At 39.4% G+C, this 266,048-nt stretch overlaps 27 protein-coding genes, 2 long non-coding RNA genes, 1 other non-coding gene and 2 pseudogenes across 52 annotated transcripts in view; 16 read left to right on the top strand and 16 right to left on the bottom strand.

The window, feature by feature from the left end:
* Nucleotides 1-30,643: 30,643 nt before the first annotated feature.
* LOC121766055 (protein LONGIFOLIA 1-like) lies at nucleotides 30,644-34,670 on the top strand. The gene is made up of 5 exons (XM_042162388.1): nucleotides 30,644-31,369; nucleotides 31,473-31,534; nucleotides 31,918-33,483; nucleotides 33,562-33,646; nucleotides 33,769-34,670. Exons 1-5 carry the CDS (start codon nucleotides 31,240-31,242, stop codon nucleotides 34,542-34,544), a joined length of 2,619 nt encoding a protein of 872 aa, XP_042018322.1. The 5' UTR covers nucleotides 30,644-31,239; the 3' UTR covers nucleotides 34,545-34,670.
* Nucleotides 34,671-34,973: 303 nt separating this feature from the next.
* Nucleotides 34,974-35,045, top strand: TRNAT-CGU. Its single transcript has one exon. It is a non-coding gene; the product is annotated as a tRNA-Thr (tRNA).
* An 825-nt stretch (nucleotides 35,046-35,870) lies between these two features.
* On the top strand, nucleotides 35,871-37,517 carry LOC121764424 (pentatricopeptide repeat-containing protein At1g06270-like). Its single transcript, XM_042160441.1, has 2 exons — nucleotides 35,871-35,915; nucleotides 36,978-37,517. The coding sequence occupies exons 1-2, from the start codon at nucleotides 35,871-35,873 to the stop codon at nucleotides 37,515-37,517; spliced, it is 585 nt and encodes a 194-aa protein (XP_042016375.1).
* Nucleotides 37,518-38,347: 830 nt separating this feature from the next.
* LOC121764712 (transcription factor TCP5-like) lies at nucleotides 38,348-40,072 on the bottom strand. 2 transcript variants are annotated; one of them, XM_042160726.1, is made up of 2 exons: nucleotides 39,845-40,072; nucleotides 38,348-39,519 (listed from the first exon to the last, which is right to left on the bottom strand). In XM_042160726.1, exon 2 carries the CDS (start codon nucleotides 39,500-39,502, stop codon nucleotides 38,663-38,665), a length of 840 nt encoding a protein of 279 aa, XP_042016660.1. In that variant the 5' UTR covers nucleotides 39,503-39,519; nucleotides 39,845-40,072; the 3' UTR covers nucleotides 38,348-38,662. The 2 variants fall into 2 exon arrangements, with proteins under 2 accessions (XP_042016660.1, XP_042016661.1); XM_042160727.1 differs by having other exon boundaries at nucleotides 39,849-40,072.
* A 3,925-nt stretch (nucleotides 40,073-43,997) lies between these two features.
* On the top strand, nucleotides 43,998-46,283 carry LOC121763560 (mitochondrial import inner membrane translocase subunit Tim9-like). The gene is made up of 2 exons (XM_042159602.1): nucleotides 43,998-44,185; nucleotides 45,857-46,283. Exons 1-2 carry the CDS (start codon nucleotides 44,091-44,093, stop codon nucleotides 46,041-46,043), a joined length of 282 nt encoding a protein of 93 aa, XP_042015536.1. The 5' UTR covers nucleotides 43,998-44,090; the 3' UTR covers nucleotides 46,044-46,283.
* Nucleotides 46,284-48,944: 2,661 nt separating this feature from the next.
* Nucleotides 48,945-51,854, top strand: LOC121766139 (annotated as a pseudogene).
* Nucleotides 51,855-51,952: 98 nt separating this feature from the next.
* LOC121766138 (replication protein A 70 kDa DNA-binding subunit B-like) lies at nucleotides 51,953-55,441 on the bottom strand. Its single transcript, XM_042162483.1, has 12 exons — nucleotides 55,117-55,441; nucleotides 54,696-54,842; nucleotides 54,384-54,596; nucleotides 54,101-54,278; nucleotides 53,743-54,013; nucleotides 53,563-53,665; nucleotides 53,340-53,464; nucleotides 53,180-53,258; nucleotides 52,935-53,079; nucleotides 52,672-52,832; nucleotides 52,469-52,589; nucleotides 51,953-52,365 (listed from the first exon to the last, which is right to left on the bottom strand). Exons 1-12 carry the CDS (start codon nucleotides 55,242-55,244, stop codon nucleotides 52,168-52,170), a joined length of 1,869 nt encoding a protein of 622 aa, XP_042018417.1. The 5' UTR covers nucleotides 55,245-55,441; the 3' UTR covers nucleotides 51,953-52,167.
* A 4,396-nt stretch (nucleotides 55,442-59,837) lies between these two features.
* LOC121764423 lies at nucleotides 59,838-60,527 on the top strand. The gene has a single exon (XM_042160440.1). It carries the CDS (start codon nucleotides 59,838-59,840, stop codon nucleotides 60,525-60,527), a length of 690 nt encoding a protein of 229 aa, XP_042016374.1.
* Nucleotides 60,528-70,151: 9,624 nt separating this feature from the next.
* On the bottom strand, nucleotides 70,152-71,610 carry LOC121763285 (60S ribosomal protein L44). The gene is made up of 4 exons (XM_042159278.1): nucleotides 71,541-71,610; nucleotides 70,617-70,796; nucleotides 70,395-70,469; nucleotides 70,152-70,303 (listed from the first exon to the last, which is right to left on the bottom strand). The coding sequence occupies exons 1-4, from the start codon at nucleotides 71,541-71,543 to the stop codon at nucleotides 70,244-70,246; spliced, it is 318 nt and encodes a 105-aa protein (XP_042015212.1). The 5' UTR covers nucleotides 71,544-71,610; the 3' UTR covers nucleotides 70,152-70,243.
* Nucleotides 71,611-72,116: 506 nt separating this feature from the next.
* On the bottom strand, nucleotides 72,117-74,148 carry LOC121764761 (hepatoma-derived growth factor-related protein 2-like). 3 transcript variants are annotated; one of them, XM_042160783.1, is made up of 3 exons: nucleotides 74,017-74,148; nucleotides 72,755-73,429; nucleotides 72,117-72,450 (listed from the first exon to the last, which is right to left on the bottom strand). In XM_042160783.1, the coding sequence occupies exons 2-3, from the start codon at nucleotides 73,402-73,404 to the stop codon at nucleotides 72,294-72,296; spliced, it is 807 nt and encodes a 268-aa protein (XP_042016717.1). In that variant the 5' UTR covers nucleotides 73,405-73,429; nucleotides 74,017-74,148; the 3' UTR covers nucleotides 72,117-72,293. The 3 variants fall into 3 exon arrangements, with proteins under 3 accessions (XP_042016717.1, XP_042016716.1, XP_042016715.1); XM_042160782.1 differs by having other exon boundaries at nucleotides 72,755-73,440; nucleotides 74,017-74,132; XM_042160781.1 differs by lacking the exon at nucleotides 74,017-74,148 and having other exon boundaries at nucleotides 72,755-73,601.
* Nucleotides 74,149-76,795: 2,647 nt separating this feature from the next.
* On the top strand, nucleotides 76,796-78,688 carry LOC121764422 (exocyst complex component EXO70E2-like). The gene has a single exon (XM_042160439.1). It carries the CDS (start codon nucleotides 76,796-76,798, stop codon nucleotides 78,686-78,688), a length of 1,893 nt encoding a protein of 630 aa, XP_042016373.1.
* Nucleotides 78,689-78,838: 150 nt separating this feature from the next.
* On the bottom strand, nucleotides 78,839-83,019 carry LOC121765036 (presenilin-like protein At2g29900). 7 transcript variants are annotated; one of them, XM_042161079.1, is made up of 3 exons: nucleotides 81,711-83,019; nucleotides 79,122-79,306; nucleotides 78,839-78,972 (listed from the first exon to the last, which is right to left on the bottom strand). In XM_042161079.1, exons 1-2 carry the CDS (start codon nucleotides 82,834-82,836, stop codon nucleotides 79,167-79,169), a joined length of 1,266 nt encoding a protein of 421 aa, XP_042017013.1. In that variant the 5' UTR covers nucleotides 82,837-83,019; the 3' UTR covers nucleotides 78,839-78,972; nucleotides 79,122-79,166. The 7 variants fall into 7 exon arrangements, 6 of the variants coding, with proteins under 6 accessions (XP_042017013.1, XP_042017012.1, XP_042017014.1 ...); XM_042161078.1 differs by having other exon boundaries at nucleotides 78,875-79,004; XM_042161080.1 differs by having other exon boundaries at nucleotides 78,888-79,000.
* A 138-nt stretch (nucleotides 83,020-83,157) lies between these two features.
* LOC121765924 (cysteine desulfurase 1, chloroplastic-like) lies at nucleotides 83,158-87,180 on the bottom strand. Its single transcript, XM_042162219.1, has 10 exons — nucleotides 86,973-87,180; nucleotides 86,745-86,878; nucleotides 86,517-86,676; nucleotides 85,570-85,756; nucleotides 85,091-85,236; nucleotides 84,916-84,988; nucleotides 84,661-84,724; nucleotides 84,060-84,159; nucleotides 83,557-83,715; nucleotides 83,158-83,474 (listed from the first exon to the last, which is right to left on the bottom strand). Exons 1-10 carry the CDS (start codon nucleotides 87,144-87,146, stop codon nucleotides 83,304-83,306), a joined length of 1,368 nt encoding a protein of 455 aa, XP_042018153.1. The 5' UTR covers nucleotides 87,147-87,180; the 3' UTR covers nucleotides 83,158-83,303.
* A 199-nt stretch (nucleotides 87,181-87,379) lies between these two features.
* Nucleotides 87,380-90,306, bottom strand: LOC121764734 (ATP synthase subunit gamma, mitochondrial-like). Of its 2 annotated transcripts, none has more exons than XM_042160743.1 (9): nucleotides 90,161-90,306; nucleotides 89,305-89,351; nucleotides 89,033-89,185; nucleotides 88,559-88,675; nucleotides 88,349-88,476; nucleotides 88,125-88,247; nucleotides 87,927-88,046; nucleotides 87,722-87,843; nucleotides 87,380-87,640 (listed from the first exon to the last, which is right to left on the bottom strand). In XM_042160743.1, the coding sequence occupies exons 1-9, from the start codon at nucleotides 90,250-90,252 to the stop codon at nucleotides 87,571-87,573; spliced, it is 972 nt and encodes a 323-aa protein (XP_042016677.1). In that variant the 5' UTR covers nucleotides 90,253-90,306; the 3' UTR covers nucleotides 87,380-87,570. The 2 variants fall into 2 exon arrangements, with proteins under 2 accessions (XP_042016677.1, XP_042016678.1); XM_042160744.1 differs by having other exon boundaries at nucleotides 89,305-89,348.
* Nucleotides 90,307-105,948: 15,642 nt separating this feature from the next.
* On the top strand, nucleotides 105,949-109,542 carry LOC121763783 (S-adenosylmethionine carrier 1, chloroplastic/mitochondrial-like). Its single transcript, XM_042159864.1, has 9 exons — nucleotides 105,949-106,093; nucleotides 106,199-106,314; nucleotides 106,383-106,440; nucleotides 106,585-106,734; nucleotides 106,884-107,093; nucleotides 107,711-107,757; nucleotides 108,498-108,618; nucleotides 108,762-108,834; nucleotides 109,149-109,542. The coding sequence occupies exons 1-9, from the start codon at nucleotides 106,015-106,017 to the stop codon at nucleotides 109,351-109,353; spliced, it is 1,059 nt and encodes a 352-aa protein (XP_042015798.1). The 5' UTR covers nucleotides 105,949-106,014; the 3' UTR covers nucleotides 109,354-109,542.
* LOC121763782 (remorin-like) lies at nucleotides 109,415-110,648 on the bottom strand. The gene is made up of 5 exons (XM_042159863.1): nucleotides 110,543-110,648; nucleotides 110,249-110,347; nucleotides 110,003-110,159; nucleotides 109,834-109,915; nucleotides 109,415-109,761 (listed from the first exon to the last, which is right to left on the bottom strand). The coding sequence occupies exons 1-5, from the start codon at nucleotides 110,589-110,591 to the stop codon at nucleotides 109,570-109,572; spliced, it is 579 nt and encodes a 192-aa protein (XP_042015797.1). The 5' UTR covers nucleotides 110,592-110,648; the 3' UTR covers nucleotides 109,415-109,569.
* Nucleotides 110,649-121,686: 11,038 nt separating this feature from the next.
* On the top strand, nucleotides 121,687-122,211 carry LOC121764895. Its single transcript, XR_006042651.1, has 3 exons — nucleotides 121,687-121,716; nucleotides 121,869-122,012; nucleotides 122,103-122,211. It is a non-coding gene; the product is annotated as an uncharacterized LOC121764895 (long non-coding RNA).
* Nucleotides 122,212-128,827: 6,616 nt separating this feature from the next.
* LOC121765232 (heparanase-like protein 1) lies at nucleotides 128,828-133,133 on the top strand. 6 transcript variants are annotated; one of them, XM_042161298.1, is made up of 10 exons: nucleotides 128,990-129,659; nucleotides 129,771-129,807; nucleotides 129,903-130,086; nucleotides 130,378-130,526; nucleotides 130,628-130,864; nucleotides 131,119-131,308; nucleotides 131,393-131,424; nucleotides 132,229-132,322; nucleotides 132,398-132,497; nucleotides 132,572-133,133. In XM_042161298.1, exons 1-10 carry the CDS (start codon nucleotides 129,450-129,452, stop codon nucleotides 132,950-132,952), a joined length of 1,614 nt encoding a protein of 537 aa, XP_042017232.1. In that variant the 5' UTR covers nucleotides 128,990-129,449; the 3' UTR covers nucleotides 132,953-133,133. The 6 variants fall into 6 exon arrangements, with proteins under 6 accessions (XP_042017228.1, XP_042017232.1, XP_042017226.1 ...); XM_042161294.1 differs by lacking the exons at nucleotides 132,229-132,322; nucleotides 132,398-132,497; nucleotides 132,572-133,133 and adding an exon at nucleotides 128,828-128,955 and having other exon boundaries at nucleotides 129,400-129,659; nucleotides 131,393-132,083; XM_042161292.1 differs by lacking the exons at nucleotides 132,229-132,322; nucleotides 132,398-132,497; nucleotides 132,572-133,133 and having other exon boundaries at nucleotides 129,008-129,159; nucleotides 129,400-129,659; nucleotides 131,393-132,083.
* Nucleotides 133,092-136,987, bottom strand: LOC121765229 (GPI mannosyltransferase 2-like). Of its 2 annotated transcripts, none has more exons than XM_042161287.1 (8): nucleotides 136,485-136,987; nucleotides 136,101-136,206; nucleotides 135,752-135,844; nucleotides 135,482-135,677; nucleotides 135,002-135,183; nucleotides 134,299-134,549; nucleotides 133,818-133,990; nucleotides 133,092-133,540 (listed from the first exon to the last, which is right to left on the bottom strand). In XM_042161287.1, the coding sequence occupies exons 1-8, from the start codon at nucleotides 136,822-136,824 to the stop codon at nucleotides 133,382-133,384; spliced, it is 1,500 nt and encodes a 499-aa protein (XP_042017221.1). In that variant the 5' UTR covers nucleotides 136,825-136,987; the 3' UTR covers nucleotides 133,092-133,381. The 2 variants fall into 2 exon arrangements, with proteins under 2 accessions (XP_042017221.1, XP_042017222.1); XM_042161288.1 differs by having other exon boundaries at nucleotides 136,101-136,213; nucleotides 136,485-136,740.
* A 5,440-nt stretch (nucleotides 136,988-142,427) lies between these two features.
* LOC121765236 (putative SNAP25 homologous protein SNAP30) lies at nucleotides 142,428-146,033 on the bottom strand. Of its 2 annotated transcripts, none has more exons than XM_042161302.1 (6): nucleotides 145,839-146,033; nucleotides 143,548-144,443; nucleotides 143,359-143,452; nucleotides 143,087-143,217; nucleotides 142,795-142,892; nucleotides 142,428-142,704 (listed from the first exon to the last, which is right to left on the bottom strand). In XM_042161302.1, exons 2-6 carry the CDS (start codon nucleotides 144,340-144,342, stop codon nucleotides 142,605-142,607), a joined length of 1,218 nt encoding a protein of 405 aa, XP_042017236.1. In that variant the 5' UTR covers nucleotides 144,343-144,443; nucleotides 145,839-146,033; the 3' UTR covers nucleotides 142,428-142,604. The 2 variants fall into 2 exon arrangements, with proteins under 2 accessions (XP_042017236.1, XP_042017237.1); XM_042161303.1 differs by lacking the exon at nucleotides 145,839-146,033 and adding an exon at nucleotides 144,531-144,746.
* A 4,120-nt stretch (nucleotides 146,034-150,153) lies between these two features.
* Nucleotides 150,154-153,935, bottom strand: LOC121765237 (myosin-10-like). Of its 3 annotated transcripts, none has more exons than XM_042161304.1 (8): nucleotides 153,746-153,935; nucleotides 153,196-153,276; nucleotides 152,777-152,836; nucleotides 152,156-152,261; nucleotides 151,264-151,837; nucleotides 150,919-151,054; nucleotides 150,644-150,811; nucleotides 150,154-150,565 (listed from the first exon to the last, which is right to left on the bottom strand). In XM_042161304.1, exons 2-8 carry the CDS (start codon nucleotides 153,274-153,276, stop codon nucleotides 150,506-150,508), a joined length of 1,185 nt encoding a protein of 394 aa, XP_042017238.1. In that variant the 5' UTR covers nucleotides 153,746-153,935; the 3' UTR covers nucleotides 150,154-150,505. The 3 variants fall into 3 exon arrangements, with proteins under 3 accessions (XP_042017238.1, XP_042017239.1, XP_042017240.1); XM_042161305.1 differs by having other exon boundaries at nucleotides 152,159-152,261; nucleotides 153,746-153,934; XM_042161306.1 differs by lacking the exon at nucleotides 152,156-152,261 and having other exon boundaries at nucleotides 151,264-151,826; nucleotides 153,746-153,934.
* A 4,309-nt stretch (nucleotides 153,936-158,244) lies between these two features.
* LOC121765240 (zinc finger protein ZAT9-like) lies at nucleotides 158,245-159,324 on the bottom strand. Its single transcript, XM_042161309.1, has one exon. It carries the CDS (start codon nucleotides 159,150-159,152, stop codon nucleotides 158,475-158,477), a length of 678 nt encoding a protein of 225 aa, XP_042017243.1. The 5' UTR covers nucleotides 159,153-159,324; the 3' UTR covers nucleotides 158,245-158,474.
* A 10,924-nt stretch (nucleotides 159,325-170,248) lies between these two features.
* LOC121765233 (UDP-glucose 6-dehydrogenase 3-like) lies at nucleotides 170,249-172,560 on the bottom strand. The gene is made up of 2 exons (XM_042161299.1): nucleotides 172,366-172,560; nucleotides 170,249-171,849 (listed from the first exon to the last, which is right to left on the bottom strand). The coding sequence occupies exon 2, from the start codon at nucleotides 171,827-171,829 to the stop codon at nucleotides 170,387-170,389; it is 1,443 nt and encodes a 480-aa protein (XP_042017233.1). The 5' UTR covers nucleotides 171,830-171,849; nucleotides 172,366-172,560; the 3' UTR covers nucleotides 170,249-170,386.
* A 7,440-nt stretch (nucleotides 172,561-180,000) lies between these two features.
* LOC121764420 lies at nucleotides 180,001-184,950 on the bottom strand (annotated as a pseudogene).
* An 834-nt stretch (nucleotides 184,951-185,784) lies between these two features.
* On the top strand, nucleotides 185,785-190,616 carry LOC121765228 (cell division control protein 6 homolog B-like). 2 transcript variants are annotated; one of them, XM_042161286.1, is made up of 17 exons: nucleotides 185,785-186,027; nucleotides 186,204-186,303; nucleotides 186,424-186,644; nucleotides 186,987-187,061; nucleotides 187,130-187,233; nucleotides 187,401-187,507; nucleotides 187,592-187,651; nucleotides 188,240-188,313; nucleotides 188,703-188,753; nucleotides 188,894-188,943; nucleotides 189,141-189,240; nucleotides 189,392-189,481; nucleotides 189,669-189,734; nucleotides 189,815-189,910; nucleotides 190,013-190,102; nucleotides 190,188-190,273; nucleotides 190,379-190,616. In XM_042161286.1, exons 1-16 carry the CDS (start codon nucleotides 185,845-185,847, stop codon nucleotides 190,218-190,220), a joined length of 1,500 nt encoding a protein of 499 aa, XP_042017220.1. In that variant the 5' UTR covers nucleotides 185,785-185,844; the 3' UTR covers nucleotides 190,221-190,273; nucleotides 190,379-190,616. The 2 variants fall into 2 exon arrangements, with proteins under 2 accessions (XP_042017220.1, XP_042017219.1); XM_042161285.1 differs by having other exon boundaries at nucleotides 186,421-186,644.
* A 664-nt stretch (nucleotides 190,617-191,280) lies between these two features.
* On the top strand, nucleotides 191,281-194,804 carry LOC121765239 (biotin carboxyl carrier protein of acetyl-CoA carboxylase 2, chloroplastic-like). Its single transcript, XM_042161307.1, has 7 exons — nucleotides 191,281-191,661; nucleotides 192,635-192,688; nucleotides 192,783-192,916; nucleotides 193,002-193,308; nucleotides 193,670-193,741; nucleotides 193,998-194,063; nucleotides 194,557-194,804. The coding sequence occupies exons 1-7, from the start codon at nucleotides 191,515-191,517 to the stop codon at nucleotides 194,578-194,580; spliced, it is 804 nt and encodes a 267-aa protein (XP_042017241.1). The 5' UTR covers nucleotides 191,281-191,514; the 3' UTR covers nucleotides 194,581-194,804.
* Nucleotides 194,805-206,464: 11,660 nt separating this feature from the next.
* LOC121765235 (UDP-glycosyltransferase 83A1-like) lies at nucleotides 206,465-208,677 on the top strand. Its single transcript, XM_042161301.1, has 2 exons — nucleotides 206,465-206,951; nucleotides 207,651-208,677. Exons 1-2 carry the CDS (start codon nucleotides 206,465-206,467, stop codon nucleotides 208,529-208,531), a joined length of 1,368 nt encoding a protein of 455 aa, XP_042017235.1. The 3' UTR covers nucleotides 208,532-208,677.
* A 6,348-nt stretch (nucleotides 208,678-215,025) lies between these two features.
* On the top strand, nucleotides 215,026-220,600 carry LOC121765225 (histone deacetylase 5-like). Of its 3 annotated transcripts, none has more exons than XM_042161280.1 (14): nucleotides 215,026-215,370; nucleotides 215,685-215,886; nucleotides 216,369-216,515; nucleotides 216,610-216,722; nucleotides 217,354-217,565; nucleotides 217,775-217,839; nucleotides 218,006-218,176; nucleotides 218,278-218,361; nucleotides 218,464-218,587; nucleotides 219,070-219,194; nucleotides 219,489-219,682; nucleotides 219,778-219,907; nucleotides 220,035-220,099; nucleotides 220,185-220,600. In XM_042161280.1, the coding sequence occupies exons 1-14, from the start codon at nucleotides 215,177-215,179 to the stop codon at nucleotides 220,342-220,344; spliced, it is 1,986 nt and encodes a 661-aa protein (XP_042017214.1). In that variant the 5' UTR covers nucleotides 215,026-215,176; the 3' UTR covers nucleotides 220,345-220,600. The 3 variants fall into 3 exon arrangements, with proteins under 3 accessions (XP_042017214.1, XP_042017213.1, XP_042017212.1); XM_042161279.1 differs by having other exon boundaries at nucleotides 215,027-215,370; nucleotides 219,073-219,194; nucleotides 220,179-220,600; XM_042161278.1 differs by having other exon boundaries at nucleotides 215,027-215,370; nucleotides 220,179-220,600.
* Nucleotides 220,601-225,242: 4,642 nt separating this feature from the next.
* LOC121765234 (flavin-containing monooxygenase FMO GS-OX-like 9) lies at nucleotides 225,243-227,560 on the top strand. The gene is made up of 7 exons (XM_042161300.1): nucleotides 225,243-225,902; nucleotides 226,069-226,139; nucleotides 226,360-226,518; nucleotides 226,593-226,675; nucleotides 226,797-226,932; nucleotides 227,023-227,196; nucleotides 227,286-227,560. The coding sequence occupies exons 1-7, from the start codon at nucleotides 225,350-225,352 to the stop codon at nucleotides 227,481-227,483; spliced, it is 1,374 nt and encodes a 457-aa protein (XP_042017234.1). The 5' UTR covers nucleotides 225,243-225,349; the 3' UTR covers nucleotides 227,484-227,560.
* A 152-nt stretch (nucleotides 227,561-227,712) lies between these two features.
* LOC121765222 (probable LRR receptor-like serine/threonine-protein kinase At1g74360) lies at nucleotides 227,713-231,547 on the bottom strand. Its single transcript, XM_042161276.1, has 2 exons — nucleotides 231,182-231,547; nucleotides 227,713-231,033 (listed from the first exon to the last, which is right to left on the bottom strand). Exons 1-2 carry the CDS (start codon nucleotides 231,249-231,251, stop codon nucleotides 227,816-227,818), a joined length of 3,288 nt encoding a protein of 1,095 aa, XP_042017210.1. The 5' UTR covers nucleotides 231,252-231,547; the 3' UTR covers nucleotides 227,713-227,815.
* A 25,653-nt stretch (nucleotides 231,548-257,200) lies between these two features.
* Nucleotides 257,201-261,423, top strand: LOC121765223 (protein IMPAIRED IN BABA-INDUCED STERILITY 1-like). The gene is made up of 8 exons (XM_042161277.1): nucleotides 257,201-258,234; nucleotides 258,866-259,150; nucleotides 259,227-259,544; nucleotides 259,662-259,889; nucleotides 260,011-260,196; nucleotides 260,272-260,790; nucleotides 260,901-261,036; nucleotides 261,122-261,423. The coding sequence occupies exons 1-8, from the start codon at nucleotides 257,857-257,859 to the stop codon at nucleotides 261,139-261,141; spliced, it is 2,070 nt and encodes a 689-aa protein (XP_042017211.1). The 5' UTR covers nucleotides 257,201-257,856; the 3' UTR covers nucleotides 261,142-261,423.
* A 2,946-nt stretch (nucleotides 261,424-264,369) lies between these two features.
* Nucleotides 264,370-266,048, bottom strand: part of LOC121765241 — a 1,883-nt gene continuing 204 nt past the window's right edge. The window contains exons 2-3 of the long non-coding RNA XR_006042800.1: nucleotides 264,917-264,990; nucleotides 264,370-264,409 (exon numbers count right to left, since the gene is read on the bottom strand). This is a non-coding gene — a long non-coding RNA (uncharacterized LOC121765241). The remainder of the gene's footprint in view (nucleotides 264,410-264,916; nucleotides 264,991-266,048) is intronic.

Raw genomic sequence — 266,048 nt, 5'->3', positions numbered from 1 at the left:
TTTGAAGCCCCATGAACTGAATTATCCGACGCATGACTTGGAACTGGCAGCTGTGGTGCATGCTTTGAAAATCTGGAGACACCATCTCTATGGAGTCCGTTGTGAGATATACACGGACCATAAGAGTCTAAAGTACTTCTTTGAGCAAAAGGAGCTGAATATGCGCCAACGTAGGTGGCTCGAGTTGGTGAAGGACTACGATTGTGGTATAAATTACCATCCGGGAAAAGCAAACGTAGTGGCCGACGCTCTTAGTAGGAAGTCTCAATCTCAGCTGGCCACCTTTCTTACTATCGAGGAGTATAATCCGAGAGTTCAGTAAGATGCGCTTGGAAGTGGTGAGAATGCCCGAGACTGTGGAAGGGATAGTAGCCACGTTGGTGATGGAACCCGACTTAAGAGCCAGAATTGTGGAAGCTCAACGGCGAGATACGCTACTAGAAAGGTTTCGCTCAGAAGTGAGGACGGGTGAACCGGGAAGTTTCCGTGAGGCAGCGGATAACGGTCTCACCTACAAGGGAAGGTTGTGTGTGCCTAAGGATGAAGGCCTGAGGATGGAAATCATGAGAGAAGCACATGAAACCCCATACGCTGCCCATCCAGGGGCACCAAAATGTATCAAGACTTGAAAAGACAGTTTTGGTGGAACGGTATGAAAAAACATGTTGCGGCATTTGTGGAGAGATGCCTGGCATGTCAACAAGTAAAGGCGCTACACAACCAACGGCCCCTATGGGAAATGCAAACCCCTCGAGATTCCGGAATGGAAGTGGGAACATATTGCAATGGACTTTGTGATAGGACTGCCAAAATCCCAGCGAGGGAACACGGTGATTTGGGTGATTATAGATCGTCTCACCAAATCTGCCCATTTTGTGCCGGTTCGTGCCACTTATGGATCCGAGCATTGGCTAAGGTATATGTACGGGAAATTATACGCTTGCATGGAGTTCCACCAAGCGACAATCACATCTGATCGTGATGCTAAATTCACTTCTAGATTTTGGACAAGCCTGCAGCGCGAGTTGGGGACTAAGTTGAATTTCAGTACACAAAAGCTTTCCACCCACAAACCGACTGGCAGTCGGCATGAACAATTTCAGGCCTTAGAGGATATGCTGGCGAGCCGTGGTGCTAGATCGAGGCGTAGGTTGGGAAGAAGTGTTTGCCCTTGGTAGAGTTCGCGTACAACAATAGTTTACCAGACGACTATCAAGATGGCCCCATATGAGGCATTGTATGGAAAGAAGTGTAGTCGCCATGATAAGGTCGTATTCTAGGCCTCTGGTTACTGGTCAGTATGACAGGTTTTAAATGATTATATTTGCAAAGCAGTTGCTCAAAGTGTGCAGGATAAGTGTTCTGGCCAGTAGGGAAGTCTCGGAGTGTTCGGGTAGAAAAAAGCGCCAGCATGGTCTCATACTGATCCGTATACGTGCTAAAACGGCTTGAGATGAAGAAGACGGATAGCTGGGACGGATTACCCACAATTAAGGGCAAAGAAGTCAAATTGCAGCGAGGATTTACCCTAAAAATCAAGGGTAGCCTCCCTATAAAAGGTAGCCAAGTGGAGAGAGAAGGAGCAGCCGGGGGGGGGATAGACTTCAATTCACCATCATCTTTAGGTAGAGAGTTCTCTCGGTAATTTCAGTCTTTCAGCCGTGTCCACTTCTTGCCTCGCCGAGCCATGATCACCTGACGTTCAGAATGTTCCCGAGTTCCAGTCATCGTCCGTTCAGTTAGCTAGATCGTAGTTCCAGTCAGAGATTTTATCGCCCGGAGTGGCAAACAATCTTTAAATTGCTTTCGTAGTTTAATTAGTTCTCCGTCTTTACGTTGGATTTCTGTTACATTTTGGGATTTTGTTGTTTTGAAAGGCTTGCTTTGGATATCCGAACGTGTTAATGCTATGAAGTTGATTTCCGTTCGTTCATTGTAGTGTTCTTTTCTTTCCTTGTCTAGTTAGCTTAGATCTAAGATTTCTCGGTGTTTTAAGTGCTAAATCTCTAAATTCTGTTACGTAACAAATTTCTTTAGGATAGGTAAACATGTACTATTTGATCTGGAAGTAGATCGTTGCATGCAAGGTTCGTTTTATTTTCTGAATCGATCTTTCATGTTGACCAGCATGCAGAAGTCCAGTTTCAGCGTTTGATTTCAGATTTGATTTCTTAGTTTTAGATCTGTGTTCGCGAGTTTTAATCGCGTTTGCCCGGGTTGGATCTGGAATTGTTATCTCTGAGTTTAAGTTTGTGTTGTTGGAGAAGACGATGTCTACATCCAGATTGGGGACCACCTTACTTTTATTTACTTTTGCTTTCCTTTTGTCCTTCACCTCTGGTTGTACCTGCAGATCTGTCAGCCTAGTCACCACTACCTCCACTACACTCTGAATATTCTGTTTAGCCAAAAATAGAATACCGTCCTTTCCAAACAATTTCTGTTACACCATGTCCCCTCATTTCCACGTACACAGTTGCATTCCATGATCTGCTCCCCCATCCTAGTCAGTAGGACGCCACCCTTTAATTTACTCGCCCTAGGTAGAAACTCAACCCGAGCGTGGTAGCTAACCAACCCTCCCAAACATCATACCGCAGTAGTTTAAACGCACCATCTCTGTGGGATTCGACACCTTACCTCCACTATACTGATCAGTAGAAGTGGGTTGAGGAATCTTTGAAGACGAGGTCTAGGCTTAGTTAGGATCTTTATCCTGCCAGTAGGATATATCCTCACTTGAACGACACCTACGCACCTCGTAACCTCTTCAAATGGCGCCGTTGCCGGGGATGGATGGCGTTTTATATACTATTGTGTGTGATACTTTGGCGTAAATATTGTGTATAATTTTTTTCTCTTTTCTTTTGTTTCAGTTTATGAGAAGCAGTTCGGATCCTAATCCGTGGAAACCGAAGATACTTCAGCGAGGATCCATACTTGTGACCACTCGTTCTGGCCTGTCAACAACTCTGTCTGACCTAGACACGAGTAGCGACGAAGAACAGGACACCATAGAAGGACCAATTCCCGTGGAGTTACCACTGTTGGAAGGCAATCCAGGAATGGCTGCCAACATGGACGAAGATCCAGAGATCGGTACGCTGAATGCGCATACCGAAGGAGAACCACCGCAAGCTATCGTGGTCACCCCGGGACAGACTGCTTGTGACGTGAAGCCTCATGTCATAGCGATTCTACCTACATACTGCGGGAAAAGCTATGAAGGGCCGTATGAGTTCCTTCACGAATTTTGTAAGATTTGTAGAGCGCAGAGAAGACCAGCAGGAGCGACTGAAGATGATTATAGGCTGAAAGCTCTGCCATTTGTGCTCAAGGGGGAAGCGAACACCTGGTTCATGCGCTTGCCCCCTGACTCTATTGAGACTTGGGCCGACTTCAAGTCAGCATTCCTGGGCGAGTTTTTTTCCGTCATCTAAGACAAGCGCACTGAAGAGAGAAATAACGAATGTGAAGCAAGGATATGACGAGCCCTTGAGCGACTATTGGGCAAGATACATGGGTCTTTTGGAATCGTGTCCCAACCATCGCATGGCGGACATTGAAGTACATCATACTTTCTACGAGGGCATGAACGCGGTAACCAAAGACCTGGCCAATTCATCTTCGGGAGGAAGCTTCACGCAATTACGGGTCAGCGAAGCAAAGAGAGTTCCTAAGGAAGCTACTGAATGCAAAGAAAGAGTATGACCATTCAAGGGAAGGATACAACCGAGAGCGGGCTGCGGTTGCATCGACTACTGATCAGGAGAACAAGCTGGAGCAGAAAATGGACTTGAAGATGGATGAACTGAAGAAGTCACTTTTGAGTGCCATCGAGAAGAGCACTCCACCAACCTCTCCCAACTGGGAACTACAAGGGTGCAGAGCAGGGGAATCAAGGGGCCCAATACGAGCATCCGAATGACTCGATCAGTACGGAGCAAGCTAATGCTGCTGGGTATTTTAACCAGAATGGGGAATTAGATCCAGGGAGACAACGGGACGCACCATGGAGGGACCACCCGAATTTTTCGATGGGGAGAAGGGAACCAAAACCAGAACCAAGGTCAAGGCCAGAACCAATATAACCCTCACCCGAACCAAAACCCTAACCATGGACCAGCAAACCCAGACTTCCAGCCCAACTGGTCAGGAAGAAACCAACAAGCCCAAAACTATAACCCACAAAGCTCAAACTCGAACCCTGTTTTACGTGCCACCCCATCAGAGAAATTTCCAAAACTACCAAAATCAACCAAACCAAGCATCCCAACACCATCAGAACCAGAATCAATTCCAAGCCCAGCACCAGAATCAATATCCTCAAGATCAGTACACTCCTCCTGCCCAATATAACCAATACCCGCCTAATCAAGGACAGCAAACCTTCCAGAACTATCAACACCAAGGGCCGGGTCATTTCCAAAACTCGAACAGGCCGAGGAGATCCGTTGAGGACATGATGAGTGAAATGCTAGCATCACAACAGAACATCAAAGGAGAATTGCAAGCCCATAATGAGGTCGTGCAGGGGATGCAAAATGCCCAGAAAGAACATAAGGCGAACATGGATATGATGAATAGGCAGTTAGCTCAACTGGCCAGTTCGATGGGTGATTTGAAGGGAAATGCAGGAAAACTCCCATCTACAGTCCACATGCCCGAGAAGGCAAATGTGAGTAAGGTCACGTTGAGGTCAGGAACTACTTATGATGCACCTCAACCGAAACAGCCGAGTGAAGGATCGAATGGAACGAAGATAGGAGGCGAGACAATTTCAGCCGAGGAATAGGGAATTTCATGCCTCGAATGCAGGGATCCATTCTTCCTGGATGATACACCAAGTATAAGAGGTGAACCCGATGCCTTACTGACCAGGAAGGAACCTCCTCAAGAGAAAAAATCCCAGAATGGAGGCTCGGACCCAAGAGCTACCAAAGAAAGTTGCTGAGGAACCCGTAGAAGAGAAAAAAGGAGAGAAACCATTCCCATTCCGATTTGTTACAAAGAGGAAGAAAGAGAACCGGTCGACTACTTGTCGATTTTTGGAAGGTTGGACGTCACCATACCATTCCTCCAAGCCGTGAAACTACCCCCGCTCGGAAAATTCATTAAGGATTTCATAGCCGGGAAAGCTCAAAAAGATGGACAAATCATGGTGGAAGGGATCGCATCCGCAATTGTGCAAGAGAAACTGCCGCCCAAAAGGGCCGATCCAGGTATGTTCACTTTACCCATAACTATAGGGGATGTGAAGGTTGAACATGCGATGTGTGATCTTGGAGCTTCCATTAATGTCATGCCATTATCAATCTATAACCGACTGAAAGGAGTGAGGGCTGTCAAACACTAGGGTGTTGATCCAGCTGGCTGATAGGTCGTGCATAAGCCCTGAGGGAGTTTTAGAGAACGTGTTGGTTAGAGTACAGGAGTTCACATACCCTGCTGATTTTTATGTGATCAAAATGAGTGAGCATGAAGCGAGGGAGTCTAGTGGAGTCTTGTTAGGGAGACCTTTTTTGAGAACGGCTAAGACAATAGTGGATATGGCCGAGGGGACTATTTGCATTGATTTTAATGGTGAGAAGTTTACTTTTGATATAAATGATGCCATGAAGAAACCCATTGATGCTGAAAATCTATGCTTTGTTGATGTGATTGACCCTCTAGTCCAAGATTTTCTTGAGACCCGAACTATTACAGGAAAAACTCCAGGCTTTAGATGCTTGTGATCAGGCCGACGAAGAAGCTGCTGCGTGGTGTGAGTTGATCAGTAGCCAGGGGTTGACCGACGAAGAAATAGAAGGAGCGATCAAGGAATTCTGTCAAAAGTCGGCGTTCATTGGAGCCGCAGGGGCCAAGCTTCCAGTCAGTACGGAAGAACCTTCAGGGGAAGACTTAAAGAAAGACGGGGAGGCCCAGAGAAACCCTCTACCCGAAGACACACTTCCACCCCAAGTCGAGCTAAAAAAGTTACCATCGAACTTGAAGTATGCCTACCTCGGGGAGGAGAACTCATATCCCGTAATCATCAACAGCAGTCTCACAAAAGAACAAGAAGCGCGGCTACTGACTGTGTTGAATAGGAATAAGAAGGCAATCGGATGGAGCCTTACAGATCTAGTAGGGATAAGCCCCGACGTTTGCATGCACCACATCAGGCTAGAAGAGGGAGCGAAGGCTCATCGAGATGCTCAAAGGAAGGTAAACCCTAACATGCGAGAGGAAATTTTAAAGGAAATCTTGAAGTTGTTGTCGCTAGGGATTATCTATTCAGTGCCGGACAGTGAGTGGGTCAGCCCGATCCACATGGTTCCAAAGAAATCCGGGATCCAAGTTGTCAAGAATGAGAGGAACGAGCTGATTCCAACAAGGCTGGTCACGGGTTGGCGAATGTGCATCGACTACCGGAAGCTGAACAACGCAACAAGGAAGGACCATTTTCCTTTGCCTTTCATCGACCAGATATTAGAGAGATTAGCTGGGAAAAAATTTTTCTGCTTCCTAGATGGGTACAGCGGGTACTTCCAAATTCACGTGGATCCTGAGGACCAGGACAAAACCACTTTTACTTGCCCGTTTGGAACCTATGCATACCGTCGCATGCCTTTCGGTTTATGCAACGCTCCAGGTACGTTTCAACGATGCATGATGAGCATATTTTCCGATTTGATTGAGGAGTGCATAGAAATATTTATGGATGACTTCACGGTTTACGGAGACTCGTTCGACTCTTGCCTTCATCATTTGGACATAGTTTTGGAAAGGTGTCAAGCAAAGAGTCTGGTTTTGAACTTCGAGAAGTGCCATTTTATGGTCACCGAAGGGATAGTCCTGGGACACGTAGTCTCAGAAAGAGGTATCCAGGTGGATCGAGCCAAGGTGGATGTCATATCCAAATTACCATTCCCTACTGATCAGAAGGGAATAAGGGGTTTCCTGGGACATGCTGGATTTTATCGAAGATTTATAAAGGATTTCTCCAAAATCGCCCAACCCCTTACCAGACTGCTTCAAAATGATGTGGAGTTCGTTTTTGATGAGCAATGCAAGGCAGCTTTCGATCTTCTCAAAGAAAAATTAGTATCCGCACCTATCATACGAGCTCCTGATTGGAACCATCCTTTCGAAGTAATGTGCGACGCCAGCGACTTTGCGGTAGGGGCCGTGCTGGGTCAGAAGATCGATGGGAGGAGGCACGTAATTTTTTATGCGTCCAAGACTCTAAATCAAGCCCAGCGGAATTACGATACCACCGAAAAGGAGATGCTGGCAGTGGTGTTTTCTTTCGAGAAGTTCCGGCCATATTTGCTGGGATCTAAGGTCGTAGTATACACTGACCATGCAGCCCTTAAGTATCTAGTTACCAAGAGAGAATCAAAACCACGCTTGATCCGATGGGTACTCTTGTTGCAAGAATTTGATTGGGAGGTGGAAGATAAGAGAGGAGTCGAAAACAAGGTGGCAGACCATTTGAGCAGAATAGTGCAAGAAGGAAACAGCGAGGAGGTGCACGACCAGTTTCCAGAGGAACACTTATGTGAGGTGATTTTTGCACCCAGAAAAATTGATTGGGAAGAAGTGTACAAACTTACTGGTCAGAATGATGCAGCAAAAGGAAAAGAGAAGGTAGGGCAGGAGCCATGGTATGCGGACCTGGCCAACTACCTAGTAACTGGAGAACTTCCAGAGGTACCAAGTGTTACCAAAGCCCAACGAATGAAGATCAAGAGTGAGGCAAAATATTATTTTTGGGACGACCCTTACCTATGGAGGGTAGGATCCGATCAAGTGATAAGAAGGTGCATTCCTGACTGGGAACAGCGGGATGTGTTGACCCACTGCCATTCGTTAGCATGTGGAGGGCACTTCGGATCCAAGAAGACGGCAAGGAAGATTCTGGATAGCGGCTTTTACTGGCCAACTCTCAACAAAGATGCATACGAGTTCTGCCGGAGCTGTGAGCGTTGCCAACTGACCGGTGGAATATCTGCCCAAGATGAGATGCCGCAAGTACCGATTATTGTTTGTGAATTATTCGACATATGGGGAATGGATTTCATGGGGCCTTTTCCCTCGTCCTATGGCAATCTGTATATCCTAGTCGCGGTGGATTACGTCTCCAAATGGGTAGAAGCGACGGCCACAAGTACGTGTGAAGCAAAGGAGGTGGCCAAATTCTTAAAGAGTCACATTTTCAGCCGTTTCGGAGTCCCAAGGGCGATCATCTCTGATCAAGGTACACACTTTTGTAATCGTACAATTGAAGCTTTAATGAAAAAGTACGGTGTGCACCATAGACTTTCAAGCCCCTACCACCCGCAAGCTAACGGCCAAGCCGAGATCTCTAATCGAGAGATAAAGAAGATTTTGGAGAAAACTGTAAATCCTTCTCGGAAGGATTGGAGCGTGAGATTAGAGGATGCTCTCTGGGCATATCGAACAGCCTACAAGACCCCCATTGGTATGTCCCCTTACCGAATAGTTTTTGGAAAAATGTGCCACTTACCTGTAGGGATCGAGCACCGAGCATACTGGGCAGTACAGAAAGTGAATATGGATGCTACAGCCTGTGAGGAGGAAAGGAAGCTGCAATTACAGGAGCTTGAAGAACTTAGATTGGAATCTTTCGACTCGGCCATGTGGTACAAGGAGCGAACGAAATTATGGCATGATAGAAATCTGAGAACCAAGGAGCTCCATGTTGGCCAGAAAGTACTACTCTTCCAGTCGAGATTGAAGTTAATGCCCGGGAAACTCAAATCTAAGTGGACAGGACCGTACATCGTAACAGCCCTCCGAGCTAATGGAGCGGTGGAGATTTCAGGGAGTCTTTCTAACTCTGAGCCTTTTGTTGTGAATGGACATAGGTTGAAAATCTTTAGGGATAATAGTGAGGTGGGGGTAGTGGATGAAATTCCACTACTACCACATACTAAGGTCACATACTGATTAGTAAGATAGGAATTTGGAATTCCACGTGGCTAGTTTCATTTTGATAATATTCTGCATATACTGGCCAGGTAGGATTCCAAATTACCTAAGGAGAATGTAAATACTGTATATACGTAATTAATTTTTGCATGCTTGAAAATTTTCTAAAAATCCAAAAATATATTTTCGGGCCTTAAATTTAGGTTGGGGTACACTTTGACCAAGAGATTACCTATTTAGTGTCACTCCAATTTGTATTTAAGTGCCATTTTGAATTATTTTCCGTAATAGGTAAGTATAGAGGGAAATTGTGGATAGGACGTAAATTTGAATTAAGCGTGTGCAGCTTTTGCAGGGTGGCAGTGCTGGAATGGTGTGGAGCAGAGAGAGTACACACGCTAGCCAATCAGGAACCAACACCTGTCGCCCAACCACTTTTCACATGAAGCGGCATGACCGGTAACCACTGATAGCCGGTTGAAACCACCTGCAACTGCCATTTCTAATCCGAACTAAACCAACCGACCCTCCCTTTCTCCCTCAAAAACCCTCATTTCCAAAATACCTTTCAAGAAATTCTCCTCTATCCCTCTCACAGAACCATCGTTCTCAAACCAAACCCTAATTTCTACCGTCAAATCACAAATTACAGTCATGGGTAAGAAAGCTATCGCGAGGAAAATCAAGCCCCGTCGTGCGAACACCCAAGATACGCAGCCGCTGCGAGAAGATACCCCGGAGGCCCAACCACAGTCGAACCAACCACCCGCACCGACTGCTCAACCGCCGGCCACTATTTCTTTGGATGCCGTAATGGTATTCCTTCGCCAACAAGACCCGACTAGGGACTGGACGGCGGCATTGACCAATTTCGGCCACACGGGGGGCATAGGAACCGCACCCAGTGAAATTCCTCATGCACAGGTCAGACACGCAGAACTACAGTCGGAGGAAGGATCTCCCTCAGCCGCCGCGGCATCGGAACCCTCGGTACCAGATTCGGCAGACCTGGAAGCTATCGCCGCGTTTTACAGCTCCGACTCTGAGGAGCGAAAGAAAAGGTCCAGCCAAGTAAGGGAAACCCAGGGAGAGAGTGGCGGAGCAAAAATGACGCCCGAGAAGGACCCAGTATTTCAAGAAGTAAGACGGCCAGAGATAGATCTGAACGAATCAGCCAGGAAACAGGGCCTCATGACGGACGAGGAGTTTGACTCGATAATGAACAGGGTAAGCCGAAGAGAGGAGACAACTGACTTGGTGGCTGAGGGTCTGGACCTCGCACCAAGATCAGTAGGAGAGAATGAACAAGCTTTTAGAGAACCCATACCGAAGGATAAGACATCCCAGTCAGAAGGAGAAGAGGAGAGGGAAGAGCAGAGTGAAGCCAAGGAAGCAGGAACAGAGACAACAGAACCAGAGGTAGAGGCATCCACCCCAGGGGCACCTCCGGTAGTTAAACCGATCCCCGTCAGAAGGAAACTGGTAGTGAAGACAGGCTCTAAGGCAGAGCCACCCAAACCGCAGAGGAAATCGCAACGTTGTTTGGGTAAGTGGGCACCCAACAGGGCGGAACCGAACACGGCGGAGGATCCCCTAGAGATCGTGAGTGACGACGAACCCTGTCCGGCGCAAGAGGATCAGGGTGTGGAAGCCGAGCGGGTGGCTGAGGGACTGGACCTCGCACCCGAGTCAGTGAGCCCCGAACAATTGGAGAAGGAAGATGCCAAGAAAGAATGTAGCTCCACTTCCCAGGAGACGCCACCAACCGAGGCGGAAGAGGAAGCTAGATACCAAGTAGAAAGGAAAAGAAAGGGCAAGACCGTTGTGGAGAAAAAATCAAAAACCAAAAGAATGCGTACCCCGAACACAGGCATAGTGATCACTGAGACTGCCCGGAGGACCCCATCAAACCGGCAGACACAGAGCGATAGTGAGTACGAGGCCAGTGAAGAATCTGAATCAGATAGCGACACAACCATGGAAGAGGAGGAATACAAGGAGCGGGAACTCCCCAACGATCATCGAGAACTATTGCATCCACCTGCCGAACCACTCCGGTATAAGCGTTGGACGGTGGAACTCACGGATGACGTTGTGGAAGAGATGAAGTTGTTTGACGACAAGAAGCTCCAGTCAGTTTACCGCACAAAGAACGCAAAAGGCAAAAAGGTTAAGTGTGGAAAGGTAATTCATCTCCCATCCTTAGATGAGATGCAAATTAGTGAATCGTTTCTAGCCCTTTTGCATGAGTTGGGTTTTGAATGGTTGTTGAGGAATGAGGAGTTAAGTGTCCCGGTCGATTTGGCCAAGGAGTTTTTCGCAACTTTTCGATTCGAAGTCACAACTGATTTGGATATAGAGTGTGTTAGCTTCAGGGTATTTGGAGGAGAAATTAGGATGAATCTGATTGAGTGGACTGTGAGGTTGGGTATATGCAGTTTGGAGGAGGCAATAGGACTTGAATGGAGAAACAGGGAGCGGGGGATTCCCCGCCGGCATGTGGAATTTGAGCCCCAGTCGGCTTGGGAGGAACTTACTCACCCCGGAGCAGGGGCAGTTCCAATCCACGATCTCCCGATCGATCCACCTTAGCGACCCCGTTTTACGCCTGGTTCAACTTTTTTTAGACTACAATCTTTTGGGGCAGTCTAATTCGGCAGTCCGGACATCAATGACGGAGTTGTACCTTATATGGTGTGCAAAAAAGGGCAAGAAGCTGCACTTAGGGTTCTGGACTGCATACACATGTCACCTCGTCGCAACTCACCCAGCACGGAATATTTCACTCTGCCATATATTGGGAATCTTCATGAGGAACAACATCACCGTTTCGGAGGACGAAGACCTAACCCCACTAACGATGGTGAGCGCCCCAGGATTGTTCGACATCCCTCTGTTCGTCCGAACGAACACGGTGTACATGAGGCAGGGCGTGCCCTACTTTTATGCGATGGGAGAAGAGGCAATACCCACTGCTCGGATAACAACAGCTCAGGAAGCACCAGGACATGACCAGAGGCGAGACAGAATTGAACAATCTGTGGAAAAGATGGCTGAGGAAAATAGACAGATGAGGGAAGAGATGATTCGTTTAGCGTCAGAAATGGAACAGGTATTGAAGGAGTCTGCGGAGCAGAGAATACTGACTCAGAAGCAAGCCGCTCTAGAAAGGACAGTCACTGAAATGGCAGAGGAGAATCAGCAATTGAAGGCAGAGGTGATCAAGCTGGCAGGAGTTGTGGAAAGGATGTTGAAGGGCTCTGCAGAGCAGGATATGATGCATCAGAGGCAGGCGGCCATGGAAGCTATAGTATCAGATCTCGGGGAGGAAAACTCCAAGATGCAAAAAGCAATGAACAGAATGTTAACCAGTATGGATAACATCTTAGAAGAAATGACCTACCTGAGGAATGAGCAAGTTGCAGGACCGAGTGGCCATGGTGGCCGGACTGATGAACCACATATCCAAGAGACCGGAGTAGAAGATGAGCAAGAGACAGCGGACGCCGAGGTGCCGGCAAGAGCCGAGGAGCCGGCGAAGGAAAATGAAACTGGAACGGAAGAGGACAACCCGAAGGAACAACCTGCACCACCTGCCCCACGAAGGAGCAGGCGACTTCGATAGACCCCCCCCCCCTACTGACCAAGTTAGTTTTTTTTAAGCTTTTTTTAACTTTTCGTATTTTTGTTATGTTGTGGTATTCGGTTAGGTAGTATAATCTGTGTTTGCGAGCAAACCCCACTTCATAACACTTAGCCTATTCCATAGTCTAAGTGTGAGAAGTTAGGGTTTGTTTCTTGGTAGCATGTTTTCTGTGTTTCTTTTGTATATACGTGTTTCTTTGTTTAGTGGATTTTGTCCGGTGTTCAAACCTCTCCCACTTAGCCTATTCCATAGCCTAAGTGTGAGAAGTTTCTGTTTGAGTTGTTATTTTTGTTTGTTATTTTGTTGTCTGTGTGTCTACCATACTGGCCAGTACTTTTTCCACTTCACAGCCTTATCTGGGGCAGACACTTGTGAAGTAGGAGGGGGGACGTAATGGCCAGTATGATGTATATATGTGTGTTCTGTGTTTGTGCTCGTTTTGTGTTTTTTAGGTCTAGTTTTTTTTTATGTTGTGTGCTGATTTGGGCTTAAAACTCAACCGTCCTGAGCTGGAGGTGAAGGGAATTGAGGGAGATAAGACAAGCTGGAAAACCGAAACCACTCTCCTTAGTACCTCCTGACCAGTATGGATGATGTGAGTATGAGAGAAAAGCCCACACTTAGAGCCAAACACGAAAGCCCTCTAAAATGTGAGTTATAAGCCTTAAAGTGGAACCACTTTCCACATACACTTAAAGAAAAGAGAGGCTGCCACAATTTGCCTAGGGTGAAGTGATCACGGGTAGCAAATACTGAAGGCAGTAGGAACCCCCCGTTTAAAAAAAAAAAAAAAAAAAAAAAAAAAAAAAAAAAAACCACCACCTTTAGAACCCTTTTTTCTTAACCTTTTATACCCAGATAAACACCCCTAGCCCCTGGGACTGTGTGTAAGGCATGAAACAAATGGAGCTTACTGGCTAGGAAGAAGTGTGGAAAAAAGCAGAAACCAGCTGGGCAGGAAAGTTAGAAGAAAATCGACCAGGGAGACATTCCAGGTCCAAAAAAGGAAGGGATAAGGGTGGCAAAGCCACGAAAAAAAAAAAAAAAAAAAAAAGAGGAAGAAAGAAAGAAAAGAAGAAAATGGTCAGAGATTTGACCACACAAAAAAAAAATGAAGGAATAAGGGTGGCGAAGCCACAAGAAGCCTACTAACCAGTTGGAAACTCAAGCCAGAAGCACCAGCTAAGAAAAGCAACTGATCAGAAGCCTGATGCACACAATCCCCCTTCATAAATTAAATAGAAGTTTTTGAACCTTAGAGCCTTAGGAACATCTACCCAAAACACTACAACCCAACAGCCCCGTTACAAGCCTTAAAGTCCTTCAGTAGCTGCACGTGAGATCTAAGTCCAAAGCAATTGTGGTTGAGCATGATGAGAGAATTCAGTCCTAACGTTCCTGGTGAGGTGCGAGTGACTGAGTGAACCTAGTGGTTGACCGAGAGTGTGCGCGATCTTGACAAGCAGATGTACTGACTGGGAGAGAAAGAGGGGGGCGGCAGAAGTTCAAGGCTGTCTAAGGCCGGATTGCACCTGATCCCGAGGGGAGGGATGGTTGAAAATGTAGCCCAATCTGTTAGTGTTTTATGTATTTCTGTGTTTGTGTTTGTGTTTTCTTTTTTTTCGTCGTTGTAGTCTAGAGTCCAGTTTTAGGTAGAGTCGGGCAGGGAAGTAACCAGGCTAGAATGCGACTTATTGCTTTTTGTTTGTTCTTCACGCTTGAGGGCAAGCATGTGGTAAGTGTGAGCAGTTTGATAAGTCGTATTCTAGGCCTCGGTTACTGGTCAGTATGACAGGTTTAAATGATTATATTTGCAAAGCAGTTGCTCAAAGTGTGCAGGATAAGTGTTCTGGCCAGTAGGGAAGTTCCGGAGTGTTCGGGTAGAAAAAGCGCCAGCATGGTCTCATACTGATCCGTATACGTGCTAAAACGGCTTGAGATGAAGAAGACGGATAGCTGGGACGGATTACCCACAATTAAGGGCAAAGAAGTCAAATTGCAGCGAGGATTTACCCTAAAAATCAAGGGTAGCCTCCCTATAAAAGGTAGCCAAGTTGGAGAGAGAAGGAGCAGCCGGGGGGGGGGATAGACTTCAATTCACCATCATCTTTAGGTAGAGAGTTCTCTCGGTAATTTCAGTCTTTCAGCCGTGTCCACTTCTTGCCTCGCCGAGCCATGATCACCTGACGTTCAGAATGTTCCCGAGTTCCAGTCATCGTCCGTTCCAGTTAGCTAGATCGTAGTTCCAGTCAGAGATTTTATCGCCCGGAGTGGCAAACAATCTTTAAATTGCTTTCGTAGTTTAATTAGTTCTCCGTCTTTACGTTGGATTTCTGTTACATTTTGGGATTTTGTTGTTTTGAAATGCTTGCTTTGGATATCCGAACGTGTTAATGCTATGAAGTTGATTTCCGTTTCGTTCATTGTAGTGTTCTTTTCTTTCCTTGTCTAGTTAGCTTAGATCTAAGATTTCTCGGTGTTTTAAGTGCTAAATCTCTAAATTCTGTTACGTAACAAATTTCTTTAGGATAGGTAAACATGTACTATTTGATCTGGAAGTAGATCGTTGCATGCAAGGTTTCGTTTTATTTTCTGAATCGATCTTTCATGTTGACCAGCATGCAGAAGTCCAGTTTCAGCGTTTGATTTCAGATTTGATTTCTTAGTTTTAGATCTGTGTTCGCGAGTTGTTAATCTGCGTTTGCCGGGTTGGATCTGGAATTGTTATCTGAGTTTAAGTTGTGTTGTTGGAGAAGACGATGTCTACATCCAGATTGGGGACCACCTTACTTTTATTTACTTTTGCTTTCTTTTGTCCTTCACCTCTGGTTGTACCTGCAGATCTGTCAGCCTAGTCACCACTACCTCCACTACACTCTGAATATTCTGTTTAGCCAAAAATAGAAATACCGTCCTTTCCAAACAATTTCTGTTACACCATGTCCCCTCATTTCCACGTACACAGTTGCATTCCATGATCTGCTCCCCCATCCTAGTCAGTAGGACGCCACCCTTTAATTACTCGCCTAGGTAGAAACTCAACCCGAGCGTGGTAGCTAACCAACCCTCCAAAACATCACCGCAGTAGTTTAAACGCACCATCTCTGTGGGATTCGACCCTTACCTCCACTATACTGATCAGTAGAAGTGGGTTGAGGAATCTTTGAAGACGAGGTCTAGGCTTAGTTAGGATCTTTATCCTGCCAGTAGGATATATCCTCACTTGAACGACACCTACGCACCTCGTAACCTCTTCACGCCACTTTATTGGGATGAAGTGGGTGAGAGAAGAATTCTCGGACCAGACTCTGTAGAAGAGATGATAGAGATTGTCCGACAAATCCGTGGGAGGATCAAGGAGGCACAGGATCGACAGAAATCTTATGCGGATGTTCGAAGGACCGATTTACAATTCGAGGTCGGAGAAAAGGTCTTTCTGAAAGTTTCCCCTTCTAAGGGAATAACTCGTTTTGGAGTGAAAGGAAAGCTTAGACCCCGATTCATCGGTCCATACGAGATTTTGGATAGAGTCGGCATGGTGGCATACAGATTGGCCCTACCACCAAGCTTTGGAAATGTGCACAACGTCTTCCATGTGTCACAATTGAGGAAGTACGTGTTTGACCCCACACACATAGTTCACCAAGAAGAGATGATGGTCCTAAATCCCGATCTAAGCTATGAGGAGAAGCCCGAGGCCATTTTGGATCGAAGAGTGCAAGAATTGAGGAATAAGTCAATTGCTTCGGTGAAAGTACGGTGGAGGAATCATGGAACCGAAGAGGCAACATGGGAATCAGAAGATAAGATGAGAGAGAAGTTTCCAGAACTGTTTGAGTAATCTAACAAATTTCGGGACGAAATTTTTGTTAAGGTGGGAGGAATGTAATACCCGAAAATTTGTGGAATTTTATTCTTTTAATTAAGGATGAAATTTTCTTTATGTTTTTGTGTTTATTTGATTGTTGTGGATGTGGTATTTTCTACCTAGGCAAATTAAAATGTAATTAAATAATTAATTAAGCCATGTTTTTAAAAATCCTAATTAAAATTAAATCTCTCTCTCTCTCTCTCGGTTTCTCTCCCCCTCCCCACTACTTTCTCAACCTCCCCACTCCCTCTTAACCGATACATCATCCCCTTCCCAATCTCTCCCCACATCGGTTTTTCTCTTTTCTCTCTTGCAATTGCTCTCAACACCGGTAAGCTCCCTCTCTCCTTCTCCCTCTCGGTTCTCATCTTTTTCATTCACTCCCTCTCATCATCGTCTTGGATTCCTCAAGGTGATACCCCCCTTCGTCGTAAATCGGAGTCGTAAGAGGAAGTAAAGCTTTTTCACTACGTTGAACTATCCGGGAAAGGTAACACAAGGCCTCAACTCTCGTTTAATTCGAAAAACATGCATGTAGGACGTTTTTGGATGGGTTAGATGTTGAATAGGATTTGTGGCTATGTGCTTGTGTTGAACATGTTTTCGGTGATAACTGACAGTGGGTTCCGACCCCTTTTTGACTGAGCAAACGATCTCCTTTTGGTACGAATTTTTTTAGCTGTATAAACTTTGGTGTGTCTTCTGTGTGGTGTGTAAATTTCAGCTTCTTTGGAGGTCGTATGATTTTATTATGATTTCTGCAAGTAAACTGCGCAGTTCTGCGTGTTGTGTGTTTTTGGGAGATGTTTTCATGTGCAATGGTTGGGTTTCTGAGTGTTGTGCTTTTGTGATGTATGTGGGTGTGTTTGGCCAAGAGATGGCTCGGAAAATCAGTGTTTGGTTCGAGGGTTTCGTGTGTGTTGGCCGAGAGTTGTAGGGTTCAGCCTAGGGCAGATTTGTGGAGAGTCTGGAAGGGATGATCCCAGGTGTCTGGGTGTGTTTTGGGACCGAGAATGTGTGGTGTGAATGTTGTATAGGGTTTGAGAATCGGAAGTTGGAGGAAAGTGAGTGTGCACGGAACGAGCCAGGCGGCCGAGGTGCCGAGCCAGCGGCCGAGGTGCCGAGCAGGCGGCCGAGGTGCCGAGCAGGCGGCCGAGGTGCCGAGCCAGCGGCCGAGGTGCCGAGCAGGCGGCCGAGATGCCGAGCCAGCGGCCGAGGTGCCGAGCCAGCGGCCGAGGTGCCGAGCAGGCGGCCGAGATGCCGAGCCAGCGGCCGAGGTGCCGAGCAGGCGGCTGAGGTGCCGAGCCAGCGGCCGAGCAGGCGGCCGAGATGCCGAGCCAGCGGCCGAGGTGCCGAGCCAGCGGCCGAGGTGCCGAACAGGTGGCCGAGGTGCCGAGCCACCGGCCGAGACACCGAGCCATGTCGAGACGCCGATCCTTTTTCCGAGTTTTTCCGAACCTTTTCCGAGCCAAGTGAGCCGTTTGCACAGTAAGGGTATGCCAGGACTTGGAGTGCTGTGTTCGTGTGTCGTGTGCGCGTTTTGGGTACGTCGTTTGCATGCGGGGTGTGTTTCGAACGTGTGACTTTGTGTGTTTGTTTTGTAACATGTTGTTAAGTGTATGTACGTGTAACGTGCTAGATATTGAAGTCGTCCACGTAGGAATCATGCATTGTCGTTTAAAGTCTCGTCTCTTCTGACTCTAATCATGATACATTTTATCTTTCAAAAGGGTGATCTTTTACGAGGAAAGTGTGGTTGAAGGGAACCTTTTTAAAAGCTAAGCAATCGAGGTGGGCTTTTCTACCCTACTTTTACGTGGGTTGTTTTTAATACGGACTCTGTTCCGGAATTGTTTATGGAGGTGAACTGTTTGTCTTGCCAAATGTTTTGATTTGAAACCTATCTGAAGTGGTTTACCACATATGTTTAATCGAATTCGGGTCTGTTGGGCTGCGAACCCTCAGGCTAGTGTACACGAGACTGGGTGCCATCTGAGAGCAAGTTGGCCGGTCTAGTGACCTGGGGTGTGGCCACGCCCCTTGTCACCGTTGGGATCAGATAGTGTATGATTGAGGGAATAAGGGTGGCAATATCGGAAAATGACTGCGCAGTCGAATTTATGAAAATATATTTTTGTGTACTTGGGTTATTTTCTTACACTTAAAACCCCAAGGTTACACTGTTATGGCATGACAAACTATGATTTTGGCGTGTGTCCACTGAGTGCAATAAGTACTCAGCCCTGCATGTTGTTTTCTTAATGTGCAGGTTGAGCGGCGATGGGGATGACGGATGTTGAGCAGTGAAAGCCAAATGAGTGTTTTACTTGGTCTTTTGGATGGTGTCGTGTCGTCATACCCGGCATCATCTGTCTTTGGGTCTTTTCCGCTGCTTTGTAATCCGATACAATGTTTTATTTAACTCTGTTTACATTAACTCTAGAAATGTCGCTACAGTACCTGGTTTTAAAATGAATTTCCTTTTATCAAATGTCTTTGGGTCAAATATTCCTGTTTTTCCCCTTTCTTTATTCCTCCCCTAGTCGCGGTCCACCGTACTTCCTATCCTTAGGAAATGCGGGCGTGACACAACTTTTCTTAGACTCCTGATATGTGATGAGTTTGTATTCAATAGACTCATAACTAAATTTTATTGCCTGAAACACTTCTAAGAAATTCGAAATTTGAACTTTTCATATTAAATGTATATAGTTCCAATCTGTTAGCTAAAATTATAAAATCCCTCCTCACTCTTCAGTAAAATTATTACTCCATCCGTCCCTCTGTAGCTGAGTCGTATTCTTTTTTGGGTTGTCGCACTGTAGCTGAGTCGTTTCCTTTTTTGACAAAAAGCAACAACTTTTCTTCTCTCTTACTTTACTCTCTCTTACTTTATTCTCTCTTCATCTCTCTATCTTTTTTCTTTTTCTACTTTATTATTCATTTACTTATCTCACTTAACAGAACTTTTTTTAAATCCCGTGACGAAAAGAAATGTCTCTACTACAAAGAGACGGAGGGAGTATTTGAGTACAATAGAAAATGATTGTTTAACCACTGACTTTGGATATATGTCTATCTGAAATGATAGTGCTACGAACTAAATTGTCGTGTGATATGAACATAACTTTTCAATTTATAATAATTAATATGGCAATTAATATGACGCAACAATATATACATATATTTATGCCATGAGCCCACGACCTTCCTAAAGATGTTATGATCATATTCAAAATTAATAGGGCATGTATCCAATTAGAACAATAGAGAAATTACCTTTGATATATTCTTGTCGTGACCCACTTGGTGGCTTCTTAAGTGGAAAGTTTAGAGTTGAGCTCTGATGGGGTACGTACTAAACAAGCCCAATAGCAGTGACGGCCCATCAGCCCAAAGCCCAAGGAAGAGTATCAGTTCGGCATTACCAAAGAGTTCGGCCCCAGCCTACAGCTCGGTAAAAGCCGACCAATCAAGCCCTACTCTCAGATCGGCAAAAGCTGCTCGGCAATAGTTCAGCAGTTCGGTCTCAGTATTCGACCGAACTGGGAGATAGTGGACCCATGCAGGATCTCATGACCACTACACGATCTATTTAGTGGTGTCAAATCATGCAGGATCTCATGCGGGATAAGCGGACCAAACAAAGAGGTAGTGGACCCATGCAGGATCTCCATGACCTCCACGACATCCACAACCATCATTAGCGGTGATGCAAGCCACGATCTTAGTTCAATGTATAAATAGAACTTAGATCAGATAGACTGGGGTTAAGCTCTCTGGAGAGATCAAATATCAAATAGCAAGTCTGTATTGTAAGCTGTAGAAAACAGATCAAGCAATACAACTCTGCCCTCTTTTCTTCCCGTGGACGTAGATTTACCTCAGTAAATCGAACCACGTAAATCTCTGTGTCGTGATCTGTATTTTCCAGCATTCATCACCATCAAAAATTCGCCAAACCATCACTGGCGCCGTCTGTGGGAAACAGAGAACCAAATTTGTGATAAAGCGAATTTTTGACCCTTTTTCCACCCCAAAAAAAATGCATACCAGATCACATACTACCCGTAATACCGTTCGTGAAAACCATGAGGAAGCTAGTCCAGCCCGCAGGTCCGGAAAACAGCATCGGGAGACATCTACTTCCAGTTTTCACGATGAAGGAACAAGCCGCTCAAAAGGTCCACACACCGAGTCTTCCCAGCAGCCTGATTTGAATGAGGCTGTCAAGCTGTTCTTGGCTGAGAAGCAGGATGAGTTCTTAGCCTTCCTGCAAAAGAGCCAAGAGCCGAAGACGAAAACGGTGGATTCTCCTTCCTCATCCAGACATGAAAGTCACTACCGCAGTAGTGCCGTGTCTTCCAGGAAGAAGAATCCTCAACCCCGACATGTTCCTGTTCCTCCTCGGTACCGGAATCACAGGAGATCTCCATCTCCTCCATACCGAAGAGATGTCGGGTTCGCCATGTACGGAGCATTGAAGACTCCGTTCTCGGACGATATCACCCGAACTCCCTTGCCACAGAACTACCGAACTCCGTCAATGACTTATGACGGGAGGTTCTTTCAGAAAGCGGAAGCCCGAATCACTTCGGCTCAGCTGCTTTCTACACGTCAAGGTCGCGACGAAAAGATCAGCGACTTTATGACGAGGTTCCACAAGGAATGCCTACAAGTAGATGATCTCAATGATCTACTTGTCATTTCGGCATTCCAAAATGGAATCCTGCCCGGAGCTCTCTACAGAAAGCTCGTGGAATGCAGTCCGTAAACAGCTCAAGAAATGTGGGACATTGCGGACCAGTTCTCCCGTGCCGATGAGGCAGACCGTCGCAAACGGTCTTTAGACAGCTCATCCCGAGGAGACAGGAGGAAGCCCGATCATAGCGATCAGGGACATCCTCGCAGAACTCCTTTTGGCGATCAGGGACATCCTCGCCGAACTCCTTTTGGCGATCAGGGACATCCTCGCCGAACTCCTTTTGGCGATCAGGGACATCCTCGCCGAACTCCTTTTGGCGATCAGAGGCTTCCTCGCCGAACTCCTTCCCCACTAAAGGAGGGATAGCGGTCATCCGAGGTGATCAAAAAAGAGCGAGTGTTTGCAGATTGCGCTTGAAAGTGCCGAGCAATCAGATCGGCACCATCAAGCATAGCAATCACAACAGCCGGAGTCAGAGGCAGGCGAAATGACCGAAGTCACACCGGAGCCGAACTCGATGGTGTACGGCACTGAAGCCGTGATTCCGGTTGAGATCGGCATACCCAGTCCCCGAACTCTTAATTTCTCAGCAGAACTGAATGAGGACGGACTGAGAGCCGAACTAGATCTGGCCGAAGAAAGAGGAGAATTGGCCTGCATAAAAGCAGCCAAGTACAAGGAGCAAGTAGCCCGGTATTATAACCAAAGGGTGAAAAAGCTGCAATTTCAAGTGGGAGATCTCGTCTTGAGAAACAACGAAGTAAGCCGAGCAGAAAAGCTGGGCAAGCTCGAACCCACATGGGAAGATCCATATCGGGTGTCAGAAGTCCTCGGCAAAGGGTCTTACAAATTGACTCACATGTCAGGAGAACAAGCACCCCGAACATGGTACATTTCCAACCTCAAGAAGTTCCATTTGTAAGAGACAGTCCGGTCAGTCAGTCTTGTGTCTAGTTCGGTCCTAGGGGTATGTGCTTGCTTTGTTTTTTACTTGTTTTTCATGTTTGTCTATGTGCGTCTTGCTTGTCTAGGTGTGTTTTGTCTGTCTATGTGCGTGTCGTCTCTTACAAATGTTACTGAGGTATCTTGTTCTTCAAAGGCTGATCCCCTTTTTAGAACATATATAAGCCAACGATTGTGAGTCCAAGCTTCTAAGGAGGATACAAGACCACAATTCAGCTTAAAAAACAAGCAGTTCGTCTGAAACGAACTGCAACAATAAGCCAACGATTGTGAGTCCAAGCTTCTAAGGAGGATACAAGACCACAATTCAGCTTAAAAAACAAGCAGTTCGTCTGAAACGAACTGCAACAATAAGCCAACGATTGTGAGTCCAAGCTTCTAAGGAGGATACAAGACCACAATTCGGCTTAAGAAACAAGCAGTTCGTCTGAAACGAACTGCAACAAAGGGAAAGTCCGATCCACGCGATAAAACTCGCCGAATTAGGACAAGGGAAAGTCCGATCCACGCGATAAAACTCGCCGAATTAGGACAAGGGAAAGTCCGATCCAAGCGATAAAACTCGCCAAATTAGGACACAAGCTTAGTCCGGTCAAAGAAATTTACTTCATAAGACCAAAGACGAGTCCGGTCAAAGAAGTTTACTTCATAAAGACCAAAGACGAGTCCGGTCAAAGAAGTTTATTTCATAAGACCGAGGACCAAGTCCGGTCAAAGAAGTTTACTTCATAAGACCGAGGACAAGTACGATGAAATTATTTCGCTGAGCTGTTAATACGCAGTGTTAGAAGCGAAATGAAAATTTCATTTATTAAATCTTGTTCGGCATACAACTCCGCTACCCTACAAAATGGCGTTACGCTATTACAAAGGACTATTCTACTGTCCAGGGTTACTAAAGTTGAGCCACCTATTCACAAAATCCTCGTGAAGCCGAGTTCGGGCGTTCTCGGCAGCCGAAGAATAAGCAGGTCGACGAGATGCTCTAATCGACCTACCGCCTCTTCCCTGAGCCCGGGAAGCTCTAGCACATCGGCGGCGAAGAGTCTCTTCACGAAGCATTTGTTGATCTTGCTCACTCATAATCACAGCTCCTCTACGAACTTCAGTCCGTCCTTGTCTTGACGTTTCCGGTTGCTCCTGAGTCCGTTCTCGTCTTGACGTTTCCGGCTGTTCCTGAGTTCGTTGCTGACTTGGAGTAGGGTTTTGAGCAAGTGAATCAGAGGTTTGAGCTGGAGTACTAGCATCTGTTGGCGGGAAATGCCTGAGGAATCTCTCAATTGAGGGACGCCGGGAAAGAACTATGTAGTACCGAGAAGCCCAGCGCCGCAATGATTTCACGACTTGTTGGCAAGCCGAGCTCTCCAGCGCATTGTTCCTCCGGAGTACATGATATTCCTCCCACAGTTCGTCAACTCGTTCCTGAACTTCAGAGATGGTCATTCCCCCACGCCTGCAGATGAAATCCTCATACGCAGTCCTCTCAGCGACGGCAGTGTTCAGCTCGGCCTCCAGATCCTTCTTTTCGGACTCTAAGTCCTTATTATCGGCCTCCAGCTTCATTGAACGAGCCAAGAGTTCGTCATTCTTCATCTGGTCAGCTATAGCTCTTTTCTCAGCTTCGTCTAAAGCCGAAGAGTACAGCCGCTTCCAGTGAAGTACCTCCAGCTCCTTGAGAGTTAAGAATACAAAGCAGCTACGTCAGTTCGGCATTTCAGCTTACCGAGCAGGTAGTAAACCACAACAGGAGTAAGAGAGTACGAAAAGCTATACGAAGACACAAGGGTAGACAGAAGAATTTTTTCATACATAAGGAAAAATTTTTTTACACAAGGAGGGCTTCAAGGCCATCTTACAAGAAGGAATAAACTAAACTAGGAGAAGGGAGACGAAATCATACTCCGCCAGCTTCGTCTCCGGCTCCTCGGTGAGGTTCAGCTTCCTTCTCCTTGTCTGCCTCAGCTTCAGCCTCGGCCTCCTTGCTCCCCCCAGCCTGCTCGGCGCCCCCATAGCCGATCTGCTGCGCCTCCTGCTCGGCCTGCTCATCACCGACCAGCTGCTCAAGCTGCTCGGTCTCACCCTCTCCGTGGAAAATTGGAGCGGGTGAAACTGACCCTATGGAGGCAAAGATAGCCTCCATATTCTCATCGCGGTCAGCTCGGCAACTACGAACTTGGTCCGCAGAAAGCAGGACCGAGGACGAAGCAAGCTCCTCAAGCACCGGCAGACTCTGGAGCCGAGCTGCTATCTCCCGGCCGTACAGCGGCAGGACGACTTCAGGCCCCTGCTCGGCTTTATCGGTCATCAGTTTCAGAAGATCACCGACAAAGGCCGAGAATTGGTTGCTCAGAAAGAGTTTCTCCACGAAAGCACGGAGACCCTCTCCTTGGGCAACCACGGCGGCAGCATCCCTCCGCTTCGTCTGCTCTCGCTGGATGATGAGCTGGTTTTTGGCAAACTGAGCTTCATCCTGGGCCGAGATCCTAGCAGCTCTGGCCTTCTCAAAGTTGGCCTCAGCCTGTTCGGCCCGATGACAAGCAGCCGCCAACTTCCTCTGCATCTCAGCATAGTCATTGGACGCTTTGGAGAGTTCGACGGCGACGAGCTTGGAGAGCATATCGTTCCTCTGAAAATGGATAAAGAAAAAAGTCAACAGAGGGCACCAAAAATACAGGAAAGAAGCAAAGCCAAAGAATCAAGAAGACAATTCACCTCGGCGAAGTCCGTGGGCCATGCAAAAGGCTCACAGACATTTTCCGAAGGGGGCCCCATGACGATGTCTCTCTCCGACGCTCTTGGGGGCTTCTGGGCCTTCCCCTTCCCCTTTGCCGAAGTCGACTCCGGCTTCTTCGGATCCGAAGAGGTTTTTTGCCTCTTCGGAGTCCTCTCGGCATCAGACGCCGAGCTGGTGGTTTTCGGCCTCTCCGGCTCCTTGGACTCCGAAGATTTGCGGCTCAGCTTATTCAATATGTTCACTACCGAAAAACAAGGAAACAAGGTTAGTTTTCGCCGCTAAAGCAGTAAGGCATAAAAAAGAAATCCTCACCCTCAGTCTCTTCGTCCGAAGACGAGATATTGAACACGAGGTCGCCCTTGACGAGCTCAGTTTCCGAGTATTGTTTCCTAATCATAGGAATCTTATTGAGCTCGCCCTCGAGCTCGGCCAACGGTTCTAACCGAGGATGGGGAATCACGGACTTCGGCCCTCTCCAAGGAAAGCCCGGAGCTGAAGTCCTATTATAAAAAAAGAAACGGTTTTGCCATTTCGGCCACTTGGTTTTGCAGAAGGCCCTAAAAGGCTGTAAGGGGATCAAGTAAAACCAAGATCCCTTCCTTTTAAACTGAAAAAAATTAAGGATTGCCCTCAGAGACAGATCCTTATCTAGCCTACGGAGTTCGGCAGCAAAAGCCGACAAGTGCCTCCAAGAATTCGGAGTCACCTGACCTAAAGGGAGTTGAAAAAAATCAAGAAGCTCTGCAAAAGGTGGGGGAAGAGGGAAACGAAGCCCGCATTCTAAGCAGGCTTCGTAAACGGTGGCATAACCCTCCGGCGGGTCGTTAGCCCTATGATCATCGTCGGGAACCACCGCCTTCCCCCCGGGAAGAAGATATTTTTCGTGTAGAGATATCACGGTGTCCTTACTCAAGACGCTGTGAAAGTATTCTACAGTCTTCTCCCCGGACTCTTTCCGGCTAGAAGACCCCTTGCCCCCTTTCCTACCGCTACCTAACTCAGAAGAAGAAGAAGAAGACATGGTTCTTACTCTTTGCAAAATCTGAAGAAATTCTGAAGAAATTCTTGAAAGCGGAAGGAAATTTTTACGCAAAAGAGACAGAGTGCAGAAGAAGCAATAGCAAAAGTATTCAAAGGATGAAGAAAGGGCGTATTTATCAGATTCGGAGAAGATTTCAAAATCATCGCACCGTTTCGAATCCCACCTTTTTAGGATTCAACGGCCGGATTTTACTGTCGCATTTAATGCAGTCACGCGCAAGGCACGTCCCCTGACGTCAGCCTCCCCCGTACCTTTATCAAAATGCCGAAGTGACTCGCTTCGCCGAAGTGATTCACTTCGTTTTTCGGGGGGGGGTAGTGATGGGGTACGTACTAAACAAGCCCAATAGCAGTGACGGCCCATCAGCCCAAAGCCCAAGGAAGAGTATCAGTTCGGCATTACCAAAGAGTTCGGCCCCAGCCTACAGCTCGGTAAAAGCCGACCAATCAAGCCCTACTCTCAGATCGGCAAAAGCTGCTCGGCAATAGTTCAGCAGTTCGGTCTCAGTATTCGACCGAACTGGGAGATAGTGGACCCATGCAGGATCTCATGACCACTACACGATCTATTTAGTGGTGTCAAATCATGCAGGATCTCATGCGGGATAAGCGGACCAAACAAAGAGGTAGTGGACCCATGCAGGATCTCCATGACCTCCACGACATCCACAACCATCATTAGCGGTGATGCAAGCCACGATCTTAGTTCAATGTATAAATAGAACTTAGATCAGATAGACTGGGGTTAAGCTCTCTGGAGAGATCAAATATCAAATAGCAAGTCTGTATTGTAAGCTGTAGAAAACAGATCAAGCAATACAACTCTGCCCTCTTTTCTTCCCGTGGACGTAGATTTACCTCAGTAAATCGAACCACGTAAATCTCTGTGTCGTGATCTGTATTTTCCAGCATTCATCACCATCAAAAATTCGCCAAACCATCAAGCTCCTCTTTGATGTTAAGTTAATAGTTATGGATAGTCATGGGTTTTCGGAATAGGGAACCACCCTTGGGAAGGGAACAACAGCTAGAAACGGTTGCTAAGTTTAGGAGCAAAGTCTGATGAGTGTGTCAGCGTGGGTGTTTTTACTCCCTCCGTCAGTCCCGGACTACTTGCACTTATTTCCTTTCTGGGTGTCCCAAGTTATTTGTACTCTTTCCATTTTTAGTAAAAATTATCACCTACAGCCGCAATTGTTGACTTTGTTATACACTTATTCCTTAATCTCTATGCCGAAAAAGAAATGTGTGAGTAGTCCGGGACGGAGGGAGTATATTGTTTTTGGTTGCTACTTGTAACTAATGCTTGTAGCACATCACATGGTTGTTTCTATCTTAACTTTATGCATGTGATAGATACTTTGTTTTTCTTTTATCCATACCCTATATTTTGATAGGACTTAGTCAAGAGAAAAAAATGCTTTTAAATATTAATTATTGTTTTTTTTGTGTGGATCTTTTATGAGAAAAAAATAAAACCCAAATCGCGTAATTCATTGGTGGGAATTTAATTTGCTCTGAATTATTTTTTAGAAAATAATTCTCTTTTCTACAAGTTCTATACTTTTAACCTCTCATATCCAATTCTGTTATATCAAGAAAATATTTAAATTGGCAAGTAGTATTACTACATAAAAAAATCACAGAATCTTTTTAGTTATATTTCAAGTAAACAAGCATAAGATGAATAAAAAGGGAGTAGAGTCTGAATAAAACTGAATTGATGTAAATGACAAAAAATTATTATATCTGCACATGTGTACACTAGCTTGACTCTCTCTTATTTCTTGATTAATTTTCCATTTGAGAATAGTTTAGGCGATATTATTGATGGCATAAGCTAAAACCACTATTATTGAGTTCCATGTGACTGCACATGAACTACTTGTTTGACATAATTATATATAATGATGTATTTGATCATAATCTATTGTTGAATTTCTTTTACTGCTTGAATTAATTATTAATTACCATACTTTTACCTTAAATTTATTTTGCTTCGATTCATAACATGTCATGCAAAAAAATAATAATGAAGTAAATGTATAAATAAAAACAAACACTCTATTGAAAATAATTAAACACCGAACGTATAATAACAAAAATCCGTGTAAACACCATATAATATAGAGTACCAAAAATTCATACTGTTGAAGTACTCGCTTGCACCCTGTTCTTAATTATTAATTGTCTGTTAATATTAAATCATGTCAGTGGCGAATCCAGGATTTTTGGTTTGGGGTGCGTAAATTATCACCACAATATAGAACTTCAAAATCCGAAAGATCAATTTTCTTCTCTTTATTTTGATTTTGAACAAAATCTTTGTTTTCTATTTTTTGCTTAAGAAAGTTCATCATATATAAAAAATGGATTAATGAAAAATTTAAAATAAATTTTGCAGAATGTATTTTTTAATTAAAAAAATCATCTTTTGACTTATTTTAGGTAAAAACTTCAATTACTTAAAAAAACGTGCATCCTTACCATTTTCTATATAATTTATTTCTCATGTTTTACGTCAAATATGTTTTTCATATTTTATGTATGATCATAAACGAGCATTGAGGAAAAGTTTGATTTTAAAATATATATTCTTCAACAAAAAGTAAAAATTGAAGAAAACAAAGCCACAAGAGCATCCACATCCGTGCTCTTGGCAACGAGCACGGATGTGGGCCCGGAACCACTTTTACTCCCTGCTCTTAGGCAAGAGCACAACATCCACATCCGTGCTCTTCCGCAAGGACATGCTCAAGGGTCCCACCATTCTATTATTCAATTTAAATAAAAATATTTTCACAATATTTAAATGCATTAAAAATAACCGGAATAATATTATAAATTACAAAAAAATAAAAAATTACATAATTAAAATCCTAAAAATTAAAATTTTCTTCATTAAAGTCTTAAAAATTAAAAATTACATAATTTAAATCCTAAAATTTAAAAATTACATAATTAAATTCATAAAATTAAAAAAACCCACTACTCGTGGTCGAATTTCGCCCAAATGGATGATGAATGTGTGTATTTATAGATGATTTTGGTATTAATTTTTTTTAAAAAATTTCAAAAAAATGGTAATAAAATCTATATATTTTTGGGAATCCAAAAATATATATATATATTGTTTTAAATTTTTGGTATTATTTTTTATTTTAAAAAAAAAAGAAAAAGAAAATGCCAACGGCCAATAGAAATGCGCCACGGTGCCGTGCCGCTGGCACGGACGGACAGCGGTGTGCTCTCCGCTGTGGATGCTCTAAGAGAGCTACAAATGAGTGTAAGAAAGAAAAGTGTACTATAAAAGAAGTGTGCAGAAAACAAAAAATCAAGTGATTAAAATATGAAAATTGAAAGAAAGTTGATTTAAATCTAAATGATATTAAACAAAGAGTAATAACTAAAACATAAAGTCAAAGAGTAATAATTAAAACATAGTGTCATGTAAGAGAGTAAGAAAGAAAGAGACGCATTCAGCCATAACACTGGAGACTCCAACCACTGCACCTTTTTGATTACATATACCTATTTAAGATTTCAATATACTAGTTATAAAATTTTAGGGGTATAGTTGTATCCCTTGTTCCTTACTAGATACTCCGCTAAATCATGGACAAAAAAACTAATTATAGAAGAATAATCACGGTAGTTACCTTCAATTAGTGGTAACGTGTTCAAAGCATGACAGTTAACTTTAATTAATTACAAACAGAAGTAGTTGAGATTTTTCCAAGATATGGGTATCCTTGCATGATCTCTCCTTAATTTCTATTTAATCACCATTGTCCTTAAATTATCAATCATGCTTGAGTTGGTAATATTCCCTCAAACGAATTCAAATTGTTTATCATGAAATAAAATTCCATCTTTCATTTTATTATTTTATTTTTAAATAGTAATCTATCCATCTTATACTAGAGAGTCATGCACGTATATGCAATTAGTCATATATATTAAGCCAGCACTGAATTAGTTAAGTTTAATCCCTTCAAGGCTTAAAGTAATTTTCAACTACTTATGTGTATGCTCGTTATAAATAGACGCATTGATTATTTTATTTTATTTTTGAAGGTGACGCATTGCTATTAATTCTTATTTTTCCACTATAATTGACTTAGACATTTAACTAGACTTACAAGCTTAAATCGGTTATATGTATGCATGTCCGGTTGAGAAATATTTCTACCTTTTTTATATGAGAAAAAAAATGCTCCAATCATAAAAAGTGGTGAGCACACAAAAAATAAAAGAAACCAAATTAAGCGAGAGAACCCAACAAAAAGCAGAACCGATAAATCACGTCGAATAACAAACACAAGAAAGAAGCAAGTTTCACAATAGGAGATAATCGAACAAATCTTATGAAATTATTAAATTTTCAACCATTTGTCTCCATAGAAAAGAAAAATCCGAGCACCAATCATGCACCCATGTACCCATGCATCACCTAAGTCTTTTCTCATGTGTTTCTCTCCCAATACATTTGCTTAATTTTTGTTAATTATATTAATAACAATACTAATAAAAAGCTGCTTTAATTAAACAAGAACTCTTACCTAGTTAACGACCTTTAAATTTGTAAGCTAGTAGAGAATCTGACAAGTTTTTAAGGTGATACTTACAACTTTTATAAAGAATTTTTTAAAAATTGTTATAAAAAAAGTGTATTTTTACAACAATAATATAAAGATAAAATCATGAAACAAAGAGAGAGAGAGAGAGAGAGATGTGTGTGGTGAAGCAAAAACTGAAAAGAAAAACATCTGAAATGAAATGATCTCATCATCATCTCCCGCTTAATCCACTGACAAAAATCACATGTTGAAGCAGACAATTTCAGACCCACCGATATTCTCCATCCCACATGCTCATCTCAAAATTAACCTATTATTGAAAACAAGAATTTAGTTATGATAATGATAATGTTTTTGCCAGCATTGCAGTCCTGGATTTACACATGGATGTATGGACCATGCTTCCATCCAACAACCATCCCTCATTGTGGCCTCTGTCTCCATTTCCTTGTTTCTTTTACAATTCCCTATTTCAATCATTCTCTGCATATTGCATCCATTCAATCCTTTAACTCATATATTGTTCACTTCCCTCCCTTAAAGATTTGATTTTGGGAATTGGGGCTTCCTTTGTTTTCTTGCTTGACCTATCATTTTTATGATTCTTGAAGATATGAATTGATATGGTGTTGATTCTTGAGAAATAGTATCTGATTTTCCATAGACTAGGGCACTGTGTAGTGTAGCTGTGTAGGTAGGCTTTGTTGGATAAAAGGGGGAGATAGTTTGGATTGGTGGAGTGTTGGAGGAAAGGGAGTAAACATGGCTGCAAAACTGTTACATTCTTTGACAGATGATAACATTGAGCTGCAGAAGCAAATAGGATGTATGAATGGCCTTTTTCAGCTGTTTGATCGCCACCATGTCCTCACTGGTGGCAGGCACAAACATGGTACTAATTCATAGCTACAAGTGTTGTAACTATGTTTAATTGTCTTCTTTTGCAAGTGTCATAGAGGCTTAGTTCCTTTCCTTGTTTGCCTGTGTCATTGCAGGAATCTCAGACTACAATGCTGCTACTCTGGAAGGGGACGAGCACGTTAGATCTGCATCTACAGTAAGTCTCTTCGGCCCTTTTTGGTATGATGGAATGGAGGATGGAATGTAATTGAAATGCAAAAGAATTGTGATTTCATTTCTATCTTCATTCTGTTCCATCATACCAAGAAGGGTCTTATATTTTGAAACATTGAGGGCTCTTTTGATCGATAGAGATTTCCTAATTGTATCTAAATGAATCATAAGCTGATAGCTATTATTCAGGCTTCAATTTAGAAATGTGGTTTCTTTGCTTTTGTCATTGCATTTTGCTTATCCTTTTAGCTTGCTGGTGTTTGTCTGCTCCAATAGTCGTTTAACAGAAAAGATGAGATCATTGCCATTAGTTTGCAATTCTTTTCCATAGAGAAATAGTAACATTTATGGTCATGGCATTATTAGGAGAAGATCCCAGTCAAGAATGTCCAAGAGAGGCAAAGAATCTCGAATGCATCACCCCGGGCTTCTTTGTCCTCATTGTCACGTTCATCCTCCTCCTCGTCCCTCGAATGCAGCAGAGTTACTCAGTCAGAAGCCGCTTCCTTTGAAAGAATCATCTTCCCTGAGACCCATTCTAGGGACCCTGCTGCTTCGTCCCCTCAGTTTAGCCGACACATTCGTGATCTGGTGAAGGACTCCATGTACCGAGATCCTGCCATCAAGAGCCGAGGCTCGCCAAGGCTGCAGCATTCTGAGCTGATGAATGATGATGTGAAAGAAACTGTTATAGCTGCTGCACCTCAGCATCAAGAAGCGCCTAAGCGTCATAGCGAAGGAAGACGCCTCATGAGGTCGTTATCCTATCAATCAAGAGACGAGTATCCGTCTCTGACCGCTAGAGACGCCCCCCGGTTTTCCTATGACGGAAGGGAAGCAAATCGGTTCACGTTGGATTCAAGGGATGTCTCCAAATCCATCCTCAAGATCAAAGACCTCCCCCGGCTTTCGCTAGATGCTAGTAAGGCCGGTCCAGTGAGGAGCTCTGTGCAGCAGGATAGTGGTGTTGACTGTGATGGAAAGACTCAATCTGCCCGGCCACCTAGTGTCGTGGCGAAGCTGATGGGTCTCGAGACACTGCCTCGTTCCGTTGACACCAGTTCTGGTGTATCTAAGAGCTCTCAAGATAAAGACTTGATCGATAAGTCAAGGCCATTAGCAGAGGCAGAGGAAAGCAAGATGCGGAGAGAGCCTAGCTCGCCACGTTGGAGGAGTCCCGATTCTTCTATGAAGCCTCTGTCGCGATTTCCACTTGAGCCAGCGCCATGGAAGCACACGGAGGGGAAGAGTAGTTCTCAGAAACCACGGCCTAAAGTTATGAGAGGTGCAGCAATGGCAGAAGCTACATTCCCCTCTGTTTACAGTGAGATCGAGAAGCGATTGAAGGATCTTGAGTTTACACAGTCTGGAAAGGATCTCAGAGCACTCAAACAGATTTTGGAAGCAATGCAGTCTAAGAAGCCGCTGCAAACCCCAAAACAAGAGCATGAGGAAAAGCAGTTGAGACCGAAACACGAGGAGCCTCTTGCTTCCACGAAGAGGGCATCAAGGCATTCCGAGCCTCCAATAGTGATCATGAAACCTGCTAAAGATCCGAGCTATAAATCCATCCAGCGCGATTCGTCAGTGAAAAACGACACGGCCCTAAAGGCTACACATGTTTCAACAAGATTACAACACTCGGTGAAAGATGGCTTGGGGAAGAGCTCAGGGTCAATCAGTCCTAGATTACTACAGAAGAAACTCGAGCTGGAAAAAAGAGCTCGACTGCCCACTCCCCCTGATTCAACCAAGCTCAGAAGACAGCCGAGCAAGCAGCTAGGAGAGTCCAATTCCCCAGGAGGAAGACGAAAACCAAAACTGAGTGAAGTAAATGAGAATGTGGTTCGTTTGAGTGCTTCAGTTCCTCGCACAAGCAGTGCATCAAGGGAAGCGTCGGAATCTATGCTAACTGACTCCTCAGTAGAGCAGGTCTGTAATGTTTATGTGATAACATATTCAATTGATTTCATCTATAAGTATGTTAACTTGTGTTATTATTTTCTCCAGATTCACACTGAGCACTCGAGCCCTGTATCGGTTCTTGACAACAGATTTCACTCAGAAGATTCACCTTCTTCACTCACATACAAAGGTGAACTCTTTTATTCATCATGTGATCATGATATCTAAAATGATATAGCAATCACATTGTATGTGCAAATGTTGATGGGATTCTTTTCCAATTAATGTCTTCATATTTCAATTGCTTTACAGTGGAGAAAGAGAAGGACTCAAACATCGTTCGAGGAAGCTCTGAAGACAACAGCATTCCGAGTTGGAAGGAATATGGTTTCACATCAGAGATGAATCAAAACAAGCTCCAAAGCATCGAAAACTTAGTTCAGAAGCTGAGGCGCTTCAACTCCAGCCACGACGAGGAAGGTACGGACTACATAGCCTCACTGTGTGAAAACACTGATCCAGACCACAGATACATCTCCGAGATCCTATTAGCCTCAGGGCTCCTCCTCAGAGACCTGACGGACTTCCAGTTCCATCCATCGGGCCATCCTATCAACCCGGAGATGTTCCTAGTGCTGGAGCAGACAAAGTCAGGCAGCGTGCTCCGCACCACCCCGGAGAAGAGGAAGCTCGTGTTTGACACTGTGAATGAGATTCTTGGCAGGAAACTGGCGCCAGCCGATCCCTGGCTGAGACGGCTGGAGCTGACTAGGACGGCCACAAACGCGCAGAAGCTCCTCAGAGAGCTGTGCTCAGAGATTGAGAGGCTGCAAGGCGGGAAAGTGCAATGCAGCAGCAGGGGCTCGGGCGAGGACGAGGAGAGATGGAAGGGAGTGGTGTGCAGAGATGTTATGCATCATGGCTGGATGGGGTTCGATGATGAGATATCGTGCGCTGTTCTTGACATCGAACGCTCCATATTTAAGGATTTGGTTAACGAGATTGTGATCGGAGAGGCTGCTGCTTGTGCTTCTACTACTGGTTTGAAAATCAAACCAGTAGCTAGAAGGAGACCCTTTGCCAACTAGTTTGCAGTTGCATTTGTTGTTCCAATTTGTCATTTCCTCACTTGATTTCAAACTAATTTTTAGTGAGGTATCTATAATTCCATATATACAATAACATTAATGTGACTTTTCACAAGTTTAGCATTAGTCATAACGAAAATGCACATATATAAGTATATGCTTATACTGTCACTGTCAATACTAATTCATGTTCATATCATTGAACTAACTGCCTATATATTTGAAAATATTAATTAAATAAATAAACATACAAAGTATTCTGCTATTATATGAAATGAAATAACCCTACATCACAAAACCACCCCATATAACATCTAGTCTGGAGAATTGCTATGTTCTTTACTGTGTTTTGCTAGAAAATGTTAGATTTGGACTATTAGGATAAATATTTATGCTTTTACATATCAATTGGTATAGGATGTTAACAAGGCTTCCATAGCATAGTGGTATTGCGTTCGCTTCGTAAGCGAAAGGTCGCGAGTTCGATCCTCGCTGGGAGCTTATTTCACATATTTTTGTTTTACTTTTACTTTTCTCTCATTTTTTTTTCTAATTTTTTGTATGGCTTTTTCAGTATTTGTTTCAATGGCTGATCGGGATGGGGTCGGGGTTGATCGATCTCATGAGTATCGAAAAACTCAATTAAAGTCGGCCTTTTGAGTTTCACTCAGAGTGTGCGGCAGCTCCGCCCCAAACCTTTGGACTAGGGTTAACTTGAAATTGACATAATCTATAATTTCAGTTCTTGACATGAGCAATAATAATTTTGTACAAGTAAATTGAATTGACATGTGATGGTCCCCTTTGTTGCTTGAGTCCTACTACATTGATAAGAGAGGACCAAGCTAGTACTAAAACTGCAAATCCTTTTTTTTTAATTCTGCTTTATTTGTTGGTTTAGTATTATTGCTTCATCTCTCATGCATTAGCCATTATGTGTGGGTGGTGATGTGTGATGTTACAGTCTCATTCATATCCCAGCAAACAGAATTTTCAACTTCACTTTAATTTCTTCTCTCTCTTCCACCATACTCTTCTTCTTGGCCGTTATGCTCTTTTTTAGGGGTTTTTTAGCTTGCTTTTAGGTGTGGGGTTAGTGTCACCAGAGAGATAAGAGCCCTTAAATTAAATTAATCATCTTTTTGTTTATCAACTGGAAAATTCATTGTCAATTTGTATACAAAATGTATGAACGGATTAATTATATACAACTAATTAATCAGGTTGGAGGTGTAGATCAGCTAGATATACCATTTATTAATTAATAATAGTAATTATATTACCTTCTTAGCCGCATTATTTATAACACATTTCTAATTTTGACACATGTATTTAGAAGAATTGCAAAGTGGTGTGAGAAATATAAGGAGTGTTATTTAAAGATGTTTCGAAAAGAAAACATGTCATATTTTATATGGGACGTTAGTGTGCAATCTTTCTTCATCAAATATTAATATACACCTAGCTAGTATGCATACATGCTATAATAAACAAGTATTATATGCATAAAATTAGGTTTTCGTATTCAAGAGTAGGGTTTCACATGCATCTATATTACTTATTGGTTTAGTTCTTCCAAATTGGGGTCACAATTTTCAATTTTACATTCATAAAATTTTGTAATATCCTAGCTTAATTTAATTTACCTCCTCTTCTTCCTCTTATTTCCAATCTAACTCCTACCTGTTTTTTAGTTATTTTGCGGCTTTTCAGTTTTTCAGAAAACATTTCCATTAACTCGGTATTGCAGTAAAAGTAATTACCAAATAATGGATATATATATTTGCTAACTACTATACCTAGCTAATCTTGAACATATTTATGCATATCACTGGGTCATCAAATATCCTCACTGTCATTTCGAATTGTTCATATCATTGGGTTTTGTGCGATCTTGCCAAGTGTATCTTTCATAAAATATTACTACTATATGTACTTATTATGGAATAGTAACACAATCCAAATTATATGCATTTAAAGCATCTGCAAATATTTTCAAATTCAACACTTTATAACGTATCTTGTATGCATTTGATTCCATTAGTTAGTACTATCTCATCCGTCCCGCATTAACGGTCACATTTACTTTTCTGCATTCATTTTGTAAAAATAATACTAATAAATAGTTAAAGTGGAAAAATAGTAAAGTAAGAGAGAGAATAATGTAGAGAAGAGACTAAAGGCTCATTTTGGTCCTTAACATATTGCGATTTTATGATTTTGGTCCAAAACATTATCTTTTGAATTATTCGGTCCCTCACAAATAAAAACGGGTCACATTTGGTCCATTTTGGACGGTTCCGTCAAATTTGACGGAAATTCCCCCCTACAGCATCTCCGCCTCCAAGCTCCACCATACCATCACCTTCGGTCCTCCTCCTCCCTCTTTCTATCTCTGTCATGTCCTTCTCTCGCTCTTTTCTTCTCAATTAGAAGTTCCAAATTGAAACACGGCCTTCTCGGTGTCATCCCCCTCTGCCTAAGAATCGATTTCGTGGCACCCACATTTCTCCTCGGACATGCCGGCTTCCGACTCCCGGTGTTCGGCCGCTGCTGCTCACCGTCAAGTCGTCGTCTCGCCTCCTCTCCCTCTCCCTCACCCTCGACCCTTCCATCGACCACCTCCCCCTCGCCCTCACCGTCGTCCAGGCACCCTCCGCTACGGCTGCCTCCCTCGTCGCAGTTCCACCTCCTCCTCTCAAATCGTGGCTGCGGCAACACCGGAAGGTGTTGTCGTCGCTAATTTCGTCGGAGATGAAATCGATCGGATACACCCCCGATTGCGGCACCTGCAATTACCTATTTCTGACTCTTTTGAAAATCGGTCAATTTGGGGAAGCGGTGGAGGTGTTGAAAGGGATGGGGAGGGCAGGATGCGTCCCCGATTGCGACAACTACGGGGGATTGATTGCTGAGTTGAGCGAGGTGAGGAAGGTGGACGCCGCAGCGGAGGTGGTGAGGGAGATGATGTAAGGAGGGGGTGAGGCTGAGGGATGAGACGGTGACGACGGTGGGTGAGGCTGAGGGATGATGGAAGGTGGACGTCGTGGCAGAGGTGGTGAGTGAGGTTCGGGTTTAGGCTTTCTGTCAAATTTGACGGAATCGTCCAAAATGGACCACATGTGACCCGTTTTTATTTGTGAGGGACCGAGTAATTCAAAAGATAATGTTTTGGACCAAAATAAAAAAATCGCAATATGTTAAGGACCAAAATGAGCCTTTAGTCAACTATTTATTTTCATTTTTACAAAACGAGTGTAGAAAAGTAAATATGACAGTTAATGCGGGACGGATGTAGTAGCTTTTAAAATGAGCATGTCTACTGCACAGACATATTTTGCAGTCTTAGCTAGATAGATTTCTTTTTAGGCAAAATAAATACTACTCACATTTCGGAGAACTAATTGCGGACTAACACAAACCTCAAAGGAGGGTGGTAATATATAATGTTTATAATATTTGAAAATAAAAAAGGGTTTAAAACATTTGAGAATATATGATATAGTATTTATTTCTGTCCTAAAAAGAACTTGTAGTCTAATCACATAAAAGCTTGTAATTGGGGAGTAATTCCCATATGAATATCCTCCAACTTTATTACTTAACTGAAATATTAGTATTCAAAGACCATCTATGGGAGCATGAATTTATTAGCTACAACATCACAATAAAGTTAAATTTCTTAAAATTATATAAAGACGTCAATTGACGTATCTCAAGTTATGCTCTGTAATAAATCATTGCATGAAAAGTAATAAATTTACCTGCAGATTATTAATTGCCTTATCTGCACATAAGAGATATATAAAATGCATGCCTCTATATATATGCATCTCCTGCTTAAAAAAGTTCTCTCAATCAATCCACAGTAAACATATTCTATATTCCACAAAATAAAGGAAATTAAAGTTATGAGTATAAATCAATACAAAAGAAGCAATATAGAGTGCAATATTACTAGTATAACAATATTACTAAGTATGATATGTTTCTCACAAGAATTAAAACTATAGAAACAAACTCTATATAAGTAGAATCACTTACCAATGCACCAATGTGATGAGCACCTCACTTCTTCGACGAAATTAAAGTTATAACATAGCTATATATGATATGAACTAAGTCTCATTCTCTTTATCATTCTCGCTTGAATGAAGAGATGCATTCAAACTGAAAGATCTCATTGATGAATTCTGCAACTGCAAATCCCTAAACTGATCATTCGTCGCTGCGAAGTAGGGCTGAAAATGCGCAGCAGATGGAGACATGTAAATCTGAGAGCTCGAAGCTTGAGACGACGAAGAGAGGCTGCAGTTGGAATTGTCTTCATGATGATGGCGGTTCGAGAAGCCAAACCCTAACCCCCCAAATTGAGACAATGACAAATCTGGAGGCTCCAATTGGAAGTAGTTAGGGTTTGCAAATTGAGTACTGTTTAGTGGGAATAAGTTCTGTGCCACAAATCCACCAAAACCCTCTTGATCATCACTCCACCTCTCTCTCTCCCTGAACAGATTTGGAGAGAGAAACTCAGAAGCATAAGGGTGATGATCATGATGATTAGGCAATATTGATGGTGGCTGGTGAAATTGGAGGAAGTTTGTGGGAATGGTTGGGAGAGGAGGGAGTTTATCAATGTCTAATTTAGTCGCATCGATCAGCCAATCGATGACCTTGCTAGGCTGGCTGAGGCCGAGCCGTTCTTGTAGATCATAGAGCTGTATTGCAGCAGGAACTGAGAGCCTAATCCTCCTGTCTCTTAACCCTTTCACTGTGCAGACCTTGCTGTGTCTGTCCTTGCCTCCGAAGCCGGGTGCCACTCGCACGATTCTAGGGTTCTTCAAGGTTGATGACCACTGCCTTGGTGAAGGGGAGGAGGTCATTTTGGGGAATTTGGTGTATTCTCCCTCCTCTTCTTTCTTTCCTCCCAAATCTCTCTCTCTTGGATTCATTGTCATATTTGCTTCACCACTTTCTGCATTCACAAAAAATACAATCTTTGATTGATTCTTGAATTTGATTCATGGATTGAATAGTTAAGGGAATTTCAGTTTAGGGATATGGGAAAACCCCATATATAGATAGGTCTAGGATATGGTGTGATCAGCTGGTCCAAAACATTAGCACCTTCATACTTTGTCAGAGAAATTAAAATTCATGAATATATGAAACAAAATTGGCTAGCTAGATCAAGTAAGTAATGTGTTTTTACAAAAATAGAATCTTTGTATAGTAGTGGTTTGAATGAACACAAATTAATATGTATACTAATATGCTCACAATAGGGAAGGAATAAATACCAACTTTGTGACTAGTAATAAACAATCTTTGTCTGCAGAAAGCTATGTCGGTTCTGGACAAGATGAATGTTATGTAAGAAAGGAAAGGAAAGTAAGAAAAAGAAGAGGAAATGAAAAGTTGTGTATGGCTATTATAATAAGAGAGGAGATGTATTTGGGTGATATAACTAGTTGTTGAAGCATATAGTCGGCAGAATTGAATGAGCTAGCTGCAGAAATGGTAATGTAATTGTGATTGTTTTGGGAGACTTTTTTTTATGTTCTTCAATGCATGGGACCAATACTTCTTGCATGCTATAAAAGAAGGGTAACTACTCCTTTATTGACAACTACAAATAGCTAGCTTTATTAGCACAACATTTCAAAGGCATGCCATGCTTCAACCCTAGAGAGAGAGAGAGGTATCTTTCTTTTGTGTTAATTAATGAGAAATAAATTCGTTGTATATTGTGTGGTTCCTAGTACTTAAAAGTGTATAGGCAAACATTATAGGGCAAGAACAAATTAATCAGATTTAATTAAAACGTGTATAATATATGGAGGTTGAATTAGGCGATAATTGATGTAGTTATAAATAGATGAGGGACCAATAATGTATGCAGCTTCTTTAACGCTATTCTGCTTATTGCTGAGGACCACTCCAATATTTTGGCAACCATGTTTACATTTTTCTCCTTGTAGAAACTAAAAAACGATCTGGATCGTTGATTTTAGGATGATCTACGAATGTAGTACAAGAATCAAGAATGCATTAATATCGTATATTATTCAGCAAATATAAACTCATAATATAAGGATAATATTATTTAACCAGAATATATTGAATATTGTTTATCGCAAAATTAGGATAATATTAATTAGGGCCATGATATTTACGAATTTAATTAATTATTTCTATATTAAAATAAGTACTATTAACGACGTGTAGTCGACAAATTGATTAGACTGTTAGAATTAAATTAAATATTAAGAATAAATTATATAAAACAAACACATTTATATGTTATGAGTGCTGATGACAATGGAAAATCTCGTTGCTTTCATTCAATTTTAGTACAAGTCTTCTGTACTCTCAAAGTTTTATTTGCCTTTAAATAGTCACAATGTAATTAATATTTATCGTCTCATATTATTCACATGAAACTTATTTCATTTTAGACTACTTCAATTTTTGTATAAGTAGGGTACCTCATAATTTGCCTACAACTGCAAAAATAAAGGTAGACATTGTTCAAATTAATTTTGTAATTGGCAGATATAAGTACTGTAGACTACTTAACTTTTGCATGAGTGGGTTAACATGTGAGAATTAATTTAAATCACTAAAATAAAAAATCATTATACTAAATTATTGTATTTATAGAAGAAGGATTTTATTTAAATCCATTTTAAGAGACTTTGATTATATATATGGGACCAAACTGGATTACCCCAATTGACCTTTGTTTAAAGTGGTGCATTAGAGCATCTCTAATGCACGGATGTCCACTCGGACATCCACTAGGACTTCCCAAAAACACTTTCTGCCACGTCACTAGGACTTCCCATCCCAGTGCCACGACACTAGGACTTCCCCTGCACAATCCGCCCTTCCCACTAGGATTTCCCGCAATAAAAAAAATCACAAATTCACAAATAAAACAATTTACGTTTACGGAAATAAAATTTCAACACGAATACGAACGGGTGGTGCGAATGAAATGAAGTTCAACGAGCCGTATATATAGAGTTTTAAAAAAAAATTAATACCGGACGTCCGACCCACGCCACAATGGCGGACGTCCGCCCGCCCGTCGCCCGGATATCCGACGTCCTTACGGGACGTCCGTATCCGAGTTGCTTCGTTACAATGGTGGACGTCCCGGTCGCCCGTCGCGGATGTCTGATCGGACGTCCGTCATTGGAGATGCTCTCATATGTGTAACCATCATGCTGCTATTGTACAGAGAGAGACTGTTAGTACAAGTAAGAAATGCCTCCTAAAGCATATATATTCTGTCATCATCATTTTACATCATTCTTTTCTACTACAATTGTAAGAACTTTTCTATTCTTATTATCAAAAAACCCAAACAAGTTATCCAAAACTTGTGACTTCTGGACTTGGAAAGCCAAATATTTCTACCCTTTCTCAATGTGAAATGACAGTCATGAGCATCATAATCAGTATGGAATTCTTGATCCTAAAATGCTGCCTTAGCCCATTTCTATAACTGCTGCTTTCTTTCTGTCTGTCAATGAACTTTTCCATTGGATCAACCAAGGAGAAGTCTTTTAATCACATTCAAACAAAAGATCTAAACTAACAAAGAAAATGCAGAACCCCCCACACAGTGTTTGATTGAGATTTTAAAAGAAATTCTAATGTAAACAAAAATTGGGACCACAAGTACAGTACTGACTTTATGAATTTTGTCTAAGAAAGAGGAAGAAAAAAATAGATGCTTCGTCTAGCTGTATATAATAACAATAGATGTTCCTTAGTCCTGAGCTCCACACCACTTTTTCTCGTACTTTGTTAACCAAGTTTACAAACATGACTTCCAAAAACAAAAATAATTAACCAAGCAGATTCACATATGAATATAAAATTGTCTGAAACCCTAGTTTAATTTCTTAATTAAGAATGAATTCATTACCAAATCAAAATTTGATTGTAATTAAAAATCGATTTTTTCCCACTATATATATATGACATCTAAAATCCTAAAAACTGAAAAAGAAACAATAAGAGATTACGAAAATTAAAACAAAATCTAAAAAATACTAAAATCGTGTTTTCGTCTTTTAAACAATCATGCATCAAAACAGATCCATCCATTACGCAATTTGTATGAGAATTTCAATTCATTCGGAGATTGTGACTTTTTCAACTTCGTCGACTATAATATATGAAAATTAATACACTTGTCTGTATCATACTCTGTCATCAATTGGCCATCACCAATCATCCACTCATCATCTTTACTATGTGTGGCCATCTCCTCTCTCTCTCTCTCTCTCTCTATATTCTTTGCAGGGGAAGAAATTAATGACAATGACAAATTTTGGGATAAGAAAACAAATCTGAACAATGCCACTACTACTAATCTACTACTAGTTGCTGCAGTAAATTATTGCATATGCAGAAATAAAAATTCTGCAGTTTGAATGATAAGTCATTATCTGCTGCAGCAGCTATTTTTTATACGACCTCTTTAAAATAGACAGAAGTGAATCAGAAATAATTAGTAGCTACAGTTAATGCTTGTGCTTCCAATAATACAAATAACATATTATTTGGAGTATAATAAATATAAGTATTCATGGAGTCCTTTTCGCTGCTTATTTAAATGCTAAATAATGGGACAAACTCCTCCCATCCCATGTCCATTTATTAGTGATATCTAAGTTCCTGAAATAGCAAAAAATTGTTTACTAATTAATACTATCACTCTCTATTTAAATTGGTATTTTTCACAGGTATCAATTCCATCAACGAAATGATTGAGAACTTTTGTAATTCTAAATTGATTGAGAGTTTTGAATTTTATGGGAGAAACACGAACGCATATATCAATAATGGCTTCCTCTCTATTCCCACGGTAACTTAAACTCCGAATCTATTTGTTGGAGTAAAAACATCTTATTTTCATATTCTCATAGTCTAATTGAAAAGGTTTTAAAATGTGAAAAAAAACAGACAATACAGGATTGGGCCCCAGTTTCCCTCAAATTAAATAAAACTAGAAAAAAGCCCAATCATGTCTATTCAATGCTATTCTGTTTGGGCCTAAAAAATTAAGAATATCATCACTCTATTATTGAATTTTATTTTATTTTATTTTATTTTTGGTTACGGAACTCTGTTCATGAATTTAGTCATCTATGGTGCCAATATTTGAGCATAGGCCCAATGTAATAATTTTAACGTTTATTAATATAGAAAATTCGCGTATTTTTAATGCAGGTGGCAAGCAATATTTTTTCATTAATTATTTTCGCTGTAATTATTTGATTATCTGGATTAAATACATGATTTTGTTATTTAGACCGATTATGTACCTGTTTGTATAAACTTTTTCGGAAAATTTGCAAGAAAATGCTGGTGAAGGGTGATTTGGTCATTTCGAAGCAAGAAAAATAAACATGGGACGAACTCTGTTTTTATTCAGTGTTTCTAGGGTTTTAGAAGCAGTAGTCTCCAAACCCAAACTAAGTTGTACCCTGTTGCTCATCGGTTGTACGTTCAAGAAATTCATCAACAATGGACAAAACTATGCTTGGAGATTTGGACGCTCTTCCTGAGGCAGACAAGCTCCGAATGTCTTCCATGATCGACCAGCTCCAAATCCGCGACAGGTAATTTGTATGTGCACGATTTTCGGTTTTATGAAATTTTTTGAAAATGGACGACGAATTTCGAGGCATTTAATTCGATCTTTCAGCATACGCTAGCTAAACTGTTAACAGCTCGTCAGGATCGAAGTTTATGCGAGATTTGTAATGCGTGGTGTGAAGGGGTTTGTGTTGATTGATTTTAGATTGGGCGTTTGCAAGTTTAATGTTGTTATGGAAATAATTAGTTAGTTGATTTGTTGATTAATGCTTCTGGAAATTACGAGTCAAACTAAGTAAGGGGCTTGTTCAGCTGTGATGTTGTTCAATTGCGGTTATTCCATTTTGCAAACTGTAATTAATTAACTAGATCATTTGTTCTTTTGAGTTATTTTGATTGTTTAATGGGATTCAATTACTGATTCATGGTCGTATATCCTGAGGGATCTCGTAAGGTTTGCAAACAATAATTCTCGAATGGAAATTGTCCTTTGATAATTTTGGTGAATTTACTCTTTAACATTTTCAACTAAACTTGGGGGATTGATTATAATTTCTTTTTGAATTTATTGCATTTTTTATGCAGCCTTACTCTAAGAAATGCTAATTTTTGCTTTATATGGGTGTTAATGTATTAGCTGTACATGTTTTTACTCTAATTGGAATGGTAATGGTAATAAGTTGATATGGTTGGATGAGTAAGAATTGTTAACCGTGAAGTCTTATTTGACCTGTCAAACATATTACTCCATAACCATTTCAACGAGTATCGCAAAATCCATTTGTAATCCCCATTTCACCATGGTATTAGGTAGTACATTTTTAGTTTATTGTGCCTGACGTCCCTTATCTGTCCTGGATTTGATGTTATAAGAAGCCCATTTTCTTTCTATTCCGTAATAGAGATATATAGCCCTAACTTGTTTCAAGAAGCTGCTTTAGGGAACAGGGCATCCAATTTTTTAAATTTCATTCAGTTAGCTGAAGGTATAAAATAACTTTTTATTTGATTTCTGTCATTATTTCAACTTGGGCATTCGACATTTTTATGGTTTTTTAACAGTTTATGAAGTTGGAGATGTTTGGGTGTTGCTCTTGTTCTTGTAGAACTCAACTCTAAAAGAAATGGCAAGTTTTTTTATGAATCATGCTAAAATGACTAGGAAAATCATAATGGTCTTGCAGATTTTCTTGGTGAGTGATAGCAAGTGGTGATATTTCTTGTTGTAAGATATATCAGTCGATGTTTAATGCTTTAAATGTACTGCGAACAGTGTCCATATTTCTCGATGATTTGTGCTAATCTGTTAATAAAGATACTAACTGAACGTTACAATGATACTCCTCCCTACCAGCTTAAGCTTTTAGATTGGGTGTTCATTCGATATGATGTCTTAACTAGATCACACAAAAGGTTTATGCCTAAATCTCATCTCTCAACCAGTGTCCAGTCATTTATTAGAACACTTTCATGTGCAAGGGTTTGACAAACTTCAAATGTTAGGTGTCCCCTAAGATTATTATGGTGTAGAAAATTTATTTTAAGATTGTAATTTCGGTTTAGCAACCCAATTCAAACTCTTCTTAGCACAACTGGAGCTGCTAGTTGGTTAGAAGAGCATGTTTGTACTGAATAATCTGGTTATTTATGGATCAATATGCGATAATAACTCTTCTTTGTAATTTCTCATGCAGTTTAAGGATGTATAATACACTGGTGGAGAGATGTTTCACTGACTGTGTCGACACATTCCGGCGCAAAACTCTTGATAAACAAGAAGAGACTTGTGTTCGCAGATGTGCAGAGAAGTTCTTGAAGCACTCTATGCGCGTCGGCATGAGATTCGCAGAGCTGAACCAAGGTGCTGCCACACAAGACTAAGATGGCCCTCGCAGCCCATTTCCTCTGAAGTCTTGGGGATTCCCTTACTTTAGTTTTTGAAGATTTGTTTTTTGTTAGGACTTGCTACTGTTGCTACTTTGTTTGGACGCAATAACATAAGGTATCATTTCCCTTAACGTTAATGAGGCTGTTACACACTCCCGCAGCATATTCTTTTCAATTTTGGTTTTGTCAAATATTCTTATAGTACTATAAAATTATCTTTTGGTTTTTACATCATTTTTTTAGTTGCAATTGCAATCGGAACTTGCAATCAATGAGTTGGAGTTAACCTGTTTGCTGTGAATTGTGTTTTCAATCATTCTTTTTAGCAGCTTTTCGATATTTAGTTTCTCATATTACACATTGAAGCAGCATTGTTAATTTTTTGGGTATTATTTACTCATTCACATGTTTATGGGAGCGTAAATAAATAAACCAAGTTAATGTACTCGTGCAAATTTCATATCCACCATTTAATTTGAATATCGTATAATTAAATGTGAATTTCTTTGCTATAGTAAAAAATCCTTCAGTTTTTATGAAAACTTATCACATTTTCAAATAGTTTTCCTCTGGAAACATGAGCTTTTTAAAATTATTAATTTGAAAATTAACTGTACTTTATATAAATGAAAAATGAGTTGAAAATATTCATTATTGTTGATATTAGTAATAATAAGCTGTAAAACTATATCTCGTTAAATTTCATAGTACATTTATGATTTATCATTACTTATTAATCCGTTGTGAACTAGTAGTAAAAAAATCTACTCCCGAAACTACCCCAACAACACTCACAGCAGCACGCTTAGGTCAAGGGTATTTCAAGAAATAAGATAGACCTCTCTCTTCATACTCAAAAATACAAAAACCCTAACCCCTAAATAATTAAACGCACTAGTCTTTCCGCTCAAGAAGAAGAAGATTTAATGGCGGATAAAGCGATTTCTGTCGACAGTATCAAGGCCTTTTGGAACTGCCAGTTTCACAATCCTGATAAATGGGATCACAATGTGGTAATTTTACTGCAATTTCTTCTTTTTTCAATGTTTATCTGTTTTCTCATTAAATTGTTCATCTTTTTTTGTTTTATTTTTAAATTATTAATCCTTAACGCGGTTATGTTTTCTTTAATTCACTTTAGATTTCATTTTATAGTTCTTTTATTTTTCCGATTTTGTTCATCCGATTTGCGTTAGGTAGAGAAATAGAGTGAATTGCTGAATTTGATTCTTTGAACTTAGTATATGTATTGTCGATCAGGATTCAAGATTCATTTTTCTTGTTTAAGAAATTTTGTGAGTGTTGAATTTGACATTTCAATGATTCTGTTCGTGGCATGGGGCTTGATTTTCTGTGTTTCCCCAAATGATTGTATTGGATTTGACATATTATCTCATTAGCTGGCTGGCTTATGGGGGAGTTGAAGTTAGAAATACAATCTGGATTTAGAATAAAGCATCTTAGGTCTTTGCTCTATTTAGATGAATGAATCATGTAGTTTTAGAGTTTGGAAATGATGGAAAGATATAGTTTTCTGTAGATGTAGTGTATTATGTGCGAGTTTTCTTAGAATGTTGATAAGGTTTCATTTTCTGAGGCATGAGTTTTAGAGTCTAAGAATAATGAGAATATATAGTTTTCTGTGATTGAGTATTTTGTGTATGAGTTTTTGATTATCATGTGAATCTGTCTATGGCATTTTGTGATTTGCAAGTTGATATTGCTCTTGCCTTTTTGTAGCTTAGTTCGTTGGTTGCAGAACTTCTTACTGGTTTGAATTGGGTTCTTGTTAGTCTTTTTTCTATTTGGGCTATGCTGTTTCATTCCTATGATTTTGTGTTACAAATTGCAGAAATTAGTTCGAGCCGCAGGCATTTTTGCTGGATCTATTGTGTTGATGCGCCAGTATGGTGATATGATGGGCATTTGAGAGATTTTGCAAGGAGTTTGAGCTTCTTGTTGATAGGATGGATTAGTTTGCTCTATCCTTACGTGCCCCTCTATTTACGATCTTCTGAATTCGTGGAATGAGTACTTCATCTGTAACATTTAGATCGCAGTGATAATAGAATTGGGGTTTTATTTACATCGTTGCATTTTTGTTATATAAAGAGTCATATTATGATGAACTCTTTGGTGACTAAAGATGAGTTCATATTCTGGTACGAATTATCCTGGGCAAATTTATTGGTTTGTTGGTGTTTTATAGTAGAGTATCTGGTTTTGAATCTATTGGTGTTTATATAGTTCCAATATACATATAAACACCAATAAAACAACCAATCATATATGCGATAGTTGGTGTAAAAGTATTTTTTTTTTCACTTTTGGTTAATTTCATAATTTTTTAAATCGAAATATAATTATAATCTTTCAATTTTTGTTGTTGTCCTACAACGTTCAAAAATTAAATTAATGTATAAAAAATCAAATACTATGATGTTACGACAAAACTATGTTGCTTTGGATAAATGATCTCATTCAGTTTTAATTGTTAATTAACAAAAATTTGGTTAATTTGAAACAAAATGAGTTTGTTGTCACATCAGTTTTGATTATAATCATCGCAGGATAATTCAAAAAAAAATGGAAACTTATGATTTTATATTCCAATTCCAAAAGTTGTGAAATTAATTAGAAATTAATGAAAATTGTAATATAAATGAGAATCAAAATTAAAAAAAAAAAAAGATAAGTTGAAAATGCTTTTTATAGACAAAGCCATGCAGTATGAGTATGTTGAAAGTGGTTCGATTTCAAAATTTTTGAGTGCAGAATTATGAAGAAAACACTAATCATTAATTAAGTAATTGGAGAAGAATGATCCATCATTGTAGAATCATATAAATTGATAGATATGGCAGTGGCCACACAATCCTCATCAAAATCTAATAACACTGCAGAATAATTGGCCCCTCAAAACGAGTAAGCAGAACTCGACAGTCAATCAGAGCCGTTGAAACCCTTGATGACACTCCCGTCGACTCCAGAGCGAATGGCGTCGGTGGATTATCGAATATTCGAATCGCCACGTCTAATTCCTCGCCCTCAACTACAATTTATAATGATTCAGTTCAAGTCTGTGGTGTTTCAAGAAGAGACTCTTCACTCCAATGGCTTCACCCCGTGAGTTGCATCTCATCAACGTTCTCTTTTTCTGTTTTCCTCATTTGTGTTCTACGAGATTTTATACACTTGCTGCTTCTTTGCTTTTTCAGAATTTTCTAAAAGATCCGATTTTTATGAAATGGTGTGGATAATGTGGTTGTTTTGGGCATGTTTCATGTGCATATGTTGCTGTTTTATGGAGTAGCAAATGGCTGTAAAGTGGAAACATTTTATTGCATGTTACTGTCTTAGCATTAGATGTAAGGATATATGAAGTAAATTCCCTCTGATTTTTACCAATGAAGGAATTAGTGAGCTTTAAAAAGTCATATTTAGTATGAGGGGTTTCTAGTTATTTTAATTCTTAGTATTTTTTTCTAGAAAAGAGAGTTGGGCTTTTGTTTAAGCCAGGTACTGATTGCTGTTTATAATTGTGAATGAGCTGTGGGTTTTTCCCAAAAAAATCACATTAAAGGTAATAATTTGCTAATTCACATAAGATTGTATAATACTCCATGTTTTTAATGCTTAAATGTGAGGAGTATTAGTTTTGCCTATGCTTTGCAGGCCTTGTTCCTTTTGTTTTCCTGCTACTTATTGTTGGGTGCTCTGCTCGAGCTCTTTACCCACTCCCGAGCAGGATAAATGATGGAAAAAAGCAGCCATTACAAACGTTTCGTCCATATAACGTTGCACATCGTGGCTCCAGTGGAGTAATTCCTGAAGAAACCACTGCCGCCTACATCGTATGGTTTTTGGAATATAATGTTTTTCTTAAAATAGTAGTGAATGCTGATTGCTTGATAAACTTTGCAGAGAGCTATTGAAGACGGTGCTGATTTCATAGAGGCTGATATCTTAGCCTCAAAAGATGGTGTTCTTATATGCTTCCATGACGTAATCCTCGATAACACGACTGATGTAGCCAAGCACACAGAATTCGCCGGACAGAAAAGGACCTACGAGATTCAAGGGATCAATATGACAGGCTTTTTTCCAGGTGAATGAAAATAGTGATGATGTTCATGTACATTTTTTTTGTATTTAATTGACTCTCAATGCCAATGATATTGCAGTTGATTTCACTCTAAGAGAGTTAAAGACGTTGCGGGTGAATCAGAGATATGAGTACCGTGATCCTCAGTACAACGGTTCGTGCTTGACATTCATGATTAGCTTCTTTTATTTAGCCAAAAACTTCTTCTATCACAATGTTAACTGATACTACTAATGAAGGATTGTTTTCTTTGAATGTGATATCTGATCAAGCCTCAATTTTCTTTTGTAATGCAGGAATGTTTTCTATCATCACATTTGACGAATATATTCAAATTGCTCTGGATGCGCCCAGGGTTGTCGGAATATATCCGGAGATAAAAAATCCAGTTTTCGTTAATCAACGTGTGAGCTACCTTCCTCTTGCTGCATACCGATTTTCAAATATATTTCATCATCAAATATTTTTTTATGAGAATGGCTCGTTCCACCATATATCAATAGGTGAAATGGCCAGGTGGTAACAAGTTTGAGGATGTTTTTGTTGAGACGCTCATAAAGCATGGATACAAAGGCACTTATCTATCCAAGCAGTGGATGAAACAACCGGCATTTATTCAGTCGTTTGCTCCCACCTCGCTTACCTATGTATCGAAACTGACTGACCTGCCCAAGATATTTCTTATTGATGACACGACAGTGCCAACTCAAGACACAAATCAGGTCTGTACTTTTAGTGTGCCCTTCTGCCATGGCTTTCTGTAATGTTTACTAATTGTTGCTGGATTGCAGTCATACTGGGAGATCACTTCGGATAAATATCTCCAGTATATCAGTGAATATGTTGTGGGAATCGGGCCCTGGAAGGAGACCATTATTCCTGTAGCAAAAAAATACTTGCAAACTCCAACCGATCTTGTAGCCAGAGCTCATGCTCATAAACTTCAGGTAGCCGTGTTTTTTTTTTACTTTTCGGCGAAAGAAATGTGATCTCTTAAGTTAGTAACTCTAATCTTAGTTACTGGTGATGTTGGCCCTGTAGTTTGCTTCACCTAACATGATTGTGCATAGCAATTTCGTATAGCCCGTTAGTCTGTCAGCACGAACACAACACTTTCTTGAACTTGTTCATGTGTCTTACAACAACCTGCAGACAGTATGTATGTATGTATGTGGTTGTGTGCAGTACTAAAGTGTTTCCAATAATCGGTCACTCAAATTTAATACAATCCTCTGCCATTGAAGCTTATAGCAATGCCAAGAAAATGAGGATCAGATCATTTCCTTTAACTTTGTTGCTGCACTGTTGATCAGGTACATCCATACACTTTCAGGAATGAGTATCCGTATCTGCGCTTCAACTTCAGCCAAGACCCGTATAAAGAATATGCATTCTGGATAAATGAGGTTGGGGTTGACGGACTCTTTACAGACTTCCCAGAGAGCCTCCATCATTACCAGCAGTGGACAAGTCCGTCACAGTAGGAGAAGAGGATGCATATAGCCTACTCGATAAAATAGTAGCTGTGATCACCAGCTTTAGACTCCCATAGTGTCTCAGTCTTCATAGAATTATCTGTCCTAGTTTTTGATAGAATCAACTGCTTCTCTCTTCTAGAGATAAGACATTGTATGTATGCTTATTGAGTGTAAAGATTTGACATTGCCCTAAATTGAACTATATGATATTCAAACTCAAAACTCAATAATAAATTGAACTTTGAGCTCAACATCCCTAAATTGAATCCGAACTTGACCTGAACTTGTCCAGATTTGGCATGAACAGCTCAAAGATAAACTGATATAAAATGAGCAAGCTGTTTAAGCTAAATTAAACTTCTACAAAATGTGAAGATCCTTCCCAAACAGAACTTGCAGCTCAAAACCATATTAGCATTATATTACAATAATTTCTAACCAGATAGTTGGATTCCTAAACAAGACCTAAAGCCTAATAAATAAATAAAAACAGAGGCAGACAGTTCACCAATTAAGCAGATTATCCATTATGCAACTAGTTAGATACTTTGATCTTTGTCATTTCTTCAATCAGATACTTGGATTCAGCTGCATAATCAATTGGGGCAACAGCTCTGATGGTTATCCTCTGCCTCTTCTCATTGTTGTATTCATTTTGAGTGACGCTGACACGGAAAAGGTGAGGAACCCATGTTGCCTCCTTCAGTTTCTTCTGATAAGTAGGCTCTCCATCCTGAAACCATATGCATCAACAAACAAAGTTATCAGACGTTATTACTGCAATCAAGCACATATATGAATGGTTTTCTAAATGGATGGGAATATGGGATGCTAACATGAAGTTTTATCTCATTCAGCTCATCAGCTGTGCATCCAATCATTTTTTCCGCTTGCTCATTGAAAACTGAAACAAACGCTTCACCACTTGCATCAGAGACCTTCAATGCCATTATGTATCTGCAACAAGCAATGAATTGGTTGTGTTAACAAATTTGGTAGGTGGACTGGTAACATGATCAAATGAATTCAATGTGCATACCTCAAATTGCAGCCGCCTTCATTTCTCTGGCACCCTTCACACCAGTAGCCAGATCCCACGGCTTCAGTAACCTTCTTGGAGCAGGTCTTGCAAGCACGGTACCACATTGCTTGATCAGGTTTGATGGTACTAACGTATGCTTTGATGGAGAAGTATACAGGCTATAAAGAAGAAACAAATAAACCATGTTAGGGTGATAAGCGATAATTGATATGATCAATAGAGGTCAGCATATTTATATATCAGAGATGCTAGATAGATACCTGGTCCTCTCCCAAGGAAAGGTTACTGGTGATATGAGATAAGGTAACTCTGTCAGTGTACATGGAGCGAGCTCCATTTCTGTTGGACGGGCTTGAGTCATTACCAATAGCAGCCAAAGAAGTGTCTTTGCCTTCAGAATCATACCTGTGCACGAAAAGATCACAACAGTAAAGAGGGTTAAATATGCTTACTCGTAAATACGAAAAGAGAGAGTTTGCAGATTGATAGAATTACTCTTCCTTACCAAGATCTCAGCTTTTTGGCTTCCGGTGTGTCAGGGTCAACTAATACAATACTTTTACTTAGTGCCGATAGTGATACACCTGAATAATAAAACAGATGCTGATTGTCAGATTGCCTTAACTACATAATAATGAAATAAGTGTGATCATCAATTTCAATACCTTGAAATTCGCCAACTTTGAGAGATTTTATAGCAACTACAGGAGATTTATCAGCCATATCAAGAAGTTCTTGCCCGACACTAGTGGCTAGATCATTCCACAGAGACACCACCACAGTTTTCTTACTGAAATCAAAATCAAATGGTACTACTAGTTTAAATATATATACATCTACATTACTAAACTGCATAAACACAGTCAATATCACAGAGTAGGCACATACGTCTCATCAGCAATGACTATATCACGCTTTGGGATAGTTTCATTGTTGCTTTTTCTTCTAATGCTCATTGTAGGAGACACGCTCTGAACCACACCAATAACATCTGCAACAGTCAAAATATACATTAATATGCTGATATTAGAGCAGCAAGAATTCGGTAGATTTAATGTGGTCACTTACCAACAAGTTCCCTTCCGTTGACAAATGGACCTAACTCATCAATTGGGGTGAAACTGAATTTTGTTTCAGGAATAAAGGTTGTCTCATTGCTGGCTTCTTCCACTACTGAATTTTCATTCAAGGTCATCTCATAATCATTTTGCACAGTTTTGAATTGCTTGTTTGCTACTTTCAAGGTTCCCTTTGATATATGGTAAACCTTCCCCATCTGAATCTTATCAAAGAATTTCTTCGCAGCATCATTAAACATGGTTGCTTGTATTTGAGTGCCCTGAAAATTTGACAATCAGACACGGTTACTACAGCACCAACACAATTAACATCTTAACCTTTAAAAGTAATCTAATCCTTTACTCACATCTTCATCTGTCAACTCTACATTGAATACACAGCCTTCTCCTCTAGCATTCCTGTAAGTCCGCATGTTTCCCTTGCTCGTGACCCGGACTTTAATTGTCCAGTTTCCTTGATAAGGATTCAAAGAAACAAGTGGATGGACTCGACGTGTCATTGCCATTCGGGCAGCTGGTGCCGCACTGCCATTAATCACATCCCACTCATAAGATACAAATCCCCTTAAAAATATTCCATAAACTTAGTAAATTAACAAATAAAAGCAAAACAAATAAAGCATATCTTACTTTCCATGCTGGTCATGAACAATTTGAGCAGCAGATTTAGTGACAACTTCCTGTTTTGGCTTCAACACAATACCAGGAGACTCAATTTGCACATCAGCATCCATTTCCTGGTTCTGTTTCAAAGAATTCCCACTGTCCTCAACCTTAACATCAGCCTTATACTCGGCCTCAAGTGCAGACAACACAACCTCACACTTTGACACAATCAAAAACCTATAGCAAAGAAAGTACAAGCATTATTACACCAACTTCACACAACAAATAAGAATGAATTATTCACTAAGCAAACCATAGCAACAAGCGAAAAATTACTTGTCATTCTTGGTTGGGATGTCATTGAGAGTGTAGTCAAGCACACGAATAAGCCCCAAATTCTGGATGTTCCCAGATGTCACTTCAGACGCTAGAGTCGACTGCAACAGAGCCCTCACCTTCATTTTGCCATCACTCGCCATGAACCTACGACAATTCCACACCATATGAATCAGATCCAAAAGTAAATCATTTCTAATTTTGACCTAATTACCGAATCAGATCTAAGAAGTAAAACGCAAAACTAGGAATCACGCCGTCCACCAATTCAGCTAATTTCTAGAAAAATCGAAAATCTCCACCACAACAACATACACTAGATCCAGTTATCTACTTATCATAAACAACATTTGACAAAATATGAAACTAAATCAAGTCACAGAACTCAAATAAAAAGATAAAATCAAAACTAAAGACGTACATGTATTTGTTGCCGGTGGGCTTGAGATCGACGACTTGTACAACGATTTCAGGCAAATCGGATGAAGAATCTGGGAATGGGTTTGCTAGAATAACCGAAATAGCATCTGAGGTTACAGATTTTGCCATCTTCTCCTCTCTCTCACTATACTTTACAGCAAAATTTAGGCGGCGGTGAAGCAGATAAACAGATGGTGATCTAGCTAGATAAAAAAGGGTGAGAATTGGAGTGAGGCGTGAGAGAGTGAAGGGAAACTGAGGGTTTTGTAAAACTCGAAATCGCGCGCGCAGTTTTCTTGCGAATTAAAGCGGGAATTTCCAATTTAGACAATGGCGCCACTTCGTTTATGTGAATAAGATAGTTTAAATTTGTGCGTTGGATCTCCGATATAGCACATATCCTATCAGGATGTATTCATATCCTTTATATATATATATATATATATATATATTGTTCAATTATCTTTCTAAATCTCAGTCATTCAATTTCAAGATCTGATGGATGAAAATAATACCACATGTAATTAATTTAAATCATTTAATAAATCAAAAAGGGCCTTTTTGGTATATACAATGGAGTTGGTTATGGTAAGTAGCTTGATTTTCTCCAACAAAAGATTGCAGCGGTTTTCTTCTGCAATTACACGATTCTGTCTTCTCTCTCCAAATGTCATTTTCTCTGATCCATAATCGTCGTTGAAGGCAATTCTCGTTGAAGTCATAAGTAATACAAATTTTGGTTGTCTTTCGTCCTACAAACTCGTTATCTTCGAGCCGTCGTTGATTGTGGTCGTCAACAATGGAAGAAGGTGATTTAATTTGTTAATTTTTTGATAATTAATCTGATTTCTTCTATTAAAATACGAATTGATGGAGTAACTGTTCAATGCAATTAGGTTTTCGAATTATTTTTTTGTTTATATGTGTTATACAGTTTCATGGTGTAGTTTAAGATTTACCGTGTTTGATTGTTCGTCGCACGTTTCAGCCATTCCCCAAGGGTTTAGCAATCCTTGGGGCTAGGGTGTATTATGTATTAAGTAACAAAACCATTAACAAAGTCCACAAGTTTCAGTCATTCAACTAGGGTTTAGATATCATCTCGGCTAGGGAGTAGTTTTTACTGATTTACATAATGTACATACATTACTCAATAATGGTTGTTTTAGTTTCAATTATGCACGATTTATGATCTGTAATGTATATGTTTGATGAGCAGTTTATTTTAAGTTTGGCCGTGTTTGATTGTTCGGCGCACGTTTCAGCCATTCCCCAGGGTTTAGCAATCCTTGGGGCTAGGGTGTAGTATGTATTAAGTAACAAAACCATTACAAAAGTCCACGAGTTTCAGTCATTTAACTAGGGTTTAGATATCATCTCGGCCAGGGAGTAGTTTTAATGGTTTACATAATGTACATATATTACTCACTAATGGTTGTTTTAGTTTCAGCAATGGACGATTTATGATCTGTAATGTATATGTGTGATGAGCAGTCTATTTTATGTTTGGTCGTGTTTGATTGTTCGGCGCACGTGTCGGCTATTTCCCAAGGGTTTAGCAATCCTTGGGGCTAGGGTGTAGTATGTATTAAGTAACAAAACTATTACCAAAGTCCACGAGTTTCAGTCATTCAACTAGGGTTTAGATATCATCTCGGCTAGGGAGTAGTTTTCAATGATTTACATAATGTACATATATTACTCAATAATGGTTGTTTTAGTTTCAGTAATGGGTGATTTATGATCTTTAATGTATATGTTTGCTGAACCCTTTTTATTGCGATTTTATACAGTGGTGGTTATACCTGAATGTTCTCCAGAATTGAAGCCCGTCGTCGGTCAGAAATTCCAATCCCCTTGCTTTCGCTTTCGCGTTTTAAGATGTATACGCCCGTGCTGTTGGTTTCGATATGCGCAAACAAGGGATGAGGAAGGCGGACGATGTTACAACCTGGTATTATGTTGTATGCAATAGGGAAGGCAAGAAGAAGTCGAACGAGGATGGCCAATTGAATGCACGGTCTGGTTTTTTTATGAAGCGCAGGCAGTTATCCAAGCGTTGTGGTTGTAAAGGGAGTATATCATTCAAGTTCTTCTCCGAATGAGGAGTTCCAGGTTATATTATTCAGGAGTTCAACGAGGTTCATAATCATTATATGGTTGAGTCAGAGAATCAGCAATTTATGGCAATTAATCGAAAGTTAGATGATGTACAACAGAAATTCATTCTTGACTGTTCCAAGGCTAATATAGGCCCCACACTTACCTTAAAGGTGTTGAAGGAAATTCTTTGTGGGTTTGACCTAGTCGGTTGCACTATCGGGGATATCAGGAATGCTTCTCGAGACATCAAGGCATACGCACATGGTTTCGATGTGCAAATGGTGTTGGATGATATGGCTAAGAAGAAGGAAATGTCTGAGGCGTTCACGTATCACTACAAAGTTAATGCTACTAACCAGTTGGTTGCTCTCTTTTGGTGTGACGGTATGATGAAGAGGAATTACCACATGTTTGGTGATATTGTAACCTTTGACTCCACGTACAACACAAACATGTATAATTACAATGAACTGTAGTGTACATTACAACACATATATTTGTACATTACTCAGTGCATTATAATGCTTGTACTATACATTACTACATAGCTAATGATGCATTATTCACTTGTGATGATGCTGACGATGCATTACTCTGTGACACGCAGGTATTGTATGATCTTCACACCTTTCACGGGAAAGCACAATCATGGAAGACCTGTAACCTTTATTGCCGGATTGGTGTGCAACGAGAAAATAGGGGCATTTGCTTGGTTGTTCAGGCATTTCGTTGAATGCATGGGTGTGGTACCTAAGATGATTGTGACAGATCAAGACTTAGGCATGAGATCAGCTATAGAAGAGGTTCTTGTTGGCACTTGATGTAAATCAAATAATGCTAATTTTACTCAAATATTTCTCCTGATTTTATATGAAAATCATCCATTAATTAATTATTGAAGTTTAATTATTATATAGTAATTAATATATTTTCATGTAGAGGGGAGATCTATGTGTGGTACAAAGTTTAAATTTTTGATGACTAAATTGAATTTTATATGTTTTGGCAGCAAATCAAGTAAGATGGCCCATCAATTATTTGAAAAAAGGACGAAGCCCAATATTTACAAAAAGTGGTTGTGACCTATTTGGTTAAGGAAAAAATATATAAAAGGGGGCAGTTTGTGGAGAAAAAAGTAGACACCACTTTGGAGGAAGCAGACGCTACTTTTAGAGAAAGGAGAAAATTCCAGCCATCATCTACTCCAAATTTACTCTATGATTTCTAGGGTTTTATCTCCATTTATCATTGTTCTTGGTTTAATTATGTTAGGCTAAGAATCTTGTGTTACTCCGAACACATAGTATGACATTTTGATTTCGTGATTTATTCTATGCTCGTTTTTATCTCATGTTCTTTATTACTACTTATTTAATTGAATGAATTTATTACTTTAGGTGCATCTTTAGTGATAATTCTATAGTCTTGATTTAATGCCTCTTTAGCTTGAATTGAGATGGATTGTGGTGGTGATAAATTATCAATTGGAATTGTTTAGATGACAACTTGATAATGGATTTTGATCTTAATTACAATTTTACTTTGAATCTCGCGCTTCCGTAGGGTTCTTAGGATTATTGAATTTGGTTTAAAGAGTAAGTGTTTAGCTATTCTTTGACTAGTTGATGCTAACATGTTCAGTGCTTGCAGGTTGAATAATTTTAAATTGTCCCGAACGTTTGATATAGAATTGAATGCATAGGATTAATCTGTGTCTAGTTTACAAGTGTTTGGAGTAACAATTGTCTCACTTGTGTTAATTTGAATTCAAGCTTATTTTTCATTATTTTCAGAAAACAAACTTCAAACAAAAACATTCATCTTTCCTGTTATTTTTATTTATTTGGAGTTAAACGAACTTACCTTTCCTGTGGATCGACACCTTAAATTACTACACACGAAGCTGTACTCTTGCAGTGAAGTGGTAATATTAGGGATAATTTTGTGAACTTGAGTGCATATATATTATGATTTGAAAAGACCTAAAATTACACGTCAAGTTTTGGCGCCGTTGCGATCAAGACTTAGGCATGAGATCAGCTATAGAAGAGGTTCTTGTTGGCACTCGACACCGATGGTGTATGTGGCATATAATGCAAGTTGGCCACCAAGGTTCCAAACAGGTTGCTAAGGGATGAAGATTTCAAGAAGGAATTAAATGCCTGCGTTTGGACGGACCTGCTCGAACCCGCCGAATTCGAAGAGGAGTGGAATAGAGTGGTGCAACGTCTTGGGCTGGAAGACGTTGACTGGTTCAACACATTGTACGACTATAGGCACTTCTGGATACTGGCTTACTTCAGAGACTTTCCTCTGGGTTCGATGATTAGGACAACGTCCATATCCGAATCGGAGAACAGCTTCTATAAAAAAAATTTGAAGCCCCGGGCTAACATTACCGAATTCTACTTGAATTTCAACCATGCCGTTGAATTCCAGCGGAACAGTAGAACAATGTTGGACTACCACGATGCCACTGCCCTGCCCATATTGGCCACTGCTTTGCCATTCGAGAAACATGCTTCGATGCTGTACACCTATAGTATGTTCAAGAAAATATAAAAAGAAATTGTTGAGGGTAATGACAGATGCCGCGTGCTTGGATTTTCATCTACAGATATGGTTGACACCTACAAGCTTGGGGACAACAATCGCAATTCATATTATGTGATTCACGATAAGACTGATGACTCATACTCGTGCGAATGCAAACTTTTCGGTAGGCAGGGATATTTGTGCAGCCATATCTTTTTTTTGTTCAGGAACAATGAAGTGAAAAAAATTCCAGATAAATACTGCGAAAGCAGATGGATGAAGACTCCGTTAGCCAATGCTGTACATGGGGAGTTTGATGATGCCCTGCCTACCAGGTCCATCGTTGACGATAGGCAAACTGCTTCAAATCAAGGGATTTCGATGTTTTATGGTTTTCTTCAACGATTTGAGACGGACATTGAAGTGCTTCGTGCATTCGTAGGTGGTGTAGGAGAGCTTGGTAATTCTCTTCAAGCTGGAACTCCTACAATGCCCACCTCTGAAAAGAGGCGAATGATTGAAGAGTTCTATGGTATGGTATGGCCTGAAGTAGTTGAGGTCTATCCTCCGGATGTTGTCAAGACCAAGGGCCACGCTAGCAGCTCAGCGAGCCGTCTGATTTCCAAGAGAGAAAAGACTATAAAGGATGCTACTAGGCCTCTTAGACGGTGTAAGGCGTGCGATGAGATGGGCCATCACGACTCTATAAATTGTCCAATGCTTAAAGAGATGGCGATGGAGAAAGAGTTGCGGAAGGGCAAGAGGCAAGCTTGATATATTTTGTACCACACACCATTATTGGTTTTGTTTTTTGGATTAGTCTTATGATTCAATTCGTTGTCGTAGTATTAATAGTATTACCACTGTCAACATTTTATACATAATATCATTGCATTATTTATCTGTTAGCGTTCATTATCATTGCCGAAGTTATACATTATTGGTTACTAGCACTTCACTTACTCTATACAATTTTTCTATTACAGTTCATTATTAGACACATTATGTACATTATACATTGCATTACGAAACTGATAATGTTCATTGTTAGCCTTGCAGTTGTACATTATTATTAACAAGCACTAAATTGAGTGTACATTAATATTATAGTACATTTAATTAATAAGCACACTACGTTCATTATTCGGATATTTATATCCATGATTTTCAGTTAATTTTACATTATTATAAAAATACAGTTAACTTGTCTACATTATTTTCTTCCTATTCGATATTCTTATGGAGTGACGTTTCATTATTCTGTAAGATAGAACAATTACATGTGTCTGCTTGCAAGAATCACACTACAAATTGTTCAAAACATACCAAGCCACAACTCGGCTATTTTCACTTTCCAACATGAGTTATCGAAAAAATTCGAGAGTTGAAACAATCACACCAGCCCATAATTGTCCAATCAACATCCATACACTCACTCACCCCAGTCTAAACGATCACTCACTCCAGCCCATAATGGTCGACCCATTGTTCGAAGTTGAACTTAGGCGACCTCTCTCTCCAATACCTGGTGACTTTAGTTTGGTTGATGTCACATCTGGAGTTGTGTGCACAAGTAAGGGGGGTCTTTGTAAACTTGATTCGGAACATCTCCAAGCTCTTTGTCCCTTTGGCGTTGAATTCGTACTCCTATTCCTTCACTCTTTCTCCAAAGTACGTCTCCATATGCCGCATGACGTAGACCCTGTCTCCATGGTACAGAAGTTGTTCCTCCAGGGCATTGTCACCACATGGGTACTACATTAAAGACATGCCCTGCCATTTTGGGAACCTTGCACTTCGTAAGTGCATCTGCCATGAATTTTTTCTACATCAAATAGGAAAAGTGTGTAAGAACTCGATATAACGTACATTTTGTTTACTATAATGCAACGTAACTGAGTAAACACATTACGTACCAGAAGAGAGGGTTTGTTGCCATACTTTGCGCTGAACGAGCCGTGTGGTTCAGCCAAACTGTGGTCGATGATGTTCATTTTGCCATCTGGCAGATCGAAACACACCATGTACTGATGGATCGCACCCCAAATTGGGAAAAAGAATTGCACAATGAAAGGTACATTACATGACACATTATTGTGTACATTATTAATGAATCTCAGTGACATTATTATAATATCGCTCACCATATCACATTTCTCTCATTGGAAGCTTCCCGTTCCAAGCGCTTCCTTGAATAGTATAGTACAGAACGAATCAAACTGCCTTTGTTATGTCCATTCAGGAGGAGTGTCGACAACGGTGTGTTTCTACAGTTTATTTGGCAAACTAGTTAATTATTTGTACCTATAACAATAATTTGTAAATCAGAGTATAACATTGTTCACTCACACATGGATTTGTAGAGAAGAAGAGCCTGGAAACAGTCTCAGGTGCCTTGAGCTTTTCCATGTTGTTCAGGTACGAGCTCCAGGTATCTATGATAGCGGGGCTCACAGCCTTGAACGGCGCTAAGGTCTGGAACTCACTCTGCACAGTTTGTTTGAAGCTGTCTTGGTAGACAATGGAATCTCTGCATAGCATTAAACAGTTAAACAAAACTAACCGATGTGCCAACAATAACACAAGCAAAATTAAAACACTTAGTTTTTTCGGTTGTGCTAAGGACCCAGTAATAGAGCTCCTTGTCAACGTTGTTGGCCTTGGCTCTAACAGCCAGCTCGTTGAACGGACACCTGGCAGTCAGACTAGCTTTCTTCACTCGAGATGTTGCCAGGTTCGCAGCCTCCTGCACGAATGGAAGATATGGTTAACATAAGTGAGCAACATCCATACATGGTAAAACTTTAATGTTTGAATGAAATAAGCTATTCCCTACCACATCTCCAGCCTCCTCCTGCTGGATCTCCTTCCCTTTTCCTTTTCCTTGCGCAGCCACAATTGGAATGGGTAACTCTTTTCTACTCCCACCCTTTCCAGCTTCAGCAATCACAATGCCCTTCTCCTTAGCTAGAGCAGGTTTCTGTTTGTAAAAAACAAAAGCCACATAATGCATGTAACCACCAAAATAATGTACAATTACAAGCATATAATGTAGTTTAGCAAGCACCTTTGCAAGTTGTTTCCCCTTCACTCCCTTAGCAGTCCCCTCCTTAATGGGCTGTGGTGCTTTGTCAGCCTGAACCTATATAATGAAGCCAGACACAAATGTAATGTAATCATAATTGTAGTGGCAATAATGTAACAATAGCAATATATAATGCAAGGAATGTTTTACATGTACACACATTGGCAATGTCCCCTACAGCTCCACCACTCTCCTCTGCCGCTGTTGTTTTCTTGGTGGCTTTCACTGTCTTGGTTTTTCTCTTTGATCCCGTACCACCTCCATCTTTCCTCACCCCAATTGCTACACCACCATCTTCTACTTATGACTCAGTCTCATGTACACAATTGCAGCAAAATTTAAAACATGTTAACATTGTACAAAAGTGAGACCACCAAAGGGTTTAGTTTGTTCATGGATACCCCAGCTTTGCTCAGCACTTCCCCAACATCCGCCATGTCTGATGTTGTACCAGTTGCACCGACTGAAGTATGCACTTCAGATGGGACTTCAAATCCGGCAACTCCAGTATCATTTGATATGATATCAGGGATATCATCACCTCTTGGCTCGTGCATGGCCATGTCTCCTTGCTGATCTTCAACTCCCGGCGGATCAACAACTGGGGCATCATGTGATCTATCAACAACTGGGGGATCAATGCCTCCACCACCACTAACCCCTGCCCCATGTGTTTGCTGTGTAGCAAACAGGTCAGGACAGTCAAACCCATCCAACACAAATGATGGCCAAGCGAAGCTGGTGTTAATTGTCTTCTTCTTGTCGTAGGCCGCCATCATCTTCTCCATCTCATCGATCCATTCCGGACTGTATTCCTCTTTATCATCCCTTGCCTGCGCCAGTCTTGTCACAATCTCCTCATCTTCCACCACATTATGATCTTCCACTCCCAACAACTTCTTCCCAATCTGACTCCCAACTCTAACGCAATCATCGTCAAGCAGCTCGACATGTATTCTTTTGAAATCATCTACCCACGTCGAAATTGTGTGGGCCATCAGCGAGCTTGAAGCGATAAACTTATCTCTGATACGCTTCGCTCTATACCTTCTTGGCGCAATTCCTTCTCCTGTATTCACAGATTCCAGCCTCCTAGTATCCTCTTCCTGCAAAAATTTCTCCTTGTCAAGCCGGGCCTCTAACCTCCCAGTTCCAAACTGGTCACGCTCCGCGTCCTCCCGTTGCCTTAGGGTCTCTTCCGTCCAACCCGTTATTGTCGGCCATGCACGGATGACTCGCCTCCGGATGTGAACCATGCGGTCCACATAAGCACACTGAAAAGAATAACCACACAATTTAACTGGTCAATAATGTAAATTAATATATACATAATGCATGGTTAATAGAGGTATAATGCAATAGATTAACCACAGTAATGAATAATGCTACCAAAACTTAACAAATGCTGCAACGAAACATATTAACAATGTAGCCAAAGGAATTACATTTTCAATGCAAATCAGTAATGTGCAATCAAATCCATGTAATGCAATTATTACAGCTGTAGTAACATTGGCAGAACTATATAACTTCAACAAATAAGGTTCAATAATGTAACCATCTATATGTATAATGCATTTCTAAGTTATAGACACATCATTGCATTTCGAAATGTATGTATAACTGCATATAATGTATGTATTATTTCACTTACCACCAGGAAGTGGATAGGCCCGGTGAAAGACACACTTTGGCCATTTGCCCAACTGGGATAAGTGGCCTCAAGCACGGATAGGACGTAACCGCACCAATTCAGGTTCCTAATCTCATCGACATCGTCGATGAAATGCAGAATCTTTGGCTTGCAGTTGCCGTCGGTCCTTAGATTCCTATTGCCCCCTTAGATTGAAGTTCCTTCTTACTTACAACCGTTAGATTAGATGGATGGGCGGTCCGGATGAAAGTTTGATAATTAGTCATGTGTTGCATTATTAAGCATATTATATGCATTATATGTGTAAAAGAGTAAAACAACAAAATCAAAAACCGCTCAAAACAGAAGGAGCGGAAATTAAGCGGGATTTTGCTACGACCTTCCATCTACTCACTCTCTCTCTCACTCCAAACGTCTCACCCTCAATCCATCACTCCAAATCGTCTCCCCAAATTCCCCCCACTCGCAAAACACTAGGCGCCACTAGAAGCAACCGGAGCTCTGCAGAAATTCATCGATTATCGTATGTTTCACTGTCCAAACATCACTTCAACCGTGCGCGACCATATAGTTGAAGCCGACGAAAAGGTATGGCTGAAAAAGGTTAATTTTTTGGTAATACCCACCGTTAATCGCCGATATTCAACGCCTACCGCACCACCTACTCGTCGATTCACTAATTTTTCCTCAAAACAGTCACTGTTTTCAGACGAGACCTTGGTCGCGGTTTTCTGTAATCATAAATGCGTTTTCATTATTGTAAGGGTTCTACCAATTATTGAATGTCTAATTATTTACCGGTATCCAGAAGTGCCTATAGTCGTACAATGTGTTGAACCAGTCAATATCATCCAGCCCATGACGTTGCACCACTCTATTCCATTCCTCTTTGAATTTGGCGGGTTCGAGCAGGTCCGTCCAAACGCAGGCATGGAATTCCTTCTTGAAATCTTCGTCCCTTAGCAACCTGTTTGGAACCTTTGTGACCAACTTATGCATTATATGCCACATACACCATCGGTGTCGAGTGCCAACAAGAACCTCTTCTATAGTTGATCTCATGCCCAAGTCTTGATCTGTCATGATCATCTTGGGTGCTACACCCATGCATTCAACGAAATGCCTGAACAACCAAGCAAATGCCTCTGTTTTCTCGTTGCACACCAATCCGGCAGCGAAGCTTACAGGTCTTCCATGATTGTCCTTTCCCGTGAAAGGAGTGAAGATCATACAATACTTGCGTGTCATAAAGTAATGCATCGTCAGCATCATCACAAATGAATAATGCATCATTAGCTATGTAGTAATGTATAGTACGAGCATTATAATGCACTGAGTAATGTACAAATATATGCGTTGTAATGTACACTACAGTTCATTGTAATTATACCTGTTTGTGTTGTACGTGGAGTCAAAAGCCACAATATCACCAAACTGGTAATTCATCTTCATCATACCGTCACACCAAAAGAGAGCAACCAACTGGTTAGTAGTATTAACTTCGTAGTGATATGTGAACGCCTTGGACATTTCCTTCTTCTTAGCCATATCATCCAACACCATTTGCACATCGAAATCATGTGCGTATGCCTTGATGTCTCGAGAAGCATTCCTGATATCCCCGACAGTGCAACCGACTAGGTCAAACCCACCGAGAATTTCCTTCAACACCTTAGAGGAAAGTGTGGGGCCTATATTAGCCTTAGAACAGTCAAGAATGAATTTCTGATGTACATCATCCAACTTTCGTAAATTGTCATAAATTGCTGATGCTCTGACTTAACCATATATTGGTTATGAACCTCGTTGAACTCCTGAATAATATAATCTGGAACTCCTCCTTCGGAGAAGAACTAGAACGATATACTCGCTTTACCACCACAACGCTTGGATAACCGTCTGCGCTTCATATAAAAACCAGACTGTGCATTCAATTGGACATCCTCGTTCGACTTCTTCTTGCCTTCCCTATTGCATACAACATAATACCAGGTTGTAACATCATCCTCCTTTCTCATCTCTTGTTTGCGCGTATCAAAACCAACAGCGCGGGCATATTTACCGTAAAACGCGAAAGCGAAAGCAAGGGATTGGAATTTTTGACCGACGACGGGCTTCAATTCTGGAGAACATTCAAGTACAACCACCACTGTATAAAATCGCAATAAAAAGGGCTCAGCAAACATATACATTACAGATCATAAATTGTCCATTACTGAAACTAAAACAACCATTATTGAGTAATATATGTACATTATGTAAATAATTGAAAACTACTCCCTAGCCAAGATGATATCTAAACCCTAGTTGAATGACTGAAACTCGTGGACTTTGTTAATGGTTTTGTTACTTAATACATAATACACCCTAGCCCCAAGGATTGCTAAACCCTTGGGGAATGGCCGAAACGTGCGACGAACAATCAAACACGGTAAATCTTAAACTACACCATGACACTGTATAACACATATAAACAAAAAAATAATTCGAAAACCTAATTGCATTGAACAGTTACTCCATCAATTCGTATTTTAATTGAAGAAATCAGATTAATTATCAACAAATTAAATTACCTTCTTCCATTGTTGACGACCATAATCAACGACGGCTCGAAGATAAACGATTTTGTAGGACGAAAGACATAACCAAAATTTTGTATTGCTTATGACTTCAACGAGAATTGTCTTCAACGACGATTGTGGAGCAGAGAAAATGACATTTGGAGAGAGAAGACAGATTCGTGTAATTGCAGAAGAAAACCGCTGCAATCTTTTGTTGGAGAAAATCAAGCTACTTACCATAACCAACTCCATTGTGTATACTAAATAGGCCATTTTCGATTTATTAAATGATTTAAATTAATTACATGTGGTATTATTTTCATCCATCAGATCTTGAAATTGAATGGCTGGGATTTAGAAGGATGATTGAACAATATATATAAAAAGGATATGAATACATCCCGATATGGTATGTGCTATATTGGAGATCCAACGCACAAATTTAAACTATCTTATTCACATAATTATCTTTTCCCAGAAAAAAGAATATTCAAAATGAAAATCGTGTTTGTTTTGGTTATGATGATGGCGATGATAGTCTCAATTAAGGGTGAAAAAAGAGAGGAATGTTATGATCGATGCGATAAAACTTGCAAATGATCAATCGTATGCATGGGTGGGTGTGTAGATATGGAACATTGTTACAGCAAACCCCCTGCCAAATCTCGGTCGTCGTTCTCTGCCATCGTCGCTGATGAGTTACACGTTGCCGATCCACCACAGTAGATGCATGTATTCAACATCAACTTCTTAATAAACTAATAATGTGGAAGTGAATGTTTGGTGAACTCATATCTGTTCGAAAAATTATTATTTTCTTGTTTTACAGATGAAAGGTCGGATCTTTGAATAATTATTTTTAGGGATGTCAGTGTAGCCTGCGACCCGTGGATTGACCTGAATATCCTGCTAAATTTATAGGGCTAGGGCCGGAAATTTCTCACCCGATAAAATTAAAACCCGATTAGCCTGCAATCCGTTAGGGCCAGACCCGAAAACCCGATGGGATAGCCCGAAAACCAGATAAAGTTCTATTATTCTATTTTTTCTCCTAATTCGACACTTCATTGATTAAGTTTATAATATAGATAACTAAAAAAAATAACTTTCAATTTTATATTACATACACAAATTATATATTGAATTTTTACAAATATAATAATTGATAGATAATTTTAAAACTTCAATTTCACTTAAAAAATATTTAAATTTCTAAAACATACATTAAAATTCTATGAAATATCTCAAATATTAGTATTTGATCATGTTTATGATTAAGTTTAAGCATATATCTCAAATGATCATAACTAAATATTTTACATTTTATGCATATAACTAATTTTTGTCATTATTTATTGGATTGATCGCATGTTAATCTTATCGGTTGCAACCCGATGGGCTAGCCCGAAACCCGAGCTTTTAGGGTTAGGGTTGAACTTTTATAACCCAAAAGAAATCACAACCCGACTAGCCCGCACCCGATTGACCCGCAACCCGAATAGGGCCGGCCAAAAACCCGATGGACCGACCCGATTGACATCCCGAATTATTTTCCTATCACATATTAAAAATTAAAAGTCCATTTACCAATTAATATTTGGGTCAAATAAGAAAAAAAAGGATAATTAATCAACTTTGAAATTTAGTCACATTTTTCTACAAATAATACTTTTCCAAATTCCATTACCTACTTACTATTTGAGCTCCGGCTTCCCCAAAATTCAGACAAGATAAAGGTCTGCGCTTGTTGCCTTCGGGTTGAGGATTTGAAAAGTCCTTATATTAAACAAACGAAATCATCGTCAGATTATTTTTGACGGTTCAATCAAAAACTGACGGTCAACTGTAGATTAGTGAAATTTTGACCAGATTAGGCTTAATACGAGATTATTAGTCATCTAAATATTTTCTAAAAAATACATTCTAATTTTAATTTGTACTCCCCGCATCTCATAATAAATGTCACACTTTTTTTAGTTTATCCCACAAAAAGATGTCATATTTCATTTTTTGAAAAAAAATTCTCTCTCATATTAATATAAATATACTCCCTCCTTTCCATAGTAATGAAGTCACTTTATTTTCTATTTTTTTCTCTCTTTCCTACTTTATTATCTCTTCACTTAATATATTTAATATCTCTTTCTTAATCTCCGTACCGAAAAGAAGTGACTCCATTACATAGAACTGAGGGAGTACTATTTTCTCTTTCCACTTAACACTCAAAATTACATCTCCTAAAATCTCATGTCATATTTTACAAGTAAGACATCTATTGTGGAACGAAGGGAGTAAAAAAAATCTGCCTAAACATGATTATAGATGGTAAAATGTTCAGGAATTCGATGTTGATTATGAATAGGAAGAACTAAATTTGACGTACTTTTTTGTCTGTTTACTTATTCATTGTCGACGAAGAAGCACTCACAAAACGCGTCACGCTGTATCTGACTCAAAAAATACGCAGTTTAACATACAACAGAGGTTTTTTTTCAGATTCAGGTTTAGATTCAAAATTCAAATACTCCCTCCGTATTTAAAAAAATAGAAATATTTGTAACGACACGAATTTTAATATACAATTAGTAAAATAAGTGAGAAAAATTGATAAAGTAAGAAAAATAAATAAAGTAAGAGAAAAAAAATAGTAAAAGTAGAGTTAATGGATGTGCTAAAATAAAAGGATACTAAAGTTTCTATTATAAGGTAGGACTAAAAATGAAAATAGTTGCTATTTTTAAAAAACATAGAGTATAAAATGTAAACAAAAATTAGAATTTTCATTAAAATCGATCAAATTACTTAAACATAATGTGTTACTTACAGCAACAACAAACATAGACCATAAGTCACAATATTATAAGTTCATGAGAAAAAAACAAACATTTTAAAAGTTTCAAGATATTAGGAGCCAATATCCTAAAAATTTAATAAAATAGACAATTGCTAATATGCAAACAAACTGTAATTCAAAATTTATCAGTCAAAAAACAATTTTGCAATAAATTATCAAGCCAATGAAAAAAATATAGTGCTCGGTAGTAAGTTGCTTAATCCATTTGTTGTATTGCGAAAACGTAATCCATTTGTAGAAAATCTAAACTCAGAACCATGTCTCATATTTAATCGAAACTTTAGCTAGAGCAGCTAAGCAAATTGTCAATAAAACAATGCAGTAAAAACAATAAGATTAGAATAGCGATGTTCCCTTGCCCTTCTTATCTCCACCGATTTCAAAATGCTTGCATCTCTACAAAAAGAAAAAGAGAACAAATTAATGCCAGGACAGATGATGTGAATGATGCTGCCATTATGAAAAATGCAAGAATCAGAACACGAACCTTGATCGGGTGCTGGGAAACATGTTTGCAACCCTGGCACTGCAACCTCAGCACAATCTTCTTAGTTGTTTTAGCCTAAACAGAACAGGATAAGCTCTCCGTTATTTGCATGAAATACAAAATTAATTCTAGCTTAACTGCCTCAATCACAACAGCACAAGTACCATTTCATTGCTACAGTGCATTCAGTAAACCAACAACAATATGGAAATTAATTCATACCTTCTTGTGGAAAACAGGCTTGGTCTGACCACCATAACCCGACTGCTTACGGTCATAACGACGCTTACCCTGAGCAGCTAAGCTATCCTTACCCTTCTTGTACTGGGTGACCTTATGCAAGGTGTGCTTCTTGCACTCCTTCGACTTGCAGTACGTCTTCTTGGTTTTTGGAACGTTCACCTAAAACCGCAAAATAACAAATAAGTTAGCATCATACAACAAACTCTACATCCATCGTGGAGCTAGCAATTTCCTCAGTTTACCAGTACACCTCCAATAGTAATAGCCCATAGCCAAAATATTGGAAGCCCACACCAAAAAGTATTCCAGCTTCAGAAAACAGCCAACCAATAGTAACACACAATGTAGTTCAAGTTCAGCAATAATTAACAAATGGATGGGGAAGAGCCTAACTCATTCTTCAGACAGATTATGGAATATCATTTTAGCCAGAAAGAAATAGGTGCACCAAACTCATAAAACCCTTCCAGCCTAACCATCAAGAGCACAAATTTACGTCCACGGTCAAAATCATCACCAACCGGAACAGATACACTTGCTAGCAGAAAGCAAATTGTGATGCCAACAAAAATAAAACAATCACCTCAACATGCTCACATCTATCCAATTCCAAACAACCCCGAGATTTTCCTTAGTTCACCATTCACATAAAAACTAATAAAGATTTATTTTGAGAGTGTTAAATCAATATCAATTCAGCACGAAAGACAGCACAAATTAGACAGCACAAATTAGAAGCATATAGATTTCCCTAGAGCTGAATCAATTGGGTTTTTTCTGCTCAAAAGAAGCGATACTATAATAAATCATCAAAAATCTTACGACCGTATAAATTACTCTCATATTGAAGCCATAAATCTAGCAGAGAATAAAGCTACAGGAAGAAGTGAAGCGAGAGATTACCATAGCTGGAGGTGGAGAAAGGAGCACCGAATGTGATTTGGTTTCGCAGCCGTCTGAGACTTAGGGTTTGTTGTATATATGGCCGCCTTAATGGGCCGGCCCAATTATATGTGCTACAAAAGCGCCTTCAATGGGTCAATTCAGGATCGTCTACTCGGGCCGGGCCGGGCCGGGCCGGATACGCTATCCAAAAATTTTGGGTATATTTTTTTCTCATTAAAATGATGTGGATGAAGTCCACAAAATATTAAACTGTTAATTCTATTAATATAACTAGTAAATAAAGTGATGTGTATAAATAATATTTTATTAAAAATAATTGAAGTTAATATTGCATAATTTTAAGAAATTAATTAAAATAGAAATAATTGCTATTTTTAAAGGAAGAAAGTAGCATGATATTTTTGAGTCACATGTTTTTAGCTGAGAGATGTTGCCATGTGCCCATGTCTGGGTCATCCAAAAAGGAAAACACATAGATAGAATAATGGAGTATTGATTTCTGTATTAAAAAAAATTTGAAAAATGTTACTAGATTCTAGCACCCAAGAAATATATACACAACACGACAATATATATGCATTTATAAAGTGAAACATAGGCCTAAATAATCACAAGAATATCCGATGAGATTACAGTAGGTCTAGATTATGTATATAGAGAAAATGCATTACAGCAGATGATCAAGATGCAAAGGTTCATCTTAGTTCTTGAAAATATGTTTATACATAAATGTTGTGTGTCGATTTCTCCTCACGACCGAAATGGCCAACACGAGCAACAACTTAGCCATTTCGATCGAGCTGGTTGAGCCCCTTTTTCTATTGGTTCATCGTGCTGCTGCGGCTCTACTGGGGTATTCTCCGGCGACTTTATTGAGCTTGGTATCCTCTCTGTGTCTCCTCCCGCTCTTATCACATTACATCCAAATTTTTTTATTTAGACGATTCACATATAAAATCAATAAATGTCTAATATCAATGTAAAAAAATTGAAACCATTACATACTGTAACTCTTATGATGAATTACTACGGTTATCACTAATTGGTTTTAAGTTTGAAATTATATAGGTTCATTTAATCTATTAAGCATAAGTGGAATGTTCAATGATTGTTTAATAGGAAGTATGTACATTTTAATGTTTTGCCGGTGAATGTCTTATCAATTAAGTTGCACCTTTATAGAGTAGTTATAAAATAGAGAGATGACTTACGTGGAAAAGGCGAACGACATGTTGCTCTGGTTGCTCCCCGCGGAACGGCGCGCTTTTCGCACTTCCGCGGGCACGGGCACGGGCGGACTGCGGCCCTCATTCTCCTTGATCACCTCGAGCATGGTAGCCTCCGCGAGGCCAAGCTCGCAGCTCCGCATATCAGCCACCCCTCCATTCGAGGAATGCGCGGGGTAGGAAAACATGTGGTCGCCTCCGGGAGGCGGCGGAGTGAGCTCCTCGGAGCGATACATGTACTGATCGTTGGTGAAGCTCATGTTTCCGACGTGGATGCTGAAGAGGGAGTCGTTGGAGGCGGCGCTCCAGTCCCCAGCGGCGGACGACTTGTTGCGCTCGAAGACAGAGGGCGGGATCCGGTACGCGGAGGGGCTTCGCTCCATCTCCTGATTCGGGGGAGGCTGCGTGGGCTCCGGCTTGGGGGGTTTTTTAGAGGATTTGTAGGAAGGAGAAGAGGAGACGGAGGAGCACTCATCGTCGGAGGTGGAGGAGGACGAGCTTAGGTCGTCGGGAGGTGGTGGTGCTTTTTCCTGGCGGTCGACTTTGGGTGGAGGTGCTGGTGCTTTTTCTCCGGCATCGTGGTGGTCGGCTTTTGGTGGTGGTGGTGGTGATTCACTAGATTCCGTTTTACTCATTCCTTTGTTTTAATAAAATATTCTCCTACATGCACTCTGTTTTTTAAACAAAATTAAAGGAGGAGGGAAATTGTAAAAAAAAACATAGAAACTGTTCAAGTTTCGTGGCTGAAAGTGGCCTTAAAAATTACAAATTTTAAGGTGGGTGTCAATTTTTCACCGTGGTCATTCTTCCAATCCAATAAATTTATGTGACATATTTTTATCACATTATGCATATACCATCCAACTTCAATTCAAATTTTAGGAGGTCGGAACGACATTGTTTCATGCATAATTCAGATTGAGCCACATAGATTTTACGGCTAACCACGTAGGAGGTCGAAATAACTCATTGGTCAGGTTGGAAAATTGCACAATATCAAAAGTTTATGATTTTTAAGATCACTTTCAAAATTTGGCAAAAAAAATTTAATTCGCCAAGCGTTAATGGACCTCTTAAAAAACCAAAAATGTTGTCATTGCTATATTTCCCATTACCATCATAATGCATTTCTTCTAAATCATCATCCTTAAACTTGAAATTCACCTTTTCTAGGTTTTAAACATGGAGTGGATGTGTTTTTGAAGATGAGATAAAGAAAAGGAAACACACGAAGAATGCGAGCATACCATAATATGCATGCATGTACCGGAGGGAAATGAAGAATCAGAAAGAGCTTGGTTTCCGGCCAAAGTCCGACAGGCAAAAAGTGGCCAGAAAAATTAGGCAGATTCCTATTTCCACCGCGTAGTTCGACGAAGAGAAAGCAATATACTAAATTGTCGACAAAGGAAAATAGGACACGATGACACGACCATCACTAGAACCATTATTTTTCTGGTCTACCGTTGATTTAGCTTCTTAACGATCTTCTTTTTTTACACACGTATCTAAACTTAGGATCTTAAATTCTCTTTTGCATATTCTCGAATGAAATCTTCCTATATATACGAATACGACGCCTAGCATATTTAGTAGCCTCGTGAAATAAGTAAGATGTAATGAGATTTAATACGAATAAGGGTATTTTTGTTTCAAACATAGCCCAACCAACATTTGAAATGACACGAAAAATAATACATAATTATTAAAGTAAGAGAGAAGAGGAGAAGAGTAGTAAAAAATTTAAAATAGTGCTAGTGGATGGTGAAACTCGCATTATTATTAGTGTTTAATGGTACGTCATAATGATATAAGTTGTAAGTAAATTAATGTATATGAATAATGAGTTAAGGACAATTTAACATAAATGGAAATGAACTATTTTTATAAAACATATATAAAAGAAAAGTGCTCTTATTTTTATGGGACGGATGAAGCCGTTAGTAATTAGTGGAAATTGAGGTACATAGGAAAATTAATGATAGAAGAGGGAAATCAAGCATCTTCCACGTTTGCAACAATGTAATTTTCTTTGCAATAAAAGGAAGGGAAGGGAATTTACATTCAACTTGACTTATACTCTATTATACATATTTAACATAATTAAAATCCAACAATTTATCTTTTTAGGTGGCACTCTAGAATCCTCTCATTTAAAAAATTTCTCAATTCTCCTTCGTTTATGGAGTAATATTCAATTTTTATTTGCTATATATATCCAATAATTATCAATCAAATAATGCATAGCATAATTCATGCCAAACAACAGAAAATAAATATAAATGTACTACCCTATCTTACGCTTTAAAATAAAAATATACATATATGATCAATATTTCTTCTTAAAATAAATACTCGGTATATAATATAGTACTAGGTGCATATTCTTCTTGTTTAGATAAACTTATACCTTTATGTAATACTCCTTCGGTCTCTATTAGAATTTCATTTTTATTGGTACGAGTTTTAAGAAATTGTTTGACTTTGTAATTAAAAGATAATAGAGAGTATAAAAAGTTAGTAGAACATAAGTATCATTTATATAATAATCTTATAATAAAATGTGATTGGAGTGAGTAAGTAAAATACATGGTCTATTTGCCAAAACCAATAAAATTGAAATGACACTTCTAATAGGAACTGAAAAAAATGATTAAATGAGACTTCTAACGGGGACCAAAGGTATCTTTTAATGTTAAAAAAATTAGCCTATCACCAACAACATATAAATAAGATAATACTAGTACGAAGTATTTATTTAAATCACAAAATCTGTCAAAGTCTAGACACTTTATTATCTTCTAAAAACAAAGTATTAAATGTTAAATTTTTTCATTTATTCCAATCTAATAAAAATAAAGTCTTTTAGTAATTTTAATAATAAGAAAAGAAAAAAAATGAAAAATATGAGTATGTGTTTGAACCATTGGCAATAAACATGGGTCCAACCTTTGACCGTACAGAAAATGACACGTCCGAATATAAAACCATTCACTGGTCAAAGTCAAGAGTCCAATAACAAATCAGATTTAAAAGGGTTGGATAAACACAAAAGAGAAAAAAATAAAAACAAAGAGTGAAACCCAAGTTACTCTTGACATTGATGCTTGCGGTAACAAATTAACTAATTTACAGAGAAAAGTCGCTGCAAATATATTAAACTAATTGCACCAATCTCAAAGAAGCTTTTCTTCTCTTCTGAAATTTCAACCATCTTCTTCTTCTTCTTCTTCCCCTTTTGTTACCACTTCAGTTTAGTTCTACAACATCTGTAGCTGCCCCATTTCTCTTACAAACCAGCAGAAATCTTGAGGTCTAACTCTTATGTGTTTGTACCTGCAAAATTTTGATGGGCTTTTTTTAGTATTTTGCTCATGATTACACAATTATTTATGTTGTTGATGTGTGTCCTGTGAAATGAGAATGATCAAGAGAAAAAACCTTACCTTTGTTTATCTGCACATTCTTGAATTTTGAGGAAAGTTTTCTTCTTTCCCTCTGGATTTTGTGAAGTCAGTATTCATACAAGGGAGGCTGCAATGGTCAGTCTTCAGATATAGTCAATCTACCCCTTTATCCCTCTTCCCTTCTGTTTTTTCAAAACATGAGTGGTAAATTCTACTGCAAAAACCTCTAGATTCTCTGCTACTTCTGTTGCCTCAAAAGCCTTGATTTACTGATATTTCCACTACAAAAAAGAATGAATCTTTGCTCACCATTCAAGAACCCAAAACAGCCTACTCTCTCCATTCAAGAACCCAAAATTCTACTGCAAAAACCTCTAGATTCTCTAATTCTTTTGTTGCCTTCAAAAGCCTTGATTTACTGATATTTCCACAACAAAAAGATTATATCTTTACTCACCATCCATTCAAGAACCAAAATTCAACTGCAAAAACCACTAGATTCTCTAATTTTTCTGTTGCCTTCAAAATCCTTGATTTACTGATATTTCCACAATAAAAGATTGAATCTTTGCTCTCCATTCAAGAACCCAAAACAGCCTACTTTCTTCCTTCACCACCAATGGCTGATATCACCGACGCGGAGCACCACATCGTTGCCGCTTCGTATCACCTGATGAAGGCCCTTCAAACAACCAAGCTCATGAGCAGTGATGTGAGGGGAATTCTAGAAAAGCTCGACTTCCATTTGTCTACTGTGGTCAAGATCAATGAGGATGAGCCGGATGGGGATAGCATCAGAGAGCTCGAAAAGAGTGTAGTCTCGTCCCACGAAACCATCACGAGTCTGCACTTGAGCTACTCGAAGGTCTGGGCTTCCGGTCCCGAGGTAATCTTGGAGTACTTGGAAGCAGTTGGCGAGGTGCAGAGATCGATTGAGGCTCTCGAAGGTATGCCGTTGAGTCGGATGAGTAATGGGGTTCTTGAACAAGCAAAAACTACTCTGCATATGGCTATGGAGAGGCTCCAAAATGAGCTGATCCACATACTTGTGCAGAACAAGCAGTGTTTCGAGCATGAATACCCGGTTTTCGAAGTGTATCCCATATACGAGGAGTCTGTCATCTCCAACGAAGATGATTCGGTCGAGGACGCGTCTCTCAAGGGCCGTAGCAGCTCAGAGACCGAGGATTGCGCGATGGATCTGATCCACCCGGATGTGGTTCCTCAAATCAAGTCCATCGCGGATACAATGTTTGCCGCAGGCTATGCTCAGGAGTTCTGTCTGCCCTTCACCGCGTTCTGGAAGGATGTATTAGCGGAGTACTCGATGATTCTCTACGTGGAGCAGCTTAGCATAGAAGACGTGAAGCGGATGGAGTGGAAGCACTTGAACTCGAGGATCAGGAAATGGCGTGTGGCGATGACGAGAATCATCGGCGTCTATCTTGGCAGCGCGAAACGGCTGTTCGACCAAGTTTTAGGAGAATACGACCAGGTCAGCATAGCTTGTCTGATCGAGGCTTCGAGGGGGCCTCTCTTCTGTCTCTTGAACTTTGGTCAAGCTGTGTTGATTGGACCCCATGAGCCCGAATGGCTCTTCTGCTTGCTTGATATGTATGAGGTTCTAGCTGATCTCGTCCCGGATTTGGACACTCTGTTCTCACAAGAGACAGAGTCGTTGATCAGGATCGACTTCCACGAGCTTCTGTCGCAGCTAGGAGAATCTGTTAGAGTCATCCTCAAAGAGCTCGGAAACCGCATTGCAACATGCACTTCCACAACCCCTTTCCAAAATGGAGGGATTCATCCCCTAACAAAGTACGTTGCCAACTACATCTTGTGCTTTGCTGAATACGAGGATACGCTTCCTTTGCTTCTTCAAGATCAAGAACCCGTCAGGGAGAGTGGAGACGAAGAGCAGAACATGGATGGCGAGGCAGATCCCAATCCAGCTTGTGCCTTGGCAATGTACCTGCAGTCACTCACATCAATTTTAGAAGCAGCCTTAGACGAGAAATCGAGTTTATACAGAGATTCTTCATTAAAGCATATCTTTTTGATGAACAATTTCCATTACACAGTCGAGAAGATCAAGAATTCCAAAATCAGCCCCTACTTTGGTGATGATTGGATCAGAAAACACTATGTGAAGCTCCGGCAGCATGCAATGTATTACCAAAGAACGACTTGGAGTTCGTTACTAACCTTTCTCCATGACGATGGGAAAGTCGGGAAGGCAACTCTAAAGGCGAGATGCCAACACTTCAACACTGCTTTTGAGGATCTGTACAAGAGCCAGACAAGATGGGTTGTCCCAGATCCTCAACTCCGCGAAGATGTGAGGATATTAGCTTCCAAGACGGTCATCCAACCGTATCGCAACTTTGTCCGCAAGATCAGCGATTCTATTGGCGAAAAGCACATCAAGTACACCGAACAGGAGCTGGGAGTGTACATCATGGATCTTCTTGAAGGCTCATCGAAGTCATTGAGCCATTCTCGGAAAAGGTGACACTGATGATTTCAAATGCGTTCATTCTTCCTAGTTTTTACAATTCTTTTGTTTGAGCCATCTGTAGTATGCATGCCTTCTCAGTTTCTAACGTTCCAAACTTTGTAACGTTAGCTGTACAATATACGTGTTTAACACCCTCCCATATGTAGCATAATCATATTCTATCGACAAAAGATTTGTAGAAAAATAACAGCATAGAATTACCACCATGAGCTTACTCTCGATATGCTTCTGAATGAGATGGCCCTCTGACTATCGTTGTGCTCCATTTCCAATCAAGTCTGCAACATGTAATATTTTATCTGTCGTCTGTCTGAAAACAGAATTCATCAAAAAACATAGAAACGAGTGAAGAATTTCGCACTCTTCCAACATAGCAGAGAAACCATCATTGTCAAATTTACAAGCCTGAAAATATAAATCCATTTACCATTTACTAGCAGTATCAAGTTATGAGTCACTCTTAGCACGACGGTTAACGTCTTAGCGGCACTCTTAAAGCAAGCAAAAGTTCCACAGTTTTCACTCTTAGTTTTCTCAAATTGGATTGTTCCATACCATACTGGAACTTAAGTCTGTGCATCGCCATGCCACAATTATCAGTCTTCTGCAATACTGGGAGTCAATAAAAAAGGAGCCGTTAGGAAGAGACAAAGAGTATGCAGCAGCTGTGAAATATCCCTCAATAAAAAAGAATTTAGAAAGTGTGGTACCGTGTCTAGAGCAATTTCAGCAGCCCTGCCTTTTGAAGCATTTCTGAGTATGATAAAAAAAAAGCTACTACTACTATATTTAATGCACATTAATATCACCAGAAAACATGCAAACGACTCTCAATGTATGTCAAACTAATTCATGGATGAGAGTGATCCAGCACTTTGTGATTCTGTTAACCATGTCCTAGATTGACCGTTACATTTCAATGTCAAGGAAGATATATCAAGAGGGACTCCCGACCATTCACACCAGGAAGATATTATCACCATAAAATTTGGTAAAAGAATGTGCATGGGACCATAAAATTTCTTGTATCGCAGCTCCCTGGTAATGGAACTGGTCATTTATAATAAGAAAAACCCAAGCTACATATGCTAATTGAGCATATGGTATGCTTAAACAATAGATTTTCATACAGCATTTATATACTTCATTGACTGAAACATGAGCAAAATAAACAAGAGAAATGGTCCTCCTTAAGAAGAACGTGCCTCGAATTACACACACTGCGCACGACGCCACGACCCTACTGGTCCTCAGTACCCAGATTGAACTTTTCACAACATTTATAGCATTTAATGCAAAAAGGGTATATATAACATTTTGCAAAGGGTAGTTGGTGCTAGAAGTGCCCCAACCACATGATTCTGAAAGTGCAAGCCATGGCATTTAATGCAATAAAGTTACAAGTGGTAAATTATGCATAATTGCATACTCTGCTGCTAAAAATACTTGGAAACAGTGATGCAGTTATCAAAGCAGTTCAAAACAGCCAATAAAATGATGTACTCGTGCAAAAGTAGGATTAGGATTGAAACTGAAGCAATAGAAACATTTACTGGACAATCAAGATAAGGGCCTCTTAGTGTATTTCATATTTTCAGCACTGATTCTTATCTTCTTTTGTTTCAGTTCTTTAATAAATTTATATAGATAGCATCAGTAACAGGAAGTCAGGTGATAGATGTTCAAAATAGTATTTGAAAATGTGGTCGAAAATCTCACCAGATGAAGGGAGAAAAATGACTTCACATACTAGAAAACATTCAAACAGTTGCATCACCGACTGATCAGGAAGTCCATATGCCACAAACAACTTGCTGCATGCCTAAAGGATATTAATAACATTTTCACACTGTGCCATGAATGTCCATAAGAGGAAGTCCACATTCTTCTAACTTCACATTGTTCAACCTTCAACTAAACATAAAGTTATCTTGTAACAGCTGATGTCCATGAGATAGAGATACTCTTGAGTAAAATGAAAATGAGTTCTCGTGAGAGAGAAGAAGAAAACACAAATTTGGATTTTCCTGCTAGTTCCTGGATTGGTGGTAATCCATGATTCAATTTCATACATCATTTCAAATTGATCCCATTAATTAGCTCCAAAACAGCGAATGTAAATGTGGTAGGATATATGAGTAGCAAAGTTTTGACAAAAGAGTTGATAACATGGTATTTCTGTTATTAGCACTGCTTCTTCTCTTTATTTCAGTTCTGAAACAAATCTTAAATATAGCATCAGAAGTCAGGTGGTAGATGTTCAAAAGTAGGATAGTCTTAGAAAATGTGATCGAAAGCAGTTTTTTTTCAAATATTCAAATAAACAACAATCAAACTAGATGAAGGGAAAAATATGATTTCACAAACAAAAAAAATTCGAACAGTTTGCATTGCCAGGAACACCATCAATTCCTGACTAGACTTTAAAGATTATGTTAGATTCACGTCCAAAGCATCTACCACTATACGTCTATGCAATGTATCTGTGACTAGTTTATTTGAATAGCGCATCCGCTTAGGCATCGCCATTACAATCGATTATTCTAGGTCATGACACTGACATTCGCCAATGAACCACCAATAGGGCTTCCCCAGTTACACTTATAGGATAAATATCATAACAATGTCAACAAAGGGGGAGAAATGATGAGACAACCTGCCACTAAGTTTAGTATTTTACTATGGAATTTCAGCTTGTTTCCAATAACATATAAGATGGTGTATCTAGGTAAACTCATACTGAGAAGTCTGGCCACCTAACACCCGACCAAGGCGACTTCACTTCAGCTTATGTGCAATAAAAGGAATCAACAAGAAAATGTTCAAAACTGAATACAATCAGAAATCATAGATAATGTCTTATAAATCTAAAACATCAATAGGTTCATAGAACATTGTACAACAAAAGTTTCGAGCAACAACCTAGTCAGTAAATAAAACAACACGCCTAGCAGGACAGAGAAAGGTAGAGCAGGTAAAGCTTTTCGATAAAATGCAAGGAGCATCAGAGTTATACCAAGACCAGCTATGACAGCAAGGTAGCACGCATACACCGTCATGAAGTCGTACATAGCAGCTCTTCCAACCAAAACACTGTAAAAGATAAAATCGCCAAGTCCAAGCTTGATCGCACCAGAGGAACCCAAGCCAATTCCTTCAAGCGCCAAATTGTCACTTGAAGCAGCGTTCTCCAAAGAATTCATACGAATATTAATATGTTGCATGAGAGGAGCAGCAAGCTCAGAATCCCCTCCTAATGCTCTTCCATTTTCAGCATCAACAATATTCCTCTCACTCTCGCTCTCACCATATAAGTAACTCCTCAGACTAGAATCCGGAACACGATCAGACCTAAGCCTTTGATTTTCATCGAAATCGCCCCTTCCCTCTCTCCAAACCCTTCTCCTCACCACACCATCACCCAAACCAGCATCACTAATAACCGGGCGCGCCTCATAAACAAGAGCAGGGATATCTTCATCTCTATCCATGGCAAGCTCCACCAAGAGCCTCAACGGACCCCCAGGCAACAACACGGCAGCTAGATCATACAGTGACATAGCAACCAAGAGCCCCCACGTCGTCCACTCGGGCAACAAGGTAAACCAGTAAGCAACCAACACCCCAATCACAACCAGGTAAGCTTGAGTGATAAAAATAGCCATTCTTGACATGAACACAGCCATAACACCAACAACAGTGAAATTATACAAGGCTACAGCAAATGTAAAGCAATCAATGGGAAAGCTTGAAGCTTTGATCAAGAAAATGGCAATCTCGCCTCCCATGAATCCCAAAACGAGGAGGGAAGAGAAAGCCATGTAATATTTCAAGAATTTAGTGCATTTGAGGTAGAAGAGGAGCACCATTAGGAAAGTGGCAGCCGTGACAACAGCAACGAAGACGAGGGAGTTCAAGAGGGCGCCTTTGAGCTTGTCCCAGATGGAGTCTGAGCTGCTCTCGGAGTAGGCCATGGTGGCCATGGATGCAAACTCGAGGCCGTCGTCCAAGGAGGAACCTCTGTTGAGGACAGATACCAGAATTACGACCGATAGCATACATATCGAAACTGGGGTTACGATTCTGGTGATTTCTTCGCCGCATGTTTCGAGGATTGTTTTGGGTCTGGGATTTTGCTCCATTTTGGATTGAATCGAGTATTGTTGGAATTTGGGGGCGAGTGAAGAGTGATGAAGCGTCTAATTCAGGTAATTTTACCAGATTTCAAGGAGCCCCAAACCCCCAAATCCAATAACCCCAATTCTTGAGATGACAGATTGCTTCAAGCTCGTTTAGAGACCCTCCGTTACAATAAATAAGTGCAAAATTCTGGTTTTATCATTTAAAATGTCACCTTTATGCTGGACTCATTTAGATTGATAATGCGTTTGAAATTACAGATTAATTTATATGCTTGAAAATAACACTGGAATTAACCGATGCATCACAAATTCACAATGACCTTTGAGCCAAAATTCCGCTTTTCATAATTCCATCCAACAAAATACAGCATTTTATTTCGATACATAAAATTGTTATTGTTGAATATTCCTTATTCAGAAATACGTACATAATATTCGACATAATTCACGTTCTACACCAATCTTTACTACTTGAACGATGCAAAAAAGTTGATGGTGTCGGATAGGGAACTGATGAAGTCATCCACATCCTCCTTTGTATTGTAGAAATGAAGGCTGGCGCGAGCACTCGAGTTAACCCCCAAGTACCGGTGAAGTGGCTGAGCACAGTGGTGACCCGATCTTATCGCGACACCATGCTGAGGAAAGAAAAAAAGACAAGGTCACAGATTGACACTATATGTTGGAGAGACGAAACACGACAATTTAGAGTATATGAACCTGTTGGTCAAGAAAAGTTGCAATATCAGTTGGATGAACACCTTCCACATTGAAAGAGCATAGTGCTGCTCTGGTCACGCTTCTAGATGGTTTTGGGCCGTAGACACGGACACTGGGTACTGAGCTCAGTCGATCATACAGATAATTCGCTAGCTCTACCTGCAAAGGGAAAAGAAAAACCTTGTTGATAAAGCTGCTGGTTCCTGTATTTTGAAGATATGATCAACTTAAAATGGAAATAAAATACTCTAATCCTAAAAACTAGAAAAAACTTGGGAGTTATAGGCTCACAAGAATAGCTAATAGGAAAGCTAAAGCACTCATCTCGTCAATTATTAATGGTGAGTCTTACGACCTTGATAATGTGGATGCGAAAATAAGTAAGGCTTCAAAGAGTTTGATCAGAGGAGAAAGTATTATTACAGTACTAGTAGCTTCCACTTGCGGGGAAGAATAGAAGTATTCTTCGGTAAGGTGACGGGGAAAATAGTGCACATTTTTACCTCATATTCATAAATCTTTTGCATCCCAATGGCTGACAAATAATCGATTGCTGTCCCCAATCCAATGGCTTCCCCAATAGCAGGAGTTCCAGCTTCAAATCTATCACATTCAGAAGTATATTAGTATATCAGAAACAATGAATAAGCATGGCATTATGCTATCAATGTTGACCCGAACAAAATCGAACATCTTGATATTTATTCATAAATTAATGTAATTAAAATAGACATTATTTGAGTTTATATCCAACTCGTTGTAGATATATAGCCTTAAGATGGAAATTTGGTTTATAATGCATGTGCAGAAATGAAATGGTGTTGTTTATTGGTAGCAATTATTTTTAAACTAATAGTAATTCATAGTATCAACACTAGGATCACTTGAATATCAATGCATTTTCTTTTGTGTGCAAATCAGAAAATTAATGCTTCCAATAAATTTTTCCTTATGGAGTCTAGAAAAATTTGACGCAGGCAACATATAATAATTCATTTTGGTATTAACCAAGTGTAACTTCACCCTTATACTAAAATCAAACCCAAAAATGATTGTTCATTTGTTGCCTATTTCTTACAATCTATTGGTACGTGAGACACTCACTTAGAAGGAAGTTCAGCATAGGTTGAGTGATCCAAATATACATCTGCTATCATCTCACCACCACCTGAGAATAATGTCATAGAGATTTTAAAGAGACAAACTCATAAAACACTAAACAGAATTTCACGATTCAGCAATCGTGATAGGAAATAGGAACCGAATTACAAAACTATTTCACATTCAAATGTTAGAGAAAACAAACATGGCTACTCATAGGAGAGGGTTAAGGCTATGAGAGGGTTAAGGATAACTCACCTAAGAAAGGAGGCATGGAGGACAAGAGCTCACTTTTACCATATAAGAATCCAATGCCTGTAGGCCCACACATCTGAAGCATGATTAATTCTTCACTTCAAACACTGACTTATAAAACTTGGGAGCTAACACATAGATATGACTTAAATTCTAATGCAGATGGAAAAGACTTCACCTTATGGGAAGAAGCAACCAGAAAATCAGCATCAAGGCTCCTCACATCAACCACCATATGAGGAACACTTTGACAAGCATCAACGAGCACTTTGGCTCCAACATCATGAGCCCAGCTTACCACTTGATCAATTGGAAGAACAGACGCTGCGAGAAAGGTGGAAGAGAGGATAATTAGAACTGGTCATGCACAAATAGCTTATTGTCATAGTAAACCTTATATCACATTTTTAGTAATGAAAAAATGGCCAGAAACAAACATCTAGAAAACCGGTATTGTATGCCAGACTGACTCCAAAGAAATAGAAGTGATCCGGCTGACCGTATGGAATTTTTTATACAGTACCACAAATCAAGGAGACCAAAAAAATGCTTTTTCCAAAACAACTCACATAAGCTTCTTCTCTGTGTATTTTAGTTAAATAAACTCCATGTCACAATCTACAGTTATTCCTCTTCACATGATAGAAATAGACTAACCCAGCACATTGGAGACATGATGAACAACGACAAGTTTTGCCCGTTTCGATATCATTTCTCTTAGCTTTTCTACATCTGGAACTTCATCCTCTCCTAAATTAACAAACTTCAACACTGCACCAGTCTTTTGAGCTACAAATTGCCAAGGAACAATAGCACTGTGATGTTCAGCGATGGTAAGTATAACCTGAAAATTGTGAATCATTTCTTATTAGCTAGTCTAATGTATAGCAAAGAAATAAAAAGGTTTGGATTTTAAAAAATAGAATAAGAGCAAAGAGGAACACAGGTTAATGCAGTGCAATATTTTGAGGTACTTTAGCAGTGTTTCACACTTGCCCTTATTTCATCATTCTAAATGTTTCAATTCCTTGCAAAAAGAAAATCAGGAAAAGACTTAAAAGTAAAAGAGACAAGGATCGATAACTTAAATTTTAAAAAAAGCCTGGATAGCCTCCACGGTAAATTCATTACCCTACATCCAATATCGATTTCACTTGATAAATTGAAATGAGCAAGTCTCAAGTACTTATATGGAGTATTAAACTTGCAGCAGCACCTTAATCGTTTCCCATGCCACATGGAGTATAAATAAGCAGTTGTTAAAACTGTGTTACGTTACTCAGCCCTAAGCTAAGATAATAAAAAATCAAGAACGTAACTAGGTCGGATATAGTTCATGCAAGGAGTAAAGCTATATGCTTTTCTTCAATAAATATTTCAAAAAAAATTGTAGTTGCAGAGTAAGTGGAAATATTCAAAGTTAAGAAAAACCAACAAATTTTGGCCATATAGCAACAGTAGTAGGTTCCTATTTAATATCACAACAATACATGATAAACTTTCTGTCAAGCAGCATCTACATCAACTCAAATGAGCAATGATCAATGTGCTGAGTTAGAGGCAAACTGGAAAAGGAAACAGGCGCAAAAGAAAATTTCTTTTACCTCATCTCCCTCCTTGAGATTCGAGAGACCCCAACTATAAGCCACCAAATTGATTGCCTCAGTAGCATTTCTCGTAAACACAATCTCTCTACTCTCCGATGCGTTTATAAAATTCGACACCTTCTGCCTCGCCAGCTCATATTCATCCGTCGCCTTCGCACTGCACCACAATACCAAAAATAAATCAGCTGACAATCCACACCGACAAATTTTCCTCCAGAAAATTACCTCAGATAATGAATTCCGCGGTGAACGTTCGAATTATACAATTCGTAATAATTCCGTAGGGCATCCACCACCGCCGCCGGCTTCTGAGAGGTGGCGGCGTTATCCAAATACACCAGCCTCTTCCCATTCACCTCCTGCACAATCAAAGAGATTCCAACACAAAAATCAAAACAACGTATAGATAAATTAGGGGGAAGGTGTTTAGAGAGAAAGGAAATAGAGGTGTGCCTGGTGGAGGATGGGGAAATCGGGTCGGGTGAGGTGCCCGAGGGATCCGGGGCCGAGCTGCGGGTCGGTTGAAAGAGGAGCAGGAGCGGAGGTGGAGGAAGCGAAGGGTGCGGTGCGGAGAATGCGGTTAGGGTAGCGGTTGATGGTGCGGAGAGAGGGGATTGATATCATCATCGCCGCCGCTCTAAAGTCTAACTAGTTGTGGTTGCAGTTAGTTTTTAACTTCATTTTTTCTTTTATTTTTTATTAGTATTTTGAAATTTTACAAATTTACACCCACCAATCAACGAATTATGGTGAAATTCATCAAACTTTGTATATGGATGGATATTCAGGCAAAATTCGATTTTAGGTAAAATTCGGAAAAAAGGTCATCAAATTGAATTTTGTCTAGATATTCATAAGAATAAACAATAAAAATATCCACTTTATTAAGTTATCAAATAAAAAAAGAATCCGACAATAAGCAAACTGGGCTCAACGTTTCTATATCTCCACGGTATATTATTCAAAGTATAAGCCAACATTTTATGCAGAAGAAGAAAGTAAGCTGCAGTTATTTGTCTCTGCTTTAATCAGCTTATTATCCATCAATCAATTAACCCTCCAACGCTGAAGCTCCAGATATGATCTCTATCAATTCAGTAGTGATGGATGCTTGACGAGTTCTGCAAATCCAAACACAAAAACATCAACAATTCTCATCACTCCACTCTTCTCAAATTCCCAAAACTAATAAAGAAACAAACCGGTTATAAGTGAGCGTTAGTCGATCAAGCATCTCTCCTGCATTCCTGCTTGAGCTGTCCATGGCCGACATTCTCGCACCCTGCTCGCTGCAAGCATTTTCCAACACTGCATTGAACATCACCTGCATACATCCATCAAAACCACTTCATTGTTAGGAAAGCTCCGATTATGCAAAAGAGGAAACAGAGGTGAAGAGCGACATACGCAGGAAAACTGGAACTCGGTGAGATTCTGAAGCACCTCGGACTTGGCCTCGCCACCTTCAACTTCGTACAAATCAAGTTCCGCGAGCTTACCCCCGGCCTCAGCTTCTCTCTCAACAACCTACACCACCATCAGATCATTCACTATGGAGTAGTTTATATGGCTAAAAAAAGGTGGTAGCTTCAGCCCTTCATTCACCTCGGGAGACAGTACAGTTGAGACTGATGGTATAAACGATACGACTGACTCGAACTTGCTGTATACGATCCTTAGTGCATCATACTCCACATTCTTCAAGATGTCATCTGCAAGCATAGCTACCTGCAAACCGAAAGTACATCCAGTTTCCATTTTAGGACCAAATATTGATACAAGTGAAGTAAATTTGGTTAGATTCACAGGTGTGGATATAGATAATAGACCTGACTGTAGTTGAGAGGATTTTTCTGCAACTCTGTCATCGATAACTCGATGTCTTTCTTTGAGTCGCGTATGAGTTGGGCTTTTGCTTTCTCTCCCAAAATGACATATTTACACTCTGTTTCAGGACCTGTGTAACACATAAACGGAAGTTATTCTCCGTTTTCTCAACAATGCAGAGAGCTAAAGACATGAGGAAGCTTGTGGTGTACCACCAAAGTTCAACTTATGAAGGCCCCTGCTGGTCTTCACTGCTGTAGAATTTATACCACCGCAAAGACCTTTGTCAGAAGATATTGTGACGACCACGTTCTTCTTCACCTCGACACCTTATGCATCAAAATACGTGGATTAAGTGAGTAAGCAAAGAGTGCAAACTAGACATTAAATCTATTGGGCCCGAGAAAGCAACATGGATGAAAACAATAGTACTGCAAAAAATAGATGCAACAACTGTTATTCTGATTAACTGAGAGTGTGTTACCATAGAGGAAAGTTATCCTGTGGTAATGCATGCTTTAAGCAGACAAAATGGTTGATGAAAAGAAACAAGTCCAGATTAAAATGTACAGAAATAGTACTATACAATCAGACAAAGCAGAATGAAGGTCAAACGAAGGATTCACAGTACAAAACAAAGATAACAAAAATATTTTGAGATGGTGAAATTATAGCGAAATTCCTACTTGGAAGATCTCCAAGAAGAGCGGTGAAAGGCTGCCATAGTCCACGAGAATTTTCAGCTTTAGTTTGGATGGCTCGCAGCTTTGAAGCTGCAACCATCTTCATTGCTTTTGTGATTTTCTGAATATTCTTAACACTCTTCATGCGGTTGCGAACTGCATATTCATTGATTGCCATAAGTACCAGAAAAAGGCAAGAACACTATTGGATAAGTTGGAATTCAAGGTAAATGACCAACAAAGAAGGAACACAAGTTACTGAGAATGAATCATACCAATTTGAGTTGAAATTGAACGAACTCCCGATAGTGCAGACTCCCTGCTGACATATGGCGATTTAGATGTAGAAAAGTAGTTCAGTGAAAGACAGTATTATCACACCTTGGCAGAGCAAATTTTCCATAACTGATAAAGGTAATCTATTTGGGTAGAAGATACTACAAAGTAAAGCAAGGAAGTCAGGAAAAATCCCCATCCTGCATAAATTTCTTCATTTTCTTATTAATATACTCACACTCTCACCGGGAATGTAATTTTCAAATCAGATTTCAGAGGAGTAAATCTTTTGAGTCCGGATGATCCTGATTATCCAAACATAATTTGCTGTCAAATATTTCATTTAACTGTTACTCCAACAATGCAAACATCTTTTACACCACCTAATACTCCTCCTTTTCCCATAACTTCTATTGAAACTTGTTTCTTCGAAGACAATGTGTGAACGCATCGGTGATATTTATATCATTTTGGTCATTTACAAGAGGAATTTTACCTAATTATGCATGAGACCTCGGTTTGCATGATTCGATATTTTTCAGTCCATATATTACCAGATCTTTATTTCTGTGGCTGTGGATATTTGATCCATTCATAGATAAGTCTGAAATTTCATTCCATAAACATGATCTCAGTAATAGACGGGGAAAAGAAGCGAAACATTTCAAATATAGCATGAAAACGACACTATATCATGCTCTAAATTATGTCGATGAAAACACAATCAAAGCATGAAAATAGACCACAGCTCGAAAATACAACACAATCCAAACACGATTAAGAAGAATCTGAACGGAAAGAGGAAAAAAATATCAGATCATACAAAATCAATGAGAATGGGTGAGTGGGACTTACTCGGAAGAACCGAGAGAGTGTCGAACGGTGATAGGTGAGAAAAAGGAGGCGGCGATTCGCCTCCCTTGGCATCTCGATGCAGCCATAGCCATTGTGAATTTTGAAGGATCGAATTAATCTTAGATTTCTTCAACTAATCGGGGATGAAGGAGGCAAATGCATGCAGCTTCATCGATCAGCGGCTTTATACTGTCATTTCCACCTATACGACGTCGTCGTTTCAGAGGGCAAAATACGGAAATGATTTATAAAATAAAAATAAAAATAAATATATCATATAAATAATTTTGTTATTGCTAATTACATTTGCTAATGAAATTAGTTTTTGATAACTGCATTTCAAGATAAGCTTTTTTAATGCAAGGTCCAGTTTTATTCGTAATTTCCAAACCAATTGGTTTTACCTTTTCAAATCTATCGTACAACTTTATACTAGGATGTATTCATTTCTAACACTAAATATATATAAAATGCAAAATACTTATCAGATCATTGAATTTTATGATTTAACGGTTAAATTAATGTCATGTGTCATTTAATAATGTAGATTTTTAACCTAATAATGTAGCTTGGATAATAATATTACATTTTAGTCTAATAATATACTCCCTCCGTCCCACATTAGGAGTCTCATGGACTTTTCTACACTCGTTTTATAAAAATGATAATAAATAGTTAAAGTGGAAAATAATAAAGTAAGAGAGAGAATAATGTAGAGAAGAGCAGTTAACGAGCTCCTAATGTGGAATGAAGGGAGTATAATTTTAGTCTAATAATGTACATCGGTTAATAATGTAAATTTATAGTCTATAATATAGCTCGAGTATTATTATCATAACCATCCAATCCAAGAATTTAAGGGTTGTGATTTGGCGTTGTGTTTTGTTTTAGATTTCAAACTCAATCTCTATATTTCAAACTCATTTTGAGTATATATATCAAACTAAAAATTATTTTTACTCCAATTATTTTGCACCAAGCTTATCTTCCTCAAGTGAATATGGTATCCATAAACCAAATCAGACATAGCGTCATATCAGGGCAGCTATGAACTTGTGTTGAGAGAGGAAAAAAAAAGATTTAAACAGATGATGCAAATGTTGTTGGCATGCATTATGTGGCAAGTCTAATCAAAGACCTATATTGGCCGCAGAAAAGAGTTATGATCCGGAAAATGCAACACGTCTGACGCATAAACATTGAAGCGGAAGAGTATGTATTGGAGTCCCCTAAAGCCTTGAAGTTAAGTGGAGCAAAATGGCGAGCTATCGCAACACACGGGAGGAGCAGTCGTTTACCGGTGAGTCGCCGAGTTCGACACTATGTTGAACCCAACAACCCACGGCGTCAATTCATAATCTTTTAAATTGAAATGTAAAATCATTAATGTTCAATTCTTCTTAACTATCTAGCCTACAGTAGTAAAAATTGAAATCAATATACGACATAACAATAAAATCACATCGTTTTGGGCATATCCACATCTTTCATTTATTGAAGTAGTACGCCATTTTGTCGTTATCTTATGTGATTTTACCATATAAATTTTAATTTTGACCAGCTATGAGACAATTGAACTTGTGTACCACTTGGAGAGACGTGTTGATCAAAGGATTAAAGAAGAAAGTACTTGACCGTAGTTTGTTATGATTAAGCTCAGTTTGTTATGATTGTTAGAATGGAGATCGCATAATATCGGGAGAATATTATGTGATTGATATGAGAATATATTTTGCCTAAATTAGAGGGAGCAATTATTGTAAATCTAGGTTTACCATATGTGTAGAATATCTAGCCTATAACTATGTAGTCTCTGTAACATATTATTCATTCAATAAGAAAGAAAACTTCTCCCACCAATCCTAACATGGCCTCAGAGCAGGAACGACCTTGGCTCAGAAAAGTTTCATCATAGCCAAAAAATACCAAAGCTCGACCCTTTGTCCAGCCCAGAAACCTACACCGAAATATGTCAGATACAGAAGACAAGAAGGATAATCCGGAGCAGACTGTGAGTCTAAGAAACAGCAAAAGCGTCACAGTAACATTCAAATTGAATGGAAGAAATTACCCCCTTTGGTCAAGGCTGATCAAAGTAAAGATAGGAGGCCGAGGAGCCTATTCGCACATCCGAAATGACCCCCTGTACCGGGAAGTAAGGGGTTTGACTAGTGGGAGGAGAATGATCTAGTGGTGTTTTCATGGATCGTTGACAACATCGAGAACGATATCGTAGCAGATTTTGCCCATCATCTAACTGCCAAGACGCTGTGGAACAACCTCGCAGTGACATTCGAAAACAAGGCCGACAAGTACCTCATCTACGACCTGGAAGAGAAGGCAATAAACATCAAACAGGGAAACCTCGATCTGGAGACTTATTACCGGAGGATCCATGGACTATGGATCAACATCGACAGAAGCCAGAAGCCAGAAGCAGCCGATTAGTTGTTGTGATAAGGGAATCGATCAATTTCGAACCCATTCGAATGAGAAGCGGTTAATCAAATTTTTGACCGGGTTGAATCAGGAATACGATTCGATTCGAAGAGACATCCTGAAGGAGGAACCGACCCCATCAGTGGAGGCAGCCTACGGATGGGTGAAGACGGAGGCGGCTCGACATCGAATCATGCCACCGGCATCGCCGTCACCCACCGAAGAAGCCAACGGCAGCAATGCTGATTCGTCATTTGGGGGTGAAATCGGACACGGATTCGCAACAATCGGACAGACCTCAGTTAACCAGAACCAGCGACCACCGAACCGCAGCGCACCACCGCGCTCCTCCGCCACCAACCGGGAAATCAGCGCCCCGACACCTCCAAATTGTGGTGTTCTCACTGTGGAAAATAGAAGCATACGTGGGAGACCGTGCTTCAAAAGATTGGGGTATCCGGAGTGGTGGGAAGAAAGACAAAAGGCGAGGGCGGCTCAGGCGAAATTAGCCGTCGGAGTAACCGGTGATGGAGCTCAGCGGCGCATTGATGCCGGAAACCAAGGGGATCCGACTGGACCAGGGGTGAGGGCGCGTCAGGAAAGCCACCCGACCGGCGGCAACGTGAGGGGTGCCGGCAATTTCGCCGGAAGGATGAACTCGACAGAGAAGTCGACGGCAGGAGGTAACGGGTTTGGCTCAAAGCCAAACCCTAATCTTATAAATTATGGTTATTATAATTTTTTACCCCACCAGAATCTGAAATTTTGAAAAAGACCCCATCTCTTTAAAATTCGACCCCCTGATTCCCAGAAACTTCAAATTGGACCCCACACTGATCAGAAATTCCATACTTACCCCAATTATATGTCTGAAAATCAATTTGCACCCATACTAGAAATTTCCGCTGCATTTCACGTACATAATATCTCTGATAAACACTCAAAGGGCTGGATATTTGATTGTGGGGCAACTGATACCATGACCCCGGATAAGAGCGATTTTATTGATTTTGATGAGGACACGAAATCCTATATTAAAACTGCAAATGGGGAATTGATTAATGTTGAAGGATCGGGCACAATTGAAATATCTCCTACACTTCGGCTTACGAACTATTTATATGTTCCTACTTTATCTCAGAGACTGATGTCTATTAGTCATGTGACCAAGGAATTAAATTACACACTTCTGATGCATCCTGACTTTTGCATTTTACAGGATACTCAGACGAGGAGGATTCTTGGGCGTGACACTGAGAAACGGGGGCTTTATTATGTGGACGAGATAGCTCACCATGGCAGTGCAATGCTGGCTCACGGATCCACACAACAGGAAACTTGGCTCTGGCACCGAATACTAGGACACCCTTCTCCTGGTTACTTTAAATTGCTTTACCCGAACATTTCCATTCCGTCTAATTTTTCGTGTGAAACTTGTGTTTTGGCCAAGAGCCATAGACAGTCTTTTAAAGCTACACATACTCGTGTGAAATCCATGTTTTCTTTGGTACACTCTGATGTTTGGGGTCCTGCACCTACTATTGGTGGGAATGATTTTAGATATTTTGTGATTTTTGTTGATGATTGCACTAGAATGACATGGATTTATTTCTTGAAACGCAAGTCTGATTTTTTGATAGATTTGCCTCGTTCTTTAAACTTGTCCAAACACAATTTCATACTACTATCCAAACCCTTAGGTCAGATAATGGGAGGGAATTTGTGAACAGTACTATGACCCAATTTTGTCAAAACAAAGGCATAATTCATCAAACCTCTTGTGCATATACACCCGAACAGAATGGTGTAGCTGAACGAAAGAATCGAACAATCCTAGAGATGACCCGAGCCATAATGATTGAATCCAAAGTCCCCACATTTTTTTGGCCAGAAGCAGTTGCTACATCTATTTACCTGATCAATCGTCTCCCAACTAAAACACTAAACATGAAAACCCCCCTTGATACCCTCTCCAAACAAGCCAAGATACCTGAATACCTAAACCTCCAGCCGAGAGTCTTTGGTTGTACTGTCTATACTCATATCCCAAAACACGAATGAACCAAACTTTCACCTTGTGCAACCAAATGTGTCTTTGTGGGGTATGGGATGAACCAAAAAGGTTACAGATGCTATGACCCTTCCACTCGAAAAATCACCACCACCATGAACTGCAATTTCCTGGAAACCGAATTCTTTTATCATACCCACCTTAGTAGTCAGGGGGGGAGTGGTCCGAGTAATTCTGAGGACTATCTAAGTTGGGTTGTGCCATTTCCAAGCTCCTCAGGTGAGGGTTCAACAGACTCAGTGGAGGTCACTGCCGCCGAGCACGTCTCATCACAAGAACCGTCTCATCCGCCTCCAAACGATCCTCTTCCGACAATATCCGAGGTAAGTCCTGACCCGAATGTTGTTGAGAATCCAGTTATTACTGACCCGGTTGATACAGAACCCCAAGGGGAGGATAACACTGTGGATGGAGACATCGGGAGATACGTGCTTCCGTTTCGAAGTACAAGAGGGATCCCGACCAAAAGATATTCCCCTGAAAAGATAGGGAAGAAAAATCGTTATGGGGTAGCGAACTTCGTACAAGGAAATCTGACTGAAATGGCTCGAGCATTTGAAGCTGCACTGTACGAAGAAGAAGAAATCCCTCAAACAGCTGAGGATGCAATGAAACATAAGAAGTGGAGGGAAGCAATGCTTACTGAAATGAAAGCCCTGATGAAGAATAGTATGTGGGTTAAAAGCAAGTTACCAGAAGGAGCTAGAACTGTCGGGTGCAGATGGATATTCATGATAAAAAAGGAGACCAGATGAGACAATAAAGAGATACAAGGCACGACTTGTGGCGAAAGTATACACCCAGACGTATGGTGTGGACTATGCTGAAACATTCTCCCCGGTGGCTAAGATTAATACTGTGCGGGTGTTGTTTTCGATTGCAGCTAATAAGGATTGGCCGCTCCACCAGTTCGATGTGACAAATACATTCCTGCACGGAGAGTTACCTAAGCCAGTGTTCATGGAACCACCACCTGGGTTCACCGAAGATTTCTCTGATGGGGAAGTGTATCAGCTCAAGAAGACACTGTATGGATTGAAGCAATCACCGCGAGCATGGTTTGGGAGATTTACAAAAGTGATGAAGAAGTACGAGTACGAACAGAGTAATTCAGATCATACTTTGTTTATCAAGAAAAGAGAAGGGAAGATCACATGCCTGATTATATATGTTGACGACATGATCATTACTGGAAATGATGAGGAGGAGATAGCCCAACTAAGGAAAAACTTGTTCCATGAGTTTGAGATGAAAGATCTTGGTCTCCTTAAGTACTTCTTGGGGATAGAGGTGCTATGGTCAAAGAAAGGGATCTTCATAAATCAGAGAAAGTATATACTTTACTTGTTGGCCGAGATATGAATGATTGATTGCAAACCAGCAGACACTCCTATGATACAAAATCATGGATTGCAGATAAAGGAAAGCGCGAAATTGACCGATAGGGGGAGATATCAGAGGCTAGTCGGTAAGCTCATCTACCTCTCCCTTACCCGACCAGATATTGCATATGCGGTTGGAGTAGTGAGTCAGTTTATGCACTCACCACAAGATGAGCATTGGGAAGTTGTGTTAAGAATAGTCAAATACCTAAAGGGAACAACCGAGCATGGACTTATGTTCGAGAAGCATGGTCACATGGAGATACACGGCTTCACTGATGCAGATTGGGCAGGGAATCCGAACGATCGAAGGTCTAGCGCCGGATACTTTACCTTTGTAGGAGGTAACCTTGTGACATGGAGAAGTAAGAAGCAAAAGGTAGTAGCACTGTCTAGTGCAGAGGCAGAGTTTTGCGGCATCAAGAGTGGACTAACAGAGGTGCTATGGCTGCGGAGACTTATGACCGAGTTGGATCTCCGTTCCGCCCTTCCTTGTAGGTTATTTTGTGACAACAAGACGACGATCAGTATCTCTGAAAACCCGGTACAACATGACAGAACAAAGCATGTGGAAGTAGATAGGCACTTCATAAAGGAGAATCTCGAAGCAAAAGTGGTGGAAATGCCCTATGTCAAGTCCGAAGATCAACTGGCAGATATCTTGACAAAGGCAGTAAATTCGAAGTCATTTCGAGAAGTACTTGGCAAGCTAAGCATTGGGAATCCCATCACTTAGCTTGAGGGGGAGTGTTAGAATGGAGATCGCATAATATCGGGAGAATATTATGTGATTGATATGAGAATATATTTTGCCTAAATTAGAGGGAACAATTATTGTAAATCTAGGTTTACCATATGTGTAGTGTAGGGATCAGACATAGATCGGATTCACTATTTACCAAGACCTCTTTGTTCTTCATTAGGGAGTTCAGTCAAACTCCAACAAAGCGACTGATATTACAAGCAAGTTTACAAGAAAGCTTGATTACAGAACAAGAGACGATCTAGCTATTTCAGACTAGAGAGTTAATCACCAACCACTTGGAGTCTTCTATACCATGCACACTCACAAACCTGATTAGTAAAAACTATAATAATCCTTTCGGATCTAAGTCAGAAACCACAGGTAAGAGAGAAACAACACATAAAGAACACTTCAAGAATGAGTCTACTGCTCAGACACCCGCCATAGGCTCAAGCCTATTCTCCAGAACTTAGATCCAAAGGAGTATTGCCAAATCAACCGGTGATTAACCTCACACTCCAGATTCCAGGCCAACACAACCCCCAAGCACCAGATCTAACCAGTTCAAGAACACATCCTCACAAAAACCGCTCCAGAAACAAAACCCTAGTTCACAACCGACCCAGCAACCGAAGTAGTTGCTTCCCACACTACTGTAGCACGATCCTCTTCACTTTCAACCGTGAGAGATCATCAGAAACAGTCAAAGAGACGTCGGAGAAGGAGAACAGAAGAGAGGAACGAGAGAGAGAGTAGTGAGAAAGTGAGAAGTCAGAGAGAGAATGAGAGTGAATAATATCAGTGAGTAACCCAAGGGTCTCACTCACATAACAAACACAAATCTGGATCCAACGGCTGGAGACAAGGATCCGAGTAAGGGTACACGTGGCGGCATCTGGAGTGGAGAGGTAAGTCTATTGGGCCCAGCCCAATTCTCATACATATGAGCTACGGTTAAAACGGGTCCAAATGTAAGTCCACCAATTATTCAACATACTCCACCTTGGACTTCATTCTGGGAAACCAGCTTGAACTAACTGGCTAAGGTGAACATCATCACAGCCTATAAAGGCAATCCCCCCTCAGCCCCAAAGAACACAACGGAGTTCACTGGCATTAAGGGAATCACCATGCTGCCTCCAGACACCAGAGGGTCTAAACCCATTAGTCTAGGAGGACTTTTTTGCCTCAGTCCACATACCAGCTTTACCAAGGCAGGTAGGATGACTGAGGTCTTTTTATCCCCGGGACATGCAACTATCCAAGATCAAAGTGCAAGAATTTAATGCAAAAGATAAGTTTTTCAGCAGGCACAGGTTTTGTACCCATATCAGCAGGGTTTTTGTCTGTATGCACTTTATGTAGAAAAACTTCACCTTTTTCTACTATGTCCCTAATGTAATGGAACCTTACATCTATATGTTTAGTTCTATCATGGAAAACAGGGTTTTTGCATAACTGTATTGCAGACTGAGAATCAGAAAACACAGAGGGGGATGACTTCAGAAATTTAAGTTCAGAGAGAACTCCCTTTAACCAAACAGCTTCTTTCATTGTTTCTGTGATAGCAATGTACTCTGACTCAGTAGTGGATAGGGCCACTATATGCTGCAATTGGGACTTCCAACTGATACAAGAACTGCAAACAGTAAACATATAGGAGGTAGTTGACTTCATCTTATCCCTGTCATTTGCATAGTTAGAATCCACAAAACCAGTTAAGGAGACACCAGCTTCACACTTAGAATAACACAAACCATATTTTGCAGTATGTTTGAGGTATCTTAAAAGCCATTTTAGAGCTTCCCAATGCACAGATCCAGGGTTTGACATATACCTACTAAGGCATGAAACTGCATATGCAATATCAGGCCTAGTACTTACCATCAAATACATCACAGACCCAATGGCATTGGCATAAGGAACCTTCTTCATAGCAACAATATCAGACTTGGTTTGAGGACACTGATCTTTACTCAACACAAAATGAGAAGCCAAAGGAACAGAGACAGACTTTGAATCCAACATGTTAAAATTTTTAAGAATTTTGCACACATAAGATTCCTGATGCAACACAAGGGTAGAAGCCTTTCTATCTCTAAAGATATGTATCTCTAATATCTTCTGAGCATCACCTAAGTCCTTCATGTCAAAATTCTCACTTAAAGCAGACTGGACAGACTTTATGGTTTTCAAACAAGGTCCCATTATAAGCATGTCATCAACATACAATAACAGGAACACAGGCACAGAAGAGTTAAGATCCTTAACATACAAGCATGCATCAAAAGTGCTTCTCACAAAACCCAACTTATGCATACAACTGTTAAACTTAATATTCCATTGCCTAGGAGATTGTTTCAAACCATACAAAACCTTTTTCAACAAACACACATGATTGGGAAATTTGGGATCAACAAAACCTTCAGGCTGTTTCATGTAGATAGGTTTATCTAAATCACCATGCAAAAAGGCAGTTTTAACATCCATCTGTTTCAATTCCCAATTAAAGTGAGCACACAAGGCAAACATTAATCTGATAGTAGTGAATTTAACAACATGAGCAAAAATTTCAGTGTAATCTACCCCCTCTTGTTGAGTAAACCCTTTGGCAACCAATCTGGCCTTGTACCTAAGACCCTCCACTTTATTTTTCAGTTTATATAACCACCTGCAGTCAACCACAGATGCGCCAGGAGGCAAAGGAACAAGTATCCATGTAAGATTAATCTTAAGAGAGTGTATCTCCTCTAGCATAGCTTTATGCCACTGGTTCCAAAACTTAGATTTAGTTGCCTGCTTATAGGATTGGGGTTCATCCCCATCAGACTCATGAACATTAAAAGCCAGATTAATAAGAGCAATCAATCCAACAAATCTAGTAGGTTTTGACACATTCTGTCTTCTAGCTCTATCTCTAGCTAACATATAATTGCTCAAATCAGCATCATCAATAGCATTTTGTACACCAGAGGGACTTTGAATAATATTCTGGACAGGAGAATTATTCCTTAAAGGACTAGCATGCATATCATTGTTATCCACATTAATATCCACATTTTGAGGCACAAAATCATTGAGATTTCCCTCATTAGGTGTCTCATCAGGTGTGAGGACTGGATAAGAATTCCAGAAAGGCTGCTCCACCTCACTTGGAGTATCATTCTGATTCTCCATATCAGTGAGTGGTTCTGTGGACTCCACCTCCATAAGAGGTTCATTGTCCACAGATTGTGGAGTTGGGTCAGCAGTCAACTTTAAGCAAGGGAATTCAGCTTCATTGAAGACCACATCCCTGCTAATTATGACCTTAAACTCAGGTTCATCCCTTATCCAGACCCTATAACCCTTAACACCCTCAGGATATCCAAGGAAAACACCTTTCCTAGACCTAGGCTCAAGTTTGTCAGTCTTGTTATGCACAAAAGCAGCACAGCCAAACACCCTTAGATGAGAAAGAGATATAGGAATTCCAGCAAACACAAACTCAGGACATTGTCCCTTAAGAGGCACAGAGGGAGACCTATTGATCAAATAAGCAGCAGTCAACAGAGCTTCACCCCAAAATTTCTTAGATAATCCAGATTTACTAAGCATGCATCTCACTTTTTCAAGCAAAGTCCTATTCATCCTTTCAGCCACCCCATTTTGTTGGGGTGAATAAGGAACAGTTCTATGTCTTTTAATACCATGTGCAGCACATAAGTCATCAATCTGTTTATTACAGAATTCCAGTTTTTCAGTTTCTCAAAGACATCATACTTATGTTTCAGAAGAAAGCACCACACTTTCCTAGAGAAATCATCAATAATAGACAGAAAATACACAGAACCAGAGTGAGAAGATACTGAGGCAGGGCCCCAAACATCCATGTGCAAATATTCCAGAACACACTTGCTCACATTAGTAGGCACAAGAGAAGGAAAAGAGACCCTGTGCTGTTTACCCAGCACACATGTATCACAGAAAGGTAAACTATCAACCACATCAGACTCAGTTAGAATGGCATACTTCTTCAGAATGTTTAAACCTTTCTCACTCATATGCTCTAGTCTATCATGCCATAACATTGTTTTATTACTTTTAACCACATTAGCATAGGCATTTTCACATGAAAGAGACAATGCATTGCAGACATATAAACCACATTTCTTGCTGGCCTTAAAGAGACACATAGATCCTTTGCAAATTTTCATGCCACCATCCCCCCATTTTCCCCCCATCCCCGCAGCTTCAAGAGCAGTGCAAGACATCAAATTGTAGCAAAGGTCAGGGACATATCTCACATTTTTCAGACAGAGCACAAAACCATTATCAAACTTTAAACACACAGTGCCAATACCATGAATTTCACATTTCTTATCATCAGCCATAGACACATAAGTATTAGTAACAGGTTTTAGCTCAGAAAAGACCTCCTTGTAAGGACTAACATGATAAGTACACCCTGAGTCACAGAGCCAATCATTTGAGGTAAAGGGGCAATCAGGAGAGGCATTCACAAGCATCAGATCATGCACCATGAAAACACATTTATTATCAGCATCATACTTAGCCATATTAGCAAGATTTTCAATTTGAGTGTCATTATTGGGGGTTTTCTTCCTTTTAGGCTTAGTACACTCCTTTTTATAGTGTCCTACATCCCCACAATTGAAGCACTTCCTGAAAGACTTAGGATCCCTGCTACTAGACCTAGATCTGTTCTTCTTCTTAGACTTAGAGTTGAAACCTGATCCATTATTAGAGTCCTTACCCCATCTAGTTTGAGATCTACCTCTAACATTTAGAGCCTTATTAAAAGCACTCTTGTCTGCTGCCTTTTCCCTTAATTCCAATTCTTTAGATTTTAAGGAGCTTACAATTAACTCAAGAGGGGCAGAATCCCTGCCATACTTAATGGCAGCTTTAACATCACTATAGGAATCAGGTATGGCATTCATTAGAGCTATACTTGTGTATTCATCTATGGTTTTATCACCAGACCTTTTAATGTCTTGCACAAGCTTCTGAAATCTATCAATATTGTCATCAATGTCTTTAGATAAGTCAAGCTTAAATTTGAACAATTTTTCAAGCAGATACATTCTAGAAGACATAGAAGTTTCAGTATACATGAAATCAAGATTTTTCCACATCTCAGAAGCAGATTCTATATGATCAACCTTCCTAATCATAGAATCAGACAGATTTAGCACAATAGTGGCTCTAGCCAACTCATTCATCTCATCAATTTTGTCCTGAGCAGTATCTTCAGGTAAAGAACCATCAACAACCTTAAACACCTTTTGTTGAATCAAAACACATTTCATTTTTTGTTTCCAGATCATAAAGTCATTCTTCCCATTGAAAGGGATCAGGCCAACCGACTGAGTCATTGTTGCAAAGATTTTCACAAGAGCACAGGAAGCAAGGCAAACACAGAGAGCCTTACACACCTTAAAGCACAGAGACATTCAGCAAACACAAAGAACACACTTTCTCACAGACAATCAGCCTCAATTCCATGACTGTCACGAGCACACTGGCAAAGGCTATCCCAGTTCGCAATCACTCACTCTTGGAGGGAGCAGGGGGTCACTTTGGCAGTATCAGTGCTTAGTGGCCAAGTGAAGTGAGATCAGATTCACAGAGCAACACAAACCAACAGCAGAAGCAACAACAGAACACAAGAAAGCAGATAGGTCCTAAGTTCTTGCCAAGAACCAACTACCAGCAACAAAAGAACCCAAGCCTATGATTGGCACTACAACAGAAAACAAAAAAACAGCAGGTTTCAGCCAATTTACCAGAGTGAATCCCCACTCGAAGGAGGATTCCACTTGCCCACCTCCTTATGCGACTTGGCGTGCCGATCTAGTCCCCCCGTGGCTCTGATACCACTGTAGGGATCAGACATAGATCGGATTCACTATTTACCAAGACCTCTTTATTCTTCATTAGGGAGTTCAGTCAAACTCCAACAAAGCGACTGATATTACAAGCAAGTTTACAAGAAAGCTTGATTACAGAACAAGAGACGATCTAGCTATTTCAGACTAGAGAGTTAATCACCAACCACTTGGAGTCTTCTATACCCTGCACACTCACAAACCTGATTAGTAAAAACTATAATAATCCTTTCGGATCTAAGTCAGAAACCACAGGTAAGAGAGAAACAACACATAAAGAACACTTCAAGAATGAGTCTATGGCTCAGACACCCGCCATAGGCTCAAGCCTATTCTCCAGAACTTAGATCCAAAGGAGTATTGCCAAATCAACCGGTGATTAACCTCACACTCCAGATTCCAGGCCAACACAACCCCCAAGCACCAGATCTAACCAGTTCAAGAACACCTCCTCACAAAAACCGCTCCAGAAACAAAACCCTAGTTCACAACCGACCCAGCAACCGAAGTAGTTGCTTCCCACACTACTGTAGCACGATCCTCTTCACTTTCAACCGTGAGAGATCATCAGAAACAGTCGAAGAGACGTCGGAGAAGGAGAACAGAAGAGAGGAACGAGAGAGAGAGTAGTGAGAAAGTGAGAAGTCAGAGAGAGAATGAGAGTGAATAATATCAGTGAGTAACCCAAGGGTCTCACTCACATAACAAACACAAACCTGGATCCAACGGCTGGAGACAAGGATCCGAGTGAGGGTACACTTGGCGGCATCTGGAGTGGAGAGGTAAGTCTATTGGGCCCAACCCAATTCTCATACATATGAGCTACGGTTAAAACGGGCCCAAATGTAAGTCCACCAATTATTCAACATGTAGAATATCTAGCCTATAACTATGTAGTCTCTGTAACATATTATTCATTCAATAAGAAAAAAAACTTCTCCCACCAATCCTAACAATGATTAAGCTCTGTAAACTTGCTTTAGCTTGTACGATGTTTTATTAGAGTTGGGATCTAGATGGTTCGAATGTAATGATATATGTATCAGCTCATTGAGCTCTAAAGTCAAGAAATTAAAACATAGATTTCACATGAATACTTTCTTCTTCATGATTTTCGTCGCACATTTTCAAAGATGGGGTCGAGCTTTGCCGGGAGGCGAATCTCGGCGTGGACGTGGTTCTCGAAAAGGGAGGGGCGCGCGCGAAAGAGATCTCGGCATGCTTGAGGAAGCGTTCGGCGGTTGTGAGGTTCGGATTCGGGGAAGTCGCGGTGGACAAGCTTCAAGGTGAAGGCAGACGAGGACGTCGGGCGCCGGAGGAATAAGAGGGCGAAGATGAGGAAGAAGATGTTGATTGAAGGCATTGTGTTTGATGATGGGAGAGGGAGATCGAATGAGTGTTCTACTTATGTGGAGAGATATGGGAAGCGATGGCGTTTACAGTAATTTTGATATTCCTATTTTGCTACTTTTTACTTTTTGTGTGTGATCTATTATTTATTTCTTCGGTTGAAATAAGGAATCGGACATTGCGTTGCGTGATTAGTCTTTACATGGAATTGTGTCTTTACACTTGGATGCTAATATATCATTAAACGACAAAGGAACATAATATAGACAACAATAAGTACTACTAAACTTAATGAGGTACCACATTAAATTCATAGAATGATCAGAACTCATATCTATTAAGTAGTAGGAGTAATAAATATCAAGACATTAGATATACCAGACAAAGTGAACCATTTATTTTTTTGGCATGAAATTGTACTTCCTCCGTCACATTAAATATGCAACATTTGAGAATCGGCACAAAATTTTATTTAGTGTTGTTTTGTGAGTTAATGAAGAAAGTAAGAGATATGAAAAAGTAGAAATAGAGTTGTTTTCATTTTAGGAAACGTTTCATTTTTAATGAGACAATCTAAAAAGGAAAACGTTTCATTTTTAATGGTACAGAGAGAATATATAGTGTTGTTTTATGCATTAAGTAAAGAGAATAATCTAATAGAAGAAATAACTAGAGATAGTAATGTTTTTTTTGGAAATGTATTACTTTGAATGAGACATTCCCAAAAAAAAATGTCAATTTGATGAAGATGACACATAAAGTATATTTTACCTATCTTAAAATACTTAAATTATGGTGATCTATATAACATGTTATTTTATGTGTACAAAATGAACATTTCAAATATTTTATACTCCCTATGTCCTCTTAAAGTAGGAACTTTCGAAACAACAACGATTTAATGTAAAATTGGTAAGTAAGAGAGAGATAGAAAGAAAAGCACGTGTTAGTGAAAAATTGGACCAACCTCATTAAAGAGAAAGAAATTTCTTTAAATATAAAGTTTCTATTTTAAGCGGATGGACCAAAAATGACAGAATTTGTATAAGGAGGGAGTAATATCTAAACATTTAAAATGGAGTACTTCACTCCTTTCGTCCCATATAAATAAGTCATATTTGTTTTTTCGTCCGTCTCATATAAATAGTCCATATCCATTTATGACAATCTTTTTATTATTCTCTTTTACTTTATCATTTATGACTTCATCATTCAGTACACAATTTCAACTACTTTTTTCCTTATCTCTTACTAAACCAATTACGTATTAGGACTCGTATAATCATATAGTATGACTTATTTTTATGGGACGAATGAAGTATACTTATTTGAAAAACAAATGATGCCTTAAAATATTTTTACTACTTTGGCAGAAGAAGAAGACGTCAATCGTCGTCTTTGAACTTGTACTGATATTGTTAGCAACATTAAAGTAAACAAAAAAACACGTTTACTTCGATTGATTTCACCCCTACAGAATTATATTGTATAGATAGATAGATTTACGGGTCTGCCGAGTCAACTAGATAATACTCTTCTTAGAGAATATACACTTTGAGTTTGACATGAGTTTTAATACAAAATAGGTAAAGTAAGAGAGATAGAGAAAAAAAGTAATTAAAATATTATTAATGGAGAATGAATTCCACTTCAATAGAGAGAAAATAGTTTTTAAAATTAAAAAATATATATTTTTTAGGGACAGACTAAAAAGGAAATAGTACATACTTTTGTGGGATGGAGGGAGTAATTTTTTAAGTTACTCATTATTTTTTATTTATGTACTCCATGTCAAAATTATTTGTGATATTAAAATTAAAATTCTAATTTAAATTTGAAAATTTCAACTATGGAACCGTGGGACGGTGGGAGCGCGAGCCAGATTAATAGGTCCACAATAAAAACCCGGCCTTCTTCAAAAATCACTCAACAACCAGAAACCCATAAACCCTAGCTAGCTTCCACCTAAATCATCAATGGCGATTGACCACTCCACCATTTCCGAAAACGGGAAACCACTCACGCTCAGCCGAAACAACCACAGCCAATTCTTTGGTAGAGCTATTTTCCAGCTGAAATTGATTGTTTGACGAACGAATTTCATTAATTTGATACATCACAAGAGGTGTTTGATTAATTGCCAACATTGAACTTTTGCAGTGTGGAGGGAGTTTTTGTGGGGGGCGATTGCGGGCGCTTTTGGGGAAGGGATGATGCATCCTGTTGACACAATTAAGACACGCATGCAAAGCCAAGCTATATTTAGCGGAAGCAAGGTTATTCTTCTGGATTTGTAATTAATGCGAGTATATATATTCTGATACTTGATATTGCTTATTTTCAGAACCAAAAGAGTGCAATGCAAATGGTTCGTGCTGTTTGGGCTACGGATGGTTTGGCTGGTAAACGGATTTTTCTTCTCTGGTCTGTTTGTTTTAATTGAAGCATTGCTTCTCATGTACGGGTTATGTATTTGATATATTTCTGGATTTGAAATGTGTCATCTTATTTTATGTATTATAGTTATGATTGTAATTGTTGGATAGGCTTGTATAGAGGAATTGCACCTGGAGTAATGGGATCTCTTGCTACTGGAGCTACCTACTTTGGAGTAATCGAGTCCACAAAGAATTGGATGGACGAAACATATCCTGGCGTTGGTGGTCACTGGGCACATTTTCTAGCTGGAGCAATAGGTATTTTTTGAACATTGTCTCTGCCCTATGTAGTGTGTGGCAGAGTTTGATCATTTTCTGGGATTCTTTTTCCCGTTCCCAATTCTATAAAAGTGGTGTTGCGTTGAGTAACTTATGATAAGTGTCCTCTGTTTCTTTATGCTGTTCAGGGGATACACTTGGCTCTATTATATACGTTCCTTGTGAAGTGATGAAGCAACGCATGCAGGTTCAGGGCTCTAAGAAGTACTGGACTTCTGTTTTAGTAAAAGAAGGTTCTCAGGAAAAACTTGGTATGCCCACATATGGCTACTATCCTGGAATGTTTCAAGCTGGACATTCGATATGGAAGGAACAAGGGCTAAGGGGATTATATGCGGGGACCGGGGTATCTACTATCTTATTCCTAAGTTAGTTTTCTCAATAATTTGTTTTCTAAACCTTTTGCATTTATGACATGATCTGTTGGAATATTCTTAGTTGCACATAGAGTAAGAAACTAGCATTCCATAAGAAATTGGCTTCTAAATTGAAGACAGTGGAACAGACAAAGCTTATGATACTTGCATGATGTTAGGATTCTATTCTGCACCATACTATCTGACAAATCAAAATAGGTTTCAAAGGTGGTGTTCGGTTTCTAGATAAAAGAGTACCAAGATACAATCTAGGATTAAGTTGTGAGATTATTTTAATTGGAGGGGGTTGGCTATGACTAATTATCATATAATTATCCATCTAGGATTGAGTTGTGAGATTCAATCTCATGAACAAAACACACTACATATTTAATCTCGAGATACAATCTTGCAAACCGAACAGCCCTCCTAAGAAGATGTTACTCAGGTCTCAGCTGTACTTAATGGAATTGGCTAGTAACTAGTAGCTTTTACTTTTGCCGTTTGCACATGTATAAGTTGCATCTACACTCAATTGTGTTAACATTGAAGAAAATGCTGATTTCATATCTTAAAGAATAACATGTTATTTTATTGCAGATACTGGTCCACACTTGCACGAGATGTTCCATTTGCTGGACTTATGGTATCAAATAAATTTTTGTTGGCTTCAATAATCATTATATACATCAGCTGCACTATTTCTTTATCTCCAGCTTGGCCTAGGCCTAGGCCTTGCCATGTTCATTTTTTTTTAAATATGAGAAATTTAGAATCAATTAGAATGCCAATGCAACATGGATCACTATCTAATGGAATTTTTATGCCTGGAATGGATTTTTTTTGCAGAAAAAATGTGAAATTTAAGGAAAACTGAAGGTTGATGTGTGATAGTGTGAGATGCTGAGAAGTTTATTTGTTCATGGATTTTTACAGTTTTAATGTCCTAAAACTCTTTCCCAAGTATTTCCCATCAACCTTTTCCATTAAAAGAAATGCAAAACTCTGCTGAAAGCCTGAAAGTTTGAAGACAATATTATGTCCCAGTGCTTCTGTTTGGCAAAAGGAGGTCAATGAATTGTGCTTGTTACCTTCTTCCTGCTTTTTAAATATCTGCATATGCTCTTGCAGAGATTAAAATCATATTTAGATTTACAGAGACATACTTATCTATTTTTTACGCCATTTATGAAGCTATAACCTTTTCTAGCCTATTCTACCTCTCTGTACAAACTACAAACAGATGCAGCCACCTCTATCTTTCTTGTTGTCCATGTTTATTGTGTCCATGAGTATTTAACTTTGGACAATTTTTATGTTGTTTTATGTATCCACTTTCATTACATCATATGATGCTGACTAGATTAATATGTCTTCATATTGCAGGTCACCTTTTATGAAGCTTTTAAGACCATGTCACAGTATGGGAGACAAGGAATTTTTCCCAATTCAGATTTCCACACTAATAGTACTTTCGAGGGTCTTGTATTAGGAGGACTAGCTGGCGGTATGTATGCTGTTTAAATTCCATAGCATCTCTCTTTCTCTCTCTCTCTCCTCCAATCACCCTCATACCCCTCATATGAACCGGACAACTGGCTTTACTGTTCTAAAATGTTACAAGCTTAAGATATTATATGTACCATTCAGGTTTGAGTGCATATCTCACTACTCCGCTGGATGTTATCAAAACCAGATTGCAAGTACAAGGGTCCACCATTAGGTAACAGCGAATTTCTGACTCTACTATTCAATGACAAGTCTAAATGGCTGCAAAGTTATATGTCATACTTATTTGGGAAGAAATAGCGGCAATGTATTCCAAAATAGTATTAGTACCTTTTATTTTCACCAATGGATTGTGATGTTTTGTTTGGCTTTTGAGACAGAAATTGCTAATGGAGAACTAGGCTTCAATATTTACATTCCTTTGGCCTTTATATTCTTTTAGTCTCGTGATAGCATGTTTTTATATTCCAGTTCACAGTTAAAAAACTTTTGTACTACAATATCCTTGACATAGAAGTACTTCTCCAGGTATACAGGATGGTTGGATGCCGTTTATAAGGTATGGCATGCTGAAGGAGTTAAAGGGATGTTCAGAGGTGGTGTCCCCAGAATTGCATGGTATGTACCTGCATCAGCTCTCACCTTCATGGCTGTAGAATTTCTTAGAGATCATCACAAATCAACTAGTATATCAATAGAGAAGAAAGAGTCTTCGTTGCAAGAGGCTTCGTGAAGAGCTGATCCTATATTCGATCTATCAATGTTCAATATGTCAAAGGGCTAGGAATATGATATACACAGGAAACAAAGGTATATTTTCATGTCCATGTACAAATCAAATCAGACTTCAAGATGAAGTTTCAGTAACAACTAGCATTGCAGGTAAACAAATGTCTCGTGCTATTTGAATTTTGTTGAGAAACTGTATGTACATAAGTAATTTGTGTAGTTAGAAGCAGAAGCAGCTAACAGGAGCTTTTCCTGTAGCTCTCATTTCCCTAGCTTTGTCTTTCACGATGGATTCTTCATGTTTTCGTTTCTCCTCGACCCGTGCTCTTGTTCCCTGAGCTACATGATCGATCCTGGCTATCTTGTTGTAGTAATGCTTCATGTTTCTTGATTTTTTGAGTTCCAAATCTCCCTGCGATAACAACACACACTTTTAAGCCACTATAAAGTTTACTTCCCTACCTTTTTGAGTCAAGAAGCAAACCTTCTTCTTTTCAATCCTATGTTTCTCTCCCAATTTCTTCTCATTCTCCCAAGCCTTAATGTCGTTATGCAAATTCTCATACCTATACATAAAAGTACAGGAAACTCATAGATCTCGATGCTTGAAACTAAAAATAATCCTAGCTCCGTCACTACTTCCCTAATCTTACCGTTTACGAAGCTTGGCTATCTGAGCCTTTTCCCAAGCATCTGCTTTGGAATCTGATTGTCGAAGTGTTGAGGTTTGCTTATGCCTGCTATCACCAATGGCAGGTGTAACAGATTGTGAACTCCTTGTATCTTTCATAGATGCATTTCTCATAGAATCTTTCATACAGACAGCCCAGAAATGCAAAGAGAGTAACATAAGTAGTAATTAAAATAATTAAAAAGAGAATTGAAAGAATTGTTAGTACCTCGGTGTTGCAGGTCTTGTTTTCTGGTATTTGCTCTTGCAATTTTAGGGTTTGGAGTGATTTCACCAAGAGAATGTATGGCATGAGCAGAAGCAGCAACTGCAGAAGCAAAATCAGAGTCGTCGAATTCATAATTGCGTCGCATAATTGGATTCGATTTTGATTAAATTTGGTTATGTTGTTATGAACAGTGGGAGATGATATCAAGACGAGCATACACACTCTTATATAATATATGCATGTTTGAGCAGAAAAAGTGGTGAAAAAGCAAAGAATTCTTGTTTCTTTTCTTACAATCTTGGAGTTGTCTTCCACTCTTCGACGGTGTAAATGTGGAAGCCATCTTTCCTCCTTTACAGATAGCTCAAATTAATTAAAAAGTTAGCTTTTACAAAGTTTTGGTTGAATTGAGGCTTGTGATAATCATATTCTGATTCCTTGTTTTTGCAGTATCCTTATTATCCTTGTGTATGCATGATGCATGCTGGTTTGTTATTGTGGGCTTGACCCGACTTGTAAACATGTCCTAATATACCATCAACAAACTGACACGTGGATGCTCTTTATGAAAAGAAAATAAAGATTAAAACTCTAATTACCCAAATACATACATATAGACATTCTCTTTATAAAGAAACATAGACTAAAACCTCTCTATAAAATCACGTTCAACCTTTCATATTCCATTTTCATGTGGCATAGGACCCGCATAGGTATAAACATATCATTTAAAGATTCAGGAATACAAATATAAAATAATTAAACATTCAAATGCTGAATTTGTTTTCAAATAGATGCATTATTCCAAAACAAGAAACGACACCAATAATTGTTCGATTTCAAAATTTATTTGATAAAATGACATGTATAGAATTTGTAATTTTATTTAACTAAAATTTGTAATTTGATCAAAAATATTCATATACTAAGATTTAGCTAAAACTGATTCGATCATAATTTGGATTGCAGCAAAGTAATTAAAGATTCTAATTATATTGCACTGCACGAATTTTAATATGAAATTAGTAAAATAGAAAAGAAATAGAAACAAAAAATAATTAAAATATTATTAGTGGAAATTGAAGTTCATCTTAAAAGAGAGAAAAACTTGCCAAAAGTAGAAGGGAGTATGAGAATATTGTAAAGCGTTATTTAAATATTAGCGAATGCTGTCACACCTCAACCTTTCTGGTAAGAACACTTATAAAAATAAATACGATATAAAATAATGTAATCACATGCCAAATACTAAACCATCCAAAAACTATAATTACAAAAGCCAAATATCTTACTCCAGAAAAATATTAGTGTGTACATACGTCTCAACTCAGTGTAAAATTCTACCTTTAATTCCACATCAATCTTATATCAAGCATATTCATTATACCAACACTTATAACCATAAGCATAAATATCATGCACAGTTTCATCTCCATATGCATATGCCTCTCTGTTCAGTTTATTATTATGTGACAAATCAAGCCAGGTATCTGCCCGAGATTTTCAATGTGCCAATATGATTGACCCGTAGGTCCCACTGTGATTTGACCCGAAGGTCCCAATATGTCCACTGTGATTTCAGATCCAGGGCAAGACTGTCACAGATCCTCTTTGATTCAATGATTCAAATAAATCCAAAATCATGTGTAAACATGCTCATTGCATCAATTGCATATTTCTATCATATTTTATAAAATAATTCCTTTACAATGTATAAAGCATATCCATTGCACCAATCAGATATTCATACACATTCCACAAAATAATTCCATCAAATAACACATAACTATATTAGGTTCACATTATACAATCCAAATATTCACTCCAATCTAACATATACTAGTAATTAACTGCGTAACAATAACATATAGTACAAAATTAAAAGTGTAATTTATACCACAACAGAAATTTAATCAACCCCTTATACCACTTGCTACATCCTTAATCCTTTTATTTTCTTCCACTCAAATCCTCCTTACATTTCTTTTGACCTCCTCTTCCTTTTTTTTTCTTTTCCTTCCTCCTCTCTTCTTTTTAATACATCATGTAAATATATTTATCTGTATAAGCCGACTTACTAGATGTGATCTATCTAATATGTATTAAAATATAATAGCCGACCTTACATGTTTTTCTTTTTCTTTTAAATTAGAAAAGCGATGATTAAGAAAATTGGACACACATACACCTACTATTGTGACACCTATCATTATTTCATTTCTATATTAATATTTCAGGCGCACACACTTTAAAATTCTATTTTGCATGTACTATTTATTTATTTGAATTAAACTTAATAGTTAACGCAACATATACATATACACACTACATATCTACTTGCATGCATGTGATATACGTATATATATATATATATATATAGGGTAGTGTTAAACTCCTTTTCACCCCTTAAATTTAAGTGTCTTCGCAATCTCGGTCGTTGGATCAGGAGGATGGACGTTCCAGATTAATAGCATATTTATCAGCCCGCGCTTCATTATTTGACTAATTTGGTGCATCATGGGGGTGATTTAGTCAATTTGTGGCTGAAAATGAATTGGGCGAAAATTTAGCTGGATCTTTCACCACTTTCCTCACACGCATTTAATCACAATCCCGCTCCAGATTCTCTCTCAACAAGAGTCTTCTCATTTTCCAAATCTGGTAAAAACCCTAGCCGCCGCCCACTCAAAATCGCGACGATATCTCGGAGATTCACCGCTGGTTCCCTTGAATCTCAGTGCATTACAACAGCAGGTAGGGTTTGGTCGGTTTTTTTTATCGATTTTCAACAATCGTTTGTTTTAATCGATTTTTAACAAGCGCCGGCTGAAAAAAATCGCCCACACCAAGATTCAACCGATTACCATCAAATCCTAGACTATTTATTGTTGAAATCTTGTAGTTTTTTGATTGTTTGCTGTTACTCGCAGATTTAATAATGACTAAAAGAGGTAGACCTACCAACTCACAACAAACACAGAATAAGGGTGAGTTTCTGTTCGATTAGTTGCTCTGTTTTTCTACTTCACATATTTTAATTTTGATCCTACATGAGTTAGTCGATTTTGTACATTATTTTAATGTTTGTGTGCATTAATATGCTTGATGTTTCCATTGTTTGTATGTAAGTGGACATTAGTGTCACAAAATATGCTGTAGTAGTGAATCATTACGCTTTTGGATCTGCACATCATTTGATTGTTTTATGCATAAAAATATTCTGTATTATGCATCAATTAAATGGTGTTTGTAATTGTAAAAAAGTACCGGTAATATATGTGGGAGTGCATTATTTGTTAATACATATGCATTATCTGTCTGTCTAAATTCATTATATGCATCGTTAGATGAATTCTATATCTGCTGGTGGTGGTCACTGATAATAGTGGATCCAGAAGTGTATTTTTCATTAATAAAATCAGTTTGTTTGGTAAGAAAATATCTTGTATGATTCATCGTGGTTGTGTTATAAGTGCATTATTTGATTATGTGATTGCATTATTTGGATGGTTAAGTTGTTATATATATATCTTGTATGATGCATCATGCTTGTGTTATGATTGCATTATTTCACTATGTGATTGCATTATTTGCTTATGTGATTGCATTATTTGAAAATGTGATTGCATTATGTTGGATTCTGTTTTAAATTGTCAAACATTAACTGGAATATGTGTTAGTAAATTACACTATATAGTCTGTACATTATGTGTACATGGTAAAGCATTATTTTCCTATACGCATGAATTATGTGTACATCTGTTTTGTATAGTCAAAGAGTAAAGGAAGTAATTGGAACATTCTTTTAAATATAAGTATATTTCATTGTAGTATTCACCTAAATGAGTACATTATATCTGTTGCTGGACAATGGAAATTTTTTGGTTGTAATGGTAATGTTCATTTGCTAGATTTATTCAAGTTCGCGCAGTATTTGATTAAAATTGTACATTATTGTAGGGAATAGTGTGCAATATTCATTTGTGTATTATTTGCTGTCATTAGTAGATTATTGTGTACAAATATTTTTGTTGTTTAATTTTAAGTTGTGCATTATTTCCTGCCATATGTACATTATTGTAGTGAGTGGTGTACATAATGGTTTTTGTATATGCATCGGTTTTATACAACGTCAGTGGTTAAGATAATGTAATATTCATTGGTGCATTATTTGTTTCCTTTTGAACATTATACAGTTAATATTGTGCATTATATAATAGACATGCAATACATTACTGATTTTTGGACAGCAGTGAAGCAGCCGAGGGTGGACATTGACGAAGCGGTGTATGGAGCAAGTTTAATTTAGTCCACAAGGGTTTAGCAATCCCGTGGGCTAGGGTGTACTATGGAGTAAGTCACACAAACGTCGGCAAAGTCCATGAGTTCCAGTCATACCTCTAGGGTTTAGATATCATCAATGTTAGGGAGTAGTTTTAACTAATAGACATTATGTACAAATATTTCCGTGTAATGTATTTTATTGACCCAGTAATGGACGATATGTGTCCTGTAATGGATATGTTTCTGAGACGTTTTTGTTCTGATTTTATGAGTAGTTTTATCTTATTAACATAATGTGAAAATATTTCAGTGTAATGGATTTTATTTAATCAGTAATGGATGATTTGTGTCCTATAATGTATATGTGTATGAGACGCTTTTGTTCTGATTTGTATGAGTAGTTTTAAAAAATGAAATTTAATTCATGTTGTGGTGCTATAACCTAGCCCATGGGTTGCTAAACCCAGGGGGAATAATTCAAACTCTCTGTCCTTTGTGATGGTTCCGTTTGTGAGTGGGTACCACAACCTAGCCCCATGGATTGCTAAACCCAAAGGGCAAGAATTCAATTTCCTTTCAACATTATTCTCTCCAATCTGTACATTATTCACTGATTCGTGCACATTATTAGATACTATTGGTACATTATTTGGTGTACCAAATCTTAAACACATTAAAAAATAAAATTGAATTCTTGTGGTGGTTCTATAACCTAGCCACATGGGTTGCTAAACCCAAAGGGGAATGATTCAAACTCTCTTTCCTTTGTGATGGTTCCGTTTGTGAGTGGGTACTACAACCTAGCCCCATAGATTCTTAAACCCAAAGGGCATGAATTCAATTTCCTTTCAACATTATTCTCTTCAATCTGTACATTATTCACTGATTCGTGCACATTATTAGATACTATTGGTACATTATTTGTTGTACCAAATCTTAAACGCATTAAAAAATAAAATTGAATTCTTGTGGTTGTGCTATAACCTAGCCCCATGGGTTGATAAACCCAAGGGGAATGATTTAAACTCTCTCCCATTTGTGATGGTTCCGTTTGTGAGTGGGTACTACAACCTAGCCCCATAGATTGTTAAACCCAAAGGGCATGAATTCAATTTCCTTGCAACATTATTCTCTTCAATCTGTGCATTATTCAATGATCCGTGCACATTATTAGATACCGTTGGTACATTATTTGCTGTAACAAATCATAATGTGAAAATATTTCAGTGTAATGGATTTTATTTACTCAGTAATGGACGATTTGTGTCCTATAATGTATATGTGTATGAGACGCTTTTGTTCTGATTTGTATGAGTAGTTTTAAAAAATGAAATTTAATTCATGTTGTGGTGCTATAACCTAGCCCATGGGTTGCTAAACCCAAGGGGAATAATTCAAACTCTCTATCCTTTGTGATGGTTCCGTTTGTGAGTGGGTACCACAACCTAGCCCCATGGATTGCTAAACCCAAAGGGCAAGAATTCAATTTCCTTTCAACATTATTCTCTCCAATCTGTACATTATTCACTGATTCGTGCGCATTATTAGATACTAATGGTACATTATTTGTTGTACCAAATCTTAAACGCATTAAAAAATAAAATTGAATTCTTGTGGTGGTGCTATAACCGAGCCCAATGGGTTGCTAAACCCAAGGAGAATGATTCAAACTCTCTTCCCTTTGTGATGGTTCCGTTTGTGAGTGAGTATTACAACCTAGCCCCATAGATTGCTAAATCCAAAGGGCATGATGAATTCAATTTCATTTCAACATTATTCTCTTCAATCCGTACATTATTCACTGATTCGTGCACATTATTAGATACTATTGGTACATTATTTGTTGTACCAAATCTTAAACGCATTAAAAAATAAAATTGAATTCTTGTGGTGGTGCTATAACCTAGCCCCATGGGTTGGTAAACCCAAGGGGATTGATTCAAACTATCTTCCCTTTGTGATGGTTCCGTTTGTGAGTGAGTACTACAACCTAGCCCCATAGATTGCTAAACCCAAAGGGCATGAATTCAATTTCCTTTCAACATTATTCTCTTCAATCGGTGCATTATTCAATGATTCCTGCACATTATTATATACTTTTGGTTCATTATTTGCTGTAATACAATGAAGAAATTAACTAAATTACTTTCTTATTGTTAAAAAAAACCTTAAATGTCAACGTGGGTCCAATGTTCGCTTTTGAACAATCAAGTATGAATTTCTGGTGAACGTCATCCAAATGACGGTTCACAGACATGAACTGCTGGTGGTCGGACTCAACCATGTCGTGGTTATGTACCTCGTTACAATCTTGTACCATATAACCTGAATTTCCATTATCAGAGAAGTACTTGAAGGAAATACTAGCTTTACACCCACATCTCTTCGATAAGCGTCGGCGCTTCATTGAGAAACCGGAACGTGCATTCAACTGGTCATCGTCGATGGACTTCTTATGGCCCTCCCTATTGCATACGACGTAATACCACGTTGTAACTTCGTCCACCTTCCTCGCACCTTGTTTGCGCGTGTCAAACCCAACAGCCCTAGCATACACATCATAAAACGCGAGTGCAAACTCTAATGTTTGGAACCTCTGACCAACAACAGGCTTCAATTTATCAGAGCAGGCAGGCACAACCCTAACTGCGTGTGAAAACGAAACAGTATGACAATTGGTAACGTTAAGTAAGTGATGCATTATTAGAGATATTCGATACATTACCGCACAAAAATGATTTCATTATATAGTTATAATGATACATTGCATGTATAATTTTGTACAGCGACTACGTCACCCTGTATAATTCACGGACACAAATCACGAGTTTCAATCTAATAGTATAAAACCCTACTATTGCCTGTAGTCAATTACTACAATTGCCATCGGCTTCCCTGGGATACAAAATTGAAAGCAGATGTCAACTAAATTAGCAAACCTAATGGTCTGAATGCACCATTGCCACCTCAGAATATTCGCCGCCCATCAGTAAATTTCGATAAAACAGTAACATAACCACCAACATCAAACACAACATTTCATGATTTACAGACATCTGGTAGTGCGACGGGTATACGATTACAAAAGTAAAACACCAACATCAATAAACATGGGGGGGAATTGGTGACTTACATTCTTCCATTGTTAAACGAACCAACTAGCACAATTACGATCTGTTTGCGACGGAATGTGTGAAATTATAATTTCTCGCAGAATATTCGACGAACCAAAATAAGGCAGCAGAAATGGATACTTGATTGGGCGAAAATTAGAGATGAATTTTTGCTTGAATGGGCGAAAATCAGAGAAGAAATTTTGCCAAAGTGCAGGGAACGTAAAAGTGAGAAAATCGTGGACTTACCATAACCAACTCCATTTGTTATTTCCATTTATGCCCTCTACACGGTTAATCTTAATAAAATTTTAATGATTGAGTTTAAAATGTGATCCGCTGGATTAAGGTAAATCGACGGACTATATTAAGAAGGAAATAGGATTTACTAGGTAAAAAGGATTTGATCACAACCCTATTTATATATATATATATATATATATATATATATATATATATATATATATATATATATATATATATATATATATAGGGTCATGCTAATGTCCTTTTGTATCATTAGATTTAAGTTCCAATTCGATTAGGGTCATTGGATTAATGAGATGAACGACCAGGATTTGAGTAGTAATTAAGCACCCCGAAGTTCATTATTTAGACTATTTCGTTCATTACGGGGGTGAATTAGTAATTGTATAGTATGAAATTTTGGAGAACACGAGGGGTCGCGAATTTAGCGGGATACACCCGCTGATTACAATCTGCCGCCTCATTCTTCACAAACCGCATTTACTCCACTAATCTCTCCACTATCCATCTCAAAATCCATCGGACTTGCAAAACCCTAGCCGCCGTGGACTTTTTTGGCGACGATTACACCGGTTTTTCAGTGGATTTGTATTCTCGTGGTCGGTTCCGAACATTACTCCGCCGCGTTCTAAGTAGAGGTAGGGTTTTTCCGATTGATATTCAACTGCTTCGGCATTTTCGAGTTTCAATAACCCTTTCTCCAATAATCTATAGGAACACAACACCCACACCACAATTAACCCGATTACCACCATTCGACCGGATTTGATATTACAATCTAAATCCCTGTTGTTTGGTTGTATTCAGACGCAGATCTTATAATGCCGAAAAGAGGACGGCCAAGCAATTCGCAGCAAACCCAGCAAGATGGTGAGCTTTTGTGTTTCGCGTTCAACTGTAATTGCCTTGGATGTTTGGATTGTAAAATCAGTCAATGTTGGCTTGTTCCAGCATTACTCGATATTAAATCTGCATTATTTGACAAAATAATTACATTATTTTAGCATGTGAATGCAGTTTGGGCATATGTGATTTCAATTGGCAGATAACGAAAGCATGTTTGTATATTCATTTATTCACATGGCCTATGCATTGTTTTAGTATGTGGGTGCATTTTGTTTCCTATATGAGTACATTGTTAATGTTGTTGCTGTGGTCTTAGATTGTGATTAATTAATTGAAAGTGTGTTTGTTCATTGCAAGATAGGATCTCTTCATTATTTGTAAAATATGCCTACATTATTTGAATATGTGAGTGCATTATTGTGGTTGGTTAGGTGGTTACATGTATATACATATCATGTATGTCGCAGCATGCTTTTGTTATGACTGCATTATTCACCTATATGAGTGCATTATTTGCTGATGTGTTTGAATTATTTGAAAATGTGATTGCTTTATGTTGGTGCCTGTTTTAAATCTGTTTTTGCATTACTTGTTATAATAGCTTCATTATTTTATTATGTCAATGCATTATTTGGATGGTTAATTGGTACATGTATATATATATCTTGTATGCTGCAGCATGCTTGTGTTGTAAGTGAATTATTACACTATGTGATTGCATTATTTGATGATGTGATTGAATTATGTGAAAATGTGATTGCATTTTGTTGGTTCCTGTCGTAAATCTGTTTTTGCATTACTTGTTATAATAGCTTCATTATTTGTTTATGTGAATGCATTATTTGGATGGTTAATAGGTACATGTATATATATCTTGTATGCTACAGGATGCTTGTGTTGTGAGTGAATTATTACATTATGTGATTGCATTATTTGCTGATGGGAATCCATTATTTGAAAATGTAATTGCATTATGTTGTATCCGTTGTAAATGTGTTTTTTCATTACTTGTTATAATATCTTCATTATTTGATAATGTCATTGCATTAATTGGATGGTTAAGTGGTTACATGTATTCATATCTTGTATGCTACAGCATGCTTGTGTTGTGACTAAATTATTCCAATAGGTGATTGCATTATTTGCTGATGTGAATGCATTATGTGATAATTTGATTGCATTATGTTGGATTCTGTTTTTAAATTGTTATTCAATGTATTGCACGGTTAATGATGCAAGTTGGTGATGCTCGACAGGGACAAAGCTGGTGAGGCGCAACATAGAAGATGCAGTGGATGATCTTCTGCCGGTTGGAATAGCCAGGAAATTCCGCGAACGAATTACGGAAGCTTCAACCAGCTCTGCCCAAAATAAATGCGAAGACAAGAAGAACAAAGGCCGGAGGGAGGACTACTTGTACTGTCGTCGAACACCTACAGAGTTCTTGTCCTGCCTGAAGAATTTTACTCCGCCGCAAAAGGAATCTGTTGCCGAACTAGGATTTCAATCTATCCTGTGCTTCGATGCCAGGGAGATTCCTGGCCAACTGGCCTATTGGGTGTTAAGCGCCTTCAATCTAGCGCGATGCCAGATTGGATTGTCAGGAGGTGGAACCTTAGATCTGGATGAGGAAGACGTCCATTTGACGTTAGGATTTCCTCGTGGCCGAACACCTATCTCACGGCCTATGGAACATCAAAGCAACTTCACCTTCAACGACTTGGTTGCTGCCCGGTGTGGGAAGGGGCGTTTTAAAATGACCCCGAAAGACATTTCCCATCTGATGATGCAGGAGGTTAATGGAGGCGACTTCTTCAAGAAGCTCTTCATGTTCTTGTTGGAAAATGCGTTGATAGAGACCCCGGCTGACGGCCATTGCAAACCGAAGATTCTTAATTTCGTAGACGATGTGGACGATATAAAGAACCTAAACTGGTGTGGTTACGTCCTGTCTGTGCTTGAGGCGACTTTCCCTACCTGGGCAAACCGTCAGAGTGTGAACTTTAGCGGTCCAATCTATTTTTTGGTGGTATGTGAATAATATATACATTAAATGCCCCTTTTTTTGCATTATGCTTCAGGATAAATACATTATTTAGATGCACACATTGCATTAAGCATTAATTGGCCATGTCCTGCATTATATAGCCATTTTCATGCATTTTATGGACATTTAAATGCATTATGCATTCTGCATTAAACAGTAAAATCCATTCATTATGCTTGATAAGAATTACATTACTAAGGTGAGGTTATTGAATTATACGTATTAGCCATTCATTATGCTTTATGAATTTAATTGCAATGTCCATTCATTATGCTTTACAGTGAGTACATTACTAAGGTAAACTTATTGCATTATTCCTTAAATGGCCATTTCATGCATTATATAGACATTTTCATGCATTACATGGCCATTTAAATCTCTAAATGCTTTATGAATTTAATTGCAATGTCCATTCATTATGCTTTACAGTGAGTACATTACTAAGGTAATCTTATTGCATTATTCCTTAAATGGCCATTTCATGCATTATATAGACATTTTCATGCATTACATGGCCATTTAAATCTCTAAATGCATTCTGCATTAAATTGTACGGTCCATTCATTATGCTTTACAGTGAGTACATTACTAAGGTAATCTTATTGCATTATTCCTTAAATGGCCATTTCATGCATTATATAGACATTTTCATGCATTACATGGCCATTTAAATCTCTAAATGCATTCTGCATTAAATTGTACTGTCCATTCATTATGCTTTACAGTGAGTACATTACTAAGGTAATCTTATTGCATTATTCCTTAAATGGCCATGTCATAATCAGGGGGCATATGTCGATCGTGTCATTTATTGCCGGAGAAGGGTGATCCGTTCTTGGCCAACGATCAATGGTTGGACAACAGAGGCTTTGAAGCAGCGGGCTGAAGTGGAACATGGCCAATACGATCTGGTAAGTGTGTTTTCTTTTGAGCATTATTCGGCTCAAACTGTGCATTATTTGGCATAATGTTAGCATCACGGTATCATTATTGGTTCATTATCTATTGAATCAAGCGATTTCAGTCTGATGCATTTTTATGAAAATAATTCGTTGTTCTGCAGATTTTTTTCCCGATATGGGGTGCTGCGTTGAAATATGTCATATGTTTTGATTTGCCAGACGGGAAAATGAATATCATTGAACACAGTTTGGCAGAACCGCACGCTTCCTTTGAAGCCAAGTACGGCAAGACACCATCTCTTTTGGTAAGTAATAAGCTTACTACAATGGGCTGCCTTATTGTAGAAATAATTCCTAGTATAAAAAAGAACTTAACATTTCGTGTTGTGTTCCAGAAAAAGTTCTTTGCTGATGCACTAACGAGGTGCAAAGTCCCTAAGATGGCATCCCAGGTCCGACAGTGCAGAACAAACTTGGTAGCCATGCCTTGGAGGAACAATAACGTCATTGATGAGGGATGGATCTATGTGATGCGGCACATGGAAACCTACTTTGGAGAAAGGGAAAAGGACTGGGAATGTGGCCTCAGTGCGAGTGGAACTAAAAGCGTGGAGATGTTCCGCATCAAGTATGCAAGAACCCTCCTGACATGTATGTACAACACAAGAGGTGGTGAAAACCAAAAGAAGGCGACGCGTCTTTGGAAAGAGAAGCCAAAAAAATTCAGCTTTGAGAATTGGGTGGCCCTATACGGTCTTGATTGAGTGATGTGTGGTATGCATTATAGAACTGTTGGTGGGAGAAGCAATGGAATCGTTTAGCCAAACTTTAGAATTTTATCCTTAACAAGCATTTTGTAAAGTACAGTTCTTCGAATGTCTATTAGTATGGATTTTTGGACACAAAGGGATGTGCCATTGTTTTGTGTTTTTATATCTTGAACAATACATTATGCTTCAGGATAAATACATTATTTAGATGCCCACATTGCGTTAATCATTAAATGGCCATGGCCTGCATTACATAGCCATTTTCATGCATTACATGGACAATTAAATGCATTATGCATTATGCATTCTGCATTAAATATTAAAGTCCATTCATTATGCTAGATAAAAATTACATTACTAAGGTGAGCTTATTGAATTATACGTATTAGCCATTCATTATGCATTATGAATTTAACTGCAATTCTATGCATTATGTGGCCATTTTCATGCATTATATAGCCATTTACATGCTTTATTACATTGTGTGCATTATTTGGTTTGATATTTACATTAAAGGTACTTTTTAATGCATTATGTTTTTCTATGTCCTCGGTGCTGAATATAAGTACGCATCATATGCATTATTAGGTTATTTTAGTTCATCATGTGTTAAAAATTACATCATTATATTGTGGGCATTATGTGGCTTGAAATCTACATTAGAGGGACTTTTAAATGCATAATGCATTTTTCATACTGGGCCTTCTGTCCTCGGTGCTGAATATAAGTACATATCATATGCATTATTATGCTATTTTAGTTCATCATGTGTTCGAAATTACAGCATTATTTGGTACGTTAAGTACATGTGTCGGCACTGGGGCCCAGATGAAATTGCAGATTGCTAATGGGCAGAATGTCTGTCAATAAAATTGTAATTCCTGAGTTTAGTTAATTCTAACGCAACTCAGACATGTTACAAACACGAAACATTATACATGTTAACACGAAACATTATACATGTTACACTATAGATGCATTATATGATATATACTACACATTATAAAACATCAACCAGTGCATTACATAATCAAAATTATACATTACAAGTATAATTTTTTATAACTACTCATTCAATGTTAAACCTACGTAAATGTTTTGAATCGCATATTATACCACAAACCTGGGCCCAGAAATCGGGAACCCTACGGGAATGATTGAAAGCCAATGTCACATGAAATAACAACACCTACAAGCTTGAATAAACCGTAGCAACAACAAAACATCTAAACGCCTAAAATGATTCAATAAACCAATACCCAAACACACAAACATGAAACGTGAATTCGATGATTAATTCACCTATTGGGTCGCGCGGCTGAATTAACAATTACAATTGTAAGGATCTGCAATATTACACCAAACAGTAAACGGATGGCACCATTTCGCATATTAAACCACTGATAATCAACCAACTCACACTGATAATCGACATATCTTTTCCAGATACTAACAATTGACAGAATTATTTCAGTACACTTCTCCAAAAATTGCAATATTACCTTCTTCCATTGACACTCGAAATACCGGGGAGGAACCGTAATCGTGAGATTTAGATTCTACACTCGAAATATTCGTCGATTATCAGTGTGAACTCGGCTAAAGAAGGGATTGTGGAGAACGCATTAAACTAAATCTGAACAAGATTTGCTGAGGAAAATCAATAAGCGTTGAGGGAGTAATTCACGCCACATTCCATAACTAACTACAAAACACAATTTCTTTTTTACCCTTCACACGTAAAAAGGGCATGCAATCAGATTATTAGAATAACTTATGTTGTCCATTGGATCGGCTAAATGAAGGGTGGAGATTAAAAAGGAGATTGGATTTAATAGGTGAAAAGGATTTGAGCACATCCCTATATATATATATATATATATATATATATATATATATATATATATATATATATATAGGGAGATGATCAAAACAAGTATGTGTTTAAATCCAGAAATGCAGCCCAAATCTTGGCCCTAGGATTAGATGATCTTATGGTCAATAATTAACCAAAAACACGGAAGGTCATAATTAAGCAGTTTTAGGTCATATTATAATATTTGAGTTTAATGTCATGTTAAGATCATTTTAGGTCATGTTTTGTTAGTATGACCTAAACATAAACTAACAATGACCTAAACATGCCCTACGCATGATATTGTTCTGCGTTTCTGTATTTAAATCTAGTTTTGCATAGATTAAAACCCTATATATATATATATATATATATATATATATATTCATAATAAATTCAAAGAATTCCATTACTAATATAAAATTTATCACATATAAATATATGCTAGCCATATTTAACCACAATTACCATTTATTAAATATCATCATATATAATACTCATTTAATATATCTCTTACACAACGATACTTTATTTACACATATATAAACTACCCATGATTTGAGTCTGGGATGTTACCAATACTACTCCATCCGGTCATATTTTCCTTTTTATTCTTATAAAAGATGTAACATTTTTTTTGGAAAAAATATTCACCAATTATTATAGTTAACCACATTTTCTAAGTCTTCAATACCTATTTTTCCATTTTCATTAATGCATTCAACTACCATTTATTTCTATTTAACCCACTAAATAACATCTTCTAGAATTGTGTACCATATCCCCATATGTGACATCTACTCTAGACGGAGGTCATATTCATGAAATTTTTCAAGCATTTGCTTCGATATTTGTACATCTTTTTGTATTTCCATCGGATTTCGATTCGGTTCGGATTAGATTTTTTTTAAAAATAGATGTTACTATCGGATCAGATCAGATAAGATATTTTGAAATCCGAAGTAATCCAAAATATATTTTTATACTCCCTCCGTCTAATAAAAATAAAAACTTTTGGGACGACATAAGTTTTAATGCATAATTGGTAAAGTATGAGAATAATAGAAGGGGAAAATATTAGAGTATACTAGTGCAGAATGAGGCTCACCTCATCATTAGAAAAAAAGAATTATCAAAAGTAGAAGTTGACTATTTTTATGGGATAAACCAAAATGAAAAAAAGTCTCTATTTTCATAGAATGGACGTGATATACTTTCATTATAATTATAAACCCAAGCAAATACTGTGTACTACATAAAACCTTTGTGTTAACAATTTTAATGGTGTTTTTGTAGTATTAGATTTTTAGATTTTGGAATTGTATATTGAAATTTATGATTTTTGTATTGAATTTTCAGATTTTTATACTTTTATGCAATTTTGGATTTTTTGAATCAGATTTCATAGTTCGAATTTTAAATTTTAGATTTGGACTTTGGATTTTCGGATGATTCGGATTAAATCAGATTCATTTATCATAAAATTTCAAATTTTCTAATCGGCTAGTTTGGACAAAAATTTGAATGGTCAGCCTAGTCCAATATACATTATTTAATTATTAACATTTATATTAATTAAATACCAAAGATTATTCAATTTAAATTTATTAAAGATTAAATAAAATTCATTCTTGAAATTAGTTGGTGTGTGACCAAACTTCTTCGATGAGATTTTGTTGAAGACAGTTTTGAGCTTGTTCTTCGTGTAGAGAAGCACACCGACTTGCTATATGTCTCAAAATTGAGGCGACACGCCTTAATTTTGGGGTTGGCTTGAATTCCTAAGCTAGAACCAACTTCTTCATCCAATTTGTTAAATTGTTTCATTCATCTTCTATAATCTTATTATGCAATATAATAGACACATGCATTGGACTTGTGACAATCGTCCAATGTCCTTGAAGTACACTTAAGGCCCGGTCCGCCTCCATTCCTGAGAGCATCCACAACCGTTCTCTTGCCAACGAACACGGGTTGTGGGCCCGACCCCACTTTTTTTGCTTGCTCTTAGGCAAGAGCACAACACCCACAGCCGTGCTCTTCCGCAAGGACGAGCACAATGGTCCTACCATTCTATTATTCAATTTAAATAAAACATTTCCATAATATTAAAATTCATTAAAAAAACTGAAATAATATTACAAATTACAAATAAAATAAAAATTAAATAATTAAAATCCTAAAAAATAAAAACTACATAATTAAAATCCTAAAAATTAAAAATTACATAATTAAACTCCTACAAATTAAAAATTACATAATTAAATGCTAAAAATACCCATGTGGAAGACTATTCATCCGGCGGTACTACCCCCAATTGTTTTTGGAGACCCAATATCATGGCCTCATGCGATCGAAGTTGCGCGGGGGTCATAATTGACCTATCGACCATATTGAGTTGGGCCAAAATCGCCCACAACGAGTTGACGGGGGTGGAGGTGGCGCATAGGGAACGGGAACGGGAGCGGGTTCGGGAGCATCGCCGGATGGAGTCGCGGCGCGACGGCGGTTGGCCGCCGCCTTCTTCCTTCCTTGCGGTCGGCGTTGTGAACCGTTCTGGCCGGCGTCGGGGCTACCCAAGTTAGCCCCGACAAGTTGGCTAACCACGTCTTTGGAGCCGGCGTCGGATAGGGATACCGACCTTGACCGTTTGGAGGAGCCGCTAGAGGAGGATGTTACGCATCCCCTATACTTCGGATGCGACCGCGTCTCCTGCCAAATGTTGAGGTACTTGAACGACTTGTAGTTCTTGGATTGGTAGGTCGACAAGGCGGAACTGATGATGTTGACCTCGCTCCGGCCGCTCCCCGCCGACCGCTCTTCCTGGAGGTAATACCCCTGGAACTTTTGGATTTCTTCATTGGCTCTGTATATGGCGTTGCGCACCATACTCTCGTTGCGCTCGATTGTTCCCGCCGGCCGGTTTTCATTGTACCGGCGACAGATGCGCCACCAATAATGATCGTCGGATTGGTTCGTGCCAACCTCCGGATCTTCGGAGATTAACAAGAACGCCTTGAACAATTACTCCATCTCCGCCGGAGTGTACGGTGTGCGGACACCTCGAGTAGGAGGAGTCAGAGTTTGGGAGGGGCCGCTCGACCTCGCTCTAGGCTCGAGTGTCCACCTGTATTGCCCTTCGGGGGCATCTTGGTCGTCGATCGGGTAAGACCGGTAGCCACCCGGAACTCCCGAACTTTGGGTTTGAGGAGGGGCCGAATATTTCGTTTCCGGACTAGGAAACGGTTGTGAACCGAACCAATCGGGGTTCCAACCGTGGGAGCCCGGGGGGTGATTGTCGTGGCCGGACATTGTTATGTTGTAGGAGTGGAAGAAAGATTGAGAATGAAGATGAGATAATGTAGATGAGAATGGAAACGAGAGGCTGTAGATGAGAATTGTGTAGTGTGGTGTGAATTTTTGGGTGTGAAAGTGAGGGTATTTATAGATGAAAATGTGTATTTTTAGGGGAAAAAATGAAAAAAAAAATTAAAAATGGGTAAAAAACGGATATATTTTTTTTGGAAAGTGGGAAAATATATATATTTTTATTTTTAATCGATTTTTTAATTAAAAACCGATTTTAAAAAAATCAAAATTGCCAACGGTTAAGCCGTTGGCCAATCCACGCTTGCCACGTCACCTGCTCGCTGGCACGGACGTGCTCGATGCATCGAGCAGCGCCGTGCCAGCGGCGGACGGACGCCGTCCCGCTCACGCTCACCGTTGTGTATGCTATGACACCTCATGACGTTAGTTGTTTAATGAATTTTAAAAGCATCCAATTGGACCTCTGTCAAGCCGACAAAATCTTGAATTTTTATTCCCATTTTTCTTCCGCTCACGCTTCTCTCCAATTGAGGGTTTTTTCTTTTTTTTATTCTAGACCACATATAACATTCCTCGAGTGTACTGGACTTTTTTTTATTCCGCCTTTGGGAGAGACGCATGACCCTCATGCGTCTCCTTTTAATAAAACGCATGACGGAAATGCGTCTTTTATAGAGACGCATGAGGGACATGCGTCGTTAAATTTTATTTTTTTTGAAAGACGCATAAGCGTCATGCGTCACAGGCAAAGACGCATAAACGTCATGCGTCTTTCATTTTTTTTATTTTTTTTATTTTTAATAGTAAAATAAAATAAAATTTAAAATAAAAAATGAAAGATGCATGACGCTTATGCGTCTTTGCCTGTGACGCATGACGCATGACGCTTAAGCGTCTTTTAAAAAAAAAGAAAAATAAATAAAAATTTAACGACACATGTCCCTCATGCGTCTCTATACTAAAAGACACATCTCCGTCATGCGTTTCATTAATAGGAGACGCATGAGGGTCATGCGTCTCTCCCAAACTCGGAACAAAAAAAAGTTCAGTATAAACACGGAATCTAAGTTCTATTATAGGAAAAAAAAAAAAAAAACCCCCTCCAATTGACTATCTCAAATCCCATTAAAATTCCAAGAAATCATGGCCAACCAATGATTTATCGGTCGTTAATGAGTTGGGTCAGTATCTAATTCCCGGAAAAGATTTTTCAAGAAACATTAGTAAAGATTCATTTTTTCAGCAATATTCCGTGTCCATTTGCTTCTTCACGGAATATGAATATTTTCTACGGTAAATTTTGTATTCTTTGTTCAATAAATTAATTGCTTCCGATCTGTCTGTTGTTTCAAGCTTTATACAATTGCAAGATAGTTCTTACATGTCAATTTTCTTCAGCTGTGTATTTTCTTGTTTCTTGAAATTGGTATATAACTTAGCTTGTACGACTGGTAATGCACCAAAGAAGCAAAGAAATTGCGTCTATCTATTCTGCATGTACTGTTTGTGTTACTATCATTTTAATATTTTTTTGTGTGTGTGTGTTTGAGAGAGGAGAGAAAGGGGGAGAGAGTGTTAATTCAGGGATTTTCTGTTGGAAGAACTATGTTGTTCATTATTTCATGATTTGAGAAAGTAATTAAATGTTTTGGTTATGCTTCTTAGACATGCTGTGATGAGTTTGATACAATCTCTGCTTGATTTTATGTATTTCTCTTGTTTGATCACTCTTTGTAGTCTAGTTGATCTGGCTGGGTGGCCTTGAAGTTCTACTGGTTGATCTGCCAATGGGATTTCAGGCCCTGTTCTTGGTCTTTCTGGCCTTTTGCTCTGCAATTTTGGCGCAGGAATCGATAGATGCCAGAATTAGCATCGACACTAGCTCAACCATTGCCAACACGGATGCTAATTATATTTGTGCCACCATAGACTGGTGGCCAAAAGATAAGTGTGAATACAATAGATGCCCGTGGGGCTCGTCTTCTGTGTTAAATCTCGTAAGTGGTTTCTCAATGGTGTTGGCTTTACTCATAAGAGACAGCGCATTTTGTTGCCTAGCTGTGAACTTTTCTGTTTCAGTCAGTGATTAGTACTTGTTTCTTTTGTAGAATCTATCTCATCCCTCTCTAATCAATGCTATTCAAGGTTCGTATTTTCCTTTTCTGTAACTTGACCGTTTCTGATATCCTGATTGCACCATACCTAATACGAGTGTCTCATCCTGTCTTATTGCACAACAGCTTTCAAGAATTTGAGAATTAGAGTTGGCGGTTCTTTGCAAGATCAAGTAGTTTATGAGGTGGGAAATTTGTCATCTTCTTGTCAACCATTTACGAAGCAAAAGGGTGGATTATTTGGATTTTCAAAGGGTTGCTTACCTATGCGGAGGTGGGATGAGCTAAATCAATTCTTCAAGAAGACAGGGTAAGAATCGTAAGATGCATTTGCTTTGTTGGTTGAATCTCGATATTTCTGCGCCTTTATGAACATGTGTGTCTATGCATAGCTATCAAAGATTATTCCCTTAACACCGTGATGATGGTAATATGTAAGATGTTCACTTGTTCCCCAACTGCCATTTACTGATGTTTTTAGTTCATCGACTGTTTTCCAAGTGCTTTAATCCGTGCCATTACTGTCGTATATGTATGATGATTGGTAGCTGTGTTTCAATCTGAGATTTTCAGTGGTCTTTATTTCACTTTGTCGTTGCAGAGTTGTTCTCACTTTTGGCCTTAATGCTCTTTACGGGAGGTACCAATTGCGGAAAGGAGTTTGTGGAGGAGATTGGGATCCTAGCAATGCTCATGATTTCATCAGATACACTATTTCGAAGGGATACAATGTCGACTCTTGGGAATTCGGTACAAAATCTTGAACAACCTCTTTTGTAGTCGATGAAAGATCTCCTCTGATTGTGATCTCAACGCGACCGATAAGTTCATTCTGTCGTTACTTTTGTTAGGTAATGAGTTGAGCGGCAAGGGGGTTGGTGCTAGTGTTAGTGCGCAACAGTATGGAAAAGATTTGGTCCGCCTCAATACTATGGTCGATGAACTGTATGCAAGTAATGCTATGCCCAAACCGACTATCTTGGCGCCAGGAGGGTTCTATGATAAGTCTTGGTTCGATACGCTGCTTCAAGTCTCGGGTCCTAACACAGTCAATGTTCTGTCGCATCACATGTACACTTTGGGTGCAGGTTGGTTCTACTTAAATTACATTCGAATTTATTACTGTGTTTTGAATATCAATATTAGTTTTAAAGGTACATACCCGATTAGGACTTGATAAACCCTATAGGGGATTAATAAACTCTAATTGGATTGGTAAATCCTAATTGAGGCGGATGCACATGAGTTTTTAGCCTCAAAATATGTTTGATGCTTCGTTTCGTGATGGTACCAAAACGTGGTGAGAAGTGAGACTAACCTAACCTCTGGCACATCGTTGCAGGAAACGACCCGAACATAATGAAAAAGATTCTAAACCCGAGCCACCTGGACAGGGCATCATTAACATTTGGCAGTCTTAGTGCCACGATTCAAGCAAATGGTCCTTGGGCTGCAGCTTGGGTTGGTGAATCAGGAGGGGCCTTCAACAATGGTGCTAAGGGAATATCTAATGCGTTCATCAACACCTTCTGGTAACCTCAGAATCGACTAAATCTTCGCTGGGAAATCGAGAGGAATTTGCTGGTTCTTACAAGAGCTTGAAATCATGTATGCAGGTATCTGGATCAACTTGGAATGGCAGCTAAGCTATATAACACCGATACGCCACCCTGTTGCCGTATCGCGTATCGGATACGTATCCGATACCGATACGCGACGGATACACCGTCGATACGTATCCTGGGCGTATCCGCGAGCTGGGCCGTATTGGGCCGGGAAACCTCAGATTCGATACGTATCCTTCGGCGTATCCGCGAGCTGGGCCGTATTGGGCCTTCATCCTCCTCTATCTGCAAAGATCTGAGGTTCTCCTCTTCGAAATCAACGTCCATCTCTGTCGAAGAACTTCGCAACTTTCAATTTACGAACTTCAATCCGATTTGGGAACAAAATCGACAGTTAATCGGATATGAAGAAGAAGAAGAAGAAAGGGGAGGCGCCGCTATTGCCTCAACTAGGGATTGAAGAAAATTGGAAATGGGAGAATGAATTGGGCAAGAAGTAGTCACGATGGAAAAGGAGTATATTTGGGGCTCATTTTTTGGGCCAATTTATTACTCCATTAACTTTGTCTAATTTTGTAACTATAAATAAATATTTTGATCAATATTATTGGTAATATGGATAAGTATAACCAAAAAATCGATGTGGTGTAATCGACCATAAAAGAAATTGACTTTAGCTTTTAATATTTTGTAATTTTATTATTTTTATTTGTATAATAACATTAGAATATCTATTTTGTAATTTATTATGCACTATTATTATTTATTAAAAAAATAGTTAAAACGTATCCGCGTATCGGGTTGTTTGGGAAAGAGCCGTATCCGCGTATCCGTATCCTTCGGATACTGATACGCGTATCCGTATCCGTGCCGCATAGCAGCTAAGTATAACACCAGAGTTTATTGCCGGCAGACTTTGATAGGCGGCTTCTATGGCCTCCTCAACAAAACTACGTTCATCCCATCCCCCGATTATTATAGGTGAGGCTCAGCATCGTCATTGCAAATTGCTGTTTCTGTTTCTTCATCTTATGCTAATATCCCGTGGCAACACAGTGCACTTCTCTGGGATCGCCTCATGGGAGACGGAGTACTCTCCGTTCACAGCCGCGAGTCGCCATTTTTGCGCGTTTATGCTCACTGTGCAAAAGAAAGAGTAAGCGCTCTTTTACCATTCCGACATTCTATCATTATGAATCGAGTTTGTCTCTAAACAAGGCCCCGTCTCAGGCTGGTGTGGTCGTTCTTCTGATCAATCTGAGCAACCAGACCGCGTTCGACATTGCAGTGGGATCGAGTGACAGTGCACTAGTGCAAGTCACCAAGACAACGTCCGTCGTGCGTGGGATTAAGAAGTCGGTCTCATGGATCGGCAAGAGAGCCTCGGATGAGAAACTGTCGAGAGAGGAGTACCTGTTGACTCCCGAGAATGGTGATCTTCGGAGCACAACGATGCTGTTGAATGGACAGCCGCTGCATCTGACTGAGACAACGGGAGGCGTGCCAGACCTCGTCCCTGTCCTCGTCGGCACGAACGCCCCTCTTAGAGTTGCTCCGCTTTCGGTGGCGTTTGTTGTGTATCCCAACTTCAATGCTCCAGGATGCAAGTGAAGTTTGTGTAACAGTTTGAAGGTTTGCTTCACATCTTTCTTGTATTTGTACATGAGTTTTTGAAGAGTGATTATGGAGTCTTGTATTTGGGTAGGAGCTATGCTTTGTATTTCTTTGGTATATTCTTTGGGAAATGTAATTTAATGAAAACAATAATGAATGAAATATATTCAATTAAAAATTGTACTCTCTGTTTCATTCAAAGTAGTAGTACTATATTACAAGCGAAGGATTTTTAACATTCATTTCTTCATCTTTCTATATATCTATGAAAGAAGACTACCCAACATTTGTAAATTGCATTAAAAACACAAAACTATATCTAAAAAAGTTTGAATAATTTACACGAATATGGTGAAAGTAAAGTGCCAATAAAATGATAAAAATGTAAACTTGAAGCTTTGTTGTTCTGTCCAAGAGTCTCCTTCTTCAGGTGAAAGGATAGAAGTTTGAGAAAAGCAAAGTGCCAATAAAAATGTAAGCAGCAGAATAAGCCCATATAAAATGACCCCATCTCTTTCCAGATCCAATTATGTGGGATGCGAACCAGTAAATAAGGGGGCTGGCAGATAAGAAACGAGTCGAAACCTGTCATACGAAACAAGAACACATGAGCCAGATATGCAGAGAAAGCGACCATCTGCATGTCAAGAAGGAAGAGAATCCATTCGTGTTAACATCTCATCACGGTTTAGACATACTAATTCATGATGAGCCCTAAGGATGATAAGCCCAGAACATTGTACTAGGACTTAATCTTTGAAAACATGGTTACATCAGCTACTTCAAGAAATAATTGAATGTTATATTTCAAGAAAGAGACATAAATGATAAAAAGAGAGGCTAAAACAAGCTTGGAGCTGACCTGAACATGCATGACGAAAAACGCTGTGGCAACCATGAAGCTTAAGTGTAGAGCAAAAGGAAGAATAACGACAGGATCACATTGCAGGCGCTCTGGTGCTTTGTCTTTTGATGGCTCTATAACCATTTTTTCTCTTCTGACTGTTTTTTTTCTCAGTTTAAGATCCCCGCTATCTGTGTTATGCAATAAATGCAAAACTCTCTTTTTAGAAATAAAATCACAGACATTCTAGTAAAACAAGTGCACCACATCCGCATGGAACTGGCTCACTTTTTCAACCTAAATTATCCATAAAGACCCTAGATCATCCGAGGATGATACAGATGTAAAAGACAGAGTGATACTAGATTACTAAAGTCATTAGGCCTCAGCAAGTGATATGTGGCCTTGTTTTCTAAATTCTCATGTTCTGTTAATCTTAACGTCATATTCACATAATGTAGTAAAGAAAACAAATTATAGCTTATAGTAAAATGCACACCTTGCGATAAGTTAGTAGCACTGTACTCTAAAATCCCAGCAGTGCTAGCTTGTCCCTCTGGTCCGGTAGATAATGAGGAACCAACCATTTTGCTTTCTTTTTGAGAAACTCGGAGACCAAGAGAAAGGAAAACCTCAGGCCAAAGCTTCACATAGTAGACAATAGAGCAAAGTGCCAGAGACAATATAGGTGATGCAAGAAGAAAATTTGGCAACTGTTTAACTTGAAAATATCTTAAGAAGCCCACTCCCCTGGCATAAAACCAAAAAACAGCGTAAGAGACTGAAACAAAAATATCTTCTAGTTATATATAGAGGATCACATACTGACACAAAGTGAACTCAACTAGACACCAACCCGATCTCCCATATAAATCACTAGCTAATAAATCCTGACTTCAGTAAACTATATATGAACCTAGTCTGGGTGGCTAAGCACAGTCAGACCATTGATATGAGGGACAAGTTTTGATAACTCTTCCACACAGATCTTAGTATTTCAGAATGTTGCGGAAACAAGAAAGAGGGATATCATAACCGTCTAGTTAGTGTCTGTAACATAGTTCTCACTATCATGAAGCCGGACTCTTTGTATTAACACCAAAGAGGAAGCATCCCTACTTCGCTCTACAGATAATACAGCAGCAATACCAGTTTCAAGCAGAAAAAGCGAAGTGGTAGAAGGGATAATATGTGTAACATACCAATAGTGGCTTTGAATGTAATTGTAGAGCAAAGGAAGTCGTGCCTTGCACCAAGGCCTCAGTTCAGCAACGGAACGACCCATGCACATATTTAAGTATCCATATGCTTGAAAGGAAATGAAGGGACCAAAGATAAATATAGATCGTAATGCTCCAGCAAGAAGAATCGTCACTATTAGCAGCTGGTACACATAGATATTATACATAAATAAAACACAACAGACATGATTCCAAAGTCAACAATTATTGAGAACATAAACATGCAAATTGAAAAACTTGCCAATGGTACGGGAAATATATACTTAGTAGATGTGATGTGATAAAAATCCTCAACAATTTCAATAAAAATGAACTCACACACCTTTTCAGATATCAACACAAGTCCTGCTATTGGTGGAAGTAAACATGTAGCTATTTCTAATTCAAGGAGATTCCATTTTTTTATGTTCATATTGGGACACAATGCAGATGAGTACTCACATAAGAGCGCTTTCTGGAAAAGTAAGCTTCTTTTAGTTGTTTCATTGCATGGTAACAAATGTAGCCTGCGTTAAGCACTCCATTTGACCGTGCACAGCCTGACAGTGCAAGCCAAAGAGTAGCATAATTATAATTCCCATTCATGAAATGATACAACCCTCCGATTGACAATACAGCAAAAAGACTCTCAGAGTACCTGCAGGAAATGAAGAGCGTTATCACTCAAATCCACGCTATTCTTTTATATGAGAAAAAGGATCCAGAGGGTACACTGATGAGTAGAAGACTGAAGCTGGATTAAAGCAAAACAAAATTGCTGCTCTCAGTGCAACCTTCTCATCTTTCATAACAATAACAGAAAGCCTGCATAATATATGATTTTAAAAAGTTAACAGAAGAGGAAAATAATCACGTTCGAGGGATATGTACATCAGGATCTGAACTAGCTCAATAATAGCAATGTAAGCAGTTTACACAGTATTGAATCAGTAGTAGACTGTCCAAACCAAGCTAAAAATCCAGACTTTGTATAATTTGATAACTAAATTCAGCTGATTGATTACATAGATGAAGCATAAACAATTAAAACAAAGATGAAGCCGCTGCAGCTAAACCTCACCTATATAAATAAAATGCAGCAAAAACAAAGGCGATGTTGTTAATCACATAGCCGGATAATCCAAGCACAGCCCTGTATCCAATCAGAGGTACCAATGGAGCAAAAACTGCACACTAAAAATAAAAATCATATATTCTCCCAACAGTTGGGCAAAAAAAAAAAAGCAATCTTGATGCTTAATTTTTTGGAAAATAAGAAAGATCAAAATAAACATGTAGTAAATCAAACAAAAAGACTTAAACTTATTCTACATGAAGCTACATAGAGAGATGCAGACTATTTGATCCGCTCTATTTCCACTATCTTCAAATAAATCACTAGTAAAAAGTTGAACTAAACAACTCTAAATTAAGTTGCGCAGCAAAATTAACAACTTTCAAAAACCTGATTTTGAGAAAATAGTGACGCAGAGGGGAAGCAAAGGCAAGAAGGCGTATGTCTGTTCGTATTCGTATCCGCACTCCGCAATGCGCGCGAAGTAGACGCCATCCCACACGATGCTGCGCTCAATCGCCGATCCCACTCGCGGCAGGAGAACCGGCGGTAGAGGACTCGATGAATTTGTGGCAGAGAGGCAGGGCGGATTAATTGAAGCGGATGTGTCGTAGGGGCTGAGAAGAGATCGCCAGAAGATAATTAGAGCCACCACAAGAAACCTAGAGGCGACTGCGTAGCGGAGGAGGCGGCGCGTGTGAGCACCGAGGCGGTTGCCGGAGGCTCTCATATCGCTGAAAAATAGTTATTCGATTTAGTTACATCTTTATTCAGTCGTAGTAAAGCTCAATTTTTTTATAATTATTTAATTTGATTAATAGAGTAAATATAAATGGAAATAGTTGAGGATGAGAAACTATAAAAAAAGGAATTTTCCAAAGAGAGGGGAGAAGAAGAAGAGATGGCGACTGCACCCACGCGCCGCGAAGTGCTCTCGCTCTTCCGATCGCTGATGCGGACGGCGCGTGAGTTCACCGACTACAACATCAGGGAGTACACCAAACGCCGTACCGTCGACGCGTTCCGCCACAACCGCAAGCTGTCCGACCCTGCGGAGGTGGCCGCCGCCTTCGCCGATGGAAAGTCGCAGCTAGGCGTGGCCAAACGCCAGGCCGTCGTCTACTCGCTCTATGCGCCGTCAATCAAGAGCGTTATGGAGATGTGATGCAGCTCGCCTGATGTCGTTGCTATTTATCAGGTCTATTTCCACTGCTAGGGTTTATGCGAATTTTCCCTCAATTTTTTTCGGTTTATCTGGAGTTGATTGCTGATACTTGTTGTTTTGAAGAACTGAATCTGTTTCTTCGTTTATGTTTTTATCTAATTCAGTTTTTTTTCTCTTTTCATCACTGATTCAGTAATCATTAAGCAACTGTCACTGCAAGGAACAGATATCTACTTTTGTTTCAGATTAATCCTTTTTCTCTGTAGATGTATAGTTCCCCTGTCGTTTGTGTATGGTTCATTTGTAGAGTGGCATACCTTGAATATGTAAATCCTAACCTAAGTCCAAAACCACTTTTTTTACTGTTACTTCAATCTACTTCTGAATGAAAGATAACTTAGCAGAGATGTTTGTGTTCTGAAGATATTATTTTTGGTGAGGCATATTCTGGTTACGGTGGTGATAAATGAGTAGCTGACATGATTGATTTAAAAGATATTGGGATCCATTTTGTATCATGGAATTGAGGGGTTGAAAAAAATTCAACTTTAGTACTACAAAATATTTGAATTTGGAATTGATCATCTTAGTTCCACAAATTGGATCTTGACTTATAAAAACTGTTCTTGATCGAAGAAATTGTTAAATCTTTCTTTGAACCTAATGAAGTTGACTAAACATAGGACATTGCATCACCGTGATTCGAATGATGCACAGTGTATATGATTCCACTGATTCAACCTAAGTTGGCATCACCTTTCACGTTTGAAGCTCGATTATCTGCCACCAATATGGATTACGATAGTCTCAGAGGTGTTGCATATTCTATGTGGGTTTTTGTTCATGGAAGGTATCTGTTAGTCATGAATGAATATAATAATAATTCTGGAGTTCATGTAAATAACAATATTCCTGATCTCGAAAGTATAGAGGATCTGAAAGTGCTTGAATGTTATTTGGTATGGTTAGTGTAGGTTAAACATTCTGTATGAATCTGTTAATTTCAATTTCTTAGGCTAGCTGTGTGAAGTGTGGCTGTATGAACTTTATAATTTATATTACTATAAAAGAGGAGAGTACCATAAGTGAGGGCTGATTATGCCGCTAGAGATATTTGTGTTTGTGGAAAGTTACTATACATCTAAATGGCATTAGATTTGATCTTAACGGCAAATGTCTAACAAACATTGGCGTAATATCAGTTGTGGTTCTCTATATTAGCTACAGGCAGTGACCTTCAACATGTTCATTGATATTATTGTCAAATGAAAAACTATTAACTAGCAACACTAAGTTTGAATATGTGTTTTTTGTCATTTTTCTTCACCTGTGTCCCATATTGCTATGTCATGTTGTAATCTTTCTGTCAGACTTTTGCTCAGTTTTGACTGGAAATTGTTTGATGCCAGAACTGTGGATAACTGATTATAAATCTGATTAATGCTTTAGTAACAAGTAAACTGTCATGTGGCCTGCTGTGCTACTCTATCGGTTTGGTATAAATAATGTTGTCAGATATGTTCAACAGCTTGACAATGGCGCACAAGTTAGTTGGTAAGACGCTTCCCTTCGAGGATTCGAATCATCATGGGGGTAAATGGGGAGCTATTATTGATACTCTTTTTTGAAAAAAAGCTATGTTGAGCAGTTTAGCACGGAATAATATTTTATGTTGGCTCAGCGATGCTTATGCCTGAACTATACATTTAGTCTGTTGCATACATATTAGTTTTCGAGTTTATGCATAACTACTGATGAAGGTCTATATGCAGTTCACTCATTTTCCAATTCTATCGATGTCTCAGGACTCAATGAAGGAAATCAAGAAAATGGAGATGCATTCAGACAAAGATGACAGTTTTTTTTTTTAAATAATAAATTTAGGATTCAAACAAGTCAGTCTTGGGGGCAAAACAGCAACTTTAATATTGGAATTGGAGCATAAATGCACTTGTATCTTTACGGCATACCAAGGACGTGATTAGTTAATGATGACATGGTGAAGAAACTGCAAAAACCTCTACATGCAGAAATGCAGGCATGAATAAATTCTGTTATAACTTGTCTGCCCAATGCAACTGCACCAATTACTCTCTCATTATTTATTGCCTCACACAAGTCAATTTCGAATCTACTGTTACTCATATACATGTCATCACCTTCATTGATAAATCACAACACATTATCAAATTTAAATATCGTATACTATTACAAGGGAGAATAAGAAAAAGATTTCACAAAATGAAGCCTTTCTTCTTCATCATCATCATCATACCTCCAAACAAACAAGAGACCTCAGCATGCATGCTACTATCATAAATCAAGAAACCAAAAATACAAGTAAAATTACTAGTTAGCATCTCTAGCTAGATGTCAATTGTGCAGAGGATTAGGTCCGCTGGGGACGAGTCGCTTCTCATTGCCGTATCTGGGGTCTATCTTGTCCCTGTCTCCACCAGGCGGAGGAGGAAATGAGTGGCTGAACCGTGGACGTTGATGGTGGACGAAATTGGATGGAGTGGCTGAGGCTGGTTGTAAGGTTAGTATTCTTGAAGAGTCGGTGCTTGCTGCCGCCATGAGGAGGATTACGACGGTGGTCGACAACCATCGGCTGGTGGAGGAAGATGGTGATGAGTTCTTCATGCTAGTGAGATTGAGGTGAGGAGAAGAGTAGTAAAGTGGGAAGTGAAACAAAGGAGTATTTAAAAGTGAAACAAGTGATCCATGAAACATGTACTAGGCGCCATTAATGCTCTAATCAATGAGGTAGTAGCATTTTGCAGCACCACAAAGAGGCTAAGAGTGTCCACAATGGTCGCCCTTGAAGGCCACCAAATGTGGCCCGGCCACCATTCGTGGCTCTCTTGTGGCCTTCACAATGGTAAAGGCCACGAAATGTATAAAAACAATAGGGCCACGAAATGTGGCTCTCTCCAAAAAATAAAATTAATTTGTTTGCTTTTGTAATAATATTTTTTAATTTATGTCTAATAAATTTTATTAGTCTTTAAATTTATGATATTTATAAATTTAATTAAAATAAAATAATTTGGATTGTAAACAAAAAAAATTTGCAACCTAAAAAAATGTAACAATAATTTCGTTGTATTATATTAAAATAGGAAAATTATACAACGAAAGTGATCTAGTTTAAAAACACTGGGGGAAACCCAAATCACTCTACGGCGCTACTTCTACGGTTCCAGACCTCTTCAATCATATCAGCCTGCAGTGATGAATGCGATATTTGGCTCCGCATGTCGGTGTACCGCTGGATCAAGTATTCATTACTACGTGGTACACCCATCTGCAGGGGCTCCATGGCAGTACCCGAGCTCGAACTAGCACCATCTTCCGGTGTCCACCGCTCTGCAGCAAATCCTTTGTCATCTATTATCATATTGTGCAATATGATACATGCAGTCATGATGTCTGCGACATCATTTTCGTGCCATTGTCGAGCCGGACACCGTATAATTGCCCATCTCGCTTGGAGTACACCAAAAGCTCGCTCCACATCCTTCCTAGCACCCTCTTGTTTTTTCGCGAAGTAGGTTTGCTTCGGTCCAACGGGTTGTCAGATCGTCTTCACAAACACGGGCCAGCGAGGGTATATCCCATCGGCCAAATAGTACCCCCTGTTGTACTGAGTGCCGTTGGCCATGAATCTAACTTGCGGACCCTCACTCCGGCTCTCGTAATTGAACAAGTGGGACGATCGTAAAACGTTGATGTCGTTGTTCGATCCAGCGACCCCAAAATACGCGTGCCAGATTCGCAAGCGGTAATCAGCAATTGCTTCAAGAATCATCGTCGGATGTCGGCCTTTGAAACCAGAAGTGAATTGCCCCTTCCAAGCCACCGGGCAGTTCCTCCACTCCCAATGCATGCAATCGATGCTCCCCAACATCCCTGGAAAATGATGTACAGTCCCGTGCATATCCATCAGACGTTGGCAATCATCAGCCGATGGCTTCCGTAGATACTCCCCTTTGAAGATATCCTTAATGCCCCTGCAAAACTGCCTCAACGTCTGTAGGGCAGTCGTTTCGCCCATCTGTAGGTATTCGTCGAACATGTCAGCGGGCCCGGCATATGCAAGCTGTCTAATTTCCATGGTACACTTCTGGTATGTCGACAAGCCGGGTCGGCCGGAGGCATCATATCGCAAGTTGAAGCACCTGAACCGCTGCTCCAAACACGTCGCTATATGGACTAAGAGACGTTGCGACATTCTGAATCTCCGACGGAAAATTTCTGCCGGATAACGGGCGTTCTCGTTGAAGTAGTCCTCCTTCAACCGACGGTCAGCCCCGGTATAATCACGGTCGAAAAATCGCCGATGATAGAATGGCCGAGGGACTGTCGCCGCCGCCGCCGCATCTTCCGCCTCGTCGGCTTCACGTTGCACCGCTGCAACAAGGTTTTGGAACTCCAGATCTACCGCTTGTTGAAATTGTTCATCGTCGGAATCCATAGTTCCAAGGTTGTAGAAATTGGAAGGAAAGATTGGAGCAAAATGGAAGTAAAATAGAGTTGGAAAAATGGAAATGGGAGTGTATATTTATAAAGTAATTTTCTAAACTTAAAAAAAAAAAAAAATTCCCGCGGCCTAGCCGCGAAACGCGGCCCGCTGCAGTGGAGGGCCGCGGCTCCCACGGCTCAGCCGCGTGAAGGCCGCGGCCGCGGCTCACCCTCGGCTCCCGGCCCTGCGCCCCGGCTCTCGGCTCTCTGCAATGGGGGGCCGCGCACTGAGCCGCGGGCCGCGGCTCCCCCATTGTGGACACTCTAAAGTTTCTTTTCTTTATTGAGGTTTATGGCAGATGCTGTGATTTTCAGACAATGCTGTACTTGGTCATGGCAGATTTCATGTTTAAAGTTCCCTTTTTTTATTTTTATTTTCCCCTTTTTTATAACACGATTCACTGGGAATTGAATTGAAGCTAAGACCCGAAAGGGTGGAACCAACCAATTTTAGGTTCGGGCCAAAATGAATCCTCCGATTGGCTCACCATGAGAGCAATGAACATCACCCAAGATCACCAAACAGAATTCCCTTTCAAATCTACACATGCGTAAACTTGGCCACTCATGTTAGTGTGCAGCGTTCAAACAAAGAAAGCAAGGGGAGACAGAGAAATAAATATGCAATATCATCACACATTTGGTAGAGAACAAAAGACCCGAATTGCTATTAGCTTGGTGCAATGAACAGCGAAATATCTGTTTTGGTAGAATTTCATAGCCAATAGTGCATTGATTGCATCGTAGCATGCAATTTACATGTTACGAGATGAATGTTAACGCGGTCCAAGTAGATGTTGAAACATTACTGAGACAATCCTCTATTTTCTAAGCAAGTGACGTGTTCGCTGATTGGCACCCTTCACTCGGAAACTTAGCTCCTCCACGTCATCCTGAAAATGGTCCATAGCTTTGTTCTGCCTGCAATTATAAAGCATGTCAATAAATATCCTATACAATTTAGTCAATTTCGACCAGACAAGATATGTTTTACTATATAGAATGACTAACCTGTCTATTTCAGATCCCATGTCAATAGCCATTTCCTTTAGTTCACCCAAAATGTTACTTAAATCTGAGAAGGCATCATCTTGTTTCGCCTTCTCCACCTGTTACACATTATGATGAAGCTCAAATCATTAAGACAGATTTTAACTTGATTCGAGATAGTTAAGGTTAACAGTAAGGACTACTGGACTGATGATTTTCACAGCTTAGGGGGTTCGTTCTAATTCAGGTATATTTATGGTTTTTTGGTTACTGATGCAAACTTAAGATTAGATATGAGATGTCATCAGCATACCTCTACTTTCTGCATAGCACTTGCGGGTTCAGAGGTTGGCATACGTGTTCTTGTACATTCCTTCGAGGCAGAAGTCAAACCCAGTTTTTCCCTCTGCTCCAAGTGATCACTCTTTCTTTGAACGGGATCATCTACACAACCATCAGAGTTTAAAACACAAGTCAAGAACAAATGTTAGATTAAAGCCCTATGACCACACTGCATAAGCCAAAGAGATTCCTCTTGTAGACATGTGCCATGTCATGGCGAATGGCTAAAATAAAATGCTGCACCTCGGGTTATTACAGGGCCTGTTATTGAGCGCATCTTCTTAGGCTTCCATGTCTTGGAGAACATGCCTCCAAGACTTCCCAAAAGCTTCTCACCCTAAAAACAGTCAGAAATAACTTGAGACCTTAAGAGAGTGGCTTGTAAGTTCTAACACATTAATTGGGCTTATGTTACTATAGTATAAGACATACCATACTGAGATCATGGTCTATTTCAGCTGCAACCATATGAGTTTTCGCAATTTGCTCTCCCTGCTGATGCAGAGTAACCAAAGTTTCCGAAGCAGTTTCTCTAATGTCACCTGCAATCTTGAGACAATTGTTCACAGCCTTCGTAGTCTCTTCAGCTCTATATGCTGCACAATTCTCTAGTTCCTGAATGGACTGGTTCTCTAGCCCGCCAGAGTCGCTGAAACCATTCTTGTATCTTCTTTGAGATGAGGAGCTACTGTTTCTCTCTTCATCATCAAAATGATTTGTGCTTAAATTTGATGTGAAGAGAGGAGGCTCAGAAGATGTTCTTCCAGGTGTCTTGGGGATTTTCTTGTTTGCCAAGTCATTATCAGAATCAAAAGGATTGCTGGGAGATTTCTTTACAGTATGGTTCGTGCTTAAATTTGATGCGGAGAGAGAAGAAGGTTCAGAAGATGTTCTTCCAGATATCTTGGGGGTTTGCTTGTTTTCCAATTCATAATCCGAATCAAAAGGATTACTAGAAGGCTTATTGACGGGGCGTCGGGTATTGCCTGAGGTGTGTTTAGACAAACTGTGCAAGGGAGATTTCTTTACACTGTGATTTGTGCTTGAATTTGATGCGAAGGGAGAAGGTTCAGAAGTTGTTCTTCCAGATATCTTTGAGGTTTGCTTGTTTTCCATTTCATCATCAGAATCAAAAGGGTTACTAGAAGGATTATAGACAGGGCGTATGGTATCGCCTGAGGTGTATTTAGACACACCGGGCAAGGGGGATTTCTTTACACTATGCATTTTGCTCAAGTAAACTACAAATAGGCTGATATTATGCTCGTCTTTAGCTTGTAAAGGTTAGGCACTGATCAGTAGAAGAAACTTACTGAATAACCTGAAAACTGCAGAAAACAAGTAATTCAAAAAATAAGAGTATGCATACTAGATATGCCAAACAGAAGCAACAGAGCCAAAAAGAAGAAACTTACAGAATCCAACATACACCAGACATGTAATTTTTTTGTCAAAAAATATAAGATCTTGCCGGAGTCAAATGCTTACTATTGATAAGGCATGGCTATGACTTTTAGCAATAGTTAGGAAAGAGAATTCATAAATGTTAGAGCATCCGCAATTGTGCGGATGTCCCGGTGGACATCCCGATGGACTTCCCAAAAACACCTCATGCCGCGTCATAAGGACATCCCACTACACTGCCACGTCATAAAGACATCCCACTGCACAATGGCGGACATCCCCAAGGACATCCCGTCGGACAAAAAAAAATCACAAATTCACCAAATTTAAAAATTGGGACGTCCGTCGTGGCACCGCAATGGCGGACGTCCCGCACGGACGTCACCGGAAGTCCGCGGATATGCGGTGTCCGCAGCGGACGTCTGCATCCTCCCCTCTCACGTTTAATGGCGGACGTCCCGTGAGGACACCCGGCACTCCGGTCGGACGTCCGCCGGGAAATCCGCCATTGCGGATGCTCATAGTTGCACGTAACAAATTTTAAAGTAAAATTAGACTACACACACGCACAACCAACACAACAAGAGTGGCCAAGAAATTTGGGGAAAAGAACCTTTCTGGGCTATTCGCTAATAAACGAATCTCAACACCAAGAAATTGAAAGTTCTTGCTCATGTTTAACTTCAACATTGTAGAAACGAAGATATGAACTCTTCCATATTCAACACCAATACATCCCTTTTCTGAGACAAAAGTGTTAGGATCGTCGACTGCAACATTAGTTTGATATTGTCCGCTTTGGGTCAAGCCAGCACGGATTTGTTTTTGGGTCACTCCCAAAAGGCCTCAAACTAATTGGGGTTGGACAGGAATTATATACACCATCTAACTTCGGGTTGGACATGAATTATATACACCTTCCAACTTCCCTCCCTCATCCGATGTGGGATGGGTTTGTAACCCAACAAAAAGATTCAGAAAGGAAGCCCAAAGTCATCTTGATTCCATTTGAAAATTTGGAAGAAACGTGGAAAATAGGCCAAAAAGGTACCAAAACTCGCAAAATACATGTCAATTTATATGATATAATCTACAATAGCGATTAAACAATCTACGCAACTAAATCCTCCACGAGCGGAAAACTAACCACTATACATCAACACCTACGCTCTGTAACTAATTAATTTCATCTTTAACTAAAAAGAATGTAGCACAAGACCTAAGAAAAGAAATTGAAAATAAGGAAGTAGAGAGCTGTAGCAACAATTATTCAGATAATCCGGATATGCATAGATTGAGAGGGAATCTGGGCGGGGTACCTGGATTTGAAGAAAGATTAGAGTGATCTTGTTATTGGTAGAGCGCTCCGAGAGTAACGCCCATTTCCAAAACTAAATTCAACAAAATCTAGACAGAGAAAATGCAGAGAGTGAGTGAAGGAGATTTTGAAGTGGGTTGGGTTCATTACAAACAAAACGGGAATAATAGTTGATTTTTTTAGTCAAAAAACGGGATTTAGTGATAATTGTGTATTAATCAACTTTTTTCAAAAATATGAGATGGATCTAATTGGATGGAGCGTGAAGCTGACGTCACTCAATCCAATCAAAACCTCTTTTCAGAATCGGACCGTTACTTGCAACGATTATGCAGAGTACAACACGGTGCAGTGCTCCATACTGACTTGACCTAACACCAATGCAATAAGCTGTTTTAGTGGGTGATTATGAATTCATCATTATTTCATACTATTTGGTAAAAATAAATTTGACTTGATAAATCGATACAAATTATTTCGCTCGATACATTTCGTCATAGGTGTTTCACGATGTCAATTTTTTCCTAGTCACATCGGCTTAAATGAAAAAAGAACGATTAATTTATGTATCTATGTGAATCAGGCTATCCACACCGCTGTCATTATATCGTCCCTTAACCGTCCCTTAAAACACTATTTGCGGGCCTCACTGTACTTTTTTACTCCATCCCTTAATTAAGGGACGGAACCTGCAACTCTCCGTCCCTTAAATTACTTGAAAGAGCAGGTTTGCATCAGGTGTCGTTTCAAGCAAAGGGTGTATCCTACTGATCAGTATGGAAGTCCCTGTTAATCCTGAACCTGGTATCAATAATCCTCAACCCACTTCTACTGGCTAGTATAGTGGACGTAAGAGTCGAATCCCACAGAGATGAATGCGTTTTGGAAATTGTGGTGATATTCTGGAAGGTTTGGTTAGCTACCACGCTTTGGGTTGAGATTTATCTAGGCTGGAATTTAAGGTGGTACTCTACTGACTAGGAGGCGGGAGAGATGTTAAACAGACGGTTGTGTACGTGTGAGTGGGGAACATGATGTTTGGCTAATAAATGTGGAAGGTACGAGTTTACTATAAAAAGCTAAACGGAATATCAGAGGAAACGAGTTAGTTAGGTGACTAGACCTCCAGATCTGAAAAGTAACAGCTGAAAAGTAAGGAAAAGTAAAGGACAAAAGTAAAAAGTAACTAAAAAGTAAAAGTGGTCCCAAACTTGGATGGAGATGTTGTCTTCTTCAACATAAATCAAATCAGATCAGCAAAAACAAATTCATCACCATAAAAACACAGATTAACAACTTCAAGAACACAGATCTACAATTAAAACTTCACAGATCTACAATTAAAACTTCAAATCAAAAGATTGAACACTGAAACTGCAATTATGCTTACTGGCCAACATGCAGGGAGACAGAAATCACGTAAACTGGGTTTCCACACTTAACTAATTCAGATCTAAAATCTAACAGCTATCTAGACTTGCAAACTCAGAGAGATTAACTACAAAAGTTAAAACATGCGATTCCACACTGGAAATTACCGTAACAGCTAGATCTAAGCTATCTAGGCAGAAAGAAGCGAAAACAAACATGAACCGATGCTGGAAAACAACTTCATATTCAATAAAACGTTTGGATCACAACCAAGACTTCAAAATAAGCAAAATACTGGAAATGCGAAAGATCCAACGTAGAGAAAACAAACAAGATTAACTAGAAAGCAAATAAAGATTGTTTTTGCCACTCCGGGCGATGGAACTGCTAACTACGATCGTGTTGACTGGAAAGAGAGAATGGAACTCCGGCGAATTGATGATCTTCAAGTGACCATGGTTGTGGCGAGGAACGAGAATTACGAAGGATAATGCTGAAGGAGTGATCTACCGAAGAGAGATTGCTAACTAAGCGTAGGAGTTAACTAACTAATTGATGATGATTCTCTCTCCAAGTGGCTTCCTTTTATAGGGAGGCCTCCCTTGATTTTTAGGGTAGACTTCAAACATGAAATGACTCTTTTGCCCCCTTGCTTGCAGCTGATCTTCCCAGCTATCCTTCATCTCTATCTCGAGCCTTTTTGGCATGCATACTGGTCAGGATAACAACATCCCGACGCCCTTTTCGCCTGAAGTATCTGAAGCTTTGTCTACTAGTTAGAACACTCAACCTGCACACTTAAACAACTGTTTTGCAGATATAATTCAATTATGCACATCATACTGACCAGTAACCAAGGCCTAGAATACGAATTATCATTACTATTCATTCAATTTCATTTTTTATTTTTTTTCCAACAAATTCAATCAATAAAAAACACACTTCATTAACAATAAAATAAAATTATAACATAAAATAAAAATACAACTTAAAAGTTAAAAAATTAAAAAAAAACACACAATTAAAATCCTAAAAAATAAACGTGGCATAATTTAAAATATAATTTTATAGAAAATAAAAAAACTACTCCGCCGGCGAATCATCCCCCGAAGGCGGTGGAGGTGCACTAAAGTCGGTAGGAGACGGAAGGCCAAGTTGTGCTGCCATAAAGACAATTCCGTTCCACTAGGCTTGGTACTGAGCGGGCGTAAAGCGGGAAGTGTCCGCAATTGTGGCGGTCATGTACATGGCCATAAGGGAGTTCGAGCCTCCCCCCAGCCCGAGCCCGAGCCAGCCTAGCTTGATTCGCCTCGGCCCTTCCTCGTTCTAGCCGCCTTGGTCCCTTGCGGCCGACGGCGCCCATGGGAGGATCCCCCGGCATCGCCGGCCTTGCCCTCAACCTCCTGCGAGGCACCCTCTTGTGCGCCGCTGCCCTCACCGTCGTCACCAGACGAGTATTGGCCACTCACCGTGTGCTTCGTGCGCTTGGAGGTTGAGCCCGAGCTGGAGCGGACACCGTCGGCCCACCTTTCCTCGTCCATGACGACCTGCCAAACATCAACAAATTTGAATTGTTTGCTGGTGTCGTTGTGGTAGACGCGCAAAGCCGACCTCAGAATGTCGGCGCCTGTGGATCCGCTTTGGTACTGAGCCGTTTCATTCGTGTAGATGCCGCAGAATCTTTTGACCTCTCTGTCGACTCGGTCAAAGTGAGCGCGAAGCATCTTATATGTGCGGCGGCGGGACCCCTTCGGCTTAATCTGGTGGTAGGCCTCGGAGACCTTTTCCCAGAAACACTTCCGGCTTTGTTGATTCCCGACGATGGGATCGTATGAAACACGGATCCAGGCGTTGTACACCGCCATCGTTTCTTTGCTGTTGTACGGATGCCGGCCTAGATCCTCTTCTTCCTCCTCCTCCTCGCCTGCCTCCGCCTCTGCCCTGGAGCTTCCACCGCCTCGGCTTCCTCCCCCGCCTCGGAATAATCCTCCCGAATTTGGGATAATCCCTGCGAATACCGTGGGGCAGAGGGACGGGCGTATGCATCCACGTCAAAATTGGGTGGTTGGTACCCCCGGCGTCGACGAACCCTGGGTGCCTGGCGTCGACGAACCGGAACCACCCAATGTGTTGTACATGCTCGCCCAGTCGCCGAACGTGTTGAGATCCCACCCGCCGGAGCCGCCACCGCCGGAGTTTCCGTCGCCGGACATTTTGTGATGAGATGCTAGATGAAAATTGGAGAGGAAATAGAGATGATTTGGGGAGAGAAGATGTGTAGTTGTGTGTGAAATGAAGATGAATTAGGAGTATTTATAGAGTAAAAAAATAAAATAAAAATAAAAAATGGCTAATTAAATGGTAATATTACCGTTTACAATTTTTATTTTTTTTATTTCTTTAAATTCAATTTTTTTAAAAAAAGAATTTATTGCGTCAGCGTGACGATGCCCACTCGTGGGCCGGCGAGTGGGCGTCACGCATGGCGCTTGGGCGCGCCACGTCGCCTCGGCGAGACGGCTCGTCACTCATCACGCCGTGACGGGACGAGGACGGGATCGGGACGGGCTGGGGACGAGACGGGGCGCCGCAACGCGTCGCGCCGCCGTCCCGTCCCTCCGTGACGGAACGCGGGACACCCGCGTAACGCGCTGCGGGTGTCCTCAGAGAGTTTGGGATAATGAGATGATGTTAACCATTATTTTGCTATTTTAGCCAATGACCCGGAAACAATGTAGGCAAAATTTTACATCGAATACAATTGTGAAATGTATCACATTGAGATTGAGTGAAACATTGCGCTATGTAAACACAGATTTTTTTTTTTTTTTTTGCACCAACATAGAAATAATGGTGAAACTTTTGCGGAATAATGTAGTCACACACTAGTTGTATAAAACGTAGGCTAACTTTTTGTTCATGCTTTCTAGGACTAGCCATTCTAGTTGTATAAAAACAAATTTATTTTGCACACAATGGCCATTACACAAGGTTTCAAGAAAATGTGTATGCAACAATCAGTAATCTATTCTCATCTGCAAACTAGAACTCTTGCAAATACGAAGAACACCAACAACTAAGAAAAAAAAAATGACAGCGGAGAGACGCCTCTAGCAACACACTCAGCTGATAATGTATCGGCTGCAACGTGCAGTGAGGGGATGAAGAGCAGAGCCAACGCAGCTGACTATATCTGCAAATGTCACTGCAGCAATCTTGAAAGGAGATGCATAGAACACTTTTAACGATGCAAAACCTTGGAAATAGATCGATTCTAACTTTAGCCCTTGCTGCGTATCACTGTTTGTGGAGTACAATATCTAGAGAGCTGGTGGATTTCTTTTGTTCTTCTGCAATCTTCACAACACATGGAAAAGGATATTCAATAATTTGAGACTTATATTCATTTGGAAAGGGAAAGAACGAGTTTACTACCTGAGCCTCCAATTCAGATATTCTCTGTACAGACAGATGTTCGATGCTGGCACGGCGTTTACACTCTTCATCGAGCTTGAGTGTCAGATGATACCTTAGCTCGGCCATTTCCTGAGCTAAATCCTCTGCTTCTTCTTTTGCTTTCACCCTTTCATCTCTCAGTTGCTCCTGGGAAAGATTCACATTTGTAAGAACCAAAAAGCAAAATTGCCATTCTAACTAGATATAACTAGTTAGCTTGCGAGCCCACCACATTAAGCTATTTGCAGATGTACCTTGAGATTCCTTGCAAGACATTCTTGGTCATCTATCTGTCGCGGCATATCAGCAATCTTGTTTCTCAAATCTTCATCGCTCGCTCTCAAAATGGCGAGTTTATAAAAGAGCGGGCCCAAGGCATTGCCATATGTGCTGCAATTGTAGTTTTAAGCCCAAAATGTTAAAACATATATATGCAGATCATTACAGTTATAGTTACAGAGGACAATAATAGCAAGTACATAATGGACACAAAGTATATAGTTGGAAACTTGATTATTCCAGTCAGACGCACACTCTAGAAAGGGTACTACGAAAGTGTAGCTAGCAGAAACACACATGTGCCTACTGGATAAGCATACCTTGTATATTTCATTAGTTTGCTCGAAGGCTGACCCTCAACTTCCGGCAGCCAACCATGTAAATGCTCTTCCACATCCTTGACGAATGCTCTGACACTCAAATCAGAAATCTGCAATTTTTCTGTCATATCATTATTTTCCTTCCATAATCTCTCGATGACCTGGTATGTGTCCTGATATCTAGTTTCAAGGTCTTCAATCAACCCATTCAATGTGGAATTCTCTTGAGTTTTTTCTTCCAGCAACTTTTTTGTTTCAAAAAGATTATGCTCCAATGTACTTGCGTCCAGTTTTATGCTCTCTATTTCACATTGATATTCTAATGCCATAGATGAAATAGATTCCTCCAGGTTTTCGATGCGTGATGCTGAACATCTTATTTCCTCATCCTTATCCTCCATTTCTTGCATCAACAATGACCTTTCGAACTCGGACATCTTTGTCTGTTCCTTCAACCTACCTACCTCCTCTTCTAAACTTTCCATATCTGCAAGTTTAAAGCCACAGCTACATGCTTGCTCGCCAGGATAGTTAAGGCTTGAGTTCCTCAAGCCTAGTTGATCCTGCAAGTAATCTATGAGAAAGTTTACATTTGATTGAAGATGTCAAGAAGAAGTAATATAAATTAAAAATTGGTGGTGAATAAATTAAAAGGACCTATGACACATGTATATGCTTGTAAATGAGGAAAATAAGTACACGGGAAAAACTCAAATTCTTTTCTGGCAGTAGCTCAATTTTACCCATGTACGCAATTATAAATATGACAAAATGGTCAGTTACATTCCGTCTCTACCAAAAACACAACAAAGTGGTGTGGGTGTGTGTGCCTATGTGCACATTCCTGTGTATATATATATATATATTTAATGTATCTCAAAGAGGATGCGACCACCTATTTCTTGGATGCAGTTGCTGAGTTCTCTTTCTAAATCTACTATGCGCTTCTTGTCTCCTTCGTGGGACTCAGACAATGTTTTAACATGGAATTCCAATCTCTGCATTGAAGAAAGCTTTAAATGGAGTAGTAGGCATAAAAAGACTTAAATCCTTTATCTAAAAGCCCTTAAACAGGCATAGTAAACAAAGTTACGTCAGCATAGTGACATGTATTTTGAAATTACCTAAACGCAAGGTATCCAACAATTTACTAACTTTGGAATTTACACAAGTAATAAAAGAAGAATGCATATGTCACCATTAGTGATCATGAAACAGCATATAGTCGCCACTCGCCCCCATTAGTGGTGACTTTTCCAATATTTAAAAAGTTTATCCATTTACCATATATGCACAAGGTTTTGTCCAATTTAAAGTAAAATTCCATGAGCATGATTATTAGAACCATTTTTGGTTGCACCGTTAACTCATTTGTGACAAGTCCATATTAGCAAGACATTTTTTCTATAACAAGAAAGGACATGCTCTAACAAAATGATTGAGGAAAAAAAGGTTATTAGAGGATTTGAAATGGTATATAAATCAGAATATAACTAAGAGTTAGAATAATAACCCTGAGTAGATCAAACCCCTGGGACTTGGAATCTCTCAGCATCTCCTTTTCCTTCGTAAGCTGTTATCAGACAAAAACAACGTATAAGGATGATTATCATTGTAGGTTAGCATGCTAAATGTAGCATCAATCAAATTAGACTTATATCAAGAATTGCTAATCAGAAACCGATCCAATTAACAGGGAGCAAATAGGTTTCCCTTGTCTTACACTCCTCATAAGCGTGGGACTCAAAGAACCAATTTCACTTTGTTTCGCCTATTAATGCCAATTCTTGTTTTAGAAATACAAGACACAAGGAAAAAAAATTCAAAACTTCGGTGAAGCTACTTACAGATAATGTATCAGCATTATTAAGAAAGGAAAAGAGTGCATAAATCACACGAAGACATCAAGTTGAGCTCTGCCCGGAGATTTACCTCCTTAAATCGTTCCCGGATCTCCGACAAGTCATCAGCATCAAAAGAACCATCACTACCCCCACTAAAGCCACTAGACATCTGCAAATGGTTAATACACGATAAGCATCATATCCACTTCTCCAATGTATTCATTTGCAGTAAGGAGAAAACCCATCAAGTAAATACCATGATTATCAGGAAATAACAAAATGAAAAGGATGAAAAAGTCAAAAAACCCACAAACCATCATAATAATCAGTTCTTGGAATTAATGCAAATTATTACAATTTACAGACTAATTTGTTTAAAATGCAGCTAATTAAGAGTAATATATAAAATTGTCAGAAAAAAACATAGTCTTTGCAGTCTTTCAGCAAACAGTTACACGACAAAAGCACACATGCTATCAACCCTCTAAAAGGGACACAATAAAGAAGGAAATAACAAAAAACGAAAACATTCGTTGCATAAAACAGGGGTAAATACTAAATAGTAACCCAAAACACAACAAAATTACAGAAAGAAAAAGCTCAGAGAAAAATAATTGTTCTTCAGAGGAATTACTTACACTAGGGATTCAGATATCAATATACGAGTTTGGATAGATGAAATTGTGAATTGGTTGTTTTGTTTTCCGTCGTTTTTGACTTTTTTTTGGCGAAGAATTTGCTGATGTTGGCTTGACAGTGAGGAATTGCGGGATGCGATGATTGTCGAGCTATAATTTGAAATGTGGAATTTGTATATGAAATTTATTGAATTTATAGTTACAACCTACAAAGAATAAATTTGTAAGAAATTAATTCTCATAATTTATTCGCATTTATTCTTTTCTTGGGCATTGAATAAGCATCTTGGGCTACCCTCATTTCCCCAAACCCATTTTGTTTTGGGCTCATATCACTTACCGTCGTTACCGATACTTCAAAAAAAATAATGAAATGACGAAAACTACAAAGGGAAAATGAAGATTTCAATAATTAGTGTTAGTCAATTTCTTTTACAACAAAAGATTAATAATACTGTAAATCTAAATTTTGGATCAATATTTCTTTTGATATTAGTATACTTGGATATGGGTGTATAAGGTCTTCATACCTTCTTAGTAAATAAAGCAAAACACAAATCACAATATTTGAATTATTGACTTGGACGATTGTAATAAACTATATTTATTAGACTAGGATATTACATTATTAGCTAAGCTACATTATAATATTAAAATGTTATATTATTAGATGATACCTGACATTAATCTAATTACTGTATTAGATTACAAAATTTAATGAACTAACAAATACTCCCTCCGTCCCATGATAAAGGTTCTATTTTACCATTTCGTTTTGTCCCATAATAAGAGTCATATTTCACTTTTATCATAAATGATAAGTAGGTCCAACATTCCACCAACTTATTTCACTCATATTTTATTATAAAATTAATTTATAAATGAGACCCAAATTCCACTGACTTATTCTATCATTTTTTTCTTTAAATTTCTTAAAACTCATGTCATAACTAAATAGGACTCATATTTTAAAATGAAGTGAGTACTATTTTATTTTTAAATAATATTTATTTTATGAATATGAATAAATCTCTACCTAATAACCACTTTCTAAGTTTCAAGTACTAAAACTTTACAATAAAAAATATATTAGAGCGAGGAAATAATAGTCAGTAATTAAAAGCTCTTTAAGGGCACCCGCAACGCGTTACACGGGTGTCCCGAGTTCCGTCACGGAGGGACGGGACGGCGGTGCGACGCGTTGCGGCGCCCCGTCTCGTCCCCAGCCCGTCCCGATCCCGTCCCGCGTCCCGTCATGGCGTGACGGGTGACGAGCCGTCTCGCCACGCGCCGAGGCGACGTGGCGCGTCCAGGCGCCATGAGTGACGCCCACTCGCCGGCCCGCGAGTGTACATCGTCACGCGGACGCAATAAATCATTTTTTTTAAAATTTGAATTTAGAAAAAAAAATAAAAATTGTAAACGGTAATATTACCGTTTAATTAGCCGTTTATTTATTTATTTATTTATTTTTATTTTATTTTTTTACTCTATAATACTCATAATTCATCCTCATTTCACACACAACTACACATCTTCTCTCTCCAAATCATCTCCATTTCCTCTCCAATTTTCATCTAACATCTCATCACAAAATGTCCGGCGACGGAAACTCCGGCGGTGGCGGTGGCGGCTCCGGCGGTTGAGATCTCAACGCGTTCGGCGACTGGACGAGCATGTACAACACATTGGGTGGTTCCGGTTCGTCGACGCCGGGCACCCAGGGTTCGTCGATGCCGCGGGTACCAACCACCCAATTTTGATGTGGATGCATACGCCTGTCCCTCTACCCCGCGGTATTGGCAGGGATTATCCCAGATTAGAGAGGATTATTCCGTTGAACCCACTCCGGGAGGAGGCCGAGGCGGTGGAAGCTCCAGGGCAGAGGCAGAGGCGGGCGAGGAGGAGGATCTAGGCCGGCATCCGTACAGCAGCAAAGAAAAAATGACGGTGTGCTACACCTGGATCCGTGTTTCATACGATCCCATCGTCAGGAATCAATAAAGCCGGAAGTGTTTCTAGGAAAAAGTCTCCGAGGCCTACCACCGGATTAAGCCGAAGGGGTCCCGCCGCCGCACATATAAGATGTTTCGCACTTACTTTGACCGAGTCGACAGAGAGGTCAAAAAATTCTGTGGCATCTACACGAACGAAACGGCTCAGTACCAAAGCGGATCCACGGGCGCCGACATTCTGAGGTCGGCTTTGCGCGTCTACCACGACGACACCGACAAACAATTCAAATTTGTTGATGTTTGGCAGGTCGTCAAGGACGAGGAAAGGTGGGCATGCGGTGTCCGCTCCAGCTCGGGCTCAACCTCCAAGCGCACGAAGCACACGGCGAGTGGCCAATACTCGTCTGGTGACGCCGGTGAGGGCAGCGGCGCACAAGAGGGTACCTCGCAGGAGGTTGAGGGCACGGCCGGCGATGCCGGGGGATCCTCCCATGGGCGCCGTCGGCCGTAAGGGACCAAGGCGGCGAAGGCCGCTAGAGCGAGGAAGGGCTGAGGCGAATCAAGCCAGGCTGGCTCGGGCTCGGGGGAGGCTCGAACTCCCTTATGGCCATGTACATGACCGCCACAATGGCGGACACTTACCGCTTTACGCCCGCCCAATACCAAGCCTGGTGGAACGGAATTGTCTTTATGGCAGCACAACTTGGTCTTCCGCCTCGTACCGGCTTTAGTGCACCTCCACCGCCTTCGGGGGATGATTCGCCGACGGAGTAGTTTTTTTATTTTCTGTAAAATTATATTTTAAATTATGCCACGTTTATTTTTTTAAGATTTTTATTGTGTGTTTTTTTAATTTTTTAACTTTTAAGTTGTATTTTAATTTTATGTTGTAATTTTATTTTATTGTTAATGAAGTGTGTTTTTTATTAATTGAATTTGTTGGAAAAAAAAAGAAATTGAATGAATAGTAATTTAAGGGACGATTAAGGGACGGAGGGTTGTAGGTTTCGTCCCTTAGATAAAGAAATGAGTAAAAAAGTACAGTGAGGTCCGCAAATAGTGTTTTAATGGCAGGTATAATGACAACGCCGTGATGACCTAATATGCGTAGAAAAGGAGGCGCTACAAGAAAATTCGGAATTTAATTTTCACCAGTTTATGGACAGACGTCAACATCTTTAAAACTCAGCTCATTCTCAACTCACCTCTCTCTCTCTCTGCTTCTTAGCTGAATCAATTTTAGATCTGTGCAAGTAGGTGCTCCGGTAGTGATGGCGGAGCCAGAGTCGCATCGCCGGAGGCGGCGGAGCGGGGGAGGGAGAGGACGCGGATGCTGCTACTGCGGCTGTTGCTTGGCTTTTGCTGTTGTGGTGTTGTCGTTGCTGCTCAACTACTACTTGTGCTACTCAGGCTTTTTCGGTGTCGACTGCGGTAAGGGAAATTTCGGATTTATCTTTCAATTTTTGAAGGAAAATCGCCTCCTCGCCGCTCCTAGACTCCGCCTCCTATAGCGATGCTCGTAGCTTCCGGTTGCCCAATATCTCGACATCGTGCTTCTTAGATTTTAATTTATTTTTGTGACGCGTGAAATTTATAACCTAATTTAGTAATTTGTGGTGGAAATCGTGTGTTTATTGGCTTTAATAGTATGCTTCAGCTATTATTGTTACTTATCTTTTGCTAATCTTATAATTTGAGCACCTAAATTTGGTGGGCCTTTAGAATCGATAGTAGTATTTTATGGGTTTATAGTTCAATGAATTCTGGGCCTAAACCCCATCAAAGGACTTTATTACTCCTTGCTAACCAGACATCAAGCTATAAGCCCAGTCACTATAATCTATCTAATCAATCTCAACTGGTCAATATTTTAATCAATGGAGAGACATAACATCTACAAATTTGCTCATGGACTTTCAAAGAAATTCACATGTGTCATCGTGTAAAAATTCCGACAGTGAATTTCCAACTTGACAAATTCAGATCCCTGCACACAACACAAAAATATTAAATTCAATGTAGTGTGAATAGATTATATAAATCAAACAGAAAGGCCGTATTCAGCTGTTAACAAAAAAAAAACTGAAAAACTAAAGTCTCTTTTTTCAACTAATTGCAGATCTCGACAATCGTCATATAAGCATAGGCACAACGGTTAATTATAATAAACCTTTTTTCATATCTTGCCAAATTGTATCTTTAATGGGTTTTTTTTTATCAACACATATACCGACTTGATCCAACTATACTTTAGTGAAAAAAAATGACGACATTACACATTAGAAATTTAGACAAGTTGTGTTATACTATTAATTGGATTTAAATGTATGTGTATGGTCAATGAAATGCACATAAAACTGCACCACTAATCCATAATTGAGATTAATTAAGAGCTGAAAGTGAGATGAGATGGGCAGTCATGTTAAACGTTAGGTGACTTAACAACTACCTTTACTTCACTTGTAAACTCTCCCTTCCCTTTCCTCTTTCCCTTTTCCCCCATTACACAATCCCAACCCGATTTCCCATCTCGTATTTCATTTCATCAGTACATGACTCTAACACGACACACAAAGTTAGATTGCACAACAATGTGGTAGTATATAGTAAGTAAAAGCAAGTTTGCTTAAGCAATAAGCAAAACCAACACTTTAGTAGTAACAATGCTTTGTGATGATTGATTGATGAGAACAAACTCTTGATTAATCTTGAAAAACAAAAATGAATAAATCTATACACTTCATAGAAGAAAGTGCAAGCAACATTGGCAATGATCATGAGGTTGATAGAAGTGGCTCGCGGGTGGCGTGAATCCACCACGGCTTCAACTCATCCTCGACCGGGGCAGGCAGGTTGAGGTCAAGAAAATCGCGGCGGGTGGTCTTGGGCTGATGGTCGGTGATCAAATGTGATCTCTTGTGACCACCCAAAGCCTGGCCTGATGGGAACACCTTCAGGCAAATCGGGCACTCGTGATCTGGTTTTGGTATTTCTGTTGGAATTGTTGGAGCGCAGCAGCCTTTGAACTTCTTGTGGCTCGCTCTGTGGCCACCCAATGCTTGGTAAGAAGGGAATCCCTTATTACAGATCATGCACCTAAACTTGGAGCAATCTGATTGGTTGAGAGAGTTAACCACCTCGGACGATGGATTAAGATCAAGATTCCGATTGGCCCTGGATTTCTTATTCCTCCTAGATTCGTTCTCCTCGAAACTGATGCAATCCATTGAGAGGAGTATAAGGCTCAAGGCCACCTCCTCTCTATCGTCATCGTCGTCATCATCATCATCTTCATCCCTATTGTCAGAGAATCTTTTCCGGGGCTTCTTGGCAGTTGATTGGATGTTGATCAAGTGAGACCTCATGTGGCCTCCCAGGGACCTGCCGCAGGGGAACATTTTCCTGCAGAATTTGCACTTGTGCTTTGATTTATGATCAACTTCCATAGCCATTGAATGAATTATCACTAAATTGCCATGAAAAGATGAAGCATAGCAAGAAAAGTGTTGAAGAAAGTGAGCTACTCTCTCTCTTTCTTTGCTTGGTTGCTCTAACTAGAAGTAGAAGTAGCAATAGGGTAGTTGAAAGGTGAAGAAAATATCAAAATATGAAGTGAAGGGTCGGTTACCTTTGTTGCTAATGATGGCGATCAGCAAGCCACTACTACAATTAAACAAGACAACTTTTTTCATGTGGGATTTAATTATTACTAATTCTTTTCAACATTTAATGTTATATTAATAAATTGATAATTTTAAAAAGTATTCTATTCTTTGTCTTGGTTATAAGGAAAAGGGAAATGAGAGATGGTAAATTCAAGTGTTTGTCTTTGGAAGTTATTCTGTTGGACTTTTAGAGCATTCACAATAGTTTTCGTCCAGCCATAGCCCAGTCATAGCCTAGCCACAAAATACTGATGCCATATCATCAGCACTAAAAATCCTCCTGCCACATCATCAAAACAAGCAAATAGCACAGCCATAGCCCAGCCATAGCCCAACCACATCACTCAAAATTATATAAAACAAATAATGAACAATCACACAAAATACGGAATTAAATTTACGCCATAGATATGGGAAAATGCAACAATTTTATTTAAATTTTAAATAAATTACATTTTAAAAAATTACATAAATTTAAATAAAAACTAACGTCTTGCAATCCTCCGCGCCCACAACTCTTCAATTAAATCCTTTTGGAGTCGAATATGAGCATCCGTCTGACGCATGTCGGCATGTGCTTGGAGGAGGGCTTCTTCATCGTGAGGTACTCCACCTCGTACGTTGGCGGCGGCGATGCCGTGGCTTGGACCGGCTTCATTATCGTCGTTGGCCCAATCAGTCAGTTGTACACCTTCATCTTCGACAATCATGTTGTGCATGATAATACAAGCGTACATTATATCAGCAATGCAGTCGACATGCCACGAACGCGTTAGACCCCTAACCGCCGCCCATCGAGACTGGAGCACACCAAATGCGCGCTCCACGTCCTTGCGCGCCAACTCCTGCCGTGCCGCAAAGTAGGCCTTCCTCTCATCTGATGCGCATCGGATCGTCTTCACAAACACGGGCCACCTAGGGTATATCCCATCGGCCAAGTAGTAGCCCATATCATGCCGGTTGCCGTTGGCGACAAAACTGATGGCCGGCCCGACGCCCTGGCACTGATCGTTGAAAAGGGGCGACGAGTTGAGAACGTTGAGGTCGTTGTTCGACCCGGCTATCCCAAAATACGCATGCCAAATCCACAGCCGATAATCAGCTACGGCCTCGAGGATCATCGTGGGATTCTTTCCCTTATAGCCGGTCATGTAGAACCCCTTCCAGGAAGTGGGACAGTTCTTCCACTCCCAATGCATACAATCTATGCTGCCTAACATTCCCGGGAACCCATGCTTCTCCCCGTGCATCTGCATCAGATCCTGACAGTCTTGGGGGTAGGGCTTCGAAGGTACTGATCACTAAATATCTCAATCATGCCCTCACAGAAATATCATACATTCCAGGGAAGTCGTCTCACCGATGTGGAGGTACTCGTCCCACATGTCTGCCGCGCCTCCATAGGCCAACTGCCGGATTGCCGCAGTGCACTTTTGAATAGGTGTGTGGCCGGGTCTGCCAGCCTCATCGTGCCTGAATCGGAAATACATATATCGCTGCTCCAAGGCGTTAACAATACGCATAAACAGGGCTCTGCTCATCCTAAAACGTCGCCTGAAAAGGTTGGCGTTGAACCGCGACTCCTCTGCGAAGTAGTCTTCGTATAGGCGCTGATGTGCAGCTACGTGATCACGATCAATCGCTTGTCGGCGATGGACAACTGGCCGAGGTCGAGGTACCGCCGGCTGCAAGGCGCTTTGCATCCATTGGTCTATCCCGCGGTTAGTATATGCCTCAAGCGCTTCGGCCATTCGACGTTCGTACTCCTCAGCGTCCCCCCCACTACCTCCACTACTACTACCCGCGTTACTCATTTTTCGGTGTTGATCTTCTACAGAAATTAAGATAGAGAGAGTACTAGTTAATACAAGTGGTGCGAATGAAAATGAAGTGCAAATCGCTTATATATAGTGTTTCGAAAATAAAAAAAAACCGCTGTGCTATGCGCTGGGCGATCCGGGCGCTGCAATGGCTCCGAGCGGATCACCCAGCGTATAGCCCAGCAGTTTTTGACCGCCTAGCGCTAGCCGAAATTCATTTCCGAAAAACCGCTCGGTGGTTTTCGGCTTCTACAATGGTTCGCCTAGCGACCGCCTAGTGCCGGCGCTCGGCTAGGCGGTGCGCTAGGCGCCATTGTGGATGCTCTTACTATATGTGCTATGTTGCAATTTGCACAATGTAGGGGTGGGGCCCAGATTTTTAGTTGTCAACAAAGCTTGCCACTTCACTCACTTTTGTTTGACAAATCATTTTGGTTTGGATTTAAAGCTTAACTCTTAGAGCACCCGCAACGAGACGGGTGTCTCGTATCTCGTCCCTTCGAGACGAGACGACAGCGAGACACGTTGCAGCGTTCCGTCCCGTCTCGTCCCGGTCTCGCCGAGACGCCCGTCCCACCGAGACGAATGGCGCGCCAGCTCGCCACGCGCCGGCGCTAGGCGTGACGCCCACTCGCCGGCCCGCGAGTGGGATTCGTCACGCTGACGCAATAAATCATTTTTAAAAAAAATCAAATTTAATAAAAAAAAATTAAAAATTCAAACGGTAATGTTACCGTTTTCGACCGATTTTTTTTACTCTATAAATACTCCTATTTCATCCTCATTATACACACAAACACACATCTATTCTTCCCAAACCATCTCCATTTCCTCTCCAATTTTCATCTAACCTCTCCAATTTTCATCACAAAATGTCCGGCGACGGAAACTCTGGCGGCTCCGGTGGGTTTGACATCAACGCGTTTGGCGACTGGGGGGCATGTACAATGTCTTGGGTGGTTCCGGTTCCGGTTCGTCGACGCCGGGCACCCAAGGCTCGTCGACGCCGGTGAGGTACCAACCACCCCATTTTCATTTGGATGCATACGCTCGTCCCTCCGCCCCGAGGTATTCGCAGGGATTATCCCAAATTAGAGAGGATTATCCGGATGATCCCAATCCGGAAGGAGGACGAGGCAGTGGAAGCTCCAGGGCATTCGACGCCGTGGAGGAAGAGGAGGAGGCGGCCGAGGAGGAGGAGGATGTAGGCCGTCATCCGTACAGCCGCAAGGAGACGATGGCTCTGTACAACGCCTGGATCAGCGTCTCGTACGATCCCATCGTCGGGAATCAACAATCCCGGAAGTGCTTTTGGAAAAAGGTCACTGAGGCCTACAACGAGATTAAGCCGGAGGGGTCCCGCCGCCGCACATTGAAGATGCTCTGAAGTCATTTTGACCGAGTCGAGAGAGAGGTCAAAAAATTCTGCGGCATCTACAAGAATAAAGCGGCTCATTACCAAAGCGGAGCCACTGGAGCCGACATTCTGAGATCGGCTTTGCGAGTCTATTTCGACGACAACGGCAAAGAATTCAAACATGTCGATGTTTGGGAGGCCGTCAAAGACGTCGAAAGGTGGGCCGACGGTGTCCAGTCCAGCACAGGCTCGACCTCTAAATGCACGAAGCACACACGGCGGGTGGCCAATACTCGTCTAGTGGTGGCGGTTCAGGCAGCACCGCACAAGAGGTTGCCTCGCAGAAGATTGAGGGCACGACAGACGATGCAGGGGGGGTCCTCCCGTGGGCTCCGTCGGCCGCAAGGGACCAAGGCAACGAAGGCGGCTAGAGGGAGGAGGGGCCGAAGCGAATCAAGCCAGGCGGGTTCCCAAGGGCCGCCCTCCTCCCTAATGTTCATGTACTTCACCGCCACGATGGCGGACACTTCCCGGATGACGCCCGCCCACTATCAAGCCCATCATGCCGGCATTGTGTATCTGGCGGGACAACTTGGTATTCCGCCTCCATTCGGTGCACCGCCACCGCCTTCGGGGGATGATTCGCCGGCGGAGTAGTTTTTATAATTTCTATAAATTTGTATTTTAAATTATGTCTTTTTTTATTTATTTTGCCACGAATTTAATTATGTATTTTTTTAGGATTTTAAGTTGTAATTTTATTTTATTTAATGAAGTGTGTTTTTATTAATTGAATTTGTTGGAAATGGAAATAAAAATAGAAGATGAAATTGAATGAATAGTTAAGGAATGAGATGGTTAAGAGACGGATAAGAGATGGAGGGTTGCAGGTGTTGTCTCTTAGTTAAGAGATGTAGTGAAAAGTACAGTGTGACCCATGAATAGTTAAGAGATGAGACGGTTAAGAGACGGATAAGAGACAGCATTGCGGATGGCCTTATGGTTGTGTGTTGAATGTTGATCGACTCACATTGCCTTACTTTGGTGAAGGGTAATGCTTGCTACTGTTTTATGTAATAATGAAAAATTGAGTCAATAGTGTTAATTTGTAATTAATGCCATTTTCATCCAATTTATGGAACTTGATTATCATCTACCAATTCTTATGAAGAAATCGATAAAACCCAACTCAGTTCGTAAAAGGATTTTTTTTTCTATCTAATAGGTAGAAACTTTAAGTCATTATTGGGCAGATGATGAACCATTATAAACAATAATGCGCTTCCTCATATTTTCATTCTTATTTGGACAATGAAATGAAATAAAAATAAATAATATTCTAAATAAAATAAACAATGCTTTTTCTGTTCTCTAAAAATAGGAACTTTGAAAACAACATGAATTTTAATATAAAATTGGTAAAGTAAGAAATATGAAGAGAAAAAAGTAGTGGAATTAATGCTAGTAGATTGTGCGATCCCGTTTCTAAAATGGATATTTTTTATTTTTAGAAACGTGTCAAAAATGAAAGATTTCTAATTTTAGGAAACAAAGAAATTGCTTTTTTTCTTCTATCTTCAAAAATAAATAATTTCACATATATATAAATGGGTCAAAGTGCTCAAATTCTAAAAAAGCACGAGACAAGACGATGTAATATCGATGTCGAATATTTTACGTAGTGGGATCAATTTCAAGTTTAGTACTATAAAAATAAATAATTGTAGAAGTAAATAACAAATACTAGTTGGAAATTGCTACTAATGTGATTAGTCTGCCGTTGCTGCATTAATGCCGGCCTTTTACGGCATGCTACTATAGTTTACTACTATTATCACATTGCAAAAATCATTTATTTAAAATTTATGATATCCTCATCTTCAGCCAACATTTTCTTCCAAATTTCCAAGATTAAGCTGTACTTTGTCTATATGCTGCCAATCTTTTGTTTCTTTATATGTATACTGAATTAAGGTGGTTCGAAGATGGAATTATTGAATGTGATTACTAGCTAGGAAACACCCCTAAATAATTGATTATTTTCCCAAACATTTTTGTTGATTTGTTTGAGCAAGAACCATGTGCATGCACTTTGTATGTGGTGAGTGTTCATGATTTACATCTTATTTTCCCAACAATTGCTTTCTTGTGATTGGTTTATGGAATCTTAATATCCCAACAATTGCTTTCTTATGATTGGTTCATGCTACTCGTACTTTTCTTTTGGATATACTATTATTTAAAGGATAAGTAATTAGTGTAATTAAATCAGCATTTTAATATTAATAAATTAAAGAAAACTTAATTAACTATGATATCTTATTTAAATACCCCATCTTTTACTTAAATTAGAAATAGTGCAAGTAGCAAAGATCCGTAAAAGAAAAGTGTGAATAGCATAAAACGGAGGGAGTAGTATAATTTTGAGTCTAGAAGCTTTCTTTTTTAGTTTGATTTTTTATTATTCAACTTCCTGAAATATAAACTTAAAGTATGTACACTTTTGAAGTATTATACTCTCTCTGTCGGCAATTAGGAATCACGATTGAGTTCAAAACGGCTTTTAAGAAATACTCCATATAAAGGAAAGTGAATGGAAAAAGATAGTGAATGTGTATTCCATTTTTATATAGTATTAGTTTTATAATAAAATATGAGTGAAATTAGTTAACGAAATGGAGGGTCTACTTACTATTTATTATAAAGCGAACCGGGACTTCTAATCACAGACAAAAGAAGTACAAAATATAAACCATATATATTTGTTTTACAAGAAGGTAGTAGATGAGTAATCCATTTTAGGATTAAATAGCCCAATGTTTTCTAATATTTCTTCGGGACTTTTAATCACAGACGAAAGAATTACAGAATATAAACCATATATATTTGGTGTTCAAGAAGGTAGCTGGTAGTAGATGAGTAATCCATTTTAGGATGAAATAGAACAATGTTTTCTAACATTTCTTCTTCTCAATCTTTCAATGTATTGAATTAAATTAATGGAGACACTATTTTAGAGTAGTGGGCTAGAAATAGTAGTACCATATATAGTGTGACAATATTGCAATTTATTTTTAATACTATCAAGTCACAAAATTCAGTTGCAACATTCACCCAACTTTGTGGACCACAACGTTATAGGCTATCTAAGTCAACTCAAAATGTCTTGTGGCATAGTGAGAAAAAGGGAAATGTTACCACGTAGGGGCAAATATGTCTTTTCATATAGTAACTAACAGCACCATCTAAATATTATTGACCTATAAACATACATTTATTGGCAACTTTTACCTAACACTTTATATATAATGTATCCTATGAGATTTTCCTAAATTACCCCTAAAATAACTGTAAGTAATAAAGAGGGGGTAATGATAGAGCAACGTAATTAAGCTATAAACAATTTTGATCATGTGATTTTTTTTGTTTATACATCTGTATTTGTTAATTATTTTGTGATAAAATTGTAATGTATATAGTGGGAACGTTAGGCTACAAACTTAGTTTAAAACAAATATTGTGAACCATAAATTTATTAGTAAGATAGTATATGCTTTGTTTCTTAAACGATCTCCCTCCATTTGAACACAATTAAGGCTTAATCCTAACATCACTACTAAAGTTGGAGTATGATGGAATTAAATATATGTAAGCAAAACTAAACAAATGTGTTTATAAAGACACGGCAAGTCGGCAACTTCTCTAATTTTGTAGAGTGCGTACTGGTTAGAATAATATTTTTAAGATAATAAGAAATCATATATTGTTATGACAGAGTGCATCAATTGTATAACCGAAACAAACAAGAATATAAAGAGACAAAATTTATGTGGTTCACCGACGTAGTGTTGGCTACATTCACGGACAGGGAACAGAGAATAGTTTATATTCAGATGTTTCTTAGATTACAGAATTATGTGTCCTACTTCTATATAATAGGCACATAGACGACGGACTAGGCGAGACCCCCGTTTAGCTAGTGGCAAACAATACAGATTTAAGACATACTAACATGTATAAATAACGGTGCATATTGATTTTTAACTATATGATGTATTCGATTACATTAAAGAATAGTGAGTCATGTCCTTTTTCTCTTATATTTATGAAGTACTATTTCCACGTAGAGTAAAGGCCAAAATTGGTCCTGAACATATGACAATTTTTATGATTTTGATCATAAAGTTTATCTTTTGAATTTTTGCATCATGAACATTTCAAATCGGATCACAATTAGTCCTCCTTTAATAGTTCCTTTAAAAACTAACGGTCAACGGGTTTAATCCCGATTTTGACCAAATTAGACTTTTAATTCTGATTTTTTACTCCTTAATTAATTCCCTGATTATTTTAATAAATATTCATTTAAAATCAGAAATAAATAATATGAAAAAATAAAATGAAAAAATTATAATCCCGCAAATTCCCCATGGAAGTTGAACTGTTGAAGACAACGGCACCGCCGTCTGGAAAGACTGCTTATACGACAACCAACGACAACTCCACCTCCGCCTCTACAAGCCCCTCCCCGTCCTCCTCTTCCTCCACGGCGGCGGCTTCTGCGTGGGCTCCCGCACCTGGCCCAACTGCCACATCTGCTGCCTCTGCCTCGCCTCCACCCTGCACGCCCTCGTCGTCGCGCCGGAGCACCGCCTCCCCGCCGCCGCTGACGACACGCGCGCCTCCCTCGAGTGGCTGCAGCGCCAGGCTCTGGCGCCGTCCGACGAGTGGCTGGGGAGGGGATCGATTTCGGGAGGGTTTTCATGGTCGGCGACTCCTCCGGCGCGAACCTGGCGCACCATCTGGCGGTGGAGCTCCGTCCTGGATTAATTAGGGAATTAATTAGGGAGAGAAAAATCAGAATTAAAAATTTAATTTAGTTAAACTCGGGATTACATCCGTTGACAATTAGTTTTTAACAGAATTGTTAACTGAGGACCAATTGTGATCTGATTTGAAATGTTAATGATGAAAAATTAAAAAAATAAAGTTTATGAATAAAATCATAAAATGACTATATATTTGAATCTTCGACTTTTTAATTAAAAACAATGTCTTATCAGTTAAATTGAACTTATGACTCTTAGAGAAAAAAAAACCCATCAAACATATATACACATTCATTATATTGATAAACTAAACAGAGTTAATAGATTCCTTTATGGTTATCCAAGCCTCCTAGCTCAACTGGTTGAGAAGGGAGGCAAGGATATGGCCTCATCCAAGGAGGTCCTGAGTTCGAATCCTGGATGTCCTGAGTTCGAATCCTGGATGGCCCAAGGAGGTCCTGAGTTCGAATCCTGGATGGCCCAACTTGGGATTAATTTTTCTATGGGCCCAAGGCTTGTTGCCCTGGGACTTTGCAAGCATACGGGCCTAGACCAGTCTGAGGGTGGTCAACTTACGAGCCGAGACCCGTCTGAGGGTGGTTAAGCGGCTAGTTCGTGGGCTACGAGGGGCATGAGGAGGCTGGTTCGGACGTGACCACAAGGGGCTAGAAGAGGCTGGTTCGCTTGCCAATGTATCTCGAACTCCGATGTGAGTGTGTGTGTTAAAAAAAACAAAATAGATTCCTTTATTGTTGGTAATGGTGCATGCGTTAGAGAGCAACTACTCAGCATTATATGCTTAATGAACACTCAAAATTGGCAATGATCAAATAAAAAATATACTAATAATTTTTTTTTACATATAAAAAAATACAAGCTATAGTTAGTTTGCAAAACTCTCATTTCTAGACTTTTGTTTGTTGTAATGATAATGTGCTCTTTATTTTCACTCAACCAACTCAATTCTTGCTTGCGTGCATTCACATCTGACTACAATAAATCTCATCTATAAGCATGCTAATTTAAAGACGCAATTACATGTGTTGGGAATTTTTAAAAACCATCAAAATTAACAATGCAAAAGAAAAACGTCTTAAATTAAAAACAAATTAAGGACGCATTAGAACAGCTGTGTCGTCTATGTAAGTTTAATTTTGATTTCAAATTTCAACACATACCAAACAAAATTGAATACGTGTCTCATTAATTTTAATATTTACCCCCTTTGACAAATACTATAATATATTGTGCCATATAAAAAACACGAATTATACTAGTATTGTTATTCTGAATTCTATAACTTGAAAATTTTGTTATTGATTTAACTAATTAAATTTATATCATAAAAAAAAATGTGAATAACATTCAAAATTGATTAATTATCCTGATTTTCTATTAAACTCGAATATTAATTAATTGGTAAATGGACTTTTTTTATGTAACATAAAAATAATTATTCAAAGATCCAACATTTCATCTATAGATTCATGGCAATCTTTATTGCACCGAGCACAACATTCATCTAGACTTTCACCCCTAAAAAGTGAGCCCTTAATTGATACAATCATCATCATAAATAAAACAAAGACCATTTTTATTTTGGATTTTCTTTTATGAAATAGGTTAGATTTGTGTGTTGGATTTAAGATATATTACATGTTATATGTGGAGATATATATAGTTGACAAACAAATGTTGACTTTAAGAACTGTAATAGTTTATTTAATAAAGTGTTTATTACTCCCTCCGTCCACCCTTAGGAGTCCCAATCACTTTTGCGCACTCATTTTATAAAAATGATTAATAAATAGTAATCGGGAGGGAGTACGTCTAATCTTTAGTGCAGTGTTTATAACATTCTCGATCTTTAGTTTCAACTTGAATTGAGACAATCATCATCACCACCATCAAGTTAATTTTCATTTATTTTAAAATAATAAGAGTCTTCTCTAATTTAATTTGTTCTCTTTTTACTATAATTAATTATTATCATTTTCTCAAAATGAGTAAAAAAATTGTGTCAAGTAGCATAGGACCGAAGGAATACTATTTATAAAAAGGTTAGATATATGGTTTGTATAGAAGTAGATAACCCCTAATTCCATTCTTAGGCATTAATTGTAATTTCCTCTTTCTCTTTTTAAGTATATGACATGAAACAGTATAGTTAAAAGGCGTTTGGGAGGTGTGCGTGAGTTGACTAAGCGACAAAGAGGTACTGCCTGAGGTTAAAGATCTTGGATTCGAGTCTTTTGTGACACGGTCTTTAAATTTAAATTTATTTACCCATAAAAAAAGTGTTTAGGAGATAAAAATAAATAATAGTAATTCCTTTCTTATTGCGTTAAATATACTGTATTTTTCAATCTCTTTTAAAAGAAGACTAGAAGTCTATTTGAAAAGCGTTTTCGAGATAAAGAAGAATATTATTGCAGATAGAGATGAGATTGAAAATATTATGAAATTTAGTTAAAAGGTGTTGAGAGAGAGAAAATATAATTGCAGATAGAATACTACTTTAAATTATCGAAACGAAAAATACTGTCACATTAATTATTTGAACTTGGGATGATAGTCATTTACACTATGAAGTATGAAAAGTAACCAAATTTTGGTTAATTAATAGGATTTGACAGTGAATATATTAAATTTTGAAGTTTTCCCAGTTGTTACATTTATGTATAAGACAAAATATTTTGTTATTGCTCAAAATAATACGTTTTATTAAAATAAGAAAGGAAAAAAAAGAAATGAAGCGAATTAAAAAAATACTACTACCCCTCAGTATACCGTCAATAGTCTTATTTAGTGATACGCTGTCGTTTGAGCTTCATAACTGTGCAAAAGTTGTACACAATTTCTAGGACAAATGCTAAATTTATAAAATAAGAGTGCAAAGTTTTATTAATTCTTATTCATGAAGCTGCAAATGCAACATATAGAAATGAAACAAAATAAGAAACATAACAACTTAAACCAAAAATTGCAACAATGTGAAAGAATTTGAGTGTTGCACTAAGCCACAGCAGGCATATCCTTGAGCCATGGATCCAGTGGCTTCCCAATGGAATACACTATGAACCCTATCTCCCTCAGCTTCTCCACATCCACCACATTCCTCCCGTCGAACACGAACGCAGGCTTCTGCATCCCCTCGTAGATCCTCCCGTAGTCGAGCCCCTTGAACTCCTCCCACTCCGTCATCACGCACACCGCGTGCGCCCCCTTGCTCGCCTCATAGGCGTCCCCCACCACGCTCACCTGCTTGGCCGCCTCCCTCGCGGCCGGCTGCAGGTGGGCCGGGTGGTCCCACTCAAACTTGTTCAGGGCTAGATCCCTTTGGATCTGGTCCTCGCTCACCTGAGGATCATAGATCCTCAGATGAGCCTTATCCCCTATAAGCCCCTTGCACACGTCGATTGCCGCCGTCTCCCTCGTGTCCCCTGTGTCCTTCTTGAACGCGAACCCTAGGATCGCGACCTTCTTCCCGGCGACAGTGTTGAACATGGACGACACCACCCGGTTCACGAACCGGCTCTTTTGGTAGTCGTTCACCTTGATCACTTGCCTCCAGTACCCGGCCACCTCGGCCAGGCCGTTGCACTCGCAGATGTAGATGAGGTTGAGGATGTCCTTCTGGAAGCAGGACCCGCCGAACCCGACGCTCGCCTTGAGGAACTTCGGCCCGATCCTCGAGTCTGTCCCGATGGCGTGGGCCACCTGCGCCACGTCGGCTCCTGTGGCCTCACAGAGAGCCGACATGGCGTTCACGGAGGAGATCCTCTGCGCCAGGAACGCGTTGGCGGCCAGCTTCGACAGCTCAGCCGACCACAGATTGGTGCAGAGGATCTTATCCTCCGGGACCCAATGCGCGTACACAGACTTCAACGTCTCGACCGCCTTTCGCCCATCGGAGGTCTCCCGACCTCCGATGAGGACGCGGTCGGGATTAAAAAGATCCTGAATAGCCGTGCCCTCGGCCAGAAACTCGGGGTTGGATAGAATCTGATACTTAATCCCCTTGCTATTGTGAGTGAGAATCCTCTCAATAGCCTCAGCAGTCTTAACAGGGACAGTGGACTTCTCAACCACAATCTTGTCCGATTTCGAGACGTCGGCGATCATCCGGGCCGCGCTCTCCCAGTAGGTGAGATCGGCCGCCTTGCCGGCCCCAAGGCCGCGCGTCTTGGTGGGGGTGTTGACAGAAACAAACACAATGTCGGCCTCGGCCACGTGCCTCTCGACGTCGGTGCTGAAGAAAAGGTTCTTTCCCCTGCACTGCTTGACCACTTCATCCAGCCCTGGCTCGTAGATGGGCAGCACGTCGCTGTTCCAAGCTTGGATCCGGCTAACCGAGATGTCCACCACCGCAACCTCAATCGACGGGCACTTCACAGCGATCACCGCCATCGTTGGCCCGCCAACATAGCCGGCACCGATGCAGCAGATCTTCACCATCTTTCACAACAATGTACAAACTGAAACATACACATTTTTTGCTTCATTATCAACCATTATTTTTCATATTCCATCAACACAACATCTAATATCTCTATAGACTCTATAGCTTCAAGCATCATTAAGAGAAAATTAAATCACTTCCAATTCTTCAATCAAAACAATCTACTTTCACTTTTTCTTATATTATTATTTACTTAACAGAAAGCAGAGTAGAGAACTGAAGAATCCTTAATGTCCTAATTCAAATCCTGATTTTTTCATACTTTAATTTGCAAGGAATGTTAACCTAAGTAAATTAACTAAATAATGGATGATTAAAAATTAAACTTAAGCACCTATTTTCAAGGGCAAATCAAAGAACTCGGCCAAGGAATTCAGAGAAAATGAAAATATGTCACAATAAATAAGAAGAATCACAAGATAATTAAACTAATTCTACAAAGCTAAAAAATCTTGCTAGAAAAAAGAGAAACAAAACATTCATTTATTTAGCAAAGAAGATTAAGGGATTCAAAGCAGAGAACTGAACTGACCTCAAATGGGAGAGGAAAGAAGAGAGAGAAAGCAGAGGTGAGGCTGTGAAGATTGTGAAATGAAAGAAGCATATATAGTGATGGGAGTAGGAGAAGATCTGCAAACAACACCGTCAAAGTAAGCAAAGTGCAAGCGCAAGATTTATTGCAATTTGTAGAATAAAATGTATATCAACGAACGTTCGACACGTTTACGGAGGTGTTCCTTTCAGTAACAAATAAGGCTGTTTAAACAGCTTTTGTCCTAAGTTTACTTTTATTGAACATTTAGGCCTCGTTTGGTAGCCATGTCATGTTTCGACTAGACATGATACAATTCGAGATAGTTATCATAGTTTCAATTTGTTTATTTACCTTGATTGGGTGTTTGATAGCTTAAGATAATTACGAGTTATCATATTTAAGTGTTTGGTACAACAAGTTACAAATAAGGATAAAATTATGATTGTCAAAAGTATCCTCATTAATTTAAATTAATCCCTAAACTATCCTTAAAAACAATTGTTGTCTCTCTCTTCTACGGCTCTCTGTCTACTACACTTCTCCAAATTTCCAATATCCCAAAATCACTATCTTCCTCATTTTCTCTCTACTATACTTCTCCAAATTCCCAAAACCACCGTCTTCCTCAATCTCCTCTCCACGCACTGGCGATTCTCCATGGCACCACCACCGTCACCGCCTTCCCTCTCCCTTCCCCCTCGTCTCCCTCTCTCTGGATCGTGCTCTCTCTCTCTCTCTGTTCACTCTCTGAGTTGGACAAACCCAATCCTTTGCAACGTAATGTCAAGATCTATATCAAATTTGAACAAGCTCAAGAGGCCAAGTTTAACAAAAATCTTCAAATGAGAAAATCACCATGTCAGTAGCTGCAATGTGTCCGGAGATGATATAGTCACACAATTAGAGATTGGAGAAATAGTCCAACAAATTAGCATTGAAATAGGCCAAGAGATTTGAGGGTTTTTTCAAGGTATTTCAGGTAAATCTTGAAGAATACTTGCAAAAGTCCTAACCTTGATTCAGAAATAGAGTCGCCGGAAGAAATGGATTCACCGGATGTTTGAGTTGCCGGAAGAAATGGAGGGAGGCAGAATGAGAGTATTGTGGAAGAACTTCTTGTCCCAATTTTTTTGAAGTGAGGATTATTTTTGTGTAGTGAGGCGTTTATTTTGGATCAGGTTTAGAAAATTTTAAATTATGGGTAAAAATGTATTTTGTAAAATTAACTAGGTATTCTTGATATATAACATGGCAAAATGGGTGGTTACATATATCATTGAAACATAGATTTTTCAATGGGCTTTGTGCGGGCCGGATACAAAACACGGGCTATTAAGTTTACTAACATAGCTACCAAATGCACAAATAAACCCGGATTAATCCCCTTATCTAGCCGTAACATAGCTATCAAACGGCCCCTTACAGAATCCTTAACCTCATACCCATTTCAGCCGCGAGTCCCCTCTGCATCATCATTCCCTTAAATTGCACTATTCATAATTTACAATCTATTTTATGCATAAAATAAAAAATGTCGAAAATTTAAAACACGGAAAAGTTATTCTTCATTCGGAAATTGAAAATTACAACATAGAAATTTAAAAATACAAAAAATAAACATTAAAACATAACGTCAATGCTGGAAAACGTTGGTGCATGTCCAAATCTCTTCAATTAGATCGGCTTGGAGGCGAGTGTGTAGTTCGTCTTGGTACATCGCAGCTGAACGGCCAGGACATTGCGGATGTCGGGAGGAACGCCCTGCACGGGCGGGGCGGTGACAGTGTAGTTACTCCCGGTGCTGGGGAGTGGATTGTCGCTCCACAAAGTGACATTTTCTTCCTCGTCCTCAACGATCATGTTATGCATTATGATACATGCATACATGAAGTCGACGATTAGTGGACGCTGCCAACCACGGGCCGCTCCCTTCACAATAGCCCACCGTGCTTGGAGGACTCCGAATGCACGCTCCACATCTGTCCGAGCCGCCTCTTGCCTTTCGGCAAACAATGCCCTCCGATCCGTTGTCGGACACGTGATAGTCTTCACGAACACGGGCCATCGAGGGTAGATCCCGTCTTCCAGATAGTACCACATACTATACCGACGGTGGTTGGCCGTGAACTCTACGTTCGGCGCTCGCCCGACACACAAGTCGTTGAATAATAGAGATTCGTTCAACACATTGAGGTCGTTGTTCGACCCAGCGACACCAAAGTAGGCATGCCAGATCCAAAATCGTTGGTCGGCAACGGCCTCCAACACAATCGTGGGATGTGTGCCCTTGTGCCCGCTAGAGTATTGTCCTCTCTAAGCCGTTGGACAATTCTTCCACTGCCAGTGCATACAGTCGATGCTGTCAAGCATCCCCGGGAAGCCGTGGGTCCGCTCTTGCATGTTCACCAACTTCCTAACGTCGTCGGTCGTTGGCTTTCTCAAGTATGTATCCTTGAATGCTTCGATGACTGCCCGACAGAATTCAGCTAGGCAATCCCGTCCAGTATGCTAGCTTACATGGAGATACTCATCGAAAATATCTGTTATAGTTCCGTAAGCGAGTTGACGTATGGAAGATGTGCATTTCTGCAAAGTCGATATACTTTGCCGCCCCACAACATCGGTGGTTTGGCAGAAATACGAGTCACGAGCTACAACTGCGTTGACAATGCCCAGGAACAAAGGCCTCCGCATCCGGAACCGGCGACGGAACATCTGATCACTCCATCGCGGATCTCTAGAGAAATAATTTGTGAAAAGCAGCAAACCAGCTTGTTCACGGTCTCGGTGAATATACATCCGAGTACGTGGTACCCAAACTTGTTGTTCGTTCCAAGCTTGAATAGCAGCTTGGTAGCGTTCCACTTCGTTGTTGATTTCTTCTTGGATTGCCGGTATCGCCGCCTCTAACATTCGGGCCATTTGAGCGTCGATTGGTCTTTGACAAGGACTCGAGGAGGCATTTTTTCGAATATTAAGGAGAGAAATGAAGTTGAATAGATATGAAAATGGATGGGGTGGTATTTTATAGATAATTTTTTGATTTTATAAAAAAAATTGAAATTGCGGCCCGGGCCGGCCCGAACACCAATTAACGCTGGGCCGGACCCCGTCGCGGCACGTCCCGATGCGCATAACCCTGAGCCGGGCCGGACCGCGGGCGCATCCCCAGGCCGCGACTGCATCCCCGGGACTAGCCCAGGACAGAAAATCCTCCCCTCCATCGTTGCGTGATGCGGGCTGGAACCCAACTGCGGCCCTACCCCATGCGTTAATGATGCTCTTAAGTGTTAAATACATATTTCCCATCTCAATACTCGGAAAAGAATAATTGGATACTTTCTTAAATAAATAAAAAATCACATGATTAATATCCAAGTACTACCTTATACACAAGTTGGTTATATATTTTAAGTCTCAATTAAGTTCAATCGTATTTTTTTAAAAAAATGTCTCAATTTAATTGGATTAATTTTCTTTTATGAAATTAAAAAGATAAAAAATTAATACTTCCTCCGTCTCATAAAAAAATGATAATTTGAAATGACACGAGAATTAATATATAATTAGCAAAGTAAGAGAAATAAGGAGAAGAATAGTCAAATTAGTGTTAGTGGATAACGAAACCCACATTATTATTAGTGTTTAATAAATTATAATGGTGAGTCATAGTGGTATAAATTATAAATAAATTGATGTATATGAATAATTAGTTGATGATAACTTTTCATAAATGGAAATGTACATATTTTATGGGACGAATGAATTACCCTTTTACTGTATTCTTTTACCTACTTTATTCTCCCTTATCTCCCTGCAAAAATAAAATATTTAATGACTTTTCTTTATTCTTTCATGTGCTTTATTCTCACTTTATTCTTGCTTATCTCTTCTGCTTTATTCTCTCTCATATTTTAATTTTTATTTATTTCATTTAATAGAATTTTTTTAACAGTACTCTTCTGATTCTATATGGTAAAGAGAAAAAACTAATGGGAATTTGTTACATGAAATAACTACCCTCGTGATAGTGTGTCACGCTTGTAAGGCTATCCACAATGGAGCGCCCTAAGGTGCGCCCTAAAGCCCGCCCTATGCACCGCCATGTCAACATTTTATCCTCCTGCTATTTCACCTGCAATGGGGCGCCATAAGGCATGTCCTAAGCATTTTCTTCTATTTGAATATTTAAATAACTACAAAAATTGGAAAAACCCTTCATTTCATTTACAATGCTGAGAAAAAGGTAACGGAACATTCTAAACCGACAGCGGAAAATAGTCTGGCCCCACCGTGGTTGCTCGACAAAATAGTCTGCAAATAGACGTTCGTGAGCTGCGGCGTGATCGCGTCGGACAGTCTTCCGACGTCGAATAGGCATGGGGATTTGCTCCTCTGCCGCTGCCGCGTGTTGAATTATGGCTAAGCATTCCGCCATTGCGTCGTGCACGGCTGCATTTAAGGCTCGAGTCAAGGTCGGACTACCGTCCTCCGAGGAACTCCGGTCGTCGTCGTGGTTCATTTTGGCTTGTGAGATTTGGAGAGATGAGAGAACTGATGCGAGAAATGTTCGTATGAAAAATGGAATGACAATCGAGGTTTAAATAGACAATTTTCGAATTAAAAACAAAACAAAAATAAAAAACGCATTGCATCGTCCGCGCCTCCTACAGTGGGCGGACGATGACGCGGACGATGTCCTATCATCCGCGCTTCGTCTGCGGACTAAGTGTTGGGCGCGGATGACGCATCGTCTGTCATCTGCGGAGCCACATCGGGCACGCTATCGTCCGCTCCATTATGAATGGCCTAAATATGATCTAGAAGTACTCATTGTTTTTGTTTAGGCAAATAAAAGAAATAATCATTGGGAAAGTCGTTGCATTTTCATGTGAAAATAGCGTGGCGCCAATAAAGAATTAATTAAAAATTGTTTGATTTGCAAATCACGATTTAGAGAGTTGTTTAAAGCCTTGGAAGCTTGAGCATTGAGAAACAAAACGTGATTGGTTGGCTCGGACAGGCAGTTGAGTGAACTTAAACGCAAATTATTACAACCCAAAAAAAATACTAGTAGTACTTGTATTTAAATGTACCTTTTATATTCTTATCATAAAAATTGATATGGAGGTAAGTATATTGTATATCCTAATACACACAAAAAATTTCGTATACATATCTTGTTATGAAACTTGATGTGAAGAGAGAAAACGTGTTGGTGCCTAAAATAATGGCCTCAAATCAGCAAATATTCAAGGTGAAATGTACTCCACTGTAACAGTAAGTGAATTTTATGTAATATACACGCACATATATGAGTTTCCTTATTTTATTTTATTTCTTTTTATTGCACTTTGATGTACATGCACAAATTTTAGTTTTCAAGCAATTTGTTGGATTCTGGAATTACAAGAGATAACAACAGGGCGTAATACAACCCAAAAGTATGAATACAGAATGGAAAACTGAAACTGAATTACAATGAAAGAATCGAAACAAAGAACCGTGAACAATGTTTAGCCGAGTCGAGGAGTCCTCTTCCCGCAAGACGAGATACGCCCCGGTAGTGCTCTCGGTTTGGCGTGTCGTCCCCAAAGGTAAAACGGCTACGTCTCTGGTGAAGCAGCACCGCAATCAACAGAACTCCGGCGAACTGGATGGAGGAGATGGCAGAGCTTTCGACAGAAAAACAATGCAGAGAGAGGGAGAGAGCTTATGCTTGTGAATGGTGTAATGTGTGTCTAATGCAGTGGAATGACTAGCCTATTTATAGGCCAAGCCACCATGCAGGGTCAACCAAGCGTGTGGCAGGAGTGTGCCATTCGCGTGTGGAGCGTGTGCTTTTTCTCACGTGGCAGCTTTGACTGTGCCACGCTTGACGACGTGTCAAGCCACTTGGATTGCTGACTCAGCGGTGGTCTAAAATGATTATTACGGGTCTAGACCCGAGCCCAAAGACCATCCAAGATCCAAGCACGGGCACGGGCTCGGGCGGGCGGGCGGCGACGGCCCGCGTGTGGGCTCTTTCACCCATCTTGGTCCACTATAATTATTAAGTAACATAAAGTCACTTAATTTAAACACATTAAAAGATGTGTCACTTCTCCAATGTGAGATAATTAACACTAGTTAATTATTCTCTAAACTCAAGCTCCAAGCTTTAATTAAAAGCTAATTACGTCCAACTTTAATCCACTATTTCTCACTCACCGGAAATCGGATTTGAGAAAGTGAATATACTACATTTATCTAGGTAAAATGTAGATCGACGTTATATCATTTAATTTCACAAAATTAAATGTCTCGTCATATTTATTATTTGGTCAAAATCCATTGACCGAACATATTTAATCCATGATTTTTACACCATTTAATAAACATATCAAAATAAAAATCTGATCTAGTAACATGCCTGTTTTCAGAGTGGCCTGGCCTGGCCCAGCCCGGCCTAAAGTTTCAATTTTGACCCGGTAGGCCCGGCACTAACTAAATACTATGTGGTATTGGAAAATATAAATTGGTCAGACGATGAGAGCATCTGAGTAGAGAAGACGTTTCCCTATCCATGAAATTAGAGGTTTGAATCACCACAATTATATAAAGTCATTATTAATTTGTTTTTCAAAAAGAAGTATACAGATTTTCGTAACTGCATTCATCTGTATCACCTAATGAAACTCGTCAGGAACAATGTGATCCTAGCTAATAACACCAACAAGAATTTTTAAAATAAAGACGCATGATATCTACAAAGCATGTCTTAAATTCTAATCATATTAAGAAGAATACAAGAACACAGCAAACAGGAAAGCAGAAGAAACAGTTGCACACAACACTGGCTCCAGATGGGATTAAACTCACCAAACCATCCACGACATCGCCTGAGTCCTATCTGGAAGCTCAGCCCAAAGCAACATGGCAGCAACCTTCTCGACTCCTACGAACTCCAAGCGATCACCAGACAGCTCAACCGTGCTATCCGGGTCTCAAACGGCAGCTCAACACCACATTCGTTTCACCTCAAATCCCCTTTCTACCTGCATCGCTTAGACCAGATATACAAGGAGAATTCCACGACATCAAAGAAGCTATCTAGCACAGATAAAAGTGGCAGGGCGAGTCGATGTAGAACTGAAGCAAAAGGAACACGAGGATTCGTTCTGAGGCTCTGGAACAAGGTCAAGTGCAGCTTAGTGAGAGAGCATAAGCCCCATAGCTAAAGGTGCAAATTTCAGTTCTTAAAAACAACTGGAATCACGATGCAAGAATATCCTTGTTTCAGATCATATACATTGTAATGCAACCAACTAATGAAAGCAAAATTACCTTTCAAGTTGACGTAAGTTCTAGCTTTTCTCAGTCTATCCACTGGTATAAATCTTCCAGTTCGATCCGATCTCAACTTGAAGCTGTTTCCGGTTTAGATCTAAGAACACTTCAAATAAACCATCATACCTAGTTCATGTTTGAAACAAAAGAGGAAAATGCAATATCCTGTATCAGCATTGCTGCTAAAAATATTGCTGCACATTGAGGAAGATTGTTTGTATACAATAAGGTCATTCTTCTCTTTCTTGTAAATACTACATACAAAATATAGATCACCCGTAAAAAGGAAGTGAGACAAACTGATCAGTTTTGTACACGAACAGACGTGGTCATAGCTAAACGTAAAAGATAACCTAAGACAGCCTCAGAGCCATTCTGTGATGCATCGATGACATGATTCATTTCAACATTCTCAAGAGGTTCTTCTGCGGCTCTCTTCAACATAAAGGCCTGTCTGACACCATAATTATCATTCTAAATAACTCGTAAGAGACTTGCCCTGAATTTTCTTTTAATAGAGATGATTGAGGTAAAAGACAACACTTGGTTTTTATGACTAACTTAACAACAAACCACTAGTTTAATTTAAGCATGGCTTAACTTTCATCCTATGAATAGAAATGATTCTGGTGGAGGAGGGAGGAGGTGAAGCCAGACCTGTCCGTGGTGTGTGATGGTTAATGAACAAGGCGGTTGGAACCATGGCTCTCCATCTATTTGTACCGGCAAGCCAGCAAAAATCTGAATCTTAATAGACTGCCCCTGTGCAAGCCTGCGAGCCCGAGATAGCCCAACCTATCCAAGACACCAATGATAATACAATACAACAGATTAGTGGTCAGTCACAATTGAAGTTGCAAATACTTCACCTTCTCTCAAGAAAGAGAGGATATTCTTTCCTGCATAACACTGATTTTTCTAGATTAAACCTTAACGTGGCATTTTGGACTGAAAAAAATTTCTATTTGGGGAACGATTTACTGTATTATAATGCTACGAAATAGCTTAGTTTATTAGAATGCTTATAAAGTAATTATCAAATTTAGTGCAACAAATTATTTGCTCTGGGATGAAAACAGTGATATTGACACCAAAAATTCTTTAAATGATGTTTCAGATCTATTCAGTAAAAGATTAAACCATCGAGTTCAGTCTAATCACCAAATAAATGGCTGAGTTAGAACGAAAAACTCCTGCAACAAAAGAGCTTCACAGTGTAATCATTATCTCGTAGGAAAAAGGAGTTTAGTGTAATCACTAAAGGAGTTTGACATGCATGCAGCTTTCCAAGATGCCATGTCCCTGAAATGCTTACTACCTCGAGCACTTTGTCATGCATAGATTGAGGATCAAAATAATCATAGTTCTCCTCTTCATTCTGCCATAGGTCGACACCGCCCATATAACTTCCAATATTAGCTATAAGGATACCCTCTGTATCCTATAATGATGAAGCAACAGAGCACTTCCAATAAGAATGTTGCACTAGATTGTTTGCTATACAAATATTTTTACATAGATTTAGCAGAAAGAAATAGTAAAACTTAGATTTTAAAAACGATGCACTGACCTCAGGAACCTCAACCTCGACACCATCCACATCCACCCGAACTTGCCAGGGGAAGTGGGCAAATGTCCTATCCATTATGCTCCTAGCACCTTCTCTTGCATAAAGAACCTTATTCATGAACTGCAAGAAACACTTTATTTGAGCGAGATGACTAAAGCAACCTATTTCGTGAATAAAGGACTTTAGCTAATAATAGGGCCTTGACCAGTTATGGAAAATATACACAAGTGCAGCACACAAAAACACTTAACGACTCTCACTCAGAGTGATGTTTGCTAAGTGCATTAGCACCTTGACTACAAGGTATTATCAATTAGTTAAATATTATGAACTTTTTAAAATACAAGCAAATACTACTCAAGCATTGACGTGAGTTCGACAAACAATCTAGTACACAGTCTGATTTCAAATCCAAACATGACTTAGCATAAACAAATTTCAAGTCAAAGACAACTAATGTCTTTAAATAAAACAAAACATACCTAAGAAGAAAAGAATCCACAGCATGAAGCCCAAATGAACATAAGCAAATCATAGAATATGTAAAACAACAATGGAAGAAATAACTTCCAATATTTGTTATTAGCTGCACCTTAGAATATAGAGAAGCTCTTTCTTACTACAGAGAAGCTCTTTCTTACTAGTCGGGAAAAATAGAAGAGGTGATTTCACTATATTTATGGCCGGGGACAGGCCCTATTACAAGAATACAGTTTTTATTAGGGTGGTAGCTTTGAAAAGACAAATATCTTTTTTTTTTCATTTCTGGAGAAATATGATCGGAAGGAGCTAATTCCAACCCCCCGGTAAAATAATAATAGCCCCCACATTCAAATGTCTACAAGGTGCTCCAAGCCCCGATTATTTCGCTGTAGGTGAACAGACCAAAAAGAATGATCAAAAAATTCTAGAGACTGAATGGCAGCTATTTAGGGGCATATATCCATGTCATGTTGTGACTGAATTTGTAAATGAGAGTCTTGAAAATTAAGAAACCTACAGCTTCCCTTCAACAAAATTACCAAAGAACAAGTAACATAGAATTTCCCATGCACCATCAAGCAAGAGCGTAATATCAATAATAAGACACCCAAACAGTAATTTGTGAGTAATTTCCGGAAAAATTGAAATTTTACTTCCATTGACACATTACAATGTTTTAGAAAAAATGAAAACTTCAAGTATTAACGAGTGCAATGGCTTTATTTCCAGAAGCTGTGACCATCCTTTACGATACAAACTAACAGTATCTACCTGGTTGTAGAACTTATCAGGGTTCTCTTCTCTCATATTATGGATTTCCAAAGCAACTTTTGCATCACATCCAACCCCTGCAAAAGCAGAAATTGTTAATGAGGACACACATTTTGTATACAAATTTTTCAGTGTAAAAATTGGTGCAAGGTTGTCAAGAGAAGTTACAGATAAATAAACTAAATATGGCAGGAAGTTCAATACGAAATGTACCAAGATAGTTGTTCATGAATTTAGGAGAATGGAGTGGTTTCCTGTGCTGGCTCGAGAATGATACCTGCCTTCTATCAAGCATGGTAACTGCAGCATGTTCTATGTGATCTAATAATGTATACAGACCTCCTTGCCTCTCAACTGAACCTAGGCCAGCCCCTCAAGAAAGTACTGGAGACATATCATTTCCAGTCCCAGCAGGAAGAATGGCCACTGGTGGAGGAGAAACAAAGTTTTGTTTGTCTATTGCATTCAAAACCCAGCCAACAGTTCCATCTCCTCCACAAACAAGAATTCGGAAATGAGGAATCTTTCTAAATAAGTAGAGTCCAGCTTCCGGCCCTTGTGCTGAGCTTAATTCAAAAACCTATACAGTGAACAAACTAATTAATGTACCAAAACAGCATAACAATTCATATAGGAATATTGAAATACATTCAATAAAGTAAAGATAGTAAGATTAATCCGCAAGGACAAGCAGGAGCAACCCCACACACACACAACCACAAGATATAATACATGGAGTCAAAACAACAATCGGGACAGGTATCTACATAGATGCACAACTTCATATATCTGGTCTTGATAATTGTTTCTAATTGCAGATGATTCCTTCAATTCAACCTCATACTAGCCTAATCACCAGAAAACTGGTGAGCAATGAAAACCATTAATTGGTGAATGAATAGCATATTCATAAGCATAGATGATGCAACTACTACTTTCTATGCAGCTCTTAGATGTCCAATCTCTTCTTCCATAGAAGTTTCATTAAACTATTTGGAGGGGACTGAAAATCAATATAAGAAACTTTTAACCCAAAAGGGAAAAGTTGGTAATTGCCATGGACAAATATGACTTCTCTTTAATTCCTAAGCTCTAACTATCCTAACTGGTGGGATGCAACTATCATCATTACATTAGTGTTTTCCTAGATATATAGATACAAGTTTATGTTCAGGCACTTCAAACCTGTTCCAATGAAATATTTGGTTCAAATTAATGCCAAAATTAAATGATACTGCCTAAACAACTCTGACCTGTACAGGATTCAGTAGAATATTCAGTCTCTGTTTGAATGAATTTCCTCGTTGAGCTCCACTCTTTTTGTTGATGAACACGAGTAAGGGCTTTGCCTCAGGTGGCAGATCATTTATATCATACTTTTGTCTCAGGCCTCCTAACTGAGTCCCCTCTTTTCGATTAATAGATAAGCTTCTTTCCAAACTAGGATCCGTTTCCATCTTCTTTGCTTCTCCTTGTTGGTCCACCTCCTTAGTATTTGTTTGACCGTTTTGGTTTTCTTCAGTTCTATGAGAACCATTCACCATCTGACTGGTCTCCTTCGTAATCTCCATGGAGGTACCACTCATATCACTACTATTACCAAAATCATTTGAGATCTCAATTCCATTCTTATAATTCATACTCTGACATCTTATGCTAGCACGCACAGAAGATTCAATCCCATTGGCTCCTTGGGTGATGGAACTCAGAAATCCACCAGAAGAAGTCCTAAAAAATTGTTTCACATATAGAGGTGATAGTATAAGCCTTCTATAAGGTCCCAAATCACAAGCATCCCCTGTGTCATTAAACAAACTACCATGGCAGTCAACATGCACCAAGCGCTGACACCATAAGCAACACGATATTGGGGATTCCCTAAGAAAAGTACCACTGCATGACTCTTCACAGTAGCAACAGAATGAGGATTCATCGGGCTGATCTGTTACCTTGGTCCACCGCACTGCCCATTGATGCATCATGTGTTCATAGCCAAACATCGACACACACTTACAGTTTCTGAGAGCATTAGAGGAGCAACCCAAGTGGGACGCTGCACCACGTATGCTACAACAGTGGATAAAACTATCAGAAAGTCTCATTTGGCTTCTGATAGTTTGGGAAGGTGGCACAGACTTTAAACAAACACAGCATTTAAACCTTTTCCCTCGAGCTACAGATTCCAAAACCCAAGTATGAGGAGCCATGGCAACCAAGTGCCTTGTTTTGGGGTTTTTCTTTGACCTGGCTATGGCTCTCATCCAAGTTAAATTAATGTTTCTTCTCCACTGGAAAACTGTGTAAAAAATAGTTAATATGCCCACCAAACCAGCAATGAAGCAAGATACAATAAACAGATGAGATTCTGCCATTTCAGCTGGATTTATCCAGCTGGGAAGAAGAGCATCAAAGTCCATGAAGTCATCCATGTCTAGAATAAGTCTCCAACTGTTTGCTTACACATAATCGAAAAAACTAGTTCATCTGTATCCAGGTTGTCAGCTTCAGCACCCATTGAGGTTACAGACACCAGATTTACATCCCAAATTGATTGTATATTCAATTGATTCTATCAGCTTTGTGAAACTATGTAATGATTAAACTGCGCCCTTTCAGAAAGTTTCAGCTTATCTGAACGTTATTTTCCAGAAAATGCCTCAACTATGTTCCTGCATCGGTCAATCATCAACCTCTTCTTGTGAAGCTCCTTAGCTGTGATAATGAAATAAATAGCTTCAATAGTTAAAACCATACAAAGATGAAATGCTACACTACACCAAACACATAAATTGAACGTACAGGAAAGCAAGATCAGGTGGTGGAAAACACCTTTATATTCTTAAATATTACTTAGTAAAATTTTCATTTTGGCCGTAATATAATGTAGTTTACTAGTACTAATTCTTAGAAAAATATCGTTCTGCTAATTATAATGCACCTAGGCTATCCTAACGGCAAACCAATAATCGAAATAAACCACCTTATCAACTCATAGGATATGACTCCTATGAATTTATTAAATTTTCGAGGTATAGTATTCTAACATACTTAAATTTTAGCGTTTCAAAAATTGGTTAAACTTAATGACTTAATGAGTCAAATTTTAAGAACATCTCTAACTAGCCAGCAAAGCAACTCGGGTCGGATCCCGAGACCCGCCCCGCAACTATTTCCCGCCAATGCACCCACTTCCCGCCGTATGAAGCATTTGTACACTACCATATAAACTATTGGCCATCACTCTCAATCCCCAACAGCTGCTCTCTCAATTTCTTCAACCCTTTTCCATCCACGCAGCTTCCGCTACCAGTCCCTATACAGATATGCCGGCCTTCGCAGCTCTCCGTCAATTTCCATCGTCGGATCCGACCTCAGAGGCCATAGTTGCCGTTACACCTCGGAAAACTCGCCTGATATCCGATTCGGATGCTGCAATCGGATCGCCGCTGCGCAAATCTCCTCGATTCTGCAAAGAAGGCACCCCTCATAGCTCCCCGACAGCTAATGTAAGCTCTCACGCCCTGTAAACCACTAGTTTATTCATCAGTTATCCGGATTCCGTAATTTGATGCGATGTGAGGTGTGATATCTTCTTGTTGTTATTTGTTTCGATGATGGTCTCGAGGTTTAATATGTTTAGTTAGTCTTAAATTTTGCTTTGGATTCTCATCAATTACGACAGATACGAAAATGCCTGAAAACATCCTTAAATTTGAGTGGATCACCTCAGAAGAAGCAATTATCAGAGGATTTTGTTGAGAGACAGAACTGGAATCCAAGAGGTTAGTGTTAATTATTAGGAGATGATGTGTTGTGAGTATATATCGAGGTGTTTCAGGTGTGATTATGCCTTATTTGTTTCGGATTGGTTAGTTCTTACACGGTTAGTTATTCACTAGTAGATGAGACGCAACGAAGAGCTGTTAATGAGGCATTACATGTATCAACTGCCCAAACGAATGTTGTCTGCCGCGAAAATGAGCAGAACCGGATCCTGGATTTCTGCAAGAAATGCATCAAGGAAGAGAAGGCTGGAAGTCTGTATGTGTGTGGGTGCCCGGGAACTGGGAAGACACTGTCGATGGAAAAAGTAAAAGCGATGCTTGCCGATTGGGCAAATGAGGTACTCATTCTTGCTGCATCTAAAATTGTTTTTTGCTTAGGTACAGAAAATTTGAATAGCATGATATTCGCTGATGCTATTATGTCTATGTCTATCTGAAATTTTGGGTTCCCAAGTAGTAAAATGTTTAGTACTGAAATGGAATATGACTTTCCAATTAAAATTTGTTTGTTTCATGAATTAGGAACCCCAATCAAAATTTTCCTTTGATCTTGATTAAGGAACAAATTTTAGCTTAAGTAAATGAAATGTTCCGTTTGTGATCAACAACATGTTTTTCCTACAATCCAGTGATATCATCTTGTTAACAGTAACATGCATTTTCTTTTCTGTGGGGAACAGGAATGTATACAGTATCCAGATGTATTGCCCATCAATTGCACTTCTCTTGCGAACATGAATGATATTTTCAGCAAGGTATATTGATGCTATGTACGAGTGATTTCAAACCAAGACCTCAGATTACTAATACCTTGCTGTTATAGATTCTTGAGCAAAACCATTCTGGGAAGAGACGTAGTCATTCTACATCATCTTTGCAGCAGCTTCAGAACTTGTATTCTCAACAGACCCCTGGCATGAAGATGATGTGAGTGTCATGTGCCTTTTTTCCTGTTCCTTAAGCCTAAGACATGATAGTTCCCATTTTATACAGCTTATTTCTTGGTTAAGTAAATCTTTAGTTGCCATTATGTAGGAGATGCATTCAAGTTCTATGAATTCTGTTGTTTCTTAACTCACTGAATACCGTGACAGATTGGTTATAGCTGATGAGCTGGATTATTTGATTACCAGAGATCGAGCTGTGCTTCATGATCTTTTCATGCTAACAACATTGCCTTTCTCCAAGTGTATTTTGCTAGGTATGTTAACGACCTTACAATGTTAAATATTCAAGGTCATTTACCCTGAGAGTTGGTTTTAATCTTCTTAACTTGCATACACAGGGGTTGCTAATGCTATTGACTTGGCCGACAGGTTTATCCCAAAGCTACGTTCTTTAAATGGTGAGTACTTGTTAATCAGCTCATTTCTAGTATCTGCCTATTACAGCTTTTTGGCTGCATCCCTTTTTTTTCCTGAGGAATAATTTACTCCTCATTTTGAGGTACTAGTCCTACATCATGTAATTATGAGGTTCTACTGATGTTTTTTTTGTCGACCAGATTACAAGACGAAAGTGTTCTCCTTGTGCTTAGAGTACCTTTTTTCTGATCTGTAGAACTATTCTTGAAACACTCATAGTTGCTTGCGTTCATCCTAAAGTTGTATCAGCTTGCGGAGTTTGAAATTCAAGGATTTGAAATGAATTTGTTATTTACTCGTTTTTCATGTCAATACAATGTATAGGGTTTTTTCACAATATTAAGTGTATCCAGTTAACTAGTTTCTCACATACTCTCTTCTTAGAACCTCATTCTCCAAGGATATACTTCTTCTCAGATTTAGTTTACATGTGCATCCTTGGATGTGCTCTGCATTCGTATTCTATGTCATGCTTCTTATCACAGTTTCATCTGTCTTTTATATGTACTTTCTTTAAAGTTGTCATAAATGTCCCAGATTTTGGTTGATTTATTATATTTTTAATTTAGGTAAACATATGGTCATAACCTTTTGTGCCTACTCCAAGGATCAGATCATCAATATCCTTCAAGAAAGACTAAGGGTAAGCCTTTAATTTCCCAGCTTTTACCAAGTTCTCACTGGATGTCATGAATACAGGAGTAACATACTATTGAATGCTGAAGGAAAATCTAGAACATTAGTTGACCGACTTGGATCAAATTGACTGAAGGCTCTTGTTTACCTTATTCCACTAATCAGTTTTTTGCATAACTAACTTTAAAGTATATCTAAAAAATAATAGGATAACATAGAAAGAAATGAAAGGTTAAAGAATACGAAAAACATAAAGAATGTTTTAGCTCTATCTCATCAGCAATGCATCTATAGAAGTATTCTCTGAGATCACATAGTTTATAGTTTTATACTACGGAGTATATGTTTTGCTTGGATAAATATCATGTCTGCCTAACATAACTGCAATTTTGATAGGCACTTCCCTACACTGTTTTCCAGCCACAAGCTCTGGAACTCTGTGCCAGGGTGAGCTCAATTTCTTTTCCTCTGGACCATTAAAACACGTGGTTTTCTTTCTCTCCAGATTTCTTGCACCCTTACTGGTAAATAAGGGTCAGTTTTACATGTCTTAATATATTGTGAATGATGTTCTTCTATTTCTGCAGAAAGTTGCTGCAGCATCTGGAGATATGAGAAAGGCTCTTGCAGTGTGCAGGTTGATATTTTTTCACTTATCCTTGCATACCATCTTGTATGCTACGTCCAATTGACTCCAAACCAGAGCAGTTTCCTGAGATGCCATAATTAGGTCCTTAGGAAAATGGATTAAGTTACTATTGACTTTTAAGACTATGTGTTGCTTAAGTCCACATTGAACTGGAATAACAAGAACTTTTTGATATGTTTTTTCAGGAATGCGATTGAAATTCTAATAGGTGACTCTATGCTATCATCATTAGATGGGACTGAAGATCAACAAAAATCTGCAGAAAATGTTTCGATGTCCAATCAAGTAAGTAACACAAGAAACATTATTATCTACTTAGTTTTATCATTCTTCCCAAAATGTTTTCTGAAATCTGTAATGAAAAACCTCTCTTCATTCCAATATGCACTTTGAAGATTTCAACCATGTCTTTTTAAAGATTGGGAACTTTTTTCAGGTAAGAATAGATCATGTTGCTGCTGCATTATCAAAGGTGTATAAATCGCCAGTGGTAGACACAATTATATCGCTGCCCCAACATCAGCAGGTAGGATAAATTTGCAACATTGTGGGGGGTTTTTATGAGGGCATACATCATGTAAAATTATTTGATTCCAAAGTCAATTCTCTTCCAAGCTTTTGATTCAAACTAATCATCAGTTTTATGAGTAATGAACAATTTACGCTTTTCTTTAAATCTCCATATGCTTTTTTAATGGAAGCTATATCCCCAGATCATACTGTGCTCAGTTGTGAAGCTTTTTCGAGGGGGAAAGAAGAAAGACACAACTCTCGGAGAGGTGTGCTTTCTGCTAGTTCTCAGTACCAATATTAGTCTTCAAAATGTGGAGATTAAGTTCCATTTATTATATTGCTGCAGTTGAACAAATATTACGTGGATGTTTGTAAATCAACTTCGATTCCTCCAGTTGGCATTTTGGAGCTTTCAAGTATGTGCAGGGTACTGGATGACCAGGTAAAACATACTATTCGCGACCACGCAAACACAATGTTCTACATGACAGTCTGAATATTACATACGTTCTTATTCCATGGGAAAAAACATTTGAAATTGCAGGGAATTCTGAAACTTGGACAATCACGAGATGATAAGCTAAGAAGAGTGACATTAAAGGTTGATGGAGCAGACATTGTTTTTGCACTGCAGGTACTCGATTATGCCTATATTTGTGCGTGTGTGTGAGTTATATCTCCTCAAGTTCTATATTTGATCACAATAATGTTGGGAACAGGGAGTTCGATTCTTCCGGAACTGTCTGCAGTGATCCTTTGATGGTTGTTATGAGGCCAATATTCTACATGAAACCAAATTAAGGAGGTAAAGTTAGTAAACCACATACATGTTATGATGTTAATACACTTTTCGGTTGCATTTATGATAATTTTATTAACATAAACTATCTCTCCCTCTGAACATGTATAGGCAAAACAACACATGCAGCACCTACATGCTCTAAGTTGGTAATACTCAGCTGCTACGATTGAAGAGAAGCAAATGAGCTCATGAACACAACGAAGAAGATAAAATAGCTAGAAGCAAGGCAGCCATACACTGTAATGTTGTCTAAAACTGTAAATTGTTTCGACAATATATATTACCTTGTGAAACGCACGGGACTTTTATTTTATTTTATTTATTTATTTATTTATTTATTTATTTATATGAGTGTTAACATTTGTAGAATGTACAATGTACTTATAGGAAATACACATTCCATTTTATTGAGAAATGATATGTTATGTGAGTACCAATCTATAGGTACTTGTTTCGTAGCATTTTGTTTGTTTTATATACCAATTTGATTTTAATATATTAAAGTTATTATTAAAATTACTAATTTACTATAAACTATCTAACAATAAAAATTTAGTTTATTATTTTATACATTCATTTTAACTATGATGATTTCGAACTTTCATGTTTAAATGATTCCATAAAATTAATGATTTTATTTACAGTTTTTAATGTATAATAATCAAACTTATTATATAAATAAAATTATAGCAGAAAGTTATTTTTGTGTTGGTAAGATTTTAGAAAATGTGAATGAATATGAATAAAAGAAGTTAGTGGAATGTATATTCTTTTTAGATATTTATTTTATAATAAAATGCTATGAATGAATTAAAAAAAATTATAACATCTCTTTGTCATATCATAAGTATAAAATAAAAGAGCAAAATGTCATAAATACTTGCACGCTAAAAGAGCATATAGTAAAGCCGTGACATATAAAAATTTGAAATAGGCAGAAAACTTGTTGAAGTTATAAATGTCCCCACCGATTATTAATTTGGCCGAAAATATTGATAGTACAACGTTGGTTAAACCACCACGATGAGCCAAACTAAAACGACGCCGTTCCATATACCGATACCCTCGAGCGCAACGCCTCCATTTCCTCTCTCAATAACTCCGTAGTTTCTTATTTAGTCTCCACTACATTCTCATCGCCCTCTTCTCCTTGCTAGTTCTTCGATATTTCCCATTGCATTCCAGTCTACGATTGCAATTCGCTGATTTGTCCTTTACTTTTGTTGGTGAAGCAACAATCATCAATGGCGTCTTTCAGCGTCCCGTGCCCGAAGGTTTCGCCTCTGCTGGCCGCTTCATCTCAGCCGGCTCAGAGACCGAACTGCATTGCTTCGTTTCCTCGATCTGATTCCAGATCAACTCCTGCATTGACAACAAAAGCTCAGATTCAGGTAAAATGGCTGTCTCTAGCTGTTTAGTGAATTCATACTAGTATCATGCATGAACGCAGTTTTCTAGACTAGATTGATTAATGCTCTAGTTTGGTTGAGCTGCTAAACTGTTACTATCAATTTGAACTTTTTGATTCCGCTGCGGTTGATTGCAAGTCATACATATGGAAATTTAAATCATGCGCTGTTATTGCATTATCATATGTATATTAGTTATCTGCGAAGAAATTTCGACATTAGAAATCATTGCTGTGTAATTGCGTAGAGAGAAGATGTATTTTAATATAAAGTTAAGTTTGTAAGAGCTGAATATGTGATATGAAAATAGTGTGTATCTATCTCATGTGAATAGGAAAAAACACGACAACAAGTCTCCATCAGCAATGAATTCAATAAGTTCCTCTTGAAGCAGCAGTGATATACATTCTCAAAGTAAATGTAGTAGGCTCCATTGAGTGATTATTACATCCCACAATTAACATATTCCCGATATTCCACTAGTTTCAGTGAAAATATTTATATGGTGACTATATTTAGAAGCCTTTTTATGAAGTGATGTATCAAGATTCAATTCAAAAGATGTTGGATATCTGAGAGCATCTGTTCAGAGAACACATTAGGAATTCTTGTATGCATGTTCAGTTTTGCATAATTTGGAAAGTTCAATTGTTGGTTTAGTGGTGATGAGTATCGTGGATATTGAACATGAGTTTAATATCTGATCATTGCTTTTAAATGGAACTGAAACAGTTAGCGATTGAATATAGGATATGTTAATGCCCCAGTGATTAGATGTTCAATTTCATTGATAAATCCTATACTGGAGACGGAAGGACTTGGGCTGCTTCGATTTTTTCATGTCTTTTAACAAGTTTAGATCTGGGAATATCATATAATGCAGTTTACTTAAGATAGAAACAGTGATGTTTAATTTGTAGATAACGGCAAGCTATAAGTTATTCCTTTTCTGCAGGGATGTAGCCGCACCCAATCAGATGCCTTTAAGGTCTGTTCTCAGCTTAGTCAGGTAAGACGAAAAATTATGTTTGTATAAACAGTTTCTGTTTTCATTTGTTGCTTTTCAATTCTTCAATACTAAGATTATTTCCCATTTCAACTAGGCTGTGGTCGAAAAAGCTTCGAATGGTACTACAGCTCTAGAGACACTGCCTATCCTAGAATCTGAAAAGCAAGAAGAAGCTCCAGATGCATCCTCTGTTTCAGCTTTTATGACCCAAGTATCAGATCTCGTCAAGTATGTAAACCAAATTGCGTTAGAATCTGGTCATTGTCTCATTCAGTCTCTATATTATAACTTCTCCATTTTATCACATGGCCAGGCTTGTCGATTCCAAAGATATTGTGGAGTTGCAGCTTAAACAATTGGATTGTGAAATCCTTATCCGGAAAAAGGAAGCACTGCCACAGCCATCAATTCCAGCTCCTGTTTATTATACACCACCTCCTACATACCAGTCTGCACTACCACCAAGCACTCCTGCTCTGGCGTCTGTGGCCTCTGCACCTTCACCTCCCACTTCAGCACCTGCACCAACAAAACCAAAGTCATCGCATCCCCCATTTAAATGCCCTATGGCTGGAAACTTCTATCGCTCTCCAGCTCCTGGTGAACCACCTTTTGTGAAGGTTTGCACAAAACACGTGAATCTATACATGAAGATATCTATATATGATTACATACAGTAGATGTGTACACATTTAATAATGTCTATTCTTCATCTATATATATAGGCTGAGACTTTGGTGTGAGCTCAATGTATGTGTCTGGGAGGATTTTCTCATTTTTTATATCTAACTAAAGCTATCTCCTCTTGCAGAGGTGCCACACACAATATACACCCAATACTTTTATGCTTAAAACTATTTTACTATATTTTAATCTAAGTTTGCAAAGGAAACATCAGCACATGCCATTTTATTTTTATCTAATGGTTGTTAACTACTACTACATGATTGTATATTTGCTTTTCTTTATCCTGAATTTTAGGTTGGGGATAAGGTGCAAAAGGGACAGGTACTATGCATTATTGAGGCTATGAAACTGATGAATGATATTGAGGTGAGCTTCAATCTCTTGTAAAACATTTATTCATGTATCTATATTCTTGTTTATTGGTGGATACATGTGTCTAGATAAGTAATTTGAAATTTAAATTGGGTGATTCAGCTTGAGGGATATTCTGAAAGCTTATGGTTAAGCTCCTTGAGATTGCTGATTCCATATTGCCTATTTACTTAGCACTGAAAATATGCTCATCTCCATTTTTCTATACGCCATTCGGATATCTTTATTTATTTATTCGTTTATTTTTCAGGCTGATCAGTCTGGCACCGTAGTTGACATTCTTGTAGATGATGGCAAACCTGTCAGCTTGGATACGGTAAATTGTTTTCTTTCTCCACTCTTACTCAAAACTCCATTTTTGAAATTCGTATCGAAATTCTGGCATGTGGTTGTGTGGGAAGCTAATAGTTCAATGCTAAATAAGCTTTGATCTCGAACCTGATCATATTTCCTCCGCGTATGATAGAATGATGCACAACTTACTCCCTCCGTCTAAGAAAGTTTGTCACATTTTTCCATTTCCGTCCGTTCCACAAGATTTGTCACATTTCACTTTTTACCATTTTTGGGTAGTGGACCACATATTCCACTAACTCATTATAAAATTATATAAAGTAGGACCCACATTCGACTAACTTTTTCAACTCACTTTCCATTACATTTCTTAAAATCCGTGTTCGGTCAAAGTGTGACATATTTTATGGGATGGAGGGAGTAGTAATACTGATACAAGTCAGATATGTGATCCTCAAACATCATATTCCACAGATCTGCTATATCTCCTTCTCATAATTTTTTTTCTTTTGCAGCCTTTATTTATAATTGAGCCATGAGGAACCAGGTTCACCTCTAGTGAAAAACAACCTTTAAAGCTCCGAAGTGTGAGATTTATCTGCCTTCTTGAAAACTACAGTGTTAAATTAGGACAATGTTGTTTTACTGTAACGCTGTTTAGAAATTCTGGTGCTAATTTATAAACATCACAATAATACGTATTTTTGCATCCATCACATTGATACACGTGCATACATAATTAAAATTCATTTTGATGGTCCAACTGAAGTGTATCATCTTTTTTGCTGCAATAGTTTTAAATTACTTTTGACTCGAAATTTCTTTTAATTTCTTACTATTATTATAAATGAGTCACTCACCCCTTAAAAGGCTTCATAAAGAGGAAGATTATCCATATTTATATAGAGGAGCTAGGATCATCACCAAGTCGATGCGAAACAAAATTTAAGAGTTTTAACACGCCCCCTCACGCCTGGGCCGGAATGACAAATCGGACTTCCATTACGTGGGTAGGCAAGAGAAGAGATAAAGAGATAAATCCATTATCGACTTGGTGAGTGACCCATTTCTAATAAGTATTAAAATTAATTTTAATTTTGGGTTATGTCAAATTAATAAGTTTGTGCTTTCTATTAGTTTGGAAATAGGGTTAGAAATAAGTTTAAGAAGACACTAGGGCGGTGACTTGACATTCACATGACATGTGTGCGAAAGACGAAAATTTTGCAATTATCTTACTTGTCTATTTTTCGTAAAGTAAGAGATGATGTGGCATTCGAGCATTGCTTAGAATAACAATAAAAAGTATTTCTCCTCTGTCCTATAATAAGAATCCTGTTTTGCCATTTCGGTCTGTTCCACAATAGAAGTCATATTTCGTTCCACAATAGGAGTCATATTCACTTTTGCCATAAATGGTAAGTAGGCTCCACATTTCACTAATTTATTCTACTCACATTTAATTACTATATTACTAATATATCTACGAAGGACTCGAACCCAAGACCTTTGGCCTCGGGCATTATTAATCTTTCTACCGCTTGGCTAACTCAGACCCACCGTACTTGTGTAATTCTATTTAAATCTTGTAGGAGTAATAATGTGCATGAAAGTATTCATCAAGAATCGTCATTTATCTCCAAATATGGCTCTACTCAAGAAACTACAACAAAAATCCATTTCTCAAAAATGGAAGAATTAAACAAGTGTAATAAGAAAAAAAACCTAATTTTGTTGGAAAAAAAGAGGAGTGGAAAATGAGACTCATACTAATGAAAATTTATTTTGGCCCCAAAAGTCATGCCAAAATTCCAGTTGCTAGGAACGACATTAATCGCCTGGACAACAGAGCCATCACTAGTTGTAACCTCAAAAGAGAGTGCCTTCCCGAGCAGGATTTGGCCAACGAGCTGCCAATAAGTTGGTGGCCGTCACGCGGATTTTGCCCCATCAAACTATTCCTATGCTAAACTCGTTATTGCACTTAGATTCCAATCTACTATTACATGCTTTTTGAAAAAAATTGTCTATTTATTGTGAATATGTATAGTATACCCATTCCTTCACGGCCATCAGGTGGGCCGTAGAAGGTTGCACGAGCGAGACCCCATCCGTGCCCTACTAAGCTGGTTTCGTCACTACGATTGCCATCAACAACACCCAAAGCTACTGCACAAATACCTACTAAACCAATCAACATCACTCCATGAAAACCCATCTTAACTCAAATCTCAATTTATATTTCATTGGAACCAGAAACTTGATTCTATGTTTCTTGACAAGTTGATGTACTCTATTTATAATCATTATCAAAGGTTGTTGTGCAGATTATCATGTTGACTACTCACTTAATTGTGTTACCAAAATAAATATGATACCGAATATATTTTTAATGACTTCATCTTATTATTCCACAATTTTTTAGATTAAGCTAATAAATTATGGCGCATGCTATACCATATTGTATGGCTATTGAAAATGAAATTTTATATGCTGTCACGCTTAAAAGGGCAAACAAATTAAACTTCTGCATACTGAGTGAGTATAAGTTTTAGAAAAGTATCTGTATACTAAGTAAAATGTTGACAAAATAGCTATAGATGCATCAACTATAATTTTCTACTTTACTTAATACTATTATTGTAATTAAATATGTAGGAAATAATCTTTGCCATTAATATCTAAATTTCTAAATATAAATAACTCAAAACTAAAGTTAGCTAGCTTCTCTACACATAAATCATAAATTATAATCATATATGTAGACTTGATGACTTTCACATTTTACTTGAATGAATTGTTTGGTGGCCCAACACTAAATTTTTTTTATTCACATAAGTCCAATAGTTCAATCGCCTACGCATGTTAATTACTCCATTTCATAAGCCCAATCTATAGTATTATGTAGACATAAAACATAAAATTAATTTTGAATGCTCCGTCCAAAATGAACCAAATTCGATCTGTTTTCATTTGTTCGGGATGCAATAATTCATAAGATAATATTCAGGACCAAAATCGTAAAATCGTTATAGGTTTAGGACCACCTTCAGCCCCTACTCTACTTTGATTCCAATATTTCAATCAAGAAAAAAAAATCTTAATTCTCTTAAATTTTTATTAGTTTGAATTTTCGATTTTACAGAGTGTTAGATTGATAAATTAAATTAAAATCATCTTTTGCTAGAATGACTTTTTATCTACAAAAACTTAGACTATACCATATTGTAAAATGTATATATGCCTTTAGTATAATTTTCTATATAATTAATAACGTTACCGGTAATAAATTAGTAGAGTAAAAGAGAAAAATCTTGGTCATTGGTTTCCAAAATTTTTAATATAAATAGGGCACGTTTTTCACGAAACAAAAATCATCTATCTTCTCTTCACAAATCATCAGACTGAAAGTCCACTTCTCCACTGCAAATTCACGATCTCGATTTCAATGGTTTTTCTTTGAAAATGGGTGCAATATTGATGGTGATTTTAGTGTATGGTTCAGCATTTGGAGATTGTGTGACGATCGATATAAAATGCAATGAAGCAGAATGTAAAGGTATATGCGAAAAAGCCTACGGAGATAAGTTAACTGGATCATTTTGTCAAGATTTACCAGGTGGACTTGGGAGACTTTGTGTGTGCCTTCATAAGGATGGTTCTTCTACTATGGTAGCTAATGATGTACTGCAAAATTAGAAAAATATACTTGAAGACTAAATGAATAAATCAATAAATAAAGTTCTGTTTACATTTGCACATTTTCGAGATTTATTTTTGTCGGTCACTATGAAGAGTAAATGTCAAAATTGGTCTTGAACATATGCTTATTTTATGATTTTGGTCCTACACTTTATCTTTTGATTTTTTTGGTCCTGTGCATTTCAAATCGGATCACTCCGTTAACAATTCCGTTAATATTTAACAGTCAACGATTTTAATCACAATTTTGACCAACTTAAGTAATTTTTAATGGGATTACCAACTCCTAATCATAACCTTAATTATTTTAAGGATATATCATTTAAAAATACTAAAATAAGAGTATTAAAAAAGAAAATAAAGAGTAAGAAATAAGTTTACAACAAACAAACAATTTTTGAACAAAAACGAAAGGTCACCCTCTCACCCTCTCTCACTTCGACGGCGCCGTTGTTCTCTGAGCGGCGAGCGGCACGACGAGAGCTAAGCTAGTTTATCGATAGAAGGAAGAAACTCTAGATGGAGAAGGAGAACGAGAAGGGGGGGAAGGGGAAGAGCACCTGCCTCTCAAAATCTAATCGGGCTGAGAATTGACCTCAAGCACCGTCTCCTACTAAGAATAGACCGCAACCACCATCTCCGACTCAAATTCCACCACCTGCCTCTCAAAATCTACCACGACCACCACCTCCGACTGAAATTCCACCGCTTCCAAGGCGTAATGTATTGGCCCCGACTGCTTATCGTTGTGCCTCCTCCTGTGCATCTGCAGGTTCTGATCCCTCTGGAACCCTTGGTTGCAGATCTCGCACAAGTACCGATCCGACTCCAGCACCGTCTTCGGCGACAACGACACCATCTCCGCATCCGGATCTGCTAGTTTCAATTCATTTTTGGAAATAATTACATATATGTATAAATTAAATTAAAAAAATACCTGGGGTTCCGGCGGGGCGGCGCTTGCGTTTGGTGGCGGCGTCGGTGTGGCAGTAGGAGAAAGGGGGCTCCGGCGCGGCGGAGGGATCAATGTTGGTGAGCATTACCTAGATTAATTAAGGAGATGATTGATTAATTAAATTGGGCAGTATATTTCATTTTTGTTTTTTATATTATTTGTTTTATATTTTAAATGAAAATTTATTAAAATAATTAAGAATATAATTAGGGTATAAGTAATCATAATCAACAACTTTAATTGGTCAAAATTGTGATTAAAATCACTGACTGTTAAATATTAACGGAATTGTTAACTGAATTGTTAACGGAGGACTAATTGTGATCCGATTTAAAATGTACAGGACCAAAAAATTTAAAAGATAAAATCTAGAACCAAAATCGTAAATTAGGCATATGTTCAGGACTAAATTTTGTCTTTACTCTTCCATAAATTCACCCAATATTCGACGTGAGTGTTTGGGCTTTGGAGGGATGATTTAAATCGATGGAATCATTTTGCCTCGGATTAGTATCAAATTGAGTAATTGTAAATATGATAAATATACTCCCTCGATTCCCAATGAGGGGTGAGCAAAAATAAGAATATCTGATCCGAATCAAACTGTAAATTTCAATTTGCATTATTTTAGATTTTTTTATTAGGATACAAAAAAATTGAAAAACCGAATTTCCTTTTAATATCATATGTATATCTAAAAATAAATTCTATTTGCGCTGATTAATATTGATAAATGCAATAATATTTAGATTTTGTAAAGATTGTGATTGTTTGGATATGCTAATTAGTTGATACGACATAGTTTGTGTGTTAATTATTAAAATTAATTTATTGTACAATTTTATTTTTTTGGTTTGGTTTTGGTAGTTTGGATTTCAGTTTTTTTAGATTTTTCGGATATATTTATGAAATTTTGATTTTTTTGTTCAGGTCGATTTTTATAGTTCAGATTTCGGTTTTTGGGTTTGTTTTTCAAATAATTCGATCCAGTTCATTATTCATATTCACACAATTTCAGTTTAGCAAAAAATGAAACTGAAAACCGAATGCTCACCCTTAGTTCCAAGATAATAGATATATTTCATTTATTCACGAAGATTAAATAGACAATTAAAGAGAAAATAAAGTTGGAGAGAAAAAATGTATTAATTTTTTTCAATTGTGAAAATGACTCTATTTCCATGGAACAACCAAGATAGAATTATGATTGTATTAACGCAAGAGTATAAATACAAATAGAGGCGTTTCTCTTCAAGAATAGTGTATTAAGTGGACAGTGAATAAAAGTAGTAGAGAATAAAGTAAGGGAGATGAAGAGAGAATAAAATAAAAAAATGTTACTTTTAGCAGAAAATAGAAATGACTCAATTATTTTGGAACTTCTCAAAATAAAGAAATGACTCAATTAATATGGAACAGGAGAATATTAAAATCAAATGAAATATTATTCCACCGCCCACATATACATATGTTGGTAAGTAGTTTAAATTCATCCCTTGTACTCCATGATATGTATGATCAATGAATCTCTGAAAATTCACAAAAGGAGACCCCTCTTGACCAGCACTCCTTTTAGCAATCTCCTTCAATCTCAATGCATGCATTAACTCTCATCTCATCATCACCCACCAATATCTCAATTTTCTTCTTGATATCTTCCCTACTCCTAATCCCATCCCCATCTTGCTCAATTCTTACTCCAACCTTCCACTTGTCACAAATACAGCTCATGATTGTGGTACTAGTCCGCAAAATATGGCCAGCACAAGAAGGGCATGGCCAGCACAAGATGAGACAAAACCCCTCTCTTGAGGCGTCCATTCGAATACTGTCCTTAGCCCACGACCACCACACACCCTCTCCAAGAAACCCTATGGATACTCAACTTTGGACCCGTCAATGGTAAAATTTGACCTCACGACCCACAAAAAGGGCTGGCCGGATAGCTCAAGCCCTAAAACGGTCAAGCTCCCGAAAGAAACATAGATCACCGAGGCGATTGCTCTCTCATCTAACCATCTTATACAAGACATATCCTCAACACGTAAACTGCTACAATTTGCCCTAGTTTTCGAGGCGAGCAATAGGCAATAGTTTAGGGTTCAAATCGCAAGCCGAGGGCTCGAGTTCGTAGAATATATTGCATACCAGCCAATTAGAACGAGATCTGGCTGCTTTCTCCACAGAAAGACAGCATTCTAACAAGAGTTTCTGTGTTTTCAAGTCGAGAGGAAAGCTCCAACCAAATTCGTCTTTTCTCCACGCTGGTATTTCATCTGTCAGGGTATCCACTATGGGGAGCCCGCGGCTATAGCCGCGGGTTGGGGCGGAGGGCGGGCGGGCTATAGTGGAGAGCGCGGGCGGACACCGAAATGGGGGTGGTAGGGGGGCGGACGGGCTTCAGCTGACTCCGGGGCGAGGACGCGGCGAAATGGAGGCGGACGCGGCTATAGGCGCGGCGCCTATAGTGGCGGCACCGACCGCCGCGGCTATAGCCGATTTTAATTTTTTTTTTACATTTCAATTCACCTATAAATACACCCACTCCATTCATTATTTTCACACCATTCCAACTCTACATCTATAAAAATTTCTCTCACTACAATTTAGGGTCGGAAATGAACAATTTGTGGAGAGATAGCTGGAATGCTCTGATTCAACAGGTGCAACACCAGGCCGCCCAGGAAGAAGCGGCCCGTTTGGCGGAGGAGGCGGAGAATGCGGAGGATGCGATCCCTCGTGCCATTACTCATCGGCGGACAATCCCACGAGACCACGTCGGTGCGCACCATCGTCTAATGGATGATTACTTTGTGGATAACCCCCGTTAACCACCCGAGATATTCCGCCGGAGATTCAGGATGTCGCGACGGCTGTTCAACTATATAGCGATGAATTTGGCGGAGCGTTACCGGTGCTTCACCCTCCGGCGTGATGCGGCTGCCCGGATCGGGCTGTCTATGCAACAGAAGTGCACCGCTGCATTCCGGCAGCTTGCCTACGCCGGACCAACGGACATGTTCGATGAATACCTACAGATGGGTGAGACGACTGGCCTCACGGTGCTCAGACAGTTCTGTAAGGGGATCCGGGAAATTTTCGGTGGGGAGTTTCTACGGAAGCCCAACCCGGATGAGTGTCAGCGCCTACTGGATATGCACGGTTCGATGCACGGGTTCCCAGGAATGTTAGGAAGCATCGATTGCATGCATTAGGAGTGGAGGAACTGCCCCGTGGCATGGAAAGGCCAGTTCACTACTGGATTCAAAAGCAAACATCCAACGATGATTCTGGAAGCCGTTGCGGACTACCGTCTGCGGATCTGGCATGCGTATTTCGGTGTGGCAGGTTCGAACAACGACATCAATGTTCTTCAGTCATCGCCGCTCTTCAACGAGGAATGCCGGGGGGAGGGTCCAAAAATCAGCTTCGAAGCCAACGGTACGCAGTACAGTAGGGCCTACTATTTGGCAGATGGGATATATCCGCGGTGGCCCGTATTCGTGAAGACTGTCCGCCAACCGGTTGGACCGAAGAAACAATATTTTGCGCGCAAACAAGAGAGTGCTAGGAAGGATGTTGAGCGGGCTTTTGGTGTCCTCCAATCGCGGTGGGCTATTATACGGTGTCCGGCATGAGTTTGGCACGAAGATGATGTCGCGAATATTATGTTAGCCTGTATCATATTGCATAATATGATAATAGAAGATGAAGGCTTTGCGGCAGAGCGATGGGCACCGGAAGAAGGCACAAGTACAAGTCACGGTGTTGCCTCCTCGCCGATCCAAAATTGCACAATATTACAAAAAAACGGAAAAAAACTCAAAAATTCAAAAATTAATTTTCTAGAATTAGCATAAAAATTATATTGTCAATCAATTAACATATCCAAACAGTTAGGATCTTTATAATATTAAAATATTTTTTATATGAACTGAAACGATAAACAAAAATTAGCCAAAAGTTTAAACCGAACCGGACTTATAAACAAAATCGAACCGAATTTTAAATTTTGGATTAGTTCGATTCGATTTTCGTTATGTAGAAAAATGAAGTTAGATTTGGTCGTAAGATTCCCCTAAGGTGTGCTCAAAATTAAAAGGCATCTCTCGTTTTAGCATATTTTGTTTATACACAACATCAATTCCAAAGGTATATATTGATTCTATTCTCTGCTCTATACGTGAATCTCATTGAATGGACTGCATACATTATGGTGGCGTTCGGTTGCTATGACTAATATCATGAGACTATCCATCTAAGATTAAGTTGTGAGATTATTTTAGTTGGAAGGGGAGACTATGACTAATTACCATGAGACTATCCATCTAGGATTAAGTTGAAGGGTTCAATCTTATGAACCAAACATGATGCATATTTTATCATGAGATTTAATCTTGCCAACCGAACACCCCCTATTTATATTATATGTGTACTGTGTGAGACAAAGATAACTGCAAGGTGCAATGGAATATGCCTGCATGTTTCATTAATTACTTCGTCAGATAGTACTACTTATTTTACCTATATCAGTTTCACGTTCTACTTTAAGACCAAACTTAATGCAAAACCCTAACTCAACACCCAATATTTATCCTTTAAATATAACCAATCACTCAACTACCCTAAAGCCTACTTTACTTGCAGTTTAGACATTGTTTTTCTAGTTTGCAATAGTTGTAAGTTCCGTTCGATTTATTAGATAATTAGTAAGATACAATACGTGATAAACCACAATAAAAATTTATCTAAGATTAAATTAGCTATAGGCAATTACGGATCCAGAAAACGGAACCCGAAGGTCAAAGGGGTGAATGTGAATGTTAGAAAAAAATACAATGTAACAAGAGATAAGATTAATTATGACCTTAATCACAAGTGATCATGACAACCGAATTAACCATATAAGTTTCTGTCCCTGGCTCCAACCAAATTACATTTTGCTTTAACAAGTCATCAAATTTTAATTAGCTCCAATCAAATAACGATCAAATGATACACTGTGAAATTATGTACCATTATTTAATTATATTATAGCCACTTCACCTATCGTATTATCGTATATTATCACCAATTAATATCTTTCATTTTTTCAAATATAAGGGGTGAATTCAAGCTACAGAAGTGTGACTTGCATGAATATCGTTTTGCGCGTATAATTTCAATTGATTAAACAATCTGTAAAATGTCGTATTCACTATTCACAGATTGCATCATCAGCCACACATGTATAGTTAAGTTGCCGGAAAGAAAATGACATTATCCTTGAATTCATCATATATGTGATTTTGAAAACTGCAATCAAAGTTTATAAAGGTTACCAAAATTCCCTCAAAGTTTATAATATCTTTGAATAAATTGCTCAACACTATCCGAATTCGAAAGTATTGTCTCCTAATATGTCCAACCAATTACAATTGCATAAAGAGAGAAAAAAAGTAGGTGATTTCCGCAATTATGATTGGTTGAAAAAACCGCAGGTCAATTTGTCTGTTCCATCGAATTTGTATTCGATTCTCGTCTTAATAAGACCATTAGCAGTGGGGCGCCCTAAGGTGCGCCCTATGGCGCGCCACGTCATCAGCTTTATCCTCCTACCCTCCACCTGCAGTGGGGCGCCCTAAGGCGCGCCCTATGGCACGCCACGTCATCAGTTGTACTATTGTTTTGTTTAATTAATTTGAATGTTTTCAAATATAGTATGCAAACGAAAATTAACAAAAAAAGAACGAGTAATTAAAAACCGGCGAATATTGATTACAGAAAAAGTTACACGATTCAAGTTACACTAAAAATCGGCTAATCTACGCAATTCCTAACTTCCGGCGCAGCTCATCGATCAATGCTCGGAGATATTCGGCTTCGTCGGGGTCCGTACACTTCTTGAGGGCCTTGTGCGTTTGCAACAACGTCCTCGCCATCGAGGCTGTTGCCAACGACTCAAAGGCGGCGGCCTTCAGGGTCGGGGTCGGGGCCGGGAACGGCGATGGGGTTGCGGCGGTTGAGGATGATGTCGCCGTAGCCTTCCCCTTGGCCTTCGCAGCCTTGACGCCTATGGGACGCAGGGAGGACATCGGTGTGCCGGTACTATCGTCCTCCATGTACGTCCGGTTGAGGTCTACTGGACGATTCCCGCAGTCGCTGCTCGTGCCACCACCAGCTTCGGTGGTCTTCGACCTCTTTCCCCCCCGGTGTGCACAATCCCGGCTTGGAACTTCTGCTTGTCCCTCAAGAGCGCCCGGATGGCCTTGTGCTTGAACTCGCCGTACAGGGACTGGTACGACAACAGCGCTTTAGAGCGCACGTCGCTCAAGCTCTCGCCGCTCCCCTGCCCCCGCGCGCACTTCTCGTACTCCGACGAGAATAGGTTGGTTTGCTTCTTCACATGGTCCCAGTGCTTGCGGAGCTGCTCCCGTTGGCGCTTGTACGCTCTCGGCGGCTTCACCTCATTGTAGCGCTCGGCGATGCGCTCCCAGTACGCGATCTGCCTTTGGTTGTTCGCGAATATCAGATTGTCCGATATATCCACCCAACACCTCGCCAATATGAGGGTTTCATCCGGCTGGTAGTTTGTACGGCCGGGTGCGTACTCTTCACATACTTCCGGAGGTGGCAACTTGTACGCGCGATGCTGGGTCCGCTTCTTTTTTGGCGGGTGCGGCCGATGGGGTGGTGTCGGGGGCGGCGACCTCGGAGGCGGCGCGGCGGGAGGGGGAGACGGGTCGGTTTGGTGACGGATCCATGTCAGATAAATCGTACGATTCCGTGCTGAATTCGGGATCGTACTGCGTGTTGGCAGCGAATGATCGTTATTCGCCGGGTTCTGTACCCGGCCAACGCGCCTCACCACTGAACATCGGACTGTTGGGACTTGATGAATCCATTTCGTAGTAATAAAAAATGTGAGTTTCGAGAGTGGAATCGCGAAATGAAATGTAAAAAATGAAGGGTATTTATAAAAAAAATGAAACCGCGTGTCATCGTCCGCGGAGCCCACAGTGCGGCGGACGATAGGCTATCGTCCGCGCTATACGAGCATCGGGCGCGCCCGATGCCAGGCACTCACAATGGTGCCATCGTCCGCGCCCGAGGACGATGGACGCCATCGGGCGCCCCATTGTGGGTGCTCTAAACCAAATAAGTCAAACATGGCATTGTAGGGAGTATTACTGTACTATCTACGTCTTTTAAAAAAAGAAACTTTTAAAATAATACAGATTATAATGCACAATTGGTAAAATAAGAGAAGGATAGAAAGAAAAAATGATGAAAATATTGTTAATGAAGAATATGTCTTCCCTCATTAGATAGAAAAAAAGATTGATAAAATAGAAAATTTCTAATTTTAAGGGAGGGGACAAAACAGAAATAATTTCTATTTTAAAGGATAGAGGTAATAGCATTATTTAGTATTCTCAGCGTTGTCTGCATGTAAACTAAAGGCATACCATGTGATCATGAAATAAACATTGCATTGCAAAATTATGAGTTTTAATATCACATATGTTTGGCAGAAGAAGTGAAGAAGCTGCCCCCAAAATAATGGGATTCTAAGGATTGACAAGAAAGCATGACAAACATAAATACTCCACATAAAAGAAAGGGGAACTAAAGAAACTACCCTGAAAATAATGAGTTTGTTAGGCTTAAGCAAGAAAGCATGACAAATATAAGAGGATTAAAAACTGGATCAACCAAATTGCATGATCTCAAACATAATAAATATACATGCACCCCATTTATATCAATATGGACAAACAAAGAAAATGACTCAAAATATGGAAAATAGGGGCAAGGAAGTAGGGCACATTCTTGTGGTGACATCAGCTATGCAAGGGCATGCCTCACCCCTCCTAAAACTGTCACACAAAATGACCAAACTGGGCATGAAGGTGACCTTCCTCACAATGGGTCTGGCAGAGGCGAACGCAGAAGCATCCGAATGGAAGCAAGGGTTCCGCATAATCTCACTTCCCACAGGTCTCGGGCTGGGGAATCGAAACAGCTGGGAAGATCAGAGGAAGCTGCAGGAGAGAATCCACAGAGTCGTACCCTCATACATGAAGGAACTCCTCACCAAAACAGAGATAAGTGGCCTCATTTTAGATTCGGCGTGGTCATGGATGGTCGGAATACCTAAGAAGATGGGGCTCAACATCAAGACCGCCGTGTTTTGGTGCTCCAACGCCGGATGCTTGGCGCTAGGGTTTAAGATCCCCTATCTTCTGCAATCTGGATTTATCGATCAAGATGGTAAGCTTAGTAATTCAAAAGGGATACACTTATTTAAATCACGAAATTTGGTCTATAGGCAGTCCCATATATCAAAATTTTAAGTTTTCTCAATCGAATCATCCGCATGCAAAGAGGACATCTTTTGATGATTCTCAAGCAAAAACAACAATTTACCATTAAATGTAGTTTTCCTTTCTTTCCGATCACTTTTACTATTCCCTCGGTCTCATTTAAGATCACCCCTCTCATTATTTACACGTGTTTTGGAAAAATCATAATAAATAGTTAAAGTGGAGGGAAAGTATAATTAAAAAAAGAATAATGTAGAAGAGAGTCTATTTCATATTATTCTTTCTCTTTCCATCCACTTTAACTATTTATTATGATTTTTAAAAAACGGGTGCGAAAAACGAAAGAAGTCATCTTAACTGGGACGGAGGGAGTACTATTTTTGGCCCGTAACCCCCATAGTCCACTAACTTTTTCTACTCATTTTACAAAGTCAAATAATTTCTTAAAATTTGCGTTAGACATAAATGGGACATTTAATCCCGAACACAGGTAGTACTTTATTTTACAAAACTACGCCATTTTGAGTATGACCAAAAGAGTTCATTTTTTACACGGATGAGACCATTTTGAAAAAGTAATTTTCAAGCCTAATGGAATCGAGCAGATTTAGACCAAATTTCGTAATTTTAAATGAGTTCGGTGCAGGGACTCCACTGAAGGAGGAAAGCATAAAATTACTACCAGACATGCCGGAGATGGGAGGGAGTGAACTGATGTGGTACTTCCCCTCCGACAAGGAGATGCAGAAGTCAATGTTCCACGCCATCAAAGGAATCCTCCACCACATGGCTGAAACCGATTGGATCCTCGGCAACTGGTTCCACAACCTCGACCCCGCTGCCACCACCGTCACCCCAAACGTCCTCCCTATCGGCCCTCTCCTCGGCTCCGCCGCCTCCACCACCCTCCGCGCCGAGGACACCACCTGCCTCGCCTGGCTCGAGGCACAGCCGCCGCGGTCCGTCGTCTACGTGGCCTTCGGCAGCACGGCGCGGTTCAGCCGCCTCCAGCTCGACGAGCTGGAGGCGGCCCTGGAGGCCACCGGGTGCCCCTTCCTCTGGGTGGCGTGGCCGGGGCTGATGGAGGGGGACGAGGCCGTGTACGGGGACCAGTTCGCAGCGCGGGTCGGGGAGCGGGGGAGGATGGTGGAGTGGGCGCCACAGGAGGCCGTGTTGGGGCATCCTTCGACGGCGTGTTTTGTGACGCACTGTGGGTGGAACTCGTTCTCGGAGAGTTTGAGCAGCGGCGTGCCGGTGGTGTGCTGGCCGTATTTCGGGGATCAGATGTATACGCAGAGGTGTGCGTGTGAGGGGTGGAAGGTGGGGTTGAGGCTGGAGGTGGACAGGGACGGGATTGTGAGGAGGGAGGAGATACGGCGGAGGGTGGAGGAGGTGATGGAGAATAGGGTTGTGAAGGAGAATGCGGTGAGGTTTATGGGTATGGGGAGGGAGAGTCTGCTCAGTGGCAACCCTACTTCTAATAACTTGGACTTTCTTGCCAAACAAATGAAGTACTCTATTGATTAGTTCATCATATTGTTCTATCAATACACTTCATGGGTGTCTCAAATTAATAAAATGTGGAGTATGTTAGTTATAAAAGAGATATAATTGAATACATGTGCCTTCCAAGTTTATGATTTTTACGATTAAGGAGAATGTATATATGACAATATTATGTGGTGTTTCTTAATCATAGTAAGATCAAATTCTGCCTGAAATTTTCTGTATATTTGTGATTTTTAAGACCACTTTAAAAAATCAGCTGCAGTTGATTTCAGATTCCATAAATTTGTGATTTTTACGAACACCAAATCTCAGCACTGAATCATTTAAGTTATTTTCATGCTTCACTATATAAACTTCAATCAAAAGATTACCTTCCTACATTAATATGCACGATTTTTGGCTGAAACAGCCACGAGTGCTCCAAATCCGACAGCCACACCAACTCTGATAATTAAAGATGGCAAATGAAGGCTTGATACTTTTTTCCACTGCAGCTTAACATCATCATGGTGCCATAGACTCACGTGTAATGCTAGCGTCATACTTAGATCGACGTTCTCTGACCTTCCTCTCATCCAAACATACCGGACATGAAACCATTGAGCTTTCTCTATCCTGTACTGTAGTGACTCTCCCTGCTACTGCAATTGCTTTTGTAAAGAAACAGAATCAAAAGCTTCACAAGAACAAGAAAGATGGAGAAAAACGAGAGAAATTTTATTGAATCTGAATTGGAAAGCTTCATTGATTACACTCTGACATGAGCCCTAATCTTCTGCTAATAAGAAGTAAAAATAATCATCAACTAAATTGTTGATCTAACAGTCACAATGAAATCTATCAACTATACAAATCTACTGACAGGATTAAACTCTCATTTAAAACCTTTCCTCAATTCTCTAAGTGTTGGGTTGACTTGATCAAGTTGGGCTGCATTGAGCATACTCCACAAATCTCCACCTTGCTTAAGTAGCTCCAACTCCATCCTGCAAGAAAATCAATTTCCTGCACAGCTCCACCTTCTCTCGGCAAAGCTTTGGTTAGCATATCAGCTGGGTTTACAGCAGTATCTACTTTGAACACCTCCATCTCACCTTCTTCTATCTTCTCTCTGATGAAGTGCAAACGAACATCTACATGCTTGCTTCGTTCATGGAAGACCTGATGTTTTGCAAGGCATATAGCACTGCTATTGTCACAACCAATAGCTATAGACTTCTGTACAACCCCAAGTTCAGCAGCTAGCCCATTTACCCAGAAACTCTCTTTGTCAAGGCAAGATATTCTGCCTTTGTTGTTGACAATGCAACTACATTTTGAAGACTTGACTTCCAACTAATTGCAGATCCAAACATGGTAAACATATACCCTGATTGAGATCTCCTATTATCCACATTACCAGCCAAGCCTGAATCAGAAAATCCCATCAGAGCTTCTCCATTCCAGCTTCTACCTCCTCCATACAATATTCCCAGATTTGCAGCTCCCTTTATGTATCTTAGCAGCCATTTGAGAGCTGCCCAATGCTCTTTTCCATGATCATACATAAACCTGCTAGTCAAGCTCACAGCATGAGCAATGTCCCGCCTTGTACAGATCATGGCATACATCACACTGCCTATGATGTTGGCATATAGGATGAGCTTCATTTCCTTTCTTTCCTTCTCGTTCTTTGGTTTTTGATCCATTGACAATTTAAAATGATGTGCCAATGGTGTAGCTGTCTCTCAGTATATAGTTAGACTGAGACTGACCCAGCCAGATGCTTCCAAGCTTCCTATCTCTGACTATATTCATCCCAAGAATTTTCCTTGCAGGTCCAAGGTCTTTCATGTCAAATCCTGACATTAGATCATCTTTTACTTGTTGCACTTCCTTCGTACTAGATTCAGCCACAAGCATATCATCTACATATATCAACAAGTAAGCCACTGGCACTCCACCTTTTTTCTTGAAGTAGACACATGCATCATACTTGGATCTAGTGAAGCCACATTTCAGCATATGAGCATTGAACTTTTTATGCCACTGACAGTTGGCTTGCTTCAACCCATAGATGCTCTTATTCAGCATGCAAACTTTCATTTCCTCTCCAGGTTTAGCAAAGCCTTCAGGCTGCACCATGTATATGATCTCCTCCACATCCCCATTCAAAAATGTTGTTTTGACATCTAGCTGTTCAAGTTCCCAATTTCTGTTTGCCACAATTACCATCAGCATCCTAATAGAGCTATGTGTTACAACATGTGAGAATATCTCGTTGTAATCAATATCATATTCCTGGCTAAAGCCTCTTGCGAATCGATTTCCTAACTGAGACTGCTTTAGCCTTTAGATAAAAGAAACAAGTAATTAATCATTTGAGAATGTGACTAGTTAAGATTAGGGGTGAGCAAAAACTCGAAAATCGAATATTCGATCCGAACCGAATGAAATAAAAAATTTGGTTTGGTTTTTTATATTTAGATTTAGTTCATTAATTACAATTTATACAAACGAACCGGAACCAAGTATTTTACTATTACAAAAATATGTTATAGAAAGCTCTCTAACAAATTTTCAAATTGTCTTCTCAAATTATATATTGGTTCTGCACGAATTCTTTTAGAAGTTTCTGTAACAAATTTAAAATTGTATTATCAAACAACATATTGATTCCACCATTGATATAATAATTGGCTTCAAATACTACGAATGCAATTCATATATGGACAATTGATCTCGATAATTTTAACAAATTCTTTTTTAAAAAATCTGCGATTTTATTCTTTTTAAGGGTTGAACATTTTTAGTCCAATCTTACCTTTATAACGAGGCTCATTATATTAATAAAAAAATTAACACCAACAAATCAGGAAAACTAAATATTCCATATAATCCCATTTATTTTGACCTCTTGTGATGAAAATTACTATAGAAATTTCTATAAGTTAGATTTAGCTAATACTATTCCCTCTCCCTATATTTATACACCCACTATACACATGTAAAGTGTTGCACTACATTTCACCCGGTAAATTTTGCTAAGAAAATATGCAAAAACAAGAGTTTGGAGGAATAGAGTCACTTTCCCAACATTTCAGGCCCCACTACATGGTGAGAAAAGTCCACCCTTTATCATGCTTTCTTCAATTTTTACTGTCTATTTGGTTTATGCATTGAGGTACATTTATTTTTACAGTTGTAGTTGCTGCTATTTTCTTGAATTTTTTACAATTGCAGTTGCTGCTATTTTAATTTTATTTTAATTTTCTTGAACTTCATGCTGAAATTTGCGTATATTGTAGGAATTAGGATAATGTTGATGTCCATAAACACGTGGGTGTATGCTTTAGCTGCAAATTAAGCCAAGCAATATGGTTTAATTGAGCTTTTATAATTATGTTTTTTTATGTAAAAACTAGCCCGAGTAATGATCTTTGTTAGTGGTGCTTGAATATGGGGCCATGTAAAAAGACCATTTTAGGCTTTATATTTCTATATTTTTTTGAAATGGATAAATTTGTAATAGCATTTGCTTGTCGTTCACATGCTACAAAGCACACAATAAGACACATAATTGATGGCAGGGGTGGACATACCCTCTATTTGAAAATTAACTATGTATAATATATTCATCTCCAAAGCATTATGTAGCTGAGATGGTTCTGCATGTCATATTTTTTCCTTCGATTCCCATTGCTGCCTTGTTTGGGTAGCTAATGTTTCTTTTATTTGTTTGTGCTTGTTTCTAATAGCTTAATTTATTCATTTGTGTTAGTATAATTTAAGCTTATTTTATTATTGTATTAATATTATTATTGTAATTAGTTCACAAACTAATATTCTTTATACTTTGAAGAATAAAAATTAATTTTTTTAACCCCATAAATGTGCATCTTTAATTGCTTCAATAACAACACTATCACTCAATGTATTTTTAATTTATATTGCTAATGATCAAATTTTTTCTCTTATTATTCATCTATCTCATTCGGTTCATGTCGGAATTCTCCCATTATTCATCTCTCTCATTCTATTCATATCGGGATTGGTCCGGCCGTCATTAACACTAAAAATATGCAACAATAGTTAGGAACCCCCAACGATAAAATCCTGCTTCCGCCATTGATTGATGGCATCTCAGGCTTTAAATCCTAATTTTGTTGCATTTGAATTAAACTATTCAACAATGACTGAAACTCCTTTCTGGTGTCGTTCGGTTACTATGAGTAATTATCATATGATTATCTATCTAGGATTAAGTTATGAGATTATTTTAGTTTAAGGAGGGTGGCTATAACTAATTTTTATATAATTATTCATCTAGGATTAAGTTGTAAAATTCAATCTCTTGAACCAAAACATATTTAGTCATAAAATATAATCTTGCAAACCAAACGTGCCTTATTCAATTATACTAATAATCACATCAAGATTCAATTATACTAATAATCACATCAAGATTTTAGAAGAGTATAAATGCCCTTGTTTGATGGCATAGACATTTGATTCTCTTTTTGTTTTATTGTTCGCTATATACATATGTAGGAGAATCAAAAGTTGATTACAATGGCTTTGCTTTTTTACATGTGTTTACTAATGGCTAAAACAATGATGAAACTCCATTTTCCCTAGGTGATTATAAGTAACGTTTTGATAGAATTAATGCGTAAGAAAGACTTATGTATATAGTACTAGCTTATAAGGCATAACATGTGTGTTTTCTTAATTTCAGGGGTGTTGCGATATCTGTGGTAATATTGGTGATGCCAATGCATTGATAACTTGACGTTCATGTAAAAGAAATACTGAGCATATGTACGATCTCTCTCTCAGTTGCTTACTAAATTTGTGACTCCTCTTATTTATGAACAGAAAAACTCAAATCTAACAATGTTCTCGGTTTATGAATTTTTGTTTTGTGAGAATTCGAGTTCTGTAAATAGTTTTTCCTTAAGTGGATTGTTTTATCTTGATATAAGGTATTGCATGGAAGTTGTTTCCGAGAAGCATGTCGATTACTGGCAATGTAAAGAATGCTCGAAGCCAAAGTCATCAAATAAATCAAGGAAGACTAAATACATCAGTGCCGAAGAAGTTATCGCGCTCTCAAAAACCTCTGGCCGTAAGAGTGGGAAGGGTAAATAAGCAATTAGGCATTAAACAATTCTGCTAGATTTCTCATCTCATATCCAAATACCATATATATATGATCCGAATCAAACCGAAATTTTAAAATTAGTTTGGTTTTTTCAATTTTCGGTTCAACTATATTTGTTTGGAAAATTTTAATTTTTCAGTTTGGTTTAGTGTGTTTGTATGAAAACGAAAAAAATCGAAAAGTCAAAATTTTTTTAATAGTATTATATAGCACTATTTGTGTTGGATTTATATTAATAAATGTAATATTATTTAGATTTTACGATTGTAATTGTTTGAATATGTTAATCGGTTGATACTATATTTATTTTTGTATTAATTATAGAAAATAATTATTGGATTTTTCGTTGTTTGATATAATATTATGCAATTTCAGTTTTGAGTTCGATTTTTTGTTTATTAGATATGTTTATGCAAATTCTTTGGTTTGGATTTCGTTTTATAGTTTGATTTTCAAATTATTCGGTTTGGTTTTCATTTTTTCTAAATTTTGGTTTTCGGCTCAGTTCGGTTTGAGCAAAAAATCGATCTAGAAAGCGAATATAAACCGATATAAATACTTCGGGAACCTTTCGGCTAGCTAGGCCTTGACCTGTATTGTGGATATTCGTAAAAATACAATGGCAACAATCAAACCTCACGGCTTAGAGCATCTACAATAGGGACGGATGTCCCAACGGACATCCCACCGAACATCCCAAAACACCTCCTGTCACGTCATAAGGACATCCCACTGCACAATAGCGGACATCCCTAAGGACATCCCGACGGACATCCCAATAATCAAATCGAAAATTTGGGACGTCCCGTCGGGACGTCCGTCGTGTCGCCGCAATAGCGGACGTCATGACGGACGTCCGCGCACACCGGCGGACGACCTCTCGTCCGCATGGGACGTCCGCCTCCGCCTCCGACGATGCAATAGCGGATGTCCGCTATTGCGGATGCTCTTAGTAGTGAATTCATAGACAGACTAATTACACCATTTACTACTATATGTTTAATTTAATTATAAGGTAAAAACGAACCCAGTTCAGGCAACTGGAGTTTATGGTTCTCATCTCTTGTATAGTTGTATTCAAATTTCAAATTCATGACCTAATGTATATTAAGATGGAATCTTGCAACTTTCTTGTAAATTGATTTGTTTATTTACAGTAACAAAATAAATTAGTTGATTTCACAATATTGACTTAAAACTGTGCTCTTACCCCCCCCCCCCCCCCCCCCCCCCTCTTTTTTTTAAAATTTGAATCAATTTTTAGGCTTTTTAATTCAATAAAAGAAAATCTAATAAAATTACGCCAACAAAGATAGCGAGACGATTGGATTCGTTGATTTAATTGGAAATGAATAGGGGGAAAATTATAAATCGTTTCAGTTACAAGATTCATTCACTTTTTTCTAGGGAAAGAAGGATTCTTTCGTTCTTCTCCTTCACTCGCTCAAAATTCAAACTTGGTAGAGCTATTTCTCACACAAACTGAGAAAGAAAGAAAGGGAAAAAGTAGAGGTGGAGAGATGGAGTCAAATGGTGAAATTGAGAGCTCATTGAGCAGAAGCAACGGCGGTGAAGATCGGCGGGTGGGTTTGATTTTTGATGAGCGAATGTGCAAACACTACGCCCCTGCCCCTGCTGAGGAGCATCACCCTGAATGTCCTGATCGGATTCTGGCCATCTGGAGCCTCCTCAATTCCTCTGGCCTCGCCAAAAGGTCCCTTCTTTTTACCCCAAAATCAGGACTACTTTTTTTTTTATTTGTGCTTGGTCTCTATTCTCAGTTGGTTGCTGTCTTTTTCTATTTTGTGTTTACTTGTTGTGGAATTCTTACTAATCCTGTAATTATGTATCGAAATTTCCTTGTTTTGACTTTGATGCTCGTTCATTACTAACATAGGAGTAGTTTTGTCAGCTTGACTTAAACTTTGTTGTTTTGTTGTTCTAGTGATTACTGATTCTGGTCTCTAGAAAGGGGGGTGTTTTAACTTGGAGAAATGACCTGAACAGTATTATTCGTGCCTTGTCCAGATGTATTATTTTGAAGGCCAAGGATGTGGAGGATAATCATTTAGCGTTGGTTCACACCAAAAAACATATCAGTTTGATCAAGAGTATTAGTTCCGTTAACTCCGAGTCAAAGAGGTCAAGACTTGCTGCAAGGTTTAATTCCATATATTTCAGTGAAGGCTCAACTGAAGCTGCTTCTCTTGCTGCTGGCTCTGTCATAGAGGTATGGCCCTTGAGATAGTTGAGGTGGACACACGCCAACGATTTATGTATTTTTCTGTGAAGCACAAGTTGAAAAAGTAACAATCAGTTGGTTTTGGAAAAGGGTATTTTCTAAGTACAACATTCAGCGTTGACAGTTCTAGGTTATTTAAACAGGATGTCTGGAAATTCGGGAAGTAACAAGTCAGATGTTATAATCAGGTGGTTTTGAAATTTTATAAAGCTTGATTTCCCTGGAAATCTCCATAAGTCTCTCTCACTGATAATACTCACTCTGCCTCAGATTTACTTCTTTGCAAGAAAACTTGATATTACCCTTGAGATTCTCCTATGAAGGATATATGTTGTGACTCATGAGTTAATAGTTATGACTTATTAGCAGTGTAGTCTATACTTTTGAAGTATAATTTTATCATAAATTTTGAAAAATTTTCATCCCAATACTTTCTCATTTTCTACAACTATTGTCATTTTCTACTGTAGGCTGCAGAAAAGGTTGCTAAAGGGGAACTTGATTCAGCCTTCGCTATTGTGAGGCCTCCTGGTCATCATGCAGAGGAAGGTGAACCAATGGGCTTTTGCCTATATAACAATGTTGCTATTGCTACAAGTTATCTATTGAACGAAAGAGTAAGTATCAGTTTCAAGTCTTAGTTAGGATTGTTCATAACATGGTACATTTCCCATGCTTGTTATTGAACTTTGACTACTTTATGTACCATAGAGAGATTTGGGGATCAACAAAATCCTCATAGTTGACTGGGATGTCCATCATGGAAATGGTACTCAAAAGATGTTCTACAAAGACCCTCGAGTACTTTTCTTCTCAGTGCATAGGTACATGAAGGTTTTCTGCTCAAGTTTTAATATTTTTTTCTAGAGAAGAATGTGTGCAGGATTGTAAGACAAACAAGCAAGGCGTTTTCTCATAAAGTAGGAGTGGTATGTATTCATGTAATACCATTGTGTCTGGAAGTCTTTATATGTTTAAAATATATTCTTGATGGGAACATAAATCAGAGGTTTGAAAAACAACAAACATATAATGTTGCAATGGTCCAAGCGCTTTGGAGCCTTTCAAAACATTCCATTCAGTAAAGATTCCCCAGGCATAATCTAGTGTTGTTCTACCTGTTTTGTTCTGTTGACTGCACTTAAAAATAGATTTATATAAGTGATTGTTTCTTATATCTTCTTACCTTGATCCAGTCGTCATTTATAAATGCTAATAATCGTAATATACTCTTAAAATGTGAACTTTTTGCCTTTTTGGACTATATATTGCCCCAATCTAACCAAGTTATGGAGTTTGCCTCTTGTAGTTATTATTACTCTATAACAGGAACCTGATCAAAGAAAGTCTTCCAATTTCCAAATCAATAAATATGATACTTGCTTTTAATACTATTTGTGATATCGTTTCTCGCCATGATGGAGGATTTTATTGATTTTTTATTGCCTCTGTTAGATATGATTCCGGGACATTCTATCCATCTGGTCATGACGGCTCATATATCATGACTGGGGAAGATTCAGGCGCAGGTCACAACATTAATGTTCCCTGGGAGCATGGCCGGTGTGGAGATGCGGACTACCTTGCTGTTTGGGACAACATATTGATTCCTGTTGCCAAGGAATTCTATCCCGACATGATAATTGTCTCTGCCGGGTTTGATGCAGGTTAGCTGATTTTCTAATGAACTTAGTAGCTGATCCTTATGCATCTCTTAATATGCTTCTTGTCTTTTGTAATTCATCGTTTCGAGTTATCTGTACTTCAAATTCTTTGTTTGTGTATCGATGTTGTGTAGTTTTGTGAATTTTCATGTTTACCCCATTTATTAAATAAAGGTTTATTTATGAATTATTTTTGTGGTGAATTTGAACAGCCATAGGGGATCCACTGGGCGGCTGTTGTATTACTCCACATGGATACTCAATTATGCTAGACAAGGTTAGTACTTGAAACAGTTCTACTTATTTTTCTGCTGTCTCGTTTCTTTTCTGTTATTACATAGGTGTGCTCAGTATCTCTTATCTCTTCATCGTGCCTAGCTATCAATTCAGATATTAGTATCATTTTTATCTAATTACTTTATTGCATATGATGCTTGATGTAGTTGATGGAGTTTGCTGGGGGAAAGATTGTTATGGCCCTCGAAGGAGGATATAATCTGAACTCAATTGCAACTTCTGCCCGGGCATGTGTTGATGTATTGCTTCACGGCAAGGCACCTAATGTTGTGTCAGAGGCTTACCCTTTTGCTTCTACATGGCGCGTGATACAAGAGGTAACAGTTACATACCAAAGCTTTCAAATAGTTGAATTAACGTACTTAATGTGACTTCAGCATATGATTTGTCAGTGATTTCACTCGGTTTATCTGGTTAGGTGCGCCGAGAATTAAGCACATATTGGCCAGTACTTGGTGGAGAATTACCTGAGAAGACGATAAATAAAACAACTCAAATTGCGGTAAGAATTTATTATCCTCCAGTATTTCTAAATTGTCTACTCCTGTTGGTGGTGACATGATGCATAGACAGTACACTGTCCTGATAAACTCTCAAATTCCAGGTCTTGAGCTCTGATTCTGAAGGCGAAACTGAAGACATTGTTCTCGCCGTACCAGAAGAAGTCCTGACTATTGACGATGTCATACTACCTTTATCTAACCTGAAAATCGACTTAGATAGTCAAGGTAACAAGAACATTATATTCTTATAAATAAAAAAAGTTGGGTGGCGCTTCATGAATCATGATGTAGTTGGGCTGAATGAAGTGTTGACTAAATGTAAATGATATAGATCAAGCTAGTGATCTCCATTATCTCTTGAGATTAATTTGAGATTATTTTCATTATTATGGAGATTGTTGAAAATTACTTTAAATGTTGAGGATTTGTTTCTTTGTTTACTTATATGTTGATTTACATTCCTAGAATAGAGTTTGTAGAAGTCCTATAAATAGGTCATCTTTATATGAGCTAGATATCTCTGAAAAGAAAGTGTTTTAAGAAGGTATCAACCGTTGGCCTCTTTTAGGATTATTAGGCATCTTCAGAGTACTGTCTTGGCCCTCTTCAGAGGATTGTTCTTCTTACAAGTTTTAAATTTAACTTCGTGTCGTTCGTTTTCCATTTGTTCTCTTTATCTTGAGTTGAACTGCCTTTACTCCTTTCAGTAGACCAGGAAGCGAAAATGAAACCTTCATGGAGATCAGAGCTTTCAAAAGTTGACGTATGGTATGCAACCTATGGATCAAACATGAAAATGGCGAGGTTTCGCTGCTATATTGAAGGTGGACAGGTAAAGACTTGACTTCAACATTGTGTGCACCTGCGTTCAAAAAATTAAAAAATGTAGGAAACAAATTAGTACTCTACTTTATATCTCAACCTTACGAACGTCCAAAAACACACCTTTTCTTCATTGTGGGACCCTTGTTATACCCTTTATCCACTAAAAACAAACCCACCAACTATTTTCCTAAAATGTGTACCGGTCAAACTTTATACGGAGTATAATCTTTATGGATCGAGAGAGTATATATTAGTAGTTTCATGTACTCATATGCTCGATTTTGTAATCCATGTGTTCCAGATAGAAGGAATGAGGAGGCCATGTGTGGGTTCAATGGACAAAAGCAAGCCCAAAGGAATCATTTGGAAAACTTTCCCTCATCGCTTGTTCTTTGCACGAGAGCGTACAGCCACCTGGGGTCCAGGAGGTGTTGCTTTCCTCCATCCCAATAGTAATGCGCAGGAGAAAGCTCACTTGTGCCTCTACAAAATTACGTATGTCTTTTCCTATTGACACGTGATTTAAGATCTTCCAATCATCATGTATCTCTATCGAAGTTGTTTCCCCTGAGGCTATTTCTTTGCATTAGGCTGGAGCAATTCAATGACGTGCTATTTCAGGAGAACTCTTTGAATCTGGAAACGAGTCATCCTTTGTTTGATTCAGCCGCTTTACAGACTATTCAAACTGAAAAATCCATCTCGGTGGAGCTTGTGCAGGTACTCGGTCACGTTTTAAGCTACACCAAAACCAATGTCTAAAATATAATTTACCTACGCTATTTTTTCGTCTGCGCATGAAAAAGATCGAGTGAAACATTTCTGATTGCATTTTGGCTCAATGCAGGGAGGTTGGTACCATAATCTCGTGTACTTAGGAAACGAGGGAGGTACTCCAGTTCTCACAATGACGTAAGTTTACATCTTCATATCCTGTGTATCATATCATGATAGCACCTCTGATCTTATCTCGTTGCTTGCCTGCACGCAGATGCAGTCTCTCTGATGTGGACGATTTCATGTCTGGCAAGTTCCCGATCAATCCACCATGCAAGGAGTATGCTAATACCTTGATCACAGGGCTCGTTGAAGGGGAGCAGCTATCGGAAGAGGAAGCCTCCGCTTACATACAGGAAGCATCTTCCAAACCTCTGTGAACCCCTCATCTGTGCATATCATTAAATTCTTGGCTAGATTTTGTGGTTTTTGGCATTTCTTGTGCAGTTTTAGTGATTTGGCCAAGTTATTGGAATTGCCATGAGTAGGCTGTGTAGTGATTGCTTTAGATCATGGCAGTTGTGATTTTAGGTTAAGCTTTGCTTTGTTAGGCCAACCTTTTCTGTTGCTGATTGCTATGGTAAAACATAATTCATTACAATATTATTATTATTATTATCATCATTATTATTATTATTATCATCATCATTATTATATTATTATTAGTATTTCGGGTAAGGATACTAATGTTACATTGGAGATAGAAACAGGTGGGCTTGTAAATGCAGAAAAGCCCAATGTATTGGCCCAGTATGCTGAAGTGGGTCTTTCTATATGAGCTCAGACACTCGCCCAATCTAGTGATTAATTAATCACTAATTAGAATTAGGGAAAATTGATGAATAAATTATGAATTTTTTAATTGTGGGATACTTGAGAACATATTCATATTAATTTTTTAGATTGATTTTTAAAGTTGCTGGATGGACTAAATTTTGACCAACCTCAGTTTTCTTCCGGCAATTTGCCCTTATAATTAATTAATGATCAATTTAATTATTGTATAGTTATCTTTTAATTAGCACTTATCAATTTACAATTAGTTACATTCTATTTATGATTGGTTTTCCGGCTTGTTGCGGCTGTCCACACTATACATCTTGAAAATCTAATATTGTCACAAAGAGTCGATATTGCATAGAAAATCAATATTTGTTACTTTTATTTGTAGAATCCCCGAGTCTAATGAATATTGTCTACTTTGAAAGGCGATGAAAAAGCGAAAAATGTGGTAAAAGAAGCAACCTTTAATTTAGAATAATACCCCATTTACCTAAACCCAAGGTAAGGTGCAACCAAACATGCCATAATTGTTTGTGCAGCATATAAAGCTTGATTTGCAAGTTCAAACTCTTTAAAAAGTAGTCCATTGCAGGAAAGATTGTTCACAAGTTTTGATTTGATTTGACCAAACCCCACCATCAATTTAGTTTGTCTTGAAAGTTTTAAATTAATCACGAAATAAAATTATGCTATCTAAATAGATCAAATTATGATTTTTTTAGATATTAGTAAAATTGAATCTTAATAGCGTTTTGAATCTTATCAATCACACAACAATTGAGAAGGAGAAACAAAACAAAAATGACATGTAAGTTGAAGATCTATTTGATTGAATCTATACTAACCTTATCATATTTGAGAGGCATAGGATCTTGAAAGTGTGTTCTTGTTATGAATAAGAACGACCAACGTGATGCGGAAGACAAGTCATGTTTGAATGAAAAAGATTCGTCTATTTTTAATTAAATGATCATGGTATGATCTTACCTTTAGGTATAGAGTAATCTTAAATATTTAGGTCAATTAAAATTCTCATTTTATCTTTGGTGTATCTTTCACTAAATGTTAATTTTATTTTTTTATTTTTGAGTGATGCTAAATGGCCATAATGTGGCCGGCCATAAAGAGTTAATTTAGTCCATTTACATGTAGACAAAAATTAGAATTACCGATATAAACTTATATGTGTGTGAATGGACTTGTGAGTTGATACTTATCTTTGAATTCCATTACGTAAAACACATTAATATCACGAATTACTGTATACGTTGAGCAACAATCAAGAAATGACAGTAGTAATAAGTTGAGCAAAAACTACGAAAGAGCAACACTAACATTTTGAGCAACATATAATGAAGATGATATAAAAGTAAAATCAAGTAGTATTAAACCAAAAATTTGAAAAAAAATCAATTTTTTTGTTATTTAATTAATTTATGGCTGGTCATAATGTGACCACATAGCTTTATTCTTTATTTTTAATATAAAACTTATATTTCAGTAACTCATTATTAAACTATTATAAATGAGGCTCACATTACAGTATTTATTATACTTATAACACATTTAATTGCTAATTTTTGTTAAACCCCATACCGAAACCACATGCGACGTTCTAAGTAATCGGAATTTGCTTCCTCACAACTTCATATGGTACAACACAATATTAAAATTATGTTACAACTTACAACATAGAAAATTATTAAAATGGAAAGCAAACATTTGAAAAGGACAAGTAGACATTTGATCAGAGAAATGAATGGTAATATGGTAAAACAAATTAAATGATTATACAAATGCCCACTCGATCACTTCGAATGGAGGCAATCTCATAAAGTAACATAAATATTCATCATAATTTTAGTCTTTTTTATGTTGCTACTTTGAATGTATTAACTATATCCTTACTAATTAACACTATGCTAGTATTATTTTTAGTATCCCGTCAAAATAAATTAAGAATTAATTTTCTGTTGATTAAAAGATAAAAGGTTGATATCTTTGCTGAAACTCTTTAATTTGCCATTTTGATGAAAGTCCGTGCATTAACTTGTTATTGAAACTATTTTTATATTTTAATTAGTAATGATTAAGTGATTAACTATTGGTCAAGGGTTTCATTATTAGGGGCAATGGTTATGTAAATTTTAGTTAATAATTATTATCAATAAGCATCAATTGATTATCTTGTGTTGAGTGAGGTAAACAATTTGTATTTTTTATTACTTATGATTTACATTAGCTTTACCTGTCATGTTTCTGTTGTTGGACAAATTAACCTTTCCCCATTTAGAAGCTTGATTAATTACTACCTTTCTGTAATGTTATTTTATTAATTAGATAATCATCATCAGACACCAAATTATAGTTTATTAATTAAAAATCTCACACATATATGTTTCCAGAACTAATATCTTTTCTATAAACTTCTCATTCTTCATTGATTTAAGGTAGTTTACTTATTAAGGAAATTTTATAAGCTTAAGGCAAAATCTGAAAACTTTGTAGTATGTGATTATTATAACTTGTTTAAAAATTTCAATGATTATTAAACATTTTGAGAGTCAAAATTTAACACGAAAATATTTAATTCGTTACATATATACTTTATGTAGTAAGTTTCACAATATTAATTTATAGTTTCGACAGCTCGTTTCCACTTTCAATGAAATACACATAATATCATGATTGCTATTGTCGATTTACATGGAAATGTGAGTTAACATGTTTTTACCTGCAAGTTTTGTCTTCTTTTGTTCAAATATAAAAGTTTAGTTACTAAATGTAACTTTCTTCTCTTAATTTTAAACTTTGTGAAAAAAAAGATAAAGGTAAATAGAAAATATTTTTCCATTTACCAACTTTATAAACTTGCTATAGATCTAAAATTCAACAAAAACTTGATAACGTAGTAAATTCTCGAATTTTCTTTTTGATATCTTTATATATAAATTCATATATTTTCTACAAATCATAGGTAATAATTCTGAAAAATTGTCGGTCATACAGCTTATATTGTATACCTACCTCATGTCTCTGACTTTTCTTCTAAAATACTAAAATGGTGAGGTAATTTGCAAACCATGACTCACAGTTGTTAACTACTTATAACTAATCATTTTTTAACATTATATTCATTTAAAATAAATCATTGACAATCAAAATAACTCCACTATCGTTAATATTGCGTGATCATAGATATTTTGATAATACTAATATAAATGCGTACCTTTATTTTTTCATCAGTTTTGAAAACAAACGCAGAAGCATATTAGTACACTCCTTTCAAATAACATAAAAAGTACTGATAATATGATATGGAAATATAGACCCTTGATTCTATTTCATTTTTTTGCTCAATAAATTCAATGTTTGTCCCACAAACTTAAATAATTGCTAGCAAGGCAGTATTCCATCCCATTGCACGTCAATAGCAATTAATTGATAGAGATAGTCTGCCAAAAGATTATTACCACCTCTGTCTCTTAAAAATATAAACTAATTCGTTTGTACCGTCTCTTAAAAATAGAATCTTTTTAAATTTTCTATTTTAGGAACTGAATCCCACAATCACTAACTCTATTTCAACTATTTGATCTCTTCATCTATCTTACTTTACTCATTTTTCTCATCATCTCTCTTACTTTACCTTATTTTATTTTATTTTACCAATTGTGCATTAAAACCCATGTCGTTTCAAATGTTTCTATTTTTAAAAAACGGAGGTAGTATTTCTTAAATCTCTAATTTCTCCCTTACCCTTAATAATAATAATAACAACTAAAAATATGTCCCTTATAATTAAATAATATTTTGATTTGTTGATGATTTCGATATTTGTTTTGCATTGGATGTTTTAGTTATTCTTATTTGTTGGATTTTTAGCTCACCAATTTCTATAGCTTAGAACGTGTGTTGTTTAGTACTCACTTCTTGACTTTTAAGATAGATAATAATATAGAGAAACTACACTAAAACCTGTGTCATATACAAGTTTATTAAATTTTTAGGGATGGAGGGAGTATCAATTTTTCAAAATGAGTTGAAAAAAATATGATATCTTTTATAAAATAGATATAGAAAATATCTATAAAAAATGATAATGTAATGAATAAGCTCACTTTATCTTCACTAAGATTTGTTTTCTGATGAATATTTTCTTATAATGAAGTATGACCAGAATTAGAATATATAGAATTGCTTTCTCTCATTGTCAATTGTGCGGTCCAATCTTGTACCGAGAATTTAGGCTCCCTAGACCTGATTACACTTGTATCGAACTAGATAAACAATTTATTAATTTCTAACACAGCCTCACACAAGGACTATGGGAAAAAAACTTATTATTTCTTTCAGTTTAAGATTCCAAAAGATGACTCCCAACACGTATAATGTGTATTAAATGATCATATTTTTTCACGTTTGTCTCCTATATATCTACCAAACTAGCAATCCCAAATCAACATATGCCCTTCTTTTCAACTATAAATAGCCTCACATGCAATGGACCCATATATCAATCACACAAATTAATTCTTGTCACACCTCTCCTCCTATATACACATACCAAAAAATAGTGAGATCAACTCAACCAAAATAACAATGGTTTCCGACTTGAACTTGTCCAAGAATGTGTGCGTGATCGGAGCTGGACCGGCCGGTCTAGTTGCGGCCCGGGAGCTGAGAAGAGAGGGCCATAAAGTGGTGGTCATTGAACAAAAGCATGATGTTGGAGGGCAATGGCTCTATGACTCTAAAGTGGAGGAAGAAAACCCTCTAGGCCGAACCCGGTTCTTGAAGGTTCACAGCAGCGTCTACGCCTCGTTGAGGCTGATTTCGCCTCGAGAAATCATGGGGTTCACTGATTTTCCATTTCGTGGCAAGAAGGGTAGGGACATGAGGAGGTTTCCTGGCCATAAAGAACTTCTTCTCTACTTGCAAGATTTCTGTGACTCCTTCGGATTGAGAGAGCATATCCGGTTCAATACTCGGGTTGAGAATGTGGAGATGCTTGACTTCCCTGTTCTTGACAAGGAGCATTTGAAGTGGGTGGTGAAAAGCAAGGCGGAGAAGGAGAAGGAGGTGGAGGAAGTCTATGCCGCGGTGGTTGTAGCCACCGGGCATTACTCCCACCCAAGGTTGCCTTCAATCAAAGGTATAATATACATTTCACTATTCAAGACATATATATCTTATTATAACTTCATTTCAGAACTTTTCTTAAAGTCATAATCCAAGTAAAACTATATCAGTTCGTTGTTTCATAAATATCATCTTTCGATGACTCAATCCATTGATATTCGATCTTGGAAAATGATTAGGAATGGATGCATGGAGGAGAAAACAGATGCATAGCCACATTTACAGAGTTCCACAACCATTCAAGAACGAGGTAATGTAAAACTTAATGTTTTATTTAGTAAAGACAAGACATAGTAATAATTTGCAAGGAAAGGTTTAACCGCCAATTATTGGTAGACATGCATACCTAACTAATTTCTCATCAGTTTTATTGATGAAGGGTTGATTACTTTGCTCTAAAACATACCAACAAATCTATAGTAACTAACTTTATATTTCATTTTTCTTTTGATTATTCTAAATTATTAAAGGTAGTTGTGGTCGTTGGGAGTTCTTTGAGTGGACAAGACATTTCAATGGAGCTTGTGAATGTGGCAAAGGAGATCTACCTAAGTTCTAAATCTCCTGATATTTCTCAAGGCCTATCAAAAGTAATTGCTAAACATGATAATCTACACCTCAAACCACAGGTTTGTTATTTCAACATTTTAAGCAAAAACATTTCATAGTTGATTTCCTTTTAATAGCTTCTTCATGGCCGCAGATAGAGTCCCTACACGAGGACGGGAAGGTCCTATTCCGTGATGGCTCGTGGATCATAGCCGACACCATCATATACTGTACCGGGTAAACCGTCACTTTACCATGACCATGCTTAGTTCAAACTATACTTTATGTGACCATATCTTGAAGCATACACTAGTTCATGGATGACAAGAGCTAATGAGTACAAGTGGGGATTGTGTAGGTACTCATATTCATTCCCATTTCTTGATACTAAAGGAATAGTGAGGATAGAAGATGACAGGGTGGGACCCCTCTATGAGCATACCTTCCCTCCTTCACTAGCACCTTCTCTATCTTTTATTGGCATCCCAAGAAAGGTAAATGCATTCCATGTACAACCATATACTAGTATGTTCTAACTCAAGTTTTGCTAAATTTGTTTATTATTATTATTATTATAAATGTAGATCATTGGATTTCCTTTCTTTGAATCCCAAGCAATATGGATTGCTCAACTCTTGTCTGGCAAAAGGAGTTTGCCATCATGGGATGCTATGATGCAATCGATCAAGGAGTTTTATGACTCGAGAAAGGCCGCTGGCATCCCAAAGCACTATACACATGAGATTGCTGAGTTTGAGGTATAAAAAGACTATGCTGATATAGTTCATTTTCATGAATGGAATTCACCTTATTGCACAATGTGATGCTATTTTCCATTTGTTTGCAGTATTGTGACAAATACGCGGACTACACCGGTTTTCCACATTTGGAGGAGTGGAGGAAGGTGCTTTGCATCTCTGCGGTTGTGAATGCTGAAACGAACTTGGAGACGTATCGCGAATCGTATGAACAAGATGAGGAGATGCTTCAAGTTGCTTATACCAGCACACATTTTACTCAACATGGACCTCAAGATTCTACCTAATTAGAAACTGGATGGATCTATTTATTGAATTTTCACAACACAATTATGTGTTGCACTAGTACTATAAGAATTCACCATCATAGATTGCCAAAATAAAACAAGCTTTTTCATATTGAGAAAACCAAGCAATTTTGTCACACCTTCTGGTGCTGTAAGTCAAAATATGTTTTAGTGTGGTTTGGGAAGGAAATATTGATGTTTATTTGTCAAATCTATTGGAATAACAACATGATGCAAAAATGGTGAAATTTCCCCTTTCTAACAATGTGTGTTAATTACAAGAAAGAATAATACCAGAGAAAAGCCTATACATCAATCCTATTTGAACAAAATCAAAGAAAATCAGAAACATGTTCAAAATCCTTTTGTGTGCAAGAAATTCTAAACAACATTGCCAACACCTCCTTCATGTTAGGCCTAGCTTGCGGCGTCTCAGCCGTGCACCATAGCCCGACCCGGAGCAACTCACCCATCTTGTCAGCTCCATCAGCCAGACCCGACACGAGCAGAGCCACGGGCAGAGGTCTCTGGCCGTCCCCCATGACCCGCTTTGCCCACTCGACCAGACACTCCTCGCCACCATCCACCGCCCGCCTCCCCGTGGCCAGCTCCATCACCAGCACACCAAAGCTATACACATCGCCTTTCGTCGTTGCCTGCCACGTCTGCCCGTACTCGGGCGCGACATACCCCACGGTCCCTGCCACCATGGTGCTGACATGGCTGTCACCCACGTCCACCACCCGGGCCAGCCCAAAGTCAGTCACCCGGGCCTTTCCATCCTTATCAAGCAGCACATTGCTCGCCTTGACATCCCTATGCACGATGCTCGGGTAGCACTCGTGGTGCAGGAACACCAGCGCCCGTGCCACGTCCACCGCGACATCCAGACGCCTCCGCCAGTTGAGGCCGATCCGGTCGGTGATGCGATCCTCTAGGGTGCCCCCTTCCATGTACTCGTACACGAGCAGCTTTTCCGAACTGTTGAGGCACCAACCGTAGAGGGTGACTAGGTTCGGATGAGGCCAACCTAGTCCATTACCACTCAACAACTCCATCTCAGTTCTGAACTCCCTCTCCCCCTCCACACCTTCCGACTGCAGCTTCTTCACCGCCACCTCCCTACCATCGGGCAGCACACCTCTGTACACCGTGCCCGACCCTCCCCTGCCGATGATTCGCTCATCCGAGAAGCTTCTAGTAGCCCTCAATATATCCGAATGCGTGAAGGCCGTTTTGTCCAAGCGAATGACCTTGATCGTGTTCGACCCCCATGGCGAAGACGAGCTCGAGCCTGACCCGAACTCGACTCCCTTAGACTCATTCAAGAGATACCCTCTCGAGTCAATAGGGCTCTTAATAAGGAGACACACTATGAGTGTCATTATCCCACAAACTGAAGCAGCAAGAACCAAAGCCAACACCACTAAAAACACACCTATTCCCCTAGGCTCATTCTTCCTTCCTCCCCTGTTCCTCCCCGGAGGCGCCCCAGTCGACTCATTGGTCATGAACGGAGGCAGCCGGAGGAGAGGGTCCGCGACGAATGACCACTTATCTAATGTCGCCAGCTGTCCAACGGCCGGAACAGAGCCGGATATATATCGATTGTAAGAAATGTTGAACTTGGTGAGATCACTTAAATTGTTCAAGCTGCTCGGAAACTGGCCGGAGAAGTTGTTGTGTGACAAATCAAGATTCTGCAAGCACTTGAGGTTGCCTATCTCCGGTGGTATCTTGCCGGAGAAGTTGTTTCGCGTGACGTTCAGCACCATCAACGGTATCCTCTCCAGCCCAGGTGGCAGCTCGCCGCTGAACTGGTTTAGGCCAAAGTGCAACATACTGAAATTCAACATGTTCCCAATTTCTTCGGGGATTTCGCCGGATAACTGGTTCCCACTGAGCTGGATGTAGCCGGAAATCTGCATCGTCCGAATGTTCGATCCCGGGGAGCAGACCGAAAACAGGCCGTACCCTTTCAGTATCCTGTCCCACAAATCCCTACACTTCTTCCTCGTGAGAAGGACGTAGACGAAGCTGAAAGGCGGGTAATCCGCCGGAACCCACCTCTTCATCGCCGTGCACTCGCCGGAGCCAGCCGGCACATCATCGCTCTCGAGACGGTTGAGCATGAAGGTTGGCGCGACGTCGTTTCCGATGGCGGTTAATTCAGTTGGCAAAGCCCCTGAAAACTGGTTATTTGCGAGATTCAGCCACAATAAACTGCTGCAGTTTCCCAGCTGCGGCGGAATCTCGCCGGAGAGAGAATTGTTAGCGAGCATCAGCCACAGGAGTGATTTGAGGTTGCCGAAAGTGGAAGGTATGGATCCGTTGAGGCTATTATAGGAAAGATCGAGTGCTTGAAGGCCGGAGAGGCTTCCATATTGGGAAGGTATCCCGCCGGTGAAGCTGTTGTAGGCGAGAATTAGGTATTTCAAGCTCGCCATCTGAGAAATCTCCACCGGTAATTCGCCGGAGAAATTATTGTAGCTTAAATCCAATCTAACGATGTTTGGAAGCTCGAGCACACCAGATGTGTGAAATCCTCCTACATATGAATTCTTATGGAGGAGAAGATATTTCACCTGCTTCAATCGGCCGAAAATCTGTTGAATGTCGCCTCCGAAGCTGTTGCTGCTCAAATCAAGGAATTTCAGATTGGCTAAACCTACTAAGCTTTCTGGAATCTCTCTTGAAAACTTGTTATTCCCCAAATATAACGCTTGGATTTTAGGCAATGATCCGATTTCTTTAGGGATTAGCCCCTTGAAATTGTTTCCCCCAAGCGTCAATATCTCCAAATTTTTACAATTGGAGATTTGAGATGGAAATTCTCCAAAGAAGTGATTCTCAGATATATCCAACGATGTCAAGCTGCAGTTTTCGGAGAAAATCGCAGCAGAAACGGCGCCGGAAAAATGATTCTCCGATAACGAGACTTCCTCCATCCGATCGAATCCAGGCCATATGTCTCCCTCCAACCGATTCGAGCTGAGATCGAGAAACTTCAGATTGATACACTTTTCGAAGATGTTTCCTACTTCTCCGGTGAAATTGTTGTTGGAGATGTTCGCTACTGCTAAATTGGAGCAGTTTTCCGGTATGGTGAGACGGATAAACGCTTGAATTCTGTTGAGTGAGAGATCGAGAACCTCCAGATTTTCTAAACCGGTGAGATTGACTTCCCCGTAGATGATGTTGTGCGATAAGTTGAGGAATTTGAGGCTCCGGCAGCGGCCGAGGTCGGCCGTTATCACTCCGCCGATGGTATTCGATGAAAGGTCTAGGTGAGAAAGCTCCGTGAGGGCGGAGAAGTTATCGAAGAGATCTCCGGCGACGTTGCAGTCGGAGAGGTCGATTGAATTCACGCGGTTTGTGGAGTTGTCGCAGGTGATTCCTTCCCACGCGCACGGAGATGCGTCGTCGGGGTTCCATTTAATGTATTTGCCTCGATTCTCGGCGATGGGGTTTTCTCTCTTGAGAAATGCCTGCAGCTGGAGGAGGATGTCTCTGTCTGTCTCTAGCGATGATTGGCCAATCACGAGCTCTCCTACAAAAAACAGAGGATTGATTAATATCGTATCAAAGTTGGTGTAATAAATGCTGGTCAAATCCGACAATCATCCTCGAAACTCTCAAATCGAATAAACAAACACAGTTGCAGAATATAATTGAGCAAGAAATGATTAAATTTATACCTGTGATGAGGAGGAGGAAGACGACAACTGCGGCGCGAAGGAGGAGGTGATCGGATTCGTCTTCTGACATGATCAGTGAGCTTCTGATTGATCTTGTATTGGAATTGGGGAATAATTGTTACAGTGGTGGTTGGGATTTCATGTTCTTCGTAAAATAATTAACGAATTGAAAATGTGGAATTTGGAAGAAAATAATGGGGTTTTTGTTTTTTAGTTTTTGAGGTCAATTGTTTTTGGTTGAATGTAGGGGTGGGCCCGGCAACTAGATGCACGTACGCTCGAATATTTTAGTGATGTGAAGTGAAACACACTATCTTTTTGTTTAATTTGACCAGATTTTGAATGGGAAGGAATAGTATTATTGTGATAGATTGGAAATGGAATACTATATACTAAATTGTTGTGTCCAGTTTTAGTATTATTAGGTTTTATTGTTGTTGGTGTGTGTGTGTGTGTGGGGGGTGAGGTGGGAAAGGGAGAAGAAGAGGTTGATGAATTTGTGACTACTAAATGGGGGCAAAGGTGGCCGCCTAAGTTGACCAGATTTTTCTATGTTCTAACCGGTTTATTTGAATCCAAACTATAAAAAAGTCAGTTGATGTGTCCTTTTTTTTCTAGTATTTATCTTAAAAATTGTCTCATGTTTCGTTATTCTCTTTCTTTTGGTAATCCCATTTGCATCATGTGACAAAATGACAATATTACTTAGGTAATAGTTGGTCAGTATTGAAGTCTTTGGTGCATAAAAAAACGTTGAAAGACAACCAGGAATCGGTGAGCAATATGTTCAAAAAAAACAAAAAAAATCACACCACCAATAGTAAAGGAGAATTTCCACATTCTTGTAAAGATTCAAGTTAATATAAAATAGATGGTCTAAAATAACTGCAATCTACAAAACCAACAAGCATCTATATTTCCATATTGCTGATCAACCACTTGGCAAAATTAGGGCACCCACAATGGGGCGCCCGATGGCACGTCCTATGTGTGCCATCGTCCTCGGGCGCGGACGATGCCTCCATTGTGGGTGCTCGCCATAGGGCGCGCCCTATGCCCACGCCCTAAGCTTCGGGCGCAGAAGAAGCGCGGACGATGGCCTATCGTCCGCGGCATCGGGCACCATTGTGGGCTCGGCGGACGATGGTCGCGGACGATAGGCCATCGTCCGCAGCATCGGGCACAATTGTGGGCTCGGCGGACGATGGCACTCATTTTTAAATTTTTTTTTCGAATTTTATCTATTTAAACCTCGTTTCTCATTCACTTGTTCATATGAACATCTCGCCTCTCACATTTCTCTCATCTCTCACATTTCTACCTCTCTCACATACCAAAATGAACCATGACGACGACACTAGTTCTAGTTCCTCGGAGTCAGGTAGTCCGACCTCGGAAGCCTTAGATGCAGCCATTGAAGAGGTCATGGCAGAATGCTTAGTCGAAATGTAGCGCGAGGAGGCGGCGGGGGCAGCGGCGGTTGTCCGACGCGACCACGCGGCAGCTCACCAACGTCTGATTGCAGACTATTTTGCCGAGCAACCACGGTGAGGATCGACCGTTTTCCGCCGCCGGTTTAGAATGTCGTGTTACCTTTTTCTCAGCATTGTCCGGACTTTGTCGTCACGTGATGAATACATGACGTATCGGGAAGATGGCGTCGGCAGACCCGGCCTTACACCATTGTAAAAGTGCACGGCTGCACTCCGTCAGTTGGCCTACGGCACCACGGCGGACAGTTTCGACGAGTACTTCCACGTCGGGGAGACAACAGGTCGGGAGTGCCTGAAGAGATTTTGTAAGGGGGTTGTGGAGGCCTACGGCGACACATATTTGCGCAGGCCGACTGCCGTTGATTGCCAGGGCCTGATGAAGATGCACGAGACGGCGCACGACTTTCCTGGGATGCTAGGGAGCATCGACTGTATGCACTGGGAGTAGAAGAATTGTCCGACGGCATGGAGAGGCCAATTCACTAGTGGATCTGGCATGCTTATTTCGGCGTGGCCGGGTCGAACAACGACATTAACGTCCTCAACTCATCCACCCTCTTCACCGAGCAATGCAATGGCAACGGCCCGGCCATCGAGTTCACTGCCAACAGGCACCAATACCACATGGGGTACTACTTGGCCGATGACATATACCCACGGTGGCCTTTTTTGTGAAGACGATCAGCTGCCCAATTGGTGAGAAGAGGGTTTTATTTGAGCAAAAGCAGGAGGCGGCGAGGAAGGATGTCGAGCGGGCATTTGGTATGCTCCAAGCACGGTGGGCAATTGTGAAAGGGCCGGCTCGTCTCTGGTTCAAGGAAGTCATCGTCGATGTCATATATGCGTGCATAATCATGCACAACATGATAGTCGAGCATGAAGGTAGGACCATTACTGACTGGAACGATGATGAAGGTGCATTTAGCTCGTCCAGCACGGCGACCGAGCCCCCCGCTAGAGGATTACCGACGGGCTTCAATGAGGTTCTATCTAGACAGGCCTCAATGCGCAACCAACAAGACCATGCCCAGCTCATGAACGACATGATTGAAGAAGTGTGGGCCCGTAACCGCCGTCGCTGAGTTTGCGTATTTTTTTAATTCGTATTGTAATGTATTAATTTTTATTAATAAAATGAAGTTTTTTCCCAATTTTTGTAGTTATTTAAATATTTAAATAAAAGAAAATGCATATGGCGTGCCTTAGGGTGCCACATTGCAGGTGGGAGAGTAGGAGGATAAAAATGATGACGTGACGGTGCATAGGGCACGCCTTAGGGCGCCCCTTTTCTAATGCTCTTACAACGTAAAAGTGAACTACAGCTACTTCCTTATTGCCAAGTGAATTGAATATTACAAGCAATAAAATAATAAAAAAGTGGCTACTTTTCAGCAAAGGAAAGGGCCAAAGTTGAAGTTGATTCTCCCTGAATCTAACCACACCAAACTCAGTGGTTCAAGTTCTAACAACCATCAAACAAACACACAAGAAGCAGGACCACAGCAAATTCGAGTGCACATATATAATAATAATAATAAAATGAAAAAGAATTTCTTTAAATTGCTTACAAATTACTCATAACTCACAATCACATGAGCATCCATTACAAAATTGTTACTCTGAAATATCCAAGTAAATTAGGGTAAATATTTAAAAAAATGGATACATTAATAATTAATGGAAAATTATGTGTCTAGCTACTACATGTTTTTAGTGTGTTACTCGGTTAGACCATTGAATGTAGACGTTGAAAAAATTTATCAAAACTATCAAATTAATAAATTATAATAAAAATATCACTCGTCGTCTTAATTTATACAGATCTTTTCATATATGTATTCTAACCTTTAACTATAATTAATATTCACCTACGAAAGCCACGTCAATTACATTTACACATATGGAACTTAAATCTAAATATACATCCAAAAACCATCGCCATTGTCGGCTACTAATTATATCTTAATTATCATAAATTAAAATTCTATGTGTGTAATTACGTGGCTTGAAATGTGCCAGCTGGGCAAGATTAGCCCAAATCTGATCGACAAGACACGATTGTTAAAACTTTGAAAAATTAATTTGTAAGGACAATATTATGAAAAGGTCCATATATTGACTTGAGGTTTAGGAGGCAAGTCTTTGATAAATTAAGAAAAAAAAGCAAAATCGAAGACCACATGGTATAAGATTGTATTAATGAACTATTTGAATATATAGGAGACGTGTACGTTTAAAGTCATTGGGAAGTTTGCCCATCCATATCATCGAATTAAATAATCATGCATTAATTAAATAATAATAATAATAATAATAATAACATGAATTTACTATATTAGTGTGTTACAAATTAAGTGCATCGAATATTAATTTATAAGGCATGCACGTCTAAAACCAAGTCTATTGTTATTAATTTGATTTGGGAAAGTCCTGAAATAGTTTGAGTCGATGATCGACAAAAAATGTACTCCTTACTTACGAAGAGAAAATTAAATAAAAACAAAGGAATTTTTTAAAATTAAGTTATAAATATATTGGACATGGGTTTGAGATCCATACCTACTCGTTTTGATCTTATAAAAACAAAGGAATTTTTTAAAATTGGCATTGCTTGATTTTGAAAAGAAAACCGTGATGATTCAAGTGTACGGACGAATGTATGACCATTCAAACATCAACAGCGCAAAATCAAAATTATGGATAGCTTAGGCCTTGCGTTTTGGATAAGCACATCAATTTATTGCACTAATGCACTATCACATTCAACTTAGATCCGAGGTAAATAAAACCATTGTTTATTTGGAGACATATAATTAACCATGATTAGATCCCCACTTAAACTAGCCATGACCATCGACCAAAATATTAATTAAAAAGCTTTCTTTCGCTTTTTATCTCATCCTAATCCCAACCACTTAATTTTAGTGTTTTTCATTAATAATATCAATCAAAATATTTATTCAGAAATATCATAACGGTTAAAACTCTCTTGTTATTAGTTGCAAAAACTACTTCAAATTTGTCATTTAAACTTTTCCACATCTAATTTCAATCGGGTGAGCCTGACTTATATAATTTCTCAAATATGTTTCAATCTTATCATCAAATAAGGGGCATGTGTCTAATAAATCGGCTCAACTAAAATTGTAGATGATGAATTTATATGCATCAAGTAAAATAAAAGGGACTTTTCAAGAATAAGAATTTTCAGCTCAATATCGATCATTAATTAGTGTGGCATTTTTAGAATTCTGTATAAGTCTAATTCTGTATACTAGTTTTATTTTAGAATAAAGGTGACTGGTCTTTCGATCCATTTATGGGGAGGATTGGTATTTAAAAAAATGCCAATTACGTAGTAGTCCAGATTATAATTATTTAGATTATAGGGAATACACTTCGATTGTAATTTAATGTCTATACATATACGGATGGTTTAATTATAAAATTATTATATAGGTAAGTATTAAGTAATACTCCTATTTATTAAGCTCAATACTAGAATCAATATTTATGACCTTGCATATAGCAAAATGAGAGAAAACAATTGAATATCAATTATATCAACCCACCCATTCTACACTCAATATTTTATTTTCTCAATAATTTTAGAAAAAACTTTGTTCTAGAAAAGAAAATTGTGATTGATGGCGTAGCAAACCAAAATAGAAAGAAAAGATGAGGAAAATGGCATCCATATTTTCAAGTGATTTTTTTGGCATTTGGTTCTTGGAAAAACGAAAGGAAAATTAAAAAGTGGAATAACTTTCTAGAAGGGGAGAATCAACGTCGAAATTTACGGTTTGAGCATTAAAAGAAGAAAGCTGCATATTCCCATAGCTTGCCTTTGAAATACATATACCTTTGACTACCAAGAGAGTTAACAAAATTGGATATTTTCTAAGGTATTCATCTTGGCGATGGCTAGAGGACTGATAATCCCTTGTTTTAGCGGCTAACCCGTAAGGACTGACTAAATGGTTTGCTCCATTCATATGGTCAAAGATCGAACCCCTGACCTTAGACTTAACAGACGAGGGATTGAACCATCACGCCAATCATATTGGTTGATCAAAGCATCTTTAATACTCCCTTCGTTCCTTGTTAATAGAGTCATTACTTTTCGGCACAGAGTTTAAGAATAGTGTGTTAAATGGATGGGGAAAAAAGTAAGAGATAATAAATTAAGAGAGATGAAGAGAGAATAAAGTAAAAGATGGATTACTTTTTGTCAAAAATATAAATGATTCAATTAACTTGGAACTTCCCAAAATAAAAAAATGACTCTATTAACATGGAACGGATGGATACGTAGGAGTATTAATATCAAAATATATCTACTAATAGTATGTGGTTAAGTCTGAATAATTTTGGATATGTATCGAATATAATTTATTGCCAAATTAATTGTTGATATCCAGTGCAATTTAGAGCCCAACCGTTTATTAAATGCAGTTGATAGCCCAATTCTTTGGTAGTGGGTGGTTAATCGGAAATTTTCTCAATTCGGTCCGATTAGAAGATCTGAATTTTTGTAAAATAAATGAAACTGATCCAATCTGAATTGTGGGAAAATTCAAAATCTGAACTATGAAATCCATTCTGATCCAAAAATTCAAAATCTAATATAAAAAACTCCTTAAGTTTGACGGTAAGGATCACCTAAACCATCTCCTCATACATACCCTAATACACTAATAAAAATTAAACAGTGGAATCTATTTATATATTTTTTTAAAAAAGTGAAAGATTAAAATTCCAACTCTCCCAGTATATTGCCTACTACATCAATTTAGACATATGACCAATCTTTAAAAAAGAAAAAGACTCTCCCAGTATATTTTGCCCCTACTACATCAATTTAGAATTTTAGACATATGACCAATCTTTAAAAAAGAAAAAGAAATAAAACTATTCAACTTGCTTAAACCTTTCGTTTAGTATTTTTCATATTTGGAAAACCCTTTCATCGATCTATCCATCCAAAAAATTCAATTTTTCGCTGCAATCTTCAACTCAAAAAACTCAAAAAGTAAGAACTTTCAATTGATGTTTATCATTTTGAATAAATAATATTTGGGCTTGTTTCTTTGTCTCGAGAGATGGATTTTGTAACATCCAAAGTGTCTAATGCAAATTAGGAGCACCAATAGCTTATCTTATATCGTTTCTCATTTATCTTTCAATTCTTCATATACCTTCAACTTTGTTAATTCAAAATCAGTTGAATTCCACTAAATTATTTTGATGTACTTTGCACATCAATTCAATGCTCAGGAAAAGAGCTACAATGATTTAAAGAATTGGAATAGCAAAACAAATAATGCTCATTTTTCATGATACAGGCTTCTTTTTTTATTGACTTTTTGGTTTGTAATAAGTGGTAACATAATAGAAAAGTGTAAGGTACTTTTATTTTAGGGGGTGTGACAGATTTTGTTGCATAAAAAGATTCTTTCATCTAGGCAGTCATTATGTAGCATAGTAATGTCATCACCAACCATACCTCCCAAAATTATGAAACCATTCTTTTCGTATATGTATCAATTACCATTTGATGATACTTTGTTTACTCTTAGTGAAGTAGTTGGCTTAAGACAATCCATTTTGACCTACCATTGACCCCTCCCACAATGGTTAATCTCCTCTTCATTATTCAATAAATACTCTTTGTGGTGTTTCATTATTATCGACATATATATAGATCGTTTTAATTTTGATAGTATCAATGTGCGCCCCTCATCCCCTATAATTTCTAGAGACTTTGAACAACACATGTTTTGATGCAATATTGATAAAGTAAGTAAGAAAACGTGACAAAATGATTGAAATGGTGTTATTAGATACTAGTAGGAGTATAATGTATGGCGAAAATTTTTCAATAAACAAAATGGATTAGTTATGGTGGATGAACTTAAACGATAAGAAGGGACTATCTTTTGGAGACGAGTATTTAATAGCTATATTACTACTCTCTTCGTCCCACTCAAGATGTCCACATTTTTTAGTGATGCGAGATATTATGAGGAGTTGTTATGTGGAGTAAGTAGAGAAAAAAAAAGTAGTTGAATATTTTTAATGAGGAGAGAGGAGGAAGGATTTATTTGTAAATATAGAAAGCGGACATCTTGAATGGAACAAACTAAAAAGGAAAGATGGACATTTTGAGTCAGACGAATAGAGTTTTACCAGCAAAACAGTGCCACTCTTATAAGAATTATAAATCTTGAAACAAGAATTGAAATAAATGGTATTAGTATTTACTTATTGGTTTTCACATTCATAATTATAATCAAAAGTATAGATTTTGCCGTAGATAATATTTATTTATCTATGAAAATTGTGTTTTTCAATTTTGGTGGACCAAAATTAGTTTATCTAACTATTTATGTTAAATATTCTCTGATAAGGAGTGTCATAGTTTCCATTAATATTACTTCAATCTCTATTTCTTTTCTTTCTTTTCTTATTTTATTAATTTTTTATTACAACATGTATTGTTCACTATCAAGATCATTTTCTGGGACTAGTAATTTGTTCCTTAAAAAATATTTGTATTATATACATAGTCTATATATATTAATAGAGCTGAGCTACATCCATAAAATTGGTGCTAAATAGGATAGTATCAACTTATGTAGATAAAGCATAGCCTAAACACGAAGTTACACTTCTAATAATGGACAATATTTGGTCCATATATAAAGTGAAGGCTTATAATTAAACCTAGACCTTAATTTGAGGAGGGTTTAGCTAGCAAATTTGGTAATACTTAAATTTGTTGGGTGGGGTGGTTGTTGGGTCCAACTATGATTATATTTTTTTGGCACCCCATCATACACACACACACACACTTAAAAAAGAGCCTTAGTTTTTTTCACTAGGTCCAAAGTGCCACTTTCTTGATTTCTGTCCTTAAATTTGGCAATTTTCTGACATTGTCTCATGAATTTCGCATCACGACATCATTTACTAACTTCATTTTCCCAAAATTAAGTGTTTAACTACTCCCCTAAATCTCCTAGCAATGTCTTAATAGATATTCCAAGAAGTTGAACAATATGAAAGTAGAGAGAAATTATGTGGTATAATGACTTGCACTATCATTATAATGAAAAATAAGACGTGGGAAGCATCAATGATTGTGGTTAGTATTTTAAAATATCACATGCAAAGGTTAACTTTATTTATAGGGATCACAACCCTATATGATTATATAGTAATTCGTTAATTATTGGTGTCACGTAGTATTACTGCTTCAGTCTCACGTATTTTATTTTGTATATGAAATAGAAGATATATGCGCACTCTTATGATATGTTAAATATTATAAATGTGGAAATTTATTTGCTTAATTATGCATTAGAAATGACTGACAAGTGTCATTACTGGATATGAATGAGAAATATATTCTCATAACCATTTCGTTTAATATACCGACTTTTATAAGGGTGAGGTGTCCATTTCTATTATATGTCGAACCAAGTTCACTGTCACTCACAAAATGTGAGGTGAATTTATAGAACTTTATTTTTTTATGATACTCAAAAGTGCAACTTAATTATACTCAAAGACTTGAAAGGTTTTTCCCTCACTTTTGTTTATTATAAATTACTAAACCACAAAATAGTCAATCGATAATGCAGTTCTAATATTTCTGGTCCCCAATGAATTCATTAGTAAGAATAATCAAGGAATATATGAGTAATCACATGTAATATCTTTTTGCACAATTTTATAACATTTTCGTTATTTTAAAATTTTGCCTTATGGGGTATTAATTATTATCCATTGACTTTCTTACTAATTGTTGATACTCGTTGAGTAGTACATCTAACTATTGACACTCTTTAATTAGCGAACACATATCAACTTTACATCAATTTTGGTCGACACAAATAAGGTACTTAGAGAAGCGAAACGAAAAAAAAAAGATGAAAGACAACATAAGAAAGAAGAGAGGCGAAAAAAGTAGAAGAAAGAAAGCAGGAGAAAGAAGAGAGAGAAGGAAAAAAACGAACGAAAGAAAATATATCAGCAAAAAGTGGTGTACAATGATGTATAGTTGATATGTGTTGGTCAATCAATGTGTATCAGCCAAAAGTGGTGTGTGACGACGTATAGTTGATATGTGTCGGTCAATCAGTGCTTGTCATCCAAAAGTGGTGTGCAATGATGTATAGTTAATGTGTGTCGATCAATTATTAATAAAAAACCAATAGAAAATAGCACAAAATAATCTTAAATGCGATTACTCCTATAGTCCTATATGCACGGGCTATCCTTGTTAATAATAGAATTAATTGGGAATGAAAAATATTAGAATTGTTTATTTACCCATAGACTATTTTTGTAGTCTAGTGGAATAGTAAAATTTGATCTAAGAATCGAAATATGATTAACCTCCGAATATCAAAGTCTTTTTTCATAAATGGAATTGATGGCCGCGAATACAATTAATAAGTCTACTATAGAATTTGCAGCTAATATCACAAAAAAAAGATAAATAAAAAATTGAAGATATGGCTATTCACCGATTTACTTGACATTCTTGAAATATTAAACTCGACAAATGATCATTTATCCTTGATACTTTATTGTCATTTTATTATGAAAAAAACTTACTGTACTTTCTATTTACGTGGAAATAAATTAGTGATTTTTTATGAAAGTGAAAGTGAAAGTTAAGTAGTTAGATTGGAATAATAGTAATCAACTAATCATTATGCCGGAGATAAAATAGCTTGCAAATGTTATCCCACTTTATCCAATATAGCCATATAGATTTCCAAACTGGTGTATATATTAAAGTTTGAAAATAAATGTAATACTACTTCATATATTATTCTCAATTAATAAGTGCACTGAATAACAAGAATTTATTCCAACCATACACATTAATTAAGGACGTGTAAGTGAATGGACTATAAGATCTTATTGAATAAAATAAGACTATATATGATTTATTTTATTGGAAAAGAAATGATAATATTAAAAGATTGATAGGTCGGAGGAATTAATTGTTCCGAGTGTTATTAAGGCTTCCCAGGAGCACAAGTCATCCATGAAATAATGGCATTGACACCAACTTATCATTTCAAAAATTCTTTTAATTGATTAAGGTTTATAAATAAACATCACCTTTTTATTTAGATTGTATAGTCAAAGGGAATTCACATTTCATCAAAACTTCAAAATATCGGTTCATTGTCTAAGATAACATAGCATTTAATTATCTGACTTTATAAGTTTTACAAAAATTATAAATATTGTAATTAAAATACATATATCTTTTAATTTCTTACTACTACAACTACAATTTTAGCACAATAAAGTACCGACTGCAGCCCACTTTTGTATGCAAGTACACAAACTATACAAAAGAAAAAACAAAAACAAAACAAGTATATTTGTCACATTATGGGTAGACAATTTTCAATTTACAGTCACTGTCATATGCTAGATGAAACAAAAATATTTAATAATAGGACGAATTAATAATTATAAAAAGAGACAAAATATAAAATAACCATTTACTTAATTTAAGAAAAAGTTCATTAAAATTGATATATTTTAAATTTAATTTTCTTACTTAAATAGTGTTGCTATTTTCTTTAATTTAACCGATTCAATACGTTGCTATTTCTTTATCTTTTGAAATACACTAGTGGACTCCACTAGATAACAAAATAAAATAAAAATTTCATGATCTCCATAAATCCAGAGAAGTTTGTTTATAATTAACTGTTTGATTAGTATTAACTAAGGCTGTTTTATAGTACTAATCTCTCTCACTCAAATCCTTGAGTTTAAAGTTGAGTCGTTCATTGTTTAGCGTTTGTATTTTCTATTTAAACACAAAGACATACTACTCTAAATACATCGAACACATACAAACACAAAAACATTAATAATTGAAATATTAAGAGAGACACACACAAACACAAAAAATTAATCAGAGAAATATTGTTTGAGCAAAAAGAAGGGCGTGCATGTGCGTTGCTTTGAATTGTTGGGTTATTGTAGCAACCAATCAAAATTAATGCATTTAATATTGCCTTAAGAGTGGTACCACAAATCCACAATTCCATATGGTAAATAAAATTTGACAATTTTAGTTGTAGGATTTAGAGAAGTGGAGAAAATGGAAAAAAGTTTGGGAGTGGTGAAAGCTTACCTTACCCCCCTCAATCATTTTCTTGTTTTCTTTTTTGTTTTCGTTGGGGGTGAAAATTTTGCCACTTTTGCTTTTTAAAATTTTTGATTTTTTTTTTCTAATGTGTATATTGATGGCTCCGCGAATTTCTGATGTTAGTAAATGCTGGTAGAGAATACAGATCACGACACAGAGATTTACGTGGTTCGATTTACTGAGGTAAATCTACGTCCACGGGAAGAAGGGAGGGCAAGATTGTATTGCTTGATCTGGGATTACAGCTTACAACACAGACTTGCTATATGATATTTTATCTCTAGAGAGCTTAACCCTTTTCTATCTGATCTAAGTTCTATTTATACATTGAACTAAGATCGTGGCTTGCATCACCACTAAGTCGTGGATGTCGCGTAGGTCATGGCCTAAGATCGTGGCCTGAGTTGACACCACGTGGTAGTGGGTGTGTTGGAAGTTGTGGAAATCCTGTATGGGTCCACTAACTCCTTGTTCGGTCGAATATTGAGACCGAACTGCTTTGGTTGTCGATCTGAGAGTAGAGCTTGATGCCGACCTGAGAGCAGAGCTTGATTGGTTGGCTTTTACCGAGCTGTAGGCTGAGGCCGAACTCTTTGGTAATGCCGAACTCATACTCTTCCTTGGGCCATCTGAGAGTAGAGCTTGATGCCGACCTGAGAGCAGAGCTTGATTGGTTGGCGTTTACCGAGCTGTAGGCTGAGGCCGAACTCTTTGGTAATGCCGAACTCATACTCTTCCTTGGGCTTTGGGCTGATGGGCCGTCACTGCTGTTGGGCTTGTTTAGTCCGTACTCCATCACTACCCCCCCCGAAAAGCGAAGTGAATCACTTCGGCGAAGCGAGTCACTTCGGCATTCTGGATAAAGGTACGGGGGAGGCTGACGTCAGGGGACGTGCCTTGCGCGTGACTGCATTAAATGCGACAGTAAAATCCGGCCGTTGAATCCTGAAAAGGTGGGATTCGAAACGGTGCGACGATTTTGAAACCTTCGCCGAATCTGATAAATACCTCATTTCTTCATCATTGAAGCACTTTTGCGACTGCTTCTTCTGCACTCTCTCTTTTTTGCGAAAAAAATTTCCTTCCGCTTTCAAGAATTTCTTCAGAATTTCTTCAGATTTTGCAAAGAGTAAGAACCATGTCTTCTTCTTCTTCTTCTGAGTTAGGTAGCGGTAGGAAAGGGGGCAAGGGGTCCTCTAGCCGGAAAGAGTCCGGGGAGAAGACTGTAGAATACTTTCACAGCGTCTTGAGTAAGGACACCGTGATATCTCTACACGAAAAATATCTTCTTCCCGGGGGGAAGGCGGTGGTTCCCGACGATGATCATAGGGCTAACGACCCGCCGGAGGGTTATGCCACCGTTTACGAAGCCTGCTTAGAATGCGGGCTTCGTTTCCCTCTTCCCCCACCTTTTGTAGAGCTTCTTGATTTTTTTCAACTCCCTTTAGGTCAGGTGACTCCGAATTCTTGGAGGCACTTGTCGGCTTTTGCTGCCGAACTCCGTAGGCTAGATAAGGATCTGTCTCTGCGGGCAATCCTTAATTTTTTCCAGTTTAAAAGGAAGGGATCTTGGTTTTACTTGATCCCCTTACAGCCTTTTAGGGCATTCTGCAAAACCAAGTGGCCGAAATGGCAAAACCGTTTCTTTTTTTATAATAGGACTTCGGCTCCGGGCTTTCCTTGGAGAGGGCCGAAGTCCGTGATTCCCCATCCTCGGTTAGAACCGTTGGCCGAGCTCGAGGGCGAGCTCAATAAGATTCCTATGATTAGGAAACAATACTCGGAAACTGAGCTCGTCAAGGGCGACCTCGTGTTCAATATCTCGTCTTCGGACGAAGAAACTGAGGGTGAGGATTTCTTTTTTATGCTTTACTGCTTTAGCGGCGAAAACTAACCTTGCTTTCTTGCTTTTTGGCAGTGTACATGCTGAATAAGGCTATCCGAAAGTCCTCCGAGCTTGTGGAGCCGGAGAGGCAGAGAGCCCCTCGCTCGGCGTCTGAAGCCGAGAAGAATCCGAAGAGGCAAAAAACCTCTTCTTCGGATCCGAAAGAGCCGGAGCTGTGGAGAGGGCCGGTAAATCTACGTCCACGGGAAGAAAAGAGGGCAGAGTTGTATTGCTTGATCTGTTTTCTACAGCTTACAATACAGACTTGCTATTTTGTATTTGATCTCTAGAAAGCGAGAGAGTCTAACCCTATCTATCTGATCTAGGTTCTATTTATACACTGAACCAAGATCGTGGCATGCAGCACCATTTACTAGGTAGTGGATGTCGTGGAGATCGTGGCGATCTTGCATGGGTCCACTATCCTGCATGAGTTAATGACTGCTTGACACCACTAAATAGATCGTGGGTGTAGTGGAGGTGGAAATCCTGCATGAGTCCACTATCTCCTAGTTCGGTCGAATACTGAGACCGAACTGCTGAATTATTGCCGAGCAGCTTTTGCCGATCTGAGAGTAGAGCTTGATGCCGACCTGAGAGCAGAGTTTGATTGGTTGGCTTTTACCGAGCTGTAGGCTGGGGCCGAACTCTTTGGTCGTGCCGAACTGAACTCTGATACTCTTTAGTCATGCCGAACTGATACTCTTTCTTGGGCTTTAGGCTGATGGGCTTTACTGCTGTTGGGCTTGTTTAGTACGTACTCCATCACTACCCCCCCCGGAAAGCGAAGTGAATTACTTCGGCATTCTGGATAAAGGTACGGGGTAAGTTGATGTTTGTCTTCGGTCTTATGAAGTGAACTCTTCTTTGACCGGACTCGTCTTTGATCTGATGAAATAAACATCTTTGACCGGACTCGTCTTTGGTCTGATGAAATAAACATCTTTGACCGGACTCGTCTTTGGTCTGATGAAATAAACATCTTTGACCGGACTCGTCTTTGGTCTGATGAAATAAACATCTTTGACCGGACTCGTCTTTGGGTTGATGAAATAAACATCTTTGACCGGACTAAGCTTGTGTCCTAATTTGGCGAGTTTTATCGCTCGGATCGGACTTTCCGTTGTCCTAATTTGGGGATCGGACTTTCCCTTGTCCTAATTCGGCGAGTTTTATCGCGTGGATCGGACTTTCCCTTGTCCTAATTCAGGCAAGTTTTATCGCGAGAATCGGACTTTCGTTGCAGTTCGTTTCAGACGAAGTGCTTGATTCTTAAGCTGAATTGAGGTCTTGTATCCTCTTTAGAAGCTTGGACTTCACAATCGTTGGCTTATTGCAGTTCGTTTCAGACGAACTGCTTGTTTAAGCTGAATTGTGGCCTTGCATCTTCTTTAGAAGCTTTGACTTCACAATCGTTGGCTTATTGCAGTTCGTTTCAGACGAAGTGCTTGTTCAAGCTGAATTGTGGTCTTGTATCCTCTTTAGAAGCTTTGACTCACAATCGTTGGCTTATTGCAGCTCGTTTCAGACGAACTGCTTGTTTAAGCTGAATTGTGGTCTTGTATCCTCTTTAGAAGCTTTGACTCACACTCGTTAGCTTGCATATGTTCTAAGAAGGGGATCAGCCTTCGAAGAACAAGATACCTCAGTAACATTTGTAAGAGACGACACGCACAGAGACAGACAAAACACATAGACAAAACGCACAGAGACAAACAAAGACCAAGCAAACCAAATAAAGCACATTGACCGGACAGGACTCAAGACTGACTGACCGGACTGTCTCTTACAAATGAAACTTCTTGAGGTTGGAAATGTGCCATGTTCGGGGTACCTGTTCTCCTGACATGTGAGCCAATTTGTAAGACCATTTGCCGAGGACTTCTGACACCCGATACGGACCTTCCCATGTGGGTTCGAGCTTGCCCAGCTTTTCTGCTCGGCTTACTTCGTTGTTTCTCAAGACGAGATCTCCCACTTGAAATTGCAGCTTCTTCACCCTTTGGTTGTAATACCGGGCTACTTGCTCCTTGTACTTGGCTGCTTTTATGCATGCCAATTCTCTTCTTTCTTCGGCAAGATCTAGCTCGGCTCTCAGTCCGTCGTCATTCATTTCTGCTGAGAAGTTTAGAGTTCGGGGACTGGGTATGCCGATCTCCACCGGAATCACGGCTTCAGTGCCGTACACAAGACTGTACGGAGTTTCACCGTTGGAGGTTGTGGGTGTAGTTCGGTAGGACCATAGGACTTGAGGGAGATTTTCTACCCATTGTCCTTTGGCTTGTTCTAACCGAGCTTTTAACCCTTTCACCAGGATACGATTTGTTACCTCCGTTTGTCCGTTTGCTTGTGGATGAGAGACCGAAGTGAACCGCTGTTGAATATTCAGCTCTTGGCACCAATTCTTGAACGTCTTGTCGGTGAACTGAGTCCCGTTATCCGAGATGAGGATGTGGGGTATGCCAAATCGGCACACTATGTTCTTCCAGACGAAATCCAATGCCTTCGAGCTCGTTATCGTAGCTAATGGTTCAGCTTCCACCCACTTCGTAAAGTAGTCCACGGCAACGATTAGGAATTTTATTTGCCGAGGAGCTTGAGGAAGTGGTCCCACTATGTCTATGCCCCATTGCATGAAAGGCCAAGGGCTTTGCATAGTGTATAGATCGGTCTGCAGCATCCTTGGGACATTTGCATGAATTTGGCACTTCGTACACTTCTTGACGAGCTGCACTGCCTCTTGTACCATGGTTGGCCAATAATATCCCCATCTCAGAACTTTTTTAGCTAAAGCTCTGGCTCCGATGTGGCTACCGCACGATCCTTCATGAACTTCTCTGAGGATGTAGTCCGTCTCTTCTGGTCCTACGCACCGCAATAACGGCTGGAGGTAAGACTTTCTAAAGAGGACTCCTTCATGAAGTTCGTACCGAAGTGCTCGGCACGTGATCTTCCGAGCTTCTCTCTTATCCTCGGGCAATTGTCCTTGATCCAGATACTGCAAGATCGGCGTCATCCAGTTCGGCGAGCTGGATACTGAATGTACCTCGGCTTCATCAATGCTTCGATGCATTAATTCTTCCGCCTTTGAGCTCGGATCTGAGGCCAACTTACTTAAGGTATCTGCTCGGCTATTTTCCGCTCTGGGAATGCGGATTATCCGAAAATAGGAGAAACTTCGGCTGATGCTTTGCGCTTTGTCCAAATACTTCTTCATTCTCTAGTCACGAGCTTCACTTGTACCCAACATGTGATTTACTATGACTTGTGAATCACAATGGACTTTGAGAGATTTGACGAGCAGACTTTGCGCTAACTGGAGTCCGGCCAGGAGGGCTTCGTACTCGGCTTCATTATTAGTAGTGGGGAATAGGAACCGAAGTGAGTAGGTTACCTCGTGTCCGTCGGGAGCGATAAGCAGAATACCAGCTCCACTTCCCGTTTTATTCGAAGCTCCATCTACGAATCCGCTCCAGCAGTCCGGCGGCTCTTCTTCGGATTCCAAGGGCTGTGCTAGTTCGGCATTGGCAGAATTCTTCTGTTCGGCAATAACAGGAATTGCTTGATCGAACTTTGCTTCTGCAAGAAAATCTGCCAAGGCTTGTCCCTTGATGGCTTTCCGAGGTAGATACTCGATTGAGTGTTCTCCCAGCTCTATGGCCCATTTGGCGATTCTGCCTTGTGAGCATAGAAGTATGGCCGCAGTCTCCTTGCTGCATTTACTAACGCCAGAGCAATTTTTTCCAGAGGTTGATACCTTGTTTCTGGACCTCTTAATGCTCGGCTTGTAAAGTAGATGGGAAACTGCTTTAGGCCTTCTTCTCGTACAAGCACCGCGCTAATGGTTTGATCGGATGCCGCTAAGTATAAGAAAATCACTTCGGCATCTGTTGGAGCAGAGAGAATTGGAAGCTCGGCTAAATAACTTTTGAGCTCGTCAAAAGCCTTTTTCTGCTCTATGACTTCAGAGACGATTTAGTCTTCCCGGCAGGGAGAGCGTCAATAGTTAGGATTACTCCATCATATTGCGGCTCGTTATCGTCTTCGGGATCCCGTTGCCTTTTCGGATCCTGAGGAGCGCAGTTCGCACCTCCCTGCTTTTTGTTCCTTTTCGGCTGCTTGCTTTGGTATTTTTTTAACGTCCCTGCTTTCACAAGGGCATCAATACCTGCAGCCAAATGCCGGCACTCCTCGGTATCGTGACCGTAGTCTTGATGGAAGGAGCAATATTGATCCTGAGGTCGGCGCTCGGCCGATTTCGTCATCCGCCTTGGCTTTTCGAACATATCGGAATGCAGTTCGAAAATTTCCGCTCTTGACTTGTTCAATGGTACGAACTGAGCGGGCGGCTTCTCAGGATTGAGACGTGGTCCCAATCTGCCTTGTACCGGTGCCCTTTGAATTCTTTCAAAAGGAGTTCGGCGAGGAAACCTCTGATCGCTATGATCGGGCTTCTTTTCGTCTCCTCTAGATGAGCTGTCTAAAGACCGTTTGCGACGGTCTGCCTCATCGGCACGGGAGAACTGGTCCGCAATGCCCCACATCTCTTGAGCTGTTTGCGGACCGCACTCCACGAGCTTTCTGTAGAGAGCTCCGGGCAGGATTCCATTTTGGAATGCCGAAATGACAAGTAGATCGTTGAGATCATCTACTTGTAGGCATTCCTTGTGAAATCTCGTCATGAAGTCGCTGATCTTTTCGTCGCGACCTTGACGTATAGAAAGCAGCTGAGCCGAAGTGATCCGGGCTTCCGCTTTCTGAAAGAACCTCCTGTGGAAAGCATCCATTAGATCTCGGTAGGATCTAATGCTGCCTTGAGGAAGGCTGTCGAACCACCTTCTGGCGTTCCCGATGAGCAGCTCGGGGAACAACTTGCACATATGGACCTCATTGAGACCCTGGTTCGCCATATTATACTGATAGCGTCCCAAGAAGTCATGAGGATCCACTAGCCCGTCATAAGTCATTGACGGTGTCCGGTAGTTCCGTGGCAAAGGAGTTCGGGTGATATCGTCCGAGAACGGAGTCTTTAATGCTCCGTACATGGCGAACCCGACATCTCTTCGGTACGGAGGAGATGGAGTTCTCCTGTGGTTCCGGTACCGAGGAGGAACAGGAACATGTCGGGGTTGAGGATTCTTTCTCCTGGAAGACACGTCACTACTGCGGTAGTGACTTTCATGTCTGGATGAGGAGGGAGAATCCGTCGTTGTCTTCTCCGGCTGTTGGCTCTTCTGCAGGAAGGTTAAGAACTCCTCCTGCTTCTCGGCCAAGAACAGCTTGACAGCTTCATTTAAATCGGGCTGCTGGGAAGACTCGGTGCGATCTCTCTTGGAGTGGCTTGTTCCTTCTTCGTGAGAACCGGAGGTAGATGTCTCCCGAGGCCGTTTTTCAGACCTGCGAGCTGGACTAGCTTCCTCACGGTTATCACGAACGGTATTACGGGTGTTATGTGATCTGGTATGCATTTTTTTTTTTTGGGGTGGAAAAAGGGTCAAAAATTCGCTTTATCACAAATTTGGTTCTCTGTTTCCCACAGACGGCGCCAGTGATGAATCCGCGAATTTCTGATGTTGATGAATGCAGGAAAATGCAGATCACGACACAATGAATTTACGTGGTTCGATTTACTGAGGTAAATCTACGTCCACGGGAAGAAAAGAGGGCAGAGTTGTATTGCTTGATCTGTTTTCTACAGCTTACAATACAGACTTGCTATTTTGTATTTGATCTCTAGAAAGCGAGAGAGTCTAACCCTATCTATCTGATCTAGGTTCTATTTATACACTGAACCAAGATCGTGGCATGCAGCACCATTTACTAGGTAGTGGATGTCGTGGAGATCGTGGCGATCTTGCATGGGTCCACTATCCTGCATGAGTTAATGACTGCTTGACACCACTAAATAGATCGTGGGTGTAGTGGAGGTGGAAATCCTGCATGAGTCCACTATCTCCTAGTTCGGTCGAATACTGAGACCGAACTGCTGAATTATTGCCGAGCAGCTTTTGCCGATCTGAGAGTAGAGCTTGATGCCGACCTGAGAGCAGAGTTTGATTGGTTGGCTTTTACCGAGCTGTAGGCTGGGGCCGAACTCTTTGGTCGTGCCGAACTGAACTCTGATACTCTTTAGTCATGCCGAACTGATACTCTTTCTTGGGCTTTAGGCTGATGGGCTTTACTGCTGTTGGGCTTGTTTAGTACGTACTCCATCACTACCCCCCCCGGAAAGCGAAGTGAATTACTTCGGCATTCTGGATAAAGGTACGGGGTAAGTTGATGTTTGTCTTCGGTCTTATGAAGTGAACTCTTCTTTGACCGGACTCGTCTTTGATCTGATGAAATAAACATCTTTGACCGGACTCGTCTTTGGTCTGATGAAATAAACATCTTTGACCGGACTCGTCTTTGGTCTGATGAAATAAACATCTTTGACCGGACTCGTCTTTGGTCTGATGAAATAAACATCTTTGACCGGACTCGTCTTTGGGTTGATGAAATAAACATCTTTGACCGGACTAAGCTTGTGTCCTAATTTGGCGAGTTTTATCGCTCGGATCGGACTTTCCGTTGTCCTAATTTGGGGATCGGACTTTCCCTTGTCCTAATTCGGCGAGTTTTATCGCGTGGATCGGACTTTCCCTTGTCCTAATTCAGGCAAGTTTTATCGCGAGAATCGGACTTTCGTTGCAGTTCGTTTCAGACGAAGTGCTTGATTCTTAAGCTGAATTGAGGTCTTGTATCCTCTTTAGAAGCTTGGACTTCACAATCGTTGGCTTATTGCAGTTCGTTTCAGACGAACTGCTTGTTTAAGCTGAATTGTGGCCTTGCATCTTCTTTAGAAGCTTTGACTTCACAATCGTTGGCTTATTGCAGTTCGTTTCAGACGAAGTGCTTGTTCAAGCTGAATTGTGGTCTTGTATCCTCTTTAGAAGCTTTGACTCACAATCGTTGGCTTATTGCAGCTCGTTTCAGACGAACTGCTTGTTTAAGCTGAATTGTGGTCTTGTATCCTCTTTAGAAGCTTTGACTCACACTCGTTAGCTTGCATATGTTCTAAGAAGGGGATCAGCCTTCGAAGAACAAGATACCTCAGTAACATTTGTAAGAGACGACACGCACAGAGACAGACAAAACACATAGACAAAACGCACAGAGACAAACAAAGACCAAGCAAACCAAATAAAGCACATTGACCGGACAGGACTCAAGACTGACTGACCGGACTGTCTCTTACAAATGAAACTTCTTGAGGTTGGAAATGTGCCATGTTCGGGGTACCTGTTCTCCTGACATGTGAGCCAATTTGTAAGACCATTTGCCGAGGACTTCTGACACCCGATACGGACCTTCCCATGTGGGTTCGAGCTTGCCCAGCTTTTCTGCTCGGCTTACTTCGTTGTTTCTCAAGACGAGATCTCCCACTTGAAATTGCAGCTTCTTCACCCTTTGGTTGTAATACCGGGCTACTTGCTCCTTGTACTTGGCTGCTTTTATGCATGCCAATTCTCTTCTTTCTTCGGCAAGATCTAGCTCGGCTCTCAGTCCGTCGTCATTCATTTCTGCTGAGAAGTTTAGAGTTCGGGGACTGGGTATGCCGATCTCCACCGGAATCACGGCTTCAGTGCCGTACACAAGACTGTACGGAGTTTCACCGTTGGAGGTTGTGGGTGTAGTTCGGTAGGACCATAGGACTTGAGGGAGATTTTCTACCCATTGTCCTTTGGCTTGTTCTAACCGAGCTTTTAACCCTTTCACCAGGATACGATTTGTTACCTCCGTTTGTCCGTTTGCTTGTGGATGAGAGACCGAAGTGAACCGCTGTTGAATATTCAGCTCTTGGCACCAATTCTTGAACGTCTTGTCGGTGAACTGAGTCCCGTTATCCGAGATGAGGATGTGGGGTATGCCAAATCGGCACACTATGTTCTTCCAGACGAAATCCAATGCCTTCGAGCTCGTTATCGTAGCTAATGGTTCAGCTTCCACCCACTTCGTAAAGTAGTCCACGGCAACGATTAGGAATTTTATTTGCCGAGGAGCTTGAGGAAGTGGTCCCACTATGTCTATGCCCCATTGCATGAAAGGCCAAGGGCTTTGCATAGTGTATAGATCGGTCTGCGGCATCCTTGGGACATTTGCATGAATTTGGCACTTCGTACACTTCTTGACGAGCTGCACTGCCTCTTGTACCATGGTTGGCCAATAATATCCCCATCTCAGAACTTTTTTAGCTAAAGCTCTGGCTCCGATGTGGCTACCGCACGATCCTTCATGAACTTCTCTGAGGATGTAGTCCGTCTCTTCTGGTCCTACGCACCGCAATAACGGCTGGAGGTAAGACTTTCTAAAGAGGACTCCTTCATGAAGTTCGTACCGAAGTGCTCGGCACGTGATCTTCCGAGCTTCTCTCTTATCCTCGGGCAATTGTCCTTGATCCAGATACTGCAAGATCGGCGTCATCCAGTTCGGCGAGCTGGATACTGAATGTACCTCGGCTTCATCAATGCTTCGATGCATTAATTCTTCCGCCTTTGAGCTCGGATCTGAGGCCAACTTACTTAAGGTATCTGCTCGGCTATTTTCCGCTCTGGGAATGCGGATTATCCGAAAATAGGAGAAACTTCGGCTGATGCTTTGCGCTTTGTCCAAATACTTCTTCATTCTCTAGTCACGAGCTTCACTTGTACCCAACATGTGATTTACTATGACTTGTGAATCACAATGGACTTTGAGAGATTTGACGAGCAGACTTTGCGCTAACTGGAGTCCGGCCAGGAGGGCTTCGTACTCGGCTTCATTATTAGTAGTGGGGAATAGGAACCGAAGTGAGTAGGTTACCTCGTGTCCGTCGGGAGCGATAAGCAGAATACCAGCTCCACTTCCCGTTTTATTCGAAGCTCCATCTACGAATCCGCTCCAGCAGTCCGGCGGCTCTTCTTCGGATTCCAAGGGCTATGCTAGTTCGGCATTGGCAGAATTCTTCTGTTCGGCAATAACAGGAATTGCTTGATCGAACTTTGCTTCTGCAAGAAAATCTGCCAAGGCTTGTCCCTTGATGGCTTTCCGAGGTAGATACTCGATTGAGTGTTCTCCCAGCTCTATGGCCCATTTGGCGATTCTGCCTTGTGAGCATAGAAGTATGGCCGCAGTCTCCTTGCTGCATTTACTAACGCCAGAGCAATTTTTTCCAGAGGTTGATACCTTGTTTCTGGACCTCTTAATGCTCGGCTTGTAAAGTAGATGGGAAACTGCTTTAGGCCTTCTTCTCGTACAAGCACCGCGCTAATGGTTTGATCGGATGCCGCTAAGTATAAGAAAATCACTTCGGCATCTGTTGGAGCAGAGAGAATTGGAAGCTCGGCTAAATAACTTTTGAGCTCGTCAAAAGCCTTTTTCTGCTCTATGACTTCAGAGACGATTTAGTCTTCCCGGCAGGGAGAGCGTCAATAGTTAGGATTACTCCATCATATTGCGGCTCGTTATCGTCTTCGGGATCCCGTTGCCTTTTCGGATCCTGAGGAGCGCAGTTCGCACCTCTCTGCTTTTTGTTCCTTTTCGGCTGCTTGCTTTGGTATTTTTTTAACGTCCCTGCTTTCACAAGGGCATCAATACCTGCAGCCAAATGCCGGCACTCCTCGGTATCGTGACCGTAGTCTTGATGGAAGGAGCAATATTGATCCTGAGGTCGGCGCTCGGCCGATTTCGTCATCCGCCTTGGCTTTTCGAACATATCGGAATGCAGTTCGAAAATTTCCGCTCTTGACTTGTTCAATGGTACGAACTGAGCGGGCGGCTTCTCAGGATTGAGACGTGGTCCCAATCTGCCTTGTACCGGTGCCCTTTGAATTCTTTCAAAAGGAGTTCGGCGAGGAAACCTCTGATCGCTATGATCGGGCTTCTTTTCGTCTCCTCTAGATGAGCTGTCTAAAGACCGTTTGCGACGGTCTGCCTCATCGGCACGGGAGAACTGGTCCGCAATGCCCCACATCTCTTGAGCTGTTTGCGGACCGCACTCCACGAGCTTTCTGTAGAGAGCTCCGGGCAGGATTCCATTTTGGAATGCCGAAATGACAAGTAGATCGTTGAGATCATCTACTTGTAGGCATTCCTTGTGAAATCTCGTCATGAAGTCGCTGATCTTTTCGTCGCGACCTTGACGTATAGAAAGCAGCTGAGCCGAAGTGATCCGGGCTTCCGCTTTCTGAAAGAACCTCCTGTGGAAAGCATCCATTAGATCTCGGTAGGATCTAATGCTGCCTTGAGGAAGGCTGTCGAACCACCTTCTGGCGTTCCCGATGAGCAGCTCGGGGAACAGCTTGCACATATGGACCTCATTGAGACCCTGGTTCGCCATATTATACTGATAGCGTCCCAAGAAGTCATGAGGATCCACTAGCCCGTCATAAGTCATTGACGGTGTCCGGTAGTTCCGTGGCAAAGGAGTTCGGGTGATATCGTCCGAGAACGGAGTCTTTAATGCTCCGTACATGGCGAACCCGACATCTCTTCGGTACGGAGGAGATGGAGTTCTCCTGTGGTTCCGGTACCGAGGAGGAACAGGAACATGTCGGGGTTGAGGATTCTTTCTCCTGGAAGACACGTCACTACTGCGGTAGTGACTTTCATGTCTGGATGAGGAGGGAGAATCCGCCGTTGTCTTCTCCGGCTGTTGGCTCTTCTGCAGGAAGGTTAAGAACTCCTCCTGCTTCTCGGCCAAGAACAGCTTGACAGCTTCATTTAAATCGGGCTGCTGGGAAGACTCGGTGCGATCTCTCTTGGAGTGGCTTGTTCCTTCTTCGTGAGAACCGGAGGTAGATGTCTCCCGAGGCCGTTTTTCAGACCTGCGAGCTGGACTAGCTTCCTCACGGTTATCACGAACGGTATTACGGGTGTTATGTGATCTGGTATGCATTTTTTTTTTTGGGGTGGAAAAAGGGTCAAAAATTCGCTTTATCACAAATTTGGTTCTCTGTTTCCCACAGACGGCGCCAGTGATGAATCCGCGAATTTCTGATGTTGATGAATGCAGGAAAATGCAGATCACGACACAATGAATTTACGTGGTTCGATTTACTGAGGTAAATCTACGTCCACGGGAAGAAAAGAGGGTAGAGTTGTATTGCTTGATCTGTTTTCTACAGCTTACAATACAGACTTGCTATTTTGTATTTGATCTCTAGAAAGCGAGAGAGTCTAACCCTATCTATCTGATCTAGGTTCTATTTATACACTGAACCAAGATCGTGGCATGCAGCACCATTTACTAGGTAGTGGATGTCGTGGAGATCGTGGCGATCTTGCATGGGTCCACTATCCTGCATGAGTTAATGACTGCTTGACACCACTAAATAGATCGTGGGTGTAGTGGAGGTGGAAATCCTGCATGAGTCCACTATCTCCTAGTTCGGTCGAATACTGAGACCGAACTGCTGAATTATTGCCGAGCAGCTTTTGCCGATCTGAGAGTAGAGCTTGATGCCGACCTGAGAGCAGAGTTTGATTGGTTGGCTTTTACCGAGCTGTAGGCTGGGGCCGAACTCTTTGGTCGTGCCGAACTGAACTCTGATACTCTTTAGTCATGCCGAACTGATACTCTTTCTTGGGCTTTAGGCTGATGGGCTTTACTGCTGTTGGGCTTGTTTAGTACGTACTCCATCATATATGTTATCATCATTATCAACGAATTTCTTTTCCTCTCCTGCGCCTTTTATTTTCTTGTCTTCCATTTTCCCCTTCTCATAAAAAAACTCGAGTTTTGTTAATTAATTAAAAGAATGTGTATACTAATCAAGTTTGCTCTTTTCAAATCGATTTTCTAGTACTACTATTATTTTGAGTGTTTTAGGGAGTACTATTAAATAACTCACTGTAGATAAAAAATTTATTACCATCATTTATAAATTCCACTTTCTCATCTTTTTTTCGTGTGCAATCAAATCAAATTATTTGCAATCATATTAATTACACTAATATGCCCGTGACCGGTTGACCACGCTGCAAGAACTCATCTATATCTTCATCAAAATACAATATGCAATTAAATAGTTATAAACAAACATATTATAGTGGAATTTGACTGTTCACTCTTTTTATTGTTAATCTTCCCCCTCTTTTTGTCCCCTATCATTATAATTATATGAACACAGTACTCACTCGTCAACACCAACCTACCTAAACCAATATGTTCCTTCTCTAATCTCTCTCTTCACTCCTCCACACGCTCAATTATTGCCCCACCCCACAAAAAACAAATCAAAAGTATTCTTAAAATTTTCATCAAATTTTTTATATTTTATCTTGTAAATTTATTCAAAAAATTCTCATGGAAAACTATAGTGGGACAGCATATGACAGACTGAAAAATAAGGACCAAATAATTAAAAAATTATGCCTTGGAAATAAATAAAATCCCAGCCCAACACCCCACCCCCATTTTCTCCTTCTCTGTCAGTCACTATAATAGTCTTTTGAATTCTGCAACCAATCCCCACCAAAATGGGCATTTAGTTTTGTAAATTTGAAGGCAAGTAAAATAGCAACATGAAACCAAAAATAGAGAAGAATGGTGCAGAAATTTCCATTGCCAAATCCAAATCCAAATCAACGTAAAAGTCAAATACATCCACTCAAATTTTTGGAATAGTTTCGGCCAACTTTTCTTGGTTTTACACTCTACAGATTCCAGTTGCCTTTCTTTAAGAAAACAAGTCAATTATTAAGCAGAATAGATAGATACAGCATTTGTACGTATACAGGGGAAAAAGAGGCGACTGGTTTCTCACTCCGTTGATTCCGCTTGAGTTCTTGCGAGACCCATTAAGAGGGAAGCTCTCCCGCAATCGCCGCACTTAAAAGAGAGCAGAGAGAGAGGGAGACAATTGAAAAAGATCTTCCTTTTCTTAATTTGCCGTATAAAAACGGGAGCGGGAGCTTGAATTTAATTTCCGACGATCCACGGAACCGGCATTGCTTTTCCCCAAACTGAGCTCGGCCCACCTCAAGATTTGGTATGTTCTGATCTGGGCTTGAATTGCTTTTCTTCTCCGAAGCTCACGGCGGCGGTTTTGATGGGTCGGTGAGTCGACCCGGTGGCGCGGCCGCTATGGGTTGCGTGTCGTCGAAGCAGACGGGGTCGGTTACGCCGGCCGCGCTGGACCACTCGGGGGCGTTCGTTGGCGGGTCGGGCCGGAGCAGGGTGGGGAGCGGCTGCGGCGGTTTGGCGGCGGAGCTGGATGCGAACTTGAAGAAGGTGAAGAAGAGAGGGTCGACTGAGTCGGGGAGCGAGGTGGGCGAGTCGGGGAGGACGAGTTCGAATGGGTGTGGGAGTGAGTCGGTGAGTTTTAGGCTGGGGAATCTGCATAAGTTTGTGGAGGGGGAGCAGGTGGCGGCGGGGTGGCCGGCTTGGCTGAGCGCTGTGGCCGGCGAAGCCATCCAGGGATGGGTGCCGCTCAAAGCAGAATCCTTCGAGAAACTTGAAAAGGTTTGAAATTTAGAATCTTTAATTGTGATTAGCCACGTTTTTTGCTTGTAAACATGTGATTAATTAAGTCGTTATCGTCTTTGTTTAGTGATTAAGGGTTGATTTTTTGGGGGATTTTTAGTACTTTGCCTGTGTCTTTTTCTTGAGTTATATTGGGAAATTTAATCATTAATTATGGGATGCATCAGTTGTCTCTATATTCCGAGTTTTAGAGGTTGAAGAAGTATGTACCACTCATATGCGTATGAAAATTTCTTAATTTTTCTTAACTATGGATAGATGGAAAGATTCAAGGAGGAGTTGATGAGTTCTTATTGGTTTAGGGTTGATGCAATTATTGTAGTAGTATCATTCAAGCTGGAGTCTTTATTTTTTAAGTTGGTGAAGTTATAACTGTAGTTAAAAAGGATTAGTTTTGTTGTCATTTCAGCTACATATTACCATTAACTGCTTATTAAAAATGATTTCTTTTTTTTAAAAAATCTGATCTTGAAGTTTTCCAATTGAACATGAGAAGCTCCATTGATAATGGGGTGGAAGTAATAATGTTAGTTGATAAGAACTAAGGTTTCATATAATTGGGGGGTTTTTGGCTGATAGAGATGTAAAAGTTCCAAATGTATTTGAACAGATTGGTCAGGGTACATACAGCACTGTATTCAGAGCACGAGACTTGGAAACTGGGAAGATCGTTGCTTTAAAGAAGGTCCGGTTTGACAATTTTGAGCCGGAGAGTGTTCGTTTCATGGCTCGGGAGATAACAATTCTCCGTAGGCTCGACCATCCAAATATTATCAAGTTGGAAGGGCTGATCACATCCCGATCTTCATGCAACATCTATCTCGTTTTCGAGTATATGGAGCACGACATCTCTGGACTACTATCTTCCCCGGAGATCACTTTCACTGAAGCACAGGTTTAGATCATTCTTTGAGCAGAGTAAATTGATCTTTTTGGGCTATTGTTATAATCCCACTGGCTTGGTTTTACAGGTTAAGTGCTACATGAAGCAACTGTTGTCTGGCCTCGAGCACTGCCATGCTCGAGGAGTGATGCATCGGGACATAAAAGGCGCCAATCTTTTAGTAGATGACGGAGGAGTCCTCAAGGTTGCTGATTTCGGATTAGCAAACTTCAGTTCTTATGGGCAGAAGCAGCCTCTAACTAGTCGAGTTGTGACATTGTGGTATCGCCCTCCGGAGCTCTTGTTAGGCTCCACAGAATACGGGGCATCCGTGGATCTATGGAGCGTAGGCTGCTTGCTTGCTGAGCTCCTTACCGGTAGACCTATCCTTCAAGGGAGAACTGAGGTTAGCATCCTTTCCAACACCCTAAATCACACAAACTGTGAAACATTATGACTGATTTGGCATCACATAATTTGTGACACTTAAATAGTGACAATTGTATGTTCTTTGTATAAACAGGTTGAACAGCTGCACAAAATATTCAAACTCTGTGGATCACCGCCAGATGATTACTGGAAGAAGTCGAAGCTTCCTCATGCTACCTTGTTTAAACCGCAGCATCCGTATAAGAGCTCTCTGTGGCAAACCTTCAAGGACCTGCCCGAGCCTGCTGTCTCCCTTGTGGAAACTCTTCTATCTGTGGAGCCACACAAGAGGGGTACGGCTGCCTCAGCCCTGGCTTCGGAGGTACTCTATGGATAATGATAGATCAATGGCCATTTTCGCATTTGCAAGTTTTTCGGTTCAAATTGTTTCATATCAAGTTGGAATTTTTCTAATCACTTGATTCTTTCAATGTGTTGTTTAGTACTTCAAGACGAAGCCTTTCGCCTGTGATCCATCGAGCGTGCCAAAATACCCTCCTAGTAAGGAGATAGACATTAAACATCACGAGGAGGCTAGCAGGAAAAGGCCTGCTGGCAGATCACGGGGGCCTGAGTCGAGGAAGCCTACTAGGAAGCAAAGCGGAATGAATAAACTAGCCCCAGAAGAGGTCCTCTTCCTCTCTCTCGTGTATGTGAATCTCTTATATATGTGTAGTTCTTGATCTGATTTCTGTATTTTACAGAACTTGCCTCTTCAAAAGCAAGGTGAAAAGAAAGTGAATGGAATCGGAGGCAGCAATCGCAAAGCAGAGAATGTATTGGATCAGGAGCCACCTAAGCAGCCACCGAACGTGACCAAAGAGGCGTGCCATGTGAAGAATGCATCTCAAGGGGACGATGTATATCCAGGCCCTCTACAAGTATCAGGGTCGAGCGGTTTTACCTGGGCGAAGAAGAGGATGATGGATTCATCTTTGAGGTCGCGGAGTAGGTCTAGTTCGAGGAGTCTGATCCTTGAATCTTCCGGTGCTATGCATCTCAGAAACAATTTGGATTCAGCCGGGGAAGAAAAGTGCGAAGGTGTGAAAGAGGGGACAAAAGACCACGACTCGTATGAGACGTTTAAACGATCAATGCTCAAGAAATGGAGCCAGTTAGAGTGCCCGGACTCTTTTGATGGTTCGGATGGATACCACTCTCAAGAACTGTCGATGGCGCTATACCATAAAGAGGAAGCTTCGTCTGTTAAGAGACGAAACATGGTTAGTTAGCATAATTTTCTACTCCTTGACAGTAAGATTACAGACATAATGGTTTCATGAAAATGATAAAAATGTGTTCTTTTGGTAATATGCATTGGGATATGATGCAGGTTTATCATGATGATCAAGGGGAGAAGGTTGAATTTTCGGGACCCTTGCTGTCTCAATCGAAGAAAATTGACGAACTCTTGGAGAAACACGAGCGATGCATTCGCCAGGCAGTTCGAAGATCATGGTTCCAGAGAGGTAAGCTAATTATTACTCAGTTGGCCTAATGTAGATTATGACTTTGTTGTAATAACACTAATATCAGAATGTTACATATATGCAGTGAAAAGAAATGGGAAGTAAGTGCATATTGCTAAACAGAAGCATTTAGATAAGGAAATGGAGCTAACAAGCATAAGTAAAAAGAGTGAGGAATGAATGATTTGATGTGGAAAGGAGAGAGAGAGAGAGAGAGAGAGAGAGAGAGAGAGAGAGAGAGAGAGAGAGAGAGAGAGAGAGGAGGAATGGCCATGACTGCTTCTTCTCCATATTCATTCATCAAAATTGATTTTCATATTTTTGTATTACTGCTCCATCATCACTAATGTACAGGAAGTATGCATAAATAGCTGCTTATTCAAATTATCCAATGTTTCTTATTTCCAATAGATGGAAATATATAAGTTGAAAGAAAATGTTTCTACTTGTATTTTGGTAGATGAAAATGCAATTTGGAAATGATACTGAAAACATAGAAACTCTGGTTTCTTGAATTTTAAAGTTCATTAATAATATCAATATTGATTAGTATAAAACATTAAAAGCCATTATTTATAAATGGTTTCGATAGCTAAAGAATTTAAATTGAAATAAAACAAAATTATGAAAAATATAGAAATATAAAAATAAAATAAATGATAATTTCACCCCATAAATAATGTCAGATGTCTGGAATCTATCGTATATCAAAGGTGATGGGTTTGACTCGTCAGCTTATTACTCAAGTACTATGCAAATTTTGAGTCATTGAAATATATTTGATATTCTTGGCTTCGATGTGATTGTTGACCGATGAAAATGCATTCGATAAGTGGAAAACAAAAACAAAGAAACAAAAATTTTGATAATTTATCAATGTCCATAAGCTGTATAACAACATAAAAATGCTATACAATTTCAAACGACAACTATGATGACATGACACCATAATTTAAACATTCTCACCCACCCTAGGTTTTCTATACATACACATACGGCTAAATTATAAATTATAACCTAACATTTTAGTTCTCTCTAGAAATACTTTTCACCATATCTGAATTGACTCGAACTCGAGCTATTAATTAGAAGAAGTTCATTAAAATAGTCAATGCATTTCATATTTTTATATCTAATTAAAGATGGCAATTTAAATCTCGACCAAATTATTGTATATTAAACCCATCACATGCAATTTATCATTTCCCTTTATGAAATGCAACAAACGGTTACATATTAGATAAGTGTTTCTTTAAGGGCATCCGCAGCGGTGCAGATGTCCCGGCGGACATCCCAAAAACACCTCCTGTCACGCCATAAGTACTTCCCACTGTACAGTGAAGGACATCCCCAAGGACATCCCGACGGACTTCCCACAATAATAAAAATTCACAAATTCACCAAATTAAACAATTTACGGAATTAAAATTTGGACACAAAAACGGATAAATTGCAACCACTTTATTTTTAAAAAGCATACATAGTACAAAAAAAACATACATAATTATTAAAAGTATTTATCTTCGAAAGAAAAGTATTTAGAGAGAGAGATACTGTTGGTTATTTTAGTGTAATTGGATTAACTTGATTGATCAATATTATCATAATGAGACACCATATAAGTTTGGAAGTGCGGAGTGCACGCTTGTTTGAATTCATTGTGATTAGACGGGGTTCGGGGGCAGCGCCCCCGAGTTGCGGGGTCCAAGGGGCAGAGCCCCTGGCAGGGGTTGAGTTGCCAGGTCAGCATGGGAATTTTTTATTTCCATTAAAGTTGCTGTGTAGAAAATTTATTCGAAAAAATAATTTCTGATAGTCGAAGGACTGATTTGCAATTTTCGAAACTCCTTAAAAAACTGTTAAATTCAGTTAAGAAATGGAAGAGACGCAATGCTTCGTGAAGAGACGCGATGTTTCGTTTCAGGCCGTATTTATAGAATTTTCAAAAAATAAATAATCAAATAATCGGGACGTCCGCGTGGACGTCCGTGGGGGTCAACGCAATGGCGGACGTCCACAAGGACGTCGCGACGGACGTCCCGGGAATGCCGCAGAACTCCGGTGTCCGCAGCGGACGTCCGTATCCGCGTCACCCTTGCACAATGGCGGACGTCCTGCGCGGACATCCACCGGGACGGGCTCCATTGCGGATGCTCTAATGTCAGCGTTTTGCAATTTAGTCACGTTAGATATGTTACAATTTAAAACCAACAAAATCCCTATATAATTATTGTTAATTAACGTTGTAATAATATATACTAGTACTATATCATAGCAAATATATCAATTTAATAAAAAAAATTCATAAATACAATGATTCTGTGTTCTGATTATGATGGATCAACCAAGATTTTTCACTCGGAAACATTAATGATCCCCTTCTTGGTTGTTCAATTGGAAGTTAGTGTAATTGAAATGTCATTATTTCATAATAATGGAATCGAACTAATGGTCCTCTTTTAGATTTTCTAGCGGAGGCTACATCAATTTAGGGGTGTCGATCAAGTTAACCCACTTAGTTTCGAATTAATCAATATTCAGTTTTGGTCTACTTTTAGTTTAGGTGATCATTTTCATCTATAGAGTTAAAATATTTCGACTCTAATCTTAACTACTCATTTTAAGCTAGCCCTTTAGACCATAATAATGTTTATGAAAAAAACTCCATGCATGAATTTTCTTAATAAATACTAGTAGTACTATCGTGTAGGAAAAATCAATGACAATTTAACTGATTAATTGAATAGTTAAAACTAATGAATTTATACACATTTTTTTATTGATGATTGTCTTTCTTTAACTTTAATGTAAGAAAATGTTCAATTAGGTATTACTCCTAGAAAAACCAAAACATATTTTTGTCACGACCGTCCATACTAGGGGTACTACAAACGAGGCGATCGTGACCAAGGGACAACAATAACGACGGCATACAAGGATAACAGTTTATGAAAGCTTAATTAGCTTAAAGGAATAAAATTTTAGTTCATTAAAAGTTTAGACAACAAATTTTTAGTTTAAAGAACTTAATGTTATAAATTTATTTTTAATTAGCAACGACTTAAGACAAAATAATTTTTCAAAATAAGCAGCTGAGAAATAAAAAAAAACAATTAACTTCCATAAAGAAACATTTGGGTTTAGTTCACGAGAAACCATTTTAGAGAAACATGGTAAACATTAGATTAAAGCCTAACACAATTAAACATGTTCAAACACAGTACGGAATGGAATAAGGTCTTGAGGCATAGTTCAAAAATATAGCAGCATAAATAAGGTTTAAAGAGAGTCAAGGGTGACGTCTATGTATGAAGACACAACGCACCCAAAGTTCCTAGGCCAACTCAACATCCACCGCAACATCTCGCTCAACCTGCACATAAAGAAAACATATGCAGGGCTGAGTACTTGTTGTACTCAATGGGCTCATGCCGAAAACATTTTTATATAGTTATGTCATCCATACCAGTGATCTCGAGTTTTATATGTAGTTAAGAAATATCACGAGAACACAAAAATATTTCAAAGTCTGGCCAGACAATTTATCTCCCCACTTTTCTCATCAATCCATCAATCACAATCGTCATATCACAGTGCGACGAAAGTGTGGCCACACTATTCGCCCACGAGACCGGCCGACTAGCAAGGACGGCTCACGATCCCGCCAGTGTACACATCCTGATAGGGTTTACGGCCCTACTCAGACCCGAATTTGTTTCACAACACAGCCATATAGCCTAACGGAGCAAGCTCAGACGAACTAGGCATCAAGCAACAATCTCACAAACAAAATAACGTGACATGACATAACAAGTTAAACCACCCTTATAACACCACATCGTATTTTCGGAAAATAAAGAGATTTGAAAAGAAAGCCCACCTCGTTTGCTTAAACAATTTAATATCCAACTTAAGGCAACCATCGTTCCTCGTGCTCACGTACACATAATAACCCTTGCCAACATCACAACACAAATCAGCCTTCCATCAATTCACATTATCATGCATGTCCTATCGTTCCTTTCATCGTTCTCTTAAATTACCCATCCCAAACATTCATCAACATACAAAAACATGCCATAATATTTCTCAAAGTGTCACACATAATCACATCATAGGATACATTCCTAAATCATACATGCATCATATAATTAACTTAAACTTGGCAACAAGTGATATTTCCACATAACAATAAATCTGGCAGAACTGCGCGGTTGGTTTGTAAAAATCACCAAAAATCCATACGACCTCATATGAAACTAAGATTTGGTCACAACACAGAAGACACACTAAAGTTCATCCAGTTAAAATTTCACACCAAAATCACGTCATTTGGTCAGTCAAAACAATAATGTAACTCTCTGGTCGGAACACAAAAATTCTGGCAGCACTGTGCAGTTCCATTGAAAAATTTACCAAAAATTCATCCGATGTCCAATGAGGCTGAAATTTTCACAAAACTCAGAAGACACTTCAAATTTCATCTAGTTCAAAATTCACATCAAAAGGAGGCCATTTGTTCGGTCAAATAGAAAACGAAACTTTTTGGCGAGAAAACAAGTTTCTGGCAGAATTGCGCAGTCGACTTCAAAAAATTATAAAAATTCATATTTCATCAAGTGGGGCTGAAATTTACACACAACACAGAAAACACCTTGAAGTTTACTCAGTTAAAAATTCGCACCAAAATAAGATCGTTTGGTCAGTCAAACACACGTCGGAATCCACTGTCCGAACACCACAGTTTTCAGGTTTCACAATTTCGAAATTAGGGTTTCTTCCTCATTTATCCAAACACAATTTTTCATGCTTCCCACACACAATCATGCTTCAAAAAGATCTCACAATCATATTTTTCATAGACTCACATAGCATTTACCACAATTCATCCACAAGTTCATTCATATACAACCAAAAACGCATACACACATCTTTTCTTATGCAACCAAACAATTCCACCCGATTAATTCTTAGATCTATGATCTCTACACTCACTATATGCATGAAGGAAT

Source organism: Salvia splendens, chromosome 14 (genome assembly GCF_004379255.2).
Source record: "Salvia splendens isolate huo1 chromosome 14, SspV2, whole genome shotgun sequence".
Lineage (NCBI taxonomy): Eukaryota > Viridiplantae > Streptophyta > Magnoliopsida > Lamiales > Lamiaceae > Salvia > Salvia splendens.
Note: the sequence above shows the minus strand (reverse complement) of the source record. Positions and strands in the feature narration are given on the sequence as shown.

What these genes read in the sequence shown, in the direction of transcription:
- LOC121766055 (XM_042162388.1), top strand. Translation starts at nt 31,240, where the DNA reads ATGGCTGCAAAACTGTTACATTCTTTGACAGATGATAACATTGAGCTG. An exon ending in ACGTTAGATCTGCATCTACA is followed by an intron (nt 31,535 to 31,917) that starts GTAAGTCTCTTC and finishes TGGCATTATTAG; the next exon opens with GAGAAGATCCCAGTCAAGAA. An exon ending in TTCTTCACTCACATACAAAG is followed by an intron (nt 33,647 to 33,768) that starts GTGAACTCTTTT and finishes ATTGCTTTACAG; the next exon opens with TGGAGAAAGAGAAGGACTCA.
- LOC121764424 (XM_042160441.1), top strand. Translation starts at nt 35,871, where the DNA reads ATGTATTTAGAAGAATTGCAAAGTGGTGTGAGAAATATAAGGAGT. An exon ending in GTGTGAGAAATATAAGGAGT is followed by an intron (nt 35,916 to 36,977) that starts GTTATTTAAAGA and finishes CTTCTCAATTAG; the next exon opens with AAGTTCCAAATTGAAACACG.
- LOC121764712 (XM_042160726.1), bottom strand. Translation starts at nt 39,502, where the DNA reads ATGACAATGAATCCAAGAGAGAGAGATTTGGGAGGAAAGAAAGAAGAG.
- LOC121763560 (XM_042159602.1), top strand. Translation starts at nt 44,091, where the DNA reads ATGGACAAAACTATGCTTGGAGATTTGGACGCTCTTCCTGAGGCAGAC. An exon ending in CAGCTCCAAATCCGCGACAG is followed by an intron (nt 44,186 to 45,856) that starts GTAATTTGTATG and finishes TTTCTCATGCAG; the next exon opens with TTTAAGGATGTATAATACAC.
- LOC121766138 (XM_042162483.1), bottom strand. Translation starts at nt 55,244, where the DNA reads ATGGCAAAATCTGTAACCTCAGATGCTATTTCGGTTATTCTAGCAAAC. An exon ending in CCCACCGGCAACAAATACAT is followed by an intron (nt 54,843 to 55,116) that starts GTACGTCTTTAG and finishes GAATTGTCGTAG; the next exon opens with GTTCATGGCGAGTGATGGCA. An exon ending in TGAATGAGATAAAACTTCAT is followed by an intron (nt 52,366 to 52,468) that starts GTTAGCATCCCA and finishes ATATGGTTTCAG; the next exon opens with GATGGAGAGCCTACTTATCA.
- LOC121764423 (XM_042160440.1), top strand. Translation starts at nt 59,838, where the DNA reads ATGGTTGACACCTACAAGCTTGGGGACAACAATCGCAATTCATATTAT.
- LOC121763285 (XM_042159278.1), bottom strand. An exon ending in AGCCTGTTTTCCACAAGAAG is followed by an intron (nt 70,470 to 70,616) that starts GTATGAATTAAT and finishes TGTTCTGTTTAG; the next exon opens with GCTAAAACAACTAAGAAGAT. An exon ending in TTTCCCAGCACCCGATCAAG is followed by an intron (nt 70,304 to 70,394) that starts GTTCGTGTTCTG and finishes TTCTTTTTGTAG; the next exon opens with AGATGCAAGCATTTTGAAAT.
- LOC121764761 (XM_042160783.1), bottom strand. Translation starts at nt 73,404, where the DNA reads ATGAGTAAAACGGAATCTAGTGAATCACCACCACCACCACCAAAAGCC. An exon ending in ATGTCGTTCGCCTTTTCCAC is followed by an intron (nt 72,451 to 72,754) that starts GTAAGTCATCTC and finishes TAATGTGATAAG; the next exon opens with AGCGGGAGGAGACACAGAGA.
- LOC121764422 (XM_042160439.1), top strand. Translation starts at nt 76,796, where the DNA reads ATGGCTGATATCACCGACGCGGAGCACCACATCGTTGCCGCTTCGTAT.
- LOC121765036 (XM_042161077.1), bottom strand. Translation starts at nt 82,836, where the DNA reads ATGGAGCAAAATCCCAGACCCAAAACAATCCTCGAAACATGCGGCGAA.
- LOC121765924 (XM_042162219.1), bottom strand. Translation starts at nt 87,146, where the DNA reads ATGATGATATCAATCCCCTCTCTCCGCACCATCAACCGCTACCCTAAC. An exon ending in ATTTCCCCATCCTCCACCAG is followed by an intron (nt 86,879 to 86,972) that starts GCACACCTCTAT and finishes TTGATTGTGCAG; the next exon opens with GAGGTGAATGGGAAGAGGCT. An exon ending in CGCGGAATTCATTATCTGAG is followed by an intron (nt 86,677 to 86,744) that starts GTAATTTTCTGG and finishes ATTGTGGTGCAG; the next exon opens with TGCGAAGGCGACGGATGAAT.
- LOC121764734 (XM_042160743.1), bottom strand. Translation starts at nt 90,252, where the DNA reads ATGGCTATGGCTGCATCGAGATGCCAAGGGAGGCGAATCGCCGCCTCC. An exon ending in TCTTCTTGGAGATCTTCCAA is followed by an intron (nt 88,676 to 89,032) that starts GTAGGAATTTCG and finishes TTGATGCATAAG; the next exon opens with GTGTCGAGGTGAAGAAGAAC. An exon ending in CCGAGTTCCAGTTTTCCTGC is followed by an intron (nt 87,844 to 87,926) that starts GTATGTCGCTCT and finishes GGATGTATGCAG; the next exon opens with GTGATGTTCAATGCAGTGTT.
- LOC121763783 (XM_042159864.1), top strand. Translation starts at nt 106,015, where the DNA reads ATGGCGATTGACCACTCCACCATTTCCGAAAACGGGAAACCACTCACG. An exon ending in TTTTCTAGCTGGAGCAATAG is followed by an intron (nt 106,735 to 106,883) that starts GTATTTTTTGAA and finishes TATGCTGTTCAG; the next exon opens with GGGATACACTTGGCTCTATT. An exon ending in GCTAAGGGGATTATATGCGG is followed by an intron (nt 107,094 to 107,710) that starts GGACCGGGGTAT and finishes TATTTTATTGCA; the next exon opens with GATACTGGTCCACACTTGCA.
- LOC121763782 (XM_042159863.1), bottom strand. Translation starts at nt 110,591, where the DNA reads ATGGCTTCCACATTTACACCGTCGAAGAGTGGAAGACAACTCCAAGAT. An exon ending in TGGAAGACAACTCCAAGATT is followed by an intron (nt 110,348 to 110,542) that starts GTAAGAAAAGAA and finishes TTGCTTCTGCAG; the next exon opens with TTGCTGCTTCTGCTCATGCC. An exon ending in ACAAGACCTGCAACACCGAG is followed by an intron (nt 110,160 to 110,248) that starts GTACTAACAATT and finishes TCTGTATGAAAG; the next exon opens with ATTCTATGAGAAATGCATCT.
- LOC121765232 (XM_042161298.1), top strand. Translation starts at nt 129,450, where the DNA reads ATGGGATTTCAGGCCCTGTTCTTGGTCTTTCTGGCCTTTTGCTCTGCA. An exon ending in ACTTGGAATGGCAGCTAAGC is followed by an intron (nt 131,425 to 132,228) that starts TATATAACACCG and finishes TAGCAGCTAAGT; the next exon opens with ATAACACCAGAGTTTATTGC. An exon ending in CCATCCCCCGATTATTATAG is followed by an intron (nt 132,323 to 132,397) that starts GTGAGGCTCAGC and finishes GTGGCAACACAG; the next exon opens with TGCACTTCTCTGGGATCGCC.
- LOC121765229 (XM_042161287.1), bottom strand. Translation starts at nt 136,824, where the DNA reads ATGAGAGCCTCCGGCAACCGCCTCGGTGCTCACACGCGCCGCCTCCTC. An exon ending in GCTGCATTTTATTTATATAG is followed by an intron (nt 135,845 to 136,100) that starts GTGAGGTTTAGC and finishes TATATTATGCAG; the next exon opens with GCTTTCTGTTATTGTTATGA. An exon ending in TACATTCAAAGCCACTATTG is followed by an intron (nt 134,550 to 135,001) that starts GTATGTTACACA and finishes GTTTTATGCCAG; the next exon opens with GGGAGTGGGCTTCTTAAGAT.
- LOC121765236 (XM_042161302.1), bottom strand. Translation starts at nt 144,342, where the DNA reads ATGCATAGTGTAAAGAAATCCCCCTTGCCCGGTGTGTCTAAATACACC. An exon ending in GTGCTATGCAGAAAGTAGAG is followed by an intron (nt 142,893 to 143,086) that starts GTATGCTGATGA and finishes AATGTGTAACAG; the next exon opens with GTGGAGAAGGCGAAACAAGA. An exon ending in ATGGGATCTGAAATAGACAG is followed by an intron (nt 142,705 to 142,794) that starts GTTAGTCATTCT and finishes TTATAATTGCAG; the next exon opens with GCAGAACAAAGCTATGGACC.
- LOC121765237 (XM_042161304.1), bottom strand. Translation starts at nt 153,276, where the DNA reads ATGTCTAGTGGCTTTAGTGGGGGTAGTGATGGTTCTTTTGATGCTGAT. An exon ending in TCCGGGAACGATTTAAGGAG is followed by an intron (nt 152,837 to 153,195) that starts GTAAATCTCCGG and finishes GTCTGATAACAG; the next exon opens with CTTACGAAGGAAAAGGAGAT. An exon ending in AAACTAATGAAATATACAAG is followed by an intron (nt 151,055 to 151,263) that starts GTATGCTTATCC and finishes CTACAATTGCAG; the next exon opens with CACATATGGCAATGCCTTGG.
- LOC121765240 (XM_042161309.1), bottom strand. Translation starts at nt 159,152, where the DNA reads ATGGCTATGGAAGTTGATCATAAATCAAAGCACAAGTGCAAATTCTGC.
- LOC121765233 (XM_042161299.1), bottom strand. Translation starts at nt 171,829, where the DNA reads ATGGTGAAGATCTGCTGCATCGGTGCCGGCTATGTTGGCGGGCCAACG.
- LOC121765228 (XM_042161285.1), top strand. Translation starts at nt 185,845, where the DNA reads ATGCCGGCCTTCGCAGCTCTCCGTCAATTTCCATCGTCGGATCCGACC. An exon ending in AAAGCTACGTTCTTTAAATG is followed by an intron (nt 187,652 to 188,239) that starts GTGAGTACTTGT and finishes TTTTTAATTTAG; the next exon opens with GTAAACATATGGTCATAACC. An exon ending in CTCTGGAACTCTGTGCCAGG is followed by an intron (nt 188,754 to 188,893) that starts GTGAGCTCAATT and finishes CTATTTCTGCAG; the next exon opens with AAAGTTGCTGCAGCATCTGG.
- LOC121765239 (XM_042161307.1), top strand. Translation starts at nt 191,515, where the DNA reads ATGGCGTCTTTCAGCGTCCCGTGCCCGAAGGTTTCGCCTCTGCTGGCC. An exon ending in CAAGTATCAGATCTCGTCAA is followed by an intron (nt 192,917 to 193,001) that starts GTATGTAAACCA and finishes TCACATGGCCAG; the next exon opens with GCTTGTCGATTCCAAAGATA. An exon ending in GTGAACCACCTTTTGTGAAG is followed by an intron (nt 193,309 to 193,669) that starts GTTTGCACAAAA and finishes CCTGAATTTTAG; the next exon opens with GTTGGGGATAAGGTGCAAAA.
- LOC121765235 (XM_042161301.1), top strand. Translation starts at nt 206,465, where the DNA reads ATGACTCAAAATATGGAAAATAGGGGCAAGGAAGTAGGGCACATTCTT. An exon ending in TGGATTTATCGATCAAGATG is followed by an intron (nt 206,952 to 207,650) that starts GTAAGCTTAGTA and finishes AGTTCGGTGCAG; the next exon opens with GGACTCCACTGAAGGAGGAA.
- LOC121765225 (XM_042161278.1), top strand. Translation starts at nt 215,177, where the DNA reads ATGGAGTCAAATGGTGAAATTGAGAGCTCATTGAGCAGAAGCAACGGC. An exon ending in GTTATCTATTGAACGAAAGA is followed by an intron (nt 216,516 to 216,609) that starts GTAAGTATCAGT and finishes TATGTACCATAG; the next exon opens with AGAGATTTGGGGATCAACAA. An exon ending in CTCTGCCGGGTTTGATGCAG is followed by an intron (nt 217,566 to 217,774) that starts GTTAGCTGATTT and finishes GAATTTGAACAG; the next exon opens with CCATAGGGGATCCACTGGGC.
- LOC121765234 (XM_042161300.1), top strand. Translation starts at nt 225,350, where the DNA reads ATGGTTTCCGACTTGAACTTGTCCAAGAATGTGTGCGTGATCGGAGCT. An exon ending in AAGGTTGCCTTCAATCAAAG is followed by an intron (nt 225,903 to 226,068) that starts GTATAATATACA and finishes GAAAATGATTAG; the next exon opens with GAATGGATGCATGGAGGAGA. An exon ending in CACAACCATTCAAGAACGAG is followed by an intron (nt 226,140 to 226,359) that starts GTAATGTAAAAC and finishes AAATTATTAAAG; the next exon opens with GTAGTTGTGGTCGTTGGGAG.
- LOC121765222 (XM_042161276.1), bottom strand. Translation starts at nt 231,251, where the DNA reads ATGTCAGAAGACGAATCCGATCACCTCCTCCTTCGCGCCGCAGTTGTC. An exon ending in CTTCCTCCTCCTCATCACAG is followed by an intron (nt 231,034 to 231,181) that starts GTATAAATTTAA and finishes TGTTTTTTGTAG; the next exon opens with GAGAGCTCGTGATTGGCCAA.
- LOC121765223 (XM_042161277.1), top strand. Translation starts at nt 257,857, where the DNA reads ATGGGTTGCGTGTCGTCGAAGCAGACGGGGTCGGTTACGCCGGCCGCG. An exon ending in TCCTTCAAGGGAGAACTGAG is followed by an intron (nt 259,545 to 259,661) that starts GTTAGCATCCTT and finishes TTGTATAAACAG; the next exon opens with GTTGAACAGCTGCACAAAAT. An exon ending in AAGATCATGGTTCCAGAGAG is followed by an intron (nt 261,037 to 261,121) that starts GTAAGCTAATTA and finishes ACATATATGCAG; the next exon opens with TGAAAAGAAATGGGAAGTAA.